The sequence below is a fragment of the Chroicocephalus ridibundus genome, chromosome 4, assembly GCF_963924245.1.
Source record: "Chroicocephalus ridibundus chromosome 4, bChrRid1.1, whole genome shotgun sequence".
NCBI lineage: Eukaryota > Metazoa > Chordata > Aves > Charadriiformes > Laridae > Chroicocephalus > Chroicocephalus ridibundus.
This window is the reverse complement of record NC_086287.1, coordinates 35,965,977-36,254,334: the sequence shown is the minus strand read 5'-3', so window position 1 is coordinate 36,254,334 and position 288,358 is coordinate 35,965,977. Positions and strand designations below refer to the sequence as shown.

Sequence of the window (288,358 nt, the reverse complement as noted above, 5' to 3'; positions counted from 1 at the left end):
CAGAGGAGGGCTTAATAATATCAGAGTTTGGAACATCTAATCAGGAAGACACAAATTCTTGCTCCTATTACACTTCTGACAGTTTTGACATATTTATTCTGAGGTACAGATTAACTAAGCACTGACTGCACTTAATTAGAATCTATGACAACCAGTGGGAAAATCAGACCTCTAAATGTAATTTCCAACTTGGTTTACAGTAGATTATATGGACTATAATAATTTATTTCTGCTCTGTTCTGGTTCTGACAACCTATTTACTTTTCCTAGAGAAGATAGAAACTTATATGTTCACAATGTGAACCTGACATGATTTCTAACAGAAGGAGAAGGTTATGTAGTAGGTATGCGAAATGGAGTCTGTTTGAGTGATTTTGTATTATAGATGGCCATTTGTACAGATACTGTGTGCCTAGAATAACTTTAACCTTGCTCAGTGGCCAAGAGGCTGAAGCTGATTAAATCAGTGACAAGAATTAAAATTTTTTTAACACTTTTCTTGAAATAATATAATGTTGCAGGAGGTGTAAAAAGTACACTTGCTCACCATTTCATCACCCATCAAGGCTGCTTTCAGTTAGATCCGATGGCTTTGCTAAGGGTCTGTATTTCTCACCAATGTTGACACTTTCAGGTTTCTTTTAGTTTGGATCTGGTGCAGCTAATCCCACAGTCAATGATACGAAACTTGATGATGTGTCACCCCTCTTTTGCAGTTGTGCCACGTTAATAGAACAACACAGAGGGATGCATAGAATCACAGAATCATAGAATTGCTGAGGTTGGAAGGGACCTTTAAGATCATCAAGTCCAACCTTTAACCTACCCTGACAAGAGCCACTTCTAAACCATGTCCCTAAGGGCCCCATCTACCCTTTTTTTAAACACCTCCAGGGATGGTGAATCCACCACCTCCCTGGGCAGCCTATTCCAATGTTTAATAACCCTTTCAGTGAAAAAATGTTTCCTAATATCCAATCTAAATCTCCCCTGACATAACTTGAGACATAATAAGGCATGCCTTATTATGGTACAGTCTCGTACAACTTCCTCAGCAAGAGTTTCATCGTCATCTCTGCTCATGCTCATTTATGTAAAGTAACTGAGCTCTGCTGGGGACTGAGCTATCTACATACTAACAGAATCACAGTTCTTGTATGTTCTCCATGACACTGAACTGCAATACCCATCTAGGTATTGCATTGGCTGTAAGGCTCCAATGGTCAACCTATTGTTGCCAAAAAAATGACCAGTATAAACAGAGATAATTAAATCCATGTAGAAAAACCATGATTTGGGCATTTATTCGCATGCTAGCCTATATTTCTGAAAATTAAAAATAAAAATCCTTCAGTAATATGTTTTTTTTGCTCTTGTGTAGATTTCTGGGCTTGTTAGAAGAAGAAATAATCAATGCATCCCAATTCGACCATTGCCTTTATTTGTGAAAGGAGCCAAGTAATCTCTTTTAAAGCTTAGGGCATTGTCACAAGGTAAAAGGAAGCTGTTACTGAGTTCAGTGAGGTCAGTCATAAAACATGGGTTATTGCTTTCTGTTTATTCTTCATTGTTCCGTACTTGTGCATTTTTCTGGAATTTCCTGGAACTGGGCTGACTTCTTTGGACTAGATTTGGTGCTTTGCAGTCGCCGTATCCTTGTTTGACCCCTTCTGTTCATAGCACTTGAATTTCCTTTCCAAAGCAATTGACTCTCAAATTCTGCCCTCCGTCTGGTTTTATAGCTGCAACTGTCTCTTGGGCATCTCTTAAAAAGCTGCTGGTTTTGTTTTTTCCATTCTATGATTCTATTCTATGATTCCTCTCCATCATAGCTAAGCATTCCATGCATGCAGGAGAGTATGCTCCCAACACCTCTTTGTCTTCCATGCTCAGGTTATTGTGCTGTTCTCACTTCTAAGTTACTGCAGCTGGATTCTAAATGTAAAAGGGAACATTATAAACATTTGAAAATGTTCACTGTTCTTTTTTTGCAAACACTTTTCCATATCTTGAAAATTTGATTCTCAGAATGTAGTTTCCTCTATTCTGAAATAATGTACTTCTGAAAATAACAAAAAACTACTCTTGAAAGTATGTTTCCCCAAGTCCTAAAAGCTATTGAAAATGGGAACTTTCCCCCAGTTCAGTCAGTAAGAACTCAAGAATAGTAAGTGCAATAATAAAGGAAACACTAACAGAACATAATAAAAGAAAACTTTTGTAAAAAGTTTTTTCTTTAATTCAAAATGTATTGTTTATTATTTTATTAATTAATATTATTATTAAATGATAAATTAACGACTATTATTATTATTTAATGTTATTATTTAATATTATTATTATTTAATATTATTAATATCGACAACACATCAAAAGGCATTAAACGAAAAAGCAACATATTTAAATGAATCGCATGAAGTAATTTTTTGTACATTTCTTCATGAAAGTGTAGACTTTTTTGCTAAGAAGCATTGTCATAACTGAATCAAAACAACTTAATTTGACAGACTTGTGGAAGCAAAGTTGTGACTTTGAATACAACAATCTTAGTCTAACCTCTGGTTCAGAATGCCTTTAAACTGCAGACTGCTGGAAGTTGAGATGACACACTGGGGAAGCCTAGCTTTTGTATTCATGCTCTGTACATCTTGTAAAGGTCATGTATTTAGGTTGTCAAAGTTTTATTTGTGAGAGTACAATTTTATTTAATCTGTTAAGAATTATCCTTTACATATATGTTTATGTATATATTTAAAACCTGGTTACAAGTCTCCTATGCTATAAACTATGTGATACATGATAGGACTTGCACTTCTCCCTCTAAGTATCTCCAGCTCCTTGGCACTAAATTAATCTTCATGTCACACTAATCTGACATCTTTCAGACTACTCTTCATGCTCCCCTGATGTTTCAGCTTCTCCTTCCTCCAGTTTCTATGTCTTCTCCTCGTTCTTCAAAGTCCTATACTTCCCTGGCTTCAGTTTGTCTTTCATCAGCAGGCATTTGGATTCCATCTCTTTCAACACTAATTGCCACAACTGTCTCCACTCCATATGGTGATCTGCTGATCTGCTCCTAGAACTGCTTTTCAGCCTAAGTACATTATTCAGTTACTTACATCTGCCAAATCACTTCCTACTATCTTTGGCCAAATTTTGGCATTAAAGTAAATTTCTGCTCTCTTTTGAGAAAAGAGAGAGGAAGAAAGTGAAATGAAACTGATAGAAGGTATCTATCTCAACCTTACATAGTGTAAACTACTTTTCAGAGTCAGCACACAACCTTGGCTTCTTCTGGGCCACAACTATGACTTAAAACTGATCTTTGTTGTTCTACAGCACGACACTGCTTTAACAACAGAAGCGGAGTTCATGTTGGCTGCAAGAAGAATGATGAATGTCAAGCTGTATCAGAAAAGCAACATGTGCCATTTCCTTAATCAGATGCATAGAATATGCCTGGTGCTACCATCAGTCCATCCAGCATGTACATGTCCTCTGTTCTTCTTCTTGGAAAATTAGAAGCTGAGTCGCGCTCACTTCGTTGGTGGAAGATAAGAGGCTTTCAGTTCTACTGGTGACATGGGGTATCATCTGATTCTATTTACTGTATTATTCAATCTTATTTTATCCTGTGCTATCGTGACCAGACAAGAGATTGCCACTTCTTTAAGATTCCTATTGAAGTTCTTGTACTTTCTGTCTCTGTTTATATGACTAAATTAAATGCCTTGGACCGGTACTTATGTCTGTACTCATCAAAATAGAGTAGCTACATGCTAGGTGACAGTGGAAATGGTTCTTGGAAAGTTTCACTCCTGAACCATTCCAGTTCAACAGTGACATAGCTGTCTAGCCAAAAGAAAAGTACTATTGCTTAGCGTGGTTTCCAAAAGACAACATGTTTATGCAGTCAAGTTGGCCAGCTGTCTATTGAGACATCTATGCCTCACCCTAATACTGGTTTCAAATAAGTCTGAAAGATAAGTAAATCTCAAAGAGAATTAAGCTCCTAAAAGTTTTGATAAAACTAACAGAGGGTAAGACCAACTAAGAACTCTCACTGAAGATGAGCTCAGCTGCCTGCCTTTCTATTTAAGAATACCTCTGTGGCCAATGAGTGCCAATGTAGCTGCTAACAAGCCGCAGCTCATGCTGTCTCTCTCCTAGAGGAGGTTTCAAAGGGAGACAGAGGAGCTGTAATTATTATAATGAGGTAAGCAGCAGGGAGAGAGATTGGGATAAAGGTTAGAAATATACAGGAAACCATGCTTTTGCAGTTCTGCTCTGCCTGGGGCAAATTGTCTTCCTGCTTTTCAGGTTTTTTCTTTCATAAGAAATTGATTATTTCTGTGACTTGCTTCTATCGCAGTCTCTCTTACAATTTTAGGTGTCAAGTTTTTAGGTGTCAGTATCTATTTCACTCATCAGGGTTTTCGTGCGGACACTTTCATTCTGACTGATAGCTCTAATATATCCACAGGTACAAATAGAGAAAACATTGTTATAATACCATGGCATAATAATCAGTGCAATCCTGGACTGCATGCAGCTGCTTTCATGATTCTTAGCAGTAAACAAATGACACTGTTTCTTGAGGACACAAGATGGTGTCTTAAGCTATTTTTATTTATTGCTTTAAAGTGAATCTTTAAGAAACATCAAGAAGTTTTGCACACCGCAGCTAATGCAGTAAGTGAATGAAAATGCAGATCGCTGAAATAAAGGCAGAGTTCAATCCACTTTATGAAAGAGCAAGAAGAACTTATGGTTTTAAATTCACTCAGTAGGAAATTTCCTCAAACTGGAGACAAACACAGAGAGGCGAGAAATACAAAAAGGATCAGTGGAGTAAATATTGCGGAATATACAAAAAAATAGCTGCAATGTACTAATAGCATTGTTATTAGTAATTATTAGTAGTTACAGTAATGTAGCTGCAAGGAGTCCTTGCCAGGAGTGGGACCTAAGGTTTTACATCATGTTGAATCATAGGGCAGGAGGACTGTCACTGTCTCAAACCCTTTCAGTGATTTCAGCTGAAGATGAAAATATAACAGGGGTGCTGAGGGTTTTGTATGTTTAAAAAAAACCACCAACAAAACCCAGCATTGACTGAATAATGCGCAAGGAGACTCTGTGCAGACAAGCGCCAGAGTGCTCGTTCGTTCTGCAGTGCTGCCTCCTGCAGCCACCACCCCTGGCAACTGTGAAACTACAGAATTGGGCTGCTTTTATCTGGTTTGATATTTTAAGTCATCTGTGTATTAATTTTATACAGGGCTACTTATTTACTGTTTCTTCACTACATGCAGAAGAAATCATACAGTCATTCCCTTTGGCTTAGAACAAGGGAAAATGACTGTCAAATACACAAGTATTTTCAAGTACTGTCTGCCTTCAGCTATAGAAAGGGTGATTTCAGTCTTAGGATATATTTTTTTTAAATCATTTTAGATGCTTTCAGAAGCTTTCAGAAGCTTTCAGAGAGGCCAAGGAACTCAGACCGTTTTCAAGATTAGGTTAAAGACTTGGATGTCTGGCTAGAAAGCAAAGTACAGCTTTGAGTCATGACAGTTATACCCGATATATCCCTTAGATTGGTCTATTTCTATAGGTAACTTAAATGACTATAGGAAAAAAAACTAGGCTAAGCCAAAAAAATTCCACTTTTAGACATTATGTTCTGCATTGGTTGTAATTAGCAACCTCATTTTCAGAAATACAGAACCACGAAATCCTAGACAATTTTAGCTGTCAGAAAGACTGATAGGAGACACGGTTACAGTGGGAACGTGTAATGGTCATTGTCATTCATTGTCCAACTGGATTTTGTAGAGAAAGTAAAAACTTGATTGTGTAGTCACGTACTGCTGGGCAGAGGTTCAGCTTAGTAGCTGTTCAATAAATGGCTGAAAAGCAAATTGTTTTTATAAAGAGTATTTAAACACATATAACAGTTTCTGTGATGATTAGTAAATATGCATCTCCCCATCTGCTCTGAAGGAATGGCTGGCATGGCATTTTCTGTGCACTTTGCCACACAAACCCACAGGAGCAGCTGAAAGCTGCAAATCTTGGCTCTGCTAAGCAATCCGCTGGAATCCATGCGGAGTTGTGGAATGCTTTTTTTTTAGCTACCCCAGGCAGCTTGGCCTGGTGTATTGATAGCAGGTGGAAAAATCATTTCTCTTTTCTCATCTCTGAACATGAGAGCCTTGTTCAAGAGGCGAAAAAAAGGGTCCTCACACTTTTATTTTAAAAGATTGCATTTAAAAGATCTTCAACAAGGATAACAAGGGCAACGACAAGGACAACAAGGATTGGGGTTCCTAGACTATGTGTCAAAATATAGCAAGCTGTGGCCAAAAATATTGGGCTGCTAGGATTTCTGTCTCTGTTCAGCAAGGGCAATCTTTCCACCCACACAATGAAATTTTGTGTATTTTTAACAACTTTGCAGCTGCTGTCGTCATGAATATCCCTTAGTCGCTGTTCAGAGTCAGATTTGCTGATAACCATATTCAAAGAGGAGGGGCAGTGTTAGACTCATGAGGAGCCTAAGGAGAAAGAAAGGCATGGGCCTCTCCCTCCTTTCACCCACGCACTGCATGATTTGGATTTCTTCGTAACTTAACCCAGCAGGACACAACCATGTATTGGGCTTGGGGCTCAGACTAGCCGCTTTTTTTCTAACACCTGCTCTGCCCAAGAAGATGCTTCTCTTTGCATTATCAGTAGGCAGTGAGATCAGAATGGCATGACAGCTGAATTTATTTACTGGGAGCTTATGACCCAGGTTTCGATTTGAAACACAAACAAAATCTCAGCCCAAGCTGTTGAGTTTGCCTGATTTTGCCTCAGATTTTATGGACTAGTGTGCCTTTGTTGAACAGTTTATTGAACTATCAAGTCTCTTGCGCTGAGGTCTGAGTTTGTAAGCCCACACCTTTGAAAGGAGTGGACACAAGGAATGTGATGTGTATCTTTCTTAAAACCTTACAGAATATTGTAGGTAATCCTTAATGTGTGCTTAACTATTCATGAGATGAGAATCTTCCATATATAGAAAAATAGAGGAATTTTGGCCAACCAACAACGCAATAACCTAAGTTGTACCAGATTTCAAGTTGTGAATTCACGCAATAGAATCCTTAGAATAAATTAACAGATAATAATTAAGACAGTCCTATCAAATCTATTTGCTGCCTTATGTAAAAAACATACATGATGGCAATCCAGCTATGAATCATTGCATTCTATTCAAGCAGTACATTTTCTATTCTACGTGATAAATTAAGATATTGTCTCTGTTCTAAAACTGGACCACCGTGTCAGCTTTGCCTTTGTCATTGTGTGGCTCAGCTGTAGCTCTTGTGTGTTCAAGCATTTCTCTGTAGGACGCAGTTGGAGTCGAGGATCACGTTGACAGAAACATATGCAGAACCGTCAGCCATTAAATCTCTCCGTCAGAATTTTCTGGCAGACACAGACAAAAGTTGTAGCAGGCTCTCTGCATTCTTCACAGAAACAGACTTCCAGTTTCATGTGGGGCTAAGAGCACTGCGTGGCACACCACGGACTGCAAGGAAAAGTACTTGGATTTCAAATACTTTTCCAGACTTACACTGTTAGTAACCCAGTTTTCCAGGAGTGTCTATTTATATTTAGGGAGCTAAATCCCTGTATTTAAATGCTTGATGGGAAACTCTCCTGTGTGCAAAATACTGATTCATGCGCTAGTTAAAGCTTCCTTAAAGCTTTATGCTTACGCTTGCATCTCTCTATGGTATTTCTGAGAGTCCTAAGGGCTAGACTTCTCTTGCCGACCCTGAAAAATCATTAAGCATCACCATGACATAATGATTTTGCTTTGAAAAAGGACTTTGCATGCTTGCCTCCCACTTAAATGGCTGAAATATATTTATGATGAGATCCTTCCCTTATTTGGTTTGGTAGGGTGCTTTTTGCCATTGATGGCAACAGAATGATATTTGATCATTTGACCAGGTTACGGTTATGTTTATACAGCATTGTGGAGCTCTGTCAGCTAACTGAATACCAGCCGGTAGCCTGCGTGAGATAATGAACTCTGCTTCTTTGAGGGACAAGCCATGGTATCTCTGAACATTTGTGCATTATATGATGTAGAAACACACATTTACAGAAACAGGTGTTTAGTCGGATAAGGAAACCAGGTGATTAGTAACAATACACAAGACCAAGTACAGAACGGTACTCTGTTGAAAACTCAAGGACAGGCCATGAGTCAGAAAGGCAGAATATCTCCCCGAACCGTCCGGCAGGAAGACAGCTTGGATTTACATTGCTGTTAAGGTTTTGTGAGATGCTGCAGAAAGAGGTCACTTGGCGTGTACTTGTCTCTGCTCTCATTTGTGCTGCAAATGTAAAAAGCCAAGCAGGGATGTTTCTGAGGTATTAGCAGCTGAGCAGGACCAGGGCAAATTTCACTATCACTTTGCACACTAAAACAATTCTGGTATTGACTTTAAAGGAAGCAAGAAGAGGCTATGAACTGGATGCTCTGATTAATGAATTTTATGCATTCTCAGGCTGACAGTGGGATAGCAAAGTAACATTTTGAAGTGGAAGGGCTTGTTCATTTCTAAATCAGAAAGGAGAATTTAGCTCTTGCTGGACACTTATCACTGGGCAGCCTGGTGGTAATGCCAGTTACAAAGCAGAGCAGAAATGTGTTTTTCTTGCTCTATAGAATATTTAAATGGCTTCCCTTTGTAATGGGTGACAGTGTTCAGAACTGGGCACCCTTCAAATAAAAAAGCCCAGTACGTACTGAGGCAACTGTTTCAAGGAAAATGCCTTTTTTGGGGGGACAGGGAACTCACTGCACTACAGATGACAGGTGGTCCTTATATTCAGGCCTTCCCCTTGTTTTTTTTAGGGTGTCTTTAGAGACTTGTACACAGTCTCAAACCAGCTATTCAAAGAGGAAGAACTTTTAACAGAGTATCATGTCAGTCATGTCAAAACAAAGAGAAGCAAAAGAGGGCTTCAAGCCAACCAGTTGCTACTGCAGTTGGCCCAGCAACTGGATGTTAAGTAAAGAGTGAAGTTAAAAACAGAGCTCGGGCTCCGTTTTCTGTCCACATGTTCAACCTTTTTTTCATGCTAAAATTGCTCCTTACAATGCAGATTTACATTAAATTGTGATAATCTGGACCTAGCTTTAAAATAATAGTAATTATGCATTTTACTTACTTCCACTCTAAGTGTATTAGTCTGCTTTGCATTCAGCGTAGTCAGACAAGAAATATTACTTCTGACTCTGAAACTTTTCAAAAGTTTCCAATATTCTGAAAGTGCTGAAACTCGATTGAATTCAGTGGAGTAAATGTACCTGTACCTCAGTTCAGAGTGCATACTTATTTCTCTCATGGAAGTCAAATTAAATCTTTGGCTCTGAATCAGAAAAGTACACAGTTAAAACTATCCCTTTTCATCAGAACCTGTCTTTAAATACCACTGATGCCAGTGTTACTTTATCTGGGCCGATGTCTGGTCCACTATTTCTAGCTGAGCAAGTACACGAACAATAGGTCACCAGATTGTAATAACTCGTGATGTGTGATTGTCCCAAGGTCTGATGGCTCTGTACACAATATCAGCATCACAGCGCCTGTCCCTTTAGAATCTAAATGTTCTGTGAATTTACTACAATGCAGTCACAACTGCACAGAAAACTGACATTTCTATTTCATTTTTGAAATACAAAGCCTAAGAGCTAAGTTTCAGCTTTGTTCCTTCATCCTTTGAGTTTTCTTTAACAGTTATTCAGGTTTCATTTATGCATAGGTTACAATACAGTTTTTCTTTGGATTGAGTAAAGTTATGGTGAAGAGGAGTATCTAGAGATACTCCTGAGATATACCTGAGATAAGGCAAGCACCCAGATGAGATAAAGCATGAAAAAAGTATCCCACTTTTACAAATGATCTGATTCCATGGGGCCAAGAGTGTAATAATGTCATGGAATATCATAGTAGCAAACTTGCTCTTAGCTTCCAGCCTTAGTAGGCCACTAATACCAAAAAATCAGCACTTCCTGATATAATTCAATTATTCCATTCCAGGTGCCATACAGGAAGAATTAAGGGTTACAGAAGAAACCCTGTAACACAGAAAAAAAATTAATCTAACCCCTAGAAAAAGCTTCATCTAAACTGATTGTCACATTGCTCAGAATCCACAAGCTCATTTTTATGCATTGTGCTAAGATGAGCTGCCAAGACCAGTGACATAGTGACTTTTAGATGCGTGCTAGGGTGATGATTGGAAAATAGCTAAGACCCTGGTCTTAAATTAAGCTGCGTGTGAATGGATGGCCCCCTAAGCTTGTAGCACACAATGTCGCGCACAGTGTGCCATTAAAGTATTTGTAAGGCAGGAACAAATACTAGCTTTAAAAATTCACTTACTGATGGTAAAGGCATTACCCATTTGGATTAAAAAATAAATGTTTTCTTTTATGACAAAGATGTGTAATACATTTTTGCTTGGTTCCAAAGAGCTTTTTCTGTATATTGCTAACCATTGATTCTCTGAACACTGAATGTCAAATTCGTTAGCACGGACTTATCCACTGGAAACGGGTGAGGAGGAGGAAATACGCTCTCTCTAATAGAATTAGTAACTACACAGTGGTTTGCAACATGAGCTCAGAATACATGATGCTGCTATTTGGCCTAATCTTTTGGGACATGGCAAGTTCCAGGGTATTGATCATTTCAGATTAAATTTAGCTCTTAAATTTGAATTGGTCCCTCCAGCGCTGTTGTCAGATTAATAGCAGCAATAAGAAAGATCTCTTCCTTTCTTAGGTAAGAAACATTCAGGCAGGGCTTTGGCCCATCCCCCAAACACATCACTGTTACTTTCGCAGCATTAACTGCATGGTGACCGTGGGTAAAATGATATTTGAAGTACTATGGGGTTTATGCTGGCCGTTTCCATTTGATTTTTCAAGTCAAATCTATGTAGTTGGGATCAAACTTCTTGGCTTATTGGATTAAAAGACGAGACGTTTGGATGAGGAAAAGAGATGGATATTCTCGGGTCTGAAAAATGTCTAACTATTCAATTCCAGCTGTATTCAAGTATGCCTGAGAGCAGGATTTGCCCCACAACTGCAAGCTTTTAATATTGTTGCTGTACTTTCTATGTATGGCTTTATAGAAAGGCATGCACCTAGAGGTAAAAACACTGCCTGTGGCAACTAGGTGCCTTAGGAGCACAGGAAGAGGGCTGTGTGATTGACCAAACCTGGGGCTCAGTGCACATGCTGTGTGACGTACAGCCTGGCATCTGGGTCAGGGAGGGCGGCGATGGAGCGGGAAGGCAGCAGAGGCAGGCTCTCCGCTGCTTCGTGCATTCCCCAAACGTTGCCTTCCCTTGAAGGAACCTCAGCAGATCTGCTCTTTCAGCTGATGCACAGAGCAGAAGGGATTCCTTCTGCTGTTTGCTCAGCGCTCAGTCCGCCCTATTCTGACCAGGCACTGACACAGAGTTTTGATATTTAATACATACTGAGAGATTGCCAAGTTTTACTGCTTGTTAGTTACAAACTATCAACAGGGAAACAATCTGTCTATCAGATACCTCCTTACGAAAAGCTAACTGAGACACGGCACTCGTAAATGATATAGTGGCGTAGGTGTTTGCCACTAAAATGGGTAAGTGACTTAGAAACAGTACTTAGTCTGTAAGTAAATAAAATAGCAAAATAGTTATGGAGGTGGGCATTGTTCCAAGGAACACATGCCACTAACTGAGAACACAGTAACTACGGCATGCAGAGAATAAGGGGTAATAAATGCCCCTCTCTGCTTTTGTCCCAGCTCCCTCTTCCCCAGCTGTAAACATGGCCCCATATCCCATCCCCCAGCCTCCTTCCCTGCCCCACAAATGACATATTTTCGTCTATGGTGGTAGTGCTTCCATAGCCTCCCTCCCCTGGCGTCTACGGTAGTAAGACAACATGGTCACTTCACTGGCACACTACAAAGCCAGTACTTTACACACCCCAGAGGGAAGGAAATTGGATCAGGAGGATATTTATAGATTATACTGATGGAATTTCTGATTGCTTTGGAAAAACAGCAACTAGGAATTAAGCATGAAATGGTTGTACCCTTCCTCCTCTCTTGAAAAAATATCTACACCGCAAAAAGAGGCATTCCAAATTTTAGACTGTCAGAATGAAAGTTGCCTGCACATTTTTAATTCTGTTCCTCTGTACTTATACATTATGAAAGGAGAATTCATTCCGGGCCGTTCCCACGGCCTATTCCTATAAAGGTTGTCAGTGTAGATGATCAAGATGGGCCCTTCTAATTTTGTAACCTATGGAGTTCTGATCTAAAATGACATGATCGCACACCAATTTCCCCTCAGCCATGCCTACTTCATTGCACCAGGTAGGGCTGTACTGGGGCTGAATTAGTTTGCTGTCTCTGGGATAACTATTCCATTTGTTAGAGAATTTGTCAGATATGTAGGATGGAATGGGTATGCTTAAAATAAAAAGAAGAAAGACAGTTACTCTAGAGAGCTGATCCTTGTCTCTGTCACATAGTTTCTGCATAGTGTAAATTTAGACTGGATTTCCACATGCAATTATTCATTTCTGAAGATATAAGTTGTATTGCTGAGCACTTTGTTGGAAATGCTGAGCAATTGAAGCTGCTATTGCAAGCAAAACCCTGTGTTTTGCACAGAGGTGACAGCACAAAATGATAAATTCTTCCAGAAGTGTTTGAAACTGGGTATCCAAATTACTGCAGAATTCTGATATTTATGTATCTGGCAAAAAGAATACCACCTCACCACAGTGGTACAAAGTGCAATAATGTTTTTGAAGAGCTACAAATGCTGGACAAATAGAACTACACAAATAGCTCAAAAATAGTGTTCAAAACAGAGACCAATTGATGGTAAATAAGACAGTACCACACATTCAGTCATGAAGAGAAAGCAAAATAGGAAATAGCTGTTCATTCCTCTACTGCATGAAATGAGAGATGCTTCTATAAAAAAATAGATCTAATTTATGAGAGACTACTTAAAAGTGTATGAAAATGGGCCTGTTGATTTCTATACTTATTTTAATGATGTACAAAGCTAGATAAAGGCTCAAGTTTTTGTCTTATTTAAATTGTCAGCCTCTTTCATAGAACCTATATCAGACAGAGTTCTTGGCTGATCACTTAAATGTCAGAGAACACTCTTGATTATGCTTTAAAATCAATTATAGCAAAGTACAACCAGAATAAATTAAGAGATTAATGTGCATAAACATTTATTGTCAAACTTACTTTTGTGTCTATAAATCTCATTCCTTGGTCTGTGGTCTGGGGGTTGTCAATCAAAAATGCTTTTAAGGTAACATACCCATAATTTCAGAGTCATACAGTTCCTCACCCACTATGAACATTTCCCTCGATAGTTGAGTAGCTTTTTTGCACCTCTGCAGTGTTATGTCAGACCCCTTGGCACAGGCAGGTGGGAAGCATTCCAAGGAAATGACTGCAGTCCTACAGCACACGGGCACACGTTGTGATACTGGAATCCATGCTTTTGAATCAGCCATGAATAGTTAAATGGTTAAATAAACCCTTAAACTGGAGGGGTAGGGGACACTTGTGGCATTTTTGATTTTTAAACCTGCTTTGCAAACAGAAGCTCCTGTGACCAGCAACTCTAAGGTCTACGGTGTTTTCAAAAGGTAGTAGAAGACTAGACAGAAGCTTCTCGTCATTGCTACAGACAATAGGGTGCACCCATACCCTTTGCACAGAAATATTTTCCAATCCCTGTATCAGATTCATGAATTCTAGTGCAAGAACTAAAGCACATTTCTCTGGGGGGCAAAGCCACTTGTATCAATGGCTCAATAGTCATTTTAGTAAAGGAATAAGGAATTTGATCAGTTAGCAAACCTAGATTCTCTATTCTAAATGTGGAGACCTTCTGAGACGGTAGGAAGAATCTGATTCTTCCTAGACTGAAAGAATACTGCTATAAAGCTGTAACCGGGTTTTTAAACTGCAAGAGTCACCAAAGAAGGTTTTTGGAAGAGGCATCTAATTTACCAGTTTACTACACTAACATCAATTTGACAGGTGTGATGCATCAACACAGTATTATGAGCTTAAGATAAATTATAGTATTCTTTTTCATCAAGCAGCAAACTGCAGTGGCATATTGCACAAAGCTCAGTGTGTTCAGTCACTAGGCATTTGTGCCTGCTGCCTAAAATAGAATGTCTTTCTGTGATGGGTTAATCCCTCTTTGGCTCTGATCCTGGGTAGATTACCAGTTATAGCTTGCTATGAAAGACTGCTGTGTAAGGCAAGTATTTCACTTAAGTCACTTACCACATTCTCTGGACAGTAGAAGTTTCTTGTGCATCTGCTAGCTATGTGGGGAATATTTTCATTGTCTTTGCTAAAGTTTCCAATGTATATTTTATAATTATTTTGAACACTAGGGGAGAAATCAATCTTTGATTTTGCCTAGGAGTTCTAATCAGTGCGTGTTCATTATTCACAGCATAAAAGGTGTTTGGTCATTCTGTGCCACTTGTTTTTTTTTAAATTCTGCGTGTCTAAACTTTATGACTGCAGTTATCACTGCAGTCTACTTTACAATCACCTGAAGGTCAGTAAATATCAGGACTTGGCAAAGAAAAAAAGAATATTCCTCAAACATTTCTCTGTAAGAAAAATGAACTTATTTCAGCCAAGTTGATGTCTCCATTTGAAGGAGCTTTTCACTGACATTCAATTAATTGAATTTTCCTGAAATGAATGTGTGTAGAAGCCAAGTTATAAACTTTAGGAAGTGTACGCCTTTCTGTCCCTTAGATTTAGTGCCAAATAAGGACACACTTAAAGGGCCTGATTTTTAAGATGTGCCTAAACACTGATCTTTATCAAACTAACTGGCTCATTTTGAAATGCTGTAGCTTGGTGTCCAAATCAGTATCTTCACGTACAAGTCAGCAAAATTTTGTTGATTACAAGTGTTTAAGCTGCCAGAGCTTGACACTTAGTCAGAGAATGGAAATGGCATTGAGCAGTAACCATGAATAACCAGCGCTCCCAGATATTGTGTGGGAGCTTAACAAGTAAATGTGGAGACATTAGAACAATTAGACATTGCTCAACAGAAATTAAAATGTCACCCCAAAGGTCCTCAGTTACTATGAATAAAGATAATTCTTGAGGAAATTAATTTTTTAATGTTTGTGAACAAAAAGAAGAAAAGCCTGTGAAAGAAATCCACTATTACCTGCTATAAATACAGATAAATAAAAGGAGTGGGAAGTGCGGTGGTGGGTTTTGTTTTTTTTTTATTGGACCCTAATGTCATTGCTGTATCTTCTGATTTTCCATTCTATTGCATTTTGGGGGTGTTAGCACAAAATGGGAGTGGACTGATCTAGAATATTTGTCAAAAACACATAACCAAAATGAGAACCCAAATCTATTTGCAGATCTGAATTGGCTGGTCAATGTATGTCTTTTGCACGTAGATCCAAGCTTGCTCTGCTAGAAAAAGTGTTCAAGCCAGACAAAAGTGAGCTTTGACCCTGGAGGTATGCGATCCTGCTTACGCAGATTAGATCACAGGAGTAAGTCCTGCTGAAAGACAGGGTGTAAAGCCTGCAGGACTTTCAGACTGAACAGGCTCATGTGGAAGCAGCTCAGACTTTTTAGTATAAATCATTACAGTACACTCCAATTTTATTCCCTTACCTTTGGGGATAAGGAAGTGGGAGATACTTTACGTGGATGATTAACTGTAGCATATCAATCACTTTTCAGGCAAACCCCGGGTCCCTTTTAGATATCGGAAAAGGGGTTATAAAGCAAGGTAGTCTGCAGAAGTTTGTGTCAACAATCATTCTGGAGAAGACGCAAACAACAAATACCAATGAAATCAGGTAAATCAGAGATTTATTTGGAATATTGTGGAATTTGGATAATGAGGTGAAGTCTCTGCGCTCAAAGAGCAATTGAGACTGGCTTTGCTATCTCTTGTGCAACCCAGGGGAGTGAAGGCTTGTCTGGCTACCACAGGATACATAAATAACGGGGTAGTCTTGGGGAGCCAGGACAGCCCTGCTTTTCATCAGCGGAGACAGTAAAATCAAGATAACAGAGATTTTGTGAAGATTTTTGTTTCCTTGAGAGGCTACCATGTCTGGTAATTGACCTTTGCCTCATTACCTGTGAAATGCATATTAAGGTAGACATCCCTGTATATGCTAATGAAGATTTTAGAAATCATGCTAAACATATATGACTATAGCGCTCGTCTCTCCACCCAAATCATACTACACGTCACCTAGGGGAGGGAGACCTTGTAATTTTGGGGATAAAAGGATGGAGAAAATGACTGTTAAATTGGGAGAGAAGAAACTTGATACCTGGCGGACCAGTCGACGGGCTGTGTTCTCTCCCCCTACCCCAGGCAGGGACGCCTTTCTGGGTAAGCGCTGCGCCTTTCACCCTCTGGTGAATGTTACCCCGCGTTGTTGTACTATCGTTATTTTTGCTAGCAATATTAACCTTAAGTAATTAGCGCTATTGTAGTTAGTGAATTTATCAACAGCAATCTCAAATCTGCGACCGTTGCTCTCAATAAAGTCACTAATTTCGATTATTTGTGAATCTGATTCAGTGAAAGTCCTTTGGTGGGACTCTGATAGTAAATCAGTGAAAGTCCTGGGACTCTGACAGACAAATATCGAAACTACAGTCCTTTTAAAGCGACAAATATTGAGCAAAAGGATTGAAGTTCAGTTTCTCGAAGAAGAGAAGGCTCAGTATCAGGGCCACAGTAGTGAATGCTGACACCAGACTTTTCAAGGTCGACCAGAGTAGTTGTACTAGAGATATCTGCCAAAATCAACAATTCCATATCACACCTGTCAGAAGCTACAACATAATTGCCCTGAAGTGAGTCATGTTAACATCCACGTACTCAGCAAACCGAGCAATTATAAGCAGGTCTCTGCTCTCCTTGCTGGTCGTCATAGTTATTTGTTCGGTTTGTTGCTTTGCCTCAATTCTGGTTACTGTGACTTATGAGCACTTAGTGCATACTGGAAAGACAAAGGAGAGATGCGACTCTGCTGAGGGTCTGGGCAGCAGTCCCAAAATCCTAACTCTACATTGACAGACAGAATTGGGTCTGACTCACAGGTAGGAGTGCAGGATTATGGGGAGGGATGCTGCTAGCTGGCATGGAAACAACAACAGTGAAATTAAACCAAAAAATAAGACTGTAAAGGAACCAAACTTTGCCTTTTCTAGGGCATGACAGTAAATGTTTCTGTAACAGTTTTAGACATTGCTGACTGTGCTGATACATTTACATGACCAAAAAGCTCACTTTCAGTAGTTTCATTTTGCAACGCGCATTACTATAGGAATTAGAAAAATACATATTACCCTCAGTGTATTATATGGGAAATGGGAAATGATGCAAATTATGTTCTTATGAACTTGGTTACCTTTTAGTTCATCCACTATCCAGGTGATGACTTAGATTTTCGGAAGAGCAGATGTTCAGAAATTGAGAGACAGAAGCCAGCCAAGAAAGCTGCCTCAGTAGCAGGGCAGGTTATAAATTCAGCATGGACAATCTGTTCTCCAAAACACAGCTAAAGTGATTTAAAAGGTTCATCAAGGTCACTGAAAAATACTGTACAGGAGCGCTCCAAAGCACCAGCTGTCAGGACTGTCAAGTCTTGCTAATGAATGGCGGAATCTGTAGAAAATAATACTAATACTAATTGAAACCTGAATAGCTTGAAAGCCTAATAGGTGCTAGCTATTGATTTATTTCCTATGATAGTATCAGCTATGCAGCATGGGGCAATGCCTGTCTTCTTATAGTAGTACCTAATCCGTTGCTGATGCCATTCATACAAATATCTAGCAGGTTCGAAGCCCTCTTTATGAAATGAGGAGTTCAATTACGTACTTTGCAGATGATGGATCACTTTTTGCTTTTGTAATAAATCCTAAACAGTGTCTTAGCTTCAAAGAAAGCTTACAAAGTGCTCCGAGTCCAAGAAGAACTTACAATTTGCTAGTTAGGGCTTTGCCTGGGGGCTGGTGTGGGTCTGAATAACCTCAGTTAAAATTTAATTAGTCTGTTTCACAGCCTAAGTGTGTGCTTTGGGGGAAGAGAAGGAGACCTTTTTATAAAATAAAATGCTGGCTGACAGTGTATTTTATAAGAAGCCTAACACTAGTTGTGTCTTAGATATGTGAAGGATGCTGTCAGCATCAAGTTCATCCCATAAAGACAAAGGACAAACGCATAAATTCTGGACCTTTAGGAAATTTGGATTTGAGATAAGTGCTAAACTGCCCGTCCCTATAAAGACTGAGGATTTTTAATGCAGAAGTGGAACTCAGGCTGAATTTAAGCATTGAAAAGTAGGTTGTCTACAGGCTGAGCACCTCAAAAATGGGGTGGCGGCCAAATTGGGGTCTTGGAGAAATGCAGTTTTGAACTTAAGAGCTAGATTTCCCTTAAGTTGCTAATTGTGGACCCACAGTCATGTCTGCATAATAGAACAACTCAGAACTCAGCCTAGCTCTGGACCCAGACATGTCCAAGTCTGGCACTCAGTTTAAGTGAACTAGTAAGCCCTCCCTCTCGGTTCAGGAATTGCTGCCCTGCATGGTGTATGTCCCATATGCCCGGTTTTGAATTCAATCCCATTTTAAAATTAGAACTTAAATGCTGCCCAAAATGATGTCCATATCTAAACCTCCTGTCTCTCAGGGGGTTACGTGAAACACATTACAAGCATGCTCAGTTCCAATGCAGTTTGTAGACTGGGTCCAGAACATTCAGAAAACTTTTATAGAACATCAGTCTGACGACTTGATAGTCCTCAAGTGCAGAGGTTCAGGCAGGTTGTTCTCCACTTTAAGTTGTGTTGTTCCTTTAATTGAGTTTTGTGACTTTGTTTTAGAAACTAAGTAAATAGGATCCCAAGCTGCGAATGATGTTTGTGTGGGCATGTAAAAGATCTATAGGAAAGCACTTTGAGTTTTGGGAATGTAAGTCTATCTCTACCATCCAAATGGTACAGATCCTCAGAGCCACTTATTAAGTTATTACAAGTGAAAGACATACTTCTCATGTCACCAGGCAGACTTCCCTTTGCTACTTGTCTTTGCCAAGCAAAGCAAATAAATTCACTTAGTGACAAGTTACAGTTTTCCAGATTTATGCTGTGTTGGAATATTCCCCATGGTATCTGTTTGTGCATATTTTGCAATTTGGCCTTTTAAGTAAAACTCTGGGTTTTGAATTGCAATTGTTTTCAGCTAGCAAGCAATTAAATACAAAATACTGTCTGGTTGAATGTCCCAGCTGCATTTATGGTCTTAAGGTTTGATTTCACATTGTGACGACTGTAAGGTTTGTTTGCCAACCGAATCTTGAAGTTGAGAGTGGAGCTGTTTTAACTGAGATATGCAGTTTATGCTTTCCCTATGTCAGAGCAAAACTTTACTAATTTGTCAATAAAAAATGTATAATTTTTTTTATATTATTCTGATACTTTCTGTAGTTATCATGAGCTGCTGCTTACGGATACATGACATCTCACTGACATACGCCTGATCCCGAGCAAAATAAAAAAGAAGAAGAAACGGTTCAACTCTCAAGGAATTTAGGATTTAAATAGAGCAGTTCAAAATGCACTGAATGATCCAGGTGTGACCAGTGTAAGATCTGTGTCCTTCCATATTCACGTCCGTGTTTTCAAGTTCATATGAAGCAAGTTACTATTCTTTAATACAAATGAGGTGATGAAAATTATTTTTCTCTGAAAGATATTGAAGTTTTTAACACCTCTTTCAGACCACCTGCAGAACTTCAATTTTTGCAATGCATGGCTGCAAAGAACACAATGAAAGTGGTCTTTTCTTCAATTAGCTTTTTAGAATTGGCTCAAAGATTCCAACTATCATCTGAACTTTTAATATTTAATTTCCTTAACTTGCTAGAGAAACATCTTTCTTTCAGACTCTAGAAATCCTAAGGTGGCAATCGGAACTGATGTCACTTCTAACGTTCAGCCACCTTTATTGGCGTTTCTTACAAAAGCATGTAATTTGTGGCAAGCAGTTGGTAACACTTTTAAGACAGTTGCTCCAAAGTCTAGCTGACAATGCTGCAGAAATTGGACATCTGTGTGGCTGAGGAATATGGATATATAGGTTAAAAATATCTGATGCATTAAACGGGTCAGTTTTCATGTGGGACTTCTATGCTTACGAGACTGAATCTGTTAAAGCGTATATTCCTACAAAAGTAAGCATTTGGAAGCTCTGCCCAAATCATCTCCATCCCTATTTGCAGAGGTGGAACATATACAGAAATCACCTAGTGACTAGTGAACCAGGAATGCTCACAAGTTGCTTTCTTCTTTTAAAAATGGTTACATGATTACAGATTTTGATTCAAAATGCTTTTAGGTGTTTGATGAGGTGTCAGGTACCATATGCACTACATGCACTATATAAAGTGGAGGTCTCAAAACTGTTTGAAGGTGAATGGTAGCCCACAATAAAAAATGGTCAACCTAAGAACACAGTCTGGCTCATAAAACAGCAATTTTAGCACGAAAAATTTCTTCACGATGCTGTACAGCCTTGGTTATCTTTACTGTTTTCAATGATTTGATGGAACATATACCTGGTATAAATGCACTTGTCATACTTTAATTTTTCTTCCTTTTCTACTAAAAAAACCCCAAATGTGATAAAGCACTTTTGAGATAATGTGACTTGTAAATACAGAGATACTTATTTCCCTCTTGAGAGTTTTAAAAATTTTATATAAAATAGTGCATGCTTAAAAAACTAATAAAATGTTTGTTTGTCTTAATAATGCTTATTATATGTATGAAGAATAAAGAAAAAATGTAAGAACAGCAGAGCGACCATTATTTTGTTTTTCTAGAGGTGAAATAAATATGGATGAAGGAAATAAAGAAAAATAAAGCTAAGAAAAGAAGTCTCTCTAGCTATACATCTCCATTTTGCTGATCATACGTTCTGACCACAGCTTAAAAAAATTATTAAAATAGATCCTTACTTTCCAGTAAATGCTTAATTTGACTCAGGTGAATTTTAAGCACAAACTTAAGTCCTTTGTTAAATATGAAGGTGATAGGTCATGCTCAAAATAAAGCAAGTGTTTAATCAGGACTAATTAGTGAATGTTTATGAGGGAAGCAGTTACTGGCACATCACCCCATGTGTCAGCCATGACTAAAATTTTTGTATTCGTTGTAGTGTGTTCTATAAGACCAATTTGTTTTAGGAATATAATCTCAGTTAAACCTTCACAATGGGAAGCAAAACAGCTTGATCTTTCAGATACCAAGAGCCTCAAAGACTATTTGGCCATATCTGAACAGGAAAGAAATCCTGTTAAACTGTTGAAGCAAAATCCTAGATTATGCTTATGTGACCTCTTTTTCTCACTATTTTGAAATGAGTTTAATGACTCATTAGACGGTACAGTGGCAGTGCTAGCCCACTTCTTGCAGAAGAAAAACACCACAAACGTAAGAGGATTATATTATCATTAGGATTCCTTCTGCATTAATAAGCTTAAGTGGAACCTGAATTACCATAGAAGAAGACAAGATACAGTAGACTATTCTGCACTGTACCTTGAGTCTAGTTTGAGATCCCTCCCTGCAGCCAACTCAGTTGATGTGGTTTAGAAAACTCCCTTTTGTCATTAAAGCTAATTAGGCAAGGCTCTATTTAGCCAAATTTAATACTGTTACTAATGAATGAATATCATAGTATCTGGCATGCAGCTGCTGCTAAGAATATCTTATTCAGTCAGCATTTATATTCTCCTTAAACTGTACTGCTATCCAGTGTTGTGTATAAGCGTGTTTTCCCAAAAGTAAGTATTTATAGTGATAGTAGATACCAGGGCAAGAAAGAGCACTCAATACAGAGATCTGCTTTGCAATGGCTGCAGAAAGTCACTCAGTTATTCACGCATGGAATATAAACTGCAGTTTGTATTTCTCTGAAGCACGTCCCTCAAGAAGGGCATGTAACTATTAATGACTTTCCACAGTTCCTTCTTGGCGAAGGAAAGTTCAGAACTGATATTCATCCATCCTGCATGGATGAACGGGGAAGGGTTTTTATGGATAAACAGATGTTCTGTCTTATGTGGGATTTGAAGCTTGATCATTCTAGGGAAATGGACAAGAAATATTAACTTGTCAGACAAGCAGTTTTCCACCATAGGCAAAAAATACTGGAACCAACCCTTGAATCTCTTATTTTCACTTGAGCGGAAGAGTGTCAAGAGCTGCAATGTTATTTAGATTATTTTGAAAACAGCTTACCTGAAAAAACAGTGAGGGTGCCACTAGCCATTCACAACATTTTGAAATTTGCCAAACAGGATACCTGGACACCTGAGCACGACAGAAAAAACTCAGAGCTCTTCAACGCACCAGCAGAAACATGTTTATAATGCATAGAATATGTGAATGAAATAAACATACAGTATTTTAGATACTTTCTTTCAGGTTCATACTCGGTGTTCTACATATCAATAAATTGAATCCCATGGATGTATTGTATATGTCAAAATTATAGATGGATGAAGTCAGTGCAGGGGGAAAGAGGGTAATATTTTTAAAAGTTGTGGCCAAATGTGATCTATATCAATAGTTATCCTCCTAAAAAAAAAAAAAGTAGTATTTTGTGTTTAGATTTTGTTTTATATTAAAAGTAAAATTTCCAAAATTATCTGCTTGGCTCAAGATCCCGTATTTCATTTTTAGGTACAATTAACTGAGGAGCATATGTGTTACTGAATTGCAATAAGATTTTAAATTCCATGTAATTTTTCAAATGTAAATTACATTTAAAAAATGCATAAAGTCTTTCCGAAATTTTACCCATAGGTGTAATAATTTGAAAATATCACTGTAAGTGATTTTTTCAGGACTCCTAGTACTGCAATGACAGAATTTAACTATCAGCTATTTTCATTTTCACTATGAATGAAATGTTCCTATGTAGCTTTATATGAAAAGTCACTGCACAGAGGATGCAGGTTACTATTACTGTCTTTTATAGGGTACCACATACTTTAATTTCTTCCTGTTAGAATCAATAATTGTAAAATTCTTACCACCAGTTTGACAAGCAACTCTTAAGTGACTGCAGCCAACAACTGATTAGATCCTGCTAAGCCATTAATGGTTAGAACAATTGTCCTGGTTTGGGGTGAAGCAGAGCCACAGCAATAGTAAAGAATACAATAGTATAGCCATTAGAGCCGAAGTGTCCAAAAACCTCAGATTTTTATGTTTGTTTAGATAGTAATAAACAGACAGACCTCAAAGATGGAATTAGGTTGGTTGCCACATCAAGCACAATATCCATGAACCCCTTTTTAAAAGGAAAAAGAAAAAAAAAGGGCCAGTGCCTCCTGTTATTTAGATTTATCAACTCTTCATCTAGTGAACATAGATACTGATGCATTTGGCCTGAATTACGTGAGTTACTGTTATTCCTTGTATAGCAGGAGAAAAAGATGTCTGTCAGCATCATTAGGCATGAAATTTTGTCCCGAGACTGTGAATCATTCAGTGTTTTGTTGCTTGACCTTGCTTTTCTGCCTGTTTGCATGTCAGAAACTGTGCGTTGATCTTAGGGGGGTTATTTCAGCTGAAGTGAGCTTGCTAGGCTCCCCGTTGAGCGAGGCTGTTAGGCAAGACAGCTGCATGACATTTGGTTTAATTTGTTGACACTAAAAACCCCTGAGTTCAGCTCTGATGGAAGACAGTGCCCCAGTGAAGGACTTGGAGCATTCTTGGTGTAGAATCTTCAGACCAGAGAACAGCACGCTAATGCTAAACGAATAAGAACTCAGAGAGCTTTAGTAATCCTTGGGTTAATGGAAATGTGAATTTTACCTTGTGGCTTAACACTTTTTTACATGCCCTGTAAGCAGCTGAAAAAAAAATGCTTAAATTCTAAGGCTTTATTAAATCATTCAAAACAGAGATTACAGTGAATTACTCACCCCAAAAAAGTGTTTGTCATGCCTGTCAGCCCAAAAGGCGTTGAACAATCCTCGGATTTATTTTTGCATTGCTAGCAGCCATAGGAGCAATAAAGAAATTAGAGCAGTACTTACTAGACATGCATATAGTACTTCTGTCAGCATTTTCTTATTTAGAAAAGAGTAAATAAAGCTTATGGTTTCTGAATTTTTTCATTATTGAGGATTCCTAACAGTCACCCTCTTCTTTCAATTCAAAGATGAATTCCTCTATCTCTGTTAAAAGAAGTGTATATTTACAACAAAAAATTAAAGGATGTTTCTATTTTTGGTACGCTGCTTGATATATCAGTTGCGTGAAAGTACAGAAATGTATTCCAGATAAAACCCCTCCTACTATAGAATTTTGTCCTTCTTAACTTTATTTATACATCTTTTTACTGAAATTCTGGAGTTTCATACATAAGCTGAGAGTTCCTCTATTTCTTTTTACGTGTTTAAAAACCCAATGATATTCAATGCGCCAGAACTCCAGCACTATGAGATCTGGCTTATACACTCACTGACACTTACGTATTAATTAACAAATAATAATTTTATATATTTCTGAGGAACTTCTGGAGGAAACCCATATAGTGCCCATGGAAAAATCTAATAGAATGCCAATGGGATTACAAACCCTAATCAGGTGGAAGCAGCAAACAAGCAGGTCAGGGAAGGGAATGAAGGAGATAGATAGATAAATTAGTAACAAAAGTGCTAGAACTGTGAATTCCTGGTAAAGTAAGAGCAGTAAAAACAGATCTCTGCATTTCTAAGTTCTGCTGTCCAGTTTTCTGCTCTCTGAGTGTCCTACAGCAGAAAGGAATTTGAGGAGGATCTAAGAGGAATTAAAAAATTACACTTTTACAGAGTGGATTTGAAACATGCATGCTATCCTGCAGACACTTGTTAAGAACGAGAACACCAGTGTATTATTTAATGACTTTTACAGTTAAGGGGATGTCTTAAATATATTGTGTCAATGATATATTTTTTTTTCCAGTTGCATAATTTTTCATCAGCTTCTTGCTGGGCCATACTGAAAAAAAAAATAATAAAGATATTGCGTGTCCCAGATCCGCCAGTCCTCAGGGTGACTGTGCTCTTGCAGCCATGTTTGAGTAGAGAAGAGATCCTTGAAAACCGCCCACCTTCTGTCCGTGCTCTGACAGCCGCCCTAATGCAATCAGCCAAGAAGGAGCTCACATGCACAGGAGAGAGCTGCAGGCTCTCTGCCCTGGTATCGGCTGAGCCTGGCTGCTCAGAGGCCAACGTGTGCCCTCACCTCAGGTGGCCGAGTAAAGGTAAAAGAGGGAAGACTGAAAACTGGGATGAAATAGGGATGAAAAAAAATAAAAAATCCTTTCTTTCACTGTCCCACCTCCCCCCCTCCAAAAAAAAAGGGAAGTGATGATGAAAATTAATTAAAATAATAAAGAAAAAGGAAAGACACGGAGGGAGGAAGCCGCCTGGGAAAAAAATATATCCTAGTCCATAGTCTTCCATAGTCAGAATTCATATCAAACTGCTGGTGTTCCTAAATGTTTTCCTGAGGAATCACAGGAAATTACATCCGCAATATCACAAATTACCTCTGCACCCGGCTTCTACATGTGGAATATTGAATGATGGCCCTTGAAAATCCTGCCTGGTTTGTTAGCTGACTGAGAGATGTTCAGAGGCTATATATAGTTCATCACTGCAACTTTCTAACATAGGATCTGAAGGAAATGAGCAGAATGACACAATGTTCAACGTCTCATATTTCTTTTGTTAATTTGCCCGTATGCCTATTTAATCCAGGTAAATAAACCCATGAAGCAATTCAGAATTACTCGTTTTATGAAGAAGTACTGTCTTTGTTGTGAGTCTGTCACCTGCCCATTTCGTTTATTTTTCCATAATAATTTTTGGGGTGATATGCTCATTAAAATGAAATCAACTGAACATACGGAAATACTTAATGACAAGCTTAAGTAGCACAGATTTTGTGAACCTTACCTGCTTCTGCAGTATACAAAGTATAGAGGACCAGAATGTGCTTTGTTGTAGGGCAGCAGCTGAAGTAGAAACACAGGACTCAATGGTTTGAGTCACAACCAAAAGAGTTCCCGCTAACACCATTGTGGTGTTTTGACAGCTACGGTCTGAAAACAAACAGCAAGTGATAACTTGGGTGATGCTCAAAAATTATAAGCTTTTCCATAAAATGCTACTGTTGTCTTTGATCCTAAAATATCACACAGATGATCTACTAACACCCTCTGCAGAATATGTTTTCTTTAGTGGTTTCTCACACAGACACTTAAATTGTAAACATTTTAAGACTGAGAAATATATTTTGTGAATGAGCTAAAATGAGCTTGCCTGTGACTGCATAGATAGTTGTGTGACATGGTGCAATGGTGGGAAAAAGTGGATTATATGTGTGATCTGAAAGCTGTACAGAGAGTTTTGGAATTGTGTTTTCATTAGGTGTGTGGTGGTAAAGGTTTTGTTAGAAAATGTACCTTACCTGCTGCCTTGTCACAGCCTTCTTTTGATGTCCAGATTTCAAATCATCTCCTGGAGTGAAGTTTGTAATTCACTGGGTTTAAGTCACACACTTTGACATGAATTACACTGTTCACTGAACTGGAGTAACTTCATAAATAATCCTCATCCCCTGGGTAGTCCAGTCTATTCATCACTCCCTTCATGTTCCTTCCTGTGCAGGTTAGCACACATGGGGTAAAAAAGGAGATGCAACCAATAAACGATGCCAGCTCTTTGTAAAAGGTGATAACAGTGCCATTTCTTACAATACGGACTGGAGAAGTCAAGCTGAATTATACATTACAGACATTACACCATTCTGCGGTGTCTGTGTTGAAGGCCATTATCTTCTGTCCTTTGGGAACTGCAAGGAACTAGAGACATGGTAGCTTAGAAGAAAGAGGAAGAAAAAAGAATTAAAACTTCTTTTGGCTAGAAGCAAATTTTAGTTTATTATTCAGCTCAGTTCCACTGTGCTCCACTTTCAAAGTTCCACTAGCTGTTCCACTTAAAAAGCAAATGATAGGATGAAAAAATACGATTCCTTTAAAGTAGTATTTCTTCAGGCGGACAGGTAAAGTCTCGAGACTTCTGACTAACACTAAAGAAGATGAATTTGCAAAAAAGGTTAGAAAACTTTTGCGTAGCTTTTCTTTTATTTTTATTTATGAAACAAACGTAGTTTACCACAATTTATAGCCATTTAATGTTAACAAACACTGGTTATGTCTAAACCAGGAGGCTACTTATTTTGGACTCCTATTTCAACATGTCAGGAGCATATTCCAGATCACTCTCTGTAAGAGCCTACATGTACTTTTTTCACCATGTATAGAGAATTTAGGGACATTAAGTTCTTTCCCTCGACACTTAAGGTAGATGACTTAGCTCTTTTCCCCTCTTTCCAAGGGGAATTCATGACGCATCATTGACAAGCAGCACCATCTTTCCATAACGCGGGCTCTAATATGATTTAGCCCAGACTTTTAGTAGTCTGCACCATCATCTCATGTACAGTGAACATCTACTTGCTGAAATGCCATCTGTGTGCTGGACTCCACTGTGGCTGTAAACGCTTCAACAGGATAAGCACTAGGAAAAAAAAAAAAGAAGTTTTGTCGTGTCTGATATAATTCATGTTTAAGGGCAAAATAGCAGCTGAATATTAAACATGAGAACTCCGGACAGCTGAGAAACAGAAATTACAATTTTTCTCTTGCAGGAAACTGAGAAATTAAGATATTCTTTTTTTTTAAAAGTGTCATAGAGAACTTTTCTATCCATTAATAACACCATTTTTTTTTCATTCTCAGAACAGGAAATTTCAGAAGACAGCTTTGAAAGGTGAAAAGCATGTATTTTTCTCTTGGTGAGAAAAGTCACATATTACTCTGTGAGTGATTATCATTATGATTGGCTTTTCTTGAATGCACTGTAATTGAAAAGGAAAGCTAGAATTGAAAGGAATGCAAGCAAGCTAGAACACTGACGTTTTTGGTATGGAGTAGAAAAAGAGTTTGCATGGTTGTGCGGCTGGCTTCTGATCCTTTCACATCTGTATTTCTTTATGTTCAAAGAGCAACATTTCAAATTAAGAAATTGCCTCCTGCTCAGAAGTTCTTTTTGTCTGGTAAATAATAGTAAAACTTCTGGTCTTTCTCCTTAAAAAAAAAAAAAAAGAAAAAAGAAAGAAAAAAATAAATCTGTTCTGCATTAATTGTCCAATAAATCAAATTTTCCTGAAAAAAAGGAAACTTCCTTCTTTAGTAGGTAGTTTGCATGTAGGCACTTTCAGAAGAATATCTCAGAATTTCAAATCTGGATCATTCCATCAAGCCAAGCTTCCTCCATCGAGACAAAGTTTTTCATAACTTTGTAGGGAACAAATTGTAAAGAGTCTGTGACATAAAAGTTAGATATTTTAACTTATGCATAAAATAAAACAACAACAACAAAATACACCCAAGCGTACCTAACATTTACAACTGAACAGCTTGTATGAGGATAACTTTTGCCACTTTACACTCCAGTGAAATAATATCTTGATAAAATGGTTCACTGGAAACAGATGCTGGCTGTTGGGATAAAATGCCTGTAGCAAGTTTAAGCATCTTCAGATCCATCTCATCTATGCCTATGCCTGACAGCAAACATAGAAAGGCCCTCATAGTCTTTCTGTTGCTTACAACACCACAGGTAGCATACGTTTTCTGATTAACTTTTGGTGTGGTAGAAGCTGCTGTGAGCTGGGAACCTGCTATATATTGCAGGCAAGGGAAGGGACATTTGGGGAAAAAAAGTCTAGTGAGGCCAAGTTATTGTCTCTGACAGGACTTACTATAGGGTCTATCTGAACAACAAATTGAAGAATACCACATGTTGACATTTCCATTTCTCAAGACCTGTGTTCAGATCTTGAATTTCTGTCATAAGTTAAAAGAATTAAGCAACATCAGAAATAAAAAAAGTAAACCTGGCAACATAGTCAGTGCCTTACATAGGAAAATAAAGGATGAAAATCAGATCTCTGTTACCTTGGGGAATCTAACAAAACTGCCAGACTAAAAACAATGCCCTAGTTTCCCTCCCTCTCCCTGTTTTTGTGGAAAATAACTATTTAAGAAAAACAATATAAATAAATGCATTCTAAAAGCAGAACAGAGAACCACCTCAATATCGGAAACTAAAACCTATCATCCTTTCATCTGTACCCTAAACATTTATGAAAGTTAGCAGAGATTAATTAAGAGCAATCGTGAACAAAGCTGAAACAAGGTCAGCCTTGCATCAAGTAAAAATTTCATGTTCTTTGTCAGTTATTCAACCTCCTCGATTCACTTGGGTTCACCTCCGTTTCACTGCAGCAGCAGTAAATAAAATGTGTCCAGCTCAATTGTAGGCTGACTCTTTGCATTTGAGTTTTTGCTGGCGTCTTCAAAACACCAGCTGTTATATTTCTTTAAAGGATTAATACATTTTGAACATGCCAAGAAAGAGATTATGTAACATCTTGCCAGAGACCTTGACCTTATCTCTACCCTAGGAAGTCATCCCTAAGAACAGGCCGCTTCTCAGAAAGCCAAATATTTTACTCAGACACCTCTCACATGAAACCCCCTGAGAACTGTACCTCAATTAAATGTAATTGCAGAAAAAGGTTAAGATATTTTGATCTAATCTAACCACTCCAAATGAGGCTGAATGATTCATTTTTAGATAACATAGGCATCATACCATGAATTTGCTCTCTCTATGAGTTCAGCAAAATCACATCTCAAATTGTGTGTTCAGCCCTGGGCCTTGTCAGGGGTACTCCACAATATCCTACAATACACTTCAGGGCAAACTTCCTTTGATGGAAACTTTGTCACCTATTAAATACACACAGAGTGTACATAACTAGGCAAACTCCTGACCTCTTGAAATTAAATTATCCTCTCCCAGTGCATCAGATTGAAAATGATTTTACAAATTGGGATAAGCTCAATTTATCCCAGTTTTTGAGATTAAATATTATTAAAATCCTCCCTTTTTTGAGTCTCCTTTCTGAAGCTTTCCTGTCTCAATGTCCTTGAGAGTATTACCAACATTTGTTTAGCTTTGGGACATCAGGAAACAGTGAAGAATCACTATTAAAAAAAGCCCCTGTCATGGTTTGATATTTCCTGATTTATTTCTTTATTATTTGCTTTTAGTGCCATGTATTGCATTGGTACACCTATGAATGGATTATTATGGAATAAAGTCTTCAACTGGAGATATCGTTTAACTATATTCTGCTTTAAATGAAATTAATTGTTTTGGATTTAAATTCACAAATATATAAAAATGATATTGCTTAATCTAATTCAAAATATCCTTTCATTTTCAAATATTGTTTACCTGATCGTTATTTTTACAACACTGAAAGAAGTGCTATTTTTTGACTGACATAAAAAAGAACACCAGGATTGCTCTCCATATGCCTTTTAGAAATTATTTTTCAGTGCAAGTACCTTGTCATTTCAGGACTGCTAAAAATACTAAAGCGGTTTGTAAAATTTCAGGACAAAACTGAAACAACCAGATGGAAGCCAGCTTAGGGAACTATATATTACATACATGTATAGGTGCAGCCATCTTTTCTTACTACTTTCAAGTTCAGAATTTTATTGTAAAAAGTGAAATCCTGAGACAGCAGCCTAAGAGAAATGAACATCGCTTCAAGAAGGTTATCTAAATCATTCAGATTATCTAAAAACAAATAAAAGAGTTCTTTACAGTGAGAGCTGATCTTCCTACCTAAAGGTGAACAAAAAAGTTTTAGGATAGGATACAGGAAAAGTACCAGTTCTTTTTTTTATTTTCCTTTTTGCCTGGTTTTGTTTGTTTATATAAAATTCCAAATGGAGCTTACTGCAACAACAATTTTCTGGAAAAGGATTTTGCACTGATATTTCCTGAAACTTGATGTACCCTTAATTACTCCAAAGATGTGGAGCTATTAAAGAAACCCTTCAGCTTGAATGATATTTTCCCAAAGAAAAGTTGAAATGATGTAAGTAGCATCGAAGAATTTTTATCAGTTATAGCTCATTATACAGAAGTTTTCATTTCCTGCTCTTAGATGTATTTTGCCTCTGAGGTCAGGTGAAAGACCCGTAACAGGGATGGTACATGTATCCTATGTGGATTTTGGAAGGACTCTTCTCCTCTCCCTCGTATTTGGTTTCTGTTTTCCATATTTGCTGATGATACAGCATATCTTTTCTTGAATGCTCAAGAACATACATTAGGTAACCTACTGAACCATAAAAATATTTCACACAGCATTCCAAAATTTTATATGATCCAAAAGCTTAAGTAATGACCCAAAAGTCAAGTCTTTGAAATGAATTGATTTTTATTTGCCATTCTTTATGTTTTTATGCGAAAATAATTCCTTAAGATAAAAGGTGTTTTAAAGTGTTTTATAATACAAGTAAAATTCACTGTCAAAGCATTATCAATCACCTGATTTTTAATATAAAAGCCAGACAAAAAATTTCAGATATGTTAGAAATCACACGTTAAGTGAAGACCTGTGAAAATCTAAATTGTTTTAATGTAACCACAGACTAAGCATTTCTTTCCGAAGTGATTTTCTTAGCTGTTTTTAAACTGTTTTTCAAGCCAGGACCATCATAGCTTCTTTTAACTACACAGTATGATCTAGAAAAGCCTTTGTAAAGGCTTTGCAGTACAGACATCTGTACCATTTCAGTAAACATAAGGTTAAATATTTCTATAAATTAATTATTATATTCAAGCTAACAACAAGTAATTTGTTTTCAGTTTTGCATAATTCAAAGCTTTCATATGTTGGCAAAATCAGAGGGTGAAACAGAGAGAGAGAGACACATATTTAAAAACCTTACTTAAACTGGGAAAAAAAAATTAGTAAATGTTAGAGAGGGACATGCAGGGACATGTTTTACTGCTGTATGGCTTCTGTGTGTGTGTATATGTGCATATGCATACATACAGTCACTAATCCACACACAACTTGTTAACATGGACTGTAAGAAGTCTTATTTGTTGGCTTCTTCAGTTAACTTCCCGAATTAAACTTCAGAAAAACACTTTGTTCACACACAAAAAAATTTTCTGCACCTCAGAAGATCCTCAGAAGATCCTCACTGTTTCGCTCAGATTGAAAGGTTTTATGTTTTTACAAAGTAATGTCAGAATAAGTAACTCATAATTTCAGAAAGAATAATTCCAGAGAGTTGACTCCTTTATGCTGGAGTCATTGTAGGCTCACAGGTATGTTCTGAGTTTCTCCTAGTAAAATCATGTTAGGATGCTATGAAACTGAAAGAGAGTAGATTTAGATTGGACATAAGGAAGCAACTCTTTACAATGAGGATGGTGAAACATTGGAACAGGTTGCCCAGAGAGGTGGTAGATGTCCCATCCCTGGAAACATTCAAGGTCAGGATGGACAGGGCTCTGAGAAAACTGATCTAGCTGAAGATGTCCATGCCTATCGCAAGGGATTGCACTAGATGATCTTTGAAGGTCCCTTCCAACCCAAACTACTCTATTATTCTATGATTCTATGCTGTACAATGGACACCTGAAACAAGTAACTTCCTTTTAATAGAGCTGTCTATGGTTGTAAAGCATAGCTGTTTAGAATATGTTCTCTAGTCTTTTTGGGGAGAGTGTTTGAGGTTCACGTACCAAAAGATTTCTTTGGATTTATTCAGAAATTCGATTTTACATATAGTTCTGGCTTAGGCTCTTTCCTATTGGGCAGGTTAGGTTTGACTCCTGTCAACGGAGATTTGGTCAAAATCTCCACCAGTTGGTAGGACTTAATATCAGTCAATGTTTGTCTCTTCTCATTGTACTGAGAAACTAAACAAGTCAAAGGATGCATAGCAATTTTGTTTAGAAGTATGTACTGAATTTGAGTTGGTCCCATTGCATTAGTGCCGATAAAAGCTGTACATTAATGGAGAGAAATGCAGAAAGACTACATTTGTTCACTCTCACGTTAAGTTTTGTCTTTCGAAAGAGAGTAAATGTGTTTTCCTTGGTGAACAAATAGGGTAAAAATAAAACAATAGGTATGTAATTGATTTTGTTCATTTACTTACATAATTTTTTTACCCTTAATCATTTCTGATAATCTGTTTGTAATTGAATTGAAATGCTTCTACTAGAGCACTCTTTTCTGCCTTTGTTGAGAGGTGAGGTATTATCTTCTATGTCTAAAACTGATCAAATGTCCATAATGGCAATACTACCTACATAAATGGATGTCAGCGAAACATAGGTTAGGCAGTTTCAGAAACAAAATTGGTTTTGCCTTCTTCTGTCACATCAATGAAAATGACATCACCAATGTTGTTAACTAGTTTTCTGCACTAACAGTAAGATGTCTCAAACATCTCAGTTTAATCATTGACTTCAACCAAGATGATTGCTTATGCCTCTGAAATCTTCACACTTGCTCTGCTGGGATTCTTCCTGTGTCTCATGCTTCCCTTGGAACAGTGTTTCACCATGTTCTTTCTCCCCCTCTCCTTTAGATACCCATTCTTGACTCTTGCGACATTCCTTTCTGCTACATCTGAGCCCCCGGTTTTCAAGTTTTTACTTTTGTCCAAATCTATTTTCTTCATGTAATTATTTAACCTCTTATATAACCTTTCTTGAAGAGAAAAAATGATACAAGAATTGCCTTTTAAACATGAATGAAGCAGTATCAACCACTATGGTGTCCAAAGCAGAGAAATTAATTGATTTGGGGAAATTAAATATTGATACTATGCTCTCAGGGCCAGCACAAAACCAGGCAATTTTGCAAATTTCGCCAGGCCCTCTGAGAGCTGGTGTGAAAAGCTATTAAAGTGTAAGTAGGACAAGTGGCTAAAAGAGATGAGTCTGTAGATGCCACTCCAGGATTGTAAGGTATGAGATCTTACACAGAATATGAAATGATAAAGAGCAGAAGATCTTTTGCACCATCTTTGCTCAGCCAGGGACACAGACAACTTTATTTCTTTTGGGAATGTGTAATTGTACCTGCATGAAGCAAATGTGGAACCGCATGGGAATTTCACTTGAAGTTGGTCCTCAACTTGAGTCAAACCAAAGGAGTTCCTTTGACAAGCTGCATAATTAGCTAAAGGGTACAAAATTCTGTGTCAGTCATCAGTCAGAGAAAGTACTTCCAGGAACAGTTTTGTTTTCTTATACGCTATACAGCTGAATGCTAATTTTCATGCTAGCAAGATTTCTGTACTTTGAGTTATAAAATAATAAAAAGGTAGAAAATACAAAAGTTTATTTTAAACATACTCTTCAACTTATTGACTATGATTTAAGTTAAGCAGTAGCTTTTATCTCAAAAAATAAAGTCTCTTCATTTAATGGCTATTTTTTAAGAAGGAAAAAATTGTGGCCACATTTCCTATTACATATTTGAAGAACTTAGGTCAGTTAAATACACGTCTCTACAGAACAGTAAAATTTCATCCACTCTGTGTGTTGGTGTGTGCACATACGCGCATGCACAGAAAAGAGCAGGTCATCAAGCTCTTATAGTCTAGACACTCGTATTTGTATTAGGAAGGGACATGTTGAAAAGTAGGCCATAAGCTGATCATTCAAGGTCATAGATTTGGAACGGCCTTGGCAGCGGTGCCTGATGCTCAGCAGGACTGCTTTTCCTAACCTTTATTTTGTGTCAGATTCAGAAGCATGCTTTCTACTCACACCACTGAAAATATCTTGTACTTATTTCCAGAACAGGACTGACGTAAAAAACAGAATTGCTATTTGTATCTACTAAAGAAAGGTTCCTTTGCTTTCTTAGGAGAGTGTGATGAACCCACTTAATCAGCACACTAATTCAGCATCAGTGTTCACTTCGCACAATTTGAGAACTGGAAAATTCTCTCCTATTCTTCTTCTCCTTCTGTGTTCTTACTTTCTTACACTTCTCTCTCTGAGCAAAACTCATTTGCGTACTGGTATGAATGAGACAATATGTTGCAACAGCAGAAAAGAATATAAGTTTATATAACTGTGAATTTGGTTCTGTAATCTTAAAGAAAAGCACCACCCTTTATACATGTTTTTGATTTTGAATAAACTGCATTTTTCAGAAGCTTAAATTACTGCATTAAAAATTGCTCAAAATCAAGATAATCTAAAAAAAAAAAAACAATACCCAAAACAGACTAAAGCTGTAAATGTGTTTTAGATCTCATTCTCCTGCACTTCATTCTTCTTTGAAATATCAAACTTCTGAACTTAAACCTCATATAACTCTTTTCAATAGTATTTTTAAATTATCAGTTCTGTATTATCATTCTATGTTAACTTTCTCTATTCTCTTCTAGCTGATCTCTGGCTTTTTATTACTAACTGTATTTATTCTTTTAAATATAAAAACAAATTCAGCAGATGCATCATTTTGTGGCTGTATTTATTGTTCCTACTTCTAGTCAGCTACTAGTCCTCAAGCCTTTTACTGTTACTTATTTTAAAATGGGTATTCCGATGATTTATGAGCATGTACTGAAGCATTATCTGTAGCTCAAGTTGCAATACAGCTTTTTTTTCTCTGTACTTTATAGTTCTTAAATCTTTCTCCTTCCCAGACTCACAATATTTTTTTTCATTTTTAAAAGCCTTCTGTTTATTGCTTCCACTAATCTTTAGATCTCTGCTTAACCTCATTGCCCACTATTGCCCTTTTCTACATTTAGATTTAACCAGCATGTCAGTTACAGTCTCTCCAGAAGTTTTCTTATGCATTTTCCATAAAAAGAAAAAATCCTGAAAAAAACCACGGTTTTTTATAGTACTTATGTGATATCACAGCTTTTTCATAAATTATGTGTCCTTAAAAATCTATACTCTTCATCTTTCTATAGGAAATGTTAATAGAAGTGGAGAAAAGATGGGAAGCAAAGATTTTTTTTTGTTTTTTTTTAAAATGTTCCTCCCTTAAAGAAAAACTCACAAAAGTCTTTGAACGTACCCCCTACATCATCCCTATTGCTTCTGACACAGTTTGGAGAGAAAGGCAAGTCACAAATGGCCAATGGGTCTAAGCCTGACACACAAAGACTGAAATGCATGAAAGAAACCTGAGAGGAGTTAATTATGGTGTAACAGATGCATCTGAGAGGACAGAAGACAATATGAATGAATCCTTTAGTTTTAGACTTGCGCTAATTATGTCCGTCTTCTGAGTGTTGCTCTTTGCTGGAGTTACATTTTTTGGTAGCTCTAAACTGTCATACTCCAGGCAGTCTTCAATGCTTTCAGTAAACTCATTTCTTTGCTTTTCTTACCTACTATGTGTAGGTATAGGTTTTCATTTTTGGCATTGACTAAAAGCAAACAGAAAGACGTTGTGGTGTTTTTGTTGATGTTTTAAACTTGAGTCCACAACAAATATTGAAATCATCATTCTAAAGTCTCTCTTATCTGAATATTGTCTATAATAACAGTAACTTGTGTGGGACATCTTTCAGATACACCCTGGTCTGTCAGTTGGATCGCAATGTATGATCTCAAAATTGTGACTTCCTTTCTTTAGTAATCTCCTTTATCTTGCTAGCAGGTATGACAAACCCACATCCTTAATTAGCCGTCAATAATTTACTCACTTTTTGTAAAGTGAGTGTTTCTTAATTACTACAAAGGAACATCATTTTGTGTTGATGACGCTGGAAGAGGTGCTGCAATTTATTAGTCAACAGCACTAATTTTGTATGTAAGAAGGAATGTGGTTCTCAGCGCTCTGGCTGTGGAAAATTCTAACAGCCAAATCAATGTAGCTTAACTGAAAAAAGAAGTGGAAATTTACACTTGGAATAGGAAGACATGGGCCCGTTCTTTGGGAGCCAGAGCTAGTCATCTTCCAAAATGCAGAAAGAGTATTATGAGCAGATGGTGCTATAGCTGCATTTGGGTAATAAAATATGGAGTTGCATAACCCATCGCTATTCTTATGCTTTAAACAACCATTTCCACTACCCTTGTGAATCATCCCACTTGAAAGTCTCTTGAGCACCTGTATTTCATCGGTGATTTTCTGGCCTGCTTCCCTCAGCCTGCCTCATTTTTTAATTCGCTCAGTACGCTTACTTGAGTTCTTTCGTTAGACAGTCAAAGAAAAAAATCCTTCAGAGGGATTAGTAATAAGTCTTAAGGTTGTGTCAAGCAAGCTTATGTTAAAAGGATTTCTTAAACACACCATGCATTAGTGAAAGTGATTGGCTGAAAAGGTGTGAACTTTCTACCTGTTGCCTGCTTCTCCACTTCCTGCAAGTCCTCAGCCAGCAATCAGAGTTGTTTAACTGGCATCTACAAAGTAGGCAGATGAAGTTTTCAGATGCACAAATTCTAAGTGATAGGGTCTAATGCATTGCAAGGTACAAAACCATTAGAAATAGGAGAAAGAATTTCCTCTCCCAACATTCCCTGCCGCAGGGTATACTGTTAAAAATGTGAGAATTGCAGCTAAGGAACACTAGTGCTATTCTGGTGTGCCTGCTTTTGAGCAGCTTTATCTCACTGAAGTACCGTGGTCCTGCATGTGCCATCGTGGCAGTATTTGTTCATATCACCTGCACACTTTCTTGCTTCTAATCCATGCTTACGACTCTAAGGCGCACTGAAGCTAAATTTATATACCACGTTAATAACCACATATTCAATTTACAAATGTATTATAATTGCAGCTGACTTCCTTGCTTTTTGAAAACATTGAATAATTATGAAAACTGTTTTCAATTAAACAGAAAAACCCCAGAGACTCAAAATTAAGAATCAGTTTCTGCCATGTGTAATGGGTCTCCTAGAACATAGCTACTCCACTCTTTGTCTTAAGAGTGTTCACCTTTTTAGCACAAAGTACATATTGTGATAAATAACATCATATTCTTGAATAGTTTCTACACGTCAGGAAGCAGTACTAGCCAGCGTGCCCATATCTGACTTTTGAAAGTTGTAAACTGTGTTTACAACTGGCGGTCACTCTGACTGAGGGAAGGGACAGACTGAAAGCAGCAGAGTTGTGATTGCTAGCAGCCTGAATAAAAAAAATGGTGTTTCTCTCTCCTCTCTCATTTTACGCTGCTAAGGAGAATCCATGAACATTTTCCAGCTGTTCTATAGTGACAACTTCCTATTTTAAGACACAATGTCTATTTTTCTTTCTTTATACATCCAAGATGACTTTATGGACAATGGGGAATTTAGAAGATTTAGAACAAGCCACCTACTAAGTCAGATAAATATGAGCAATTAACAGAGGAGAAAAAAAAAAGGTTTTATTTCTTACATCAAAATGTTGTATTTTGCTTTATTTAAATAACTGTAATTCAATTATCCAACAAAGATTTTACCATTAAAAAGAAATTATGCTTTTAAAATATAGGACGATAATGAAAGTAGAGGCGCATCCTCAACTCAGCTATAAATGTTGCTTCCCAGTGCAGCCATACATGGTTATCAGCTGAGACTGGGCCCCAGTTCTGTTTATCCATGTGTAACCAGGACCTTGAATTTCCAAGTCCCCCATAAAACCTTTACACTACTTAAAGCAGCACTTCAAAGGAGACCCATAGCAACGGTCAGCAAAAACTCTGTGAAATCTGTAAGAAACAAAAGTAATTTTTACAAATACCTGAAAAATGAAAAAGTTGTGAATAAAGCTGGTCACTAAGATGGGAAGAGGTTTGAAGGAGGAGGAGGTTGAAGTTTTGAAACAGAAAACAAAGAGACAAAAAAGACCATCACAACAAGAGTCAGCAAACCTAAGCCAGTCCATCCAGACCTGTTCTGTTTGGAATTAATAACGTAGAATTCTGAAAGGGAGAGGAAGAAAGAGAGAAAGATATAACGTCTTGATTTGGGTATCTGCTGTGGTTATGGTGGACTTAGATTAATTTCACAGCTCAGATCAAGCAGTGTCCTAACACCTTGACTCTTAAAGATATCTCTTGGTTTCGACCATTCTAGATCTGAGAAGGTCCCCGTTAAGCCTTGTAGCTTTCTACAATGTAACAATTATTTCCTACAAAAACTTTTTTGTCATACAATCATGACTTGGTGTAGATATGAACCTAGATGAAGAGGAGACGTGTTGGTAAAAATCACAGTCCTGGAAAAGGCCTTTACTCATCTCTGTAAAGCGACCACAGCAGTCCTTGTAGTAACATTTTTGCACTTGCTAAAAGAATACTCTGAATGGCTGGAGATGAGCTTTAGCAGCAACCGCAGTAGAAACTTCAGCAGCTTCCTGTGGTTATTCACAGGTCTGAATTGCATTTAACAGAAGTTTTATTTCGTTGTCTGTGAAGGATTTCTTACTTTCAGAAGAGGAGTTGTGTTGCAATGAGACAGAATTCTTAAAAAGATGATTGACATTAGTTACATTCACTGTCGTGATATTATGGTTGATTCAGGCAGGGATCCCAGTCTAAGTCCCAAAATAAATGTGAATTTGGATCTAGAGCCAGTTTAAAGTCACAACCTCAGCTATACCCAGAGAAAACCGCTGAACAATAGGAGATACCAATTAGGAGAAACAGTTTTATCTCTTGTCAGAATATAAACAAAAATTTGAATGTGGCCTTATGGTCAAATGATCTATTCATTGTCAGTATATTATTTAGATCATGGAGAAATGTATTACTTTACTTATTGAGAAATTGAAGGATTTTGTGAGGGGATGGGGAGCATTTTTTCAAGTCCTTAATGTACAGGCTGATGGGGATTTCTTACTAGGTAGAAATAGTAGCTTTCATTCACAAAAGTAAACGCTGCCACTGCAGTACTCAGGTGAGATTTTTTCTAGAATGCTTCAGTTCTGGTGAAAAGCCAGGAGGTTCTTGGCTTTTTGCTATGAGTACAGAAATGCTTCCATAGCATTCCCTTCTGACAGACAAAATAACAGAGGATGTTAACTTACAAAATGTTAACTTACAAAACAGACCGTCACAGCTGCAGTTGTTTTTTAAAAACATTTCAGCAATGAACAACTTGATCTACTTCAGAAAGAGTCAAAGACTGCAGAAACATTTGGCTGCTACTGGTTTAAAATAGCACCAGCACAAAATGTCATGTACGTGTTGGTCTTCTAAGCGTATATTTCTTCTTGTTGACTTCACTGCACTGAAAATCAGCTTGATTTCTTTCTATCAGTATCAAAATAGATGACAAATCTCCCTACACTACTCTATTTTTTTTTAACTGTATACTTGTAAGTCTTAAATAGGTATATTAGAGCCAGGTAATGGCTATTTCAACTGGTTTGCTATTTTTAGTGTGCTTCATAGAGCATCCCTAACTGTGCAGAAACTAGCTGCATTGACTCCCGTGATCCAGAACAGGCAAAAAGCAGCTAGGAGGTACCTGAGGATCTATCCCTGTATTTCTAATTGCTTACTTACCTGACTAGTTTTCCATGACTGTCTCTCTTAGACATAGTAAAATGTTGAAGACTGTTTGCACCTACATGACACCTACTTCTCCATGAAATTTCCATAATAAACTCGTAGTCCCCGCACTTAGTGCTGCTGTTCTGAGCCTCAGGAAAATAAGAACTGAGTTTAGGGAGAAGGATGTAGCTGAAGGCAGAAGTGATTAGAAATGTGGTGCTTTGCAAGTGATTTGGTGTCAAGCTGCACAGTCTTGCTTTGAGAACTGGGTTACTCTGAACACCCCAAGAAAAAATAGGGGAATCATGAAAAACTAGAAAATCAAGCAAAGCAAAGTGAAAAAAAAATTACATGTATCCTACTTTACCTCCAATCCACCTAATAAACCCCACCGTGCTGAGAGAAACAGGAACACATACATTCATGCCAAGTAAACAATCCCAGGTGTCAGCACTTCAGCACTGATGATCTTCTCCAGTTACTTCAAGGCATCCCAGTTATTCACAGCAACAGAAGCAATGGGAGAGGTCCAAAGCATCTCTGAGTACCGCCATGGCACAACTCTCCTGAGAATTTCAGTTCCCTCATTAAGGCTATGTCATTACCATGACTTGCTCACAAGCTTGACTGAAATTTCTCTAACAATGCACAGTGCTGCAGACAGGGTCATGTTACCCAGGCTCAGCTTTTTCCAGGGAAAAAAAAAAAAAGAAAAAAAAAGCTGAGAGAGGTAGATTTGAAGGCAAAGAGAAATCTAAGCGAATGCCTGAAAAAAATGGTAGCCTACAAACTGTACAGTAATTATTGTTTTCAAAGTTAACTTTATGAGCTAACGTAAAAAGGAGCAGCAACAGAGACTCCTAAAGGTGCTGCAGCACTTCCCATTATTCACTGCATTTGTACTTAAGGATCAGAACCAGCACTGCAGTTTGTATGCTGGGCTTTCTCATGCATATAGATAGCCTCTGGAACTAATATGAGGCCATCCATGTTTTTTCACTTATTATTAAAGGGCATGAATTCTTCCGTAGGGCAAAGCTAGTGCATTTACTCAGACTCCTACGTAAATTGTCCCAGGATCCCAATTTGATGTACTCCGGTGGAAAGTGATTAGGGTCAGAGGACTTAAGCTGCATTCTAACACATATTAGATTTAAATAATCCTGTCTCATCTCTTCTGGCTCCTATCCAGTTTATTTTAACATGTTTTGCTGAGTGAGTCGGTTTGTAAGGTTTAACCAAGTTTTAACAGCATCTAGTGACATTTTACTAGCAAGTAGACAAACCCCACCAATCCAGGCTCCAAAGTGCATCAGCGTTCAGTTTCTGTAAGACTTCACAGGACGCTGAATTTCCCAGAGGAAACTAAGGAAACATGGTTTGCCAGACTAGCTATCTCAGGCTTTCAAACTACATGTATGTCTGGGTCGATACAGCTCCCTGTAGAAGCTAGAAATATATCTTGCATTTACTGTGCACCAGCTACCAATGGCAGCTAGTGAGTGCTAAGTGACAAATTTGCAGAAAGCTTATTAAAAAGAACACCACACGGGTACTGCAGTCTGTGTTTTTCTTTGAATTTTTAGCAGTAATTTGACAAGACGTGTCAGGGCTTCTTGTCTAGTCCTTGTAGCCTCCCCAGAAAATATGAGGGGAAGGTTTTGCTTCTCTTTCTCTCCCCCTCCTTTCTCTATCCATACATTGTCTATTCTAAGGAAAATGTTTCTATATGTTTGTTAGATTAGACGAAAATAAACTAGAAGAATGTATGAACAGACAGACCACATGGACATAACCTGTTTTAAATTAGCAACTTAATGAAATAAACTTGAACCAGGTGTGAAAATACTGTCACCATATATTTAAATTGGAACTCTGGAAACACTTGATTCTATTTTTCCTCTTTATTTTTCACAACGCTTCATTCTTCTGACTGTAGTCAGTTATAATGCAAAAACGTTTTTCCTTGAAACTCATCCTAGGCCATTTCACTCGAATGAGCCTGCAAACCGCTGAAAATCCCTGCTCAGAACTTAAGACAATGAAACAGAAACTTGAGCAGGATTTCATAGGATTGGGCCTTGACATAGAAGATGGCTTCTGGGTTGGACACTGTATATTCTTATCAGGTCCAGGTACTACAAATAGTTTTACTGAATGTTATTCCAGATTCCACAGGGAACATCTGCACCCATTTGTTTCTTAATATGGTACTATATAGAAATGATAACCTTGGAAGAAGGTGAAATGTTTTTTTATTCCAATAGAAAATGGAATACAAATGTACACAATGCAACAAAATGTGTGTACCAAACCAAATAAGATCTTGAAGAAGTGACTGGGCACAGACTGGTGAAAGGCAAACCAGACTGGAGTAATACATTTTCAAGGAGCTGAGCTGTCTGCTTAGGTCTGTTGGCATAACTCAGCATCATAAAGAGAGGCCAGAAGAAGATATATTTTGTGTTGTACTTAAATACCTCTTTAATAGTTGTATAATTTGGTAGGAAGTTAGCAAAATGCAAGCTCTGTTACTCTAAGCATAGAAAACTTGAACAAAGGAGTTCTAGGCTCAGACATTCTGAATAACTCTTTGTTCCACATAGCAGGCAATAAGTCAAGTTTAAAGATCATCAGATACGTGTGCATGTTAACCCAAACGACTAGAATTCAACACCTTTCTTAAACTAGTAATTTGTCTGAAACATCTAACTTTACCACTGTTTTCAGTACATACTCTGTTATCTTGACAGGTCAAGATAAGAATGCAAGACTGTTTTCTTGTATACTAACAAGGCCATTTATGTAGGAGAAAGAGGGAGATATATTAAGAAGGGAAACCACCAAGTACAGACTTCTCAAGCAATGAGTCAAACTGCACTGGGAGAACAAGGTATTCATGAGGTTATGCTTCTTTGCGTCTGTAAATAAATAGATATTTAAAAAATATGTTTAATGATTGTAAAATATGATTCAGCAACGAAAAAGAGCAGTGTGGTGAGCTAAAAAGATGATTTATCCCATAGCCAGTGTGCTTCAAATTGACCAGAGAAAGTAATCTAATCAGACTTTATTAAACTGATTCTGCAGTACATCCCCGAGGCCTGAGAGCATTGTCTGAGCTGGTCTGCAGTCTAATCCTACTTTAGGAGGCTTGCCAACTATTTAGCCTTTTTGAAGTAGAAACACAGACCTGTACAATTTAATTATTGCAAACTGTTTTAATTAGAGAAAATGTGAACTTTCGACGACGCCTGACTTCTGAGAGAGGCTACATGCGCGACAGCAGCATTCAAATAACACTGAACAAGCACATCCATTTTATTGAGGGCAAGCTATAGCAGATATTGTAGGCTCACGAACCAGCCTAAGAGCTGCTGCCAGGTTATATAATCTCCGAGCACTCATCCACGGCATCCCTGAAGGCAAGCACGGAGGGGAGGACTGCTAAGGGGTTGGTTTTGCTTCAGCCTTTCCCCCATCGTGTGGCAATCCCTGCCCCACCAGCTGGCAGTATTGATGGTGGCAGTTTCAGACCCTGATCAAAAAGGAAGCTCCACTTGTGCGACAGAGAACTCCCCACGGATTGCCAAAAAAGCACACTCAGAAAATAAGGGCAGACTGTTGTCAGTCCTTGCTTGAGCATGCAGATTTTTAAGTTTGCTCTCCTCGTCCTTTGTTTGCCTGGTTAAATCTCAATGAGTCCTCACGTCTTGTGGTAAAAAGATAACATAGAGAGACTCCTTTTTTCCACAGAACTGAGGCAGCGCAAAGAAAAGAGCTTATCATATTAAATGAAGACACAAAGTCACTAAATTCCATGCACTTTAATTCATTACAGGAAGTATTGCATTTCCTCAGTGTACCGATTTTGGCTGTGATGATAGAGTTAATTTTCCTCATGGCAGCTGGTATGGTGCTATGTTGTGGATTTGTGACCAACACAGTGTTAACACACCGGTGTTCTAGCCGTTGCTGAGCAGTGCTTGCACAGCGTCACGGCCTTCTCTGCTTCTCACGCTCACCATGACAGAAATTAGGCTGGGGGTGCACAAGAAGTTGGAAGGGGGCACAGCCAGGACAGTTGACCCCCCACTGTGTATCCCATGCCATATGACATTGTGCTCAGTAAGAAAAAGCTTGGGAAAGAAGGAGGAAAGGAGGGACATTCGGAGTTAGGGTGTTTGTCTTCCCAAGTAATTGTGATGCATGATGGAGCCCTGCTCTCTTGGAGATGGCTGAACACCTGCCTGCCAGTGGGAAGTAGTGAATGAATTCCTTACTTTGCTTTGCTTGTGTGAACAGCTTTTGCTTTCCCTATTAAACTGTCTTTATCTCAACACTCAAGTTTTCTCACTTTTACCCTCCCAATTCTCTGCCCACCCCACTGGGGTGGGCGAGCAAGCGGCTGCGTGGGGCTGAGCTGCCTGACGGGGTTAACCCACAGCACTTGGGCACAGTATCTTTCACTATTTTACCAAGGGTGGTGTGACTGTGCTCTGTGCTGTCTTTCCTGACAAAATAATAATATAACACTTTTTAAGTTAAAAATCTGAGAAAATCCCAATGTGCTGATCACACCCTTCAAGAAACTGCTCTCTCCTTTGTATTTTGCCCGCAGTAATGCCATTGTGCAATATTACAGTTCCCACTTAATTAATCAGTTCTGTACTCTTTAATCTACCAACACACATTATTCCTCCTATTGTCTCCCTCGGTCGCGTGTTCTCTCACCCTGCACTCTGCAAGACCATCCGCTGTCTCCTTTTGTGTTTCCAGCTTGATGAATGCTTCTGCAGAAAGTCTTGAATATGCCTACGTTTATTCCTCTCTCTCCTGGTGAAGCAATACTACTTGTGTAATTCTTCTGATGAGTGTCCATGTCTTAAATTGCTGACTCTGTCTTCTGTCCTTCTTCTACATCCATCTTCTGTTTGTTCATGACCTTCTGCCCTTCAAGAAACAAGTCAGTCATTCTTGTAGAACTGCCAAAGCCTATTGGGACTTAAATATTTGATTCTCATTGCCTTCCTTTCTTGCTTCAGTCAGCCAGGCCTTGTTGGATATGTGTATGTGGAAACATGTAAGTCTTGATTTTTCAAGGTATGTATGATGTAGAGTTCTGTGGAAGGAAGGAGAATAATAAGTCTTTCATCAAATGAATAATACCTCACAACAAGAGATATGGCCAGATCTTCTGCATGTTGCTTATGAGTTTACCATGAGGTTTCTGGTTAGACTGTACAGCAGTGCACAAAGACAGTCATAAACACAAAAATTTACAATATTCAGTATAACTGGAGGGATTGAGATCAGCAGCAAAATGCGTGTTCATTGTTTCCCAGTGCCAGATAGAAGCATTGAGTACCAGAATGGTTCTATGTGTAGAACTCAGACACCTCAAACGATAATAAAATTTTTCTAGAAATATTTAGCTTTCCTGGCTTTTCCTTCCCAATTACGCCTCTCATTCTTTACCTGTGATTTCTTTTCATACCTGTGAGAAAGAGTTTCCAGAATCTTCCCTTTCCTTTTGTGATGCAGTCTTAATTGATGGCATTCCCCTTACTCTGGCCTTCCTAAGACACACGTAGTTCTCTCCACTTCTTGTCGTATATACCCAAATCATCCATTTTTCTAGTACTATTACCATTCCACTTCCCATTGTAGCTCACTCCACCAGCTTATTGATGTCCACTGCTCACCTGTCTCTTCATATTGGAGTTTTCTTCTATGTTCCCATTGTTTTTACAAAGATCCTCTTTTATCAAACTGGTTCTTTCTATTGCTCCAGGAAAAAAAAGTAAAAAAATCTTAGTTTTGCCTTATATTAGTGAAAATCCTGTCTTCAGTCACAGCAGGATAGCCTAAGGATAAATAGGGGTGGGATACTGTCCCTCACGTGAATCTTGTGAGCCACGCAAAAAGAGCACGTGCCTGTGTCCAGAGATGTGATGAGAGTGGAAATCCTACATTGAATCAGCGGGTCTTAATAATTCCCATCTATCCTAATCCTAGTGCTGGCAACACTTGTGGTGTTCCCAGAACAGTGCAGCACTATCGTTCTTCTCAGTCGTCTCGCTCAGGCGTGAAAGGGGTTGGAAATATTGTTCACTGGGGTTCCGGCAGCTGCAGTGCTCTAGAAGAAGAGTCGTTGGCAGAACAGCAATGCATACTTCCCGGTAAATGAGTGCTTGAAGAAATGCTGGTTTCGGCCTCTAAAATTTTTCCTTGAATCTAATTCTGTCAAAAATAATCTGGCTAATGCTAATGGGCTTCCACCATAGTTAATGATGTCTATCATTTCATTCATATCTATTTTGTTTTGGAGAACTTTGTGGAACTGTTTCACTCCATGTGCCTGCAAAACATATGGATTAGAATAGCTTGATCATTAATGAGGTGTCACTAAAGAAAAAAGGAAAATAAGCAAATAATTTCAAGTTCCCAAAATGTATAGTAATTATTGACTATTTTGTATGCCTTTAAAAAGTAAAACATTAAAAGGCAGGTTTAGAACATTCTGAGTGACCATTAGAGATTAGCTATCAGGTTTTATCTGCTCTCTGATCTTTCAAACTGCAAGCAATGCAAACCCTGTATTTCTAACCTGTTCCTTTAAAATTCCGAGGTTTTGTGTGTGCAGTGCTAATCCAATTATTTTATTTATTTATTTTGCTTGTATGATGGCCTTGCATTTGGAAGGCTGCCTGAGGAAAGACGCCTGAAGGAAAAGAGGGAACCCAGACAGCTATAAAAATATCTTGCATTCTTTTCACAGCATAAAACGTATGGGCATGATGGCAACCCTCCCACCTTTTAACGCTGGAGCTGTATATAGTAGAGGAGACCACATCGCTATTGCCCTGGCGTGATCTTTTGTAAGATGCTGATAGTGCCATGCTGTGATATTTACAGCATTGTGCCCTGTGTTCAGTGGCAGGTCTGCTAACAACGGCAAATCTATTCCTGGCCTTAGAAAGTGGAATTCTGCCTACTCACTCTTTCCTCTCTCTGCATTGCCTTCCTCTTGTCATGTACGTTACATTTAGACCTTTGATGTTAAGTAGAGCCCAGCCAAAAAAGAACTTGGACTCTGAGTGCTCTCAGATTTCTGAGTATGGGGTGAATCTGAATTCCCAGATTAGAAGTAACCCTTCTGATTTTAGTATTGGGTTGTGTCCAGAACCATATGGGACCTAATTTCTAGCTGTATTCACACGCAGCCAAGAACTCACAGCCCATCTGAAGAAACCTGGGACAAGCTGACAGAAATAGTATTACAGGCAGAATAATAATGACAGATTTACACCAAAGAGGACAAAAACCTCACAAACTCTGATCACTTTGATTTTACAAGTTTTTATAAGATTGCAGAAAATCTAAACACTGTTTCTCCTTTTTTTCTACAGTAACCAATTTCATCTGCTAAAAATTAAGTGTACTTTCTAAACTAGTGGTTCACACTCCCTCCGATGAAAAGAAATGGGTGGACAATTAATTATGCAAGTCTTAAACAACTAACTTTTTAAAGCATAATGAATGTTTCACTGGAGGCTCATTTCTCTCTCCATGAAATGCAGACAGTTACTTTAGCTTATGTGATGTTTATATGTCCCAATGTTTTTATACAACCCAGTGTTCTCAGACCCTGTGTAACTGTGATATGCAAAACACATGGAGCAAGGTACAATTATGAACACCACTTTACAACAATCCCAAGGTTTTTACATGACTTTTCTCTACCTGAGAGGTTAAGGAAAAGATCAAGTTTAGATTGTTGTGTCACTGTACCCTTAAAAAGTAAAGAAAAAAAAGCTTGCAAAATCTGTGAATAAAAAGGGATTGGCTGAACAGTACTAATTCATAATGAAAATAACTTGTTAAATTATTTTCATAATACTGTTTATACAAAGACCGTCTTTTAAAATAATTAGGTCTTTTAAGTCTTGAGATGTATGTAAATTAAAACTACTGCTTTCTTTGTACAAATGGAAGAGAGAAATTTAAACTAATGTGAAGAGATAAAAATAGAACCCATTCTTCTCACTCCTATAGCTGGGCTTTTACCATATTATTCTTTTCCTTCTCCAAATCAGTAAATTAACTGACATTAATCATCCTCGAAGCAGCAATGCCTTTACTGCATGTTTAGCATTCACTAAAGGTGCATTTGGGCCTCCCCAGTAGAGGAAAGATTGATCCAACACAGGACCCCAAATGTTGGGAAGAGTTGGGCACCTTCTTTCCCAGCAGTTTCCCAAAACACCAGCATAAAAAGCATCCCTACAATGCCTATAAGTAGCAATCAGTATTCCCATTAGGACTTCAGCACGTCTGAAGAAACTGAAGTGCATAACGAGTAGTTGGCATGGCAGTCGGCTTTTAGCTATGAGGAGCTTCAGTTACCGCATTCCCCCTTCCACGAGGCATGAGGATACAACACATTTGTGGCCGAGTAACGTGAGCACTCTCTCCCTCTGCATCGCGTGAATGGCTGAGCCCATCATCACTCACACAGGAGTGTATGCAGCTGGGGAAAACCGAGCCTGGACATCTCAGTCCTTGGAGGCATCACTGAATGAGAAATTCTTAACTTATACAGTTCTTTTGAGGACTGGGAAACTTTTTTGCTTGGGACATTTAAATCCTAGGACGTGCAGTCTATGAACGGTTGTCAGAAGGCTTGATAGTCAATGTTTGTGTCCGGTTTCTGATGTAGAAGTGGGAAGTAAATATAAGCATTTGTCAAAATCCTAAAAATGTCAATAGCATCCATGTAATATTAAACATTTGTACAGATGTTTATGCAGTTAGGCCCAGGTAAGATGCAGTTTGGTTTTAGGTATCTTTTAGGTGTATTTTAGGCGTATTTTAGGCATATTTTAGGCACGAAAACCCCCAATCCTGTGGACTAACATGACAGCTTAAAATCATTGCTTCCTTCTATGCTTCCACTGACCACGGACTGAACTTTAACTTTTTATAGTGTTGTGCTTTGTGCTTCAGTTTATCGTGTCTTATTCTCCTTGCCACACCACGATGCTTCATTGTCTAGCTACACTCAGCACAGTCCACCTCACTCTGTGCCAGTCTTTAGACAACTGTTATCCTCCATCTAAGAAATGTGCCCCAAAAGCTAGAGATCCCTCCTCCTTGACGCAGCTTTCTTTCAGGATGATACAGTCTTTGAACAGTCTGCTCTCCAAATTGTTCTTGCCATTCATCTTTTTACAGCATCTAATCTCGAAGTTCAGCAGGCTTCATATGCTACCCTTCTAGAAACTACACAGGAACAGAGCATTTTGTGAACCACTGTGAACAACCTGCAAGTGACGTTATCCAGGAGCTAATAACCGCACCCACATGGAGTTCTGTTGGTTTTGAAGGTGCTGGATGCAGGAGTCACGCTGTATGTTTTCAAATGCAAGACTAATCTTGGTTAATTGGAGAATCTTGACAAATCAGAGAAAGCACAGTGAAAATAGTGTGTAAAGTTTCAAGTGTCCATCAGCTTTTACGGTTATTCAGGAGTATTTATCAGTCATGAACTGCAAACGGTGAAGTAGATTATACTCTACAGTCTGTTTACCACTTCGTACTCGTGTTTCAAAACAGCTGAAATAGATTCCACCACGACAGAACCTTCTGCCTTGCATATTTTGTACATGTGCATGCATTGGATACCATCCTGCTTCCTGGTATCAGCAGCTGCTATCATACGTTTTTATGAGCTGTCAGAATAAATAATTTTTTTAAAAACACCGATAATTTAAATATCAGTATCTGAAGCCGTTAATTCTTCTGTTCTCATACTTGCTACGTATGTAAGTGTCAAGTTGACTTCTACTAAGTTATTTAAAAATTTCTATTAAAAATATTGCTGATATAAATCTGGCAAGGTGAAACAAGCAAGGCACAAAAACTTAAAAAGTGTATATGAAGGGTGTATGTATACAATCTGGGTATAGAACTGCCTATCTTGTCAACATCATGATATGCCAGAAAATGTTTATAATTCAAATCAATTACATACCCTCTCCTCTGAGTAATCACGTCACATAAGATTGCACACCATTATGTACACAACAATTCGGTGCACTGAGATTCCCATGTCACTTACATGGCAAGGTGACCGTCTACTTCTGCAGCTCTGGTCCCCAGCCACCCAGGCTGTGAAAAACATTGGACTACACTGTGTCTCTTTTCCTCCCTGAACATTCAAATTTTATTTCCAAGGAAGGGAGTAGGTATGAGGGCATGGTGTGCGTACAGGTACCATTCTGTTATGGAGCTGTTTGTCACATAGCTGAGATGCAGGCAGTGATATGGTTATGAGCACACTGAAGAAGACAACTTATCTTAAGGTAGACCTCAGGTCAGACTTTTCTAAACACTCTCGAGCCACTATGAGGTGTCTCAATAGTGTGTGATGGCCTTGTGCAGACTTGACTGAGTAATGAAAGATCCCTTAGATAACAAGAATTTACCTACAGGCTCCATAGGATTCCTATATTTAGCCATAAACAACAGCAGTAAAAGAACATACTGTACTTTCCTTCTGCTCCAGTTAGTGTTAAGTATTATAAAAATTAACAGATACAGACTGTTATATTCCTTGCACCAAAATCTTTCTGGAATGTGACATCGCCATGTGCCTTGTAACTGGTGAGAAATTTTTTCCCCATGTACTTTGTTTCTAAATAAAGCAACAACAATTTTGCCCTCCTCCCTTTTGTCTTTGGTTTCTAATGCTGTGATATTAATAAGGAGTGACATGTTTAAAGCCTTTATTTATACTGGCGGAGAATATTTTTGCAAGATATATAGTCTAGTGCTCCAAGATGAGGACATTTTTATGGTGATTTCACGGTGTAGGCAAGAGAAGATTTTCCTCACAAAAAATCATTAGTCAAACCAGTAGATCATTATAGTAAATTAGGAGAGATAAATTATTTTTGTGGGCATTTCAAGCAATGTAATTCACACAGCTGCCCTCTACTGAAAGTGCTATGATGAAATCTGCCTGATCTATGCACTATTTACTTTGGCCAGACCATAGGATTAGGTTCAAGCTCAAAGTGGAAATAAGAAGAACGGAAATGGTTTTGGTCTGATAGCAACACCTGTTACAGCGTAATAAAGGGTTGCAATACTGCTGACCCACCGCCTTCATCTTCTCCTTCCTCGGGATTCTCTTCAAAGTGAAGGTCAGTAAATTCCTTAAGTACTCAGTGAAGATTTCCTGAGGCCTCCCACGCATGTTAGGGGCTGCTGTTTGTTGCTGGTGGTGGCACAAGACCATCATGAATGTTAGACTCTTCCTCCATAGTTCTATGACAAATTCCTCTCTTATTTATTTTCTCTGTAAGACAGGTTACTTTTTAGCGCCTCCCTCACCAGCTTTGACACCAAGTGATTTCTAGCAGCAGATTTCCAGTGTTTCTTTCCTCCAAACTCATCAAGTGAGAAGATGCACAGCCAGTCTGTTGCAAGAAAAGGAACAGTCAAGTCAAGTTATTCCATTCCTTATTCTTTAAGATATGAAATTTTTCTTTTCTGAAATTAAATTTTCTTGCATGAGTTCAAAGTGCAGCCTCTGTATGAAATAGCCTGTGCCTTTCCTACAAGTTTGTTTTTTGATGTTTTTTTTTTCCCTAGCTGGCATACTGCATTTTCACAGAAAAAAATTTAAATTAGACCAATTTCAATTATTGGGGCTTTTGTTTTTGTTGTTTTCCTCCAAAAGCACTTTTCCTGCCTAATAAACATCTGAATATTTAGGAGTGCCCAGAGTATTTTTTTTTCCACATCACACAAGGATCATTTGGCAGGTATTGTCTGTTAGATTGGCTTGGAAGAAATGAGTGACAAGTGATTCCATGTTTGCTTGCGCTGAAAGAGGAGGACTCTGTTCATCTGCCTTTGATCCTGATCTGTGTGTTCCTGACTCCAGATCCTGAATCCAGTTCCCACTCATCACTGAGTCCAGTCTGGGACTTCCCCAGTGCCATCATCCTAGGAGCTTAATATGGTTTTATATGTACTGTATCTATTTCATAAATTCCTTTTTATTTTATTATTTCATTAAAGTAGTTTAGTTCCCTCTAAACCCATAAATCTCTTTATCTATCCTCTTCCTCTCTGTGCGCTAGAGGTGGGGGGAGAGCATCTGTCACCGGTCATTTGCCAATTTGGCCAAAACCATGACAAAACATAAGACAACACTCACCTGCTTTATCATTGCCTAACAGCTCACTCTTTGTCCTAAATGAAAAGGTAAGATTTTCCAAAGATGTTAAGTATGCTACTTCAGACACAGTGATTCACAGATAGTGATTTGTAAGATGCGCCTCTACCCGCTGCCTGACACATGAAGAGGTTTCATTTGGGCAACAGAATCATTATTCACTTCGGAAAATCCTGGCCCACTCCAGGGCTAGACAGCTGCAGAAGATGCCGGGATGCCGTTTCCAGCAAAGCTAGTTGGCATCTTCTGACACTGCAGCAAGATTTATCTGGGATTTTAAGGTATCAGGAATGAATCTAGATCTAGGTTTACAATCACGTAGGATATAACAAGAAACAAAGTAGGAGAAAATAAGCATAAATGTTTACTGTGTTTCCTGTTCATAAAAAAAAGTTTTCTGAAGCCAAAAAACAGGACTCATGGGAGGTTCTTTTTTGTGTATCATTAGGGCAGGGAAAGAAGCTTGGATATTTATATTTTTTCCAAAGGTTTTTGTCACTAGGAACTTTAGGAATGTGGAATCTTTTACTCCCCTTTCTTATAGAGCTGAATGATATAACACTATTTACAGCAAAAATTCTGAACATTAAGTGAAGTGGTCAGTTATTAACAAGTATCTAATAGGCATTTTAGAATAGCTCTTAGCAACAACAAAACCAACACCTGAAGCGTCCTGAATGAATATCACTTTTCTCAGTTTGTCTCTCTCTTGTTGTTTTGTTACTGCTCCTCCTGTTACCTCTAAATTTTTCTTACATTGGGAGGACCTGAATTTGTAACATTCATTTCTGTAGCATTGAAAGCATGCATTATTTTCAAATTTGAAAACACAAGAGTGTAATGACAATTTTCTTTCCTTACGGTAAATAATATCAAAAGCCTTTGTTTAGGCCTATTATTCTATATGAAAAAAATTAGAGAATATTAGTGATAGGAAATAAAATGAAATTTCAATGCAGCAGGAGGAACTCAAACATATCTTTGTTTTCTCAAAATAGCACTTAGTATCTTTACAAATGTGGTCATCCAAAACTTATGTGGATTAATCTTTTCTAGGAAACAATTAATTGGATGCATTTTCTGCTAGTGTGTATCTAATTCCTATTTTGTACTGCAAACCAACTCTGTAATTTATCTGATTACCTTCTAATTTAGTTTTATGCATCCATCAGTTTATCCAAAAAAAGAAAAATCACTATATCAGAACTTAGCATTTGAATTAATTGATGCTATTAAATTGGCAACTAAAACTTTGACATAGGGTTTTTATGTGGTTTTTACCATAGCTAATCCCACATCTTCTTAAAAAATAGATTCTGAAATTTTACCAAAGAAAAAAACCCCTAAAACTGCCAGGTACTACTGGAATTTTATTTTTTTTTCCCTATTGATTACCCAATTATTATCCAGTTTCTTTAAGCCCCTTTCTGTGTCTGTGCAGTTTTGAACTAGCTTGTGCGGTGATTGCTCTCCAGTCCTGTATCTGCATCTGAACAATGGCTACAGGAGATACTAAAGCGATCCCCATCAGAGAAGCTGCCTCTTGCCATGCTCTTATGCAGTTTTCTATACCACTGAAAAACTTTCTTGTAGTTTAGTGGTATCTTATGCACACTTAATATTGCTGAAGGCTCAGGGCAACGGGCACTCTGGCTCACGGTGTTCTGTCATCCAAAGCACCAGGATTATCCCTTCCTGACTTCCAGTTACAAGAGAGTAAAATGAGAGACTAGGATGCAAATGAGGAATTTGAACTATTGAAAGCAGTGCAGATGCTTATAGAGCACATTCTTGGTCTGTTAAGTAAATAAAATATCAATACAAATGAGACTTTTAATGAAAATCAGACAACCTACATGAATACCCCAAAACCTCTAGACCTCTAAATAATTACCATACAATATCTACTCAGTAGCTTTTTTCCTCCTGTGCTTGTTCATCAGAAAATAATGAAAGGAAAATGAAATGGTATTCTTTAGGTTATTTCCCAAAGTATCTGATAATACATGGTGAATATCTACACTTTTCTCCAACTTTTCTATCACTTGCACCAACTATAAATGTTCTAGAGAGAAGTCTGCTTCTTCTAATGTTTTGTAAGCTCTTTTCTTTTAGTTGAAGCTATATTATTACAACTGTGTTTTAGATGTACCATATAAAATATAGAGACAGTTTAAAGACCATTTCAGCTATATGCAGGAATAATTTGATGAATAACTATAACAAATGCATTTGTTTTTATAAAAAAAAATCCCAGCTGTTTAAAAATATCATTCCTATAATATGTGCTCAACAGGTCTACATGTTGTTTGCAATCAAATTTTTAATAAGAATTAATGTGAGGAAATGTGATTGTTTCCAAAAATATTTCTATTGCTCCCCTCTCCCTTCCCTTCCCTTCCCTTCCCTTCCCTTCCCTTCCCTTCCCTTCCCTTCCCTTCCCTTCCCTTCCCTTCCCTTCCCTTCCCTTCCCTTCCCTTCCCTTCCCTTCCCTTCCCTTCCCTTCCCTTCCCTTCCCTTCCCTTCCCTTCCCTTCCCTTCCCTTCCCTTCCCTTCCCTTTTCTTTCCTTGACATTAAATGAATCCATGGTAAATATCACACATATCTATTTAGGTTAGAGGAACATGAACAGCAAGAACTGCAGAAGACGACAGTATTTAAGCTTTATGTGCTGCCAAATCATCTGCCAGTTGCCCTTTTAATAACCTCTTTTTATTTCACTTCTGCTCAAAATATCTCAAAAGACCTTGATGAAGCCATAATTTAACAAAATTCAATATTCTGTAGGAAACAACAGGTTTAGGGGTCCTCAACCATGCCCTAGAAAAGCCAAAAGAACATGAGCAATCTATGGTATTTCTGGGAAAAGACCATGTCATAATCCTTTGCTGGCCAGAATCTGTAGAGATTTTAAATCTTCTCCTGCAAAAGTTAACCCCACCACTGACAGATCTCAGGAGATAATCTTTGATGCTTTTCACTGACTTAAAAAAAAGCTCAAACATTATTTTTCTCTGCAAGCAACTGGTACATTAAAAATAAAGCAGCACATTGGAGATGAATTTTATTTGAACTTACACAGTTTCACGTGTAATGTTCAGTTGTCTGATGGAAGAATCCTTTAGAGGCAGGCTGAAACACAATAATGCATAGAATGTGGTAAGGCAGAGGGCAGAGAGTAAAGTCAGGACTCTATCTTCGTTCAAACCTCTTGGCCTTACTGCAGAGCTGGAAAACAGTCCTGAATTTAGACCTTGAATTTCAAACACTAGTGCTATGTCAGGGCAGCAAAAGAATGCCTTTATACTTGTTTGAGATTTAGATCAAAATAACGTAATTCAGCCCTCTATGCATTTCTGTTTAATCAACTTCAGCATTTTCCCACAAGTATGTATGGGGGGATTTTTGCAGCACAATGAGAAAGTAAAAGCATTTAAAAAGTTCGCTATGGGCTCCAATAGCTGACCAATTGTAACTCGAGATTACAGTGTTTCTATATGCAAATATCCTTTCCCATACAGCAAAGACATCATTTATCACATGAGACGTAAAACTTACTATAACCTTGGATTTTGACAGCAATGTATGAGTCATCTTCAAGATAGCTTTGCCCAGGCAAATATTAAAAGAATAGGATGATCAGAAGTAGGATATCTGTTTCATTCGCTTAATCTCTCAGAACAAATACTCAAAACCCAAATGTTTAATCTGTAGCTTGATTTATGTATTGACATTTTAAGACCACATTCAACTCTTTGATACACACATATATATGCATTAACCTAGTCAACTAGTCTGTTCGGTTAGCCCACAATTCACGTCGCAGGTGCACAGACTCCAAGATAGCTCAGCGCAGTCTGGCAAGCTTACTGACAAGAAACACAGTGCAAATGCAGTTGTTTTGTTTAAATATCTGTAGAAGTAGCCACGTTCTTATCACGCAGATGTTGAGCTACTAAGCATGACCGCACGCAAGCTGACTTTATGTAGAGGCAGCTGAGACACATGTGCACCACAGCACTCCAGGTTCTGGTTGAATATACTATGTAAGACGCAGCACAGTAAGGAGATGGCCACATCACTACTAGATTCTTGCCTCCGTGATCTCTATCCTCCTGCTTCCGAGACAATAAACCTTGGAACAGGGTATAATGCAGCCCTGAACATAGACACCGAGCTGACACTGTGTACACCTGGCTGCAGTAGCTGGGATCCTTTCCTTTAACCCATGTATTTCATTTTCCTCTTACTCTTTTCTGGCCAAATAGGGAACTGACTGCAGGGCTGTCCTGTTGTGATGGTGATGCTGGAGACTTGCTACATTAGTCTGGCTCACGATAGATGGGTGATCCATTCCTTCTCCTTCCCTTTTTCCCTGGTGCTGCCAGCAAGCAGAGTGCTCTGCCCTTTCCTGGGGTACCGGCAAGCAGCACAGGGGCTGGTTCATTAACTCCAAGGGAGAAAAATCAGCATGGTAGAAACATGCAGCTGCCCTTCCAGAGCTGCTCCCATCTTCTACCACACTTCCTTTGATGCTGGTCAACCATTTAGCAGCTTTAGCCTGCTAAGTTCTATCCTTGCTAAACTCAGTTTCAGCCATTTTCCATGCTTGCAGTCTTTCCTTCCTTCAAAAATCTGCCTACTGCAGAAGCCTTGCTCATGATGAAGGCTGGGCCAGTATCTGCCTAAATTGCTTTATGCTTGGCAGCATGTGTCAGTTATTCCCCTCATCTCCTCCCAGCATCTATATTTTATATTTTTTTTTGTGGTAATATTCAGAATTTCAGCGCAGATACTCTGTATTTTCAAGTTTCCACATCATACCTGGCCCTGTGGCTGGTATTCGCTAATCTGCAAATGCTCTAGTTCCAAAACACATGCCGGATCTTAGGCTCTGGGCTACTGAAGCCTAAACCTGTCATGAACATGACGTATACAGCTACCAGAGGCAGCAAGTTCTGAATATTCAGTAACGCTGGAGCAGTATGTTGCATGGGCTATGTGCTGCGAACATTATTTAGAGTTCACTTGTGAGTCAATTGTTTGCAGCGGTTGCTGGAGGTAAGTAGGGTTTTCAACCTTTAAAAATAGATGTTAACAATAGGCATGAATATTATCTTACATGCATGTAGCTGTGAGTGCCTGCTACAGAGCTACAGCTAGCCATCCCAGCAGAAGCAAACAGCACAGTACTGATGAGCTCATTAGGCCTGTTCCAAACATAGAGTTGTACGTGAAGCTGCATTTCTTTTCAAAGTTGCGCCATTCCATCACGTAGGGCTGCACACACACCCGCCAGGCTACAGAGGGCTGGCTCATGGCTACTTACCATTGTGCCCCACTCTCCAGCCACCCAGCCATATCAGGTGTCTCACAGTCGTTGAAACGGGTTGGCAGGGGAAAGCTCATTTTTGCCTGTGCAGCCTTCTGCGCCTGTGTTTGAGAAGTCACGCCAGAGGGCGGAAGGAAGGAGATGTTTTGCCTCCTTGAATCATCTGGGCTTCTGAGGCGTTGACAAAGGGGCCAAGAAAGGGTTTCCAACTGGATTCATAAAGAATAATGCAAAATATATATATATAATAGATATATATAGTTCTTGAAAATGACGTTGTTTTCAATATTCTATTAAGCACCTTAAAGTGATTTTCTTGAAATACTTCTACGCTTTGTAGAGACGTGTGACTTCAAGGCCTCAGAGTAGTACAGAGGGCTTCATCCACAGCAAGGTTTGCCAACCCTGAAACAAGTACGGCACTTCAACACTTTGCTCTTGTTTTTCAGCTCCGGCCAGGTAATGAACAAATTTCCTTTCATAATTTGATTTAACATAAGGCTTAAAAATATATTTTAATAATGTATGATGCTTACATTACAAAAAAGGCTATCACAAAGGAATCCTTAGGGGGTCTAATTTACGCCTGTCCTCTAGAAATACTTGCTAGCCACCTAATGCATCCCAAGATGTTTATCCATTTCTGTGGGACATTTCATGTTGCAAGACATTTTGAAGGCTTATTTCTACATTAGGACACATTTTTGGATGAAGATAGAAATGTCTAAACTGGTTCGTTTTGTCACACTAAGTTATCATCACAAAAGCACTTTAGGGAGAATAGATTCTAAATAACACAGCCTAGGTTTGGGCTAAAATCAGCATGCTCCTAATCAAAATCTCCAAACTGAGACTAATTAGACATGAATGGGAACATCCTTGCTTTTTGCAGAACCAAAATCTGACCCAGATTATGAAAAAACAATACCAGTTGTAGTGTTACCCGATTGGACAGTAGATGGATAAATGGCTGAAAATATTCTCAGATTTCTGCATGGGGGTGTCTGTGGGGTTGGGAGGTATCTTCATTTTTGCCTTCTGATTTTTGCAACAGAAACTGAAACGATTTGTTTCAGCATCCTTTCTCTCCCCAAATCCTGTTACTTCAGGAGAACACTGGAATGCTGTAATTGTCAGTACGGATAACACCTTCACATGTATGCTGCTCACTGACCTCAAACTACACGAATAAAAGGCCAAGAGAAACCATGGTGGAATAGGATGCAGTGTTTTAGTAAGGAATACATGTTTTATATTTTTTGGCATTGTGCCACTCTGATCAGAATTAAGGGATGGATTATTGTGGATTTGTTTTCTTTCAGGAATTAGGGCTGGCCCTGGCTTAGCTTCAGTACTGCAGAGGTATTAACTGCAATGCATTTCTGTCTTACAGCTTCATCCCATTTAGCCATTGTGACTTTGGAGTGACTTCCAAAGCAATCCAATCAGAATGAGTTGGCAGATTAATGTTAACTTTCATGTCAGGACTGAAGGCAATGCAAAATGAAAATGCTAAAAGAAGAGGCATTGCACCAGCCATACTGTAGCTAAAAATAAAACCGAACTGTCTCATGTGAGCTAATGAGCCTTTGTTTAATCTACAAATGGGTAAAGCATTAGGAAACAGCCTTTCTCTATATTAATCTCTCTCAAAATTTAAATAAAATTCAAGCTATAGCCTCTGGCCAGTATACTAGATCATATCCAAGGGCTGCCCTTTATTAATCTAAAATTTTGGATTACTACAGAAGTTTCCATCTTCCTTAGCCTTGGCAGCCACTGAGTTTGTGATAGATTTTATACTGCAGTTCCTCAGGAACAGTACTGGCAAGATTAGAAGATTCACTGTTTCACCTTCTGTTCGGGCAACAATTCTAATTGTGCTTTCCTCCTTGCAACAAATCAGTACGGAGTAGGTTGATGCATTTTAGGAGCTCAGAGGCCCAGGGGGGAGTTTGGAACAGTATGAATTAACCCCCCCATACAATTTTAATGTTTCTTCTAATCCAAAAATCAATGATCAGTGCAGCTCTCTGGCAGGACTGTATTACAACTGAGAAGAGCCCGTGTTGTCATGTGTGACTAAAGCTTCTAGTCTAACACTTTCCCCTCAATCTGATGACCTCATTTCCACCTCAGTCTAAAAATATTTGTTTCTTCTCACCTGCATGGTACTAGTTATGGAGACGGATACTTTTTGGTCTCATGACATTTGAATGATGTATATGATTAAGCCTACTTTTGGATTTCCAGTTTAGTAATTTCTGTGCTCCAGGAATGCAAACGATGTAACATGTGGTAGTCCTGGATTTCTGGTTGAAGACCTTCTACTGACTCATTTACCACTGGCTTAAATGATATATCGCAAACAGCAAGCCTAAAACATGTTTTTCAGTCGTAGTCTATGGCTTTGGAGAGCCATTTCTTCAGTAGAACTTATAAATCTTAGACAAAACCAAACAGCTAAATCTCAGTGATATAGTTGTACCCCCTAAATACTTTCTATCTACATTAGCTTAGCCAGGATGTTCTTAACATCAACACAATATACTAACATCCCAGCACTATCCCAGTTTTTAGTTTCTCAGATCGGTAAGCATAGATGGTGAGCTCCTGGTCATAATCAGACAAAACTAAGTTTGCTGTTTTTCTTTCAATTGAAGATATTTTATTTTCACCAGGGCAATTTTCTGTTTTATTGTTCCTCATTTTCCTGTATGTTAGAACACAAAAGAAAAAACAGTCTTCCTGTCTTTCTCTGTACAGTTTTAATAACCCCTTGCTGTAATATGTAAATACACTTGTCTTGGTACTGTATTTGTTCCAAGATTCAAATATCTTCTGGTATTCACAATAGAATAGAAGTCTTGATATGTAATTTTGTATGCCCACTCATTTTGCTTCTTATAAGTTGGGAACTGCATGACAGGAAAAAACCTAAAAATAAAAATAGCAGGCAATGGGACTTTGAACAAATTATTCCTCTGATAATTTATCATACTCACATAGGAAGACACAGGTGCTTTCTTAAAAATACACTGATACTTTAAACAGCTAGTAAATAAATTAATATTTATATTTACATTTATCTATTTATACCTTTTATATAAAAAATATGTCTTTTTTTATACATTTATATATTTCTATATTAACATTTCTGACCTATAATAACAGCAGCACTATAATAGGGACACTGGAAAACAGAGAGACCTCCCCGTATTTACCATATGCAATTATTCTAATGAAAATATTCTAGGCTAATAATATTGCGAACAAAATGTCATCTGCAAAGTTACTGACATTTTCTGGAAGGTCAAAACCTGAGAAAAATTAAATACAGAGGCGTTGGAACTAAGACCAGATACATTTTAAGGGAAAAAGTCACTACATGCAGTTCAGTAAATATAAAGTATTCAGTGCATTTGCCCCACTTCCATTCTTGGCTGCTTTGGCTCCTTGTTTTATGCAGAGTGGACCTGTTTACTCTGGAGGTGGTTGCTGGCAGCTATGGATTGAGACGGGATGTCGAGGCGGAGGAGGGCTCCTCCTGCAGCATTTTGCCGGGTGCCAGCAGAACTCCCGGCAGAGCGATGCAGTCCTTACATAACACCCCCGGCTTCCACGCCGGGTTCCCTCCCGTTCCCAGCAGCGCGCAGATTGCGTTTCGTGTTCTGCAGTGGCACAGAGCACTAGGCATCAAACTTGACGCTGCTAAAGGACTGAATAACACCCTCCTATTACTGAGGGACCTCAAACCTACTTCAGCTTTAGGTAATATAAGCTGGATAAAGCAATTCCATCTTTGGAACATTTCTCCGGCATGGCTTTTTCTTTTTCTCTAAAATTCACAAGCTATGTACGATGGTGATATTTATAGCGAAAAATTATCTTCTTCAAATGCTATGTTTCATAGTATGTGTTCACAACTCAGATATCTGGATTATTGCCAGCAAGTGACCCTGAGGTTTTACTTATATAATGGAAATCACTTATTGGAAGACTTTTATTTCCTCGACATAAAATAGACAATAACATATGGGACATTCCCCACAAGCCTAATACAATTTTGTAATGGGGAGTAGCAAATTACCTATAGAAATCCTGTGCTTGCCTTCAAGGTTTTTAATAGAGCATCACTGCTTATACTAAACTCTTTCTCATCCTTTTGAACGTAATAACATCTTTTTATTAAATTGAGCTAGAACAGGAATGAACCCTGGGTGAAACAGTAAACACATTCATAACTCACAGTATATTAGTTCGGTGAACATTACATTTTGTCCAGATCAAATAAAATCACCTTTTGCTTAAAACAATCCTATTGTTTGGCAGATCTCTTTATGTGGTAAGCAAAAGGCTTGTACCGTGTTGCTGAAATTATATAAGAAAAATACAGAAAATAAAGGCATTGATTTCACTAGTGGTAATATATGTGTTACAGATTCTTCCTATAGCTATAATTTCCCCAAGAATATTAAAAAGCTTGTCAAGATTAGCTCCCACATGCTCACAAAACCTGTTATGTTCTGACTGGGAAAAACAGGCTAATACGTGGTTTCATCCTGAAGACCTCTGAGCTGGCTCCAGGCTTGCTGATATGGTCCTTCAGCACAATGCATGGCTATAGCTGACAATGAAAACAATACAGCTGTGGGACTTCAGTTCTGCATCCAGGCTAATAGGTCAGACCTGTAAACTAGCTTGATTAACTCAGGTACAGCATGGCACTAAAGTCAGCTACGTGATTTACCAATCTGGAGTTGAGTTGCAAATCTCTGCCAAGACACAGTATGGAAAGTATTGAAGTCACTTTGTCTTCTTCAGGATGAAATCAACAAGGAAATGGTCTGTCAAACCCTAGATGAAAACAAAACTGTCAAATTCTGCAGCAAGAGCATTAAAACATCGCTCATAAGATCTTTCTATCATTATTTCCTCTCAATATATGTTTTATCTACTCTGTCTCACTGGGAACTGCAACGCAAAGTGATAGCACTAGTTCAGTTTATGTATATCAAAAAGTTTGTTGATGTATTTAAAAAAAGGAAACAAAGCCCAGTCTGATTTCTGGTCTGAACTAAGCATATACATTCTGAAAAATAATATATTTAAAAAATTATAGAGCAATTAAAACATTAAAGGTAAAATGAAAAAAGTTTAGCTATTCTCCTTGTTATGAGGATGTGTTAGAATTTAAATAAAATAAGATTCCAGCAAGCTTTAAATAGTGCAAGCAGCTAAATCCAAAAGTTATTCTAAAATAATATTGTCCTTTTTTTCTCTCCCAAAATGTTGTTCAAACAAATTGTCTTGTAATAATTACACTTGAAAATACATTCATCATTTGCTGTTATGGGCCAATGTTATGCAAATTTCTTATTTGGCTTTCAGTTGTTCATGCTCCACTTCAGGTTGACCCACTTTAAGTGCACAACTTGAGAATCTGCAACAGGAACGATTATTTTTCTTAACTGTGGATTTGACCTTGCAGCTACGGAAATAAAATGTTCTCTGAAATTCATTTAAAAACAAAAAAATCTGCAGATTGCCATAACACCTCTAAGGTTAATAGTTGTCTTGATTTCTTTCTTTTCTATTTTCAGAGGCTATTGAGTATAAGATTCTTCTGTGCAGTAGCCTTTTTAGATCACTAGCAAGTTGAAATCTCAGATAAGGCTAATCCTTGATTTGGTATTTTAACAGAGGTTATATAGTGGACTCCACTTTAAATGGATGCCAATTGCCCAGACAATCCTGACAAAAGCTGATTTTCCAGGCTAAATCCATTTTCAGTATGGCATGTTAAGCCCAGCAGAATATTTTTTTTAATTCACTATTTATGGTCACTCCTAACAAACTCCTTTCATCCTCTAATAGTTTTCTCCATCCCCTTACGACTATAATTTTTTAAGTGTTGCAGGTGTACATGGGATGTTGAAAGCAAATGAAAGACAGTACTTCTCTGAAGGAGCTTACGCAGCTGAGGCTGGGGGCTTGCAAACAGTTCTGCGCCTGTCCGGTTTCTCTTTGTGGCATGTTCCAAAGCACTCTGATCCTGAACCACATCCGATTCTGTATCATCTAAAGCAGCAAGAATTTTGTATTGAATTCAAATTGGAGAGGAACAAACCTCCTATCTTTTGCAGGGACTGGATTTATTGCAGTGAGACAGCAATATAAAGCTGAGAGTAGAGGCACATGGGACATGAAACAGCAAGAATTTAAATTTCCAAGTGGGATTAGCTTTAGTAATGCTGATTGGTAAGTACTTGTTTCCTAGTGAATTTGTCAGTCCAGGTTTAGTAATTTCTCGCACATGGAAAGCATCAGGGTCCTAAGAATAGGACCCATAGCAGACACTAGGAGAGTAAAAAGTCACCCAAGCCAGTCTGTAAGAAAGACCAATGAAGGAAAAGAAAAGGCTGCTGAACAGCAATCTCGCTAAGGTAGTACTTTCTGCAGTATGGGGGAATTTGGATTTAGACTATCAATCCCAGCTTCTAGTGAGCTTTCTCTGAGAAAACAAGCAGAAACAACATTTCTCTTTCATACCACATCCCAGTGAAAAGCGTCAGGTTCTTACCTACCTTGGGCGCCTGATTTGGAAGAGGAATTTGAAAGCGTATCTCCTACTTCCTCAAAAAATGAACTAGAAGTGATTTATTCAGAGATAACCTAACTTCCTTCCTCTGGCAATAGTATGATTGAAATCTGATTTGATTGTTGGCATATAAGGATGTCTATGAGATAGTCCCAATAAAGAAGCCAAGCATCAGAATGCTTAATTTGAGAATCTGCCGTGCTCACATTCACAGCTGCTCGGCATCTTCAGGATATGCACAGGATATCTCTGTCCAGCATCAGAAATTTGGGCACCTAGAAGAATTTATTGGTGGAGTATTTTGGTGCCAAGATAATTTTAGTGCCTTTCAGGTTAAGTAGCAGCTAAGCAGGGCTTTCTGAGGGTCTCACAGCTGGATTTAGAGAACTGAAGTGGCAGTCTAAATTTAGAGAGCTAAAGTGCTATCTAAATTCCTTTGCGAAGCTATGTGGGAGAGGTGGGGAGCTAATCTTCTATTGGGGGAGGATAGCTATTTCCAAAGGCTTGGACCTAAGGAAAGCATGTGCCACCGCAACTACTGAGACTCTGAAATTTCAGTACTTGCCTATGCTCCTTACTGGCTGGGTACTATGCTGTGCTAATCATGTGAAACAATTAGGTTTCTTGTACAGAAATACAGGGAATTTCTTGTACGGCAAAACAGGGAAGTGTTCACCACCAGTCCAAGGTCTCTGAATCTCCATCATACTTAACGGGATGCTTGGAACTAAGGTATTTGAACTCAGATACCTTAAGTAGGTGTTGTCTATGTAGCCTGAAATAGATCACAAATGGGAGATCTGGTTACAGTCAGTGTAGTTTCTGTACATCAATTTCTGTTTCCCAATGTCTCCTTCCTGCCTTTTAAAGGCATGTAGTAAACTAATATGTACTCTGTTACCTACATAAAATATAGTAGCTTTCTTTTTGTGCCTTCTCATTTGTACTGCCTGCACACGAGTTGACTTTAACTCCATACTTACTTGCTAAAATCTGCTTCAGAATTATCCAAAAGTATCCCATTTTTTCCTGTGACTAAAATGCTTTCCTTTTGAGACCTTGCGTATTAAATTTTAATCCTGAGAGAACAGTCATCAATAAATTACAGTCAGCTAGCAATTACACAAACTAATTCTAAGGGAAATATTCCCAGAAGTTAAGTCACAATGTAATCTGTAAAAACATCTAAGATTACTAGATAGAGAGTAATATATTGCTAATAAATAGTGATATATTTATGATGAGATAAATAGGGTACAATAGCTACTATTTTTGGCAATATATATACTGACTTGTAGAAACTGATACTATTTGTATTGTTGCAGCTTGCTAGGAACTTCATAGTTAATGGTACTATTTCACTGAATTTTCTACTGATCTTTCTTCTGATGTAGTGGTGCAGTTTTTGTCTACTCTTTGAACACATCATTTTGTAAGAGGAGGGACTTTTCTGTGTGTAAAAGGAACTGATAATCCTTTACACAGCAGACATGGATAGCTGGTAGATGACTGTGTTGGTATATGTATGGCATGTAAAACTCACCTCAAAGGCCTGTTCAGACAAGGAGAGACATGTGTGGATTGTTTGCATACAGACAGAATCGCTCAGGAGAGGTGGAGGCTGCCATACATCCTGCTGGTTTCTATTTTTCGTTCCCGATATAACATAAGTGCGATTGCCTTTTAACAACTTCTCGTATGCGCATATGCTTATGATATGTAATTGAAAAACAGCTTTGCAGAAAGGACCTGGGGCTCCTGGTGGACACCAAGCTGAACATGAGCCAGCAACGTGCCCTTGCAGCAAAGAAAGCAAGTGGTATCCTGGCCTGCATTCAGAGAAGCGTTGCCAGCAGGTCGAGGGAGGTGATCCTTCCCCTCTACTCAGCACTGGTGAGGCCACCCCTGGAGTGCTGTGTCCAGTGCTGGGCTCCCCAGTACAAGAGAGAGGTGGAGCTACTGGAGAGAGTCCAATCAAAGGCCACTAAAATGCCTAAGGGACTGGAGCACTTCTCTTATGAGGAGAGGCTGAGTGAGCTAGGACTTCTGTGAAGAGAAGGTGCAGGGGCATATTATCAATGTATACAAATACCTGAAAGGAGGGTGTAAAGAAGAGGGAGCCAGGCTCTTTTCAGTGGTGGCCAGAGGCAATGGGCACAAGCTGAAACACAGGAGGGTCCATGTGAACATCAGGAATCACAGGGCACCAGCACAGGCTGCCCAGAGAAGTTGTGGAGTCTCCAATCTTGAAGACATTCAAAAGCATGGCTCTGCTCAAGCCATTCTGTAATTTTGTGTTTCTGTGATATTTTGAACTTACAGTACACCTGGAAATTTAGTTTTCATGAAGTATAATGTCTGTTGAGCTGGGCTTACTCTGCAGAGATAGTTCTTGGGTTTAATACACTGCAGTTATTTATTGCAGAATTCTGTATGAACATGTGAAATACAGTACACAGGAACATTTTTATCCAGCCTAAAAAGAAATGTGTTTTCAGTGCTTTATCAAGAATTTTAAAAATTCCTCTGTGAAAATGGCATAAAAATACATTACGCTGTACTTCATCCTGTAAATATTAGCAAAGTATTGTTACAGTGTATACTGCTGGATCAAATGATCAATATTTCAAGATGAAAGGTTAAGAATGGATTTGGAGTATTGTGTTGAAAATTCATGTCATTACTAGCCACATGAAGAATAATTCTTAACAGTGAGATAATTTTTTTTCTCTAATTGGTAATTGTTTTCTCTCTTTTTTTTTTTTTTTTTTTTACTATCTCTCAGCAATCGATGTGCTACTACTTCCTTGCAGGAAAATGTACAAAAATATCAGAAACACTATTTCTCCCCTTCATGCATGCTTGCAGTATCTAATGGTACTGTAGTAGTAATTTCCTCAATAGTGGTTCATTACCAGCAGTTAACAACCCCTTCTGGCAATTAACTAATTACCTTGCCTTTGACTATCGTGAAAGGAAATGGCTGTCAAGAGCATTGTTTGCTCAATTAACCAAAAGCAATAGACACATGCTTAGCAATAATTGTAGAAAGAAATCCCTCCAAAATGCACTCATCTTAGTTTTTCACAGGAGCTGGGGAGTCTGAAATGACAAATTAAAGAAATTCAGAAGAATTAACATGTGCGCTTTTTTTTCTTTTTTTTTCAGATCAAGTATAAGGACAAGAACATTCTTCTGTAAAATGAAAGTTCCTGGGCTCAGGCAAGGTTCACGGTATTCTCAGAGCTCAAACTAATGCAGCCATGAGCCAGGATGGTCTCTAGTATCCTGTGAGCTGGATGTAGCCCAGGGGATGATTCTGCTTGGCCAGCTGCCTTTTCCTCAGAAAAGCTGCCACGGCTTCCTCCACGTGGGCGGAGGATGGATGGATGGGGATGTATGCCTCCTACAGAGGGCCCAGCAACACCTCCATATGGCCCATGCGGAAAAGACAAGACAAAGCTGGTATCTCTCCTCGGTGAAAAGAGTGGGCTGTATCCCTGTCACAATCCTTTCAGGCTTCAGCTACTCTAATCTGTGTCACATTTGTAACAAAAAAGCATCAACCCAACAATTTATAAACAGTTGATGGCTAAAATTCCTTCAGTGAAAGATGGCATATTATGAAATAATTTTCACAATAGAAGAGATGACTTTCATTCAAAAAACATTTGACGTCATTTTTCATTTTCTTCAGATTAAAAAATTATACTTCTTTATCTCACAATGCTAAATCAGTTCTCTAATAGGAGCTATGAGTGATGCAAACTCAATAGCAGTCCTTACCTTTTTCCCCATGTTTTTAATGCTTCTCAGTTCTTTCTGCTGTACCACCAGGACCTGAGCTGACTCCATATTTTGTCATATGGTCAAAATGCTACTGCAAAGTGGGGTGATTTTTTTTCACATTTCATTTCCCTACAGATAATAATAATTGATTCACTTGTAAATTACTCACAACTGTCCAGAAACATCTCAACATTACACCTGGCCTTTCTTTCCTCCTTGTTACTGTGATATTAAACTTAAGGAATGGAAAAAAGCAACAACTCTCTCTTCCCTGACCCCTCCCACCCCCAACCACAAACTACTGTTATTTTCTGGCTAGGAACAAAAGCAGATTTTAGTAATCTGGTGATATGATAACTGCCAAGATTTCTCTTCACTTTAGAAATAATAAAAACATAAATATGTTTGAAATTCAGAATTCTGGGACCTTGTATTGTAATAACAATTACAAAGCATCTGAGAAAAAAAAATGGATTTATTTTCTTCCTCAGATAGTAACATTTGTGGCCTTTCCATGTAAAACGCTTTCTCCTCAGTGATCTCTTGCTAAACTCAGTTACACCACTTATTTCCTTACCATTCACGTAAACAAACCAACCCAACAGTCCCCAACCTGCGGTTTCTAAATTTCATGTTTCCCATTGTTTCTCTGATCTCTCTTATCCTTGCACAACGAGGATTTACTTTACCTTTTGCAGTGGGTAAGCCTCTTTGGAGACCTCCTTATTGAAGGAAATGCAAGGCATAAAATACATGAAGGTGGAGATATCTTACATTTAATTAATTTTATTATAGCCTTTTGACTAAAGAGGAAGATCTTTGTTCACGTCTAATGATCCAATGTCACTTTGATTTCATAGAAAGTCTTCAATTAATTTCAATGAATGATCAAGTTTTAAAGAATGTTTGTCGAAAAATTATCTCCTACACAGAACTACATAGTTTAATGTGCTTAAACCTGGAGTCAATGCTTATGCTGTTGAGTGACTCAATTTCCTTAAATAAACTTCATATTTATTAATAAAGTATGTGCAGCTGAGATTAATTTGTAAAAACATATCAAATGAACTTGAATAACAGTTCTACGACCTACATAAGGTCAGGCAAATACTTCACGTTACTAAGATAACCATAATATCCCTGTTCTCTCATTCTTTCTTTGGATGTTCTGATTTAACATGGAACTATAAGCAATACTCCTCAGATAGCGACTGATACATTAGAGGCTATTTGTATCTAGCAGCAAAACTATAAATCTGTCATTCTAATAATTAATATTATGTTTCTTCCAACCTAACGGGAAGTTTAGCACTTTTTGTAACCAATCTTCATGAATTGCTAACCTATTAAACAGGTCAGTGTTGACCCAAAGAGCTGCTACAAATAACACAGTAAATAAACAACTGACAATAAAAATTAATGTGTACAATATTTCAGAACCAACAAATCCCACGCCTGAAAGACCACTTCTGCTCTTTAGTTTAACTCTAGATGATTAAAAGCAGATGGAAACGAATGCCCATATGTCTTAACATCCTGTGGGCTCACCATCCTGTGGCTTTTTTTTTTCTTTATTCTTTCCAACATCTATTACTTCTTGAAACCTTGGAGAATTAAAGCACATTTAAGTCACGAAAAAGTGTCTAGATTCCATGCTTTTGTCAGTCAGAAACCATGACTAATGAATACAATTTGGAAAATATAGTCTTTTATTGCTAGAGAGTCCAAGACTTCTTCAGGCAGAAAAAAATGTTAACGTGTTATTCAAAGGAGGGGACAATTGCCCAGATGATTAGCGATGACAATAATGAAAATCTGTTTTTAAGAATTACATTACATTTGTGGATAAAACAGAAAACATTTGTTGTTGCCCCATGATGCTGATTGATGCTGTTGCCCCATGCTGTCTTAAAGTCCTTTTTCAAAATTCCTTTCAAATAAATGGATGATGAAATCATGATAAAATAAAGAAATGCACAGTGCTGTACAATGTCTATGGTATAACATGAATGAAGACTTCACAGGAAAAATTCACACTTTCTGTTGCAAAACTCTTAAACTACGCATACAGTTATTAAACTCAGAAATTTCTACTGAAAAATTGTATACATGTGAACACCAAAGTTCAAAATAAGGGAAGAATTGCCACATGACAATGAGAACACTTTAAAATTAATTATTTAGCTAAATGAATATAGCTATAGATTTAGCTGAGAGCAGAGTAAAGATGTATACAATTTGCATAAAATAAGCCCTACTCAGAGAATCCAAACAGCTGCTTATTGACTGAATTGAACTCTTGCATAATCAGCAACAACAAAGAAAAAAATTCTCTGTCTATACCCTTTCCTGCAATGCTGTGTTGTCAGGAAAGATATTTTATCTGCGCTCTCCCCATACTCTGAATGGAAGATCATGTTCCAGCTTAGCGTAAAGACAGATGCAGTAACACATCATGCCTAAAGTAATGTGCCACTTACACAGCAGATGGAGTCCAGTAACTCAGACTAGTTTGGGAAAATGACCACAAAAGAAGTATTTTAGCATGCAAGGAGAACAACACAGCACAACAGCAGGCATTTTTATTTTTCCCAGTATATTCTCAGCAAGCTTACTCCTTATTGAAGAAAAAAGCCCATTGCGATAATCGTATCTCTCTGGCCCACTGCAGTAGAGCAGACACACACCACTTAAAGATGTTCAGTAATATCACCGCAAAAACCCTTAGAAAGGGAACATTGGTGATTAATGTTTTAGGAATAGCTTTTTCCTTTCTAAGGCAAATAATTCATCTGCTTATTCATCTGCATGGTGCGGTTCTTTTTACCTTCCTTGTAAAACTTCCATGCTTCCCTGAAATGTGAATTTCCAAAAGCCTTTTGTTGATGGCCTATCTTCCTTTCTGCTGCAGTCATGGGTAGAAGTCCCCTTCTTCTTCAGCAGGGGCAGAGAGTTGTAAGTTCTACTTATAATTTCTTCTTACCATAGGTTTCTGTCTTTCTGGCATCATCATTATTTTATTAATGTTTTGAAAAAAACTACTTTTTTACCAGTCATTCAACAAATACTAAAAAAAAAAAATAGTCTGCATATCAGTTTTATTGCTATTTCCAAGTAGAAAAGCTATAAGCGCAGACATAGAAAAAATAATTTATTATAATTATTAAAAAAAATTTAACAGCATTAACTAGGATAACTCCTTCATTTTAAATTCCTATGAAAATGGATTTATAAGGCTGTTAGAATGAACAGAGAAAATGTCTATGCCATTTTGTAGGACACTTCAGAATGGTAACATCCAGGCTGTGCAGAAAATGGCTGATTTCCACTATAAACAAAAAAGGCATTAGCATTGCATAATCGCTCCAGGGCTGGTTTCAGCTGCATTATGTCACATAGGGATGAATGTGAGAATTGCAAGGTGATCTGGGGTGAAAAGCACAGTATGTTTCCTAAACTAGAAACAGACAAAACCTATTGATGCATCCTGATAACACGTACTTTCAAAAGCATCAGAAAATTAACACTTCTCCTTAGAAGCCTTCATAAATATTTAACACGTCGGCACAAGAATACCTGTGTCCTTAGTATAAAAGATTTTGTCTGTATTAGAAATTAATACTCAAGATATGTATTTTTCAGCCTAAATCTGCAGCATCCTTGGTGCTTGCCTCTGCGTGTAGATGAAAGGCGTCCTTTGACACTCAACGCTTGCAATGTTTGTCAGTTCCGTGGCTCTGGCTTGGGGCTCTCAGATAGTCATGAGACAATGTGAGGGAGTAGCCAGAGGTTTGAAGTTAACAAAAAGTGACTCAGTTTATATCTAGGACTATGTTAAATAAGGTTAGGACAGCTGGTTTAAGTAAGCGCACTATTTATAGTGTATGATGTTTTTAAAGTAAGTATTTTTCAAAGGAAAACTTAGGTTAATGCCTCATTGTGTTCCTCAATTTGTTCCTTAACCTAAAGAGAATTGTTTGTGAGAGGTCATCCAGAGTTATCATTTTACATAATTTTTTTACCTATTTAAATTGTCCTAAAAGAGTTATTTAGTAGGTGGAGGATGAAACTAAATGTGTACACTGACACTGGAAACTACACAATGTTATTTAAACACTGAGAGAAAAAACACAGAAACACAAAGTATTTGGCAAATTATTTGAACAATTACTTTTGAGAAACCATAGTCTGCGTGCAAAGCTTACAGACAGAAGAGTTAAAATTAGTTAAACAATTTTTTGAGCAAAATGTGCCAGTGAACATTAGATTGGGAAAAGGCAGGGCTTTCACTGCAGGATTATCATATTACTTTTCAGTGGCCTAGCAATACAGTTTCCAAGAAAACGTCATATTCTTTTATTGTCAAGCTACTAGCAAAGATCTGTCTTCTTAGAGGCAGATAATATCAACTCTATGACAGACTGGGAGATTATCTGTGAAAAAGGGCTTTGAATGATAGCTGCCCCATACTGAATGGAAGGCTGGAAAAGAAACAAGGGGTATTTTCTCAAGATCAGTACTAGTTCTGTGTGTTTTGTGCTAAAAAAATATGGCCTATATATACCTGTAAATTAATGGGAAGATAAAAATGAGGGGTGAAAAAAAATTGAGCCTTCCAGTTTAATGCAAAAAATATTTCTTCTTCTTTAGGTAGACTGGTGTAAGAACAGTAATTCATTATGAGACATTACTGAGCTCAGAGAATGCTTAATGCGTAATGCTAAAGTATTAGAGAAGTAACACTGACATTGGATGAAACTGCCTTTGAGACGTGTTCCCATGAACTTCCCATTAAAGTGCTAAACATCATAGGTTACAATTTATTCTCTTGTATACGAATGCAGTTGGTTAATTGGCAATGTGTGTATTAACCAAGGACCTAAGATGTTCTGATCTCACCATTACATTAATTTTCTAGTTCCCTGTAGTGCTACTGGGAATGAATTTTTTCCCTGCGTGGCAGCAATGCTTCATGCCGACTCCATGATGTCCAACATCGGAGGGAGAGAATAAGACACGCAGCCCAAGACAAGGTGGGTTTCCCCATGTGTCTCAGTTGTCTCAGTGTTTTCTCTAACACAAGAACTGCACCCACCCACCCTTGTTGAAATATCTGTAAAGGAGGGTAAAGTACTGAATTAACTGTAAAATTTGCCATATTTTAAACTACAGACTAGGAATAAAAGTCTAATTCTACAATACAGTCTAAGTGTATCTTAGGTGAAGTATTGAGTGGGGCAGTACGTATAACTAAGATTTTTTTGTTCCTGAATAATTTGAATTTTCATTTTCAGTAATGTGATGAAGGCTCTATGCGAATATGTTACTACTTCCAGATTACTTGTAAACTACTGCTTTGAATGAGAGGCATTCATAACTTACTCTTTATGCGACCTACCTACTACCTGCCTCACCTCCAGATGGGTCCTCAAATACAACAATGCTTCTCAGCATAGCTGTGTGAAGACCTACAGTGAAGACATTTTCAGGGAAGCATGCTTACGTAAGCATGTGTAACTCTCTCTGATGCAGCCAATGCTCTTGTCACCAAAAATGCATTTTTATGTATTTGTCTGCTCAACACAAACATTCCTGGTAAAAAATGCTTGCCAAGTCTTGAATGTGGTATGTATGATTCACTAATTTTATCTCTTATTTTTACACATTAGTTATTCAAAAATAGCCCCTGGTGGCTCTAAAAAGAATTAACATTCCATAATACTAGGTACTGTGACTGTTAGCAGCTGTCCAAATATCTTATCTTCAAAATAGGTGATGGATTAGTGTAACAAATTTAACACAAGCTGTATTCAGGGCAATACTCTGAAGATGTATGTACATGGATAATTTGTAGCACAAAATGAGAGAAGAATGAATGAAAATCCTCGCGGAAATCCTAAATGCTTCTGCTGAAAAAAAAAGTGTATGCACTGATAAGTGAAACAGCGTACAAGTTTTTGAATAGATGCTATTTTACCTACTATTCTTCACCAAAGAGCTGTAAATGATGAAATAACTGGTAAAGTAAAAAGCGTGGGAAATGATAAAAGACACAGCATCTCATTCATCAAGGAAAGTCATGTACAAGGAGCAGCAGTCTAGTACAGAGACTAATTGCTTGTTTGTTGCTTTTGAAATGTTGCTTCTTCTACACACAATGATTAAACAGTATAAAGAACAACCCCAACAAAATCCATGAACTCACTTCTCCTGAAGGTAAACTATTTTACGGTAATCGATTTTCAATTAAATTATTCTGCATTGAGCCTGCAACAAGGGATGTGTAACGAAACTCTCAATTTTAATGACGAATCAGTATTTGATCAAGCATTTCTAAAAAATGTTATGGAAAATGCTACTATAAAATTCCTAATAGTAACCAGACTGTTACAGGGAATACAGTGCAATGATCAAACAGAACAACAAAAGAAACTGACAGGGATTGTCAAAATGGAAAAAAAACCCACAACCAAACAAAAAAACCAACAAGCTCTTTTGACTGCTTTCCTAAAGAAATAGATGCAACAAGGCCAACCTGACTCTAAAAATGGGTTTATGGTATTTAAATCATACAGTTATGAGAAGTAAAACATCTGTGAGTCTGGAGGCCTATTAAAAAATACATAGTAACTTATCTCAGAACTGGTATAGTACAGTTACCTAAGAGAAAGGATTCAGAAGAAGTACAAAATACCAGCTAGAATCATGGAATGGTGAAACATCACCTTTTTTAATGATACACACTAGTACCAGAAAACAAGACTAGAAGGAATATTTTTCATAAGATCTTATACCCAGATTAGACTGACAGGGTAGAGAAAGGAATGTATGCATGGGAAAGCCAGGGTTAAGATACAACGGGATGAAATGAAACATTCCTTACCATGGACCTATTTCTGCATCACCTGTGAAATTGTTACCAGATGCCCTGTGGAAGTAAGCAATTTGTCTTGGCCAAAGGATTATGGTGCCTGTGAGACTGTCAGGACACTGGGGCTCACAAAATCGAGTATGGAATACATTACACCTAGCCATAGCTTTCTGAAAGTAGTTAGTATAACCTAATCAACAGGACACTCATTGTATCATAAATATCTAAGGTAGGTAAAAGGTAGTGGTTTTCTTCCACTGACTATAAACCAAGATAGACAATAGCTTACTGCATCCTGTTGAAAGTGGATGCAGTAAATTTCTCTCAAGACAACTTATCCTCTGAATGGGAATGGCAACATTTACGGCAATCAGTCATGGAAATGATCAAATCCTTATCCATGACCACCTTATGGCCAATCTGAAGATACCAGAGGAGCTGAGAGAGCAACAAAACCGCCCAACAGCATATCAGAATTGGAAGTTGTTGTTCTTCAGATGGATAAAAAAGTTCCCAGAAGAGAGAGCAATACCAGCTGTTACTAGATACAACAAATGAGGTCCATCAATACCTTGTGTGCACATTCAGAGCTTACCCAGCAAGATTTCAAGGTTTCAGTACAGAGAATCCTGCTAAAATGTATGCCATGCCTATGGTTGGGACAAAATAGTAAGACAACTTTTGTTAAAAGAAAATAAAATCCCATTTGCAAATCTAGAGGGTGAATTACTTCTTTAATGAAACAATGGGAAGTAAAGCACTGAGAAATGAGTAAAGCACAGAGAATGGGAATGACCCAGCAAAGTAGAGCAGTTTTAAAACTAAAATAATTTTCTTACTCTTATAAATATCCTTCCTTGACAAGAAGAGGAGGCTTTCCTTTCTGTAATAATTTCCTACTGATGTATAACAAATGGCCTGAAGATGGAGTTCTGCATAGGGTAGGTATCACCTAGAACCTGTTGAGTGGTCACTGCAGGCTGAGGGAAATGCTCAGGGGATGATGCTGGGAAGCTAAAGAAATGTTTTGAGCCCACATATGTTGTTAGTTTGTCCAAATGCAGCAACAGAATCAAGCTTGCGTCTCTTCAGAGTTAGACGATATATTAACACTTCGTGGAAACGTGGAAAAAGGTGCTGGGAAGAACCCGTATCAGCCAGTCTCTGTCTCTACTGCAGGCCAAGTTAACCATGATTAATTTAGCTTTCTGACTGCCTGACTCTTTTAAAAGGCAATCTTCTCAATACACCAAGAGAAAAAGCTGTAAGTCTCCCAAGTCACCTGGAAATGCTAGTTTATATCTTGATGTAGTTGCCAGGCAACCATCACAATCTTCCAGTTACTAAAAATTATCTGACTGGAGTTGACCTTACTTTTATGCTATGGTTACCCCTGCAGCCTTCCCCAAAATAACAAAATTCTGTCAATCTGCCAGAAACAAAATTCTGTCATTACACTGAAATTTTGCAGCCCATTAGTTCATAATATGAACTACTGCCTTTAGGTGTCCCAAAGGGATGAGCTGCTAAAGCAACTGATTTATTTCAGTTAGAAGCGAGGTTTTTGTTTTTCAGCGCATGCGTATTTCTTGCTTTCTTTTTTTTTTTTAAATGAATATTGATATTGATTTTAAGCACGTATACCTGGGGACTTATTCTGCACTGCAGTTTTAGCCAAAATCTCAATTAAACTGGAGAGGAACACAGCCTGTTTTTAAGAATGCAGTGTGTGGCCCTTGTGGCCTTACAGCAACAAAAAGCACGTCAGTAACAGGTGTGTCAGTGTCAATATACAGATCAATATCAGTGCAGAATTGACAGTCAAGAAATTCCATGTCCATTAAATCACATTAACTTTTAATTTATTTAGCATTTATTGTTTATATTGCAAATAAGGCATGAAAAATAAACTGTTATACAAAGGTAAGGAAATATCGTTCCTACTTTCCAACCAGGAAAAATTAAAACGAGAGATGATAAAGGTTCCTAAAGTACTCAGCCTAAATTCCACTACTACTTCATGCTCCTAATTTAATGACTTCTGAAAATCTCAAAGGAATCATCGAGAAAATAACCTGAATATTAACTAGGGAACTACTAGGGTGATCTTTAGCTCACCGAACTTTACCTAGCTTAAGTGGATGCATCCAATTCAAGCTACATTCTCTCTACAGACAATGGAATGAGCTCCCAAGGAAGGTTCACCCCATTTGAATGGTGTTTTTATGTCTGTATTGACAAGACTTAGACGTGATCCAGAGGAGTAACTTAAAACAGATACCTAACTTTTAGGCAGCTGAAGTTCAGTGAGATAAATTACTCAGTTACAGGTAATCAATAGAAAGTACTATGCAGATGGACTTTTAGGTCACATTGCAATTATGTACAACAAAGGTAGAACTAGTCTGGTCTCAGATTATCTAGCTCTGCGATTTATCCACTGAATACTACCCTTTCTGTAGATACTCGTAATGTCTTGGAGATATTTTTTTTCTAGCACTTTAGAAAAGATATTTATTAGATTAAGTCACTCACTGTTTCTTTCCATCTAGTTTTCATTTATGTTCTGCAAGCTCAACATTTTAATCTGGAAAGCAATACACCCGTGTTATAACAATATGACTTGTACTTAACCTACTTAAAAAAGAATAAATTAGTGCAGGAGTTGCCAAGTAAAAATATAACATAACTGTGCTAAGTATAAGAAAGTTATAAGGACCTCCAAAAAGAACACAGTGATTCAGTATCCCTCTTTACAAAATTCTGATTTACCTTTGACATCACTCAAAAAGATAAGCCTTAAAGGAGATATAAGCATATTCTTCTACTTCACAGCCTATTTGGGCTTTATACAAGTAATATTTTAAATTGAATGTAAGATAACTTTGCATTTCTTTTTCCAAGATGTTGATGTTCACACTACTGCCAGCAAAGTTGATAATGAAATTCAGTGACACATAATCCTGACTTTATTTGCTCACACACACTCTTGAAAAATTAATGTGAAATAGTATCCTGAAAGTGATTTATATATGCTTCATAAAAAATTCCTGCTGCATATGTCCTCTTCTTATATCAAATGGAAGTACTTCCTGTTGAAGTTTGCAGGGAATCAAGATTATTATAATAGTCTTACGGTCTGAATGTATAAAATGCTGATTGATGTGATACCTTGGTAAGAAGATATTTACTACTTCAGCTGTACTATTCCTAAACCTTAAGCTGAAGCAGCACCGAGCAGTTGCCCAAAAGAGACACTGACTGCTTTTCCTTTTCATACTTGTTTTCATCCCTATGCTGTTCTATTCCTTAATACCAAATAATTGTTTGTGGAGCTGCATAGTGCAGCAGAGCAACTACGGATGGCAATAGCCATTCAATTATCGATGCCTTGTGCTGAATTAGTTTTAAGCCAGGTCAGTTCCCCCCGCACCTCCAGTTTTAGAGTCATAGTCTTACAAAAGTGACATAGAGCATAAGGGTGGGGAAGGGAGATAAGATGGGATGGAGTGGCACAGAAACAGGAATGAATAGCTGGGTCCACTCCCCAGTTTGACCGGGCTGATTTATGCAGATTTAATGTTTGTGAAAAGATCATCTCAGACACCTGAACAGTGGAACTGTGAAATGGTTAATATGGGCACGTTTAGTGCTGTTGGTTAATTTTCCTTCAAGGTGGCTATTTTCTAATAGTTTTACAATAAACTGGTGAAAGCTATACGAACAGTCAGTGAGTAAACAACCTTATGCATATGTTTAAGATTAGCAGGTTTAGAACAGACCTGCAGGATTTCAAAATATCAGATCACATGGATTTTTTTTTTTTTAAACAGCACCTGCTGTTTTTAATATCTGAGTGCTTCCAATGAAGATATCAGCAGAGCAAGCAATGATGCATCTAGTGAGACTGTGCTCAAAGATGAATGGTATCTGGAAGTAGGACAACAGCAGAATGTAAGCAGATATGCTCGAGGATATAATGTCAGTGGCTGGAAGCTATTTGGACAGCAAATGCTGCAAGTTTTATGAATGGCTGTCAGGAGCCAATCGTATAAAATAAACCTTACACAAGCTACATAGAAGCTTGGGAATAGACTTGCAAAATATTTTGTGCTAGCTCCTTTAGGATCAGATGGCAGATCTGGGTCTAGATCTGAATCTACATGAGACTGATCTTGGTACAGCAGTACAGAATCTCTCTGAATTAATTTCTAACCTTAGAAAAGCATATCTTTCAGAGATAAAAATAAATACATTCATGAATATAATGATGGAGAGGCCATCTTGACGTATAATTTGAGTAGCTAGTTATTCACATTTCTAAAAATGCAAATAAACCTAGTGTGAAATAATCCGTCTTCAATTTCCAGCCTCTGGATCCTTTCACACTTTTTTTAGGCTAGTCTGAGAACTCATTTTGTACCATCTAGCTGTTTAGACTCTATGGTCAAATCATCCCCTAACTTTCTTGGAGTTAGTGTGAACACATATTTCCTAGAACTTTTTCCTATTAGGAACATTTTTTAACTCTTTTTATCACAATTATGGTAAAGGCCAGCTTCAGGCATCAGGAAAGTAGGCATGGCAGACATCTGGTGTCACTAAAATACCTCCAGGATGGACACCTTTGGCCCTGGCTGCTTACTTTGTCCCTGCAACAAGAAACAGAGACAAATTACTTGTCTCGCTACTGTGAAACTCTCCGAAGGCTCCAAATCTCCATTTTTCATGCAAAACCTCTATCCTAAACACAACAGAAATCAGCCTAAGCAAAAATTTCAACGACCATAGAGGCTGAAATATTTTCCTAAAAATATTTACACTAAAAAAATTCTATCCAAGAATTAGAAAAAATTTTATTAGCGATCACACCCAATTTACAGACATACAGCAACTAAGCAGTCACCCGCCTAAAGTCAAAGCACTATTCAGAAAAGTATCTGGAAATAGAAACAAAAGACCTCTTTGAATGTTCATCAAAGAATGCATCAAGTGTGTTCTATGGTGTAGTATAACTATTTAAAGCACAAGTGAACTTTTTAAAAGTTGATCTGTGATTTAAATATTAAAATTATGATTTGCTATGAGTTCACACAAATGGTGGCATCTAAAACCTAAGGTGCCGCAGAGAAAAATGCACGAGGACTTAAAACAAGCTGTTTAACCATCATTTAAATGGAAAGGTTTTTTTCCCCTCTGCCATGCTCTTTTTAATAAGTTTAAAACATTTTGAACTACTTGATTACTTGAATCTTATTTGATTTCTGTTTTCCTTTATGTCTAAGGTTGTTTGGTCAGGTGTGATTGCATCTCCAGGCCCTTTGCCTCAACAGACCCAATAGGTCTGACACTAGTGAATGAATAAATACACACTTGCGGACATCCACTGGCCTAATTTCATGCAGCTGAAATTGCGGGTTTGCTCAACAGCTGTTCATATGCACCGTTAGTGCCCTCTGCAGTATTATAATGTAGTTGTGATATGCAGTATGATAATAAGAGTGCAGAAGAAAAGAGCAGCAGAGCTCTGAACTTCAAGGAACCAAAGTGTGAGAAGTATATGCAACAGTAATGCAGTAACCAGAACTGCTTATTTGATTTCCATCAATTTAAGCATATGCAATATAGTAATAGAGTAACCAAAAGTGTTTATTTGATTTCCATCAATTTAAAATCAATAGTGTGGTGCAATATGACTGCAGTTTGATTTTGAATGAAGATCTTCACTCAGGCGAGCTGCTGCACTGGCATCAGCTATCAAAATAACTGTAGATTAGAAGGTTGGCACTGCGTTACGACAGTTGTATGACATTGCTAGAAATGTATGCACATAACTAAAGTGATTCAGCACCCAGTAATGGCCTTCCAAGGCCCATTCAAACTATAAATACTCTTCACTTTGTGACAGTTCTACTCTTACTCTCTGTTTTGTGCAGTCTGTCATCATCTCAGCTATTGATTTAATTTACTCCACTGGCTTTATCCTGCTTAACCACAGTAATCCCAAACCTGCTTACTCCCACATATCTTTCTCTCATTCCTGATAAAGTTTTGCTGAATGCATGTGCTGAATATTTGTGCTGCTGTTTGTTTTTCATCAAAAGCCTTAGAACTGCTACTCACACCTATCAGCAGTAGAGAATCACTCAGTGAAAGACCCCATAAATTCTAGACTTATCCCCCAGATACTGTCAATAAGGGGCAGCACATCTGCTCTTGCACCAGCTCACACTGCTCGGCTGCTGAGCTACTCATTGCTGGTGTCAGATTTTGCTTCCTGGATCTTCCCGTGTCATCTCCTCTCCAGCAACTTGTCCCAAACAAGGCTGGGAATGAGGGGATGCACAGAACTATGATGTCGGTCCCATGTAACTAGATTAGAGTTTGTAGGCTTTTACGTGTTAAAAGTTTTCTTCAAGCACCTATGGCAAATGTTTTGCAGATGCTTCTCATTGATAATAGCTGAGGAGAAATCGCTGACACAGAACTCTTTTGTTTGGATAATAAATTTACAACAGGAGTGAGATTTTCAGATTAGAGAAGGCTGTGCTATATGGAAGAGATCATACAAGAGTGATGTTGGAAAGAAATGCCTAGGAAGGCATTCTGCATTGGAAAGGGCAAGTAAGGAGAGTTCAAAATGAGGTATCTTGCTTATCAAGATCATTTGCATACTGTTACATAATTAGTGATATTATGAGGTCCTGGACATCAACTAACCTGTTTATTACTATTGCAATTTAAGCTAAACCAATATATCAAAATGCAGAAATACTTTTGCACCATTCCCTCTGTTTAAGTACACAGTTAATAGGTGGTAAATTGGGAAGTACTAATTGTAAAGTGGTTTCAGTTCCTGAGATCGTTTAGAAATAAACAAACAGAGATGATTTTTGGTCTAGCTGATCGTGATAAAGATCAGGAATAAAATGCACATACAGGCTGATATTTGACAAAATATACAGAATAATCTAGGAGGTAAATAGCTTTATACAATCGTAAAAAATTGCATATTTTTGTTGTCAGCTGGTGGAAAATACCTAAGACTGGATGAAGAACAGACAGCTCAGAGAGAGGAATTAACAAGTGTGAGGATGGCAGCCTGAGACGTACTTGCCTGACGCTTTAAATCTTCTAATGAAGCTCTGTAAGATGCCATAAAGCAAGGGCATTGGAGGGGCCAAAGGCTGCTCAGGCATTTTTAACACTTGAGATAAACAGGACTACATCAAGCCTCAGGAGAAAGCAACATTTCTAGAATGGTATCAGGCTAATCAAAATAATGTATTTGTCCTAAAATGAGCTGGCACATTATTGCCAGCAGGAGGAAAATTTGTGAAAAATGCTTGGATTTCCTGCAAAAAAATAGAAAAAAAATCACAGACATGACTGGCAGTGAATGTAGGAGAGTGAGCTGGATGTTTTGTTTGGGTAAGAGGTTTTGTTTGTGCAGACCTTTTCCGTATGTCTCGCATGGCTGAATCTTGATGACCCTATCCAGGCTTAAAATTTTAACCCTCACCAGAGGTCACCTCCTACAGAACAGTCTCCTGCAGCTACCAGCCACTTTGTAACGAGAATAGCTTGTAGCAAATCCAAGTATTTGGAACATTTCAGTAGACTGGGAGTTCAGACCTTCATTTCCTAGATTCACAGCTTTTGAATTTAATAGCTATTTTTATCATTGTTATAACCTCTAGACAAGTGAAGATCTGTTTGGCTTAATTTTCTGTCTCTCTTTTGGGTTGACTTTCTAAAAATGCAGTGATTTGCAAAAAAAGCCACACTTTGTGAGACCACACATAGAAGGCCCTGAGAGAACAGGGAACTTTACGGTTTCTAGCCAAGAAAGCTGCCTCAAGCCTTGGCCATAGGATGCTCCTCTTGGACTTCAGCCTAATACTAAGACACTAGTGGAGATGTTAAGTTACAGTACGGTCTAAGGCTAGTGAGAAAATCAGCTTTCAGTCCCTACATGCAAAAAACCCCGCAGGACATCTCCAGACCACCCGAAAATAATTTTTAAAAGTTTGACTCCTAAAAGTATTTTTTGTTTGCCAGAATTAAAACCTGTGTGCTCCAGGAGCTTGGTCTCTCTCACTACTCATCAGACTTGATTTACAGCTTCTGTTTTGTGCATGTGTAGTCTATGTAGACTAAATAGTCACTGGCATGCAAACAGGCTGGCAAACAGGTAGCCAATATCCATTTTGACGCACATCTGTATCACAAGCTGCCGTGAGGAAAGGTCTGGCCAAAATACAAGCATTTCCCTGGAAACTTTTCTGCTTACCTGAAGTTCCACCTCTGAGCAAACTGAGGGTATCTCAATGGATCATTTTGCTGATTTTTGTTGAACACGAGTCAGCAGTGCACTCTTGTGGCGACGGGGCTAACTGTGTACTAGGCACAGAGAGAGACCTCAACCAACAGTCCCTGGGAAGGGGCTGCTCCCTGCTGCTTGCTTGGTACCCAGGAGGCCGCTTCTGGTGCACCTAGTCTAGGCTGAGACCCTCAGAACAAAGAGATACAGGCAAAGTGGAGACAAATTTCTGGAGGGCCACTGAAATGATAAGAGGGCCTGCAACGCATGCCCTGTGCCATGGAGCTGAAAGAGTTGGATTTCTTGAGCTTCAAGGAAAAGGCTGAGGGAAGTAGCTGAAGCCTTCCTAAGTCTGTCTAAAAGGGAGTCGTGGAGATTCTGCTGCTGAAACCAAATCCGGGTTTTGGGTTATTACTAAAAGAATTGGTACTTCCTTTCTGTGTTTCCACAAATTTTAGAAATATAAACAAATACAAATGTTTTACATATATATAATAGAAGATTGCCGCCTTAATACTCTTAATTCCTATTTAGTAGCGCTGCCAATGAATCAACAGCAGTTAGGTACTAAAGGGTGAAGGTCCTTTCTAATTGACTGACACTTGTCCATTTAGCTCACATCCATGATCAGACATGACCTAATGGGACAGATGGTTAACTTGCATAGTGGGTTGACCCAGGCTGGACATCAGGTGCCCACCACAGCCACTCTATCACTCCACCTCCTCAGCTAGACAGGGGAGAAAAAATATAACAAAAGGCTCGTGGGTCGAGATATGGACAGGGAGAGATCACTCACCAATTACCAACATGAGCAAAATAGACTTGGCTTGGGGAAAATTAATTTAATTCATTATTAATCAAATCAGGGTAGGGTAATGAGAAATAAAAACTAAATCTTAAAACACCTCCCCCCCACCCCTCCCTTCTTTCCAGCCTCAACTTCACTCCTGATTGTTTCTACCTCCTCCCTCCAAGCGGGTCAGGGGGACAAGGAATGGTGGTTGTGGTCAGTTCATCGCACGTTGTCTCTGCTGCTCCTTCCTCCTCAGCGGGAGGACTCCTCACGGCCCTACCCGGCTCCAGCGTGGGGTCCCTCCCATGGGAGACAGTCCTCCATGAACTTCACCAGTGTGCGTCCTTCCCGTGGGCTGCAGTTCTTCACAAACTGCTCCAGCATGGGTCCCTTTCATGGAGTGCAGCCCCTCAGGAAGAGACTGCTCCAGCGTGGGTCCCCCAGGGGTCACAAGTCCTCCCAGCAAACCTTCCCACAGAGCCACCCCTGTAGCCACCCCCCCACCCTCCCTGCTACCAAAACCTTATCGTGCAAACCCAATACAATCAAAAGACTGTTTTGGAAAGCAGAATTTTCACAATGTTTGGACAAACATATTTGCACCAGTAGTCACCTCAAGGTTTGGGGAGTATGACTAATGCTGCACTGCCATTAGTGATAGAGCAGAGTTAAGAAAGAGGAATAACTCTGTTCTCTAGTTTCTGTATGTAGGAGCATTTCGGTTTTGCCTTCTGTTACTAACACTCTCTCAGTTATTGTTGATACAATTCTTCATAGCTTTCAGATGACAACTTTTTCTCAGCTTCAGCAAATACTTTGTCTATATTTTTAAGTTCCAACTTATTGTTGCCTATATTTAATGAAAATGCCTAATCACATATTTATAAATCAGAGAATGGAAACTGTGGGCTCCTGGTGTGACTACAGCACTGGCAAAGGTGCAGCTTCCTTATATTTCATATAGATGAGGGCTATGAGTACATTTATGTCCTGAAAATATCCTCTCAGATCCCTTTTTACTATCCTGTCTTACCCCTAAGGCACAGTATCTAATTCACACACAGCTATATCTGCTAGGAAAATATCATCTGATGATGTGGCCCATTTTCCACAGTAGAACTCTACTGTTCCTGACAGAAGGAAAGAGTTGACTGTCTTATCTTAAATTAGACAGTAAGGCCTTCCAGCCAAGGACTGCCTTGTGCTACCTGTTTGTACATCACTAAGTGAAATAGAATTCTATTCCATGATATCAGTACGCCTAACAAAATTAATGTGAAAATTATATATAACTACTAAATTTGGGGAAGGCTGAGATATTGGGAGGAAATATACTTGGCTTTAATCTCAGGCAAAATAATCCAACAAAAAACACTTCTTATTGCAACATCATGTAAGCATATATTGGAAAGGGGCTAGAAATAATGGCACTAGATGAATCATTTCCTTCCTCACCTTCCTATAGCACAGAGAAGGTCTTCCATTAAATGCCAGCCTTGACCAAATCTGATGGAGAGCAGCAAATGAATAACCAGATTTCATGGAGTCTTTTAGAACACAGTAAATTTATACTACTTTATTATCTTCTCTACGATATTTGTCTGGAAAGAATAATCAAGTCTACTTGACTTTTGTCTCCAATAAATCTTGATCAAAAGCTGAACCTGCACAACTTTTAATGTCTCACATACTCTATGAATTATAGTGCTACACTTTATTACTTTGGCCTTTTCAATATTCAGCAATTTACCTGACTGATCACTTTTGCTTTCCTGTTTATAGCTTCACTGACACTGACTTCCCTGGTTATTATCCAAAGTAAAGCATATAAATAGTAGAATTTACACATGAAAAAATAAAAAAAGCCTTTCAAAATGGAAAGTAGATCAGAAATGAAAGCATACAACTTCTTCTGAAGAAGTGTCAAGCCAATACTGGATGTCATGTGTCAGACACTAACAATAAGCAATGAAATGTCAACTTCAAAAGTGAACTAAATGGCTAGAAGTTTGTCTTCACTGCAGAATTAACTCTAAATATGTCTTCAGTATTGCCACCATTTGCAAATCCCATCTCCATCTTAGGTGATGCCAATGAGGTGTGGGCTGTCTTAAGTGCCCTGCACAAGTGTAACTCCTTTTTTTAAATGTAATAATGATCTGATTCAAACTGGTGGATCCAAAAGGAACAGATATGACAAGTTAATAGAACTCACTACCTTGTAGTATGATTGCTGCGTAATATGAGCACATATTGTGTCATTCAAATGCCATACCTCTTCTGTACTTTCCCACAATTGCCTGTAAGGCCAGGAAAAAACCCACCAGGCTTATTTTCTTAAAAGCACTGACTACATAACTCATAGAATAGTTCAGCTTACTCTGGTGCAAAACCCAAGAGGATATGACCCCCAGGAGACTTGTTGCCTTACACAGTTGAGTGCCAATGAAGGTTGACTTGATCGGGAAAACTCAATTGTACGTAAACTATACTACCTATGCGGTAATGATATACATTAATAAAATTTTCAAAATAGAAGGCTGTTGATCTCATATGCTAAACTGAACTGGCATTGTGGTGAAGATCCCTCTGAAGTGTATACTCTTACCCAGTCCACAGAAGAAGGAACAGTACAATTAAAGGTAGTAGAAATAAATGGCAGGATGGAGAAGATGGAAAATAATAACTAAAAGCACCCTTGCTATTTCATGAAGCAGTATTATTTCTTGTTTGTTTTGTTTGGTTTTCCCCAGAACTTTGTTTTCTGAGGCATATAACAATACATGTGGCACCATCTAGTGGTCTCATAAAAATTTACTCAAATTTTGAGACCATCTTTACATATAATCACATTGTTTTTAGGGACGTCTGATGAGTTATTTAGGTATAGATCTCTTGATTAGTGAAATCTTGGTTTTTTAGTCATAACTGGCACAAAGGTGTGATCGCTGATGAAATGCCACAACAATACGTTATAAGCTTCTAAATAAGATGATAATATAAGAATCTAACATGATTTTGAATTCTGATACTCTAGTCTTGGATATTTGAATAAAGACCTATGCGACCAAGATGCAGCATTACTCTTTGAAGTCAAATCCCCAGTCCAAATAAATGGCAAAGCCAGAGAAGTTTACTCCTCAGATTCTCATTTGATGCTGAATTCTTTGATTTCTGCTGCAGTGCACATTGACTGATTGTCTAACACAATGTATTAGAGATGATGTCTTATGTGCTATTGGTTTGTGGGTCATAGCTCTTCCCTTATTTCTCTTCAGATCTCTGAACTTGAGAAACTAGATTAATGATTTAGCGTGGGAAGGTACTGGCTTTCTTGAAAAAATGAAATGGTCTTTTCAGATCTTCCCCAAACTGAGCTAATTTGCAGATCTGTAGAGCTGTCCATAGCCACTGAGTTGTTTACATACTTCTGAAAACCATGCACTTATATCACTGCATTTCCAACGTTAGCCCTTCCTCAGTCTCACTTCCCTTCTCAGGTAGGAAGTGAGATAATTTGATAATTCTGTGTTTTACTGTCTTCATATATATACATGTAACACAAACTACATCACTATTTTTCCTACAATACACTGCTCTTGTTTAGGACTGATAGGATTGCCTTTCTGTGTTATGCAGAAAAATATGCACAAAAGCAAAAACGTATTTGTACATGAGGTAAGGTTACAAGAAAATCTTCAAGGTATACAACGGAGATCTGCAATGGATCATTGCCACTGCAAAATCCCCCTTTTTCACTGTCTTCATGAATGAAAATTGCTTTCTAGTGTGGGTGGCATTAAGTCTGTGAGTCTTCTCAAGCTCTTTAGAAAGCAAATGTGCTATTCCTCACTATTTTATCACTTTTCTGGTCCATTTGTGGGATTCGAAGGTGCTTGAAGTAATGATGTTATCTCTAATCCTAAACAATTAGCAAGTCACAAAAAGCCTTCAAATCAATGAAAGTCTAAAAGCAGAATTTTTTAAAAGCTGTATAGTGATTATACAACCCCTAGAAAATATACTAGAATGGTAAAAAAGCAACTTGTATGAAATGGAAGCTTATAAATTTCTTCCTTTGGGAGGGCAGTTCGTGCTGCCTGACATAGTGATAGATTAAGATTAAAATTCCCTTCAGTAACAAAAAGATAGATTACTTGTACCTTAATTAAACAAAATTGTCTCCGCGTTTATGGTGTGTGTGTACATGGCCTCGTGCAGACAGTCCCAGTCTCACTCTGCCTGTAGTTTGGAGCAAGTTAATTTCAGGTTGGAAAAGGTTAATCTCTCAGAAAAGCCAATCAGTTCATGTGATGTGCCACTTTCACACTGCTGCACCACTTCCCTCTAGCTTGGACGTTGCTGATTTGGAGATATCTTTACTTTGCCCCATGCTATGGAGCTGATATATACCAAAACTCCTTATCTGAGTAGAGTCACTCAGCAGTCACACTTGAAATAGCAGGCTTGTACAATCTTTGTTTTTTGAGCAAAAAAAAAGTAATTTCTCTCTGCCTTTTTCTCAGGTTGCGATTGCCTCCAAATGTAATTACTATACAATTATTTTTCTCTAGAATTCCTATGTTATGAAGATATTATGAAACAGCACTTTGGCCAGAATAGATCCTTTCTTACTGATTCATAAACCTTTCTAAATTTGATCACTTATTAAGATAATTTTCCCATCTCTAAATAGCCATTTATTGTGTTCATGGCACAATAACCAATAAAAAGAAAAATAATTATATGCCAAATATTTCTAAAAAATTAGCCCCCTAGTAGTGAGTCAATCCTCCCCTTATTTGAAGCGTCTTGGATGTAAAACAGCAGCTGCTGGTTTTGTTGCTACATTAGAGTCACCTTAGGAAAGAATGCAGTAATGAGAGCTGATAAACAGCAATACTCTGATTCAGAAACATTTAGAAATTCCCTGGATAGAAGACAAATTCCAGTGATCTGCAAAAGCTATAGGCAGCCATGTAGCTGGATTGGAAACAGAGACTTCTTTCTGCTAGCAACAAACATTCATGTCTTTGCCAAACAGCCAATTGCAAGGCAGAGACAAATACAGAAGTGGCAAAATGCATGAAGTACAGGTCTCAGAAGTCTTAATGAAAACTTAATTTTAGAAGGATATGAATATGGAATCTCCCCACGTGAAAAAGCGCAGGTGAAAATCTGACTGCAGAGTAATGACAGTTAAGCATTTGAACTTTCCAAATGAAAGAAATGAAAAAAATTCTGCCATATTCCCAGCCCTATTAAAATTCTCCTATTCCTCTGGAGAAAATTTCAAGGAATCCTCTAGTAGAAATTCTTTGCTAAGCTACTCGAGATGGTACCTTCAAATCCTGATAACTCTTGATGGTTCCCTATATCAACTCTGCTCAAGCTTTTAGAAATCAATCAGCTGTGAAAGCCTCATGTAGAGTTTGTGGTCAATGAATTTACAGGGACGCATAATTTTCTCAGTTAGATTGTGAGTCTGGGGGGGCTGGATGCATAAGGCTCATATGAGTATTGGGAGGTCGACCACTGCAGTGCTTGGTTTCTTTTTGTCTGTCCTGCAGCCTAATGCAATTCACAATGGTCTGAGGGAGAGAAAGAGAGAGAGACTAATAGGGACTAGACAGTGTGAAATGTCAAAAAGAAAAAAGTAGGCCACGTTCTCCAAAGAGTTAGTTATTTCTGCGATTCAGTATTCAGAAGCATGAACCCCCTTTGTGGATGTCATCGCCAAAGGGACTTACCCTTTCATCCTCACAAAAAATGGATTAAAAGGAAAAAAAAAGAAAGAAAAAAGAAGGAAATCATTCTTCTGCCTTTTTTTTTTCCTGAAGAGTGAGTAGTTAAAATAGTTAGTATATAGTTCGTCGTCATGAAAGTATCACTTGAAGCAGCCAGTGAAATGTGGGCATTCAGACAAGGCAACTGTTAGCAACACCTTTCAACTCTCAACAATACTGACTCTACAGGCAGGGCAAATAGGACAAAGTCAACTTAGACAGCAGCGGAGTAGGTCCTTAATGAATGCCAGCTGCAATTGAATACTGGTCTTTGACAACTAAGGGGCATGCAGATTTCTAATGCCACTATCTCTTAATACTGAACAGCAGAGACCTCTCCCACCAAGTAGGAACAGTGGAATTCAACAGCATGAGATGGACCACATCCAAGGAGAGTGACCTTTTCAGCAAAAACTTCAGTAAGACTAGAAAAAGTTACTTTGTCACCATAGCTGTCATCTTGTAGTTGCTCTCCTTTACAAATACAATATTTATTGAATTCTCTGTGATATCAAGACTTTCTGTGACAGGTGAATTTTTGCTTCTCCTATCACTTTTCCTTTACTAAGCAACACTTTAGATTGTGCTCTCTGTGAAAAAAATACATTGTAATCAAAAAAAATATTTACATTTATTAACTCACAAAATATTACATTTTCCCATGTCCTGAAAACAGGAAATAACTCTCCTGTTAACAGAAGACTCAGCTGTCTTTATACAGGTATAAACTAACGTACAAATGAAAGCTCCTACATTTACTGCGCTATCTTGCATGTGCTGGTGTGGTGCTTCTTAGGCTAACATTAACATTCTAACTTTGGACATTTAGCCTGGTGGGAGCATTGATTCCAGTCCTAGCTCATCTTCCAGTCATTCTGTTGAGGTCTTACAGTCAGTCTAGCTCTTACCTACCTAGAATTCGGCTTGCTTCTGTATGTCCCTGGACTCAAAATAGAAGATGGCTACTATATGGTAAGTAAGAGCTTGGGCATCAGGAGGGTGAGAACTTGTTATGAGAATCAACATAGTGTTAGCTTCCCTACGCACGAGCAGTATCACCTTTATGAATCGTCAATAGAAGGACACGGTAGTGAGCTCTAGAATAGCGGAGCAGAAAATTAGACAGGTATAGGTCATATATGGCTCTCATAAACCAGGCAAGAGCAGAAACTGACTTCTCACAGCTGCCACCACATTCAGTGAGGAGGTAACACCAGACAGCTCAGCCTCCTTGGAGGTGCTGCATGCACCCTGCCTCTGTATGTATTTGTTCTTCGCTCTGCTTTACCAAGGGGTACAAGTTTACTCACTGTGAGAGAAGCCAAACAGAGAAAAGGGGCCTGCGGAGGCAGATGCACATCCCAGCGGAGAGAGAGCTCTTTTCCCTTTGTTGTGATGTATGCCAAGCAGATGGCTTAAACTGACCTCTTTGACTTTGAAAGGGAAGGGAACATGAGAACTTCATGCTTGAGTAGTTAGCATCAGTCTCACTCAGGAAGCTGTAATTATCTAACCAGAGACAAGGCTGTCTCCTAGCTGTAGGCTGTGCTGCCTGTGTCCAGCCATTAATTCTTCCAGCCTAGATTCTGAAAGACACAAATAATGTACTGTAAACAGTGTAGTTTTTTAGCAAAGAAGAAAAAGAACAAGAAATGTCATTGACATTACGTCTTTAAAGTATGTCTAACAAAGTTTTGAGAATGCCCAAGGTATATTAATTATTCAGAGGCAGTTCTAACATAGTTTCTAGATTAAAAAGGGAAAAGAAAAAAATTAAAATCTGTATTTAACAGTTAGTTCCTGTTTTTATCAGCAAGGGAGAGTATTTATAACCTAGTTGTACAAAACATGCTTTCAGAAATCATCTTCTGTTTAATTAATATGTATGCAGAACTGTGTTCAATCATTTTAATTTTCATATGTAGGCTACATAGGCAGCTAGATTATGCTTACAAAAAGGTAACTTCCCTCCTGGAAACTTGAACATAAAGGTTAAAAATTGTTTACTACAAAACTAAGACTTTGAAAGTCACACTTTCCTCTCTCACAAATACCGATTTTATAGGTATTATTAGTTTTATCTAACTACATCATATTTTTTTCCTTTTGTGATGTAGTATACCAAATTCGTCATTATTTCAATACTTACCAGAAACACCAGGACAGCAGGTACAATGAAAATCCAGACCTCCTTTTTCTACCAGCAGCAGGAGGGGCGAAAACCGAGGCCAGGCAGTGGGATAAGTTTTCCCATTATTGATCCTGAGAAGACAGTATAATCTCAGCACACCAAGTGATGCCTGTGGGAGCTGCTCTGCTACCACTGTGATTTTCACGTCTCTCTGCTGCTGCCTTCGACAACTGCCTACTTGGTTTGGACCTACATCTGACCCCTGCCTTGGCAGATATGCTCCATACAAGTCATATGCCAGGTTTAGAAATTTAATTTGGGAGCTGTCTCATTGTTACTAATATTTTTGAGTTATAATACAAGTTTGAAAAACCTAATTATTTTGGATGATTATCAAACTTTAAAAGTTAGTCTCTGTATAGAATATAGGGTACACCACTAACACAGCGGATACTGCAAAAGGAAACGAGGAGTGCTCGTAGTGGCTGATTCTCTGTTAAAGGGCACTGAGGTGCCCGACTGCTGACCTGACAGGGAGTCACATGAGGTATCCTGCCTTCTGGGAGTTAAGGTCCGAGATGTTGGCAGGAGGGTGCCACAACTTGTCAAGAGCACAGGCTATTTTCCATTGCTACTCTTTCATGTGGGCATGAACAGCATTGCAAGCTGGAACCCGGGCAGAATCAAAGAAGACTACAAAGCCCTGGGGGTGCAAGCGAAAACTACTGGTGCCCAAGTTAAATTTTCTTCCATGTTACCAGTTAGAGGAAAGGCTGCAGCCAGAAATAGATGTATAATGCAAATCAACTTCTGGCTTTGTGGCTGGTGCCATCACGCCGTTTTTGTCTTTCATGACAACGGGACATCCTTCAATTCCCTATGGATAGGGAATTGAATATCCATATTGAATATCCAATTGAACATCCATAGGGAATATTCATATTCCCTATGGATAGGGAAACAAAGGTACTGGAAGTGACCAAACGTCACTGATACCAGGTACTGAGGTGCATCAGAATTGACTAGCACTCTTGATTTTGACGGTGTGAAGATCAGAAAAGAAAGTTTACTATTTTCTTTTTTTTTCTTTTCTCTTTTTTCTTTTTATTTGTTATTCTATTTTATTACTATAAGATCTCCTGACCACATGCTTTGATTTTCCTAGAAAAGATGTGTATAATTAACACATGAATGTGCTCAAGTGGTAAGATGTATATTACCCTTCCATCTATCAGACAATACCATGAATCAGCTTATGTTTTCTTCAGCTCTAGAAGTGTGTTCACCTAAAAGTATTCTACCATACAAAAGCAATTGGGAATTATAAGACATTCCATATCAAAACAGAGGATTTAAACAGAGTGTGAACTCCTTATAAGTGACTGAATAAACAGTAATTGAGATAGCTTTGCTGTCCAAATTAAAAAAGATAAAGCAGCTTACTTTGATAGTCCTTAGATGTTAAAAATCAGACAAATATAGTGTAATTTCCTGTTTTGAGCTTCCTTGATGAGTCAGTTTGCCTTCTTTCTTCATTCTATATTACTGATGGATTTAATTTGATTGCAATTGTAACTTTGATTTGATAAGGGCATTGTTCAATTTTGTTCAGCATAATTTAAGTAAGAGAGGCTAAATTAGGATATTCATACATTTTAAATCTGATTATTTATTAACTTACAATCAAAGTAATAGAAGCATATAGGTCTGATTTTTCTATTAAAATTTTGGGGAGAGTATCCAACTTCACAAGGTTAAAATGTTATCCTGGATGATAAATCTGTAAGCTAATAAAATGGCTTCCAAACCTTTGTGTATTTTTCTCAAAGAATATATTATCATCATCATTCTTTGTCATAAGAAGGTAAATTGCACTTAAAAACTTTCCAGGGGAGACAGGTTGTATTCACATCGGCAAAGTTCTCTCTGCTACACTTCCCTTTATCTTACAAATAAGAAATCTTCTGTTTCTTTAAACTGTGTTTGCATTACATTTGCTCATGCTGCATGAAATGAAACACAAAGTTCTCTCTCGTGTTTCACCATGTTTCATGGTATAAGTTGAGCTATTTTGCTCCTTAATACTAAATATAAATACTGCCGTAGTGGGTTATAGACTTCTTATCCCCGGGAATTCTTCATGTATATTAGCTCTCTGAGCTTGACTGCTGGTTCTTTTTGTACATCTGGACCAAGTCAACAGGTCATTAAGTTAGTTTCATGATCTGTAAATACCCACTGTAATTTGGCACCTAGAGTAGGTTTTAATAAAAGCTACTTTTTTTGGAACCTAGCATAACTGAAATGTGCACCTACCACGAGATTACTAATAGAATAAGTAGCTTAGAAAGCAGGCAGTAAATACGCTCTGTAATTGGAAACGCCATGTGTTCTGCGGGAAGAAAATGTGATTTTAACAATTACTTCAGTCTTATTGAATAGATTTCACTCCACAGGCCAGATAATATCTTTGCAGAACAAGTGCAGTAGTAGATCAGTGACAGCAGAAGATGCTGCCAAATTGTACGCAGAAAAGTTTCAGGACAGAGCCAAATTCTGCTGTGTGCAATGGCTCTGGTTCTCAAGAATAGTCAGTATGATTATACACACAAGAGAAGGTTAAACACTGACACAGCTTTTGCAGATCTGGGCCAAATATGATGCATAAAATAAAGACAATATTTGCATAACAGCATAATGTACTAAAAATAGCTACAATAGTGTCAGCTTTGCTTTTACTATTTTATAGTAGTATAACTGAGCTGCTGTGTAATTCAAGCAAATAGGCAAGTTTTGAGTTTGTTGTTGTTTTGTTGGTTTGGTTCTTTTTTTTTCTTTTTTTTTTTTTTAATTGAAGATACTACAATATCTTTTATTATTTGGTTTTGTTCAATATATCACCCCCAGTGATTGCCAGCTCTACTGGAGATATATCAACTTAGGTGTCAGAATTTGACACTAACTTCAGAGATTTATTTTATTACTCCTGGGCTTACAAACTTATTTTGTTTCACATTGGCTCTCCCCCAAGCACAGCTTGAAATGGATTAAAATTGAATAGCATTACTTGTGACAAATCCTCTGCTAAACATGCAAAAGAGCAATACACTGGAGATGCCTGTGTTTATTTCTAATAACAAAATTATGGCTAAAGTGGCTTCTGAAAATAACATTCACTGATTTAAAACTTTTGGAAAGAATTACATTAATGAACTTAACTTACCACCAGTCCCTCTTGATGAATGCTAATGATATTACATGGGAATAAACCAGCGGCTGGGGGATGCTGCATGAACTTTCGGAGTTCATTTTGCTAAGACACTGGTAAAGTTCAACTCAAAAAATTTTAGGCACCTAACAAAGATCTTTAAATTAGAAAGCTGTGTGCCTAGGATTCTTTTAATGACAGTAGAAAAAAAGACTTCTGCTCCAAATTATCTTCTGGAGGACTCCAAGCCTTTTTGCTATAGCCACACTGTGGGATAGGCAGAGTCCGGTCCCCTTGCTGTCAAAACCAGGGAGATGGCTGGAGGACAAGGCTTCCAACTTTTAGGTTCCCTCTCCACAGAGTCCAGACATGGCCCCGTCACACACTTTAACCTGAGCTAGACAATCCTCACACTGGTTTCACATAACCTCTGTTTCCTGATCAGGGACAGGAACCTCACAAGAACCCTGACTTAACCACCAGTTTTCTGCCTTTCATTATACTTTTTTTTTTTTCCTCACTTGGAAGATTCATGAAAAGCCAAAAAAGCTACCCCATCAGTTGAAATCGCTCTATAGTGTGATGGCATTGGGTAGCAAAGATTGTGAACTTTTGGAAGACCGCTGTTGTCAGTGGTTGTCCCACGTCACCAGAGTTTGCACTGTTGCCTTAATAACCTTTTTTCCAAAAGACCGAAAGGAAGTAATGATTTGTAAGTTAATTTTGCAGGATCAGTGCTGCTGTAGATGTAAGATATTAGATTAACAATGAATTAATCCAGAGCTATTAAATCACTTATAAGGCTGTAAAAACAGAGTCCCGGGTAAATTTTCATTGCTAAGTTTCTTATGGCCATTTATAGCATATACTACATAGTATAATGTGTAGGAGAAAGTTTTCCTCTACATATTTTGAACAATTATTGTTTACATATGCCCTGGTTTGGGGTGAAGCAACCAGGGTCAGCTGGCTTGAGTGTTTACCCCGTGGAAGGTCACACCTGTGGACAGGTCAGGTGACCCAAACTGACCAATCGGGTGTTCCAGCCCATCTGCCATGCTCAGTATAAAAGCTGAGGGGCCAAAGGGGTTGGCTTGGCTCTTTGGCTCTGCTCTGCAGGTTTTTCTTTTTGATTGTTCTCTGTTGGTTCTTCTTCAATGGACTGCTTCTTCAGTGGCTCTCTTTCTTCAGTGACTGACATCTGAGCAGGACCCCGTCAGCTCATCTGCCTTTTGATCCTGGTCAGTGTGTTCCGGTTCCCTTTTGTCACTGAGTCCAGTCTGGAATGTCTCTGGTGCCTGCTGGTGACATCTCTCTGGCAGCTTGATATAGTTTTGTGTATATTTGTATATATATTGATCTCTTTCATTATTTCCTTTTTATTTTATTATTAATTTTTCATTAAAGTAGTTTAGTCTTTTCTAAACTCATAACTATCTTTATCTTTCTTCTTCCTCCCCTTAGAGTGAGAGGGGAGAGCATCTGTTGTCTCGTCATTGGCCAGCCTGACCCAAACCATGACAACATAGAAAATCTTTTCTTTCATCTCCAAATCACCATTTTTTTCTGTTGGCAAGGAATGTTTTCTTTAGAGGAGAATTGTAATTATATAAGAAATCTATACTGTCATGTTTCTGAAAATTCCAATAAATTACCTACACTTTCATAAAGATGTGGTACATGACTGATGGTACGATAGCTGTATTATCATTTTTTTCCTTTCTCATAAAGGTAAAAGGGCCAAACACTGCCATAAGTAAGGGAAGTATGATTTATTTTAAAACTACCACATAGTTTTCTAATTTAAATCCAAAGAAAGTATAATATTTTTCAAAAGCACTAAATCCCCAGTGTCCTTTCCAGAAAGTTACTATTACAGTTGGAGCTATATCAATAAAAAGATGTAGATGTCTAATGTGGCTGCTTAAATGCTTACTGCCAAACCTAACATACTAAACTAAGATGCAAAAATTTTCATGTCCTCTTATTTCTGCTACAGGGCCTGCCTCAGTTAAACTAATCCTTGCCAAACATAAGTAACTGCAGCTATAACTTCCATCTAATGTAGAAGTGCATTCATTGGTGAGATGCATAGTTCATTTCATCTGTGATACCTGATGTAATTAGCATTCCTGAGAATCATCCATCCAATAAATATGAAAGAGAAGGACAGCCTTTTACCCAGAGCTTAATAATCAATGTATGTGCTGGGATGTGGAAATTCCAGCTTTGTGTTGCCTTTTTTTCCCCTCTTGCGTGGGGAGGCTTTATTGCATATTAACTGACCAGCCAAAAAGTGAATTTTTTGCCAAGCTAGAAAAATCTAAAAGAACACAATCTATCTTGAAGACTTTCCATTTTGTACAAAAGAAATATCACTGATGTCGGAACCAAAACCCAGGTATGAAAGTGCTACTGCTCTGCTGGACCTCTAAAGTGACAAGAGCCTCCTTGTAGCGCTTTCTCCACAGATAACCAAAAGGGATATTAAATGCAAAATTTTCATGCTATCATTTAACATTTTAAACAGATGACATGCAGGATGACTAGGCCAAACAGGAAAGCAATTTAAGAAATCCAGGCTTGATTCCAGACAACTCACTGGCTCTGCAGGTTGCAGCAATCTCTGTACAGTCCTTGCTGGTCTCTTAGGGAGTTCCTCCTCCCTCAACTCAGCCCAGTTTGCTCCCTGCTCCTCCTAGCAGCAGTAGGAACTTCTCTTGGCCTTCACTTCTCCAGGTTGGACAAGCAACAGTTCCTGTTGCCTCTCCATCATGTGCTCCAGCCCCCACCACCTTGATACCATCTGCTGCACTTGCTCCAGCATATCAGTATCTGTACTTGACCTGAGGAGTCCCAAACTGGATATAGTGCTTCTGATGCAACCCTGTGTCAAACAGAAGCAGAGTAATATTTCCCCAGGCCTGCTGGCTATACTTGTGCCTAATAGGCAGGGTTTTTTTGATACATTAGTTCACCTTGTCATCCCTCAAGACCCCTAGGTTCTTTTCTGCAAAGCTGCATACTAACTGGTTGGTCTTCGGACTGCACTGTTGCATGGGGTTATTCTCTCCCTGCAAGTTTTGCACTTGTCTCTGCTGAACTTCATGAGGTTTCTGCTGGCTCATTTCTCTTGACAGCCCTCTGAATGGCCTTACCTATCAGTATATCATGGTTGTCCATTGGTTTGGTATTACCTGAAAAGACGACAGAATTTATTTATTTAAGAATCATAGAATATTTTACATTAGAAAAGACCTTTAAGATCAAGTCCAACTGTTAACCTAGCACTGCTAAGTCCACTACTAAACCATCTCCCTAAGCACCACATCTACCTCCAGGAATGGTGATACACCTGCTTCTCTGGGCAGCCTGTTCAAGTGCTTGACAATCTATTCAGTGAAGAAATTTTTCTTAATATCCTATCTAAACCTCCCCTGGTGCAACTTGAGGCCGTTTCCTTGTGTCCTACTGCATGTTAGCTGGGAGATGAGACCAACCCTCTCCTCGCTGCAACCTCCTTTCAGGTAGTTGTGGAGAGTGATAAGGTCTCCCCTCAGCCTCCTTTTCTCCAGGCTAAACAATCCCAGCTCCCTCAGCTGCTCCTCATAAGACTTGTTCTCTAGACCCTTCACCAGCTTCATTGCCCTTCTCTGGACACGCTGCAGAACCTCAGTGTCTTTCCTGTAGTGAGGGGCCCAAAACTGAACACAGTATTTGAGGTGCAGCCTCACCAGTGCCAAGTACAGAGGGACAATCACTTCCCTAGCCTTGCTGGCCGCACTATTTCTGATATAGGCCAGGATGCTGTTGGCCGCCTTGGCTGTGTTGTATTCGTTCTGGATAAAAATAGATATTGTCAAAAAAGATCAAGAGACAGTGAGAACTTCTATTTATTACATATTCTTTCTGTCCCTCATGCTGTGGGGAATGTTTTGCAAGTTGTTATATTCATATTAATATCAGACCTGCATTTTTGGAGACTGTAAGTGGGTTTCTCCTTCTTAGATTATCTCTATAACAAAGGTACTGATGCACAAGAGGGCAGTATGTCACAGGAAAATGTAGCAATGGATTTATAAAGTACACTGCTGCTGTTTCTGGCATAAAAATATTTTGGGGCTGATATATCAGCTCACTTGTTTTAAATCCAGTCATTGAGCCAATTTAATGAGCCCAGGGAGCTGAGCAAATTAAACATGTTTTCCTATATTTTTCCAGCCTTTACATCTTTATTGGCTATACAGGCTTTGTATATACTATTTCATACTAATGCATATAGGGAATTCTGCCAAGATTGACAATATAAAAACATTGCTGCAAGCTGCAGCCAAAGTGTAATAATGGCAACAAATGACACGGCAGCAAGTGCTGGCTCTGAGACTTCAAGGTCACCTTTCAGTAGCAGCAGATGAACTTCCAAAAGCTGGTGTTCCGCCACCTTAAAGATCCTGCAACTGAGTTTTTCCTCCTGTGCAGTTTCAGGAGACGTAAGAAAGATTTGTGATGAATATTCAGATAGAGTATTTTAACTTGACCATGAAATAACTTTGCATTGTGTCTGGGATTCGGTACGACAAGTTAATTTAGGCCTTACAGCATTTCTAAGTAAGCCTCCGAAGACACCAAACCATGCAATTATCACCATGTAGTCTACGCAGTGTTCTGTTTTACATGTTGTGGACAGCTCAGTGGTGTGGTAATGACACCCTTAATATGTCTACTGTGGTAGTATAAAAGAGCTCAGACTCAAAATGAATGTGTTTGTACTGCAGGTCTGGAGAGCAATATTTGAACGCTGTCACAGCTCATTATTTTAAAGCACCTTGTAAACTCTTTTGCCACAGCATAAACTAGGAAAGTACATCAGTGTTCCTCGTTATGACTGGAAGTCTCTTCTGCCAAGGCCAGTGGCTGGCGTGTTACAGGTCAACATACAAGTACATTAAAACAGCAGTGAGAGAAAGCCTATCTAGCATTTTCCCAAAATGTCTGGCTCACACCAGTATCATTCAGTGTGCACTAAACTTGCACCTGACATAAAAATAAATAAATGTACAAAGTGAACAAGCAGCCAGTGCTTTATATTAGAAAACCTTTAAAGGAAGATATTACAGAAGTGCAGAACGTTTACACACTGGGGAAAAAAAAGACAAAAAGCATTCCATGAAACTTACGTTTTACTAATTAACTTTTAAAATACTTTCTTCCCTAGACTTCTCCCTTCATTGCATGTGGAATCCTTAGAGAAATAATGTTCCTACTATTGTGCAAGGCATTCATTATTTTGTACTCTTCAGTTCAAACTTTCACTTGGCAAGAGAATATTGTCTCCAGACTTTCTGCAGAGAGAAGGGCAAGGAGGAGGGGGAGGAAAAAGCAAAGTCCAAACACGTTCTGCTATGTCTCAGCCATTTGAGTTTATAATCCCACTTTCAAAAACAGAGCGGAGGCAGTACAGTTGCAAGACATCCTTAGCAACCTAGGTAAGGCTATCTTGTGGAACAGTAATTTTAAAATGTATTTGAAAATACATTCTTCAGCAAGAACAATCATTGGCATTACAATCTTCCTTTCCATGCAGTCTTTCCAGGGGATAAATCCTCCATACTGGTAAAGTTATTTTGCCAGATGCAGGCACTTAAATGAATATTCTTCATTTGATATCATAGCATCTTGCAACATAGAAAGAACAAAACATCCAGCAAACAGATATGCTTAAAATGAGAATGACTTGCATTCTGAGGTAGCGTGAGGCTGAAAAGCTATCTCTTAAATTTCCTACTTTATTCCCAGGGGCTGGCAAATTTCAAACCTGGGCTGAAAAACCATTTAAGCTATATGAATGGAATCAGACTCTGAATGCTTAGAAATATAACTCAATCATCAGTTGAAACACAAGCCAAGTATCGCTGAGGCATTTTAAATTGAACTTCATATTTTCATTTCTCTGTGCTTCTAATTAATTAATTGCATGATTTGCAATTACATTTGATTTGCAAACATTTTCAGACTTGATTCTGTGAAATTTTTTTTCCCTATGGATATTCCTTTACCCAAGAGGTAATTATATGTCTTACTCTAAACATGTTATCTACCGTACAATGCATAGACTGTCAACTTTTTCATATCATACTTCCAGTGCAGAATCCTCTGGGCAGTCTCCACTTGGGATACTCTGAGTAATTTGAATAGGAGTTTTTCTGTGCTTCGTTTCTTTGTCTTCAGAGAAACTGCTTTGAATTCTGTCTTAGGTTCATCACTGGTATGCGAAACCATAAGTGCCTCTGACAAATCTGAAAACAGGTTCACTTCTAAGTTTTCTGCATGTTGATGGTTTTCAAGTCTCAAGCTGAGAGAAAACCCAGTCAAAACCCACACCCAAGCTTTCCTTCATTTTCATTAATTTGTGTTTGAATCTGGATGCAAATTTAGCAGCATTTAACTCAGCACCCCCTACCACAATTTGTAATAGAGACAAAGCTATGATATCCTATGGTGTAATCATTGTGCAAAAATATTCAATATAAAAAGTAATCTTTTATGTATTAGTAGCAAATACTTGATATAACTGTAATGCAGATGTCAGTCAGCTAGACGGCATGCAAATGTTATCATGCTATGATTGAATAAAACCTTTAGCACATGTTTCTAAAGTAGCAGTTCTTATAATTGCCAGTGGAATTTCCTTGGTTTTGCACACACACATAATAAATCACTTTTTGTTAGATAACTAGAACATCTCACTTTTAGTGAACTTTTAAAATCTTTTCAAAAACACTTTGAACATCTATTATTTTAATTGGGGAAGTAATATTGGAAAATACTTCTTTTAATGTCATTTTTTATTACAGGACTAAAAATCTTCTGACATGAAATATTTCAGAAATGCTGACATAGTCCCACTGCCGGGCTTCTAGGTTCCACTTACAGTCCTCCTCCTCCTCACAATTATCTGTATTGATAGCCCCAAGGTGTTAGGCCAATGGCATTCTCAAAATCTTGAAAAACATGGCCTGACCTGGCTCTTGGAAGAAAACTGTGAGATACTCAGACTCAGCCCTTGTTTCTTTGGAGTTTGTCAGCCATGTCACTATGGCTGCTATGGCCTGAGTTTTCTGAGTCATCCTTTGATTTTGTGTTGGGCTCAGTCCAAAGATTTGATACAGTATCTTGAAAGTATTTTAGTGCATATGCATTGCACGGATATATGCACAGAAATCTTGTTATTTCCTTTTCCAAAATCTCATCTTTTTACATATAACTTGATCTTTTCCTGCTTAAGAGTATTACTTTGAGACAATTTTCTTTAGTTCATGACTTTACTCAATTTTTCCCATGTTCCAGACATTTTCAACTTAACCTGCGTGTGTGTGTCCCCTGCCCTTAGTTTTTTTCAAAAGTACTCTTCAATATTCTATTCACTGCAAGAAGTTAACCAGAAAAACAGTAAAATGATTCCAAGTTTGTATTTACAACCTGCCTTCTACAAAAAGGACAATGGCACAGGTTAATGTTGGTATTTCAGTGCATCCATGTGGATTGCCTTGCCCTTTGAACACTGGAAAAACAACAGCTAAAGAGATGCAAAATATTCCTTGTTTCATTCCCCAAACTATGTGCTTCCTGGTGAGCTTCACTAGTTAGGGTTGGAGCAGGAACTACTAGGAAAGTTCTGTGAATTTTGCTTACATTCAGCCTTCGTCTATTTGCAAAGCAATACATTGTTGTTGGCTGTTTGCATTATATCATTGCTGGGGGCTGGTATTCAGAAAATGCCTTGATCACAACGCACAGGCAGTGCGCTAACACAGAGTTTAACAAAAACCTTGCTTAGCCTGCACAACCACCTTGATGAGCATTTCCTCGATATCCAGCAGTCCATGAAAACTGCGAGGTCCATGAATTTTTCAGTAATGTTTCCAAAGAACAAGGGAAATCTCTTTGCGCTGGACATCATTCTTCAAAGCTGTTTGGGTATGGGAGACTGTGAGAGACTTTTCTTCCTTCCTCCAAAAGAGGAGTTTGACATAGGCCAACATGTAGCAAAGTGTGGAAACTGGGTAAAAGATTAACTTCTGTTACCAATACAAGCTAGGGTTGTGGTCACTTCTGATTCTCCTCCTTATCTTAACATTGGAAGGCTCTGCGCTTTATTTTTTGATTCAGTCCGTACCTCCTCTACAGGACTGGGCCTTTACCATAGTACTACCATATATGCTGCAATAGAAAATAAACTATGCTAGTGGAAAAGCTGGTAAAAAAAAAAAAAAATAAAACGAAAGCTTCAAACACTTTTTCCTGTGGAAAAGACTGAAAAGCATGAAAAAAACCAGTTTGAAAATAAATTTATATCAACTGTTTGGCTTTTACATGGGAATTTTTTCCAACAGAAAAAACCACATTTTTTAATCTTTTCCAACCTTTTTTTTTTAAAAAAAATGGGATAGTCATTGTTATAAAATTCCCAAAATATATCTAAGATTTATAAAAGTCCAATTCAATTAACATTCAGATATAAGGTGTTTTAGATTTTGCAACTTCTTCTGATCCAGTATTGTCTCATTGATGCAAAATTTGCACTCTTAGAAGAGCAACCTCCCCTTTGGAACTGGTGCAGTTGGTAGAGATTTCTCTTCGGATGTTCTTTTTATTTTTAGGAATCTCTACATTTAAGGTGTTTGTGTGATTTTTCTTACGTTTCCCTGTTGATAATATTTCAAAGCCCTGCCAGATTGCTCATTTTCTTTTTCGTTGATATTTTGTGGCTATACTTATTTAATGCAGGGTTATATAGAACTGGGCAGTTCCTATAGTTTCTCCCGCAGCTTTGTCATCTCTTGTATTTATTTATTCTGTTCACATCTCACTTTAAGTGAAACTGAAAAATCTAGTGTGTGACTAAAGACAGTCAACTGTGACAATGAATAGAAATAAATCAGGACATGTTGTACTGAAACTCATGTTACTTTTTATCCTATCACTCTTTAAACCATTCTGACTTTTTTTCTCTGCGTACCCTGATGTAAATGCCTATTGTACCCAATATATAAAAGATTTGTGCAGTTTATTAGCATTAGTACTCACTTCCACAAATATGTGTTATTGTCTTTTACAAAGATCATCGTGTTAGCAAGAAGGATTTTGCAATGAGTCAAAAATGAAAAATTCATATGTCATTATACAATGAATTCCATCCTACCCCTAGAGTATATTCTGTTATCTACATTGCCCTGCATAGGTGAAAGGAATAATTGCTTTTCTGACTTTGTCTCCTAACGATGTGAGTAGCACAGGATACGCACAGCATAAAAAACATTGTGGTGGTGTCCAGATGGGATTTATCAGAAGAGATGCTCAGACACTGGAATCGGACTGAACAAAAAGCCACACCTTTATTCATCATTATATATTCATAATCAGGTGCAATACCTGTGTCTAGTGTATGAGCACGGACAAATACTTTGTCACTGGAACATACCACAGAGCAGAATGATTTGCTATTAAAAAAAAACAACAAAAAATAAGGTAACCGAAAGATGATGAAATGAATGGGAATTGCATATGCCCCATGATTTCAGCTGGAAATGCGTTGAATGAAGAACAAATTGTGGCTAAGGAGGAAGACCATAATTCACATAGGCTTGTTTTACCTTGTATGTATTTATATTTTTTATTTGCATTGTTGCCTCTATATCTTAAAAAAATGCGGTAATATGCTTTCAGAAGAAAAAGACAATTAAATCTTCAAAATATTCTATGATAGAAAACAAAATGAAAAACTGGGCAGAGGATGGCTCATGAATTTCAAAAAGGGCTCATGAATTTGCAAATGTGCCTGCTTAGCACAGATAGTAGCAACACCTCCTCAGACATCATGCTCTATAATGCACTTCGACATGGTTACTTGAGAGCTAGTAAATGAACTGCAGTCCTTGTCCAAATGTTTGATCAAAAGGGAACAGTCACAATTGTGCCAGGCTTAATTCACAAAAAAAGGCATGGAGAAAATTAATGCAGGCGTATCCATTCTCTAAAAGGATTCTATGAAGCCTTCTAGGACAGCAGCCTTTGCATAGCAAATAATCCAGAGGATGGAAACCAATTTAAGAAAATAGGAAGCATCTATCGTTTGCACCAGCTGGGCTGCAGTGTGCTGGCACAAGAAAATTTTCAATTTGAACAGCTATTAGCAGGATGTCAAAGTAGACTTCATTTCAGAATCTTCAGGACTTATGACTGTATTTTATAATAAAAAGTACAGTTAGAAGTTGACTCTTTCTTCATACAGGAAAAGATTAATAGTCCTATTCAGCTCGCCTTTTGCTTTCCTCATTATATTTGGATTAAGTATTAAAATACAGAGCAGTATCTCAAAAGTTTCTGAACTGCAGCTCCAAAGCAGAACAGAAAAATCTCAGATGTGTCTCCCACCAGCCTCGCTGAGAGGCAAACTCTCTGCCTTTCCTATTATAATCTTGGACTTCTAAGGTCACCACTGTTTCTTTTTTATTTCTGAGTTCTGATTTCTTTAAAAAAACCCCCACATTTCTTTCTTTTAAAAACAGGTTATCCAGACTGCAATTCAATATTTTCAGAACGTTGAGACCAAAACAGTGTACCTACATGTAAAACAGTGGCATGTAAATGTAAATAACAAAAAAAAAAAATCAAAATTATTCCGAATATTCTTTTATTTAACTTTGGCCACTGGGAGAACTTTTGGGATTACTTGTAAAAGTAAATGAACACAATACATAACATCTTTAATACTTATAGTCACAGACCTGTCTTAGTTGGTCTGCTAACTAATTGCACAATAACAATACAGATGTCAGCCTGTGTACAGGAATGCTTTGTAGATCCTGAAAGCTGATCCATGTTAAAGTCCCAGAAGGTGCACATGTATACGGGTGTTTTTCAGAATCCAGCTGTGCTGTCTACGTCTGATAACACCAATTTCCCTTCCAACATGTAATAGAAGTCTATTATTTTGAAAATAAAAATATGCCAGTGTCATTAGTTCTTGTAATAATGTTATTGGTTTCAAGATATTTGATACATCTTTAAAATTTTGGTTGCTGGAGACCTGTGATTATGAAAGGCTTTCAACTTTCCTTGAGAAACACGCTTTTCTTAACACCCATGATTGAAGAAAAGCTTGTAAATACGACTGATTGTGTGCTGACAGCTCAAAACTAGTCTGAAAAAAAATAAGTCAAATCCATTATTTTTAGCACCTTGACAATTTTAAGATAAACTCTCAAATTATTGTCCTTAATTTCATTTCAAACACTTGGCATCATTAAGCAGTGTGGCAACCAGAAACCCCTAATCTTAATTTATTAATAGTATAATAAAAAAAAATAGAAAGAATATTTAAACTCCATTTTTCCACAATATTCTGTTAAATGGAGTGGTATTTAAGTTACCTGCCTTATGGGCAGGTACTCGTACATCTCTTCTGTCCTGCAACACAATAGGATATTAAGTATCTTCTGGAAATCTAGACAGCACAATGAAAGAAAAGTAAGAATAAGGAAGGGGAAAAAAAAGAAGAAAAGGAGAATACGCCTCCTGAGAAGAACTAACTTCTTATCACTCATTGGGGTGAAGGTTAAAAGGATTATAAGTGAATAAAAAAAAAAAATTGATTTTATTTCATCAATGGAAACTGGAAAAAAAAATAAAATCAGCCAAATTACTTTTTGCTATGAAACTTTGCCAGAAACCACATATTTCCTTGCAGATCTTTGGTATTCTATACTTTAAATAATGCATATTTGGCATTTAGTTGCACGTAAGGAAGCAATAAAGCAGCAATTTTGGTTTTGTTTTCAACTCAGTGTTTAGGCTGTCGGTCCATACCTTGTATGTGATCCATCATCCAAACGCTATTCGGAACAGTGAGTGATGAGTTTGGCTACACGTTCTCTGTGGTGTTTATCCCTGTATAAAGTCCAAGTCCTTCACAAATAGTTAGTATTGATTTTCACAATACTTACTATGGTGTGAAATGTTATTATTTCCCACTTTAGAAGTAGACTGAAAAAAACATTATTAGTTTTATGAATTGGAACATTTATTGGAGCTGAATTTTTGAGCAGCCAAACATTTTCTAACACCTACTGTTGTTGAAGCACAGCTGTCTCTGTATGTACCTGGAAAAGTGCAACTCAGGACATCAGATGAAATAGGAAGAGAATCACGCTCACCAAGGAAATATTTACATGCCTGTGCTCTACAGCCCTCTTCTCGCATTCTCCGGCCACTCTATCTAAAAGGGAAAAATGATGAAAGCAAGTTCCACAGAGTTGCTACCTCTGCAATAGTATCATGCCTGGAATTAAGCCAGAGAACTGTGGAGAAGAAAAGGTTGGTGACATCATGATTGGAAAATATTGAATCATAAACCTAAGAGAATCAGTTTCAAGTTAATAGTACGTAAACAGACTGGCCCTTCCTAACTCTTGAATGCCTGATCTTGCAAATTTAGTGTATACATACATGTATAGGTACGCACACATAATGTACACATTATCAACACATTTATATCAGGCTTGCATATCCATAAAAACATCTCAAACTTAAAAATATAGACCGAAAGGTTTTAACATAATTGCCATTTGTTTACTGCTATAAGCATCTTTTATATAGTTAAAGATAGGTGATGAAGAATATCACATCCAATTAAAATTGCGAAGAGAATTCTTTTAGAGAGAACATGACTGTGGACTATGATTAAGCCTGTTGAAGATGGCACTCTTGCTTTTACAAAATGCACGGTGGGATCACAAATGACCAAAAGTGTTCAAAATCTAGCTTGAAACTCCTGCCTAAATGCTACATATCTCACCATTAATATCTAGGACTGCAGTGAAGATATTTAAGTAATGGAATGGGAAAATCCTAAAGCAGCTGAGAGCGCAAGCAAGATAAATTGTCATATTAGTTATGTTTAACATTTGAACTGCATCTTAAAGGGACATATTCTTTCATTTCTGTCAGAATTTTCATATTGGTCTATAACATATAAATTTCACTTTTATACAGTATACAACTGTAGAGTTTTCTTCTGCACATTCAGACAGCCAACTAGGAGGATAAAGTTCGGTTATTTGGGATACCTTAAGCCAAATTCTCCCCTCATGTGCATTAGTGCAAACACAGTCGCTGCATCACTGAAGATGATTTGGAAGCGGTTTTAATGATGAACATAGTTAATTAAAAAGTGTGGGCTTAGGCCTATAAATACGGAGGTGGTTTATGCCTTCAGATTTGAGTTACCACCTTCTCCTAAAAAGCAGGATCTGCTTTCAGAAAACAGCAGGTTACCACTGACAAGCAAAAATCCAGAATCCATGAATTCAATAAGTATTATTTGACAAAAATCATCCACCATCAGCTACAGAGCTGTATCAGGTAGAAATATAACCCCTTAAGCATATTTCCAAAAATAGCTTTAAAGTGTTATCCTGTTAAATTGGAACTCCATTGGTAGAGAGGACACTTTTTTTCCTCCTGTTTCTCTTTGATACATTCTACCAGAAAGAGGAAAAGTAGATTTCAGCAAATATACCCACTGTTCCAATCACTTGCAAAACAGTAGGAGTTATTTTAATGGACATGATTTAAAGTAGACCTTTACCAAGCACGACCTTCTATTTAAAGCTGCAAAATATAATGAAGTAGTTCCTATGTTAAAGTATGGCTAAGTAAAATGCAGAAAATAAAGCACAGAGTTCAAATATTTAAACTTAAGAATAATTGTTTAATGCAATATTTTAGCAGACAATTAATCATGTTTCACTCAGAAAGTGAAAAAAAAAAAAAATCACAATCACTAAGTCACTCATTTCTGAACCCTTTTGTTTTTTGTAAAATAAAGCTAACAGTAATTGTATAAATGTTTTTAATTTAATCTCTTGACATTCACTAACAAGTTCCCTTACTTCCAATCACAGGAGTTAAAGATATGGTGTATTTGGTCACTGGTTAGAACCCCATGTTTCATTGCAGGGTTAATCTGTTTTAAAAATAAATGTAACTGGAGTATATATTGGATCATCGACTAGATCTAAAGCTTGATAGAAAACACTGTAGGAAATAAATGTACAAGATGTAGATCAATGGCTGCAGAACTGAATTAAAATAATCAACTTTACTTAGTAAAAATTATGTATGTGATTTAAGAGGTCTTAACCGTATTAAAAAAATAAACAATCCTAGTATTGATTAGAATGTACACAAGTAATTTTAAATTACCATTTCATACAATTCACAGAAACTATGGTATAAAAGCCTCAAACGCACGTAAAACTTGCAGTTTCTTTTGTGTACTTACTTTAAAAAGTGACTAGGGGTGATCATAGGGTATCAGATGTTCAGAAAGACGTTAGTTTCTTTGGCTAAGGAGCAGGTACATGATAAGCAATAGCAATGGAAGATTTTCTAATCTGTTGTGTGCCTCAGCCCCTGGAGGCCTGTCAGCGTTATCAAGATCTTCACCTTACCTAAGGTAGTTGAGATAATGCGGTCTCATATTGACAGGATAAAATATGGCTGGGAGTGGGACAACCCTCGCATCAGGTGCTGAGATATTCCTCACCATCCCTGAAAAAATCGTCATCAGAAAAACTCATGGATCAAGACGGCTAACTCACTACTTTCAGCCCACGAGGCAGCATCCGACACCGATTCATGCAAATTACAGATGAAACATCTAATTCAAACCAGAGTCCCAGAGCCATGGAATGTGCTCCACTGCAGATAGTTAAAGGTATAAATGCATATATAAAGGTATAAATGCATAAGCTTCCCTCTTATTTCTGTCTTTTGCTCTTGATGTTTTGACATATAATCCAAAATACTGATTTATCACAACCACCTACAGGTAGTGCAGAATAAAGCAGTCTAACAATTCCTTTCTGGGAATTTTTACATTAGAAGATTTTACATTCATACTTACTATTAAGTGTGGACAAAATAAGAAAGGAAACCAGAGAAAAATAACATACTAATGCTGCTAGGCAGGAAGTCATATCCGTGGAATTTTTGGTTTCTGTGTAATTAGGTGATGCTATTGGTCTCGCACTTTTGCAACGTAGCTGTTCAGTTACGCTCACAAAGATCTTAATAAGTTGGTTTTCATTAAAGGCAACTGTGAACTTCAGACCCCACTTACAGTGTTCAGTGACGTAGTCCAGGATTATTCAGAAGTATGATAAGGCAGTCAATTTAACTTTTTTTTTCCTTGTCTTTGATCTTTATACTTTTCATTCCTCCTAATTTCCAAGGAGCCTTAGAACTTCTCTGCAGAGAGAGAGACATATTTCAGAGTAACCTCAATAGATTTTTTTACTGTGCCATGTACTGAACTGACACTTTAAAGCAGTCCTCAAGGAAAGGTCACTTACAATCTAATTTAATTCATGATGTAATGAGTACATTTGGGGAGCCAGTACAAGGATAATGATGATGTGAAATCCATTTTGATTGAGTCTATTTAAGTGAACAGCTAATAGAAGAGAGATCAGAAGTCACAGAACCATTAATGATAATACGGATGAAAGGGATGTTGAGGTTACCTGCCCCAAGAGAAGCTAAATCATAGCTCCATCATTTCTGATCTTCAGAAATCTTAGTGATGCCCATTTAACCATATTTGAAATTAAGACCATTAAGAAACATTTTCTGACGTCTAACTTCTATCTGCTTTCCTGCAATTGTAATACCATTGCTTCTTAAACTATCTATTATGAAACACTTAAATCCTCTTTAATCCTTTGTTCTTCGTGTTATCTTTTTATGTATTTGAAAGTCATCACCATGTATTCTGTGTTTTTCTTTGCTACATTAAATGCCTTGAGCGTGTTCAGACTTTCCTCATTGCTTACACTTTGCCGATCCTTTTTGTTGCCCTTCAGTTCCGGGCTGCTCTCCAACCATGTCAGACCTCTCTGTGTGTAAGAGTCAACAAGAGTGCAAGCGATATTTAAATTTGTTACTTGTCCGTAACAGAAGTAGTAAAAAGGGTTTGAGACTTTGTGAACAATATTTCTTCTGCCTTGAAAGGCAAATAATAGGAAAAAAAAATCCTAGGAACTTTACAGTTTTTGTAGTGAGAGAGAAATGATGAAGAGGAGAGCGCTGGGGAAGGAAGGATGCCAAAACTGTATCAAGCAAAAGAGGTGGGAACAAGGATAAGGAAGCAGCACATTCTGGCGTTGATGGTTTGAACGTTGCATACATTTGGGTGTAAGAAACTGTTCCAGAAAAACTGAATTATTGCCAGAGAGAGCAAGTTGGTCAACTAAGATATCAGGAAAAGGAACAAGCGAAGCAGGTCAAAAATTATCCAACAGAACTAATCTGAGAGAAAGTGGTATCTGTCTGAACAAATTTCTTGCTTTGGGCAGAAAAAGTCTATTTTTATTCAAATATAAGGAATACCCCAAATAGATTTTATTTCAGATTTGTTGTCATGGTGAGGCTTTAACTGCAGCGCTTCCTAGCCATGTTTTCTTCTGCTGCCCAAATACCCGAGGCAGTTTTTTAAAAACACAAAGCTCAGCTTTGCTTCATTAAAACCAAACTTTCATGGCAAGCTCAAGAAAAAAAACATTTGATGAAGACAAGGTGGCTGCTTGGTTGAGTCTTAGAAAGGTGTTATTTTGGAGAGTTGATATGCTTCTAATATCTCGAGTAAAATTCCCTGTTCAGTGTCCCATGTCCTTCTGTATGGCTACTATCAAAAACGCAAAAGATGAGCAGCTTCACTAGCCACTCTGTCCTTTTGGCTTACCAGACAACCTGTGTGCATATGAAGGCTTCTTGGATCAAGACAGCAGTTATCACGGCACTATTCCTGCCTCCTCTGCGTGTTCACCAAGCTGCTGCACTTGGTATTTGCTGACATAGAAGAATAACCTTTCCCAACAGTACAACACCAGATGGTAATTGGCTTCTAATAATAGAACAAACCACAGAGGTTTCCTGCTGCTTAGCCTTGCTTTAACAGGCGACAGCAGAAAGTTAGCCACCTGATAAATACAGTAAAAGGGGTAAGAGTTAACAAAATAATGCAGGCCATAAGAGTATGATCGTCTATGCTCTGACATAGTGCTGGTGTTTCTTCAATCACAGTATGATGATGATACCAAGGGATAAATATCCCTGTAACTAGCCCATGCAGTTACTTAGTTACTTTACTCTGATGTGTTTTCTGCAGCATAGAAGAACTTAGATTAATTTCTAAAAAGCCAATGAAACGATGTAAATATTTAAGTACTCCACATTTGTGAGACCCAACCCAGAGTACTGCGTCCAGCTCTGGAGTCCCCAGTACAAGAAGGACATGGACCCATCCCTGGAGACATTCAAGGTCAGGCTTGATGAGGCTCTGAGCAACCTGATCTAGTTAAAGGTGTCCCTGCTTACTGCAGGGGGTTGGACTAGATGATCTTTAAAGGTTCCTTCCAACTCAACACATTCTATGATTCTATGTGAAGAAATTCAGTTCCAGTACTCACATTTCTTGGAATCAGAGCTGAAATTCAAACATCTCTAAGCATCAGGCATGTATCAGCTAGTGCAGCATGTACTTCAAGACAACAAAGAAAGGAAACAATTTTTTTTTTTATCAGAAGGAAGTGGTCTCCACTCTTAATTTCCCATATAGCTACTTGTACTTTTTTCCAGTTGTCTTTTCCCACATGTAACAGTATCTTCCAAGCCTCACTTTTGAGCCTGGCTGATGTAGATACCTGTTTGAGGACATCTAGATCTCTCTTGTAGACACCAACACCAAACCTATCCTGTATTTACTAGTCACATGCAGTAAAAAAAGACCAATATGGCCACAAGTGGTTCTTTCCTGGCATCACCAAGAGTTCTCTAATGAATTCTTCCACATTTAAAATGATGCCAGATGTCCTCAAAGAGAAGAAGAACCAGAATAGAGAGAACTTTGTCATCTGCAGGAGATCTTTCTTTCTGTTGTTATTAGTGCAGTGATCTAGTATAGAAAAATTATCTGAATTTTCTTACAACTCTATATGGACAGCACAGGACAGGAAGAAAAACAACCAACCTCTTTCCTCCCTTAAACCAAGTTGGGGAGCTATAGCTGAGAATGAGGCCTAAGCTGGAGTCAGTTTCAGCCAAGACTCACAATGTTCTGCTGAACATTAGATGCCGCTCCCTTGCAAATAACAGGGGCAAAAATTATGGTAGGTGTTACTGTTCTGATCATGCCATCATTTATTGTGTAGTCCACAACACTGAAAGCAACAGTACTTAGCTCTGATATAAAAACAATAGCATCTAATATTGCCGCTTAAACAGATTCAAGTGACCAGCATGCTTAGTTTTATATATAACAAGAGCCAGCAGAACCTCAGGACACAGTAAGCTAATATCCAGGTTTTGCTTGCCAATATTCTGTCTTTTGCTCACAACTACGTCTCAGAATCAGAATCGCTGTATGAACATTTTTTGGTATTGTTTGCTATGCTAGCACTTGCTGCAAGGTAAAAACTATAACCATGCTTCTCTCTTCACCAAAATTATAAAAAAAATCTCTGAACCTCTCTGAACTTCCAATGTCAAAATAGAAATTCTCAGCACCTCAGCCCTAGCATTTTGAAATATTCAGAGGTCTAGGATACAACCACATCATATTTTAAGCAGGAAAATAGCTGAAAGACTGCTGGTTAAATTCTTTTCTTTGTCCTTCTCTATGGATCTTGCATTATTTCAGGAATACCAGGTCTAGCAAAACATACAATAAATAGATAGAAATAGTGATAAATTTATCTTAGTCTAGTTTTGACCAGGACAGAGTTTTTTGTCTTTTTTTTTCTTCTTCTTCTTCCTTTTTACTTTTCCTTTCTCACACCTCTACTCTTGGTAGGGTGCTATAATCACCTGTTACCCTCCAAGTTACAGATCCAGGTAAGAACATATCAACATATTCGAGAGAGTCCTACTCTTTTCTTTTTTTGCCCATGCAGGAGCCTCAGGTGTCCAACCATTATCATTCTCTGCTGTCTTATAGTGCCTGTAACACAACATTGATACAGTTAGGCTTTCTAAAGGACAGTACAGACAATCCACTTCAAGATTTTCTTCCTCAGTCTGACATACAGATTGAAGACACTTCCAAGATATTTTCAGGACGCAGGTAACTAAGCCACTTCCAATCACTGTTCATTGCTCTTTCTCAATGATCACATTTTCATGGCACATAAGGGTTGGCTGACAACTGTCAAGTTAAGTGTCTCTGTGCACATTCTCATTTTCTTTTCTGAGATATTCAGATAAATATTCAATAAATACTACACTTGCCTTGAGTGTTTTTTTTTTTTTCTGTTACATTATTCTGCCCTTTATTTATGTTACTTGCAATTATCATTAATATATTTTTGGGGGGCATTTTTTTAACCTGTTTCACTCTCACATACAATCTTAATATCCGTGTTTTTGAACCCAAGGTTATTTTGAGATTTGTTATACTGAATGTTCTTCCAAGAGACAATACCAACTCTGTTCTCCTCTTTATCAAATTTTTGTAAGGTGCCATGTTTGCCAGAAGTGCAATACTGTCAAATCAAGTTCATTATAACTTTGCTGATCCTTTGCATTGTATTCCTGTGTTATTTCTAGCAACTGAATTTATCAAAATAAGTTAAAATTCAAAGTTTCAAAATTCAGTTTTTCTTTTTTTTTTTATGGTTATGCATAATTAACATTCCTTCTTTGTGTAACTTTGTTTAGCATGTATCTATGGAAACTTACATAAATGCCATGTATATATTTCTAAAGCTAGAGAAAATATCAATGCAATGACTTTGGTCATTAAAGAACACACTTCACATCATGGCTTGTATTGGCTTCTCAGTTGAAGGTCAGAGCTATCATCTCCTTAAACTGCATTCTGCACGTCCTGATCAATCTGTCAGAACTCTTGTGTGCGCCCTTCAGTGCTGAACAGAAGCAGAATTTAACAGAGAGCAGGTAATCAATAGTAGTTATGTACTGTAACAAGGTGAGAAGACACATTATTTGTGAAGGACATTTAGGGAAAAATAGTTAATTATCTCCTATATAGCCTAACCAGCTACCTCAGTTTAAAGAACAATTAATACAACATTGTAGTTCAGAAATACATCTGAAAGAGGAAATTAAATTCTGGTGTCAAAACCACTCTATTTTTCCTACTTTTTTTTTTTTAATTAATTATTAGTAAAGCATTAACCGTATTCTAGTATTTCATATATTGTACGTAAAGGATAAGACGATTTATTCAAAAGCATTTAAGGATTTAAAAGCTTGTTTCAATTAAACTTTGTATCACTATAGTAGGCAAACAAAAATTATTTAATATATGAGTACATTAATAGCACATCCCACTGTTTGAATTAGAATTAACCAGAAGAAAAGTCCCAGATTCCTTGTGGTTTCTTGACAAAAGAGCATCTCTCCATGTTTTACAAGAAACCAGCGTTAACAGAGAAAAAAGAAAAAACAGTCCTAGTATAATTTGCAGAATGTTATCAGAAGGATTGTAGAAAACAATCCCTCTTATATCGAGAAAATGGCAGAACGTAAGCTAAACCAGAAGTGATACTATAAAGAATTGTATCTGAAGCAGAACAACCATGAAAGAAGAGGTGATAGCTACAATAGTAAAGTTAGCTGGTAGGGTCATTAAAATTGGAACCTGCGTAAATTTTCCTCCTTTTTGCTACTAGTGACGTTCCTAATGGTTTGCACATTAAATATGGGAGTCAAGAGAGAAGCTGCTTTTTCAGAAATGTATAATGGCTAGTACAACTGTTTAACATCGTTTTGGTGATTTTTAAAAGGCCAAGATAATTATCGCTGCTAGCACAGTGTAGCTGTTTGTCAGTTTTAATTGCTTCAAGCGACAACTGTAATGCTCTAAGAACTGTATGTATAAATTCACATATAAAGTGATTTAGGAAAAATAAAAAAGGATGCTACAGCAATATTACTTTTGCTTTTTCACTTGGATGATTGATGAGGACACTCCTCTCCTTCAGAGTGAATAGTCATGCTTGAATTCGTGACAGAAAAGCACTATGAAGAAAAATGTCATGAATTGCTTTTTCATTTCTGTAAATTTAGTATAATTATGATATTACTAACGACATATTTCAAAGACTATAGTATCATGAACTCTACTCTGCAGCTCCAGATGTAATCGGTACTGTGCAGGAACAAGAATTAGTTGACAACTTTTTGCTCTTCTTTGAGTCACCATTTTTCAGACTAATTGTAAACTACTTCATTACTGATATTTGCAGCTAGAAGTGGCTTCTAGAAATCTCCTTCCCCGGATGAATAAAAAAGCAACAAAAAAAGCTAGACTGATATGGCTGGAAAACTACAGAAGGGAAAAAATGCACCCCTTCAGTCTGACCCCATCACTCAGTTGTAAGTAGGTGAAAAACACATTTTCTAACACCACTTGTGGTAGCATGTTCTTTACGTCTTGCTTCAGGAAATAGTGGAATCTGAACTAATGGTTCAGCTCATAATAGTAAAGGACTTATTACAAGTAGACAAATACCCTACCATTTCAGAAATAATTTTCTAAGGAAATCTTTTATTTTTTGACAGTTGTCTATTTCAGGTAACCTGCTCCTTCATCTTGCTGAGATACAAATAAAAAACTGGTATATGGAATACAAAACTCCTCAGAAAATGGATGATTTTAATGTGAAAAATGAGTTACGTAGCAGAGTCACATTACGAATTAGAAATATGATATATTGGGGGTATGTTTTGAGTGTTGCATATATATGTGTAATAGAATTTCTACGTATTCTTTTTGTGCATCTGTGAATTGTTTTCCTTTCCATACAAAGCCATGAACAAGTACTAGCTGGGTGTGAATGAGACTTGTACAAGTTCACAGTCAATGCCAAACTCCAGGGACAGTGCTTGAGAAATAAATGTTTACATAAAAACCAGTTGTTATTTTCATAGAAAACTGTGAATACACAACCAGGGAGATGGAGAGAAAAACCTGTCTGAAACAGGACAAAACTAATGCCCAAAAGTAGAGGCTCCTTTGTGCCAGTGTCATTGCAGCATTGTTTTGTTTGCAAATCAATAAAGATGTAATTTTTTGTAAATTGAAACCGATTCGAGTGACTGCAGGGATTAATGATCATGACAAATTGACCCAATGCATGCATTGCCTTGTCTAACTCCATTGTGATCCAAAGGTCTGTTGATCAACAAATTGAATTTTTAATTCCCCTGATTTTAAGTTGACATTGGAATTCTAGCTTTAACAACCATTACAATTAAGAAAGTACATCAGGTCTCTTCATCAGATGCTCCAGAAAGCCCAGGAAGGCCCTTTTTTCTCTTACAACAAATACACTGTGGTAATCCCTCATCTTTCAAATCTTAATTTTACACCAGAAAGGCCTATTCTTTTATTCCTTCTTGCATTCCTTGCCTACAGTTGGTAAACCATTCTATGGTGCTCACAGAAGTAATCTATTTCTCAGGTCCTACTTCCTGTAATTCACACTTTGAGATATAAAGACTATTAACTTTTCAACCTTTTCAAAGGAGCTCTAAATGACTCGATTTATCATGTTGGGCAGGGGAGTCTTTATCTCTTTGGTCTGTCAAGACTGTGGGAAAATGTGCTGTGCCACACATCCCACCTCCTCTTTTCCCCAGTTATCTCAAAAGGGCTCGAAAGTGCGTGGCTCACGTCCACTCTACGTGGCCAGGTTTCGTTCTTTCAGAAGGAAACAAAGGGAAAGCCAAAGAGGAGAAGGGAAGACACATATCCAAGCTAATGTTCCAGTCCAGAAACTGAAATCTCAGATCCAGAGATGGTCAAGGGTGTCCTTGACCATAAGTCAATTTTAACTACCAGGCTAAGACAACCTACAACAATAATAAATTTCACCAGGGAATCTATACTGTATTTGTAATTTACAACATTTCAAAGGCCAAGTTAACAAATTGAAAGTTAGTTTCTATATCACTGAATGTAACTTGCAACATTATGTAAAGGACCATCACAAAATTCCATGTGCTTCAGTAAAATAGTCCTTCAAGGCAGACCTAGTGTGAAATTCACCACTTATTTGCGTCTTAATTACCAAGACATACAGGGAAGATTGACAAAACGTGCCTAATACACAGAGAACAGCAGCAGCAAAAAACTCCAATTAAGCACATACTGTAATAAATGAAAATATCTCAGAGAATTTCTCTTAAAATAAGCGTGACTGCTGAACATGAGTGCCTACAGCAGAAGCAGCAATGAGATTAGGGTACTCCTTGTCAAAGACAGTTTGAAAATATTTGAAAACGTTTCAATGTTTGTTGAAGAGGAAGACAACCTGTACTAATTCTGACACCCATATACATGATGGTATCTATTGTTACATAATGGCAAATATGGGAATGATAAATTAGTAGCAGGAAAAAGAGTGAGAGCATTGTCTTAATGCAAGTCAAAAAAAGTAGTAAAGAGCATATACGATTTCTTAGTACCACAAAGTTTTTCCCTGGTATTTCATAAAAGAAATAATCGGTTTCTTTAGGAATTCCTCTCACATCAGCATATTGTATTCTGGCATGCAGCTGCCTCAAATAACTTTTAACCTCTGATAAATTATAAACTTCTAAAACATGCCTCCCGCACCCTCCAAAGTTATAGCTGCACATCCTTTCAGTATCATAGAACTGAAGGATTAATTTTTTCTGTACACAGCAGTTCATTTAGGACATTAAAAGTCACTGTGGCAGTATGCTCTACGTTTTCAAATTAAGAGATTTAATTCTTTTCTGAATCTCCTCTAACAAGAAACAAGGTCCATCATCGTTATTGCTGATATTAATCAGCATGACAGAATTAACAAGAATTGTAAGGAACTGTATTTTCTTTTTAGCTCTTGTAAATAGGCTGCTTAACTCAGTTAAGTGCCTTTTGACAATAGAAATTGTTTCTTCTCACATTCTCCTTTTTCTTCATTTCAGCAAACTTCCTCCAGAGAATGTTGTTCATGTCATTCTTCAAAACCTTTCTGAGAGGGTCTTGAAAAATCCACACAAATACTGGGCTTACACGGACAAATGGAGTTTACTGCAGCAAAAACAGCTAAGTGTTTATTTTGATTATGTTTGTGGTACTAATGTCTGCAAAGAATATACATAAGAACTCAAGAAATCTGTTATCTGCACTTACAGAGAACAGAAACACTGTATTGAGGGGACATTCAGAAAAGGGAGAAAAAGAATGATAGTGCAAATGACTTTAATTGCAATAACTAAAATGACAAGCATTAAGTTGTGGCTGTGTGACTACTGCCATACTGTGTGAAGCAAGCTTAACTCACTAATCGAGCTATAAAAACCGGCCATATAGATTCTCTTAGACTTCCTATTTGCGAAATAAGCCATGCTTGCCTAAAACACAAAGGCTCAGTATCCACAAAAGTAGCTTAAGCAAGTTTGCTTTATTGGCTAAGCCTGAACCCAGTTAGTCGTCAGAACGTAACTGAGGAGCTCATTAAGCCTTGGTGTCTGAATTGCTTCAGATGACGTGCCTATAACATTTTTCTAGGGATCAGCTGCAGCTGATAGGATGAAAGCTATTGGACTTGCATCTTCTTACTGGAAGATGTGCTTCTGTGTCGTTCTTGATTGTATTTTTATAATGAGTATTTATTCCCTGGGTATGTCTGGCATACAAGTATTTGCATACGCTAATCTGGTTCTGCTAACTTGCTCCATTAAATACGATTTTAATACTTAACTCTACATATGGTCTAGTCTTCATGAACTACTTGCATGTTTTCTTTGTTTTAGAGGTATCATATAAAATTTTTGAAGGTTTTCCTGGACAGCATTCTGGTTTCTATATATCCCATTCAGAAGTGCCTTAACGCACTGCGCTGAAACTCAAAAATCTCAGAGCTAAAGCTGGGGCACAAAAATTGTCGAGGGAGTCTATGATTATACAAACAAGCCTATATTTTGGCTTATACAAAACAACCCTTAACTATCATCACATCCTAGAAAGCCTCTGCTCTGCGCTCTCTAGGGATTCCAGACAGCCCTTCTCTTCATTTCCTTCAATTTAAAAAAATGAAATACCTTATTACTACCATTCCCAAAGCCTTTCTATCATTTACATTGACTTTCTTAGCAAGAAAAAATCCTAAAGCTATTTTATTTGGAGAGATTTCTAGATTCCCCCGACACAAGTAGCTGCACTTGCAGTCTGACTTGGGGGACCACTGCCTGTCTGTCAAAACGCTACTCTCTTGCTTTACAGTCCTTGGAATGTCAGAAGTATGGCACATTTTAATACAATTTCTAGTAAGACGGGAATTAGTATTTACCAATATAAAGAATTTGATTGGAACTTGGTAACACTACGCTGGTTTAACAAGTCACGGCAGTTCATAGCATGAGCTGTCAGCTGCTAGTCCCGCGATGATGCGCTTCAGGTAGAAATTATGCTGTAAAATAACAAAATTGAGATAAAGGCTTTGTGTTGTTTTAGTAGTAACATTTTCACAGATTCCAGAACTGTAAAAATTCCAGATTTGAAGACAGCAGATACTGAAAGTTTTCAGTTTCACCGTACTACAAGACAAGGAAACTTAGCAGAGCTGGCGAAATATTAAACTACCAACTCTGTAAAGATCTTTTTTTATGGAAGAGATGGCCAAAGAACAGTTTCTTGTATTTTTTGATCAGTTAGAATGAAAATTAGGAAATCTGTTTGCTTTTCATTTGCATTAAACTAAGCCCTCTGACATTATATTAGCATTTGATTAGGAATGGAAAAGCTCCTTACAGCTTAGAGCACGAAACTTGAAAATGGTTGAATTAAAGTCATTATAACCGTACCTTAAAATGAAACCCTATGCTGTTCATTAGAGACAGCTAAACTATTTTATGTTAAAAAACAAAGTCTGCCTACTTTTCTATTTGCAAATTCTCTGCATGATCTTATGAAATTTAACTCTACGTGACTGCCTTCCTTATTTCTTGCATGACAACCATGAATCCCTTTGAGGGCCAAGGGGGTCCAGTCCATCATTTCTTCACCGTGACATTTTGCTTTCTGTGCCTCCTGTGTTCGCTGCATGACTCCCCTACTGGGTATCATCTATGGGCAGTGGCTAGTCTTGTTTCTAAAAGTACTTCTCATCCTATTCCACGTTGTTCTTTTGTAATACAGTCTCTTTCACCACAACTGACATTCCCAATGCTTGATTTCTAAATTCCAAGAGCAGGGACAGGAAAGACTTTGAAGAGCTTTTTAATTTCATTCAGCTGAGTTCGGAAAACAGCTCAAGTTTGGCTGCCTGAACTACTATTTGCAGTATGAATTCCCATAACATTGCAGAATACTACTATTTCTCATGCTTTATTAGGATTTATCTTTTCCTTGGGATACTTTTTGCGTGCTTTCAGGAGGGAGGGCTCGCGTGTTTCCAAAGGGCAGTTTAATGAAGGCTGACACTGACAAGGCGCTCTGTGTGGCTCTGACACAGAGATGCTTTTGTTCCTTGCGCTAAACCAGAGAATGTCAGAGAACTGTTTGAGCACGAGGCAACAGCCGTCTTTTCCTCACAGTTGCTGGCGCCTGTGACAAAAGGCACACACACACAGCATTCCCCCAAATACCTTAAACTGGAGTCTTTCGTTGCATTGATACAAAGGCATTCAGCCTGAAAGCTGGCAGCTTCTTGCAGTGCTTGTAAAATCCAAGTAGGAAAGCAATGAGATTTTATTGCTGCCTTTGCCCAGCTCTTCTCTGGTGTCTCTCTTTCTCCAGAAATTTCAGCTTTGCAGGCAGTGTATACTGCACACCAGGAAAGACTTTATATTGCTAGAGCAGGAAGGGGAAAAAAATACTAACATAAATAAGTGTAAAAAAAAAAATAAAATCTTCCTCAGAAGTCTACTTTTGTTTCTGCTGCTTTTAACAAAAGAAGAAATTAAAAATGTTTCCATTAGAATCCTGACATCTTCTACTAGAAATAAGGAGATCTGGGGGTTTATATTCTCAGATCTCCATTCTATTTCTGCCCATTAATTTACTTTATATTACTTCCATGCCTCAGTTTATACCTGTATGAAAGAAATTTGGTATTTCTCTTTGAATTCTTGTCACAGAAGGGTGAAAAATACTACATTCAAGATAAATACCATGTATTATTACAGCTTCAGCACAGACTTTGCTGAAAAACTTTTAGCAAGATTAAGGAAGAGACAACTAGGTTGGTGACCTAGCACTATGAATTTCTGACTATCAAATCTTGTCCTAAATCCTTTCAGACACGCTGAAAAACCTTCACTACGACTTCGCCCTTGTGATGTGAGGTATCTGCATTTTGCCTGCAGTGCACATCTACATCTTCATCTACAGACAGTAACAAACCGCAGTCAATAAATAACGCAACAGGAGATGTTCAACCCCCAAAGGGCAAGGGCTAAAGATCGTACTTCATGTTGGCCTTAAAAACCCTGAGAGTTTAGCTGTGGAGCCATCTTTTAGGATGAGGGATAGGAGAAAAATATGATACTGAATATGGAAAGACTGTACAAAAGTGGGAACTAGGAAAAACAGTTGTAGTAGTAAGGGAGGCCATAAATAACCTTGCACGTTTACTGTGCCAGACAGAGGAATGGATTCAATGAAGCATATGCAGTAAATGAACATGAACGCGTAACCTCTTCCTTCCCACCTCCTTTTCCTCTTTCAGTGCCATGGCAGAGACTGCCATATAGAATAGAGACTTCAGAAAAAAAGGATTTTAAGCTAACACCTACTAAATTGAGGTAATTAGCAATAGCTAACAGTTAATGGTGCTTTCCTCAGGAGCGGATGCTAAGAGTTATGAAACCTTGGCCGGCAGATAAATGGTACCTTTCTCAGCCATCTGTCTTACAAATGATCCTATATGTACAGCTATTATTTCAGCCAGACGCTGGCAGCTCTGCAATTGTTCATGGCCTCAGTGAAGAATAGTACCCGTCACGCAGTCTGAGTGCTTCGACTTTTAACAGACCTGTTTTCAGCATCTCTGAAACGCTGAACAACTGCACGTGGGGAAGCAAGAGAAAAGAAGAGGCAAGATAAAAACCAAGGGTACTCACGTTTCTCTAGACGAAGGTTTAGAATCCCTCGGGACTGTCCCGAAGAAAGTTTGCTAGAACTGGCTGCTAAAATTGCGGATGGTTCTCTACCCACTTGTGAGAAAACACAAATGGCAAGCCCTCTGCTCTCCTCTTCCCGGGGAGCTGCATCATCACAGGGCTCACTTCGCATCACCTCTTCTGACGTCCTCCTGTGGTGACCAGGAGTCTCCAACCCTTCCCTCGGTCATGCCCACCCTCACCTCCGAATTTAGCCACTGTTGATTCGCAGCACAGACAGTGCTTATGCTTCTTTAACCCTAAAGAGCAATATTGGGATGCTTCTGACTGAACTAAGCTGTCTTACAAACCTCAACCAAACAAATGTCGGCCATCTATTATTAATGCTGAACGCCTTTTATCAGAGCCCCAACCGCATCTACAACACTAAGGATCTCACAGCTGTCATAAATATTTCCAGACACTGGGTTTAATAAAACTCATAAAGGTTTTGGAAAGAAGGAGTCTCATTAAAATCTTACTACTACCCACAAGTAAATGCACTTGGTGTAGAAATCCTTATTTTCTGATCATGCTAATCCAAAGAAAGCTTTTCTGTATCTCTTCTTTCTGAAATAGGAATAGCCCCCCTCTCCCCCCCCCCCCCCCCCGATTCGGCTAAAACCAGCATGTTGATTAACGTTAGTTGCATGTGTTGAAAACTTCCTTTTTGATACAGTATGAAACACTATAAAAATTTTCCGGTTTATTTTTATCACATTTCCTTTCTGTTCTATGCAGAACACAACACTTCAGACAGAAGAAAACTCTTTGTTCTCCCATCTTTAGCAGCAACAGAATTTCAACAAAACGCAGGCTTGAACTCCAGCTCCTCTGCAAAAGTTTTCACCATTTCAGCTACCCGAGACCTGCGCAATTGTTTAAAATATCAATTAGAATTTTGTTACATGCCTATTCTCTACACATCTAAAGCCCTCTGACTGCCTTAGCTAACAAGCTTATTTTTATACCCTGAATACTTGGCCTTAATGATGAAGATCTGCCGTACTACTTTGCCTTCATGTAACAGTATCTTTGCACTCAGTTTAGAGTTGCTCAGTCATTGTGAAAAGAAATAGTAAATTGCTTTTTGTGCCTGTAATCCCTAGTCAACCCCTGCTAAAGGTAACCACTATCACATTAATTATCTATTTAAAAATGTTACCACAATTTGGATTGCATGAGGGCAACAGCAGCCAAAAAGATAGTAACTCAAATAATAATAATAAAGAAGAATAATTGAAACATAAATATAAAATACCATACAGTGCTTCCAGATGGTGCACAAAACAAGCTGAAATGATGTGCTATGAAGTGGATCCTGAGGTTTCAGAATAATGGGAAAAATTAGTGTTTATGTAAGTTCACGTCATTACCCCACCGGTAGCTGACCACTGCCATGAGAGGCTAATTTTGAAAAAAAATTAAGCAATTTTTAATCTGAGACAGTGCAATCCTTAGCGAGTACTTGACAGGTCTAGTGATTTGCTCACTACTTGGAGTGGCGCATACTGCCACCGATAGTGTGGCCTGCAGCTGAAGGTGACCGGCATCTTAGTTTGATTTTCTCAGTCAAATGTTATGCCTTCAGGAGCGTGGCAGCAACAATACTCTCCAACACACTCAACATACTAGCCTGTCTTCTACTTAGAAATCCTAATATTCACGCTTGAGCCTCTTCTGTGACTCAAAGATAACAAACAAAACCCTATCATCTTTATCATAAATTATACACAGCAGCAGATTAGGCCGATGATTCATGAAAATGGTAAGAACAAGAAAAAAAAAAGCCAACATGGTGAAAATGGTCTAAAAAACGCTCAGAAAATGAACCATTTTCTTTTTGTATTCTTACAGGATAAACTTACAATAATGATGGAAAAGAACAGCTGAATTGTTATGTATAAACTACAAGAAAATGCTGTTGCATTGTTTGCTTCTGATCCACCAGAGATCTATTTATTTTCCTAAAAGTTTCATACAGTTTGGGCACTGGGCACATATGGCATTCAACATCAGATGGCATACATTGTGGCAAAATTTACCCAGTAATGCAAGTAACTTAACTAGTTGACGGTATTCGTCAACAGGACATTTTTGAGATTAGGATCTGAGGGACCATGTTTAAGCCTGAAAAAGAGAGATGTCAGCAGCCAGTTCATATTCAATACGATTCTTGTGCAAGTAGCTCTCACTGGAATATATGGGATTGCTTCTCTCTGTGTAGAACAACTTTACCTTTATAGTTTTATTCCCACAGGGCAATTAAAATTGCTTTTGGTTTGATAAAAAAATATCAATAAAGTTAGATGACCAAAAGAAAAACAATAAAGATATGAGAACAAGCATTTTATAGCAAATTGAAAGCAAAATTAACACCAAAGTTCTTCTTAACCTGTACAGCCTTTAGGCAGGATGCTAACTTCAACCTGTGTTAACTGTCGTCTGGAATCTGCTTCAGCATGAAATCCTTCAACCTTGCTCCCGCTACTTCTTTTTTAATTACAGTATTCTTTCTCTAGAAAGTTTTCATCATTACAGTGGGAACTCATTTTTATTCAGTTTTGCTAGAGTGAAATATAATTCCGCTAGAGCGAAATATAAAAATATCATTTACAAATAATTTCTATTTTGAATAGACCAAATAGAGGGATAGACAGAATAGATCAAATAATCCAAGGACAGTTTTCTTTTCATCACAGTTAAAGTATTTAATGACAAAACCAGGGTTTCCAGTAATGACTCAAGAGAGCAGGTCCCACTTTTTTCCCCCAGAATGGCACAAAATAATTTCTACATCTTTGAGAACTTTCAAGAAATTGGTTACAACAGATACCAGCAAGTATTACAATTCTGGCATATCATAGCAAAACCTACCTACCTTTAAGATCACTTTTCAGAGAGCATGTTTTTGTTAATATTTCACATAATGCACAACTTTTGCTAGACACAAAAGTAGCCTTTTAAGACAGAGTTTGCAGTACAGTAGTCAAGTCTAACAATACATTATTTTTATTCTTTGCAGGAATTTAAAAAGATAAACTATTGATGTTGTTACAATTTACAAATACATTCGTTCATATGAAACATTAACCTGAATTATAGTATATGTTATGTACATGACTATCTAATAATACTAGGTTGTATACACTACAAGCTAAGTTCCAGAAGGAAATTGCAACGCTCTAAGATTTACCTTTGGATAGACATTTATACACCTCTGATTTTTATTTTTTATTTCTAAAAACTACCAAATCTTGTAGTTTGTTAACAAACAGCAAGAACAAAGTAAACACAGACAATCCGCTTTTCCTTCATCCAATAACACTAGGTTACTTAGAATTCCCATACTAAATGGCTTTTGATGGCTGGATAGAAGTCCTGAGTTATGATACGTAACACAATACACTTAACCGGAGGATATAAAAACCAAAAAATCTGGAAAACTGTCAGTGGGACTAAAGTAATGTTTTAGAACAGTTCAACTCACGAAAGGTCTGGAACTTAGCCGTGCAACTGTGACCTTGTCCTGTTCAGCTGACATTCACGTAAACACCTGAAAACCTATGCCTTTTTATCTGAATTTACACAAGTAATTCTTTTCAGGTTTATCTGATCTGGGTTTTAGACATTTCTTCTAAATTATTGACAAGCTTAGGAGACCAGCTAGATGGCAGCAGTTCAAAACCTATTCCTTCTTTCTCTCAAAAGAAAGACTTGTGAGGTTAGCAGCAGAATATACTTAAAAAAGTAAGAGTGAAAAAGATGACGACAGAAGATAGCTACGTGGTCAAAAGTGTACTCCCTGACAGATTTCTAATGCAGCTATTTTAAAAAAAAAATAGCCTAACATTTTATCTTTAGCAGAAATTTAATTTCTAATGAGGGACTGTTTTCCTGGTTAATTCGCGGAAATACCCATAATCATTACAATAGCACTCAGAAAGCTACTGACATGTCCAGGGCAAGCATTAATGGTACCAGAGCTCAACAGAGTGTTCAGAACCCACGTTGTTAATAAGCCTGTTCTGTTTTATCACAGATGTAGCCAAATTCCTTTTCAGTTGACGGTGCTGGATGTAGCAACTGTTAGAGCTGATGCTAAGTAGATCTACATGATCGTATGGTACTACACGGGTGAAAAACTTACCCCTTCTCTCAATTCCCAGCGTGAAATTAAATAAAAAGCTTCATACAAAACAGTTTAAATTACAGGGAAAAAAAATAGATGTAAAGTTTGAATGCAACTAGTTAACCAGACAGTGTCCTCAGTTCAAATGCAAATGTCTTCCTAAAGCCAAGCAACGTTTTACAAAATGGGTATTTCCAAGAGACTTGCAGTTACCGCAGCTTGCAGTAACTAAAATATTCTCAATTACTACAGAAGCTTTTATGTCTCTTACAAGCACTGCTCTGAGGATTTTAGTCTGCTTAAAGTGTCATTAATAATGCAAAAATCTTATTCTACATTGTAAATTAAAACTACAGTACATTCATATAATGCCAGCTTCCTGGCTTCTGGCTTTCAGGTAAGATGAGGGCAAAAAAAAAAAAAAAAAAAAAAAGGAGAGCGGGCATCTTCAGAAGATGAAGGCTGAAATTTCAGCTAGGATTTCTGTTTCTAGCTTACCAGTTAAAAAAAAAAAGAAAACAAAACAAAAACCAAAAATAAAGAAAGAAGTGCACCATTTTTTTCTTTTCTTTTTTTCTTCATTCTAGAAGTGTATTAGAACATCACAAAAGTGTTAAGAAAACAGCTGTGAAGAAAAAGAGTAACCTACTTATTTTTGTAAGAGAATACAGTGCACATATTGCATATAGTGAATACAGAATGAAGTAGGGAGTCACCCTTCCAGTGATAATATATATTGAAAATTGAGACCCAAACTAGAAGTTATGACTCTACTGTACCAAGACATGCTTTTTGAAAGCCTCTATTTTAAAAATCAGACAACTAGCGAACACAAAAGTCATTCTAATCAGACAAATTTCTGAAGTGTTTCCAAAAAGTCTTACTGTAGAAGTTATGAAAAACAGAAGACTTGGAAAATAGTGCATTCTCATATTCTCAGGCTTTTGCATTCTCATTTACATAGGCCTTTAGCCACAGAATCACAGGTAAAAAGAAAATGAAATGTTATTTTATACCAGATTGCTAAGGTCTAGATTGTGTTTGAGGCACAGCTATGTGTGTACAGATGTAAAAATTACGTTTTTCTTCAATTTTGAAACCTCAAGCATACATTCTGTAGGTTTCATTATACTATTCAAATAATCAATCCAGAAGGGAAAACAGGAATATTCAAAATGCAGCACTGGTAACAGATTCCCCTATGGAATTCAGATGTGCACTTCTGAATGCTGGTGACGGCACATACAAAACTTCCTACATTGGACAGAAGAAACAAGTTTTTCTGTTTCCCAGGACAAAGCAGTCTATTCTCCGCTACAGTTACAACCCCAGGTGTTTAATTCCAACATTCACACTCTGCTGATGCTACATAAAATGAAGAAAAGTATACCCCTTTGCATTTTATTTCCACACATACGTCCGCAACCAGTTAAATAATTTGCTGTACAACTGGGGAAGAATATTACTATTTTAATCCTGATCAGCTTGTCATTTGGTCCAGTTCCCCTGTTTGCTTTCACTCCTGTAACAACTGAAATACAGGTAGAAAGTACTGCAGGACTGTGTAGCAATATTACAAAAGAGGAACAAAAGTAAGTCAAAAAGGTAGAAATGCAACACTTTTTCCTGCACAGAAACTGAAAGAATGCATCTCCACTGAACTGGAAGAAAAAAAGCACACAGAAGTCTGGATCTCCTGTAAAAGTTGCTGAATGTAGCCTTTTCAGTTTCTCTCGGGAGGATTTCAACTTTGGGCAGTATCTCAGCATTTGTGCTTCATGGCAAGCTGAAAAAGAAAGAAAAAATGAATTAAAGAGATATCACATGTAATGATAGCTGTATCAAGCTAATGTGGCTAGTCTGGATCAGAAAAGTTTGTAAATTCTCCAAAAATGCCTGAAATCCATAACTTCCTTGCACGTAGCTATGCAGTCGTTCCCTTGGCTATGCTGAGGAGGCAGGATTTATCTGCTTTCATAGCTGTGTTTCCCAATGTTCCATTATTTTGCTATCCGTGAGGAGGGCTAGAGCAAGACGCTAGAAACAAAGACAAGCTTAAAAGAACAGTCATTTAGACCTAATGACTTGCATTGTTAAATACAATCAGAAATTCTAGATAAGTAATTTAAAACACCTGTTCAGCACCTCTGCTGCTACATAATGATGAAAAATTAAGGACTGATTGCCGTTCTACCTCTGTGATTACAGACTACTTCCATTTCAAATAATTCAAAAATGGACTTAAAACTGGAAATGAGAGGGAGAAGAAAGAGCTGAAGTGAGTTTATACACTCTATAAAATGTGTAGACAAACCAAGCAAAGAACTTGGTTTTAGGCTCTGTATAATAAAAAATTGGTTATCTCTAGATAAGAGCATGCCGACAAAGCTGAGATGAGTGAACCCTCTAGGAAGTTACCTAGAAAAGATAACTGATAGGGGCAGGTAAAGTTTTCTTCTTTGCTACCAGTGAAATGCTGATCAATAAATGACTCAAATTTAATTGATGTAAGCCTTTGATACTTAAGGACCTGGTCATTAATATGCCATTTAAAAAAAAATTATTATTTGTAGAGATATACTGGAAACGCATTTCAGCATGAAAGAACTCCAACTAACACTTTCCTTTCTCCCCTCAAACAATAATATTTTTTTTCAGAAAAAATGTGTCTTTAGCAGGCAAGTCTGACAACAAGTTTTTGTTATACAGAATCCATAAGTTTGAGCTCTTGTGCAGTCACCAATGAAGGGAAGGAATTTTTCTGGAGTCAAACAAAGATGGTGAAGAAGGTGTGATACGGAGGATTTGATAGATACCCTGAACCAAGTTCCAGCTTTTACACAACTAAAACCAGACTCTGATAGCCAAAACAGAAGCACTCTATGAGTGCTATTGTGTCTGGTGCAAACTAAGTGGGGTTTTTTGCTGGGTTTTTTTTGGCTTTTTACAGGTGACTAAGATATTTTTTAAAGATGCTAGAAAGAGCATTCCTATGCCATGCATCTTCCACTGCCTCCATTACACGTTTTCTATCTTAAAATAACCTGACACGTAGCTGAAGGAGAATCATAGAATCGTTCAGGTCAGAAAAGATCTTTAAGATCTAGTCCAACCGTTAACCTAACACTGCCAAGTCCACCACTAAACCATGTCCCTAAGCAGCACGTCTACACATCTTTTAAATACCTCCAGGAATGGTGACTCAACCACTTACCCTGAGCAGCCTGTTCCAGTGCTTGACAACCCTTTCAATGAAGGAATTTTTCCTAAAATCCAATCTAAACCTCCCATGATGCAACTTGAGGCCACTTCCTTGTGTCCTATCAGCTGTTATCTGGGAGAAGAGACCGATCCCCACCTTGGTCTACAACCTCCTTTCAGGTAGTTGTAGAGAGTGATAAGGTCTCCCCTCAGCCTCCTTTTCTCCAGGCTAAACAATCCCAGCTCCCTCAGCTGCTCCTCTTAAGACTTGTTCTCTAGACCCCTCACCAGCTTTGTTGCCCTTCTTTGGATATGCTCCAGCACCTCAATGTCTTTCTTGTAGCGAGGGGCCCAAAACTGAACACAGTATTTGAGGTGTGGCCTCACCAGTGCCACGTACAGGGGGACAATCACTTCCCTAGTTTTGCTAGCCACACTTTCTGACACAAGCCAGGATGCTGTTAGCCTTCTTGGCCACCTGGGCACACTGCCGGCTCATATTCAAGCAACTGTCAACCAACACCCCTCACAACTTCCTTGTAGTCCTCCTGATTGTCTGCCCCTTCTTCCAAAGTTCAAACTCTCTTATTTCACGAGTTCCAGCCAAAGCTCTCCATTCAGCCAGGTGGGTTTTCTTCCATGTCAGCGCATCTTTTGGCACATGGGGATGACCTGCTTCTGCACCTTTAAGATTTCTTTCTTGAAGAATGGCCAGCCCTCTTGGAGTCCTTTACTCTTCAGGAATGCCTCCCAAGGGACTGCCAGCCAGTCCCCTGAACAGCCCAAGGTCTACCCTCTGGAAGTCCAAGGTAGCAGTTCTACTAACCCCCCTCCTTACTTCTCCAAAAATTGAAAACTGTCATTTCATGATCACTATGCCCAAAATGGCCTCCAACCTTCCCATCACCCACAAGTCCTTCTCTATTTGCAAACAACAGGTCTAGCAGGCGCCTTCCCTAGTTGGCTCAGTCACCAGCTGTGTCAGGAAGTTATCCTCCACTCACTCCAGGAACCTCCTAGACTGTTTGCTGTATTGTAATTCCAGCAGACATCTGCTAAGTTGAAGTCTCCCAAGAGAACAAGGGCTAGCAACTGTGAGACTTCTCCTGGCTGCTCACAGATTATTTAATCTACCTCTTCATCCTGGTTGGGTGGTCTGTAACAGACTCCCACCACGATATCTGCCTTGTTGGCCTTCCCCCTGATTCTTACCCATAAACACTCAGCCCTGTTGTCACCATCGTCAAACTCTGGACAGTCAAAACACTCCCAAACATACAGGACTACCCCAGCGCCTCTCCTTCCTCGTCTATCCTTTCGGAAGATTTTATAGCCATCCAATACAGCACTGCAGTTGTGTGAGTCATCCCACCCTGTTTCCATGATGGCAACTATATCATAGTTCTGCAGCTGCCTAACAGCTTCCAGCTGCTCCTGTTTGTTGCCCAAGTAATGTCCAGACAAACAAATTAAGCTGTAAGAGAAATCTGTATCCAGTCATGATACCGTAGTGGCAAAATTAATTATGGGCTGACAATAATTCAAAGTACTTTTACTGTTTTACTGAAGGCAACTCTAAAGCAACCAAAATGGGAACCAAATGGCAAAGCAACCACAATGGGATTAAAAAAAAGCAACCAAAATGCTTTGCTGCACGAAGTGTTCACAAACACTTATAAGTTAAAATTGGTGCCTTTCTCTTCACTGTCGCTGTTTTGCCAGAAAGTTACAATTTTGCCATTTAAGAAACACTCAGCTGGACTTCACTTTCCTGGTTTCACTGGAGTCATATTTTCTTTTCTGTGCCAACAACATGTAAGATCTGAGTAGCAGCTGCTCCTCAAAGACTTAACCAGAGGAACATTAACAATAAATAATACTGTACTTATTCCTAAATGCTCCACCAAAACACACTCTTGCAAACCAAAGCACACCACCATAAAGCAACAGCCTCTCTAACCTACAACATTCCTGAGTGGCTGCCATATGCATTTTTGTGAGATAACAGTAGAGGAACTGCAGGACTACAGCACCTCTACGATAGAATTCAAGAGTTGGGGCAACAATACAGGAAAAATTGCACACAAAAAAAATGTCGTAAACCCCATTTTACTAAGTTATCCTTAAGATCATTAAGAGGACAAGTATTCATTTAGGGTCCTCTAAGAACTAAACTATATTTTGTTTTCTTCAAACAAGAGATGTTATTTTATTGTTAAAAAGACAAAACCGAAGCGTTTATTACAAATCCTTAGCTATCATCCACTGCAAGACTGTCAGGCTCCTGTTTCAGGCACCTGGTAACTGGGATAGCTTCAACAGCACGTGGCCTCACACTCATCTGGGGAAGACTGGTGATCTGTAGAACGGGACTGGCAGGAAGATTTCATAAATCTCAGCCCAGCACACAGTCCAAATGGAGATGATCTTTCTCTATTCCGCATCACTTAGACATTTCCTGCAGAAACTGTTCTCGCTTACTGCTACAGGGATATGTAAACTCAAATGACTACGTACAAAATCCTGATTGAGAATTTTTCCATAGTTTTTTATTTGATTAAAAAAATAAAATACTTGTGGATGTTTTTAGCTTCTCCACCATTCCTGCCATGTTTGCTTCCAATATTTGTTTTGAATTATTACATCAGGATTTTTTAAACTTTTACTTCTAAATATGGTACAGCACAAGCTATCAAAGATGGTATTTTTATTACAATACCAGATCCTCTAATCCTGAGATTTTTAAAAGTAAGATTTTCCTAATAGAACACGTTGAAAAAATTTATTTCTGTTCGCAGCAAGTCTTCATCTGTGGAACTGCTGTTCTGCACACGTGGAAGATGAAAAGGGCAACACAGACTAATGAAACCTATTCAAATCTTAATCAAGATTCATAGCGACCCAACTATCAGAGGCATTTTTCATTTTTGAACTCCTTACCAAGCAGCACTCTACGTTTTATTCTAAAGCGGCAAACCTTTTGCCACCTATCCTAGAAGCAGTGGTAGCTGCTCTTTAAGGTTGGTTTTCTTGGTTCACATAGTTATCACCACTGGGGGAGGGTGGTGCTGGAAAGGTGGCGGTGTTAGATGGAAGAGCAGGCTTGTACCATACTCAGGCCACTAAAATGAACCATGCTAATCTAAATGGACCACAAAGTAGAGGATTATCCCAGGATTCTATGAAAATAAGTTGTTTTGTGACATTTCAAAGACTACATAAGACAGAAGCTTGTATAGAACTGCAAGATATCAATCCAGGATTTCTAGTGTTAATGCAGTAGGAAGACATTTTTTGGTATAAGCACGATAAAGCCTAGACCGTGCCAAGCAGCACAACTATCAAACCTGCATGCTAAAATGGTTGCTCACCTTCAGAAAACTTTTACTTTTTATTTTAAAGCATTCTGTCTGCTGTGGATGTGTTACATAGCCACCAAATCAAATGCTGTGGATGCCTAGAATTTCTTTCACAGAGATGGAAGCTCAGCACTATTATGCACAAGCAGAAGCAACAGGCATAGCACTGTCAATACCTTCCACCTAGAACAGGGAATGTCCACACATTTCTGAGATGGAACAATTCCTCAAAATCCTGATAAATAACATTTCCTGACATAAAGAGATAGGTTTTTAGAAACAGACAGTCACAGAACTATGACTGCTTATCAAAGGGGATTAACAACAATTTCACTATGCTACCGCACAAAGTATGAGGAATAGTACCAAACAGCAGGGGGAAGATGGATTTGAAGTATGCTTCAGGAAGGTGAAAATACGTAATATGAGTTCGGGTGGAAATGCAGCAAACCTCAGATATATACACAGAAGAAGTTATAAACCAGAAATCTCACAAGTGAGGAACGGTATCAAGAAAAACAGCAAGCTGTTTGTAAACAGTGACTGACTGTAATTCTTTCAAAAACTTCCTCCTCTCAAAAGAAATGAATGTGTGACTTTAACGTACTAAGAGCCTTATCCCACCAAAGTCTTACCTTGTGGGCAGTTTCTGCAAACTGCTGAGCGCTGTTCTTCAGCTCCTCTGTCTTTTCTTCTGCTCGACCTAGCCTTTCACCACGCTCGTTCAAAGCTTGACTTGCCTTCTGTACTGCGCTTGTCACACTGTCTGCTGCTGAATGGAGTATGCTGTTCCCTGCAATATCAAAAGAAAATATTAGAACACCCAAACATATGCATGCTTCTGATGTGTTATCTGCTCGTTTACCACCTAGTTGCATTTTGGATAGTGGAATAAATTATTGTTTTTTTCACTCAAACCAGATTATTAGCAAATGAAAACAGGTACCATATGGAAACATAATACTTGGGGAACATAAGAAAGCTATTCTACTAAATCAATGAAACCATTCGCAAGTGCGCACAGCTTCTTCACAACACTCTCATGTTAATACAGATTAACTTTCTTTGGAATTTACACTATTTCCCTAGATACTAAATGATTGACACCACAGGACACGTGTATGAATTCACCATATTTTTCCATATTTTAGTTATTATAATAATATTTCATTTACAAGTGCACCCCAAACGCTATTACTACAGTTATTTTATGCTGCGCTTTGACCCTTTTTATGCTACCTTTGACCCTTCTCCACATGGAGCATCATCCACGTTACATGTGATAACATACTTTATTTAAACCTTAGTATTTGGAGTCCCAGCAAGGCTTAATATCTTCTAAGCCTTTAGCTTTATGATCCAGATCAACTTATCAGTGTCTCTGTTTCTTCTCTGGCACACAATGTAGTACTTTCTTCAAGTTTTCAACAGAACCAAATTTCTCCTCTACGTTTATCCCTTTTAAATGCTCTCTTTTTTCAGTGCTCCTTCCTACACTGCTTCTCACAAGAAGGGATTATCCTTTTTCTGGAATGAACTGCTGATGAACGTTTATAATAAGAACAACAGTACAAACTGAAAACTCCAGAGAAAGTTACATGTTATCAGTATAAACTGGTATGTATTAAAATACACGAAGGACCAAAAAAATATTATCTTGTCCTATCCTTGAACCTTTTCAGCAAAAAGACTAGTAAAAATTCAGCTTTTTTGCAATACAGTAGTGCCTCGGTGTCTTCCACAAACTTTAAAACTTAATCTACCTTACAGGGAATTCGTTATCTAGGAATTTGTTGTCTAGATATATAAAAAGGCACTGCGAGAGCCAAGACACATAGAGTATTAACCACTAGGCATGCCATTGCTGACCGTTTTCTAAACTGCCCCAAATATTGTAATAGCACAGAGTCTTTTTTTCCACAGCATTAAAACCAAACATTTTTAAATGAATTATGCTGGTAAAGGTACAAAACACAAGAAGCTGAACTGAGCACTACAGCAAATCTGCTGTTAGAGCAAAGTCTGCTGTTCTTATGGACATAAAAAGTCAAGAGAAAATAAACACAAAACTACTGCTTTTTATCATTAATCTGAAAAGTGTGTTTACTTCAAAAATATTGCCAGGTTAAAAAATAAAACCCAAACATTAATTCAAAGAGTTATTTTGCTATTAGTTTCAGTAAGGAAAAAGAAGAACAAAAGACCCGTTCAGACTCATTTTACAGATAATACTCCTTTCCTTAGAAACGGCAAACAAACAATGAAGAGTGAAACTGAAGGCTGCCCCAAGTATCCTGTGGAACAACAGTACAAGCTGCACATGCGGGAACTCTTGAGATAAAAAAATGCCTTCAAACTTTATTAAAGTAAAACACAACTAGTACCAAACTGTGGAGGTGGGGGAGGGACCCAAGAACCTACACACAATGACTCACATATGATGAGTCAACATGAGAAATACTAAGCAAAGAGCACCCTGGCCTCCTGTATACCAATATTGTTACATTTTTCTCATCAGTAATTAAAAATAATGGATGTATAGGGTATGGAACAGCTACAGGTTTGGGTTTTTTTTCCTATTGTTGCATGGAACAAAAGAGGCTGCATTTAGAGAAGGAAAATACTGAAGAGATGAATATCTGAGAATACTGTGAGTTGGAATTTGCAGAGACAGAAACGAAACTTTATCTTCTCAAGTGGTCTCTCTCCAGTCACTGGGAGTCTGATAATAAAATTGAACAGCCTTAAATATTGTACATGTTCTTACTTCAAGATTTTTCAGTCAATTGTTATTTTGTTCATAATTTGCTTGTTTAAAGCCAGTTCTTAGGAGATTATTTTGGCTTCTGTTCAGGTAGCTTTTCCAATAAACACATGTACTGGGCAACACCACACTGGAAATAGTTTCCCTTTTTTGGTGATGTGAAGGTTAAAACCTTTAGATCAGTACAAATCAGTGTCAGTTTTCTAGTATAAGAGTTCTGAAAGGTCTCAACACTGGATTAACCCTGTTGTTGCTTTACACAGCAGCTTCTGCTGAATTCAAGGGCAGCAGGATACATGGAAAGTTTTATAAAACTAAGCATCTTCTCAAGTCTTAAGGTGTACTGGGAATTTTCTATATCCCTGAAAATATCAGGATTTGTGGCCAAAGATTGATATCTATTTCTCCACATTGTTTTCATCAGAGAAGAACAAACGTGAAAATTTGGTACAATGACAGTAATTGCTTTTCTCTATAACCGATACAATATTGTGTTCTCTCCAGGTAAGATCTGATGTATTTTTCTATGGCCAGTGACTTGTAGAAGTTACTATTCTGAGACTGTTTTGGAATAACTACTTTTAGGTAATCTTTTCCAATGGAATGTCAGTAAAACAATAACAAAATCCACTCTAATCTACAAGCAACACAGAAACTCATGTGTCAGTAGTCTATTGAATTTCATCAGTGTATTTCTAGAGCATGTGTAGGTGGTGGCTGATATGACTGACTATACCTCGTCCTTGTATTAGTATCACTGCAAGAATAGCAACACTTGTACTGGATGTATTGGAGAATCATTCCTATGAACAAATCACCTACAACCTACAAAATTTTTAAGCCATTCTTCAGGAGATAACTACCGTGATTCAAGATCTCCAGAGAAGTTTGTTCCACGACTGAACAACAAAACTGCCTGAATTATACATACTTAATTGTAAACTTATGCCAGCCAGCTGCATTGAACCACTGAAGAAAAAAATGTGACATCTCTTTCCTAGAGTCTAGAAAGTCTGTTTTCCATCTTTGCTTACACAACTGCTATTAGTCACTTCCCCTCATAGACAGCCCACCCCATGAAGAGTCTAAAAGATTTCAGGACTTCTCATCACAAGCTCCTCAATGGAAGACTTTCGACTGCTTTTCACATACATCTGCTCAGGAATGAGATTTTATAACACTTCAAGATGAGATAAACATGACCAAAATATGGGTATAGGTCAGCTGATGTTGCTTTTAGTAGGAAAGAACTCGCATTGTTCCCATGATGTTCAACTCCAAGGGCCTGCAATCTCAAATTCTGCATGGCTACAGTCTTCACTGTAAGCAGAAAGGGTCGTGTGCTTGCGCTCCTGCTTTTTCTAAGGTATACGGAGATTCTCCCATTTTTGGAGCACGTGTATCTTTCTATAGCTCTGTAGAACAGATCCCAGTGGCTGAGACTACAGACTTTTCTTTTTCAAATAAGCATGAAAGGAAAAATAGGGAAGTTTTCATATCTTGGCATTTTATTAAACAACTTTTTTGAAGTCTCTATTAAGGGCAAGCACACACCTTTTCGCTACCTAAGAGTATTTGCAGAGTCACTGAGTAAGTGGAGCAAACACTGCCAGATAACATGGAGAACATATGTATTTATACTAAGTTTAATATAAAATATTAGGTTAATATTAATTTCTAGTATCAACCAAACGTACATTTAGGCCAACTTCCGTTTGAAACTAAACAAATGAAGTTTAATTCAGTGGGATTCTTCGGTTTAATTTTTTTTTATATAAAAGTACAGCAACATACTGCTAATTTTTTTTCAGTTACTCAAACAAGTGGCTTAATAAGGTTGCTTCTAATATAGCTTTTCTTCTATAATACTTTTTGTCTTATTATCTGAAGTTGCCTACCCAGAGGAAAGAAACATGGAGATTTCCAAATCAATCAATAGCTACACAGCTTGCTAATCCAATTTGCTAAGCAAATTATACATTTTATTTTGATTTTTCTGTGGTGAAATATAAACTATTGGAATTAAACTCCCCTCTCCCCTTAAAAAATTCAATTAGTGACCTGTATAATAATATATAACGTTATTGTTGCCCAAAGGTGCAGAAATTGCAGAAGGGCAGCTGCACTTGGGTGAGTGCTTTAGACCAGTGATCCTAGCCATGTTACTTGCTTATGGACATAAGAATTAAAGAAATAACACTTCTCAGGAAGCACCACAGCTCCACTCAGACTCATTTTTAAATTTTTAGTTCTCATGCTCACAAGCTACACCAGAGGGTCTTGCAGCGCATGAAATCAGGTGACATTGCTTTAGGCCTTTTATCATGTACAAGAGAAAAGTATATCTGTAACTCACCACACCCAGCACCTGAAAGATATAGAGATACTATCATCAACCAGCATGGGAACTGGTCTATTTGTTGAAGAAACTAATTGGTCTCTAGAGATACAATTACTTAGTTTGCATTATTTGTTTCATCATATGTTCATAAAAGGTTCATCGCATTCTCTCTTAGCCATATCAAATGTATTTTGGTTCAATGCAGAAATTATATCTGTACATTAGTGGTAAGACTCTACAGTGACTGATTTGTAAATGCAAGCAGTTTTTAAATTGTATATGCATTAATGCAGCATTTAGCAACTACCTTATTTTGAGAAGGCAATAAATGCAATTAGCTACGATAATTAAGAAGTTCCGCCTATCATATGACAAGTTATTTTTTAACAAAAAATAACAAGTATATATAATAAGTTATTTTTTATATTTTAAAGAAAACAGGTATTTATGGTTCCCACTGAACTGCATAAAACTGGACCTATGTCACTGAATAAAGCTTAAAAGCATAATGACAATCAGTTAAAGTTCATTAACAAGACCACCTCCATCACAATTTAATTATTCTATATGCCTACACACGCTATTTACACTCAGATATACTGGTGCCACTAAAAGGTCAACAGAAGTTTGGAAACATCGATTGCAAATACAAAGAGTGGCTTTTTTTCTCCTTCACAATTTTGTGTTTTGTTAACTACCTGTGCACTCATCACTTAAGAACCAAAAGCACTGAACAATTAAAATATCAATATAAAACTAAAGGACTTCAGGGAGAACAGAAAAGTGCTTAACAATTAAGAATGAACATATCCTTGTGAAAGAAGGAAGCATCATAGAGATGCTTTTTGTAGAGCAGGAAAGTGGTCTGAAGAAGGAAAGAGGTTATAGTATAGCATTATTTCTCTTCCCAAGTTACACCTCCTCTGTTTAACTCCTCTATTTCAACATATCCTAACCAGAACCACATAAATTAAAGAAAATCAAGTAACATGAAAAACAGCAGACCACTAGCTGACAAAAACCTGAAAGCAGCACATGAACAGAATGACTTCTGCAGAGCACAGGGAATAAAATTTAATCAAGTGGAAAAGATGAGGTCTTTAAAAAAGAAAAAAATTACCTTAATTACCTTAAGGGTTCAACAGTTCAGTATTTTTATTGCTAATAAACAAGGTGTATTCAAATTTCTCAGTGTGGCTTGCAAAATCTTAGAGAGAGCTGTATTACAAAAAAACAAACGCTTTTTCTGGTTCTGCAAGGGAGTATAAAAACTGTTTCCACGGACAGCTGAGTAGGATAACCTTTCTTGCCACAGTTGGAAGAAAATGGAGGTATTATCTCTGATGCTAGTGTCCTTTTAGCTTAAATAGTGACATTAAACAAGATAAGGGCATTAGACTACAAAAAAAAAAGTTTAATTGATGAGATCTCTTGATAATGAGAATACCTCCTGAGCTACTGAGATTCTCTTCTGTTTTATTCAGTACTCCATAGCAACGGTGTCAAGTAAATTATTCATACTTTTGAACAATTAAAGTAATATAAATGCTTTTATACACACAGATTATTTGTGTTGACTGAAAAGATAAATGTCCTTTCAGATACTAAAAGAAAGCTACATTGTGTAGATGATATGTGAAATAATATGTTATTTAAAGCTTTACAAGTATCACTCTGTTGGGACACCTAAGTAAGACCAGATTCAAAATTGGAGAAGAAGAATCAAAAAAGATTTTCTCCTCAGAAAATCTGACAAAGAACAAGAAAAGGAAGAAAAACCCTGCACATAAGAAGTGTTTCTTAAGAGTCCATGCACTAGACATGAAGAAACTGATCTTATCAAATTACTGATTCAAATTTCAAACAGTAAAATTAGAAAAATTCATTTGACATATCTTGGCTTCAACTTATTGTAGGAATTGGTCTCTTATCTTTACTTTGCTCAACATGTTGTTTACTCCTTGGGGGGCGCTGAGGAGGGTACGGCAGATTATGCTGTTACTTTTACTACATTTTAAGCAAATATCTTCTTACAGTTAAATCCTGACAAATTAAAATCAGTATTAAATATTAATGATAAATATTTATAGTCAAGATTATTAACCTAGTATATGAAATACAGGCCAAGCCCACAGAAATTTGCACCTTTGAGAAAAACTTTGTATCTAAAGATCCCAGCCGGAAAAGACTTTGGATGTAATAACTTCAAAAACCCTGTGGGAAGAAAGCCTAATTTGTTCTCCAAAAAGGGTATTTTTCTTGGGGATTATAAACCAAATAAAGTCTAAAAATCTTACTGAGCAGTGACATTTGCCCATTAATTTGTAATTGTTGTAAAGGGGCTTACTCTGGCAAAGTTCTGGAATTCTACAGGATCTCAAGCAATGCCACTATTACAGCCAACCTGTCAAGGAGTAGAATGCGCAATTAGAACAAAGACCAGCAGCTATGCCCCATGGCAAGCTGCTTCTTGAGACTAAGATGCCAAATGGTTCCACTGGCGCCATGAGTGGAGAGCTGTGAAAGCTGTGAATACTGAAAAGGCTAGCAAGCTTTGATGCTTTTGATTAGCTGACTGGTAAAATTCGCTGGAAATGGGTTAACTTCCACATGCATTTTTATTGACATTGATGTCATCCTGTAAAGAAGAAAGTATGTTTTTTTTGGCTGAACCCTTTCAGCCATTTCTGCCAGCAGGCAAAATCCCGTATCTCCTAAATTTCTTCATGACCACAAGCTGAAGTATCCATCAAATTCTATTCAAAATCAGTATATTTTTCTGTAAGGAATATTCAGAAAGAGGAAACAGATTTTATATAGAATAAGAGAGTGACTACTATAAAGAGTTGTATTTAATGTGAAAATAATCTATTTTGAATGAAAGCCTGTGGTGGGTTGACCCTGGTCAGCAGGTAAGCTCCCACCCAGCTGCTTGCTTGCTCCCACCCAGTGGGATGGAGGAAGAGAATCAGAAGGTCAAAAGCGAGAAAACTCAAAGGTTGAGATAAAAACAGTTTAGTAAGTGAAGAGGGGGTGGGGGGAGAAAAAGCAACAAAAACCAGATGATGCAAAACAAATCGCTCACCACCAGCTGCCCAATGCCCAGCCAGTCCCTGAGCAATGGTTACCTTGGGAAAAGGTAGCTTCCCCCAGCTCTTACTGCTGAGCATGGGGGTCACATGGTATGGTGTACCTCCTTGGTCAATCTGGGTCAGCTTCCCCAGTTGTGTCCCCTTCCAGTCTACTTGCTGGGGGCAGGCAGAATGAGAAGCAGAGAAGGCCTTGACACTGTGTAAGCACTGCTCACCTAAAACACTGGTGCGTTATCAACACAGTTTTGGTCACAAATCTAAAATACAGCACTATACTGGCTGAAGAAAATGAGCTCCATCCCAGCCAAAACCAACAAAGCTTTATTCACCTTTTCCCTGTCAAGGTAATCCAAAAGGTTTACACAACTCCAGATGCACTTTTTTTGTTGTTTTGTTTCAAATTCAATTCCCCAAAGCATTGACATTTATTTAGGCTTAGTTGGAAAATCAGGTAGCAACATGCCCTGAAGATAAAACACAAGATTTTTTGAAACAAAGGTACTGCTTACAGTGACTGTGTCAATACTATTGATTGAGCTTCTGATTAAGTAGTGTTAATTATTATTGAGAAACATAATGCACTAACCCTCTACAATGGAGGCATAGAACACAGTGTATTTGTCAATAGATTCATACTTCTAAACCAGGTAAGTGACTTTGAAAATTCTGTGTTTGCTACAAAACTCAATCTGTGTATTTACAAAAAAGACTATTTAAGTAGCATATTCAAAATCATCAACCTCTGTTAGCACACAGGCTGAAATAAAGTTGTAGCTAATTGAGTAAGAATGACGAAGACTGAGTGGGAACCGGTCAATGTCAGGATGGACTCAGCAAGAGTAATGGTTTGAACACATCAAATGAAAAATGCAGTGTCTGACCTGAGACGGACTGGCTGTGCTACAACAGCTGTCCGCAGGGAGAACGTGGTCTGGTAACCTAGGAGCTATACATTTAAGGCCAACCTTTTTGCAACAACCCAGTCACCCAGGACTGGTATGACTACGTTTATGTCTGCACGCTTTCTCTGCTTATAGTGCACATTTCTCCCATCTGTTTCGATCAGCTACTGTCAATAATAAAACACAGTTGGAATCTAGCTTGTATCTGATTAGTCACTCTTTTAGAAAGCGCTTTGTAAAAGCCACCTCCTCGTCCACCCTCCAAACTGTACTTAACCACTGAAAACAACACTTCAGAAAGAAGAAAGTGACCACAGGAAGCTCAAGCTCAAGTTCTTCACCTGGCATTTGTTCAGATGGCAATTCAACTGCCTAGAAAGGGAGTTTTTTCAAAGGAAAAGGGGAAAGAGGAAGTTACAAGTTTCTCTAGCCTAAAAGTTTCCCCTGGGCTGTCAAGGCTCAGGTGACTCCCACATATTAGCCCAATTCTGCAATCAAACCAGTAAGTTTTGTTAGGAGAAAGAATTATGCCATGGAAAAAAAATAAATGAACAGTTGTTCATTATTGCAACACAGCACTGAAGACATGAAGGCAAATCTCTTCCTCCACCAAAATTATCAAGGAAACTGTTCACAACAAGGAACAGCTGTGTCCAGAATGACCCACCAGAAACACTACAACAGTAAGAGAGGACTAAATGAACTCTAGGCTTCTAACTCAGGAAGCTGAGGTACTTCAAAATTAAAATATTTAGACTGATGGGGTTCCAACTGACGGTGGCACTTCACAATTCCATAAGCTGTGCCTTCTTACTGAGAATACTTGGTTTATTAAAGTCATAATAACCAGAGAGTTACGGTTCCTGAACTACCATTAGCCCAAGGCCTTCCATTACTACTGTAACGTAACAGCTGATCATAAAGGTTGACAGGACGAACATGTTCTTCCCCTCCTTTTTCATCCCTCTCACCTCCCTGACATGTGACTGTTACACTTCCTTTCATGTGTATTGGCCCCAGCCGCCTTGTTTAGGAGCTCTTCGAATAAAAAAGAAAGTGTTGCTAAAAAGAACCAAACAGAGAAAGGTTTCTGAACTCTCTTAAATAGCCACGTGAAAGCCTTATTAAACAGCTTGAGTTTTTAAGTAGAAGATTACAGAAATAGTATTTCTGTGATTGTAATCCTATTAGATAATTCCCTCTCACAACTTAATGAATTCCCGTATCACATGAATGGAATGTTCTCCAGATAATTTCAATATTTAAATTATCAGCCAGAAGGGATGACTAAGTGATCTGAAAGACAGAACATTCATAGAAAGTAGTATCTTTACTGGATTTATTAATTTAATTATAAATTTGAAATACTTGAAGCTGTAGATTTAAATCTGAAAATCAGTTTCTCAATTTATCTTTCAAGGATAATGTCCTTCCCAACTTGAATTTGAGCCTTAAAATCTATAATTCTCCTAGCTCAGCCTGAACATGAGGATTTCCAGGGGCGAGAGTGTCTTTGCTCACAAGCTAGTGGGGCTCATTGACAGACCTTTAAACTAGGTTTGAAGAGGGAGAGGGGCAGTGTCAGGCTTCCCCGTGACAAGCTGTGGGATGACAGGCAACAGTTAGAGGGATGGAGTGCAGTGAGGGCCCACAGACTGTTGTTTTGAGATGTGCTGTCTGCAATGCAGCACACTTGAAGTCTTATGGAGACGAGCCAGAGGCCCCTGAGGTAATAGGGGCCAAGAGGGATACACCAGTGAAATACTCCAAAGGAATTTAAGGATGTTCATAAGAAGGTAACACAGCAGACACCCCAGCTGAAGTGCCTCTACACCAATGCACGCATCGTGGGCAACAAACAGGAGGAGTTGCAAACCAACATGCTGCTAGAAAGCTATCACCTAGCTGCCATTACTGAAACTTGGGGGGAACGAATCCCATGACTGGAGTGTGGCTATCGATGGCTACAGGCTCTTCAAGAGAGACAGGGGAGGAAGAAGGGATGGAGACATTGCCCTCTACATCAAGAGTAGGGTAGAGTGTGAAGAGCTGTCTCTGAAGAATAGCCGTGAGCAGGTTGAAAGCCTATGGGTAAGAATAAGAGACCAAGGCAACAAAGGTTGGTGTCTTGTGGTTGGCATCTACTACAGGCTGCCCAATCAAGGGGAGCCTATTGACAAAGCCTTCTTGCTCCAGCTACAGGAGGCATCAGGATCACAGGCTCTCATCCTGCCGGGGCACTTCAACCACCCCAACATCTGCTGGAAAAGCCACATAGAGAACTGTAGGCAATCCAGGAGACTCCCGGAGTGCATCAAAGACAACTTCTTAAGCCAGGTAACAGACAGCCCCACCAGAGGGGATATGACACTGAACCTTTTGGTCACCAATGTGAGCTAATTGGTGATGTCAAGATTGGAGGCAGCCTGGGCTGCAGTGATCAAGCACTGGTTTACAGTCCTGAGGTATATGGGTCAGGGGAAGAGTAAAGACCCTGGATTTTAGGAAAGCAAATTTCCAGCTGTTTGAGGAGTTAGTCAATAGGACCCCCGGGAAACTGCCCTCAGGGACAAGGGATCAGAACAGAGCTGGCAGATCCTGATCCCCAGGTGTAAGAAATCAGGAAAGTAGGGCAAGAGACCAGCACGGCTGACTCAAGACCTGCGGGTCAAACGAAAGGGCAAGAAGGAAATGCACGGGCAGTGTAAGCAGGGACGGGTATCCTGGCAAGAGTACAGGGACACTGCCCGGCTGTGTAGAGATGGGATCAGAAAGGCCAAGGCACACCTGGAGCTGAACGTGACAAGGGATGGGAAGAATAATAAGAAGGGCTTCCACAGGTATGTCAGTAATGCAGGTTTCAGAATAAGAAATGATCTCAAATTAAGACTGATTACACTACTTTCCCCTGTTTTGATTTGGAGTAGCAATTTCTTCTGACACAAACGCATCTTTTAATACCCATTAATGCCAACAGTGGCCAAGAACAGCTGTGAATAGAAAAATGCAGGCAAATATTGCATGTTATTCTGAAGCAGAGAGACTTTTAGATTAAAAATACATCTCACGTGGCATTTTGTCCAAAGCACACAAGACAAAGAAAAAAAGAAAAAACAAACAGTGGATTATAAGCACTTTTTAAACCTCTATAAACCTCCTAAAATACGATCCTATACTTTTCAGTCTTCCTGATTTGCAGCATCTGAAATGAAGCCTATACTGTTAATTCTAGTAATTTAGAATATTTTATGGTGTAACAACATGTTCTAACATAAAGTTAGTTTGTCACTTCATTGCTTTTCAACCTGTTATTTACATCCGCATACAATTTCTTTATATATATACACACATATATATATATACAAACATATATATCTGTAATCTTGTACTTTTAAGGCCAAAAAAAGCCAAGTTTAACATATCTCAATTTTCACATTAGGAAACAGCATATTTTATTCCTGCTACTAGTTAAGTAATATTTGCATCCTGGGAGTTAAATAGATGCTTCCAAGTTATTTCTAACAATAATAAAAAATACCTTGTGAATCATACATTATACTTTTGAAAAGCTCCTGCTGATTATAAAGAACGTAAGAAGCAAAATGATAATCCTAGCTGTTCAGCTGCAAAACCTTCATCAGCAAACAACAAAACAAGATAAGCTTTATTGACAACTGTGATCAGTTTCTTCCTCTGCTCTCATTAGTCATGTCATCTCTCTAGATTTGCAAGGTAAATTTTAAGTTCCACCAAAAAAAAAAAATATTAAAAAAACCTGAGTCTAGTGCGTAACATCCCACTTTTTGGTTTTGCCTGGAAAGAAAGTTAGAAAAGAAAGCTAAGTACTCTTTCTGAATTGGCTGACTGAAGAATGTGTCTATATTTCAGATTCCTGCAATGACTACAGCCTACACAACCATTCCAGATCTGGACTGCTAGCTATCCAGGGTCTTGCAAGTAATATCATCACAGCTGCACAAAGCTCAGAAGAGGCCACTGGTTCCTCCTAAGTACCTGAGTAAATGCTCTGATTTCAAGACTGCTATAACTAGGCTTCTGATAGTACTCTATTTACTAGTAAGAGTTATGCTCAACTTGTCTGCGTGAGCTTTTTTATCATAGCTTTGTGGAAATGTTCCAAATCAGGCACTGATGAAAAAGTTTCTCCCCTTTTGCACCAATATCAAGCATGAACCATGTATTACTACAGTATTCAGGTGGTCAACAGGTAAATAACTTACAGCTGAAGTTCACAGTGAATGAAGAGGAGCCTGCTATGGTTTCTGAAGAGGGGTAAGGGATATCTTCAAGATACTACTGACCTTAATTCAGCAAGAGTGGAAGGATATGCTACTAAAATTCTGTCCAGGTCAAAATAGCAATGACTTTTCTAACTGCAAGTTTAAGTCAACACTTGAGAGAACTTTACCTTCCGTACTTTCCCGTCCAAATCCGTAACTGTCTTTAAAGGAAGGAGAGGAGAAGGAAACAGAGGAAAGAATATTGCTTATACAGGTGTGCAAACTAGGTAGGTTTAGTAGCGGAAGGTAGGTACTGGTAAGCAGAAGCAGCAACCAGCCAAGGTACTAATTTTATATTTTTGTCAAATGTAAATAAAAGCAAAGAATAAAAGAAAAGAAACCATTTGATGCTCTATCTTGTTAGTGGTCTGGCAGTGGAGAGAGAGAATGGAAAATATTACATAGATCCATCAACTATGTATTATTTTAATGAAGAAAAGATTGTAACAAAATTTAGAGATGACACAAATGTCTTTACAGAATTTGTTCATAGCCTGATCGCAGCACAGGATCTATCACGATTAGCCGGTGTAACTGGTCTTTCAGTAGCTTAGACCAGTTTCTAACCTTCAATAATGGAAAAGTTAAGTGATTTTAGGGACTGTAATTTCAGATGTGATTTCACCCCTGGGCATCAAAACAGTGGCGTCCATACCACATCTCGTCTCCTCTCAAGATGTCCCACAGCTGCACAGATGTAATGAAATGCATTAAAGTCTATAGTGAGTGAAGATGATATAGATCCAATCTGTTTTGCATTTTATGACTGAGTTCAAATACTGTGAAAAAAAAAAAAAAGACAGAAAAACCAATAAATTATGTCCTTAGAAAATTACTGTCATGCTACAGTGGGCATTCTGAAATAATCCTGTTGTAAGAGAAATAATTCTGAGCAGCAAAACCCCAACACTTGACATGATCAAGACTATATATATTGTTCTATTTCTTAATGTTTTATATTAAACAATGATGCTAATCCATGAAAAGGAATCATAAAAATATCAAGTCATTGCAATTAAATTTTATGGGTTATTTTTCAAATGGCTTGAGTAGCCTGGAAGACCTTTTCCTATTTATCTGCTACCTAGACTGATGGTCTACAACTCTGTATTTTGATTTACCTCTTCCAGGTAAACAGTTTAGAAACCTGGGTTAGGAGGAACTTTTCATATACACATTCATTTGGAAACCAGATGATAGATGCTAGACACTCAGAAACTAGCTTTTTTCTTCTAAGCCAAAGAAGAACAGGGACTTATATTCTATTAAAATGTGGACACTGGATATATATAATTAAGTGAGGATGGAATGACTGTTAAAATCAGGGGGTGGCAAACAATTAGACAGATTTAGAATGGGCTGTTTTACCCAACAGCATTGCCAGCAGACTTTTTTTGAAACAGTTACATACACAGAATTGAAATAGAGGAGAGAGACGAAAACATGGAGGAAACATTGTTCAGCAATAAAATACTTAATAGTATTTCTTTGTCGTAGGTTTAGTTCTGCCGGACACAAAATTAACTATGTATTAACACATAAAGAACAATTTTAGTTGTCCTATTCCTTTGTTACTCTAACCAGCCTCCTGAAACTGGAGGTTCTCCTCCAGGTGACCTGGAAAAGATTATGTTTTCTTACCATGTGTAACAAAGGGATCACCTCCCAACATGCCACCTGCTGAATAACCTTTTTTTTTTTTATCCTCCTTTCCCTCAATACTCCGAAAATCTTGAGATAGAGAGTTTAACTGGTGTCATTTGCCTCATCTTCACATACATTTAGCATGGACTTTTCCTACATTTAAATACTGTTTTCCACTTCATTTTTTGGAAGCCTTGAACCTGGGAAGGTCAGCCATATTCAAAGGTAGTTTGAACTGCAAGAACATAAGCCAGCGGGAAAACAATGTGGTCTTTTGTTTTTTTTTTTTCAACTGTAGTGGTGTATTCAGAGTTCTGTGTTTTCAAATTCCAGGTTTACAAGAAGGCAAAATGTAAGCCGTAGTCACTCACAAACAAAAAACCCCCTCCCCTCAAAACACAAACAAAAGAAAAACAAGAAAAAAACCCCCACAGCCAACGCACTATAGATATTAGAAATTAAAACACAGCTATCAAACTAACATTCCATATGAATATTCAGAAAGAGAAACCAAACATTTACTAACATTAAATTTTCTAACAAGCCTATCCAAACAAGGTCTTGTATGCATTCTTATGTCAATATGGGAACTGCAAAAGAGGAAGGAGATGTAAAGTCCTTCAGAAGATGGATGACTTATACTATCAAAGTGGCAAGAGAGCCATTGATGTGAAACCACAAGGTGGGGATATATCATAGAATGGTTTGGGTTGGAAGGGACCTTAAAGATCATCTTGTTCCAAACCCCCTGCCATGGGCAGGGACATGTTCCACTAGACCATGTTGCTCTAAGCCCATCCAGCCTGATGTTGAACACCTCCAGGGATAGGGCGTCCACAACTTCCCTGTTCCAGTGCCTCACCACCCTCACAGTAAAGAATTTCTTCCTAATAGCTATTCTAAATCTACCCTCTTTCAGTTTAAAACTGTTTCCTCTTGTCCTATCACTACACTCTCTGATAAAGAGTCCCTGCCCATCTCTCCCATAGACCCCCTTTAAGTACTGGAAGGTTGCTATAAGGTCTCCATGGAGATTTCTCTTCTCCAGGCCGAGCAATCCCAACTCTCTCAGCCTGTCCTCATAGGGGAGGTTCTCCAGCCCTCTGATCATCTTTGTGGCCCTCCTCTGGACCTTCTCCAACAGACACATTACTCCAGGTGGGGTCTCACCAGAGTGGAGTAGAGGGGCAGAATCACCTCCCTCAATCTACTGGCCACGCTTCTTTTGATACACCCCAGGGATGCAGTTGGCTTTCTGGGCTGTGAGCGCACATTGCCGTCTCACATTGAGCTTCTCATCCACCAACACCCCCAAGTCCTTCTCCTCAGGGCTGCTCTCAATCCTTGCACTTGGCCTGGTTGAACTTCATAAGGTTCGCACAGGCCCACCTCTCAAGCCTCTCCAGGTCCCTCTGGATAGCATCCCTTCCCTCCAGCATGTCGACCTCGCCACACAGCTTGGTGTCACTGGCAAACTTGCTGACGGTGCACTCAATCCCACTGTTCATATCATGGACAAAGATATTAACCAGCACCAGTCCCAGTACTGACCCTTGAGGAATGCCACTTGTCACTGGTTTCCACTTGGACATAGAGCCATTGACTGCAACTGTTTGAGTGCAGCCATCCAACCAGTTCCTTATCCACCAAATGGTCCATCCATCAAATTCTTGTCTCTCCAATTTAGAAATCAGGATGTTGTGCAGGACAGCGTCAAACGCTTCGCATAAGTCCAGATAAATGACGTCTGCTGTTCCCCCCTTACCTACCAACGTTGTAACCCTGTCATGGAAGGCTACCAAATTTGTCTGGCATGACTTGCCCTTGGTGAAGCCATGTTAGCTGTCACCATCGTCTCCTCATTTTCCATGTGCTTTAGCAGAGATTCCAGGAGGATCTGCTCTGTGATCCTGCTGTCGCAGAAGTGAGCCTGACTGACCTGTAGTTCCCTGGGTCTTCCTTTTTTCCCCTTTTTGAAAATGGGGGTTATGTTTCCCCTTTTCCAGTCAGTGGGAACTTCACCAGACTGCCTCGACTTCTCAAATATGACAGACAGTGGCTTAGCAACTTCATCTGCCAGTTCCCTCATGACCCACGGATGGATTTCATCAGGTCCCAAGGACTTGTGTGTCTTCAGGTACACACCTCTCATACTTGATCTTCTCCTATAGTGCGTGCTTCTTTGTTCTCACAGCCCCCATTTTTGCCTTCTGTGACTTGGGCGGTGTGGTTAGAACCCTTGCTGGTGAAGACCAAGGTGAAACAGTCATTCAGTACCTCAGCCTTCTCCATATTTTGGGTGACCAGGTCTCCTGTTTCCTTCCAGAAAGGGCCCACATTTTCCCTTGTCTTCCTTTTACCTCTGACATACTTATAGAAGTTTTTCTTGTTGCCCTTGATAGCCCTGGCCAGGTTTAATTCTATCTGAGCTTTAGCTTGCCTAATCTGGTTCCTGGCTGCTCGGACAGTTTTCTGTATTCCTCCCAGGCTACCTGTCCTTGCTTCCACCCTCTGTAGGCCTCCTTTCTGCTTTTGAGCGTCTCCAGGAGCTCCCTGTTCATCCATGCAGGCCTCCTGGCTTTTTTGCCTGACTTGTTCTTTCTTGGGATACACCGCTCCCAAGCTTGGAGGAGGTGGTCCTTGAATACTAACCAGCTTCCTTGAGCCCCTCTCCCCTCCAGTGCTATATCCCATGGAACCCTACCAAGCAGATCTCTGAAGAGGCCAAAGTCTGCTCTCCTGAAGTCCCGGGTAGTGAGCTTGCTGCACACTCTCCCTGCTGCCCTAAGGATCTTAAACTCTACCATTTCATGATCACTGCAGCCAAAGCTACCCTTGAGCTTGACATTCCCCATAAGCTCCTTCTTGTAGGTAAGGACAAGGTCCAGCACAGCTCTTCTCTTCCTTGGCTCCTCTACCACTTGGAGAAGGAAGCTGTCATCGACAGATTTCCAGAACTATCTGGATTGCTTGTGCCCTGCTGTGTTGTCCCTCCAACAGATATCAGGGTGTTTGAAGTCCCCTATGAAGACCAGGGCCTGTGAACACGATGCCACTCCTATCTGTCTATAGAAAGCCTCACCTGCTACATCGTCCTGGTCAGGTGGCCCGTAGCAGATAGACCCACACTGTAGTGTCACCTGTCCCTGCATTCCCTTTAATCTTGACCCATAAACTCTCTGTTGGCTCTTCATCCATCCCCAGGTGGAGCTCCACGCATTCCATATGTATACTGAACTGTTCCTATCTGTGTAAAGCACAGAAGACTGAAAATGTAAACGCTAATGAATTCCTGCTAGTTATGAAGGACTACGCTGTACTAAATTTAGAATGACTTTTGAATGGAAGCAATGCTGGACAATATAACTTACACTTCATATTTATGTAATTCAGATGTATAGAAGTGTCATTGTCTTTTGACTTTGAAAGGGATTGTTTATGAAAAATATGATATATAGATTTTTTTCCCCGATGATCAAGAAGTGATTCTGGAAACAGATCACGTCCTATCCTTTCTGACTGAAACTGGAAAGAATCAAAATTCAAAATGACAACAAGAAGATACTCTGAAAAAAAATATATATTCTTTAAGCAGAAGATGGTTCTGAGCAACCCATTTCAAATGAGCTAGTGGCTGTGTGATTTTCAAACAAGATGAAGTCAAACGGTTGTAGCACTGTCATTTTACGAAAACCTGTTATTTAATGCTTCATTTGAATTTTCTTGCCTCAAGCAACCTAAGAATTTATACAAAAGTCATTCTCAAGGACTTAAGATCACAAGTATTAAGAAACGGATTTGGAATTCACACAAAAGTGTGTCCCACAGAGGTATTTTCAGTAGTTTATTTGCAGTTATTACTATCGATGCACCACTTGCATTCACTTTCCAGACTGGGAAAAAATGGCTGCATTCAATGAAGTAACTGACCTAAAGAAGAAACATAGAAAAACTGATTTGCCAGAAAAGAGAAGGGGTATTTTCGTTTTTGAAACAGCTGAGCATTCAGGTGGTGCAGTTTTCCTTTTTAAAGATTTAATTTGGCCATCATCCAAGGTTGCTTTTTTCTTTTTGAGAAGAATAAGAGAAGCAATTCTGCTTTTCATTTCTAATAGTTCTGAAGTCATCATGAATGTGGGCAATCTTTCTTGAACCGGGGAGCCCAGAACTGGACACAGTACTCCAGATGCAGCCTCACCAGGGCAGAGTACAGGGGGAGGATGACATCCCTCAACCTGCTGGCCATGCTCTTTTTAATGCACCCCAGAATACCATTGGTCATCTTGGCCACAAGGGTACATTGCTGCCTCATGGTCAACTTGTCCACGAGGACTCCCAGGTCTCTCTCTCTACAGAGCTGCTTTCCAGCAGGTCAACCCCTAACCTGTACTGGTGCATGGGGTTATTCCTCCCCAGACGCAGGATGCTACACTGTTCACTTTCTTCCACAAAAGCACTTTTTCAAGAAGTCTAATGCACCAAAATCGACAGTACAAGCCGCTGTAAGCAATACATACAGCTTAAATGCAATTTCCTAGGAAAATATTTACCAAGGCACAGACATACAGTGAAACAAAATACACGCAAGTGTATGACTCAAAGGTGCTGGAATGCACCACAGATACCACAGCAGTGCAGTAAAACTGCATTATAAACCAATTGTATTTCGTTTATAGAGGAGAGAAGTAAATAGAACTGCCACAGTGGATCAGACTAGTGGTCTGTCTAGCTGTATGCATTACCACCTTCTCAAAGGGATGTACTGCAACAGGCAAACTGGAGTAATTACACAACGAAGTCATATCCTAAGCCCCAATAATTACTAGTTTGTTTGATGATCAGAAGAATAAGAGAATAATACATTACTTCCAATCTTTGTCTATTAATAAAATTAAGATTATATCCTTATCTTTAGATACCTAATCTTTTAAATGTTTTTACATAGGCAACACATTAAAGTAAGGATTTTCATAAGCTAAGTGGTTTTTTAATTTTCTTTCTACCTTTGATCTTTTTGTCTGGTTTTAGTGCTAATAAGTGTTCCACTGAAAAAAAAAAAGACAAGATATTATCTACACTTTTTCAAGCCAACTACATTCACAAACCTGGGTTTCTTCTAGGATTCAGCATCACCATATGGTTTTGATGTCTTCGCCTTCCTGCCTCCAAAATACAGTACTGAAGTTTAAAGTTTAGTCAAAATAATAGAAATTAGAAATTAATTATTAAAGTCTGGAGGATATACAGCACAAAGATTAAGAGCCAAACTGACAGGTCTCCAATGTCTTTCAGAAAAACTTATCTTCTCTATTTCAAATGTACTTCTGTTGATGTTTTTAAATACTGGCATTGATGCCAGGACAGGACATTACTGTATATTGCATATTGGCTATAAATTAAGGAAATATCTAATTAGGATCAATTTTATATTACCACAATCTTCACCCTCTTCAAAACTGAGAAATTTATTTAAACTTGAAAACTTTAAACTCTAATCTAATACAATCATAAAAATAAATACTAACCTAGAGTTAGTAAAATTTTCAATATTAACTGATATTTGTACTTAATGGAAGTCTAGCCAACCAGGAATTTTCAGAATCAGTAATTACTACAAAAGCACAGAACTCCATTCTGGCTCTGTAAAGACTAAAATCTGATAATTTGACACAAAGAAAATAATTCCCATTTCTGTGACAAACAGTAATATTCTGCATCACATAGACCCTCATTCTTCAGAAAAGGCAAGAAAATATATTGCTTAATGCTTTCTATATTATCTCATCTTAGTTATACAGATCAAAAAGGAACCAACCTTTAAAATTATAAATGTCCCTTCTCAGTTTGTGTACCCCTACAGATTTTACAAGAACATAATGTGCTTTTTTGCCCAAGATACCCATTTTAGAGAGTTAATTTAGAGCTCTGATTATACGCGATATTTCTATGGAACAAGCACTCAACTGTTCTTATCCATTCCAATCTCAACACATGGCTTTTATGCTGAAAATAGCTAAAATCCATCCAGTTAAATAAAAAATGGTAAAGCAGAATTAATCTTGACATGAACATGCAAAGCATAAAAGCGAGCACCTAAAAAGGTCTTTGTCAGCTGAAAATTTATTTCTAATATTTCAATCTCTAGACTGACAATAGCCTTTATTTTCTCTAAGGTAAACAACCGAGCATTTGGTATGCCATGGCAAGAAATATCTTAATCAAATGTAAAAAAATTTGTTGTTCCTGTACAGAAACATTGCTAAGATTCATCTGATCGGTAATTTCAAAACGGCAAAACACTGCCAAAATAACATGGTAGATGCTTTTTTTTTTTTGTCAAATTCATTTGCATCAGAATTAGTTTACAAGTGAAAGTCTGTAAGAATATGTTCAGTTACACACTTTTTTCAATGGCTATCATGTCAGAGTTGAAACCAGTAAGTAGCAGGTATCTGAGAGGAGGAAAGGGAGCAATCCTTTTTCCCCCTATCCTAAATCCTAACAGCAAGTTTTTGTTCATCTCCTTTAATCAGTCATTAATCTCGCACAGAATGGTAAACACCACGTTTACCAGGTCTCAAATGCGGTAAGCTGAGGCAATAACTTATGAAAAAAGAAATGCTCATTACCATTCTCACACTGGCAACATATTCTTGGAGGAGAAAAAGAATGGTCCGTTAATAACTCCTGCCAGCTGCCACAGAGAAAAGGTTACAGAGGCAAAGATGCCATTATTCTGGGGTTCTAAGAACATTTTAGTTAATTCAGCAGAATGGCTGTTAAAACCAAAGCACACAGGTAGGACAAAGCTTAAAACAAAACAAAAAAATAACAAGATCGTCACACCTTGCTTCAACCTGAGGTCTTGTTCCTTTCCAAGTATTATGCATTTCTAATACGTATCTAAAGGTGGCAGCAACTGTTTATTCTTATAGGCCCAGAATTAATCTTTGAAGAGCTTCGAATGCTGTATCACAGGGTTCTATGCAGAAATGACAGAGTCAAATTCACCCTCGGTGTCAGCCTAATGTTGTGTCAAGAATTAAGTTGTTCTAACAAACACGACCTGTAGGTCACAATTTCTGCACACCACTCATCTCCAACTTTGTTTTTTACATTACTGATGTAAAAGCAATACAATCTTGATTCCCTTGGCCATCGAATAACCATTAATGTAACACAAAGACACTCCAAATTCGACATATTCCAGTATGAGAATCTGTATGTTAGAAAGATAGAAAAGTGGAAAGTATTTCCTACTTCAGTCAAAAAAACCTCTACCCCCAAATGCCTACCTTTCCTTTCATCTCCAAAATAACATCCAGAATGCATGTAAGCAATTTAGCGGGCTCTACTAAAGAAAAGACAAACTTTAAATATTTAGTACAAGATACTAGTGGGAGGAATCTTGTTACCGTCTTTGCAAATTTGAGTTTGCTCTTTGTTCTCAGAATTAGCACCCACACCTTTAATCTGTTCTCATTATCACTGTAATTACTAATGTCATTAATCAAGTGATAGAAAACAGTCTAGCCTATTTAACTCTGCAGATTATATCCTCACATGATACTCAAATGAAAATAAAGCAAAAAATGGTTCTGGAGAAGAAGAATCAGGAGTAGGGCTCTGGCCCACAGGGGGAAGTGTGTGTGTGTGTGTGTGTCTCTGTGTGTGCGTGTGTGTGTGTCTGTGTGTGTGCGCGCGTGTGAGGAGGTAAAAGGAGGCAGGCAATGAAGAGGGTCTGCAGTTCCACAGGGACACCCGTATTTGCTTACGGCTAAGCTCTTAAGCACTTCCCGCAGAAACAGACACAGCATGAATTTCACTTTCTTCACTCCTATCCTTTAGGAAGGAATAAGTCTTAGTAAGATAAGCAAGCTTGTAAACAAGCTCTTCAAGTTCTTTCATCTTCAGTTCCACTTGGGAGGAAGTGTTCTTTGGTGGCATTTTTTTTGTGTTTTTGAAAATATGCATTAGTTACAAGATACACATTACATATATGATGTGCATATCTGTATCATTACATACATAAGCATATATATGTGTGTGTGTATATATCTCGTAATAGTTTATTTTAAAAAAACTTCTAGGGTATTAGAAGTTACACTGACTAACCATTCAAAATTAATAATATATTAATGGCACATCTCCCAGAAAGTTAAAAAGACTATAACCTAAAACATAAAGGCTACCTTGATAGAGGGGATGAAGAGACATGCTTCATCCATAATCTGATTGCACTGAGGTTTAAGAATTATTTGAATATACTCCTTTGGCTAATTTACAGAAAAAAAAATCCAAACCCAACAACAAAAAAATAGCAAGTTGCAAATTCTAAACTGAAATTAATCAATTTCAAGATATATTTCTCAGGTATATGTTCTTTGGTTTGCTTGGCTACATTTGGACCTTACTCTTTCCAGTCGGGATGAATTTGAGATCGACAATAGATGTCACTGTATTTTCCATAAAAAACCTCTGATACTTCAGGTTTCAGACTAAGTGGGTTTTGATATACAGTTGGCCCATCCCTGGGCTTCAAATGAGGACTGGATGATCAGAGGGCTGGAGCACCTCTCCGATGAAGACAGGCTGAGATTGTTGGGATTGTTCAGCCCGGAGAAGGCTCCAGGGAGACCTTATAGCAACCTTCCAGTACCTAAAGGGAGCCTGTAGGAGGGATGGGGAGGGATTCTCTGTGGGGGAGTGTAGCAACAGGACAAGGGGTAATGGTTTTAAACTGAAAGAGGGTAGATTTAGATTAGCTATTAGGAAGAAATTCTTTACTGTGAGGGTGGTGAGGCACAGGCACAGGTTGCCCAGAGAAGCTGTGGATGCCCCATCCCTGGAAGTGTTCAAGGCCAGACTGGATGGGGCTTTGAGCAGCCTCGTCTAGTGGGAGGTGTCCCTGCCCATGGCAGGGGGGTTGGAACTAGATGATCTTTAAGGTCCTTTCTAACAAGAACCATTCTAGGATTTTATGACTTTATGACTTTTATGATTTTTATTTCCCCAGCGTCTGACCCAGTCAACTGCCAACTCACAGAAAAGCTTCTAAAGTCAATGAATGGTGCTGCTTCTGGTCACTTAGCAACTACTTCATTTGCCTCAGAGTAACAGATCAACTAACATAACCCAGTGACTGAACCAACTCACAGTATTATGTATTACTATGGAGGCCTGCCTTTAATTGGGAGATATATCTTAATTGGGAGATATATCAAAGTTGCTATGACAATTTTTCGTTTATTTTTAATCAGTGGAGGAAGCAGGTTTCCACTAGATAAATGCATTGTAATACATTTAAATATAAAGTAAAGCAAAAGCTTTTGAAGATGACAAAAAGAAGATTAGTGAATATTCCCCAGGTATACTAGAACATTGGGGAAAAATGCTGAGCAACACAGCAAACCTATGAATTTTTCCACAACTCAAAAAAAAAAGTGTAGTTTGAAAAGCTAAGTTCATCTATTTTTTTTTTTTTTCAATTAATTATGTTTTCAACAAATATCAGCATGGGTGTTGTAATGATACTTTTCTAACTGAATAAGAATTTATCTGTATGCACAAACACACCAATAAAGCTTGTAATTATAATACAGATACAGTAATACTGTCAAGAAAATCTAGCATCACACTAAGAATAGAAATCTGATTATTTAAAGGAACAGCAGATATTTAAACTGACTATTTCACCTTACATATTACAAGACAATTTCTAATTATATGATTGCATTTCCTTGTATAATAATTGATACAGCTTATTTGCTAACGAGGACTACCCCTCCCCATCATTTTTTTGGCAGACATCCCGTGGCTCAATGAGGCGGACACACAGAAAGTTATGGAATTTAGGGTCAACTATTACTTGGTTTACAGTTATTAGAGTTTCTGTCCAATTTAAATCTTATCCACAGGGAGTTTGTAATCTAGTGTGAGAAAATAAGTTGACAGTATGAAGAACAGCAGAAGCACTGTATCCATGAGAAGATTGTTTAGTCCTTGACCCTATATTGCATCCAGTCTGTACTGTGCACATACACCCATGGATTGTGTCTGCGCACAGTCAGAATCACGGGCAAAGAATATGGAAACAGTCACCATCTGGTATGGGAGAATGGCTGAATAAGCCCATTTTAGCTATGAAGTTGCAATAGAGAGACTGTGGGTATGCTTCACTGGACACAGTGGAGTCTAATGTGTATTAAAAAAGTAAAAGTAAAACAGAATTTTATGAATCTCAGTGGTAACTTTTTTTTTCCCATTGTGATGACACTTGTTTAAGATAAAGGTTAATATTTGGGTCAGTTGAATCAAGAACTCAATTTTGGACAGGTCAAGCTTATGAGAATAAAATAATGTGTAATGTGTGGTGAATTATTAGCACTGATTTATCAGCAGGAAGGACGGAAGTGAGCATCATTAGGAAACAGATGACAAAGAAAGGCTTGATAGGAGACTTCTTCCATGTGAAATGGAAAATTGTAAAGGCTATCTTCTCCCATCAGTACAGAAACTGCTCCTCCCTCCTCCCCACCACACCAAAAAGAAAACAAAGGAAATCCTATTAATGTGGAAGGGGAAAAAACGAGAGGGGAAGTTTACAAGAAAGTTTTGTGCCTTTTTTCTTAGTTTGAGAAGACATTAAGAGAAAAGGATGATTGACAGAATAGTTCTGACTTATGACCACAAAATTAGTGGTAACCCCAGTGTCAGTAGCTGAAATGTAAACACCAAACTGGAGATGATGTCCCTCTTCCTCAAGTTTACCTTTCATGTTTTACAGAAAAGGGACGCAAGACAAAATAACAGCCAGAAAAAAGAGCATATGAAGGTGGCTGCACAAAATATAGTTCTGATGGTAGTGTACAGAAACTTATTTTAGATTTATGAGAGAGGAGAATTACCAGAGAGAACTGTGTAAGGCTCTCCATATAATTGATGTCTACAACAACTAAACAAAATCCCAAGTCAGCTTGCACTTCTCTTTTACAGTTTGGAAACATGAACCTTTAGGAGACTTGTTGAGAAAGAGAAAAAACACTTATTTATTCCAGCTGTGCAGAACACAGGAGGAGATGTAAGAGTTTTTAAAAGTGTTTTGGTTTAGAGCAGACAAAAAGGAGACTATTTTCAGAAATTTCAGTCTAAGGGAACAACTAAACTGGTTTATTTTCCTAAAGAATACTTTGTGAAATATGTGAAAAATCCTCCCCCCAAAATAGTTTTTGTTGCCTGGGACGTGGATGGTAAATAGCAATTTCACACACTCACGAGACTTTTTTTTTACCTGACCAGATGTTTTTTAGTCTAATCCTAAAAATTCACCTTAAGATATGCGATTTATGAAATGCTGCAAAACTCTAAACTGAGCGATTTCTGTCAAGATCAAAATAAATTCCAAAAGATCCATGGGAAGTTTAATAATAACCACTTTTTGACAGACTTCTGAGGAAATGGCAATGCAGAATAGGCTTTTAGTGGAAAATGTTTCAGGACACCCAGAAATGTTTCTGAATGAACAAAAGCAGAGACACAAATCGAAGTCAACGTTGCTAAAAAGAGGGAGGAGAACAACTTCACGAGGCGGGCAGGAGATGTTGCCTCTAGAACTGAAGACTAGGGAAGCAAAGATAGCAGAAGAACGTGAAGTGATACTTGCTGGAGAAATGCTGAAGTCTAGAAGTTTATTATTGTGAAGTCAGCATATTCAGACTCATGATTTCCAGATGTAATTAGGCTGCAAGCCCATTTGAACACAGAATAACTCATGTGCAAATCATTTCATGTCCAACTGCACAAAGTACTCCAGCTGTGATTGACTTACCTCCCATAATTTTAGATTGGCAGTTGATGAATTCTGGCTTCTTGTCTGTAAGGTATCTCTGACAAGTGTGATGTAGAACCTGAAAGAACGTGCATTTTTCTGAAGCTGTGCTTGCTACCCATTGGTCAAAAGCATTTTCAAATAGTAAATCAAATTCTGGGGAATCCTAGAAGACAAAAAACACACTATAATTACTACAGTGTTATAAATAATTTGGAGAAAGATATAGAGCTATTATTTTTAAAGGTATTATGTTGGAAAAAGCAGAAAGGTCATGCAAATCAAGACCATCCTAGGATTACTTTTCCTTTGCGTATTTTTGGACGCAAAAAAAGAGGCAGGAAGTTTTTTTTCTTGAAGGTATTTTTAATGAGGAATATTCAGCTATGACAAGAACTGAAAAAAGAAATACTTTAGTCCAAAACTTAAAAGTTTGAATCTCACAAGAAATCCTTGTTATCTACAGATACAAAGTTACTTATGTCTCTTATATTACACAAGGATTTGTGCCTCAGCACAAAATCTACTTTCACACTATATTATAGAAGATTTCTGCTTTCAATGCTCAACCAAAGGAGGAAAGCAAATAGCAAGTCCTAGTTATTGTATTTAATGTATTATCATGAAGTGTTGCTTATGGGTCAGGATAACATGAACAAAAGAGCATTCCCAGAAAAAAAAAAAATGAAAGAAATCAAAGCCCAGCTCTATACTGTGAATCATCTGCCAAAATAAATGGATTTTATGCAAGAAGTATTGCTATATAGCAGTATTTCATAGAATCATAGAATCATAGGGTTGGAAGGGACCTCTGGAGATCATCTAGTCCAACCCCCCTGCCAGAGCAGGGTCACCTAGAGCAGGTAAATATAAATATATAAAATATTTGCTAAATATAATTTTGTAATCTAATCTAGTAAGTGCTATTTTGAATTGATGACACTAGAAATCACAGGAAGACAAGTCTGAAAGGACCATGCCTAAGCTCAAGAACTTGACAGGACTTTCAATCTGAGCGTATCCCAAGTATCTGTTATTTATATAGCGGCATAGCAGATGCTGGGAAAGGGCCTAAAACTCATATCCCTTATCTATTTGTCATTACTCTCATTTTTATTGCCCCTTCAATGACCCTCTACGCAGAGAAAATATCATTCCACCCCTTGCTTTTCACAGGGCAGTGGTCAAAGGGCTTCTTTTTTGTACAAAAGACTGTACTATGTAGTAACAGAACTTGGGGCACCATTGCTAAGATGCTTAGGTGGCTGATCAGAGCACAAATTTGAACAAACCGAGGTGGTTAGTCACAAGCAATTTTGCTATGCAATGAACACAGTAAGTCCCTTTGTGATCTCATGGTATGAACCACATTCCTAACTTCCAATTCTGCTGTTTTACTACTGAAGATTTGTATCCATAAGCATATTACACGTTAGCACAACTTTGTCTTCAGACAGTTAAAGGTGTGCTGTATGTTCCACATTAAAAGAATTCCAGAACTACTTCCTAGGGGGTTTCTTTGTTTGGTTTTGGTTTAAATTAGTGCGCATGTACCATTGGCAACTAAACAACACCATCTTTTCTTTGTAAGAAAAGACAAGAAATGCAGAAGGATCTGAGAAAAAACACAAGGTTCACAATATTTCACAAACTTGAACCTCAGTAACCTCTCCTGTCCTTGCTTCTACTTACTGCTCTATCTTACAACACAGCTGCATGCCAAAATGAACCCCAAGAGGCTTATTGCTGAAGACAAGGCAAACAAGGCTCTTATTTTTCCTCTTTACAACGAAGAGAGAGAAGGAAAAAAAGTAGGGAAAGACAGGAAGAAAAAAAACCACCGTGTGATTATGAGCTTTGGCTTCCTCCCATCTTTCCCATTAAAATCTATTTCATGTATTCCAGTGAGTTATTTCTTTTTTGACAATTTGCATTTAGACCTGTATCTTATTTTTCCAGATGCCCTTTGAATAGTGAAAGAATGCCTGATTCACAAATTAGTTACAAACGAGCTCAATTTTCATTTTCTAGAACTGTTCAAACTCACCCGATTAGGGTCTATACCATTGACCTGGCGAAGCTGCTCGAGCATCCACTGCGTTCTCCTGACAAAAGATGTAGAGCCTTCAAATTGCTTCACCTTCGTAATAGATGCTTGAGCTGGTTTCTTGTTCGTCACTGAACACATAAAAGAAAAAACATATAACTGAAGTGGTCTTAATGTTTCAGGAATGAGCTGTTTAGTTCACTGTATCAGTCGCTAGTTTGCTGGTGTATTTTCTATAGCGTCCCACAAATTAAATACGCGTCACTGATTCTGACAGTAGAACACATTCGCTTTACTCGATAACATACTGAAAAGCACATTCCTTATTGTCAGAATGATGGTATGATGCCAAACAAGCATTCTACTACTCAAAATTGGGTATATTTTAGCCATTATCAGCTTAAAGTTGCCAACACCTTGTAAAAAAAACAGAACTATAACGAAGGTCTTTCCATCTGCATTCTTACAACCACCTTACTGTTCTCTTTTCCCCATGCTAATTAGCATAGGTTTCTCATACACAGCCTTTTATTAACTTCTTTCTCTTCTTGTCATTTTAGACAGGAGAACACAAAGAAAAACAATAGAAAAAAAAGGAGACATCACCATGTAAGTATAAGTCCATTTTTAAAAAAAAAACCCTATTACTTTTGACTGACTTTCATGTTGGTGATTGATTGAAAAAACCCCACAGGTTTCTACAGTCTTTTCACATCATGTCACATGTAGGTCACGCTTGTATAACACCAACTTCTATGACATTCAATAAAAATTTCCAGTTTCCAGTCAACAGACTTAAGTATATGCACTTACTGCATTAAGAAAGTAAACCCACCAAATCAGACAATAGTCTGTGAAAAATATAGTTATAAGAATTAAGGAACTAAAGATTGCTCGACCTTCCCAAAAATAATAGGTACCGCAAAGACCATAAATAAGAATAATCTTACTTGTTATAAAGAAAATATATGTTAAAAACCACAAAGTCAGTCATGCAAGACAGCTCTGCTTTTGGGGAAAAAAAAATAAACATAAACCACTCCAATTATTATCCTTAACTCTGCATCAGGTTTTCAAAGGGTTCATTAGAGCTAACTTTTCAACAGCAGGAAAATTATCTTCCTGTATTAAGACTTTTTCTCTAAACAAGCACATTTTTTTAAATCAGTGTAGCTTTTAACTTCCATGAAATTTTTATAAGCAGTTTTAGGCACTTTCTATAGTCATACCCTGTATTTTATTTACATGTTATTTATCTGTTGCTGTATGTTAAATCACGTCCAAGCACATTTTCACTTTCTGTGAAGAAATAATCTGCAGAATCATTGTCCTGCACACAACTGACAAAAGCTAGTGTGTCATTTATTTTTCTCCTTAGACTCTTTATTTCCAAAAATCCTTTTATCCTTATGGTCCTCCAAAAAGACCGTTATTGGAAAAGCTGGCAGTTAAAAAAAGGCTTTTAAAATAATCAAGATTAGAATAGTAAGATTGCTTATTTTTGTGCTCCTTTACCCAAATAATCAGGAAAACCATCTTCCCACTCTGAAGACGCGTGCTGCATACACTTCTGCATGCAGGGGCACAATTATACAGTACATAAACACTGATGTAATACCTCATCATTCTGTAAAATTAAAAAGTTAATATTGTTTCTTAGGATGAAAATTTACCAATGCACAGATTACAGTACTTTGGAATAGATTAGCAAATTCACATTAATATGGGAAGTTCTTTTCAATATCTCAGATTTACACATTTTCAGTTCAGTGTGTGTCTGCGTCTCTGCATGTGAAAGTCTAAGCACCCTGATGAGAACTTAATTTGATAAACAGAAGATAAATTTCCAAGGAAATTTTAGTAGGTAGAAAACAAACAAAAAAATTAGATACTAACATTCCACATGTCAGATAGTTGTTTTAAAGAAGTTACTTTGGAATAGAAAGCATAATTGGACTCAATATATTGACCAGACTATTAATAAGGATGTAATAAACTGATTGTCAGACGTGTATTGGTGCAGTACACAATTCAGAATCGCATCAAATGGTACAGGACATGAGAAAAATCAATTTGGTATCAGAAAGGTAGCAGCAAAATTAGATCAGAACAACTACTGAAATGCAAAGACTAGATGTTACTAAGAAGTGAGATTAATATTAAGGATTCATTGATTGTTCAATGGCCTATGTACACAAGCCTAACAATATAAATAAAGCAGAGGTGACAGGCACCCTACCTGTACTCATACAGTATATAAAGGCTCTGTTTTTACCCCACACCATTGAATGGGAAACAAATTCAAAAGCGACACAAGCAGACCACAAACTTATGTCCCTACCTTCCCTGAATTCACCCTTTCTAATATTTACTCATGTCTTTTTTGCCAACCCGTGATGACTTTGGCTGACTCTGTAGCACCTCACTGGAACGAGTTTCACATTTTTTCTACAAAGCAGTACTAATAGAAGGCTATCTAACAGTGGCTCAAGTTTTTATATATATATATATATATATATATATATTTTCCCTTTCCACACAAAACAGGCAATAATCTACTGCTGAATGAGCCATGTATTAGAAACAGAACATTGTGTATACTATATATAAGCCACATATAGAATTAATGCTAGTAGCACTGCAAAACAAAGTGTTCAAAACCAGGAAGCACAAGACAGAATAATTATGTGATCAAATGCAATTTTTCGCCCCCCTCAGAATCTCATGGATAATCAATTATGAGATGTACTGCCTTAAACTTTAATACCGTAAACTTCTCACTGCTCTGGAGACTTCTACATGACATATGCTCTAGCGCTCTTAAAAACAGGGGTCATTTCAAGGTGAAAATATAAAATTTTATAGATAAGATAGTTAAACACTAAATGTCTCATCTCAACATTTCCAGAAATTGTTTGCCTGATTTGACTTGTCCAAAAAATCTAATCCTCCAAACTTCTCTGTGTAGCATTTTTAATAATCAATGAACAGCAGCTTTGTCTTCAGCTGGAGCCGTTAGTGCTCTGTCCTTCGGCAAAAGACAACCGCATTAAGTGCATAAACTTCATAAACTCTTGATAACGTCTGTGAGTGATCAACTATAAAAACATCTTGATTAGATGACTGTTTCTATATCATCCACCACACAGTAAGTCTAGGAGAGGCTGAGAGGGCTCTTCTTCTACAGAAGAGCTTATAAGGGTCTTGGGTATCTCAGTCATCTTCAGTAGAAATTCAGTCTCAAGTTTGCGGATGTGATTCTCTTGGAAAAATGGCAGTTCTCCCTTTAGGTCTCACACTCATAATTACTGCACACAGCCAAATAGATCTAGTTGCATTTCACCTTTTGTGTCTTGGTATTTTAGGAAAAAGCTAGCATTTCTAGAACATTCAAAAAAAACCCAGCTACCCACGAACCCACCAAACATGCTTTAAAAACTTCATGTAGTCCGTGACAGCTTGACAGTAGTATGGCAGTCATTACAACTCTGCGAAACCCTTTGGCAGCTGGGAAAGCCATCCTTACTAGCTGCTCATTATGTTGCTTTGCAAACTAGAGCACTTCCACACAAGCCACTGAGTGGGTGTTACCTTGCAAACATGTTAAAAAGTCTTAAATCTGAGAAGAATTGGAAGCAATTACATGCTCCTAGCCACACTGCCTCTCTGACAAGTCATTCAGATGAGTTCATGAAAATCTTCCACAATCATTATCTACCTTAATAAATTAAAAGATGATATTTAAGTTATGCTCCAATTTTAGGTCAGGTTTTTTTGGTTTTGCTTTGCTTGGTTGTTTGGTATTTTTTGTAACAGAACTTAACATTATGCCTTCAAAATATGAAGCTATAGTTAGCGTGGACAAAGCACATTTCTTTGAAACCCATCAATAGATGGTAGGTCCATATGGTATTTCTGTGTGTCATCAGATGCGAATGAAAACTTTTTAAATTTTTATTTAATTTGTTTTTTAAAGGAACATACAGTTACTGCTAAAGTAAAAGAGAATGTATGAGGAGTCACGTACAGCAATTTATGATGTGAGACACTGGGAGTCTGTGGGGGGTTTTTTTGTCTTTTTTTTTGTTTTTGTTTTTTTTTTTTTTTTTTTTTTTTTTTTTTTTTTTTTTTTTTTTTACACTAGATTAACATATAACCAAAAGATACCAAGTCAGAAACAGTGGTATTTCTTCTGGGATTGAAGACATTATTAACCATTCTGCATCATAAATAAAAATAAGTTACAGTATTAAGTTTCAAAGAGGTTGTTAAAGTTTGAGAGGCATGCATTTAAGTGAAACACACTGTTTCCAAAGCAGATCAGAGAATACAAGGCAGAAATAGTCAGAGCAGAATTAGCTTTGGAGAATGCTGTGACTGAGTCTGCAAAGTCACTGTTCTCATCCTTGGGAACACACGGGAACATATGTATTTGAATTCCAGACCTCAGCTAGAATCGAGTACCATGTGTATGTCTAGCATCTTAAGCAGCAAATCAATACAGCTCTTCACACAGGAAGCTAGGGGAGACTAAAGTCACAGTCCAACTTATCTCCTCTGCAGTCCAGACACATTTTCTTTATTTTTTCAGTCATTTAAAGTACCTTTACTTGAATGTAAACGATAAAATAATGAAAAATACCTACCCCGAAACACGTGGCCTTGAGAAACAGACTGAACACTCTGAACCACTGCACTATGAACTTTCATTTATTTTATCAGACTTGAAATGCATATTGGAAAGGTGGTGTCTGTCCTTGAAGATCTGACTCTGGATATCAGTGTTTGCTTTGGGTGTTCTTTAAATTTGGGTCTGCGTATTTAATAACTCAAACTCTAGGTAATTAGGAATCTTATAACAAATGGCTTGATTGCCTCACAAAATTTATAGTCATATTGCAGTGCATTTCTAAAGTGCTGAATGACTGAAATAACTACTGAAGAGAGAAATTAAAAAGTACAAAGTCTTCAAAGCAGGCAGTGACTGCTGCAACTGTTCACATTATAACAAGTTGTGTTTTTTTTTTTTTATCTGGGCACTTCACAGATTAATAAATTAAGCAGCCTTAACTTTTATCGCTGTTGTGTCACTAGCTCTTGAGAAAAAAAAAAATAGTACAAATGAGGTGAGATCACTCAAAAAAATTACTTCATCTATGAAATTATTTAATTTGTGAAAGTAACAGACTGAGACTCGTTCCTGAGCAGGCCTGCAGAAGTCTACTGAAGGCACTGGCTATCTGTGTAGTTCAATCCAAAACTATTCATCAATTTAATGTTAAATCAGTGTTAGATGTCAAATCCCGTACAGTGGATACTCATCCCTCAGCTCACAAATAACCAAAGATGCAAAGTTCGTCTAGCTGTCTGTCGGTAATTAATGATGGAAAATATCTTTAGAATGCACCCAAGACAGTCTAAAGATCTCTTTGATGAAGAAAATGTTAAATTCAATACCATGGAAGTGTGGTATGATTTCATGGTCACTGTATCTAGAATTTAATCATTCCTACCTTCTTGTAGAAAAGTTGCCCTAAAGCAAAACTCTTCTTTTCACAGTGAGACTAAGTCTGAAAACAGCCAGGAGTTTCCTAAAATCGCTTTTGATTCAGTCAGAATAAAAAGAGCAAATTTAAAATCAGCAGCACATTTTAATTAAAAATATTATTTAATATCTGATATAGATTTTATTATAAAAGGGATAAAATTATATATTAGTATTTGCGGTAGAGATGCACCTTTTTTCAAGCCAGTTCTTAAGGAAAAAAAAGTAGGTTATGAACAGACTGTGACAGAGATAATTCCTCCTCTATGCTTTCCAGTTCTCCAGAGTTACATATTGAAAAGCTGCCTTCTCCCTCCAGACTTCTGTTTCTGCAATTACATCTAATTCTCATTCTGCAAGTCCCTTCGCTCCCAGCCACCAAGGAAACAAATATTTCTTAAACTTGCAAAGAGCTCATTGACTAAAATTCTGACAGTCACGTACACAATCCTAGTAAGCTATGGCTACCAGTTAGGCGGATGATCTGCGGTTTCTGTCCATTGAAAAAAAAAGGTGACTGTTTTTTTTTCTTTGTCCAATTGCTACTCAATTCTGCCACATGTTTGAGGTTTTGTATTCCGAATACAAAGCATAAGTAACTTGTGGAAATGCCTCAGAAGTCTGAGCAAGCCCAAGACAGATTTTTTTCTTGCAAATGTCATAAAGGCTCAAAGAAAAGACAACATCAACAAGGACTAACCCTCATTTGCTACTCTTACCTACATAATTCCAAAGCAAAAGTCAAGAAAATAAGATTTATCTCTGTTCCTCCAGCATGAGGAGCTTTTCTTTCTGTCACAAAACCAACCTTACAATTGTTTCCCCCCATTTCAAAAATCTTACTCTCCTGTTCTCTTCCCAGAGTGAGGAAATGGGGACTAGGCAGGGGAAAGGACACTAAATAACACATCCCTCAACCCTTATATGATAGTAGAAACTTGTATTATTGCTGTTCCACAATGCATCAAGGCAGTTTGAACTACTACTGCTCAGGCCACACGGTCCTATAAGCACAGTACAGTCCTGGCAACCAACTCGCAGAATTTTCCAAAGCAACTTTCTAACAATCAGAAAAATGAAGCTGAGGGTTAAGTAAAATGGAGCGAACGGGTATATTCTGTCTTATTTAGGTATTAAAGACTACAGACCAGATACATGAAGCTGTCTTAGTATACCATGTGGATTTCAGGAAAACTATTTCTAGTCTGCTTCACATGATAGTTGTCAGCTTTGCTGTCTCTAGCAACTCCAACCTTGAGTCTGAACACCAAAGCTTGTATTATTTCATGTTTTCTCAGGGCAGTTTCAACTAAAAACTGATTTAATGTGGAGTGTAAATTAATTCTAGAACTTTGAGCCTTCCCACTGTGGTTTCCAACTGCTATGTCCCTCAAACTTCATACCTGCTATGGTTCTTAGACCTCAACCACCTACAACACAAAGAGATGCTCTGAGAAGACAGTGATAACAACAACCCAGACTTACATTGCCACCTCTAGGATTAATTTTAAGTACAGAAAAAAGAAAAAAAAAAAAGGTAAGTTTGTAGTAGAAGACAGCTAGCGTCACTGAAAATAAACAAAAGCAGCTAAAACTGGGGCAGGTTTGAATTCCCACTTGCTGGTCAAGGCTTGCTGGGTGTCGAAATGTCTGATAAATTGAGGCTTGACTTCTCAGAACTGCATTTCCTACTTTTGTCCATGTTTCCTCTTTCCTTCCATTGACAATGCTTTCTCACCATCGGCGATATACCTAAGGAGCTGAAAGCAGGGAGAACCTGCAGTTCCCTCCTTCTCCACTTGCCAAATAAGACAAGGGGATGTCAGTGGCCCTAATACACAGCAATTTAACCAAAAATTAATTCCTTCTGTTTCTTTAGGCACAGCATAATGTTTTGACATCAAATTAGAAAACATGAAGAAACATGAAGCTTTCAGACACAAGAGGCAAAGTACTCATAAGCTTAAACACACAGTTTTTCCCCAGAGCACTTCCCAACAGTTCAAATAACAAAAAATTTGCATCACCTTTCTGCTTAAATCAGCATCTACTGCATTACTGTCCATAAAAAGTTGCCAGTCTCACTCTCATTGCTTTCCAGATAAAAGTGCATGAAATATGTATCTCAATTTAGTTTTATTCATACATTGTTCAAAATATAGTTTTGTTTAAGTGATATTTGTTGGTTCTACGTACAAGTTATCTTCATCTGCTGAACAGTAAACCAAAATCAAATACTAAAAAAATCAATTACCCTGGACATTCAGATTAAGGTATGTGGTATCCTCCCAAGATGAAAGAGTAGACAAAATAGTTTTCTGGTGCATTCAAATAAAAAAAAAAAATTGCTTTGAGTTGCAATGAAAAATTATTTGTTTTTTCATGTGAAAGGCACATAAAGTGCTATAAGCCTCAAGTGAGAGCCTGTATGTTTTCAAACATACCACCCAGTGCATTAATAACACAGTCTGCTTATAGGCAGAGTGTCTTGCCTTTCAGTTTTGCACCTAGTTTTCCATTATATTTACTTTTTACAGAACCATGTAAATACACGTACTTCAAAATAGATTTTATGCCTATTTCAAACACTTTTAGTCCCCATCATACCATATACATTATAGTCCTTACAGTTTCTTGACAGACTGATTTTTCATGCCTATCAAATTTTTAAAGATAGAAAGATAGAGATGTTACATTTATAAATTAATAGTTTGCTTAAATTATCCTTCATATACTAGAGCAATATAGTTTATGGTATTGATACCAAAGCAACTGCTTTTCATATTGGCACAGTTATATAGACAGATGCAGTTAACTGTGGAAAGAATGGCAGACTTCATTTTATAGACAAAGAGAAAGCTTCTGCTTAACCGCAAATATTTGGAAAGGAATCTTATTAAACACATACTCACTTCCAGAATGATGACTGAACTTCCAGGTTTTGTTGGAATTGCCTTTTACTATTCCATATTGCGAAGCAGCCAACTTTCAAACTTTCCCCACCTCCTTTTTCCTGCATACGGATAGTCCGCTACATTTGAAAACTCGAGATATTTCTAGTCACACATCACAAATTTGAGTTGTATATACATCTTAAGTTAAAACCTATCGAGAGGACAGGATGGTACTCTGACAGACCTACCAAGGCACTGTTGCTGAAAAGGGAGATAAAGGTATTCCAGGCAGGTCCGAGGGAAAAGGGGTGACTTCCTCACAACCCAGGGACCAAAGTCTTCATCAGGGACCTCTCAACCAGTGCAGAGCTTCTGCTGAACCTGGCCTAGAGCATTTCACATTAGTATTTCACCTTGTCCTGTGATGGTAGAGCCTCACTTCTTAACTGGAATACCTATTTGGTACCTGAGAATTTCAGCCCACTATAGCATGTGCCTTTCTGTATTAGTCTGGATCATCTACAGCTTCAAACTTCTTAGCTCTCTTTTCCTTAGAAGGAAGGCAGCATCCCACACAGACTTTACTGAACAGGTTACTTTAAATAGCCTTGTGAGCATTTACGCACACTTCAGAAAATCCCACTTCAACTTAGTTTAGAAACCAAGGCTCAAGATACAGACCACAGTGAATACCTGTGTGGGTGGCTTAAGATATTCCTTTTATCACATTCTGGTCACTTCAGCACCTGCAACTACGGAGAACCAGTTAAAGTCAATACCACAGAAGTACTTCAACTCTTAAGTGGAATTTGGCATAATTCCCGTACAAGTTAACAGATGTGCATCCGCATGCAGAGAGTACACTAGGAATTACCTCACCAGCCTGAAAACAACATTTGAACTTCACAGCAAGTGTCCTGAGGGGCAGGAAGAGGATCTGGAAAATTAAAGTTCCAATTCGTTACTCAGTAACTCACAGAAAAACTACGGTATTAAGAAGTAGTTCTCCATTTATAAGTTTGCTTAGATAACTTGACAGGCTTCAGTTTCTGGAACAAACTGAATGAACTTTTGTTCATTCTTTGTTTTAGATGACTTTTACGATCCTACAGTGCAAGAGGACCCTGTTGTAACAGGGTAGAGTGCTTACTGGAGCTTCTAAAGACGTGACTTGTAAAACTGTGCTCCTTTCTTGATTTTGCACTGAATCAGTGCCCTAAAATATAGAAGACAAGCCTACTACTAAAGAAAATACTTTGCACACAGCAGATGCAAGAAAGGACTCTATTACATCTGTTCAATACAAAATCCCTAGCTTTTGCTGTACATTGGCACAAGTCAGAACCGCAGTGGGCAAATTTTTCAATATTCTTATAACTCAAACTTTCAGATGGACACAATTGTACAAAACCCTTCACATTCACATGTTTGAGTGATAACATACAAGTCTCAATATAAGCAACTAAAAAAGGATGGTAGACTTTGACCACTTCAGATTATGAAGAAATTAAAAAACAAACACACACCCAAACCAAACCAACAAAAACCCCAGGAACACACCTGTACGGAAGTACAGGGGGTGACTAAAGGCAAGGCCAAGCACGAAAAAAAAGTGGGCCAACGGCTGCAATTCCAAGTTATCACCATACATTATTTTAACTGAAGCCAGTTATTTAAATCCTGTCCATTCAAAACCAACAAAAAACAGTATCTCAACCTATGAAGGACTCTAGCCACAGTATATAACCCACAATACATTTATTCATCAGAAACCTGATATCCAGCCTTTCCTGCATCTTATTGCTGTAAATGCAATAATTACTGTGAAGGGACATTTTTACATGCAGAATTTATTTTGCTGTCTGAATTATTTTCTGCAGACAATGAAAATGAAATACATCAAGCAACATATACATTTCATGCAGCACTTAGCCTGAGATGCAGAAGCAGGGAAAAAATAAAAATCTATAAAGTATGTATATTTGGAATACTTTGACCTTTTATGTTCATAAAAATAAGACTACTAGTACTACTATTATTATATCTGGCAGAATGCTCGTATTACGTGTATCTTACACAAACACAAAGGATAGTTACATATCAGCAGGTCCCATCTCCATCCTATGTACTCAGTAGTAGTCCAGAGAGTAATTTTTTTTTTTCATACGTATGTGTATGTACGTATGAATGAACAGACTTTTGAAATGCAATCTTACCCCTCCCCCAGCCACCACTCCCAATTTTTAACTGCTTTAAAAAGTGTGAATGGAACAAATTAACTTTAGGCACCAATCTTCACTGATTTATATATTAGACACTATCAAGGCAGCTCAGAGGTATGACTGGAAACCTCCATGGGACAGAATGAATCCTGCATGGTGTTTTATGGACAGGTCAGCAGACAGCATCCTTGTTACACTTCCAATGCCCATTGTGCTTCTGGAAGTCAGTTTTCTCTGTCCATCCACAACCAAGGGCTTTCAGCGTTTGCTCATGCACACTGAGTTCAGTAGTTAAGTCCTCTTTGGTTTGCAAAGCACTTTGAGACCAAGACACAGAAGGTAATACGTGACTATAAAAAATTTGAAATCTTTAACCATGTGAATAGTGATTGAAAACCAAGTGAAATTGATACCCTAATGAGGCTAACTTAAAAAGTTTACAGAAAGTGTCTTGATGAACTGGGACCCGACACAGGTCATTTACCCTCATTTTACCCACAACTCATTTACCCTCCATCCTTTTCCACTATGCTTTATTCCTCTGATCCATTTTAAATTTTTTACAATGATGGTATTTCTCAAACTGCCTTTTTTTCTTCCAACTGTTGATGTATTGCAGCTACCCACTAAGCTTGTTTCACTTCATGAACAAGTCGCAGGTAATTAAAGTGTCTAGAAACTAAAGTATCTGTGTAGTTTGGTACTTTTACTATACTAATGCTTACTTGCAGACTGACACATCAAAAGGCCCTACCACAATAAACGAAGAGCAAACAAACAGCTACAGCCAACACCAGAAGAATGAGAGTGACAAACATTGAACAATTGGTTACAATTCTAAAAAATATGGCAAAATAAACATGAAGGAAAAACATGGTAGACCATTTAAAGCAATAAATATATTTTGGTTCCCTTCCTCTTTAGACCACAAAAACAGGAAAAAAAAAAAGCCTAATTCAGTTCCCCTCTCCCTGTCTCCCTGGCTGCATGCTCCAAAATAGTAATCCAAAAAAATCGTGACACCCTTTAAGGGAGAGTGATTTTTGTGGGGAAAAAAAAAATTACTGCTATTTCATAGGCATACTTCTTACAGGAATATACTCCAGGTAGTTCTTATAGGCCCCACATTTGCTTCCCAGTAATATGGAAGACTATGCTTCTTATTCATAACTCAAATGAAATTTGGCTCCAGAATTAATCTCTTAGCTGTGAAGCTATGAAAACCTAACCTGAATGTGCCCCTGGTTATTACTTAACACATGAAATTTCAAAAAGAAAAACATGGAAACAGGTTTAAGATACAATTGATGACTCATGCTTAGTGAGAAAAATAGATACTCTACAGACACAGAAATGTCTCAAAAAACAAGAATCTAGAAATAACTCTTACACATCTTAAATAGAAAACAGTGTCTTAAAAACCTTTTAATGACTTACTATGCTAATGTAGCATTAATTTTTAATTTGCAGTAACATTTCACTGCTCATAGTAGCTTTCCTTTGTGAAAATTTTTCCTCTGAAAATAACTAAAAAAAAAAATCTATACTGACAGTGTTACAAATTAGCTTTCCTCATGAATTTATTTTAGAGCACAAAAAATGAGCAACTCAACCTTATTTCTTTGCACGTTATAGATCCTGATAACAAGAGGTCTTTGCAGCTGACCGTCTGTTCACCAACCTTATTTTTCTACTGTACACATTGTACTGCACTATTATGAGGGACAATATCCTTTTCATTACATTTCATAAATCCAAGCAAAAGCAACTGTTAACCTTGCACACCAACCCCCCCCAAAAAAGAGAGAAACTCATTAGCATCCGAAACACATTATTAGTTACAAACGAAAAAAAACCTGTTTCCAGTAATTGCAATGATTACTAGCAATGATTTTATTAAACAATAAGATCATAATTTCCTTTACATTTTTATCAAACAGGATTGTTAAAAAACATGTAATGCGAGTAAGTTTCACAGCAATATTTTTACATTCTACATCCAACAGGATTCACTGTTTGGTCCTCAGCGGATTAACAGTTTGCCAATAGCTCAGTTGGGATGTGCCTATGTTTGACCTGCCTGAAGAGACAACTGTTTCCAAAGAAAAATACAACACAGGAAATAGCCCACTGGCAAAAGCACCACAACCACCTAAACAGATAAAAAGTCTCTTATGCCTTTTTTTTTTATTTTATATACTACTATCACTATGTACTTTGTCTAAAACACTGTACCTTGTCTAAAAACAAAATCACCACAAAAAAAACAACCAAAAACCCAAACGACCAAACCAAAAAATCAACAGCAAAAAACCCCAAACAAATAAAAAACCACAAACAAAAAAGGTCCAAACAAGAAAACCCTAATCAAACTACAACCCACAATTATTTTCTCTTCTTCAGCCTGGCCTGTAATGAAAGTACTTTTCAGGTTAACAGACACTCACTAAAGCCTTCTAAACATTGTGATCCTACCTAAATAGATACAGAACAGAGAAGGAAAACTGACAGACCTAAAAAAGGCCATGAAATAATTTTTGACATACTAAGTGATACATTAGGCTAGACCTAAAGTCAGAGCTGAAATGTAAAGTGAAGCCAAAAGAGAAATGAGATTTCAGTTTGGAAATGTTTTAAAGTTTCATTTTGGGTCCCAGGTGCATACTGAAGTGTTATTTAACAAGTCTGTGTAGATTGCACTAATTTTGTCCATCATCTGTAAATGCGAACAATAGTTACCATAGAGATACATTCCAGTTTCCCTCTACCAAGTACCAATTATCATCAAGTCACAATGCCCCCCCAAAAACAAACAAAAAACCCCAAAGAGAAGTAGATCATTAAAATATATGGATCCCCAAAAGCAAGTCTCATTGATACAGTAAAGAAGTGAAACAGAAATGCAAAGAACTCATTAAAAAAATGAAGTCAGAACTTTCAAAATTATTTTTACACTGTACATTAGTGATCACCATTTGATTTAAGATAAATAGGAGGCATTCAGTAGTATAGCACTCAAGTGCTATAGCATATACTTCTTCCAACTGCCTGAGACAATTTTGATACTGTATAGCAGATTTTACTGATATGTCATTTTTTCTGGAAGATTAAAAACAGTGACTCACTCCCTTCTCCAATAAGATGCAACCACAAAAGTCCTTCTCCTCCTTCACAGGGCACGAAATTAACCACTATGTTCAACACTTCCAATATATAGACTAAAATACAAGACCTTGGGTTTTTAGAGGTTGAATGATGGAATCAGGGGATAATTAGTGAAGTGTACACCTCAAGAGCTGCAAAAGAAGACATCAACATATGTTTTATGAACTGAGTTGACCTTTTGAAGGGTTATTAATCATCCCTACACAGAGCCAACTGAGCTAATGACTCAGGTTCTCTCAGTTAAGCTGCATGGACAGGGAATGCGTATTAATGCCTGGTTTGTAACAGACCAGCAGATTAGGGTTTGAACACTATCTCATCTAAGCTTGGTCTGCTGTGGCACACTTCATGGAAAACCAGAAAGAGACAGAACCTCTTCCTCAGAAAAATATAAAATGCACAAAAACTATTGCATACAAATTACCCACAAATCTAGCCTGCGCATCTGTGCTTTGCAAAACAAAACAACAACAAAAAAAAAACACCACCACAACCCCCCCCCCCCCCAAACCAGAAATAAAACTATGTCTGCTGAAAGCACTGCTGCTTGCTTTGTTTTTAAACCATCTGAACAATAGGATTTTATCTGCTCAAGTAAATAACTGAATTATTTGGCTGGAAGCATGTGTTTTGCATGACTGAACTGGATCAATTTCCTACCAGTAACAGCCAGTGAAGGTATAAATGAATTGACAGTACACAAAGAATAAAGTAAAGGTAACTCACACACAGAGGAAAGAGTATTTTCTTTAACGCAATATCCATAGCATTCCTGGACACAGTACACTAGTATCAGTCTTTGAGAGGGGAAAACCAGTTACTTTCATTTGCACATTGTGTGTATGAGTAACACATTTATATCTAAGCCAAATTAAAAGCAGGTGGAAGGAAAAAAAAAATAAATATGTTCTTCAGATCTTCATTTCCTCTACCTTCAAAGGTTAAAACTAAAGAACTTTGAAGCAGACAGATGCAACAGTTTCAAAGATCTTGAAAGGAGAAACGAAACACAAAGAAAAAGAACAGGCATGAAACATGAAGAAAGTATATATCACAGAAATCAAGGCTCTTAAATATATAAAATAGTTTCACTATCTAGCAGAAGTTATACAACTAGGACACTCAATAGTTTGAGCTTGTGCCAGCAGGTGTGCCCCCTTAGCTTACAGTCATGCTGTGACTGTTGGTATGAGAAATATAATGCAGCGGAGCTACCTGCTGTCTTGGTGGGCGGTAATACAGAGGACATTAGTACTACTGCAGTCAAATTAAAAGGGAGTTATTTCCACAAACACTGACATATCAGCAGAGGAAAAATACAATGCTAAAATAGGGCAAAAATGCCTTAAACCATGGTAGTGTTTGGAGGACAAAAAATTCCCCAAACCAGGAGAAATCTGGGTATGAAGAAATGCTGCAAAACCCCCCAACAACCCGCATTTCACCGAATGCCTCGTTATGCAAAAACAGTGTCTGAACATAAAGAGAACTTATACTACAAGAACCACTGTAACACCTTGCAATTTGTTCCTCCTGTTGTCACTATGTATTCATTGCACAATGCAATGAGAGGCATTTATTTTAAAATGGATGAACTGCTCATTACATCTCCCTGTACTTAATTCTTCTGACTGATTTATTGCTTCTCCGTAGTAAGAAATGAGGTGCAGACCAGCACATGATCAGGCAAATTCAGTACATGGGAAGACTGTTAAAATATGAAAACCACACCAAATTCCAGCAGGTTTTCTAGAAGTATATACTGGAAGTTGTGTTCTCTAAACTCAACCACCTCTAAATAAAGATGCACAACCTGCAAACCAAAATCTGATGGTGCAACTTTCTTGTCTTGTGACTTTTATTGTCTCATGACCAATTTTTTCAGCCCTTTGCAGTGCATTGGAGGTAACAAGGTGGATAACCTATACCACGCTACATGTTTTACAAGGAACTCCCTGGAAACATGCTTGGGTTTCTTCCAGTCAGACACTAGAAGAATTTAAAAAAAAAAAAAAAAAAAGAAAATAATTATGCTGCTTTCTTTAAAATGGGAGTCCCCAAATGAGGCTACTTACTTCTTGTGTCTACAGTGTCTACTTGTGTCTTGTACTTCTTGTGTCAGCACAGTGTCTAGCAAGAAGGATTAGCATACTTGCGGCAGAAGTCATGAGAAAACGGGTAATTTGTGTTCACTTTCATACATCTGTTGCAACACAACCTAAAGCAAAGCACATGAGGTCCACCCATTCTACACCAAGTTGCAGAAACATGACAAATAAAACCATGTCCAACCAATAGTTACGGAACGAATACATAACAGCCATCATCAACTTTAATAAATAAGCCTTTACAGTGGAATTTCCTCATGAGGGAGTTTAATCTGGGAAGGTTAAAATCAAATGCAATTTCCCTCACAGCATGATATTGTTACAATCTCGCCACACTTCACTGCTAAATTTTGGGTAGGATAATCAACAAACTTCTGACTGAGCAGCGATTACTTTTGGCAATACTTATCAGGAGCAAGGATAAAATCAGTTTAGTTTTATCTTGATAGAAGCCTCCCTCTCTCACTAAACGCCTTGCATTTACCAGCATCCTAGTTCTTTGTAACGTATGTGTCATTAAAAGCAAAGTTAATTCAGGAGTAATAGATATTTCCAGACTCATCTATAGGGAAAAAAAATAATCCACTGATACCAGTGACAGCCTTGTGAAGCACCCAGCATGTTCATAAAGAGATTTAGGCTACATTTAATAGTTTCCTCTTCCTCCAGAAACATATTTTTTTTGTTTCTTTTAATTCCATTATGAAGCTTTAAAGAAGCTCCTGTTGTACACACCACTCAGATTCCCAAAACATTTGTGATTTCATGACAGGCCGGAATTAATTTGTTTAAACATGCTGGAGTTCCTCCACTGACGCCTGTTCATTTATACAATTCTGTCACAGAACTGGAACAGGCCTCTCAAGGTCACTTCATCAAACCCCCTACTCAAAGCAGGGCAAACATTATCATTCAGTGACTTTGCTTAATGGCAAAACATAGCAAAACTAAGTGCGTAACTTCACTTTCCCATAGTGATTTTAATTTTTTTTTTGTTCTTTTTTTCCCCCCTTTTAAAAAATTGGGATTTCCCCGATTGTGACTTGTCACCTTTGCCTCCTAGTTTTCTACTGTACACATCTAAGACGAATCTAGTTTTACCTTCTCTACAACCCTGAAACATTTAGGGAGTGCAAGGCTGCAATCAGTTTCCCCCCAGCCTTGTCTTCTCTTTTGATCTTTTCTAAACAAAACCAGTTTCCTCAGTCTCTCCTCCTGTCACATGCTACGGCTGCCTAAATATCTTAGCTGACTTGTGCTAGACTCTGAAGTTTAACAGTACAGGTATTAAAGGAGGAGGCTGAAGCCAGATTTCCAGATGCAGTGCCATATGCCCAGCAGAGAATAGTCACTTCTGCGTATCTGCAGGCTATGCTCCTGCTAATGGAGCTCAACAAGCAGTTCATCTTCACTGCTGCAATGGTGGTCCACTCACCCCTCTCCAGTCTCTTTCCCAAGAGGCCAGTCCCAACTCAACCAGCCAGCCCCCAGCCCGAGCACTGGGTTATTCCAGCCCAGGTGCAGACTTCACATTTGTCTTGGTTGATCGTCACGAAGTTCTTGTCATCCCATGCTCCCATCTAGTGTTGGCTTATTAAAAGTTTTGACTACTACTATCTATCGACTGCTCCCCTCCAAATTTGGCATCACCTGCAAACCTGAGGGAAGCACAGCACATCCTATTGTTCTGGTCATAGAGAAGGACACAAACTAGGATCAGCTCCAGTACCAGCCTGTGCACCGTGCTGCTGGCAGCTGGCCAGCTGGACTCCGAACCATCATCTCCCAGCTCTTTCCCTCATCTTGCAGTCCACCTCTCCAATCCAAATTCCCTTATCAGCCTGCAAGGACAGACAGGCAGAGCAGCAAAGGCTGTGCTACGCTTCTATACATGACTACATTCCCATAGGATAACTGAGTGATCTTAGATTTACTTGAGGATTTTTAAATTCCACTACAAGCATCAATACATCAGTTTACTGTTGTAATGGAAAACAGTGAGCTACAGATCTTCTGTCTTTTGATGTCCATTTTATACAATATGTATTTTTTACCCTCACCTTTATTCTACTTTAGCATTACTTAATTATTGAAGGCTCAGGGCCTAACACTTAAAATGAGACCAATTATATAATGCCACACATAGTGTCTAAGGGCTTACCACCAAACAGATTTGCAAATGAAATTTGATTTGCAAATTTCAATTTAGGTAATGTTTGCACAAGCTTATAGTGAAAGCTTGAATGGACTCTAAAGATACACAGAAATGTATGTATGTACCTATTACTCAGAAATAATTCTATTATGCAACTTAATTGTCCTCTTACCTAGTGTCAGCATTTTCTTCTCTTCAAATTCTCTATTCTTAACGTTTATGTCCCAGCTATTTTTAGTGTGCTGACTACTCTGTAAAAACTGCAAGCACTTTAAAGTGAGGGGATTAAGTAAAAGAAAAAAACCCACAAAATTTCTACCAAATTATCCATTCCTCCACTCCTCCCCATTCAAATTTAAATTCATACCAAGAAACAGAAGAATCTCCAAACACCAGGACTAACAACTAGGAATTGTTTAATTACATGTTGAAATTCTATTTTTCTTGAATGAAATGTATTACTGTGTAAGTTAAACACATTTTTGTATTTTTATTTGCCTTTTCAAATATTTTGGCTTGGTTATGACTTTTTGGACTTTCTTTCTTAATCTCTGCTTTACATACCCCAAATCAGACAATTCCCATCCTGAACGGAAAGCTCCCATGTCTAATCTGATACTGTATGTATAGTAGAGCATTTGCATGATTTTCCTGTTTTCTAATACACAGTATTAATATATTCTATTATTCTAAGCCTCATTGGTTGTAAATTTGCTGTTAATGGCTTCTTCCCACTGCATAGTTCAGAGCCAAAAATCACTGTGAGTGCTGGCTTATCTGCTCCCTAATCTATGAAGGCTATCCTGTAATTACCCTGTTAGAGTCACCCATAAATACTCTTTGATAAAACCAGTTAAATGGTGCAGCAAAGAAGAAAATATATCTGCTGTCCTTTACCGTAAATTGCTTGGGTTAAATGTATCAATATGTTTCTCAAGGGCTTGAAACTACATTGAAATTTGTTATTTAAGATGAGAACAGAATGGCCTTAAAAACGAACTACCGGAGTGGCGGTAAGAACTCCGTAGCTTTCTCGATTTCCTTAAGCCTTTACCCTATGTGAAATAAAATTCTTTCAAAGCTTGCTAAAAGTCTTAAACTTATTAAACCCTTATAGTAGAAGCTAGAGAAACCAATAATTAACCATGTTCTCCTCAAAAGACAACAGTTTGCCCTTTTAAAATAAAAAGCCCAATATAAAATTATTTTTATAAAAATTATAATAAAATGCAGTTGCATTTGTTAAATTATTAATAGCTGTAGACAAACGACAAGAGTGGGACTGTGTCCCAAGTGATGCATTCATGAAGCAAATCAGTATCACTTAAACACATGCACTTGTATTCAGCTTTGGCAATTCAGAAAGTAAATTCTGAACACTGATCAAAGGTTGCATCAAAGTACCTCACTAAAATATTCCCTGAAGTATTTCTGCTTATGCTACATAAATTAAGAAACCACATTTTGTGCTGCTTTGTTGTGAATCTCTATATTTGAGACGTACTTGCAAGTATACAAATGTATAAAGTATACAAATGTATAAAGTTAATTATTCTCTCTCCCAGTTTTTTTAGACTCTTCCAGTCTAAAAATAGCCTTTCCAACAGACAGCATCATAAAGTGAATTGTCACTACTTCCTTCACCTCCTATTACTAACACTACATATTTCCACTGCAGATTAGGAAAGATTTCCTGGTAAATCAATTAATGATATGGATTTTAAGTTTACGTAAGACAAAAAAGTTACTGCATAGAATCCTCTGATGTTGCCATTTGCCAAGTGATATCAAGATGAACCACATACCTAAGTCATAAAATTCAGATCATCATTTACAGATATGACTTATTAGTTTAAAAGCATTAAGAAAGTGGTACACATATAGATCAATGACAGACATAGCTGCATTTTTTATATAGCATTCAGAAGTTGTATGATGAGAACTGTCCAAGAAAGTGAGAGTCAAAACTTTCTAAAGAAAACAATCCTCCTTAAAAAGTACCAGGTTTTGTCACTAAACTCAAGCTTCAACAGCTTTGTCCAGTGACTTAAAATGATTTACATTACCAAAATGACCCCTCAAAAGCGTTCATTTTAGTGAATAAAGCTTTTATAATTCCACAAAACCAACATAGCAGTCTTAACTCAGATTTACTTTAAAGAACTAAAGCCGTGTGAAATTATAAGCTTTTAGTGTATCGCTATCCATCTATTAAAAGCAAAAGTGACTCACCAAGAGACATCCTATTTTACTGAGAACTTTAACACTTATGGAAGACAAAAAGACAGGAAGTCCTTCTCCACAGACTGCTGTATATTCTGCAGTCTGCCCAGTTGGTCAATCGGCTGTCAAGGGGGCATAAGTCCCAATCCAACCTCAATTTAAGCACATGGCCTTTACATCCACTCATCGGCTGATGCAAATCAATACAAATCCTTTGATGATGGTTCATACTGAGGACTTAAGATCAGATATTTTACAGATTTAATAAGAGGACAACAACAAAGTTCTGCCAAAGTAGGAAGAGAAGCAACTTCACTATCACTAGTGGTTCCAGCTGGTAGTTTCCTATATTTACTAAGAATCCCCATATTTAAAAAAAAAAAAATAAAAAAAAAATCCTGAAGAACACTGTAACAGGACACTTAATAAATAAATGTAAGCACTACAAGCAGAAAACATTTTCCGTAAGAATCTACTTCTAGAGTTTTTTAATGCCTAAATGCCACTTAAGAGAGTTGAACAAGGACTTCTTTCAGAGAACAGCTACATCATATGAAAGGCACAGACAGAATAGTTATTTCTAATAAACAGATTTTAGATTGCTCTCCCCTTACCCCAACCCCTTGAAATTATGCCAAGAATTAAGCAAAATGCATCTTCTATCTTCTTGAAACACATCATCTTCTATATTCTCAGTATAACGTTCATTTAAGTTCTTTCTGAACATACAGATTTTAAGATTTATTATTTGCACTTGCCCCATGCATGGTTAAAGACCGTTGAACCTCAATCACAGCTTTCTTTTCTCTTTGCAACTTTATTAAGACCACTCTCACCTACATAAAAAAAATCCCAACATTTGTCTTAACTAACATTCTTATATAATAGTTTTTTCTCACGCAGAGAAAGTTTTACAGACTCAAGAGTGATTTTTCTAGCTTGGACACTAACTATCCATCTGGATCTTTTCTGGGCAAGTGCCGGGTCCTGCACTTGGGCCACAACAACCCCATGCATCGCTACAGGCTTGGGGCAGTGTGGCTGGAGAGCTGCCTGGCAGAAAAGGACCTGGGGCTTCTAATTGACAAGAGGCTGAACATGATCTAGCAGTGTGCCCAGGTGGCCAAGAGGGCCAATGGCATCCTGGCTTGTATTAGAAATAGTGTGACCAGCAGAAGCAGGGAGGTGATTGTCCCCCTGTACTCAGCACTGGTGAGGCCACACCTTGAGTATTGTGTCCAGTTCTGGGCACCTCAATACGAGACAGGTGCTGGAGCGAGTGCAGAGGAGGGCAACGAAGCTGGTGAAGGGCCTGGAGAATAAATCTTATGAGGAGCGATTGAAGGAGCTGGGACTGTTCAGTTTGAGGAAGAGGAGGCTGAGGGGAGACCTCATCGCTCTCTACAACTACTTGAAAGGACACTGTAGAGAGGTTGGTGCTGGTCTCTTCTCACAGGTAATTAGTGATAGAACAAGAGGGAATGGCTTTAAGCTGCAACAGGGTAGGTTTAGGCTGGACATTAGGAAAAAATTCTTCACAGAAAGAGTGGTCAGACACTGGAATAGGCTGCCCAGGGAGGTGGTGGAGTCACCATCCCTGAATGTGTTTAAGACTCATTTAGATGTGGTGTTAGGGGATATGGTGTAAGGGAGAACTTTGTAGAGTGGAGATGATGGTTGGACTTGATGATCCCAAGGGTCTTTTCCAACCTAAATGATTCTATGATTCTATTATTAGTACCAAAGCAATGAATCACTATAACTCCACTCAAAAAGTTCAAGTTTAGAAGCAAAAGCAGAAATACTAAACCAAATAAGTGAAACAAAAGGTTTGTAAAGACTGTGCTATCATCAATTTTAAAAGGAACCACTGACCATTTCAGCGAAATATAATACTATCTGGTAGGAAAAAGGGAAGAGAAATACAAAATGGAGAAAAGATTAAATAACCATCATCTGACAGAAACTTTATCTTAAATTAAATAGGTCATTATTACAACAAGGTTAAGTTCCAATTCACAAGAGTAATACCATTTTCCTAATTACATGTTGTTTATTGTAACACAGTACATGCTTATGTGTTCCATATTATTAATTTGATTTAAATATATTTTACTTAAGATATTTACAACTTAATTAAGATATCCATGTATGCATTCAGTAGTACTGTATTGTAGGTGTACTTCCATCTTGTACAAGATAAAGTAAACCTAGAAGCAGCAGAGTAACATAACAACAACAAAGATTGTGCAGGGGAATTCTGCAATGAAACAATAAAAACATTTTTTCAATCTATAAAAAGAGACACTGTGAAGGGTGAAGGCAGGGGAGGAGCATAATTTAAGTCCTAACTTCATGAACGGCACAAAGATGATGAATAGGGAATAACAACTGCGTTTTTCCTCACAATTTCTCACAGGAATTACAAGGCATTAATTTAAGTTAAGTAAAAAGGCAAACACATGCAATGCAAAACTATACCATGTAACTATTGTCATAAAACACTAGAAAACCTAAATGAGCTTAGACATTGACTAGACAAGCTTGCAAAAAAGGATCCTCAAAAAAAATTAAGTATCAAGATCCAGTATCAGGTTCAGTAAGTCTAAGATTTAGGAAGGAGCTAGAAAATATATTAGTGAATATATTGACTTATGTTTGCCCTTTCCTTATCTTCACTCTCCAAGTACTCATTATTAGCCAGTATCAAAGAAAATAGGACTAATTGGATACTTCTCAGTATCGCTGTTACAGACTAACCCGTCACAGACACACTAACTCTTCCTTACAGACAAGCACTACAAGCTATTCAATCAAAACCCACTAAACAATAAAATTTAAACCTGTTGAATCATATGTGTCTTTGCAAGTTACCAAATGCTTAGTTGACTTTGAAGGGAGAAAAAAAAAAAATACTGCGAGAATTCTCAGCTGCCTTCTGTGAAGTCCTTAAAGGACTCAAAATGGCTACAGCAAGATGCTGAGCAGTGAAAAGAATACTGCAGAAGTCTAAAGCATGCTGGTTAAGCAAGTGAAAGTCTCTTTCATTTCAAATCAATGATTATTTACTTTACTGGGCTCAGCTATACACAGTTTCAGGAAGTGGGGCTGGGAAATTCAGGATCGGAGCCCATATATCACCATTTCTCAATGCTTAACTGAACTGCACATTTGTATTACACGTCACTCCTGTCTGCAGAGTTCAGACTTGTAACACTTCCCTTTCCTATCAGAGCCCTGCAACAACAGCATGACAACCTTCTTAAGTCAAGATAAAAGGAGAACATGACAAGAAGCTTTGGCACAATCTATTTTCCCTTAACGGTTCTCTTCCACGCCACTGCGCAGCCAGCCATCAAGAGATAGCTATATCAGAGCTCCACGTCTTTGGCTGATGTTTCAGGAGGAAAACAATTCCAAGCCACTGTCTTATACGCGTGGCCTAAGGCTAATATTTCTTGGTTGGTTGTATAAATTGAGGAAGATTTCAACCATGCAGTGTCAAAACTGTGGTCTGCTTCAGTAATAATTAACTGCTTTGATTTGCTCAGCCTGGAAGAACTCACTACACTGTATCAAGACCTGTTTTATTATTGTGGTTTAGAATTTGCGGTTGGTTCTCTAACACTAGGAATCAATTTTTGTACAAAAAAGCTCTAACCAATGGAACACAAATGTTTTGTTTCCTTCGGATAAGCACGTATTTTGAGGAGACAGAGGTATTTCAAAGCAAGTCAAACATGGTGCATCTATAGCTGGCTTCTATCTTGGTCTCCATCCACCAAGGAGGTACAGTGTGCCTCCATACCTTTTCCTTCTAGAAAAGTCAGACATAGTATTTATTAAATTCCTTTGAAATGAAGTAAGTTAGATAGAATTGTTGCTAAAGAATTTCCAGGGGCGAGGGGGGAGGAAAACATTCACTATTTTTCCACAGAAGCATTATTTTACATAATATAACCTTGTTGAAAAAATTAATTTAAATTTCAGAATACTGTTATAAGCTGGAAACAGAACTGAAACGTAAAAAGTGTTTGAAACGAAAACAGAAAAACATGGGTACTTAACAGAAGTTCTCTGGGCATTTAAGTTCAGTTTTCAGTTTCATATTGAAGAAAACCCACACAGAGTTTGCTTCGTATCATAAAGATTAATTTTCACAACTTTGAAGAGTTTACAATGACAATGTATTGTCAACAGCTACTGTAGTTCCTGCAGGTCTGATCCTGCCTACCACTGAAACTAACCTGCAAAATCAGTTGGAAATTTCTGAGTCCCAAGCTTTTGTAAAAAATGAAAATGGAAAAGAAAAAAGCAGTAATAAAGCCATTACATCATTTAAGCTGCTTCAGAGTGAAATTTAAGAGAAAATAACACCACAGAAATCTCCTAGAAACACAAGTTTTAAAAATTTACCAGCATTCATTAACTTAATGACCTAAGTACACATTAATAGTAGCTGTTAGGCACAGCAATTTAAAAGGGAAAAAAAAGGAGGGGAGGAAACACCCCACTCTACAGGCTAATTCTCTTAATAAGAAACATTTCGTTGTGTCACAGACGTTCATTTTCATTACCTTTTCTATCTAGTAATTATTCCTAGTTAGTGACCTGTTGCAAACACTACCATTTCAGTTTATGTTCACTCAAAACAGCATACTGGTGCGAGGTAAGATGTTTTACTAAAACCAAAGTTACTTTGCTTCTCCCCTGAATAAATACAGATCAAGAAATAGGACCCCTCGCTTTAAGGGGTTCAATTCCATCTTTTCATACAACCGTCTGAGAAATCAAAAGAGTTAATATCAAAATTATGCATTAAAAACCTCTGCAGCATTCCTGTTTGAGTCCTCTCCTGCCTAGCACTTTTTCCTGTCACTGGCTTTTCCAAGAAGCAACAACTTTTCTTTCAGAACTCTGTCTCTGTTGATTAAGAGATAAATGCAACATCAGGTTACCTGAGAATCACTGCGATACAGTAATTAGTACTTATTATCTGACCTGCCTAACTACTGCAACAGCTGTTTATAACATTTGCTGGCAAAAATCTCCTGTGGCACTGGTGACAGACCACCACTGAACCTTTCTGTCCTCCTTCCAAGCCTAAGAATACTGAAATGGTTTGCTCTTGCCTGAAGTCCACAAGATTACCTACGAGCCTAAAAGAATTTTTGCCAGGTAGAGTGAGCGATGGACAAGCACTAAGTTGCTGCATCAGTTAGTTTACCAGTTCTTAAGCAAACACATCTGCATCCCAGTCCCAGGTTTCCACAGACCTACTCTATCACAGCTGTGAAGAATATGCTATTTGCAACTAAAAGAAACAAGCGCTATCCTAGAAAATTTATACTGCATAGGGACAGGTATTCAAGTACTTAATTCTTTGGCACTGCTAGAAGTGCGGGGATGTGTCCCTATTAGCATGTCAGGACAGAAACGGATGGTAATGAGGCCTTCAAAAGGCTCTTCAGAAGTCAATTTAGCCTTGTCAGAGATTTACTGAATGTAGTATAATTGCAAACACTGCCAACACAAGAAGTTAAATGTGATCCAGAATAGCTATAGAAACTACAACATCAGGGAAAGAAAGCAAAGGCATTTGGATTGAAAGGATGCAAAGACTAAAATTACAGGGGAAGGGAGCACAACAGCCCTATCCTATTCAAAGGGTTTTATCTTAATATCTCTCTCTCTCCCTAGTCAAATTCAACAGCATGAAGCAGAACACCAAGTACAGTACTGGTGAACAGACTCGTTAAAAAAAGCTTACCAATAGTTTACAAATGCTCAAAGATCACTGGACAATACTATGGGAATAGTAAGGCTTCTTGGTTTTAATTATATTTTAAAGGGATGCCTGATTCGGTTGTATTTTATGTGCTGAGTTAGGCCGGACCATTCACACAATAAAAAGTATTGAATACGACCAGCAAGGTTGTAAGATTAAAGCCAGTAATTGAACTACATCAATTTCTCCTAAGGAGAGCTGAAATGCATAATCAGCCAAGTGATGTTTCACATCTACATCACCCACGCACATCAGACATTTAAGAGTGATCTAAAAAAGGGGAAGAAACTTTTCCACCCTTCTGTATTTGTCAAATTATCCAGACATAAGAGCTATTAATTTCATTTTAAACAGACCTTGCAGAAAGGTCATCCGTGCAGTAATAAAAGACCTCAAGCTACATAGCTTTCTTCCCTACCCATGGAGCACACACACAGTAGCATCATACTTGCATAAAAACCCAGGAAAAGGGATGCCATCTGATGCAATACTTTTGCTTACGAAGGAAGCAGTTCTTTACTTATATCCCACCATGAGATACTCACGAGGATTAGAATGTGACAGAAAAAATAATGATGCCATACACCCTCCTCAACTCACCTGATATTGCCAATCAGAAACAACATTTCTCCTGAGAAAGATGAAGATGGAGATAGTATACAGCTACTTTTGCAATGAATATAACATTAAGTTGATTAATTCATTGCAATAAATACAAAAATGAAGATTTGAGACCATCTACAATGTCGATACTCACTAAGTCTTCAATCAGTGGCAAATAAAGAACAATAGTCCAAGGAAATAAATCATGCATTTCACATAAATCTGGTAGGGATAAATGCCTATAAGACAGATATCATCTTTACAATGGGACACAAGCAGTCATCTTTGAGCGGCTTGGGTGACCAAGCTGGAACGCTTATTTGGGTTGTGAGCTGCCATTCTGTGGCTGAGAACACTGAGTAGTTTGCTAACATCTCCTTCATGGGGCTGTTGCGCCCCTTTGGTTCCTTTGAACGTATATCCTAGTATACATGACTCAGGGAGAGGCTATGCAAACTACGTTTATTCTTTCGATAAAAACCACATTTGAAATAAGTACTAAGGTAACAGTAACAGCTACTACTTAGGAAAATCCATGCACAATACTTCAGCCTTGCAAATTTCACTTTGTTCCCATTTTGATTATTTACACACAGTGTTTTTATTTTACTCTAAACAAATGTATAACTTGTTTATGAAGACCTCGCTTGATCTCACTGAGCTCAGTTTGTTTAGGATTTGTACCAGCACCAAACAAGAGCGGCAATGCAGAGCCAGAACAGACCATGGTTAGAAGTTTGCTACCTCTACACCTTATATCAGGTTCTGCTGCCAGCCACCTCCGCCCACTGCCTTGGCTTTCACTGTGTCCCATGCTGTGGGTTTCATAGCCACAGAACAAACCAGACTGCAAAGTGCACAGGCTGAAAAAGAACACAGGAAAAGAAAAATGTTTTCCAGTTGAATCAGTTCCTGACCTGGGTCAGTATACAACCGCACAAACTGCAGTGCCATCAGAGAGGGAGAGGCTGAGGCTGGCAACTCCCTAAACTGCCACCAAAACTTTAAGAGTGAACACTTACGCTGAAGGACTTGCTTTGCAGACTCCTTTCAGACCTGTGTTTTTTGGTTTTAGTTTTGTGGGGTTTGTTTGGATTTTTGTGATGATTTTCTTTTTGGTGTGGATTATTTTTGTTGGTTGGGGTTTTTTGGTTTTGGGGTTTTGTTTTGTGGTTTGTTTTTTTGTTTGTTCTAGTTTTTTGTTTATTATTTATCTCACATATCTCCCAGTACATTATTGAGCTTGTCTTCCATGACCTGGACTGTGTCAGTCCACCATTACACTGGATAAGAGCTGACTAAATACCAATTCAACCTCAATTTGCTGGGTGGTATTCTATGACCTATGCTACAGGAGAGGAGAGACTAGATTGATTCAAGATTCTTCTGTATATTTCGCCCACTGACTTTGTCTGAAGTTATGATAGCTTACTATATGAGATTAAGAGAGGGGACTATTTCTTTCATCAAATAGTCAAGTTTGGAGCTATCATCAAGCACACTTCCTAAAAGAACTCAATTTCTTTATTTTTATAAATGCAATTGCTGAATAACCCTTACTGCCTTAGGACCCTATCTACTTTCCAATTCACCCACCAATATAACAACAATGTGATACTGTTAAAGTAAACAGTATGTGATTTTTGTTCAGGTGTAACATCTAACCTCTCTTTTACTGCTAGATTAGACGGAAACTACTCTCCTTAACAAAAGCACTGACAACAGAGCATTAAAGTGCACCTTCCCACAGCAGCACTGCCAGTTAGGACCTGGCCGTAACTGTTACAATTACAAAATACACTAGATAATTAAAGCCTTATAAACCATCAGAACAATAAGCACCACCAGATATATTACTAAACTTACCCAAATCATTACAGCTAAAAAATAGTGTAAATAGTTCAGTATATACCTGTATCGATGCTGTGGGCAAGTTCTCTGGGTCATTGTTAGGGATATTCCTATTCAGATAGGAATGGGAAAACATGGCTTTATGAAGGTGCTTAAGGTACTGTGTTTCACATACGCAGAAAGAGAATCACTAGATATATTTGATTACAAATTGGGGTAAACAAAGTGTTCTAATCTAGAAAATCAAATTTAAAAACAATAATCCAGCCTGATACGCACGTGGTCCCCAAATCCTAAAACACAATACACGAACACAATAAGCTTTTAAAAACTTCTAGATAAGTATCTGTCATCTACTGTGGATTAATTATTTTAACATTATCAAATGTTATTTCAACATTTTGTTCATAAAGCGAGTCAATTTCCAGAAATTTGAAAATAAAACAAACCTAAGAAACAGACCTGGCCTATGTTCAGATTTCCTCAGTTACACCCTCCTCTCTTTGGGAAGTCTTCCTTAAACGTAAGCTGAAGAATGAATACTTCTATAAGGTTTCCCACACAGTTTGTTCCTCGGGTGAGACTAAGAGGCTGGACAACATACCAGGATCCTGAGAGTACACTCTGTGCACTGATTGTGAACCTGAGTTAGTCTAACACACTTCAGGGCTTGCAATGTGTATGCTTTCATACAGATTTTTCTGCAAATCCCATGTAGAAACACAGGAATTCTGCTTAAGATTGCCTGGAGTCCTCCTCAATACCACAAAAATCTCATTCAAGTACTTCTCCACTGAGAAAGATAAAGAGCTATCAGAGTTGCATATACTTCTCTTGATGGTGCAAATAAATGTGGATTCAAAAGCCTATGGCCTGGAATGACATCAGCTACTTCAAGTACCTGGAGCAGAAGCAAACTAATACTTCATTGAGTTGCTTTTTCTTCCCCTGCTTGTAGCTGTTGGAGAAAAATCAGCCATGTCAATATCTACTTAAAGTTCCTGTAATTCCTTAGCCTTCTACATATGCAGTGCAGACTAATTGTTGTGCTGAACAATTCTCAGAAAGTGTCATATCTTGAGAGATTAAAAAAATGCACGGTATTATAGGTAGAGTTTTGCAGGGAGGGGGTAGCTCTTTTTTTTTTTTTTTTTTTTTTTTACGAGGACTTTCCATAAACAAATAATACCCAGATACTTATATTTTTAATGGCCAATTTTTAAATCAGAATTTCATACTGTACCTACCACCATTGTCCTCAGATTAATATCACTCCGAGGGCTTTCTTTTGCCAATATAGTATACTAATCAGTTAAGCTTTACTAAGAATCCCAGCCTTTTACTATTTCATTCTACCATCCTATGAAGGTCAGCCTTAAATTTAATTTTAGAAATTATACAAAACCATAGTGGATTCTTTGTATATTAACGATGTTGAACTTTAAAACTGAACATAGCATACTGCACAATACTACAGAAATTGCAATTGTATAGCCCCAGACTGTAGTCAGTTCTCTGTCCTCCTATCAAGAATACATAACGAAAAGGATTTAAAATAACATAAGAAACAGCTACATCTTGGAAGCTTACACAAATGTTACCAGCAGAGATCCTGCAGAATACATAATACAGACGAGACACAGCCAAGAATGATTATCATGTGGATGACCCTGTAGAGTTAAAAAATACAGCAATGCATGAGTAGGAAATTATTAAATTTTATTACTGTAGTATGATAAACAATGCTAATCTGTAGACTGAGGTTACAGATTACATAAGAGATCTTGCTGATGAATGATTTAACATTATGGGACCACAGATATAGCGTTGTTTGTTATCACAGATGGAGGTTCTGGGTAACAGGATTCAGGGCTTGGGATTTGGTTTTTTAGTGTTTATATATAATCTACGACTGAAAGTAAACAGTTCTGAAATTACAGACAAATAGGAAACAAAATAGCAGGACCTTACAGGATAACCACCTTTCAGTCTTCAAAGGACGTCACAGTACACTGAATAACCAAGTATTTCAGTGCAGTAGTGATCCAGTATCCTTGTGACTAGGAATTACTGCTGGGAAAATGTAAACTTATGTTCTCCTGGACTGCATCAAAACATTTATATGAATAAGAGGTCAAAGTTTCCTAGAACAATAAATACAAATGTCTTATCTAAAAAAAACCCACCTCACACGTGTGTGATTATCTCTATTAGCACCAAGTTCAAACACAATCCAACAGTAGGTCAGGCACAACAGACACCTAACCAACTGTGTAATAACTTTAATGATGGTCTGAACAAATGCAGACACCGCGTATCAGATATAAAATAAAATAAGGCTTGGTTGAATTGGATATGGTAGTACCCACCTAGTTTTGTAGGTTAGCTGTACTGTCAGCAGGATATTCTGACTGCAAATAGAACTATAGCTCTCTCCTGTATCTCCACCCACCCTCCGGCCCTTGCCTGGGTTATGCTTCCTGACACCTCACCAACTTCCTCAGACAGCGCATCTCAAACAACTAACACACTGAACCTGGAAGAAAGCATTAAATTCTTTAGAAGTTATCAATACTGTTATCAACTGTACATGAAGCGCTTACTGGTACAACGCAAAAGATAGGGGGAAGATGACAAAGTAATTTTAGAACATTCTCTACATTTCAGAGCAACAAAACAATCCCAAAGGTGCACAGGTGGAAAGGGATAACACACATTCTATCACTCAGCATTTGCTTTCAAAGTACACTCAATCTTTTAGAGATGTCCATAAGAACCCCCTTTTACTGCTCAAATATTATGACCCCTTCCAGATTCTAGATCCTAACAACACAGGTTTTGTGTGTATTGACAGGCATCAGTTTAGTAAATCAGTCTCCTTTTACCTGCCGCAAGTCTGCTTGTTCACTTCATTACGGTCAACACCAAAGGGTAGGCAAGCTAATTCATTACTTCTATTGTTTACTCTCTTCATACAGTGAAGAAAGTCCTGCAGACCCTCATGTTATTTGAAATACCCAGAAATAGTATCTTGATGCCTTGCTTAATCTCATTTTGGATGTTCCGCAGCCATCATCATTCCCCGTAAATGCTTTTCTTTGTGCTGCATTTTAATTTATGCCTACTACCCCCTTAATCCAGATTCAATTTCAATAAAATAACTATGAATACCATTAGCTAAAACACGAAATCTAGGAAAATGTGCCCCAGAGGTTCTGAGCCTCCCTCTCCTGTGGCTGGTGATACCGCACTTAAAGATCTGGCCGCACAGTGGATGTGAGCAGAGCAATTGCTCAGCTGCACCCTTCTCCTGATGGAGGCTGCAGACCCTACTGCACACAGCTTGCACAGTATGGCATCAGTTATCCCCTGAGACCCCCTGTCGACTGTGCCTCAGAAAGATCCAGCTCCCATGTGCTTTAAAAAAAAAAAATGAAACAAAGCACAAGGCCAATGTTTTGGGTAATAAGAAAATAGCATTCCTTGTGGAAAGGGTCCTGCAGTCAGCTACATTATGATTCAAGTGTTCTTCTAACATACCTTTTGGTACTCACTATCCAGTTAAGACAAAACTAATTTCTATACAAATTGCTGCCACATCACTGTCAAAGAACAAACTTGAGAAGATAGACAAGAATTCTTAGTTTTATACTAGAAACATTATAAATGTGCAGTCTACCCCTTTTCCTTACAGTACTACCCCTTATGCAAGCTTATAGTCACTTAGCAACTTGGTGGTAACTGCCTTTGTTTCAAGAATATGGATAACTAGATTATGAAACTACTGGTTCAGTAAAAATAACATCTTAAAATAAAGGACATGTCAGTCAAGTTATTCCTATTCTAGGAAATTCTATGTGTACTCTGAGTCAGATTGCTTTGACAGATAAAAGCACATAGTCAAGACACAGCTTGACAAAGTTGCATATGCATGTATTATATTAAGTTTCCAGAATTTATTGAATATCAATGCCATCCAGTTCTTGAGATATTTGTATTATGCTTGAAATTAAACAAAATCCATCCTTTCAAAATCATTGCTAGACTTAGGAAAAATAATTTTAAGATCAGCCCTCAAATTCATGCATTTATGTTATGATTTAGGAGAAACTGTCTACTTAGGCAGCACTTCAAGGCCCACAGAATTTGCATTTCTTTTATTTTATATTCTATATACATACAGATGTTTGACAAACTGTGTTATTAACATGTCACACTATCAGAGATAAAGCATTTTATGAGAAAGAAAAAAATTAAGTCACCATATTGCTCAATTTTTATCTGCACTCTTTTGCAAGAAATGCTGTGAGACAACTTATAACAAATAGAAGAACTAGGTCTAAAGCTAGTTTTAAAACACGAGGATGGATGTGTTGAGAGACACATCAATTTTTACTCCTCTCTCCTGTGTTGTTCACAGAAGCCTCAACACATGGAAAATGTAACTTTTTTACACGTATACATGATAGCATTTATGGAGAAAACTGTGTAAAAAGAGGGGAAGAAGCTGTAAATTATCCTTCTGTTGGGATTAATATGCAAAAGAGAATGAAGCACGAGCAACAGGGAAGACAAAAAGTTCTCCTAGAGAGAAGGAGTAATATGCTTTAACAGGTAAAAAGTAAGACAGAGCACAACTTGCTAAAGCAGGCGTTTAAAGCTGAATCCCAGACACCTAAGAAAACGCAACACAGATGTTTCCAATGATCAACCCCCACAAACGTGTCCTAATGACCACTTATTCACAGCCAAAAATATACATCTACAAGACTGCTCTAATACTCATTGTTTCTTTGCTATCCTGTGCACTTAATTTTCCAAATGGTTTTAAAACCTCTTGGCTCTGTGGCCAAAAGAAACCCAAAACCATTTTTCAGGAACAATTTCTCTGTCCTTCTGCGATGTGATCCCCTGTACAGAGCTGAGAAGCAAGTGCTAGGACTGCATTAATCAAATTTTACACAAATCAGCTGAACGATACATTTTGATGTCCCAATAGACATTCACTAACAGAGCACAGAATTCACAAAACCCAACAGAAACAGCAAATGACCCGTTTGGCTGAAGGCAAAGAGTGCGAGGAGAATAGGAAATAGAGATTCTGCAGTCCAAATGATTCCTCCTGAGTAGGGAACGAAGCCAAGTGATAGGATATCAAATTTTCACGGAAATGGCATAGCGGAAGCCTGGGTTTACAGCTGTAGCAGGATTCTAGAAACAAAAGGAAAGAGAAAAACAAAGCAAAACAAACCAAAATATGGTCCAACAGAGCAGATGAGGTATTGAAAATTAAACAGCCTGACTGTAAGACGGGAAAGTCAGAAGAGGAGACTGCGTAAAAAGAGCAAGAAAGTAAGAGGGGATGGAATAATCGCACGAGGTTAAAAGGCAATCAGCAACATTACTAGTCTGTTAGGAATGAAAGAGGTTGGCATAAGCAGTGGTTGACAGAGGAAGAATAGTGTTATGTTTTATTTGTTTAAAAAAGAAAGTAGATTGTTGTGTAGAGGTAGACAGCTGGAAATTGAATTAAGCAGAAATAGCGGCGAGATGACAATGGCTTGTTACCAGTGAATATTCACATTCAGGAAGGAAGTGCGCAAAATTAAGACGCGAATTAACTTGAAGTGAAGGAACTACGTTTAGTGGCAGAATTTTCTCCAAGAAGCTGTTGCAGCCTAAGAGAACCACAGAGACAATCAGCTGTCAGAAAGCAGTCAAGATAGAAAAAGGCAACATAAATGCCTGCAGAAAGAATCCAATTAACTAGCCATAAAGAAAAAACAAAAGAGTATTTTAGAAGTAGAAGTAATAAGTAGAAACCTTGCTAAAGTTTTCCACAAGAAAGACTAAGAGAAGCTGTCCAAAATAGGCTGCTTGGTTTGAAAATAGGAGCTACTTACAAAAAAAAAAAAAGGGCATTTCAAACATTTTTCCAGCCTTCCAAGGCATTTTAGATATGCAAAAAGGGGAAAGACATCACAAAACCAAGTTGATACACCTAAATCATGCAGGTTTTTTTTAAAAAAAAAAAAAAAAAAGACAAGAACAAATGGAAAGAATGAATGTTTCAATGGGTACACAGTAAGCAGAGGTGAGAACAGTCTGTATGAAAACCATTTATGAAATTCAAATCTTTATGAAGTGACCAAGACTGACTGGAACAGCCTGAAAACATAGGTTACGCTTACAGTATATATTACAGTGTGCTTACAATAGGAAAGCAGAGCTGTAGGAAGTCACAAATACAAACAACTCATGAGATTTTCTCCACTTCACTAAATTTTGAGTCCAAACACCTCTGATTACTCAAGTCTCTGAGACAGTGCTATCTTCTAAATGAATGTTTACTACAATTCTTGATTATTATCTTGATTATTCTACTGTTTAGACTGCTGCTGTGGATAATTCCAGCAGACTGCCTGAATGACACCACTTTCTCACTGCACTCTTTTTTTTTTTTTTTTTTTTAATACGCTCTTTAATGAGTAAGGGTTGGACCAGAAGATCTTTCAAGGTCCCCTCCAACCTGGGCTGTTCTGCTGTTCTATGATTACTGTAACGTAAGGACTGAAACATGACTAAACAAAAAGACATTTTTGTCATGTATAGAAGGCAATTAGAGCCTATAAAAGGCTATAATTAGAGCCTATAAAAGGCAATTAGAGGGGCACATAGGACACGACAGGAAAACTTTCTTTAAAGTTTAGATTTACCAAAAAAAATTAGAATTTATTTGGGAGTCCAACTGAATAAAACATGAATACTTCATGGCTTTATCATTCAACACACACAATGGTCTATCAGTTTAGAATCTTTCAAATGCCACTGTACAAGACATCCCGTTTTCCAATTCCTGAAAAATTTCAAAGTACCCCTCCAATTCTTTTCCAAATTTATATTCTCCATTGTTGAGGACAATTTTTGTTCTTTTGCTTCCCAACTATCTTCCATTACAGAATGAACATTGGGTAAACAACCAGCATTCCCGCAGGCAGATGGTACAGCTGAAAGATGGTTTGTGTGTATTTGTATGCTAAATTTAAAACTTAAGAAAGCTATCCTTAAAATAAACTTTGATATCCGAATACAGAAATAAAGCAGAACACAAATTATTCCACAACTTTTACAAAGTTCCTTACCTAGCTCTTGCTGGTTTCCTTTTAAGTAAATTTAACAAATTTCGGCTGCCAAAATTCTTATCATATAGTGTTTTAGACAACTGTAGATATTCCCAGGCACTTCAACGGCCAAGATTTCGTTAGGAATCTGTCATTAATGCAGGTGAACAAACATAATGACTGGAGGTTGAAAGCTTTTCTTTATTTAAGCTTTCAATTTTCACCTCAATCAGGAAAAGCATACTTTGTGTAAACGCTCTGAATGCTTTGTGTAAATGCTTCTCTTGCTTCTAGCAAGAGACTATTCTTAGAACAGTTCAGTTCCCTTCCAAGTCATCGATCCAGTCATAGAAAACTGCTCTTGCCATTACTACTGTGTTCCACAAAGTGTGACAAGAGGCAGCGATTTAAGAAAACTAACACAGCAGGGGCTGGTATCATAGTATCCATGAAAAGCATTTACTAGTTATTTCATCCAGCAAGAAGTTTATGTTGCAGCTTCCCTTCCAGCTGAGCCTGTCCTCTGAAGACATGTCTGAGGAGACAATACGGAAGGACAATTAGATGCTTAAAGAAATCTTCCAATAGCCATCTAGATTTAGGGGATAAAATTGACCAAGAAGCTTCACTGTCTGATGCATATGTTCCATAATATTATAAAGTTATATCAGATCCACCCCGTAAAAATTTTACCTAAATGAAGTCTTCTTCAAAACACTAACATTAAAGAATTTGAGCTGCAATAGGGTTTTTAACTCCATCATTCCCTATTGCTACCAAAAGTTACTGTGTGCTCCTGAGCTCTAATGAGCACAGCAAGACAGCAGCTGACAGGGTGTGCCAGGCTTTTTCTATGAAGTTGTTCCAGCTAAACAGTTACTAGAGATTGTTTTAACTTGGACAAATGGGTAGGCTCCTCCCTGATACAAGGCCAACAAAACTTTGCATAGTTTATATTCTCTCAGCCTCCCCACCCTTCATATGTTGTTTTTTCCTTCTTGTTAGGATATGCATAATCAGACTACAAAAACCAAGTTACGTAAAAATCTTAATCTAAGTAAAAGGGAGGAAAAACACTGCCTGCTGTAAATGCAGAACAATTGTTTGTGGTAGCATATATACATGCATGCATGAGACAATGACCTTGTTTCTGTTGCCACAGCTAGAGATGTGTAATAGAGAGACATTACATCGCTGAGGGAGAACTGGACAGAATTAATTCAAAATTCCCTCCTTAGTGTATTTTATAGGTAGCACGCTACTTGATTAGTATCTGAGCTCCTGTCGCAGCAGTTTGGATAAGCTGGGGGATACAGGCAAATCACAGCAGATCAGGCATCAGTTCTGATCTGTTCTTTTTCTATTTGACTCGCTTTAAAAAGATTATTTATAGATTAAAATTACAAAAAGAAAATATTTAGAGATCAGGACTGCATTATTCATCGTTTTCTTTGTCAAGACAACAATAAAACCTACCTAATGATAGAGATGCTTGATGTAATATTCTAATTGGCTTAGCAATTCCTTTGTTAAGTACTTCTTAACGTGCTGCTCTGCCCTGAAAATTATTTGATAGTACAATATTCAAAGGTCAGAAGTATGATGACAACTTAAAGGATTTGACTCCTACAGCTTGGAGTACTATAAAAGGATAAGATTTTAATCTCATGTTTATCTACTAAAAGAGTCTGTAATACACCAACCACTGGTCAGGCAGAAAGAGAACTCCCCTGGTTTTCTTTACAAACTGATACAACTCCCAAGAGCAGAGCTACACAGCAATTGACAGAAATGTTTTCTGAAGTGCAACTGCAAGGGAACAATCCAGACTTTTTCGGCCTGGTATGATTCAAGTTCAACAATCCTTAAAGCAGCAAGTCAGGGTATTACAAATACACGCACCATAAAAACTGAGAAAACTGTTCAACTCTACCTCAAAGCAAAACATACCAGTTTTAACTATCATAGTACAATGAAAATGGTTTCCGCCAAAGCCAGCAATTACAGGATACTCACACGGGTCTTATGTGCATAGTTGCTACACTTAAACTTGAAGGAATAGTTACCACGAATAAGGATGTTTATTACATCCTTACTTCTAGCTCTGCATTTTCATCACATGTAAGATAGCACCGGGCCCTGCCAAAAGCCTCACTTGGACAAAGAACAAACAAACTGCTTCCAAAGCCAGCACGACATTCAAACATTTTAACCTGGCATTAAACTTGATGCAAGCATCTGCCATGTTCTGGGCAAAACGCTGCAGTGAAATATGCCACTGAAGGAAGCTACTGCCAGCTCTAGGAACACAAACCTACCCAGCACAAGTAATTCCAACAAACGGATAAAACACTATAGAGCCACCATCCTCTTCTGAACATGGAGGAGGGAAAGGAAGTCTGCAACCTAACTACTTTGTGTAAGCCTTCACAGTAATTTTTGGGTGACTCCATGGAAGAGGCTACAAATTCCAACTAAGAATAACTTAATCAAGCTTCCTTTATGATGAATGGGGCAACGTACAGCTTCCAGTATACAACTTCCAACATACAGCTTTGCAACCAGCTTGTTTTATGCATAAAAACTTACTGCGTCAATACAGGCTATTTTATAAATACTAAACCTATCCCTTTTGATTACTGCAAAATTGCATAAATAAATGTATCTGATGCCTCACTTTCCCCATCAAGTTATCTACGGGTTTCTTTTGCTCATGTTTTTTCCTTTCTTATTTTTCCAATATAATTTCATTCAGGATTTTGGAAATCTTTCCAAGCAGTCCACGTAAGCATGAAGTGGAGGGAAAGGCAATTCCAAAAGCTCAATTCTGAATAAAACTGAAGGCATCCCTAGTAACACAAATTCCCTGGATCAACACATCATTTTATAAAACTGAAAGTGATGCAAAATAGTTAACTGTTAAGCTTTATCAATCTGTAACAATTCTATTTTGAAAAAAAAAAAGAAGAAAGACCTAAACAGTAAACACATAACTGCACAACTTCAGCTTACAATTTAGAAAATATTTCCTGCATGCAAATTAGATCAAACACTCTGTTGGGGGAATCTTAGACTAGATGCTTTCAAATACGCAATTCTGTAGCTTTGTTCTAACAAGATTCCCTCCTACACAAAATTCTTGTGAAAAAGTACTGGTTACATTAAGTTGAACAACTCAGAGTCAGGAGGGATCAGAGCATCAACATATATTAAGGGTATTATTCTGAATACGATCAACAAATGTACCCTACCCACCAAAGAAGTTCATCACTTCCCCTATTCTATTTTAAATAAATACAAAAAGATCAATAATGAAGAACAGAAGATCAATCTGGCTTCCTACCCAAAACCCACCAGTTTTTAACTTACGTAATTTGATCACTGGTAAAGTTTTTCAAAGACATTTCCATGACTTCATATTTTTAAATTCCTTTTATAAAATGGCATTTGGCATTTATTCCCATTAAGAGCAAGAGACATTTAGACTTCTAAAACTCCTTTTGAAAGCCATGAGGTTAAAATATCAGAAATATCTAAGAAAGACAAACCACGTTCTGATAAAGAAGGGAAAAGAGGTTTCGTTAAGAACTGTATTCAGTATCATAATTACTTATTATAAGTAGATGAAGGCAATTATATTTAGACAGTTTAATATGAGCACTGCATCCAAAACATCAATATCATGGCAAATTCACCAAGTTGTGATGCAACAGGGAAACTTTTTGAGACAAGCATTACCCTTGTCTGTGCTGCCAGTCTTCCAAGACACAACATGAGATACATCTGAGCACAGCTGGAAACAACTGCTTCCACAGTTTCTACAAGCCCTGCAGCTAGCAGCTAGGAGTAGATGGAAACTTCTTACATATGTATACATTTCATATACGTTTATTTACACACCCACAGTACACTTCCTGAATGTAACTATGTTAAGCAACAATCAAAAAAATATCAGTGTTCTCCTTTACCCTACTTAATGGGCAGTCCAGAGCAGTGAATACAGGTCATTGAGCACACCGCAAGAGTAGCTAGACATTTATTTGCCCTACAGGTACCTGAATAATTAAACCTTCATCTTAAAGAAGCCATTACCAAGATAAGACAGTGATAGTTACAAACTTTTTCCTTCCACTTCTTCCAAGGGTGAGAAGTTTGTTTGGTTCCCCCCCTGCCCCGTTCTGGCTTATGAAAAGAAGGATTTGCATTTTCACCACAAAACACAGTACAAAACTTATGCTGTTATTGTTGTTTAAAACAAAACACAAAAAAACCCATCTAACACCTGAACCCAGAGCAACACACACATATGGTTACAGGTTCATGGTAGGGAAGACGAGGTCTGAAACATCTCTTGGACTTTATTTTTTATTTCTCTTAGAACAGAAAACATCAAGGTTGTAACAGGCCTTAGTTCACTCCACAGAAAGGCTAATGATAATATTATGCCTATGCATACGTAAACTTCTGATTCGTTAATTTTAGTAAAATTTAAATAACTTTAAAAGTTTTAACCAAAAGCTTTTGGTGATTATTTTTTTTTTTTTTTTTAGGTAGCTATTTCAAAAGGCAGGGTAAACATCAAAGAATTCCTCCGAACTGCTATGATGGTTAATCAAGGGTAAAAGAAACCCTAGCAAAGAAAAAGTAGGGGTGCTGAAGAGACCTATTTGCTTCAATCCTGTTCCTTTTAGAAAGGATTTTAACTCCATCAGACTGATTTCTGAAGCAATGTTAAGGGGAAAAAAAAAAGGTATTCATTCACGAAAGGCCATAATCATCCTTGCATACTTGATGATGTAAACATGTTTTCCAATTGAGAATTTACGTTATGCAGAAATTGTCTTTATAGTAATCCTTACAGTCAGTAAGCTCGAGAGGTTTTTTGCATAGCTTTTAATGAAATTTTTGAATTAGGTATCATCACTGGAAATAACTTTGCTAAGGAGCAAATACAAGCACCAGCCCAAAACACACTCAGTGGTAAAGAAAATATAGAGTAATCCACCACAAACACAATCCCAAGAAGGCATTATCTCATTCAGGAGTAGGATAAGCATTAGAATGATCAAATATTTTTTTTTACTAAATTAATGGAGCAAAGTAAAGAAGAAAGTGGAATGAGTCTATTCCACCTTCCCAAAGATTGAAAGTTTCAAGGCAAAACCATACATACTGAAAAGGACACAGTTCTTGACCCTTTTTAATGTTTGCCACAGCCTCCTGACTCACTTTAAGGAATTCTCACACATGCCCTTAAGTTTCCCTGAAGAGCTTATGTATTTCAGCTTGTTTCCTTGGAAAGCTTCTTCAGGGAATGAAGTATCTCCCCATATAAGGAAAGCTGATTTTTCCAAGATTGAACCATGGCTAGAAGGACTAAAACTAAGTATCTGAATGTCTCCTACAGGCTCCAATTATCAACGAGGCATTATACAGAAGTTGTGCTGTACACACCCAGAAAATTGTTTTCCAGATTTTCTAATCTGAAAATACAAACAAAAAAATTGAAATGTGGAAAAAAGATACAACATATATGAAACGGCATATAAAAGCTGACAATGCTTGTGTGTATTTCCTTATTTTCTGGTGGTAAAACAATTACTGTCTGAAGACTGAATAAAAGGATTTAGTATTTAGTAAATGTATTTAAATTACATTTTACACAGGTATATGACAACACACTTGTATCTAAGCATATCAAAAGGTATCCATTAGTAGAATAGGGGGAAAAAAATCAGTAGCTTAATCATCAGAAAATAGTAATATTATTGATCTTTTTCCTCTGCGATGAAGCTACTCTGAAAAAAAAAATTCATGTAGTAATGTATTTAAAAAAAAAATAATAAATCTATGTAGAAGCAAACTCAAGCAATCTCTCAGAGCATCATCTTATCCTAAAGGCAAAACCAGTCACCTTTTATGCCATTCCTGACACTTCCACAGCTTCTTCCCAAAAAGTCTCTGATGACTATATAACCATACTCTGATACTATATAACTTTTCTAAGCTAGCTGTACCAATGACTTGCTATTCTGTTAAAAAAAAAGTTTTCCTGGTAGCATCTTCATCACTGTACTTTATTTTTTACAGCTGCGCTGTTACTCTTAATGGTTTCATATGAGCAAAAGTCAGCTGCGGTCTTTCATGTTTCTCGTGGCCAGAGATTCTTGCTCACACGTTTGCACCAGTTCAGCTGCATAAGCACTGGTAAAAAGCTTCAGTCAGCTATGGTCAGCTCACTACATAGACACACGAACATCAGTTTAAGCACTAGGAAGGCAGTCAGAAGCATCAGTCCATGGAAATCCTGGACTAAACTAGAAGGTGCAATTAAACTAGAACCTAACTACATGTGTGTGGAAACCACAGAATATTACATAAATTTAATTCTACCCACACTAGCAAATTGTATCACTTCGACTTAGTCGACACAAATGCAAAATTTGCACAAAATCTGTGTAGGGTAGATATTAGAGTAACTGGAAGCAAAAGCAGCCATTGACTCCGCACAATGAGGCAGTTTTAGAGGGACCAGTAGCCAGTCAAAGAAACACGTCTGTGCTTTGACACTAAAAAAGCCAATAAACAAGGAGTAGTACATTTATTTTCTACATTTTCTGCATTGCAGAGTCCTGTCCACTAAATTCTGGAATAGTTTCTCCATTGGCCACTGGAAAGCTATCAGGTATTTTCAGATAAAATGCAAAAGTGCTCGGCAGAGAACTGGTGATGGCAGCTACACTTTTGATGCCAAAGGTTAGTACTCAAGGAACTCTTCCAAGACATAGGAATACTTAACATCCCTCTTCTCTGAGGGACAGAATATGAGTCTCTATGTTAAAGTCACCATCTGCAACAGGTAGTCCTTGCGTTAACTGGAGGTACCAGAAATCCTTCCCCTGATACCCGATTGAACATAGCAATCTATGCCCAGATGTTCAGCCTGCTGTGCTGATCTGGGTCCATGGGGCTAATGAAGGCACCACACTGGTCTGCAGTTGTCTTCAAACGGTTGTCCGGGTCAGAGTTGCAGACGATTGGACCACCATTTGGTATGCATGTTCTTCCAGGCAGACTGAATTGACTCCATCTCTCACATCAATCACGTTCTATTTTGCATAAATAATTAAACATTCAATGGAGAGTCTGACATCTAAGTGGGTCAGACTCAAAGTGAATGCCCTATGTCTGACCACGAACACTGAAGTATCATTCTCATTCCTTGACAGAACATTTAAAGAGAGGGGAAACGCCCTCCTCCCCCACACAAATACCTCAGTACCGCAGTAATACCTCAGTACACCCTCTGTGGAGGCGATTACAGCATTCTCCTGGAAAGTCAGTGGAAAATGAAGTTTACTCTGGTTTCTTATGCCTGAGAAGGAATCATGAGAATCCTCTGCACTATAAGCTCCTGAAAATGAGATGTTTTCTTCAACAAGAAAATATAGAAAATAAACTGGGAGATTGCCACTTCTGGACAGTAGCAAAACTCAAATGGAAAACGAGAGCACATTAGGAGAAAATTGAACTCTTTTGATATGAAGATCCTTCTCACTACTTTCCAATTTTCAGTTCAGCTACCATGCTGAAAATTCAATTGCACTTAACCTGCCCCTGAACTCCCCATGAAATTATGGCCAATTTATGGCAACCATGTCAAGTGACCTTCAAAGGAGCAAGAGACATCGGTCATTCCTGGGTAATACTCTATTCCATGAGAAGCCAGTATGGGAGGAACAACAAACTCATATTTCAAAAGACAACTTTACAGCACCATTGGCTTTAGGGGCAAAAAACGGAATACAAAGCTTACGTTGGAAGTGTAACCGAGTGGTGCGGTTAGATATCTGCTGAAGTAAGCGTGCTGTAAGAGCACAAAGGAGGATATTCACAGAACTACTTTCAGCTAGTAAGTCAAGCCTCTGTCTCTCTGTATGCTTAGAAAGAGAAGCAAAAACAAACAAACAAACAAACCCAAAATCTTCTCTATTAACGGCAAATAGCATTCTAAGCTATTTACTGCCTCTCTTTTGAAAAGGTGTGTGACATGGTCAATAAGGTTAAATCATAAAAAAGGAAGAAAAACCCAACACTCTCTCCCTGCATGTACATCTTTTTTTTTTTTATATTATTTCTTTTCTTATGATTTCTTTGCATTTCCTTTTGGCTTTTCTAGCACCATTCTTGACAGATTATACTTTTGCACAGAAGCCATCCAAAAAAACCCCTGAACTGACAATATGTTAATAACGCTACTAAAGTCGTAACCACAAGGGGAGAAAGTTCCACTCCCAGCTTCAAACAACTTTAGCTTTACAGTCAGATCCCAGGCTTTTCACCAGAAGGACTAGAAAGAGTGGTTCAGCTAAACTCAGAGTATTATGACACACAGGAATTCAGGTTCAAAAGGAACCATCTGGTTCATTCAGTTCACTGCAACTGTAATAGATTTTTAGTCCTGAAAGGTCAATGTCACATCCATGTGTACAAACTGGAACACTTCCAATGCACTGTAACAAATTAAAAACCTTTTTAAATATTAGAAGTTACTTTAAAAACATAATGACAGGGTGTCAAGGGAAATAACACACACAGAACTGTGCACAAGCAAGTAGGAGAGATCGCCAGTGTCCTATATTTCTGAAGTGACCTTGTAAGTATTTTATACTTAATTCAGAATTCTAAATAAGGCTAAGAACTATTTCAAAAAAAATTATGTTTCAATTATGTAAGACAATGATGACAAAATTAAAACTTAGATCTGATTCAATAACTGTCACTAGGTCTGCTAGTGTGGAGGAGGTGATAAGTATCCACTTTCAGCTTGGAATTTCTTGTCTTTTCTCTGTGTTAAACCCTCTTCTAACATTAAAAATAAAATAAAATAAAAAAAATACCAGTTTTCATCTTCTCTGTTCTGCCTACAGCCACCCCACCTCTGTGTTTCCCATCTGTCTAGTCCTTTCTTGCTGTTCTTTAACTGAGTAACTCCCAAAAGATCTCTCTTGGCTCTGCTTGCCAGTCTGACTTGGCCAGCCCCACCACTACAGCAGGCTAGAAGGTTGTAGGTAACCCAGCTGCTCAGTTTCCACCAGTCTGGCAAGCAGTCTTGGTACCGCTTTCTTACCTTAACCTGTCTCCAGTTTCAGACGACAGGCTTTAGGTACACCTTTTTGGAACATTATTGAGTGCTTCCTTCTAACCAGTTCAGTATTTGGTATTGTAAAATAAAAAATCCAGTACATAATTCAAATACAGATTTTAAGGAAGAATCTCCCTTACTCTCCCATCTTGCTCTGTTCAATATTTGATACTTTTAATGCTTCCCTATCCCATCTCTTTGAGGCCTCAGGGTATTCTCCCTGCTCAGCATCTCTATCCACACTTACAAACACACAGACAACAATTTTGATGTAATGTATTTTCAAGTCAACACAGAAAGGAAAACATTTAAGTCTGATTATAGCAATTCATGCAACTTGTCAATTATAAACTGAGTAGTAAATAAAAGCCATCACAATGGCTGATGTTTAACTTTCTGTATCCTATCTTGAATGAAACTACAACTAAGCAGGATATTTTATATCGCCAAATATTTGTAAGTCCTTTAACGAGTCAGTCTCTATGTATATTCTTTCAACTGACAAATTCAGTTCCAAACAGTACATTATAAAACTCCTTTTAGCAAAGGCCAAATTGAGTTAGTCAGGAAACCAAGAACACAAAGATATGTTTACCTAATACATAGCAAACCTGAGAAAAATGGGACCAGAGTCATGGGCTGATACAGGTGCTTCCAAGATAGAAATTGGAACACTCAGTGTTAAAGCACGTGCTGCTTGAAATGGAAACTAAACTCCAGAGGTAGCCACCATTGTGTCTCATTCATTGTACCAAATCACAGAAAAATGGAAGGTCACCACGTATATTCTGCTATCCCAAGACAGAGTTCATCTTAGACTGTTTAGGGAACAGGTAAAATGCAATCCCCACATTAACTTACCCCTACTAAAGGAAAACTTTTGCTTTATTTGTAACACAACTTCTTGCTGCAACTAAACCCATTATTGCTTCATAGCCATCAGGAATAGCAAAACCCACAGTTTATCCTTGCCACAATTTCCTTTAATCACAGTGAGAGAAACAGTTGTTCCCTACCCTTTAGCTTTGTGCCATTGATTACTCCTGACTACATAACTAATTGCACCTGACCCTACGAAATTGCATCATCTTTCTGATCAGGCTGTTTGGAACTCTAATACTACCCTCAAACACAAACACAGACAGGCAGTCCTCTCCCTGGTCACTTCATTGTCTACTGAAATTACCAATCAGACTGTATGTTCCATAATATAAACTAGACATGCATATAAAACAACTGGTCTCAGATCCCTGCAAACCCCCAATGGTAGCAAGCCACACATGAGGGTTCTCCCAATACAATTATGCAGCTTTTTGGTGCCCGCCATACAATAATTTTGTTTAGATCCTGAATGCTTCTCCTTGTCACCAGTGAGAAACTCTGCTGAAGTCAGAACATCTGCTATTTCTTCCTTGCTCATGATACGTTATCCTGCTGCAGAAAGACGCTAGATGCATCTAAGAGCATTCAGTCTCTTAGAATCCATGTTGGCTGCTACAGATCAATGTGGGGGTGAGACGCAGGAAGGCTAGGTTCCCCAGAAAGCCAATTTAAAAGAAAATAAATTAAAAAACCCCATCTACTGAATAGAGTTAGTCTACAGAAAACTGTAAGCACAGATCACACCACCAACCTTTCTTCATGAAGATGCGCAAGAAATACCCAGGTATTCCAACATTGACTGCATGGCCCTAGAACAGAATTGTTCTTTAAAATAAGATGACTTAGGAAAGAGAAATTTGACTGCCACTTGAAAAACTTGACTGCCAAAGGAAGAATTGAGCTAGGTTAGCGATTTAAACATTTCTTTAAAAGATGAGACCTAGATTCAGTTTCCTCTGCAACCTGAGAGGATTGAAACCTGCGATCCTTACATCAAAAAAGAGGATCCCAACTACAAGTCGAGGGAACAGCCTCAGGAAATCAATTTTCAGCAAGGGCCCTCAGACTGTTCCTCTGAGATGTGCTGGCTACACTGGAGCACACTTGAAATCTTACAGAGAGAAGACAGGGGCTCCTGAGGTTAATAGGAGACAAGGAAACACTGGTGAAGTACCCCAAAGGAATTAAGGTGTGTTCCTCTAAGAAGGTAACACAGCAGACACCCCAGCTGAAGTGCCTCTACACCAATGCACGCATCGTGGGCAACAAACAGGAGGAGCTGCAAACCAACATGCTGCTAGAAAGCTATGACCTAGCTGCCATTACTGAAACTTGGGGGGAACGAATCCCATGACTGGAGTGTGGCTATCGATGGCTACAGGCTCTTCAAGAGAGACAGGGGAGGAAGAAGGGATGGAGGCATTGCCCTGTACATCAAGAGTAGGGTAGAGTGTGAAGAGCTGTCTCTGAAGAACAGCCATGAGCAGGTTGAAAGCCTATGGGTAAGAATAAGAGACCAAGGCAACAAAGGTTGGCGTCTTGTGGTTGGCGTCTACTACAGGCTGCCCAATCAAGGGGAGCCTATTGACAAAGCCTTCTTGCTCCAGCTACAGGAGGCATCAGGATCACAGGCTCTCATCCTGCTGGGGGCCTTCAACCACCCTGACAGAGACCTCATTGCAGCCTTTCAGTACTTAAAGGAGGTTACAGGAAACATGGGGACAGACTTTTTAGAAAGGCCTGTAGCGAGAGGACAAGGGGTAACAGTTTTAAACTAAAAGAGAGTAGATTCAGACTACATAGAAGGAAGAAAAATTTTTATGAGGAGGGTGGTGAAACACTGGGACAGGTTTCCCGGAGAGCTTGTAGATGCTTCATCCGTGGAAACATTCAAGGTGAGGTTGGACAGGGCTCTGATCTAGCTGAAGATGTCCCTGCTCACTGCAGCGGTTGGTTTAAAGGTCCTTCCAACCCAAACTATTCTATGATTCTTCCTCTGACCATTAGTTGTACTTCCAGTAAGATGCACACACTCAAAGGGAGCAACTGATATGCCTAAAAACCTAAGTGACTAATCACCCTAGGATACCAAAGATATTCACACACACACCCAGTTGGCAGACATAGAAACTAGAAGGGATTTCTGTCTTTAGTCTAGAGAGCTACCCAGAGGAAGTGCAAGAAACCTAGAAGTGTACTGAATGCCTACTTCCAGGCAACCAAATTCCACTTTAAGTTTGAAAACAGATGTAAAGTACAAGCAAATCGGGATCACAAACTGCTTTTAAACTGCCTTGAGATGTAATCTTATTTAAGATAAATTTAACTACAATAACCAGATAGTATCCAAAGCATTTAAAAAAAAAAGCCAACCGAAAACCTACGATATCATAGTTAACCACAAGTTACCCAATTAATGGGTTTAAATTATACAGGTTAAAATCAATGTATTAATTAGACATTTATTTTTATTAAAAAGGTTAAAATATAAAGAAAAAGACGGTACAGCTACTGCCTACCCTGTTCCTGAAATCCAGACTCTCACGAGTGCTGGTTTGACCTTGGAGAAACTCAAATTAATTTCGTCTGAACACATTAGCAACAAATAGATCCTTTCTCCCTGTTCGCCATGGCCTCTCACAAAGCACGTCTTTACACATCCTTTTCTTCTTCATTCCAAATATTTCCATTTTTATGCCTTTTAAGTCATGTGATTGACACATAGCACCACCGTTCTATTCAATGAACTGAAAATACTCTGGCTGAAAGTTGCATATCTGACTAACCAGTGAGCTGGTAACACACAGAGTCAACTTTGAAAAAAAGAGAAAAGTATTTCCTTCAAACAAAAAATTTCAGGGCATTAAAAGAAAATGCATTGTAAAGTTCATCTCTCCAAGAAAGATCTTAACCTCAATAAGCAAAGACTGTTACCAAATATTCTCTTTGTTCATACTCTCCAGCTATGCTGCAAGAGAACACCTAGGGTTTTTTTCAAAAATGAAATCATCTGTTAAATTTATTGTATGGAATAAATATTAATAGCCTTGAGCACGTGTTTTCTCAAGATTAAAGATGTAAGTGCCATAATTCTCCGGCTACACTATTAAGATTCGAGTCACTCAGCGTCTTATGGCTACAGATAACACCTAATAAGTTAATCAAAGATAAACCAAAACAGATAACTGGATGTCAAAATCATTAATCTTACCTGACAGGCAGATGTATGTTAAATATTCACCCTGACCTCCAGTAGCTAGGAAAGGAATCTTTTTTTTTGTTCTTCTTTTCACTTGGACCGCTCCCAGCATCCTTTCATCATGTGGGGCAAAAATTTCTTTGCTGATTGCAGATTTGGCGTTCATTGTAGATCACAGATACAGCAGACTGCTGGTCTCTAAAAATAAAATCATAAATAAAATTAAAAAATAAAAATTAGAAACTCCTAAGTTATAAGTCCAGCTAACTTACATGGGCATTAACAGCTCTAACCTTCAAATAAAGTTTTTAATGATTCAAAGAATTTAGAAGATAATTTCATGCACTTAGAGGCAGAATTTTCAAACTACCTAAGAGTCTTCACTTAAGTTGTTCTCCATGCTTCTTAAATTCTTGGAAACTAGCTGAGCTTATTTTGGGCAGAAGCTGTCCACGCTAGCACTTCAGCATGATGCAAAATCTTCTCAGAGGGATACCCTGTAACTTCATGCTTCATACAAGCTTCATTAATTCCCTCTCTGGTAACTGGAGGGAACATCATCCGTCCTACACAGACAGGGAAAGCACTCCAAGGGCACAGGGAAGGAACACCGTGGTTGAGTTTATCAGCGTCCTCTCTGAGCTTGGTTGTGCTGGCTGACTTCACAGAAGATACAGAAAGCTTCAAACTCAGTAAGACACTTCCTTCAGGAGCACTGCTCTCGGTGACTACTTGACTAAGCAGCTCCTGCACCTCTTGCAGCTTTAGCGCCTCATCCCTTCAACTCCTCTGTAATTACCAACTGGGCAACTGCACTGAAACAGCAAGTGTCAGAGAAACCTTGGCATTCACACAGACAAAACCACACCTCCTCTTTTCTGCTAAGTAATTTTGACCCAGGTCAGTTCTTCATTGTGTTTCATAAGAAAACAGCAGCCAACTTAGGAGAGACACTGGGGGGGTGGGAGGGATAAAAATGTAGAGAACAGGGAGGGAGAAGGAGGGAAGCTGCTTATTCAAGCTTGTCCAGCAAAAGTAACGTCGATCTGACCACAGCTTACACAGACACCTAACTAAAAGAGAGAGAACTCAGTTACAGAGGTGGTATTATCTAGCAGCACCACACTTATAACTCCAATTAGTTCTGCACTGAAATCTGTTAATAAGTATATAGATCCCACTGACAGAGACTGCCAAATGCCTCTTTTACATTGTTCAAATAAAATGACTCTCCAATATACGTACATTAAATTCCATGTCTCCATATTTTTTAAGACTTTCAAGCCCACAGATCTTTTTTGACACCCTTAGCTTTCTTAGTATGAGCAATATCATCGTCAGGTCTCAACTACTGAAGCCAGAAATTCTGCCTGTGGGATCATTTGCTATTTGCCACAATTTAACTATTAGAAAACATAGATAAATTCCATTCAAATTAGATTATGAAGCCAAAAGTGTCATGGATCCATTATTTTTAGCCTGCACACTATCAGCACAGTAATTGTCTTAACACTTTCAGTCTCACTATTTTGTTGGCACTTCTTTGATATTCCCTTATCTAAAAAAAAACAAAAAAACCCAAAACAAACAAAAAAAATCACCACAGAAAAAACACCAACAAAAAACCCCTGTATTCATAGAGGTATGAGAGAGCACAAATTAGTCCAAGGCAAATTCACCACCTATTTATTTTGGTATGCAAACAGAATCCTTTGCCAAAGTAATCTTCAGTTAACCAATATAGAGGTATGCAAATTCTGACAAGTTTTAGCATTAAGTAATTTTACACGCACCTTTACAAAAATCAACTGCATTTAAAAAAAGGCCCCAAAGGAAAAATCCAGATCAATTGCAAGGGAAGAAAGAATGCGCAGCTCCTTAAAAGATGTGATTTCATAACTCCTGCCATGTAAGTTACCTATCCTTTAACAACAAATATATCAACTTGAAAAAAGAACCAAAAGAATAAATTTACCTGCTGGTTACTTAGAAAAGGCTGTTTTCACATTCATGTTCATTGTACCACAATTTTCTCCTCCTCTCTGTTCTGAAAATATTTGCAGTAGAGCTTATACCAGCATGCGAGCTGCTGGCAGTTTATGACTAGAGGTTTTTAGGGGCCTTTTGGGGGTCTTGTTTTGGTTTTTTGTTTGGGTGGGGTTTTTTGTTGTTTTTGTTTGATTGGTGTTTGGCTTTTGGTTGTTTTTTTTGTTGGGTTTTGGGTGTTTTGTTTTGGTTTCTTTTTTTAAATTCAAGGCCACTGTCAATGACTATGGGTTTAATAACACAGACCTTCTTCCGGCCGAGATGAAGATTGATAATCTTTGCAAAAAATTACCTCCATCTCAGGCCTTTGCATGCTTAAAGAATTTTCAGTAAATAGCCTATTGGGAAAACACACACAAATACTGTCAGGTAAAAATATTCTCAAGTCAGAGACAAGGGAAAAAGTGTTCTCCAGCTTGCAATGATCTGATGCTGTTAATTCTGCACCTGAGTTGTCGAATAGATGTTCTCAGACCTTTCTTTTTTGAAGTTCACAAACTGCAAAATAAAGTGTGATTTCAAAGACATACTCAGTGATGTAAAGGTTTCCTGGATTAAGAAAGGATAGAAGTTTTCCCTACCTACAATTGGTTGTAGCAGAAAATGTTATTGGCTCGGAGCTTCAGAACTTTCATATCTACTTTAAGGATATTACAAGCAACAGGTCTCACTGTATATGGCTGCGTTTGGTAAGACTCTGCTGAACAGGAGGCAAGGCAAACAAACAAGAGACACTATCCAAATCCTATTTTATAGATTTCACAAATTGTTTTGCTGCATATGAGCCCAGCAACTTACAGCATGAAACTAGAATGACTGCCACGTAGACAATAACCCCAAATAAAGGCAAAATGTAGGAGATTTAATTAACATACCTCTCTATAAATACACGTCTATCTCTTAATGCAAGTGCTATTATGCACAACAACATACAAATCCATCTTTAAATAAAGCCTAGCTCAACACAATACTCCAAAACAGATTAAATCTGTTTCGGTAGAGACACAGAAGACATGACACTGAACAAGCAAATATTGCCATTTATTGCTACATACTGTTATTTGCTTTGTGATTAAGCTGGTTGCATAGACATCCACCAGAAGCTGTACAGAGACAGATGCAGCAGACACCAAATGTTGCAAATGGAACCTGCAACGAAAGCATGCACTCATCTCCTAGAAGGCTGTAATCCTTCTGTTCCCCATACCTGGTTTACAACAGCCTCAGATGCCGGAATTAACCAATTAATCTAATACAGTGTTACTTGATATGAATGCTGAATCTAACGCGGAAACTGACACAGGCACAAACTACAAAAGCCTATTTATTTAAAAAAGGAAAGTCAACTAACTGTGCCTGTATGCAAGCAGACTTCTGAGATTGGGCTGTCAGTATAGTCTGGATAAAGTTGTTTTTCATAGGTCAACAAAAGTCAGCAGCTGGGTTTAAACAGGCTACCTTCTCCATATTTACTGGTGGGTCTACGGAAGCTGGACTCTATGTCCCTTATGGGTCCCTTTCAGATTCAGAAATTTATGAAAAGCAAAGGTTACATTAAAGTCTTAATTAAGTAAATGTTCCAACACTCTTCTTCCAGAAAAGCAGGCATCACAGAGTCTTATCAGTCTTACTAAAAAGCATGGAAGACTTGCTCAAGGAACATGAATTAAGTCTCAATTTTTCCCCATTCTCCAACAAAACCAACTCTTAAAAATAAAAAAAAGATGCTGGCAGTACATGCAAAACTTCCTGTAGTACATGCACATTTCTTTACACAGTAATGTTTGTTCTTGATGCACATTCCAGGATGAATTCAAACCATCAGCAGTTTCCATTCGTGGCCCGCATGGACTCACGCACTTCGGAATGCAAACAGTCTTCCCTGTGCTCAAATATAAAATGCCTTAAAAGTTAAACGTTTAATGGACGATCTGTGAGTACTCTGAGACAGTGCATTACTGTTCACAACGTTTACCCCTCTGTGGCAAGAGGGATTTAAATGTTTCAGTAAATGCAAGAGCCTTCAAAGAGAGCCCACATTTCCTGCCTCACGTACTTTCTTTGTTCCACATACTTAATTCTGCTCAAATTATTGTAATGATGCTTTTGGCTGAACGAAGAAAATTCCATTTTATTCCCACAGATTTTCACTCCAGCCATCACAGTGTTATGGAAATGGACGTCAACATTTACACTGTGCCCGCAGCACTCAACAGAAATGCCCAAGAGGGAAGATTCCTGTGCAGATCTGAACTAGTGCCTGTAACACACTGTCCCTTTGCATCTCCTCAGATCTTTCTCTGCTGCAATTCTCCACGATACTCCTATCGCTAAAACCTCCTTCTAGGAACAGCTGACCATTCCTCTATAAGTGTGTGTGAGGGGACTGGGATTAAAGGTAATTTCTAAAAAAAGATATTAAATAAACCCAAGATGCTTAAGTTGATATGTTCACAGATCCCACACATTCAGTAACAAAAAACTTTGACTATTTTCTGGTCAGCCAGAATCTCAGACTGTTTTTGGGCAGCCAGCCAGCAAGCAGCTGACTTATCTTTACATCCAGATGTTTTCTAGGACTATGCAAGTAAGGAGAAAAGAGGAGGAGATTTACAGTATCTTTGTTGAGGTATTGATACACAGAAGGAACTGGGAAAACTAATCCTCAGCAGGCAGAATTGAAATAGTAGTAAATTAGCAAGGAGAAATGAAGAAAGAAGAGAAGGAAGTTTTCCAAATGTTTTCCAAAAAAAGAAAAAATGTTCAGTATGCTAAGTCTCCCTGTTTTCAAGGATCTTTAGTTTAATCAAAAACAGGGATGGGCTCACAGGACAGGCTAACCACTGAAATGCTGCCTGCAGCATGAAATCATCTGAGCAACCAACTATCCCTGGGCTGCACTGGTAGCTCCAGCAAGCATTCAAATCTGCTTTTAATAAAGCCACCACTCTGACAGAGGACATCTACTTTAGGAAATCATTGCAAGACACCATTATTAAAAGTCCAGCTTCTGCTATTGTGATAATTGTCTGGTATTTACTTACTGGAAGTGTTGAGACTACGTATTTGATCATTACCATTCACCAAAATTCTGTTATTTGTCATCTCAAACAAACAGCTAGTACAACTTTTGAGAAGCACAAAATCATTGCTAAACCAAGGGAAGTAATTTATAAATCCTTAAAAAGCAAATACTAGAAAATACAATTTCTAAAGTTGGTTTGCAATAGATTTGTTAAGCTTAACTCTATCCTAAAGGAATAACACCAAATTTAATCAGCTCTGCAATCAAGGATTAAACCAGTAGATCAACCTTACTCCAATGCAGTTGAGGTAGAAATCTTTAAAGGCTTGAACATAACAAGAAGATCAGAATATCTTCTGTCATCCTTCTATCTGCAAAATCTAACTTTTCTTGATAGATTTTTATTTAAATTAGGACAATAGTGCCAGCCACTGTACATGCCAGAAAAATTTTATTACATCCTACTGAGTTCGTGACTTTTAAAAATATTTACAGGGGGGTAGGGGGGGAATCACTCTCTGGAGCTATCTGTAGGCAGTCACATTTCCAATTAATTTTTTTTATAAGCTTTCAGTCATGACTGGTTCGTTTGAATAAAATATTAATTCTAAAATAAGAAAATTATGAAATTGCAAACGGTATTTGTGGAAATTTAAAAGAGGAACAAGAAATGTGGTTTTACTTACACATGTAACTACAAAGTAAACTGTCTGCCCAATCAAGCTGAACTGGATATAAGCAGACTTCAGAGAGCGGTGGCTCCTAAATCTAAAACTTTAATCTTCCTTGCAGTGAAGCAACTTTTTTCTTTCTACTGTATATTACAGGTCAAACATTTTTTTCTTGTTCTGACAAGACGACAGCAATTCCACATCTAGCAGTTAATATACTAGTGAACTTTGCTCACAAGAGGATGTTAATTCTGAAAAATTCAACTCAGATATAAGACATACAACATTTCTGTACTGCAGTTCTGTGTGTGAACAGCTGCAGACAGTTAGAAGACTACTAAGAAAACAACCATACATTCAACAACTGCAGCAAATTAAAAAGAATTGCTGCTTATGTTTTCTTAGCATTTTGGATCAAGACTGTACTCTTATGAAGTTAATAAATAATAATGCAAGAATTGGTGGACTTTATGGATATTCATTCCCTAAGCATTTTCTTTACAGCCAAGAGCAGCACTGGTCCCTAAACCCCATATGAAGAGCTGGGTACGCTTCTGGGATGTGGAGATGCCCCAGGGAGGGAAAGGCACCTCAGTAGGAGGTGGTACAGCCCTGTCAGGGCCTCTCCGAGCGAAAAGCAACAGCTGGGAACCCACTCTGAGAGGTTCTGACTGTAGAAGTCCCAAAATCTGAAAGTTGTTATCATTTGAGAATGTATGAATTTGAAAATAAGGATGGACGACACTCCATGAAGCAGCACCATCTAAACAATGAAACTGTTTACCAAAAGGCAACCAAGAACTGCTTGGGAAGACCACCGCTGGAGTCATCTTTTTGAAACAGAAACATTCTGAATGTCACAAAGAGATTCACAGAGAAACTTAGGAACTGCCAGATGTTACAACAAAGCCCCAAGAGAAACCACATTTGCATTTGTAGAAAGTTGTATTTATTGCTTCAAGACATGGGGACATTCATAGCAGTAATAACTAATACTTTTGCATAGCATCAATGAAAATCATAGTCTTAAGAGGTCAGCTTAATTCTTACGATCTTTTAGATATTTTTTGAGGTTAAGACCAGTTATTACATCTGCCCTTAGATTTTTATTTGCAGTCTGAACCAGCACAGCTTCTGCTGTCATTCCTCACAGGCTTTTTGTTCCAAACACCTCACCTCTCCAAACTCTTTCCCATTGGCCTACATCTTTTATGAAATGCAATCCTCAAATCTGGACTCACAGCTTCATTTATGGCACGCCAGAGTCAACCTGAGGAACTACTTGGTCGGTCACTGGAACAGGCTCCCCAGTGAAGTAGTCATGGCACCAAGACTGTCAGAGTTCAAGGAGTGTCTGGACAACGCTCTTAGTCATATGGTTTAGTTTTAGGTAGTCCTGCAGGTTGGATTCAATGATCCTTATGGGTCCCTTCCAACTCAAGATACTCTACGATTCTATGATAATTTATAGACCTTACAGTGAACATTCCTGCTTATACAGCTACTGCCATATGTGAATCTTTTCCAACTGGTCAGCAAAAGACAAGAGCTTCAGTTCAACATCTACCATGTTCTTCAAACTTTTTTTTTTTGGGGGGGGGGGGGAGACATTTGACATCTGAGTAACTCATTATTCCCACTTAACAGGGGATTTTTGTACTTACTACTTTCAGGCTATTTCTCCAGTACTGTAAGATCATTTTAAATACCAATCCTGTCTTTCAACACTTGCAGGTCTCTAGATCATCCCCCACCAAAAGTCAGGATGTACGTTCTCTGTGTGCCACCACTTTAGTCAGTTACAATTTTTTGAGACCTAACATAGCCACCCTTCCCTCCTCCAATTAGAACTAAGAAAGATACCAACTCCTTTGAATACACTCCTACAATTATTTTTGTGTTCCTACATCTCATGCTACTTCCATGTAAACTTTATTTCCTTAGTTCACTCGTGACTAATGTCACATGAGACTGTATCAAAAGCACCATTAAAGTTGAGATCTCTCTGCCAGTTCCAACTCATTCATATGGCCTAATCAGAGAAATTAATTTATTTAATTTATTTATTTATCAGAGAAATTAATTTTTTAGTTGTCTCAAAAGAAAAATAATTTTTAAAAACTTAAAAATTAAATTAAAGAATCTCGGTGAGAAGGAGCAGCCCACGTTCCCCAGGGAAAGGGGAACTGGTTTGAAGGACTGCAATTTGGAGCACTCACTGTTTCTTTCAGCAGTTTGTTGCACATTTAATTTACGTGCACCTCATACATTTGTGCCGGCAGGAATGATTGATTTCCCTGTGCACTTTTCTTCCTTATGACAGCACAAGTGCTTATGTGGTAGTGCAGTGAACTAGACAAGAGAATTAATCCAGGTTTAATCCAGTTTAAAAGGAGAAATACAGTGATTAGTTTTGTTTTTACTCAGATCAGCTCCCTGACTCAGTTCACTACACAGCTGTGTGTCAGCACATGGAAGAGCAGGGGCAAGATTAGTGCTGCCTTAGGCACCAGCAGTATTAGTTTACAAGGATCATGAAACTGCAGTTTAAAGACACAACCAGAAACGTCAGGAGCTTTCATGAAATAGCGAAATTGGCTGACTGAAGACATGGCACAGAGCCAACCTAGACAAATTTTTTTTAAATCAAAACTTGCAACAAAGAACAAAACTGAACAAGAAGTTGTAAAACAGAGGAGTCCACGTGAGGCTTCTCCTTGAAATAAGAATAAACGTGTCTTAAGATAAGAGCAAATTTCTCAGTGTGCTGACTCCATTATTTGTTGGGTTAAGCAGAGGCATAGCAAAAAGGCAGGTAGGAAGTTAGGCTCTGTTAGCATGCAGTGTGATTTCTGTACTAAATCAGAACCTGCTGCATATAGGAATATACAAAAATATTATGCAATGCTACTACTGCAGTATATCCTACATAATCAGAATGCACTAAGACACAGCAGCTACTCTGGCAAGATACCTCACAGGAACCTGATCTTGCCTTATTAGCATGAACAGTCACAGATGCTCAATAAAGACAAACTCAGCAAGTACTAAGTACTGATCACTGAAAAAACAGCTGTTAAATGGATTCATTATTCAGTGTATAGGTTGCCAGAGAGAGAGGATATTACTACACTATTAGTTGAAGGTGTTTTAAAGAAAAAAAGCCACAATGATTTAGCTAACAGCTAGCATGTAGTACTCTTGCAACTGGCTTACTGCAACTAGTGTACCTCAGTATGCTTTTAAATCATGTTTTCCACATCCTCACAGTTCCATTTCCATTCCTCCTCACGTAACTGGCACAAACCGCAAATTTCTGCGCATTAGAGTCATCTATTAAATGGAATGTTCCAAAAGAGGAGGGAACAGTCAGGTCTCTCAGGCTGAAGAATTTCATTTTTCTGAACTGCAACCTGCAACACCCACATCTGAAAAAAAAAGGGAAGTAAACTATCATTATATTCCTTTATATTACTTTAATGCTGAGGAAGAGTACAGAAGCAGAGTAGTACAATGGTATAAGATATAACATCAAGGCATTAAAGCATTCTATTTCATCCATCAAAGGGGGACCAACTTTCTCTGGTAAGTATAAATATTTTTTCCCATCACTCCAAACACACAACCAAAATCACTTACTAGCAAAATGCATAATTCTTTTAAGAATGCACTATATCAGGTTCTGGGGATATCAGAAACTCTCTAAGGGCAAAGACACCTCTGTAAAGTATTACGCCAACATTTTACTTGAGGGAAAACAAGAACTGTGTAAAAGTAGTAAACCATCTGTTGGCAGAGTCCTGATATTTTCTAGCAGTTAACTAAATACAGTTTTCTTTCTGGCAAATAACACAAGCTGAACATATTTCTGACATGCTGCACATCTCTCACCAGGAATCCTCCAATATCACCTATTTCAAAATGGGTGAACCCAATAAAGTTTGCAAAACTGCAGAGAGTCATGCAAACTGAAGAAATTATGAAAAACTGGTCCTCTCCAATGTTTTGTTCAAGGGATATTATCATCTCAGGAATTATTAAAAATGCCATCTATGGCATTTATCCCCCCACTATGTTTGATTGCTCAGCTCTGCATTCCTGACAGAATTCAGGAGGGAAAAAAACCCAAAAACAAACAAACAGCAAAATCAACACTGCAAACACACCTTTTATGTTTGAAGACTTCCATTATTTTTTATTTATTTTTTTAATGAATGACTCATTGCTTAGTCTCACAGAAACCTGAGAAAAGCTAGAAGGGAACTTAATGGCTTTTTCCTCTCCCTTGAGTAAATTACTCTCCATAGTAATTTGCGATCAGTGGTAGAAGTATTTTATTTTAACAACTAGAAAATTTCCATTAAACATGGAGGTGGTGGGGAGAAACTGTCTTGTCAAGTGATAGCCTGTTGGGAATGAGATATTCTTCTTTTAAAGTAAAAAAAAAAAAAAAAAAAAAAGATACCACTTCCCCTCTCTGCACTCCTTTCAGGAACCAAGCAGTGACTTCTTGAGGATATGAAAGTTTTCATGAGGTTTATGAATCTGGACAAACCAGTAAATTTTAGATTAAAATCTCTTGCAGGTCAGTGTGGTATTAATCCATGTATGGGATACCTTTAAAACACATAGTAACATTTTAAAGTTCTACACTGTCGATCTCAGAATTTAGTGTAACAGTACAATGAAAGGAAAACCTAGACAGACAAAACAAACTAGACGAGATAGACAACTAGAGAAGGACGTTTTCTCTCATTCTTTCTATTACGTACTTCTATATTTTCCCAAAAGAGAGAGTGGAATACTATGTTTTCGCTTCAAATAATTACATGTGTTTTGCACACCTGAACTGAGACAATACAACATGGGGGCATGAGAAGGTGGAAAAACCACTAGGACTTAAGCTTGTCTAAGAAACACCCTATTCAAGAAGGGGGGATGGGACAGGAAGATACAACGCAAAAACCCTGCAACATTCGTTTCATAAATTCAGGAGAGATTCTGTGCTTCTTGCACACAGAACTTATATTTATAACCCTTAGACATCTACCCATTTCGTGTGTCAAAGTAGGAGGGCTGTTTAAAAAAAAAAAAAAACAAACAACAAAACATACATGTACTTCTTTCATTGGAGTGATCCCAGAAGATACCAGCTCAAACAACGTATCAGATATCCTTCCAATCTTAATCTCACTCGCAACTTTACTGTGAATAATTTATGTTGTCTCTGAACAGTAGACACAGCTATGGACCCTGAAATAACATCATCTCTCAATATATATTCATAGGCTTACACAAAGACAATTATAGCACTGAAAAGTACTCTGAATTCAGAAATATACGTTTTCAAATGAACTAAGAATTTCAATCTCACCCCTATCATTCAGAAGTATAATTGACTTCCACAGCAACAAATCCTCTGCAACGATTCTATGCCAAAATCAACTTAATACATCCCACATCTAGCGCTGAGCTGTAAACATTGATATTGCAAACAAAATGACATCTCCAACCTTCGTTTGTTTACTGCCAGAAACCATCTAAAAAAAAAAAAATACAAAAAGGTATTTTACATGGCAACACCCTTCAATAAAATGGCATCCAATTGAAAGAACACGTACATATCCCATGCAGTGTTATGATTTTTATCCTACAAATACTTTCTGCAAGAGCAACAGGAAGAAATGGATTGCATTTTTAACTAAGACCTCTGAATACAATGTAAGAAAAAAAGGAACTGCCAGCCACACATCCCCGGTTGTGGTGCACAGCCTAGAAAAGGAATCCATGTAGATATACACCAGCTTATCTCAAATGTAATATTCTTTTTACATCATTAACAGCTTCACAAAAATCCTCCACATGCGCAAAACCAAGCCACCACTATGCAATAGTAGCGACCCATACAATTGCTCAAGGACAGAAATATCCAGTTACAGGTAGGAAAACTGTTTCACAAAGAAATCCAATCTAGTCCTTTCCTCAGCCAAAAGAATCTCTCCAGCACCAGCTTGTGCCAGTTTAACTGTGGGATGCTGCCAAATAAAGTGGTCAACACCCTTTATCTCCCACTTTTTTGATGATTCATCAGAACACTAATGCTATACTAAAGTTTTTCACTGCACATCAATATTATCAACACAGTGCAACCAGTGGGGATATGCACTACTTTTGGCAATAATCTACAGTTCACTGTGTGAATTCATTCTTGAAACCTTACCCTCACCTCTGCAGATACCTTTAGAAACAAGCCTGAAAATTACATTCTTAAACTTGATTAATCTTGAATCCCAAACTGATGTTTCAAAGGCAATGACACAACATGTTACAATGAACCTACAGACTCCTCTCCACAGCTTCGATCTTTTTCTTCCTTTAGTCAACAGCACATCACCTCTACTCACCTAACACCATGCTTAATTCAAAACTACTAAATTACTTTGCCTTTCAAGTAGTCTAAAAAGCAGTTAGTTAAGCAAAGTTAATTACTGACTGGACCTAATTGCTTTTAACTGCTTATCACACCCTGCACCCAGAAATCTTTACAAGTATATCTTATATTAGACCAAGTGGTCTCTTTGCTATAGGCTTTTCCTTTCATATGTTCTGCAGACATAGAAGAACAGTACAAAACAAAAAAAATTCATGAAGGTATCATTAGCATTATCTCCAAACTTGTAACTACTGAAAACCACCCACCTACAAAATCAGCTACATTAAAAGGTTAATTTAATAATATGAATTATTTAAATCAAACTTCATTTTATCATTTACTTTCTATTTCATGCAGTCAGTATGTAAATAAACATGGCTTCAGAATGTGATACTTGCCCATTTATTAGACTAAACCACTATAACAATTTACATCAAACATGTTCATTTCACAGTGGCTAATAAGATTTACCAAAGAAGCTTGAGAGCTTACACAGGTGGCTTAAATTCACAATACACATTTACAACTTCCACTAAGGATATGCTTGCATGTTTAAGGTAACTTATAATACATATAATTTCATAAGAATTTATACAAAGACTTGTTAAGACAAACAATGTACTCAAAAACTTTGAGAAAACGACATTAAAGGTCCATTTCTGAGCCTGATTCATCTACATTAAAACCAGCATTCAGCAACATTAAGTGCATAATAAAGAAAAAGCTCACTACATCCGCCTTAACAGACTTGCAATCTAGATAGTAACCAGCAGTTACCTTGTGCACAGTTAAAGGGAATAAGAGATATAGGTGAAAGGAATGTATGTTTGTCAAAACAGTACGGGGTACAGTCATGAAATTTACAGAAGAAAGCAATTCCAGCTTCCAGTGAAGAAGGGAATGGAGGCATAGAGAACATTCATTGAAATACCAGTAAAAACTTAAGGGAGTACAATAACCCCAAGTGCAAGAAGCCCTTGATTTAGAAGCTCTTGTCAGGTGGCACAGTTACAAAATATTTTGCCACATGAGATTAAAAAAAGAAAAGTTCTCCACATTGCAAATGAAAAGGTAAAACTTGTTTCTTCAACCCATATAACATCAGCGTCTCCTAGCAGGAGAGCAGACAGAACCCATAATCTACAAGAAGAAGAAACAAACTGAGTATCAGCTATGAAAAAAAGGTGGGGGCAAAGCCTCACTTCTCAAAGCACTATGGTGACATCAGAAGAGGAATAAATAAATTGCACTGGAAGTATGTATCTCCTCATTTTGTTCAGCCTCCACAGCTCTCCCCTCATGCACTGAGGAAATAGTTTCATCACAGAAGGCAGATTGGCCAAGCGTGGTTTACCATCTTTTGCTTTTCTTACTTTTTCCTTCATGTGCCTGGAAATAGCTTCCACTGACAAAACACAAGAGCCTGCTACGGCTTCTTACAACCAAAATGGGAGGAGGGACTGGGCGGGGAAATACAGGGTAGGTATTCTGTCTTTCACATCGCTTACCCTGTTGCTTTCACACCGTTTCTCAGCTGTGAACCTCTGCATGCCCTACCAGCGCCTCGCTAGTGACTCAGGTTCTTTAGATGCTAATGTTGGCTGCTGTACCAAGCACATATTGTTGGCATAGAGACTCAGCCCCAACAATGAAAAAAGGATGGTATAAATACCAGTTAAGAAAACTGGCTCTTTAAAACTTATCCACTGGAGATGAGGAAGATCAGCATTGCCTGCTGCAGCCCTGCAGACATGGCCACGGATATGCATGGGGTAAGCATAACACATTTTGATCTGTGCTTGTTAATTGCATTTTAAGATGAGAAGACTTTCTATAAAGCACTCTGGGAACTCTACTTCTGTCAGACACAGATACAGTAAGTTGCAATTCCTGCAAAGAGCACTTATCCTCAGAGTTCATTCTGTGAGCAAGAGGTGACACAACTAATGCTGGTGACAGTTCGGGGAGTAAGTCTGTTACTTACTATTACTACTGGTGTAGTCTGTTACTACACTGTTTTGTTTCATAAATAGTAATTTGCCATTTCCAGGCAACAGTGGCTGCAAATTGCAGAACTTCACTGAGGGCAGTCCTCACCCAGCAACTTCAGTGGAAAAGTAAACCCATTGTTTCAAGGCTATTGACTTCAAATGGATTCTACCCAAAAATCTCTTTTAAGCAGGTAAAAGGAGCAGTGTCCTTTCCATCCAGCATGCTTTCCATCCAACTACAAGAATATGAAAGATATTTCTTTTCTTTTCATACTACCTGACCCCCAGGCTGAGACAATCCAAAGAGGTACAGTTCTCCCGTCCAAGTGCAATCATACATGCTCAGAGACAGGAAGAGAAGGCTCCTCCTAAGGACTCCAGCAAAGCACACCAGTTGCAAAAGATCCCAGCCCAGCCAGGAAGGAGAGACACTTCATTCTTCTCTGGTAATGGATATGAAATGGGGTTGCAGAAGAAGGTGGCACCATCCCTAACTAGGTTTCAGATATCTGAAAGGATACCTGGAGAAGAGCTGTTCCTTTTTCAACACTGAACTGAACTTATAAAATGCCAAACCTTGACTTTCAGAGTCTAAGAATTTTTTTAGGTTTTGAACCTGCAATGTCTAAATAAAACCAAGCTATTGCTTCAGGAGCTGAATTGCTCGTTTCTTTTACTGCAGAAACCTGCGTCCTAGCAGAGACTAAGCCTTGACTCAGAAGCACCAAAGATGCTCCACAAAGGTCATATTATGGAGAGTGGTTAGGGTGCTGTGAAATCCAGGCTTGGGGTTTACCAGCTCGGACCACAGCTATGCCAGGGGCTGGCTAGACAAGGGGATGACTCTGAAAGACATGGCAAACAGTTCAGTGGTAGACTGTTGTGCCCTAATGGTCCTGCCGAGTACAAAAATGGTTTGTTCATGCTTGAAGAGTCTTATGATAAGCCTCCTTCCTCAATTTATGTGCAGCTCTCTCTAAGACATAATGTAAATAAAAAAACTTTGAAAATTAAAACTCCCACAGAAAAACACCATGGGTGGGCCTACGGCTAATAACTGAAGTACAGGCTCCCACTGTTTAATGAGATTGCCAGATAAGAGAATCTGAATGTGGGAATATATGCAAGAGATGCAGAGACAGGGCCACTGACCACTGTGGTAACAAGAGACCTCAGGAAGCACACAGGATCCAGCAGCCGAGGTACAAAATAAATTAGATTCTTTTAAGGGAACAGATCAGTTTCCATATAAATCAAATTTAGAGATTTAATAAAGTATCTAAAAGGAAGGCTTAAGTGCAAGGTGATTATGCCAAGCCAAACGCGCACACTTCTGCCAACAAAATAGTTGCTGTTCTCACCTTATGAACAACGGCATCAAATCTAGACAATACAGTTATACAATATCCTTGCTAGCTAATATTTCAAAACTTACTACATTTCCTACGAAATTTAGAAAGGATGGACTGAAGTATTGAGTCACCTCATTTTCTTCATGTAATTAAAAAATAGCTTGACTAGATTAAAAAAACCTAATACTTCACAAATAAAACAACAGAAAAAGCAAGTGCAGCATAGAACAGCTTCACTTTCAACAACTGTTTTCCATCTACTAGTGCCATAATACTGCTTTTTTGTGTGTGTTTAAAATCTGATTTTCTTCAAAACATTTCTGTACTACTTTTTCCCTCAGTGATGGTATTTACCCATATATAAATTTACGTCAAAACTGAACTCTCAACAACATGCTGTTCCTCACCACTCTCACCATATTCTTCATTCCTTCTCATTGCATTGAGATTCTTACTTTTACTAGCATAGAAAATTTTGTCCAAGTCTCTTCAATCCGTTTAATGGTGAAGAAAAGGAAACTGCTCTGCTGGAAGAGAGCTCCTAGTATCATAAACGCTCAAAAGTAAGGGGCCATGTGCAAGGGTAAAAAGAATGTAGAGTTTTACTGAGTTCGTGATATAATTTTTCTTTTCGGAAAGCAAAGTGAAAATCCTTAAATCTTCTAGTGATCTCATTGCGCTGAGACCAGCACAGTTCTCAAACCCATGACTCATTCCCATCCCAGCAAAAAAAAAAAAAAAATGCTGGGAGACAGATGTTTTGTTTATGATGAATTAATTCCTTCAGTATGTCTCGCTTATAAAAATATCAGGCTTCACTTTGTGTGCAGAAGATAAAGCATGATAGTCATGCTCCTACCTTATCCTTTTATAAATACTACTATGTTAAAACTGAAATGGCAGTGGACACTGCTGAAGCTTGAACAATTTATTTGGGAAAAAGAAAACACTGTCTTGCCAATAAAGATTTGATTTCCCAGTCACGATCTGTAAAAATGTGTAACTTCTAAATATTCAGACTTCTGGCATTAAAGTTTACTTCCATAGGTCTTATACAGCAAAAACTGGTATTATTTATTTCTTGTGACGTAAAATTAAACTAAGACCCAAGTATAGTTAATTAACAGATAATGAAATTGAAAGGATTAACTTCCAGCTTTGTTCAATTTGACATCAAACCTCAAAAGAGTGTTTTGATTTAGAAAAACTTGTTAGTTAGTAATTTTTTAAAACAGCCTTTGTCATTACACACTGGAATAACAGCAGCGGAGTTATGCTAACTTAAGAGAGGTAACCCCTACATGATGTTTGCCTCCTGTCTCTGTAAAATAATTTTTGTCTACCCCTAAAATGCACAGAACCCCAGTATCAATCAGTTCAACAGAGATAAATTTATTCATGATGCACACTTGTGTTCTCCTCCCCCGCACTCTGTCATCACTGTATCCTCCTTTGCACATGGCTCATTGTTTTCTAACACAGTATTTCCGCCTTCCTATCCGGTTTCTTTTGTAACACTACTCTCAGGTGTATCTGATTTGCATCACAGTGAAGAAAACCTGGCATTTCAAAACATTAATGAAAGCTAAGTTGCCATACCTTAGTGAAATCCATGGGATGGGAAACCATCTCCAAACACACTATCAGAAAATCCTCACTTCAAATTGTTTTACTTATGCTCAAACCTATTACATTTCACCTGCATTTAAGAGGATCTCTGGTCTTTATTCAATGACCTAGATATTGTTCAACACTGAAGAAGAAAGATCTTTCTCACAGCTTTCACACCAAATGCAAGAAGAGACATGCATCCATGCAGCTGAAACATTAAAAATCTGGAAAAAACCCTACGGCAATTAATCAACAAATGTATGCATTTACTTATCTGAGCAACAGATGTAGCCCAAACTAAGACTAATAACTCTGAGAAACAGATGTAATTGGAGCTGGTGATTTAAGAGTTTAGTACCACTGTATGATGCATGTAACCAGTTCCTTCGTAAACTGTACGCTTACTTTGATATGAAAAATACAAAACAAAAAACAAAACAAAAACACACCACAATCACCACCTCACTACCATCCTTGATTTTCTACTTTTGCAGTAAAGCGATCAACATGCAACTGTTGAAATTCAGGTCTATTAACAGCATTGTCAGCTACCTGACAAAGCTACAAAAGCCCAGAACATAACAGCTAGAGGTCAGTTATCTCCTAACAAGTTCAACACACCAGCACGTCCATCAACTGGTCACTGCCTGATAGCCAGAGAACTGCTGGGTTTAGAGAATCGATTTTGGCACTCTTCCCAATAAATGTGAAATTAATCTAGTCTCAGAGCTATGAAAAGCAATATTAGAATTATGCCACTTTTTGTCTACCTTAAAATAAATGAGCAAGCAAACGTGTCCCAAATGGACTAGGCAGTTGCGGTATATCAGGGAAAATACGCTCATAAAACCACTTGCTTTACATAGCACCCATAATAAGATAAATGTATAGCACTACTAACTTGACTTATTTCTGTACAACAAAAAGCAGAAAACAAGTCATCTTATGCCACATAAAGTAAAATTAGTTTGGAAAAACTCTGACTTCTTTTTTGTTGCTGTAATCCATATGATCTTTGGCACGTCAGTTAGATGAACAAAGTTCACATACTAATTCTTATTTAGCATAAAGGAGGAAGAAAAGACATAGATGGAGAGGGAATATTGGAAGTAATCCTCTCTTCTCAGCCAAGGTTTAAATGTAGACTACAATTCTGGAGAAGACATCTGCAAACAAGCAATGACAAGATGTTATTTCCATAACATTCAATCTGACCAGAAAAGAAAATTGAACATTGGAAGTATCAGCAGGGATACACAAGTAGAAATATTAAAATTACAAAGCACCTCTTACTTTTATAGGAAAGAAATTTACAATAAGCATGTCAAAGACACAGCTAGTCAAAATTTTTAAAAGCTATGGTTTACGTTGTCAGAAAAGATTGCCAATATGTTCATAATCTTTCTGTGCTAGAAAATATCCTCAGTCCAGCCTTCTGCACATCTGACATCACCAGTGCTTCTGCAGTCTTTGACTCTTTTCATGTAAAACCCCTCATATTTAAATAGGCATCTTAAACAGTTCTATTAGTTATTTTAATTTTACAGCTAAAATTGCATATAGGTTTTGCCAGGACCTGGAAAGGCTGCACCTTCCCTGCACGGTTCCCGGAGGCTCCCCCCACCCTGCCCACGGCCCAGGACCCCCCACGTCAGCCCCATGGGGCTCCCACCATGCAGCTCGTGGCTCAAGACCTCACATGTCAGCCCCACAGGGCCATCAGCTCCTGCCCCAGCCACGCTGCAGAAGGGCCAGCTTCCAGCTCCCCACCGCCCTGCCTGTCCATGGGTCCTGCCGAGCCAGGCCCACCTGCAGTCCCGCATCCCAGCCTGTCCCTACAGTCCCATCTGATGACAGTTCCCCTCAATGGGCCTGATCCTGTCCCCCACCTGTCAGCGGGCTGATCTCCCAGCCTGGCCCAGGCTTGTCCTCATGCCCTGGAAAGTGCCCAGTGCCCTGGGCTGGGGCTACCTACCAGCCCTGGCCGCAAGCCCAGGAGAGCCCCCGTAACTCCTGGTGCCCTGGTCACAGGGAGCCACCAGCCCACAGTACCCAGCCAGGTTTAACCAAGACAAGAAATAAAAGAGTGACTCAAAGCCATCAGCAACTATTTGCACAGGATACTGTACATCAACAATGGCTTGAGTAAACATACTAAGCAGCAAACAGGATCCAAAGCCTGCACCGATGCAAGCCTTTTGCTATCATACGGTTATTCCAAGTCTCAGTGTGACAGGGAAAGAGAAAAACAAAGGAATCAAGCAAACAAAATGGATTTTTACTTGCTTTTAGAAGGCTTTCAGTAATGGACTGCAGAACTTGAGAGAGACTACTGTGGAAGCTGCCAGCGAAGGACAGGCAACCCGTCAGAGCAGGGAGGCACGGGGAAGGAAACAGAAACACCTAACCATTGCTTGCACACAGTAATATCTCTGATTCAGCGGCAGTAGCCAGCCTGAACTATTCTTCTTTTTCAAAGAAAACGTAATTATGCAAAAGACTGCCCAGCTCAGCAGCGGGAAGGAAGATAGCACGCATCTGAAAGCTGTACCACAGAATTAAAAACTTTCTGTTTATTTGTGGTTAGCAAGGGCAACAAGGACTTCAGAACTGCAGATGGAGATCTTCAGAGGGAAGGCTGAGAAACTTTTGCAGAATGACAGCAGCAGCCTGATTTGACTTTGACCTAGAAAGGCTACACCATCTCCCTTAGTCACCATGCCTCCTGCAGGCAGAGCCGAAGTGACTAATGACGTTCTTCGAAACACTCACCAGCGTCACAAGGACATAGTTGGTTCTTCTGACAAACTGAGCTGAAAAACGATACAAGCCATTCTGGTCTAATCAGAGCACATAAGAAAATTGCTTTGGTGACATTGGCAAGAAATCAAAATTAAACAGGAGGCACAGGACCTGCCAAGCCATGCCAGTTCTTCCACTCTAAGTCAAGATGACAAGATAACCACTTTAAAAACAGTACGATAATTAGAGCCCAACACATCATACCAGTGTCAATAAAAATTCCTTCCTATTCAAATACAATAGTTAATGCATAATAGAAGTAACCGCTCAGACCACAACTCATCCTTATCAATATCTATCAACATTCTGGGGGCATAACCCCATTCTAGTCAGAAGATAAACGGAGCAGGCCAGAAACAAGAATTATGCACAAAATGGTCTTGCTCCATGGCTCAATATGGTTTCCTTTCAATACAGGTCAGCAATGTGCAGTCTTCTGAATGTCTGGAAGACTCTAGTCTGTAAACTTGAAGAAATTAATCAACGTGAAGAAATTAAAAAATAAATAAATTCTTGAACCTATAAGCACATCTGAACAGAAAGAAAAAAGTTCAAATAGGTAGCACTGTTATTGTGTGAAACAGAAAAATTAGTATTTTAAATCAGATTTTTCAGCAATTTGTGCAGTTGTTCCGAAAGAGTTAAAACCATTTCACAGACCACTAGTATGTGTTACTATTGGTAAGACATTGGCTACAAACCTTAAAAATTTAATGAATTCTACCGCTCAAAATGCTAGTTATATATAACATAAGAGACTGCAACTTCTGCCTGAACAGTTGTGAGAAATTTTGAGGTCATATTTCATAATAATCCTTGGTGAACTTCAAAGGTTGCATTACTTCCTACAGGTTTTCTCCACTTTTGGTCAGTGGATGTATGAAATGAAAGGCATAACCGCGCACTGTAAACAAGCACTGTTATACCCACTTAGTGATAAAACAAAATGATTCTTCTCAGCCTTCTCTGTTGCATAAAGAGGCAATGTTTTGAGATTTGAAAGAGAAAACAGCAGTAAAATATAAGCAAGCTAGCAACATTGCCAGGCAAACTACCAGTTAAGAATTACTGATAATAGAACACCACCGAAAACAGCAGATCAACTTATTTCTGGGGACAGGACTACTGAGTGGGGAAGCTTTTGTTCTGAAAGAAGTTTGATTCATATTGAAACTTGGAAAATAGGTCTGGAAAGCACTTCAACAGATCCCAGCCCCTCCTGGGGACAGCTCCAGCACACGTTTACCACTAATATTTCTTTAAGCTGCTTTTAATGCCAGCCCAAGGTAAACTCCTTCCTAAGGTATTTTTTCCCCCAGGAGACAAAACCAGGAAATGTCATGTCTAAATCTGTCTAAACCAAAGAGAACCCATCACTTCATGCATATTGGACAAAAAAAAAAAAAAAAAGAAAGAGGGAAAAAGCTATTCCTTGGCTTGTTTTAGTATTCTTTTATCCTACTTAGTACTACTGTCATTTATACCACTTGGACTTCTACATAACAGTTCGAACCCACAAACACCACCAAGTTGTCTGCCTATGCAAAGTGTATAGGTATTTTAAAAAAATAGTAATAAAACTAGGAATCTAGCATATTAAAACCAGAAACTAATGCCCATGTGTCAACGTAAAATTAGTTTGAACAGCGTTAGAAGAAATACAGATCTCAGCCTTCTAAACCCACAATTAAAACAAAAAATTTAAGAGCTTTCTATTTAGTATTTGATAATCATGTCATCTAGCATTGGACGGATCAAAACGCTAGACATCTGTCCTTCCAAAAGACGATCATTTATTTACACTCGTTACAGAACACACAGCTCACGTCTGACAGATACACGTCCTGTTTGCATCACACTTAATTACATCGCTCCGCCAAGCATTCCTCTAGTTCATCAACATTCTGTATTACACACCGGGTTCATGCCCATACTTGTGACACATAAGCATGAGGTAACTGCAGTGCTTATGCATAGGATAAAGGTATGCTCACAGGTCACGTTTTGTGTGACCTGGCAATGCTAGAATAGCTCAGCAGAATAGCAGCAAGCAGTAGATGGCACGCTCTACGAACTATAAATGGAGATGCTGACAAGTGTTATAAGACAGACTCCTTTCTAGCTGCTAAACAGATCCCACAAACCCATTAAAAGTAGCGCAAGAGGATTAATGCAATCTACAAGCAATCGGACAAAATTCTTAAGCGGCCATTTGAAAGTGGATTTGAAAACTGTCATTTATACTGAAGTTGTCATTTTCACTTAACTAAAAGTCCACAATGAGAGCCATCAAGCATCCGAGAGGAGGAGACCAGAGACATGGTCAGAGCATATTCATAAAGAGAGGTCAGGTGAACCATTAAATGAATCTGGTCACTCTCCAGTGACAGCTGAAAACAAATGAAAAACATAAGATTCTACTCATATTGAATTTTTCCTCATGGCTATTAATTTCTTCAAACACAATTTATGTGCATTTCTTCAGCTCCAGACAGGAACAGCCACCAGTTTTCCTTCTTTTCCAAAATTAGGCTTAGAATGAACAGAATTTCTGGGCTGACGAAACATGCTTACTAAGCATTGCCAAAAAAGAAACAGCCATGTAATACTCCATGTAATTTCCTTTCAGTTTCTTATGAATTATTGAATATGTGAATTAGTTACCTTGAAGAACACCAATGAAAATTAATTTAAAAGCATCCTTAAGTTGTATGAAAGAGCAAGGTGTCAGTTGCTACCTTCTAGCACAGTCACACAAAACAAAAAGGTCATCTATGAGCAGAGAGCACACCTTTTCTTTTAAGCCAAAGAAGCAAAAGATATTAGGAACTTCACTGACAAACAGTAACGTTTTAGGCTAACACATGGCTTTAGTAACACAAACAAAGCACTCCAAAAATACAATGCACACACAAAAAAAAAATAAAAGAAAGAAGCATGGAAAGGTAAATCTTAAAGTAATTAGTGGTAATTCTGTTCCAAGTAAACAAACAGCTGGAAACTGAAAACATACTGAAATAAAATACTAGATTTGGAAGTTCACCTTCATAATTAGTATCTTTCTGCTGTCCCACATAAGTTTCCCTCTTCCCATTTTTCTTCTGAGACAGCATTTCCAAATATGATGGCAGAGGGGTTACACGGTTTGCCTCCAGTATACCCAAGCTATTAAACCAACTAGAAAAAAAAAAAAGGGAAAAAAGAAAACAAGAAAAAGATATGCAGAGGCCAGACTTCCAAGCTGTTCTCACTTGGGCATAGTGATGGTATCCACAGGGGAGGACTCCCTTTCTCCTCCTGCTCTATTTCAAAATGGCCTTTCTTTGATTACCTTCATAAACTTGTTTTGCCAAATTTGAAATATCTACTAGCATTCCTGTGGCCACTGGTGGAAAGTGGTAGCCAAATGGACCTTCTTCAGTTACTCTGAAACTACAATATAGAAAACAATGCAGAAAAGAGGATCCTTTCTGTTTGCAGAAGATGATGTAAAGTATCTGCTCTACCAATAAAGTCTAGAATTTACAGTGGCTCATAGAAATTATCTGCATCAAGCAACCAGCACTGGCATTATGCAAGTTTTGGTATGACATCAAAGCTCTTTAAAAACTTAAACAGTCATGAGCTCAAATCACTAAACAGCACTGATGCCTACTGACTTGTAGATTAGAAAACCTGCTTGCAATGAAGCATGCAGTTGCCTTAAGAGACTGCATTTGTAGAGAACCATTTCCTGGTAGTGTCACTGTTGCACACATTAACAGAAGATCTCAGAAATCTTCTTCTATGAGAGGAACCACCACCTCCACCTCAGAAAGGGAAAAAAAAAATAAAAATAATGCAACTAACTTTATCAATATAGTCGTAATTCTTTCTAGTGTCTGCCATGAACTGTTTGTTTCTTAGAGGTTACTGCAACGTTTCTTTTTATTATGCAGTTTAAGAAAAACAGTTAATCTCTATGCTAAATCAGTATCAACATTCTTTATCTTCTAACATTATTATGATAATCCACACACAAAGGAAATACCAGTTTTTGCACTGCAGTACTGCAGTCTGTTCAACTATTATCTACTCCAACTCAGCCGAGCTGTAACTGCTGTCCTGTGCTTACTGTTTTGATATACTTTTGAGGAATGCCCCGAGCAATTCACGTCCCCCGAGCAATTCAAATCCCCAAGTTTCATTCCACAATCTTAGCCAGTATAGGCGATTAAATTATTTTTCAAATTCCCTGATTTATGGATCTTCAGTACATACCTTTTTTTTCGGGGGGTGGGGGGAGCAAAACCATGCAGGTGTTATAGAAGAAAAGGAATTAGGAGCATTGGATCTGAATGCCATAACCTTGGAACATTACCTATCCAATCTATACGAGTCTGCATTTATTGACTTTTTGGGTGTACTCCTTGAAGGAGGAGGGTAACAGAGAAGCGACCAACTGCCACTTCTTATGTAACTTCGGTTCCAAAAAAATGCTTACACTAACCAGATCTATGAGCCTATGTCTTCCAATTCAAATATATTAGTAGACTGCATTTTTGAATACTTCATAAAACAAGAACCATAAATCCATTTTGTTTGAAGAACAGTGTTTTGCTGAGAGAGCAAATTAGGACAGTTTTTCAGTTTTAATAAAATGCCCTTATTGCTGTTACTCAGCAACACACTTTTAATGAGAACAGTAACTAACTTATTCTCCTTACCTTTATTTAAGGCAAGGGGGCAGGGGGAAACCTACCACACCGCAATCACAAATAATTGAAGTTGGCAGTACAACCCCAGTATAACTTCAAAATATGAATGGAGGGGGTGTAGGTGAAAGGGAGAACGAAGGCCCCACGTGAAACCAACACCCAAAACCTCTTCCAATTACTTTTGAAGTTTCATAAACAAACTTAAGTGGTTCTATAGTCTTTAGGGGCTTTTAAATCAACACCGTGCAGTTTACTTTAAATCAACAGGCTATTCTGGCTATCACTGCTGTCCTCAGTGATGATGAAAAAAGATTTCATCTTCCTTTCATTTTCATATTTGTTAACACCCCAAACAGATTAAGAGTAGACTTCAGCCCTACTCCCTGGGCTATGCCATTGCTCTGCCAGGAGATTACAGGATTTTTTCATACAATGCTGTCAAACCCAGTCAGGATGGACTCTGAAGCTCTCGCAGGAAGGTTGCCCAACAATCTGCCTCCCTTATACTGTAAAGGTGATGCTAGGTATGTTTCACAGAGAGAAAGAACTAGGTCCTTCAAACACTGCCAGGTTTTCTCTGCCTTCTGTTAGAACTCAATCTTCTCAGGATCTGATTTCCCAGTAGTCAAGAAGCCAGCTTGTACAGCTGTGTTCACACTGAGAAGATGTGTTTTCAGTGAACCAGCATATTTGGTGCCGTAAAAGTTTACTCTGACACCTGTGAGCCTGCCTAAAATAAAAGGACAAATGTTTGCTAAGCATTCAAGTGTATGTGGTATTCCTTCTAGCTTTTGCAAATATATTAACTGCTTCAAGGTATGTGACACCCAATAAGCCCAAGGTACAAACACCTGAGGAAGGCATACATGGAAACCCAAATTGCTATTCACCTTATAAATGCCACAAGTTCCTGCTCTTCTATCCTAAAAGCAGGTGGCCTTGTTAAATAAACTATGTAAATCAGATTCAAGATCAAATCCCAGTGTTTACTGTCCTTTAGTTGTGTTTGCTGCTACACAATAGAATTATTTACTGCTCTGATGCCTTTTCACAACTGCACTAAGAACAATTCAGATCTAGTATTTCCTCGTACACAGCTCTAGAGCCGTCTTTGCCAGAAACACAATTCTCTCCACTGTTCATTTCTGAAAGGAAAGAAAAATGGCTTAACTCAGGGGTTTTGAGCCCTGTTATGATACAGTGGGAAGCGTAGAGAGCTGTGAGAATATATGCTGAAGTCAAAAAGAAAGTATTTTTAAACAAATTTTCATCAGCTAGAAACTCGGCCCAGGATTCTTAAAATCTTATTCAGATTACTGTTATTAATATTCTTTTGTGATCAGATCAGGACTCTTCACTGCAATGTGTATGGCATTCTACACCTTGTTAAACGCCAAGGTTTTGTACATTTTTTTCTGGTACCCTAACACTTTTTTCTTTCTTTAAAGTCTTCCCCTTTTAATATTAAACTTGAACACTAATCATGCTGTAACCTGGTAGGCATCCTGCTGCAACTAGTCTTTTCAATCACTTGTACCCAAGTAAAATTTGCTAAAGGGAGGGAATGGGAGATAAGAGGAAAGCAATCTGAGTACACGACACTAAGACAAGGAGAAGGAATACTGAGAAGGAAAGGCAGGCTTGTCTTCTTTCATATGAAGACAAGCCTGCAACAGGGACAGGACAGACATAAGAGAGAGGAAGAAAACCCGTAAATGCCACACATTTACAGAGAGCCAGGATCCTGTTCTATACATAAGTATCTTTAAAATTAATGATGTTCTGTGCTCATTTTGCTCAACATCTGGCGAAATCCTGAGAGAGATCTTCAGGACAGGTAGTTAAAGCCTCACAGGTAATTCTTTATCTTTAAGAGCTTTTCCAGTAGCTCTCCCGTTAGACAAGGAGGATTCAGCCATGCATTTTATCATAGAAGTTATCACTAAAAGAATATATTAAACACTGTATAAACAAAAGACAGAAGCAAAGAATACAACCAAACAAAAAATTATCCGCATCCCACAAAGATAATACGGCAGACCCATTCAATTTTGTACACATTTGCTTTGCAAACAGCATTTTAGTCCCTGCTCTGGTAAGAATCACTTGTTACATTACCATCACAGCTCTAACTTTCTGAGATTTGATCATGGCAGGTTTTAGTCTTTAAAACAGACTACCTGGCTTACAGAATTCTTCCATCTTCATCAACACCTCAGGTCAAAGCAGGACCCACATTCCTCACCGCAGTTTCACAACTGATTCCTGAGCCATAACAAAAAAAAAAAAAAAAAAAAAAAAAAAAAAAAAACCAAAAAAACACCAAAACCCCGAAACTCAAAGGTCTGAGTTCAAGCCTTGGCAGCTATAAGAAAGATCAAAATGGTTTTATGTGGAATGCAGATGTACAGTATGTATTCCAGGAGTGATGCTGAGACAAAATATAAACTAACAGACTATATCCAGCGTAACAGGTACGGTGATGCCAACGATGAATCACAACACAGAGACAGGCAAAGAAGTTCCAAAAAAGACAACCACTAAACATGGTAAAGTAAACAAAGCAAAACACTAAAACCTTAAAAGGGTCTGATGACACAGTAGGTACCTGCACATATCTACGTGTTCTTTTTTCTGGTCATTCTGCACTATAGTACCTGACCCTAGCTTTCCACAAGTTCAGATGTTTTCATCAAGATTCCAACAGCACGGAATGTTCCCAAAAAAGTGGGATACTATCAGGGTTACTGAACTTAAAAATCTTCTTTATTCCTGTTTATATGTTATAAATGTTTCAAAGAAGAAAAATGTGAGTCAATTGAATTTTCAAAGTTAATCTCCCGAAATGCTCTGGGGGGAAAAAAGCTTAGGATTTTTTTTCTTTTAAAAAGAAAAAAAAATTAAAAAACACAAATAAAAACCAAAAACCACTGCACACACCTCAAAAAAAATCAAACCAAAACAAAAACCTCACAAACCAGAAACCCCACACATTACTCCATTTGCCTGAAGAAAGAAACATGCATTTTATTTGCAAAGTATACACATCTTAATGGCTACAGGATCTATTACTATTTGAGAACCTTCTGTCTCTCCAAGAAAATTTCATACAGGAAGTATTGCAAGAGCAGACAGGCAACTCTGTAAAAATCAGCAACTATAATGCAAGAGCCATGAGTGTAGGCACACGGCACAATATAAATATTGTTCTCACAAATTCTTAAAAGGCTTTCATTTCATTTTTACAAGGATGCCAATTTGTCAAAATACATCATTATGAGAGCTGCTTCTAAATCCACGAGAGAGATTTTGAGATTGAGAAGGACAGAGTTAAGTGCGTTCTGTGCTTTCAGCTATTATGCCTAGTGACGTTTCATTCTTTCTTCAAAGAGCAATCTTTTGTATGGCCATCTGCACAGCAAGTAAAGAAAGGGAGAGATGTTTTTCAAATAAGGATGATATCAGAAAAGTGTGGGTATAGCCCTAATAGCCAGATGCATACTTTGAATTCTTTAGAATTCATTATTTTTAGTTGCTCACTCAGCTTGACAATTCTAGCATCTTTTATATACTTGAGAGAGACTATTTGCTTACTGTAGGAAAGAACAATTTCATAGGAAACCCAAAGAGGACTGAAAGATTTCCATCTGGAATCACGCAAGGATCTACTGTTAATAATCCTTCCATAAAATCTTCCAAGAAATGCTTTTTGCCTCAGCTGTCCATTCAGTCCAAAGACAAAAAAAAAAAAAAAATAGAAAAAAGTATTTATTCTACCAACATAGCAGATCAACCAATAAATCACCTACCAGGATTTATATTATCAATCCAAAACACAGTAGTGCTCAGACCACTTCCACTCTAAGGCCTTCTCTGTACTGTAACAAAATGAAGCTCTGCAAACAGACCATCAGTGCTCAGCTTCATACTCTGGATAAGAGCAGATTTTTACAGATATCAGAAGTTAAGACAATTCACATTTTATTTAAGTCCCACTTTTCAAAGTGATATCAAACATCAAACAAAACCCCTGCACATTATGCACATGCAAAGATATAAGTTAATCTCTTAAAAAAAAGCAGAGGTCTCAGATATATACAAAAGTCTAATTAGTTATGTATATTAAAGTTAACCCTTAAAAAATAATTTTAAAGAAGTACAACAGAAGATTCGGAGTACGATAGAAATATTACCAGTATTTAAAGTGCTCAGACTTTTTAGAACAAGGAAAAATGCTGACCAGAAGCGGAGGCAGCCCCTCAGTGTCCTGTATCTTGTTACACAGATAATACTACACTGAAATCAATTGCTCTTTTCAATGAAAGATTAAAAGATAACAGAACTATTCATCTTGCCTTTTAATGTACATTGCTACAATTTTAAGAGAATACTCTGAATTCTCTTAATACAGAATACTCTGTACAGTATTAAAATATATATCTTATATATATCTTAGACTTGCCAGCACCCTACTCTGAGGCAAACCACCCACCAACTCGAATTTGTCTTTTTGTTATTTTTAGTGACCACTCACTCCTATCTTCTCCTTTCAGCATTGGCACAGCATTGGCTTCTTTTGCTCCACTACAGCATAAGGAGCAACCATTTCGTTACCTATCTAATATAACTCCAGGTCCCTCCCTCCATTCTATCCACACTTTTTCCAGCTTTTCATTTTAGGATTTTCTGGAACAAGTTATGCTAATTTAAAAGTGTTTACTCCTATCGGCTATTATTTACTCAATGTGTGTGAAGTATTTCACATCCTCCTATCACAGAGTATAATAACACAGATGGAAAGACCCAGAACATACCACAGTGGCAGTCACACAACCTTTTATCCATTACCATCAGTAACTTCACCGTTTCATTTAAAGTATGCAACTCTCACAAAAATGATAGATGAAGCTTTTGAAAGGGAAGAAAAATGGAAAGTGGAGATAAATGGAAGCTAGAAAAGAAATGTCACATCTTAATCTCCCTAAAAGATACCTTGTTTTCAAGATAAGCTGTGAAAGTCCGATTATTTAGACAAGAAAACGAGGGAAGGGGAGAACTAACCTGTCAATGGAGAAAGTCAATCTCTAGTCAAAATTTTTTGTCCAAAGATGCAGAAGTTACTGTTTAAGGTGAGGCACGACAAGGAAACACACACTAAGTCCCTCAAGAAGTCCCAAGGGACTGCTAAACGAGGTTTGAAAAAAAAGCAGCCCGATGATTAAAGACACACACAAAGGACAACAAGATGAGAAATGCTGAAAGAATAGACAAAATTATAAAGGGAGAAAATATAAAGAGTGAGATCAGACAGAATAACACACAGCTGAGACCAGGTCATGGGAATAACCCTTATCTGAGGAGGACAGCCAAACCAGTGCTACTAGTTCATTAATCAGGTAAACAACTCTAACAGCTTCCTCACCTCAGTCTAAAAAGGCTAATCATTGCACCTCTCCATGTTTCAGTGATACAAGTCTCACTTCTTCCCATCTCAGACAGGTTTATAGGGGGACTGCTGCACTTTCTGAAATATGATAACATCTCTCTTCCATTTTCAGAAGACTCTATTCAGAATAGCTTATTACAATATATTATATCACAGTTTGGGTTCTACTTTTCTGATCCCTACAACCCCCCAGGGAAGCTCACTGAATGAAATAAAAAGCTTATTTCTCTTATTGCCAGCAAAATTATGTACTCACCCCACTTTCAAAAGAACAAGGCTCTCTTTCAAAGCCATAATAGACCCACAGTCACCTCTATCTCATATCATCCTTTTAGAAGGGGCGGGGAGGGGGGAGGAGATGATGTTGAAACGATAAGGCAAAAATGAATATGAGCACTCACGTCAAAGCTGGGCACATCTTCAAGTCCAGAAAAGCCTATGTGGTAAGAACATGAAATAAATTGTCCTAATGGAGGGAACATACAGAAAACTAACCCTGGATTTACTGCTTTGTCACCAGCAGGAAGCGAGCAAATGCACTCATGCAACTCTGGCTACCAAACCAGGTCCCTACGAAACACCCAGACACTACGCCTTCACATGGGTGGCTTTTATTGCCCCACCTGTGAAATTTCATTTCCTTCTGGTGCAGAGACAGGGTACATGCACAAACAATGTCAGACTACAGAGCAAGACACAGCAGATGCACAGATAAAGAGGCAGAAAATGTAATAGTCCACACACATCACTGCCTCTTTTACTCTAGAAACATAAGTAACTTGTTTGTTAGAAACTGGAAAGCCGAAAAGTTTTTCTTACCAACTAGGCAAGGTTCTCCATGGCATAAATGCAAATTCAAATACCAAGGGATTTCAAATGCACACCGACTTGGTTTCAAGCCTTTTATTGAATTGCTTAAAAGATAAAAGTCTGATACACAGGCAATCTATAAAAATGGAAATAGAAAGATGCATTATTACCGCAGTTTTACCACTGAAGTATAACGTGACCTGAAACGACTCACTTAAGGTCATTTACTTCAGCAGCAAATGAGTGTTCACCACACCCAGCTCACGGATGTTTGGGGGAGCTCGGCCTCCGGTAAGCACTCCTGGGAGCTCAGGTGCCAGGTGGGTGCCGCAGGTGTTGCACAGCTGCATTCCTCAGCATCATCACTTCTCAGAGGGGGCTGTGAGGAAACCTCACTGAGCATTCGAAATGGTACCTGGGTTACTGGCACAGACAACCCATTCCTGCACTTTTCCCAGTCACTAAATGAAATACAAAGAACAAACCCCAAACCGTACACAGTTAGCTTTCGAATGAATAACAAAACTACTTTCACACACAAAAACCAGCCAATATTTAAACTTACTCCAAGGTTTCAGATCAATAATTTGAAGACATCAGCTATTACTGTTTGAAACAAGCACCTAATCACAAGCTATTTCAGCATCCTGGCTATACGCTGCTTCACAAGCTTCCACAGGGGCAAACATGAAACGAACAAGTGTCCGATACCACTGGAGAATTCCCAGTTTTATTTACCCAAACATCCAGAAAACCTCAGCTCCCTAATAAAATAGTGGTGGGGAAGAGGAAGCAGAGTTGCAAACATGTTTTTATCAACCCCCCCAATAGCGATGCAGAAGCACTGGTAATGCACTCCAAGGACAACAGGATCAAGCCTTACCTCAGCCCAGGCCTGCACACTGTCACGCGTAAGCAGTCATTTCTGTAAGAATTAATTAGGGTATCTATACAGAAGTAACTAGAAGTGGGACTGGACTCACAGACAACTGGAAGCATGACAAAGGAGTTTACAAGGCCCATCATAAGCACTTATTCTCCCACTCCAAAACAGTACTGTCTCTTTCACAAGAATAACCACCACCACCACAAAAAAAAAATCGCTTTATTTTATTTTACATGACATGACTAAGTCCAATATGTATGTGTGTGTACACATATTACATAAAAAATATATATATACACACACATACACTTTTTCTTTTATGGAAAAAAATAAATAGAATCAAGACATTTCTTAGCTGACAGAGGTTAAGATGCACAATTTTTAAAGAAAAAAAATATTTCAAAGCTACCAGAGTCTAAAATACTTTAACTGCATACTTCTTGTCCCCTAAATTGAAATACTGTCTAGCAATTGAACAGAACCTGAAACTAGTCCTCTTTCATGCAATTCCCCTGAGGATCTGAAGGTACCCTATACATCACTCACATCTACTAGATTCCTTAATCAAGGTATATGCATTTTGATTTCTTTCTCCTTTAAGGGCTGACACGTTAATCTCCTGTCGGATAAGGGCTTTGAGTTAAAAATCATATCGGACACACAGGTTTTACTTTTATTTTAAGATGTTAAATGTCATATTTGAGATCCCATCAAGGCATTAAAAATAAGTTAGAGGTCCCAACTTCATCCTGAGAAACTTCACAGATCAATGAAGTCTCTTACCTTCACAAAGCTCTCTCAAGTGACACCCCCATGCAACTGATCCCCTGGGCTGGGGACAAGAACCTTCCACAGCTCAGTATCACCTTGGTAAGCCAGGGCATGCAGGGACGGTGGTGTGCTAGGATGTGTAAATGGGACGTAACCCTATAGACATAGCTAGCATCACCTAGCGTGGTACAGTCACAAAATTGTATTGCCTTATTCCCAGCTCATATAAAAGCTATTTCTGTTCATGCTTTCTAATACTGCTTAACGAAGTAATGCCATTACTATTCTGTGAAACACTACAATGCTCCAATTCATGCCCTCAGGGCTTCAAACTCCTTCCACTGACTACACAGGAAACGTGGACATCTCAGGTCAGGGGTTAATCAGGAGCCTGAAGTAGACAGCGTCAACTCACAAGAGTCAGTGTAAGGCCCGACATCAAAGACTCCAGTTTTAAACACAGACTGAAGCACAAATGCAATTTGTGTTTAAGTGCAGGTTAATTAACAGCTTTGCAAGATACAACTGGTCACCATAAGAAAAATCCCAAACCTTACATGTGGGTATTTCAAGAATAGATTATATACTTTAACTATATTCTTAGCATCTGAGAAACATATGTCACCTAGTCCCATAGTTACATACTAAAGTAATGTCTGAAACCTATCTAAATGCATTGGAGATAGAAAAATAAAGCAACTCCATGGGACGCAGCATGCTTAGCTCCTCTGTTCAAGTCCAAATGAAGTCAACTAGAGCCTTTTCTTTAATTTTCATAGGACTTAAGTTAGAATCTTCAAAACCCACACTTCAGTCATGAATTTCTATATGCAGATTTCAGGCCCTGGTGAATTGAAAGTGATCTGAATACCCTACCTTAAAGCAGCCTCAATCTGCTAACATAATGCAGTCAAACTAGTTTGCGGAAAAATTATTAAACACATGTGAATGTTCAGTCTTGGCTGCATTCTTAAAATACAGATCTTACTATATAACTAGTGACATGGGAAGTATCCATCACTTCATACGCTGGTGATTCATGCTTTGCTCCTCTGACAGTCACTTCTGAACAAGCTGCAAATGCACACAGGCTACAGTAAAACTCATGTTTTCAAAATTTAAGTGAACAACTGACACATGATTTCCGTTCTTTTCAGTTGGAGTCTTATTAAAACCAGTCAAGAATAATCATTTCCCAAACAACGTGCAGTGTGTTTATACTGAAATTGAACTTCTGCACTTACCAAGACAAAGTTAAATAGTTTGGGCACAATTTTAAATTTTTTCAGATCTAGTAACTAAGAACACCATTCCTTCTGCCTAGAAAAAGAATCATCCATCCACCATTTCTAATACAATATGGACTGATAATGCAACCTGCTAACAACAGGAGAGCAAAACACTGAGGTCAGAAGCCACAGGGAAACAGGCGGGAAGGAACATCAACATTTGTGAAAGATGTCTATGGAATACTGAAAGGTGCCTATTTAAGATGGCTCAGAAAAAACGTAAGTTAGGAAAATTTCAGGTCTGGAAAACAAGAACTCCATTTCATCTCTGAATGACTCCCTGACCTCACTCAGATGTCTGCTTACAAAACAAAGGGAAAAGAACAAAACAAAGCCTCCTAAGTTAGATATTCTGTCTTAACTAGTGAACATCTGAATTTACAAACAGCAATTTCCTTTCTACATCTTCCAAAACAAACAAATGAAAAGCTAATCTCAACATAGCTTTTCTTCTAAAGAGACAGGTATGATAGATCTGCAAAAAAGGGACCTCCAGAGGACCCGTCCAACCTCAGCTGTTCTGTGATTCTGTGATCTTCTGGAGGTTTTTTTTTTGTATTTTTAAGTCAGATTGCTTTCTTCATGGGATCACTTTTGTGTAGCTATAGATTTTAAAATGACAAAATTAAGTAGTGAATTCTGAGTTTCAACACCTACCTTCAAACCTGCCTTTAGGAGACTTGGGGCAGCTGAATGTAAGTTCCTTTTTTGATCTTTCCCAGTGACAGTGATGTATAGTGACATCAGACACTTTTTTTTGGTCTCTCAGCATCTCACAACTTGCATTCAGTGAAGGAAAGCAGCAAAGGGCATAGGTACAGAGCCCAGGTGCAGTAGCTGCATATCAGCAGGGAATTGATGGCCACCACAAAACCAGTAAGAATTCCCTTTGCGTCACCAGGCCTAAGTGGAGCACATGTCCTCTGAGCATCCATCCCTTCTCCAGTGCATGCTGCCTGAAAAAATAATGACCCCATGCAGAGTCCTACAGAATAGTAAAGTGTATGCTGTTAGAGGGAAGAGCTGTTTATTAACCTGCAGTGAACATATTCCTACTTGACAAAACTAACTGTAGTGTTCATATTAAAGTCACAAAGGTGCTAATGGACTAGTCACTAACCTCTGGGCGTATCAGAGCTTTTGGATACTTTTTATTAGTGTCAGGAACCCACCACACAAGCTCAAGAAAACAAATGAACTAACAGGAACTCACTCTAAGACTAATCTGTCAATAACCGATCATATTCCTTCTTTCTATGTATGACTAATGATGATGATCTGAGCATCGTGTCTCTTTAAATTAGGAGACAAAGCTGATATGCTCAGATAATGGCCCACAAAGGCAAACAATTCAAGAGGAAGCTTGTGAACATCCTAGAACTTCTATTAATTACCAAGAGGGAGTTTCCTAGTGTGGACTGCATATGGCCAAGTGTTTGTTCTTCCCCGCCTCCAAAATACACCAGCAAGTGGAAAGGAAGAAACGGAATTGAAACACTTTCCAATTTTGCACTTCAACAATCCTCAAAAAAAATTTTAAGCAAACTTAGGGAATTACAGTTTTGGTTCTGTGAGCAAGTAATTGCAAGATACAAGAGAGTGTCTTCTAAAAGCGGCTGCGTGCATAGCACAGAATTGCCTGTGAAAAGGAGACCCAAAATCAAAATGCATAAGTAACAAACTTGTTGGCCAGCACAGTTACCAAGAAGAAATGGCAAGTATGTATAGAATCTCTTTCACAGAAGAACTGTGGGCAAGCACCAAATTCTATGTAAGTTACATTTCTGATTTTACCTTATGGTGATAACTTCAAGCAAAAGGAATTGTTTCCACAACAGCACGATTTTATTCATGATTTAACCAGGTTTATTTTGGTTCAGTTTAACTGGAGTAGGAGCAGGTTAACTTCTTGTACTGAACTGTAATTCAAAACAATTCTATTATTTATTACTGACACAAGTTTAACTGAACTGGTTTATGCAGAGACAAGACAAACAGAACCTATCCAGAAACCTGTTTTGCAAAGCCTCTCCATCCAAAGTGTTTCATATATAATTTGGGGGTTTCCCCTATTATTAACAGATCTGGCTGTAATTATACCATATGAGTTTTATGCTACTTGGAAACATCACAGATATAAAAACCACATGCAATCTCTAAGAAACGGTAATGAAGGGAAAGCATCTTCAGTTTACCACACTAGACAGTCATGGCAGGAGGAAAAAAAAAAAAAAAAGAACGAGACTCTTGGAGCTGGAACTGCTCTGACGTCTACAGCAAGACTAGAACCAAGTTCAAAGGGCAAGAAAGAAAAAGTCTATTTTTCAGTGCTGGACTTTAATCCGTATGAACTCATGACACTAAAACTTTTAACAACTTGTGTTCATAACCACTGGTAAGAATTGTGCACCGCTGAGCAATCTTAAATGCTCATAACGCTCCAGTTTTATTAAGGAAATCAAAATGTTACAGATCAGAAATGTCTAGATTTTTTTCCCTTAGGGCTACTGTCATTGCATTTACCACTAACTGTAATCTACACACAAAAGTCAGAAGCTCGCAACATTAAACACACATATATAAATCCAGGTCTTCCAAGCATCAGAAATCCAATATAAGTGCTATCTTTTAAAGAACGCAGACCGCCCTTCCAGGAACATTACAGTCCAAACTGCTCCCAGACCTGCAGCACTCCTGCACAGCCGCGAATCCTTTCCCAACACTATCTGCCAAAGGAAAATTATGAAAGGGAAAGCAGGAACACATAATATTATTGAGCTAACATACAGTCATGCAATCCCATTTGCAAAGGGATGAGTATCTTTCACACTTATGACAACGAAAGCCCACAGCATCGACCATTTCGAAAACCTCAGTTGCAGAAGACGCCTGCCTAAGCTTAAGATGGAAAAAAAACACACCTTAATGCTCAGCTGTGAGCTAGAGTGTCACAATGCACAACACATGCCAAAACTCACCAGCAAACACATACCAGACCAGGAAAATGGACTACCAGAAAAGTATTTTTCAGGATGGAGGGAGGGTACTGCCATTTTTGAAAGAGTTTGAGTACAATGATTTTGTAAAATGGTCTGGTTTCTTTTCTCCCCTCAGTTACCCCGTGAGTACATTTCACAATTTATTTCTGCTATATATAGCCTCAGAAATGCACTTGCTTCCTGAGAAACCATCATTCATTTTTGTGATAGCAGCTTACACAGAGTAGGGGGGGTGGGAAAGAAGAGGCAATATCCTTCCTCCCAGGCCCCTAAAATCAGAGTTCCCCCCTTCACATCACAGTCTAAATGTTCAATGGCATCATTTGGGCTGGAAAACCAGTAGTCCCTCCTCTTGCTAACATATTTCTTATTTTGAATTGTTGTTACTATTTTGCTCTCCTTTTCTCCAAGTTTAAGAAATTTGTCTGGGATACAAATCTTTAATAGGGAACAACTAAACCAGGGTTTTTTTGTATAATCAAGGAATGTTATACAAGAAGCAACCAGAAACAATCAGGTCACGTTTATTTGCACTGATAAGATACTAGATTTACCCTAGTTTGTGTGTCCTGACTCAAAACAACATGAAATAGTCAACCCAAAAGTCTAAATTTAAACGCGCTTCTATACAGTTAACACAGCACTGCCTGCTGCAGTCATATGCAGAAGCGTATTAATGAATTCACTGGCATATCTGGCTACAATACAAATTAATGACAAGGCTTTCTAGTTCATCCATTTTTCAAATCCCCAACATCACTAGAGACTGCCAATCACGGACTAAGCAAATTAAGCATTCTCTTGAAGGACTTGATTTGTCTCTGTACACACATTAGCTATAACATTCCTGTTTGGTTAAAAACAGGAGGAATTAATTTGTCTCAACATCACGTTATCCAAACACAGGCTTCCAAAACTATGATTAAAACACTTTTGAACAACCTTGGCAATGTTAACTTGCTAGCTGTACACTGGAAAGGAACATGCGGTTACAAAGGAAGAAAAGAGGAAGAAAGAACAAATACACTATTATTTAGACAGCATACCTCCCCCCAAACAGACCAACAGTTACTCTTTTCCAAAGTCAGCATTTCCCAGAATTTTATTCATAATAAAACTGAAGCCATCTTATCCCATATAGTTTTTAAAACTGCATTTTTTTTTAAAAAAAAGGTATTTTTAAGTTCTCTAAAATGTACACTTTAATTTACTAACAACAGTACAAACACAAGAGGTATCTATTGATGAATCCATCTTATTTAAGAAGTGAAACTTCCAGTATAAGTAGCCTGAAGCAGTGTAATGAAAAAATATTCAACTAGGACAGGGAAAAAACAGGCTTATTTTTATATTACCCTCACTGTCTAAAAATGCCACATGCATACAAGAGTGAGGTGATCTGAATATACACCTGGAAGAAAAAAAAACATAAAATATTTCTCTTTGGGCCTTCTGTAGCACAGGTTATTGTGTTACTGTCACACTTCCCTGACTCTAGATGTTCAGATCCAGACCATGCCTAGAGGGACACTCAAACTTGAAGATAAATGAAATTGAGATGAGAAATCAACGTGTGCGACTTAGCAGCAACCTCAGTCCACGCAACAAATGCTCAGGGGTAAAACACCCCTTACTTTCCATAGCACAATTCTTCACAGACTTTTTTCCACCTGGAAATTCCTTCACCTGTGGAAGCTATCACAAAATGGCAACTTCCAAAATGGTGCTTTCACTCCACTGTAAAAACGTCATGGTATTTTTTATTGATTTACATTAGGGCATCTTTAAAGGTGTCATCCAACTTTTAAGGCATATTCTTAAAGAAAATCAAGAGCATGCACACAGGAAATTAGTGTGGCATGACTACACCATAACTGCATTCCCCCAGGCAGAACGGCCCTAAAGCATTTCAGTGAGAGAGACCTTTTTCAAGCAATTTATTAAGCAGAATACCATCAACCCTACAGGAGATCATTCTTCCTAGGGGCAAGAAAAATGTAAAATTATATTTCACAGAGGGTGGGGGGAAAAAATCCATACTCGCCATCATGATTATTCACACTTACTAACTACCACAAGTATTTCTTCTGTGTTCATTACTGCAAAAAACATCACGTTTGGAGTTTTTAAGGCCTCATTAAAATGGCTAACTACACTTACAGAAAAATTTGGGGGTTACAGGGTGCTTAGAGACACCTTAGAGACAGATGGGGAAAAGAAACCTGTGACTTGCTAACTGAATGCATCACCAGCAAAGTACAACTACCCTGCCCTCTGCTTATTCCTCTCTTATCAAAGAGGTGGCAGGTCTGAGACCTCTACAGCTAGCTGCTACAGCTTTGATTAGATGTCATCATCAAAAGAGAATCAAGATACCATATTGCCATCTTCCAGTATGTCAGCATGGAAAAGGATAAGGTCCTGTCTGCCTCAGTAACATTAAGCACAAAGAGATGCCAGATGATCCCCATCACATGGGCAACAACTCCTAAAACTCTTAGGAGAGGTGTCATGGGTCTGTGGAGCCTGTTCAAGCAATGAAAAGCTGTAACACTAGTTCTGACTCACAAAAGGAAAACAGCCAAGCTGAAGACATGCTAAAACACAGCTTATATTTAGAGAAAGATAGAGGGATTTGCGAAGTGATGTAATTCCTGTAACGTAAACTCCTCTGTTTGACAGAGGGCAAAATAAGATGAAAAGGGAACAACACGTTTCTCTAAATAATGGTAAATATTCCCTTGAACTTCAGACTTCAGCAGCATCAGTGCAACCCAAGAGGAGAAAGAAGACAGATGCCGTAAGTTTTACTTTTCCATTAGCAAAGCTAATTCACAGAGAAGGCAGGACCGGCAGTGGTGCCCCTTTCACTGGGCTGTCAAGGTTACTCTCAAAACACTGTGTCGAAAGGAGACCCACTAGATCCCCCTGACGTTTGTGGTGCTCTTCGCCTCCCGGAGGATCTCCCCGGGCGGGGGAAGGACCACAGCCGGGCTGCCCCGGCGCCTCACAGGCTTTCGGGCCGCTGTCAGAGGGAAGCCGCCCGCCGGGGGGTGACTGCAGGGCCGGGACCCGCCCCGCCGCCCCGCTCCGACGGCGAGGCAAGGGGGGCTGCGCTGCCACACGCACCCCTCGCCTCACCCCCGCCGCCCTGCGGACGGTGCTCCGCGCCCGCGGAACTCCGCGGGCCGTCCCTTCCCCGCCGCGGGGCCCGGGAACAGCCGCCTCCCCTCGAAGGCGCAGACCCGGCTGCCTCGGCCCGCCACCCCCGGGGCGCCCACGGCGCTCCGGGCGCCGGGACGGAGGCGGAGGACGCCACTGTGGAGTTAATCGTTAACTCGCTGCCCCGCTTCCCCCGAGAGCTCCTCCCGCGGGCGCCGTGGCAGCCGGCAGCCCCAATGGAGCGGCCGCGGCACCACCCCGCGGGAACCGGTGGGCACAGTCTCCCCCCCAGCGCGCCGTCCCGCCCCACGGCGAGCGCGACCCGCAGCACGGGGGCTCCTGCTGCCCCCAACACCTACCTACCTACGTGCCTGCCTGCCTTCCCGCCGGCTCCTCGCCTCTGCTCGCCGCAGCGGCGCGGGCGATGCGCGGAGACCCGCGGGGAGCGGAGTGCCGCGCCGAGCTGTGCCCCGCGGCGGCCGCCGCCGCGCTGCCAGCGCCGAGGCGTGAGGGCGGCCCCACGTGCGCCGGCTGCGCCAATCGGGGCCGCCCGCGGGCCGCCCCCCCTGCCGCTGCCGCCGCCGTCCCGGGCCGCCCGCGAAGCGGCGGGAGGGCGGGCGGGAGGAGCGGCGGCGGAGGCGGCGAGGGCGGGAAGCTGTTTCGGGAGGGCGCGTTGGGACGGGAGTTCGGGATCGCGGGAGGGGAGGGAACGAAGCAAACTCCGACCGCTGCTGATCGCGGGCTGCGCGCCGCTTCCGCGCCCGCGGGGCCGCCGCCGAGCCGGAGTGGCGGCGGCAGCGCGGGAGCGCAGAAAGGCGCTGGGTTCCGCCGCGGCCGGAGCCCCCGCGCCGCTGGAGCGGGCGCTGGACGGGCGAAGGCGACTGGGTTCGGAAAGTTTAGACGGACAAACCTCCAAAATGAACGTATAGAGCATCCTTTTGGCGCTCTCGTGTGAGCTTTGCCGCGCGGAATGGGCTGAGGAGAACAGAAACACGTTCCCACCTTGTCCCGCAGAGCCCGCAGTGTAGGAGTCGGGGCTGGGTTTCCTGAATGGCCCCAAGATAAAGCAGCGCCCGGGAACGGCTGGAGGGGGAGCCTTGGGTCGGGCAGGTGTGGGAATGGCTGCCTAAGGCCGTGGTGGGCTCACTGAGGGGGCATCGCCTTCTGCTAAAGCATCCGACTTCAAACAAATAACAACGCGGGGCTGTTCATCCACGCTCAGAGGGTAAAACTGGAGATAAATTCTGCCACTGTACTTTCTGCTTTGGGTAATTAGTGAGATGTGCAGCTTCTGCGCCACATTGCTGGGATTGCTGTGTGCTCGCTCTGGCGATACTGGGAATGTGGTGCTTGAAAACAATGAGCTGGTTAGTAAGAAAATAAACATTCCTAACATAGCAAAAATATTTTTGTACTTTGTTTTACAGTGTTTAATTTACAACACTGCGTTTTTGTATGATTGTCAACATGAATTGTGATTAGTACAATTTCCGTTAATTAATGAAAATGTAAGTTGATTGTTTGCTCGCTGTCTGTGTATTTTGATCCCATCATTTAATCTAACGGTTGTTGATGTTACACAGTGGCAGTTGTTCACTACCGCCTCGGTTTTTCAGTCCATTACACTCAGTTGTATTGCTGCGCCTTTAGATCTCTCTTAAAAATGCCCTGAAATCCATTCAATGACTCATATTAATTTCAATAAATTTTCCATGGGTGTCGTGGAAACAGGCCTATCTACTTTTGTTGTAAGCAACAGCCTCCCACAAACGCCTTACTGCCTCCCCATCTTACATATAAAGAAGTTCAGTCCCCGGTGGCCTTCAGTTTTCCCTGCATATTAAAAATAATTTTCCAAAAGATAGATCCCTTTTTTTGTGTGAGTCTGGTTGCCAGCAAAGTTCCATGTCTCCAACATCCATGAACTTGTGGCCAGATGCATAGCCATGAAAAGAAAACAGGGAAAACAGGCCACAGTTCTGAAAAGCAAAGTTGGAAACAAGGTTACTTTTTATCTGATGAAACTGAGCCTCGAGACCTTCAAAGAGTTAATCACTACCTTTTTTAGAAAGATAAACTTGGGAACATCCAGATATGTGATCCATTTTTATCTACTATCTAAATACCAAGTCTTTTTAAATGTCATTTTCTAACTTCTGTGCAACCGCACAGACTAGTAACGCTGAAGCTGAGATGGTCATTTAATTCCCTGATTCCAGAAACCAAGAAGAAAAAAGCTGAATATGCAATCAGGAACACTAAAACTGACACTTTTCAGCCCTTCAACCTTTTAACCCTTTTTGCTTCTTTTAGTTCTACTGTATTTTGGTGGGGTTTCTTTTTTTTTTTCTTTCTCTTTTTTTACCCTGTAGGTTGTCTGCAGGCAATATATTTCAGATAAGAGTAGAACTTGAAGTTCAACTTTTATTTTTGCAGCTACTCAAACCTTTCAAATGTGTCTCATTTTTGCTTCCATCATCTTTTGAACTGATAGTATTTAATTTTGGTAACTTGATTGTTGCTACTAGAAATGCTAATAGCGATGGACTTTGGTTTATATTTTAGCATACAGCCTGTCATTTACAATGACTTGTGTTGTTCCTGTAAAATGTCTTTTTCAATGTCCTTGGGCTTGTCAGGCTGAGCGGCATACTTGTGCTCAGCCATTGTTCTCCTCCTCCGACTGGATAAATTTATTAGTTAGACAGTTTTAGCACATCAAAACCATCCAGCAAGACTTCAGCCTTCATGCCAAACGGGTCTAGGCAAGCGAGTGAGTTTACACATGTAAGTAGCCCTAAACAACACCAAAAAAAGATCTGTCAGTCAACCATGTAAAATTGTTTGAATGCCTAAGGGTTCTGACAAGTAATATCTGGTGGATTTAAATGAATGAGTTGGAGAGATTATTGCCCACAGCAGTATGCCAGGCTCCTTCACAGAGTTTACTGTTTTCATAGTAGAACAGGACATGCGTTTGTGTCTCTCCTACCCCAATTCATAGTCTGTTATCTCAGTACAAACTAACTCACCTCTAACCTGAACATTCCTTGCAGCAATCTCCGGCCAGGAGGTAGAGCTTAAACCTGGGAAGTGATACTGTCTTAAACCATTTTAACTAGTTCTACCAAAGCACATCTCTGAGAGACATAGTGTTTGCAGGGTTGAGATCTGAGAAATTCTGAGTTTGCCTGTGTGTTCTGTAATCCTGTGGGGTAAGGAGGGAGGTCCAGATTCGGAAAAGTTCACTTTCCATCAGTTCCACCAGAGTAGAGGTGAAATAGAGATATTGGTGGTTATCTGGGTCTAAGACTCATCTGAGTATTCAAAAGAAAATTGTAGCCTTTGCTCCAGGAGCACATGAGACTGCGGAAATGGCTTGTGTGCAAGGTACTTAAAATTACATTTCATATAATAAACTGCTTCCAAAAAAATATGACCTCAGAATTTAGGCTAAAGAAACGTCACGCAGGCCTGGAGACCCAGCAATCTAACTATTATAGCTATGCAGTTGAACCACCAGAGTGCCTAAGAGTGTCACTGATAAGCAGTCTGATAAAGGACTAATGAGCAGGGTGTCTAAAGTCCATCCTGTATCTATGCAGGACACCTGAAGTGAAGGAAATAACGTTCAAACACACTATTTAAAGATATGTAGCATAAACTAAATGCACGAGGCTGCTAATGACAAGTGCTGGCATTTACGCTTAGTGCCTAGCTAAAGACATTAACCAATTTAAATGCTTTACAGATGCAAGACTGAGATAACTACTGGTAAGAAAGCGCATGATACAATGTACTGATGAACCCATGGAGAGGGGAGCTGTGTCCTGGACTTTTGGATTTCTCAGGCTGCAGTGCCATGGGAGCCAGAACTGTGTTCTGCTGTCACCTGCATACGGTGCTCCATTTGCTAATTGTTCTAGCCCTCAGATCAAAAAGCCCCATGTGGCAAATCCAAGCCTGTGATTAAAAGTAATTGGGTGAGTCAGGGGACTCGGTGGATGGCAGGGGCAGGCTCTGGAGCAGCCGGTGTTCCTCTTGCCTAGTGGGAAGGCAGCCAGCCTCAAAGAGTAGAGAGGTGGGGTCTGTGGAGAGCTGACAGCAGGAGGGGCAGAACCTTGTGCAGCGTAGGTAACAGTAGAAATTAGTCATCTGTGACGAACAGTGGGTATACTGCAAAACTACGGCATATCCCCAATATGTCATCGGAAGGACCATAACTCAGTTTTTCTTTTTGCTTCAGAATGAAATGAGCAGCATTGCTTTTTCTAATGATGAAAGAATGCTTCTATATGTAAGAGAGTAAGTGGACAGAATTGCTTCTGTATCTTTTTAAAAAATACAAATAAATTTTTAACATAAAAGTATACTTCCCATCACCCTTGCTGAGTTATATTTTCTTCTGGAAGTACTCAGTAGTAGCAAGTGTTGCTTAACAAAAAGAAATCTGGTAGAATCTGGTCCAGAGAATCGCTATGATTTACTAATGTTTGCAAGAAAAGCAGTACGCATCTACGCACTGCAAAACTGATAAGTCCGTATTAATAGATACAGACTTCTTGGTGATAATAATGTCATTTAACAAATTGCTCCCACCCCTTTGTTACCCATGGAGAGAGCATTCAGGAATTCTGCACTTCTTCCAGCAGCAGAAAGTATTGGCAGGTAACAAAGGAGTCATTCTTTCTCTCTACTCTTTTGGACGCTTCTTCTCCCACATAATAAAAAGCCCCCAAAGTATCTTCTTGAAAGTATTCCCTCTATGAGGCTGAAAAAACAAGCAAAAGGATTGAGGCTGGGAAGCAAGTCAGAATGAGCAAACATTTTGTAGAAAACACCTTGGACACTGGGTATTCTACAGCAGGATCTATAGGACATGTAAAGCAAAGCAAATATTTCATCAAGGGACTCTCATCTGACAGAACCATAAAACAAGAGCAGGAAGTTTCTGTGCTTCAAAATATCATTAAGAGTCCAGTACGTGGAGGATGCTGTTCTACAAGATTGCTTTATCTTTCTTTACAACAGACAAAATGAAGCACCGCAGAAAGTCAAATAATATTTCATCATCATTTTTCTGTTCACTGTGTTTCTTCACTGGTATCTTCTGGTGTTTGTTTGTTTCCTGTTTACATTAAAAGTAATATCCCTAACTGCAAACTCAGGTCTCCTCTAAGCCTCATTTCCAACTGAAAATTAAAATGTTTAATTAAGTATGAGCACTGTCCAAAAGAAATAGTCCTTAATTCAAATCTAACCAAGATAACATCAAGATATATATCTGTGTGTGTGTCTGTGTGTGGAAAATCTAAATCCCAAATTATTGGGATACATTAGAACTGACCAGCTTCCTAAAATGAGGGTACCGGAGCTTGTTGTCACAGAACACACATAGATCAGTTTAAAAATAGCTATGTAAGAATGAGATGAAGAAAGGTCTTCTGTGACCAGTGATATCTCAGAAAGCTTCCAGACCCACAGCAAGGCAGTGGAGAGCACAAGTGACATTTTCCTAATTTTTTTGAAAAGATGCACTTTTCTGAAGAGACATGCAGTGGGAGCTTTAAAGGGGTTTGATTAATGCGTGCTTACAGGACTTGGAAGACCCTAGCATTTTATTGGATCTGGTTGTCTGAGTCACTAATTACAGGCTTCTCTTGAGCAGCTGATAAAATCTATGCATAATGTTTATGATTACCAGGGGAGTGGCGTCACACGCTGCCCGGCTTAACAAAGTATATGACTTGGCCACAGAAATTCTAGTGTGATTCGTAATATGGTATGGGGAATGCAACATAAAATTATATATCACTTGCACAGCATGCCTTTCTGTTTATTATCACCAAATGGTTAGTATCAAAGCCATGCGGAGACTAGTGTTAAAGATCATGGGGCTGAGTATGAAATTCAAGGATTTTAGAAAGGTTAGAAACACGCTTTCATAACTGTTAATTTAAAAATTTTTACAACTGAGGATTTTTTTGCTCTGGAGCCAAGAGTATTTTGAAAGTTTATAGCAATTATTTAAAAAACGCCCTTCATGGTAAAGTGGAGAAAAAGCAGACAGCAATAGATAATTTACTGTGATGCCTGTACAAAACACTCGTGTAAAGTTTTATCAGCTCTGTAGTATTCTTTCCTAGATCATGTCCCAGATTCGCTAATACAAATGTGTTCCTTCCTTAGAAACAAGTTTATTTTTCTATTCAACTTGCAGCTGTGAATGAAAAAAAAAAGAAAAATGTCATTGTTTTGGGAAAGTTTTGTTCTTCCACAAAACGGCTCATTTTGTTTTTTATTATTGCAGTGATTATAGACCCTAATTTTGTTTAAGGTGTAAACGATTTTATGCTTTTATATTTGAAATATAAAATGTACATTAAATGTATTTTCGTCAAATTAAATATTATATTTGAAACAGCTTGATAATAATGAAGAGGAGTAGGTTTAAAGACCATATAGATAACTGATGATACAATACATGCCAGAGGAAGCATTGAAAATAGATTTTTGAAAACTGTATTATTGTTAGCAATATTATTATGTTGGCTTCACAGTTGTTTATGAAGATGCAAAGTTTTCAAAAGCTTCTCAATTTGATTTCTATTTTTGCAAATGCAAATGACAAAATTAAGGTCAAACTACCTTGCCTTTCAGTTGGCTGTGAAAGATAGATGAATGCTGTCACTTGTGTGTGCAATTGTCTGGATTCATAACTAATTATAGACATACATACATATTCACACACTCTAAACTCCAATTTTCTGAAAAAAATTGTTAGCCAGGATCTTACATTCAATTTGAAGAAAAGTGTTATCCTATGAGAGAGTCAAGGCTGCAAGCAGAAATCCTTACAGCAAATTGGCAATCTAAGGGGATCCATATTTTATAACCCATTGCAACTGAAAAGAAAGCATCTCCTACTTCATGCCTGATTACAACTCAGAAATAGGACAGTACCCTGTACTTCCTAAAGTCACGAGAATAACAGTCTTGCTGACATAAGTGGGGCGCTGGATGAGAGCTGTGGGTAACATATGTTCCAGAGTAATGATAGGCACTTTTGAAGAGTGCTTTTAGTGGAAATCTGCAGGTAATGACAGTTTAACTTCAACATTCTAAACCAATAAATAGAATTATGCCAATTGTTTACAATTAACATGAAATATATTCTAACTTTTCAAGTGAAGAAGTGAAGCCCAGAGATACCAAAAGCTACATCTTCAAAAGTGATCTTAAACTTCTTGGTCTCTCAGACTTGAAGAACCATTTAAAATGCCCAAAATAATATACATGAGAAAGAAATGTAAAATTAGAAGTAATTTTTAAAAGTTTGACCATGATTGCACAGCAGCTGGTAGTTTTGGAACAGGAGAGTCTTTGGTCTGTCACTTTGTGCTTTTTTTAAGAGGAGCTTCTTTTCTTAACAGGTCTTACTGATGTAACTATAATCATTTTGCCGCAACTACAGATTGTATGTAGGTACCACCAGAAATAATACGACTGGAAATAAATTCCTGGTGATGAGAATGATGATACAGCGGGAGAGGTTGCTCAGAGGGGCAGTTGAATAGCCATCACTGGGAAGGCCAAATCTGTCTTTGAAGTTAGCCCTACTTTGAGTTTGCACAAAATCACCTCTAAAGGTCCCAGCCTAATTAAATTTTCCTGTGATTCCATGCCTGAGTTAGATTCAGGTGTCATCCTGAAGAACTGGGAGGAGGCTCTCGCTGAGGCCGGCACAGATGTTCAAAACCTGCCCAAGAAGGTTTTATCCTGACCTGGCACTGGGGGTGCATGAGGAGGTGGACCCTGACTGCAGCGAACTCTGCAAAGCTCTCCTCTGTCCTCATGGCAGCCAGACGTTTGGTAAGACAGAGAAGGTTTCTTGTAACCTCCCATATAAAACTCTTCAAGGAACCACTATTGTACTGTCTTTTCTAACTAATTTGTGTATTGCTGAATCTTCAAAGTGGGAATAAGGAGTAAGAAACATTGCAAGGAAGCATTTTATTGTAAAAAAAACCCTCATTGCAGGCAGGACAAAATGATAAGACATCCTTTTGAAGTACACACTGAGCTATAAAAATTTTTCACTCACCGACACTGCTGCTTATATCTTCTTTTTTTTTTGTTTTTTTTAAATAAGAATCATCAAATAAAACCATAAAATCAGAAAATCCATATCTGCAGAGCAGTTGATTCAGCATCGGTCAAAAATTGGAAGAACATAAATCTTAGAGAAGCGTCAAGATCTCGACAAGCTTTGTTCTCTGCAAATCAGATTTGTTGTTCTAATGATTGTGTTTACCTCTGTTTCTGCAACCAGTCTTGACAAAGACACAAGAAGGCAGATATGAAAACCTGTCCCAGAAATAATTGTGCACCACTGCTCCCTGAATTGTTTTGATAGCTTTTTTTTCTAATATGAATTTATGATAACAGTAAGATAGATTTTCTGTGGGATTTTTCCTTATTTTTCTACCACTGACCATCTGTCTGCCTTTTGTGAGGACACATCAAATTGAAAATAGTTTCAAAGTTCTCTGTATCATAGACTTAATATGTGAAATATTTTTAAATTCAGGGTTAGATTTCAGTTTGCTTCTGGTAAAATCAGCCACAAGCTCTGTTAGTGCATTAACACTGAAAGAGGTTCGTTGGTTGCCAATGCTAGAGCTCCTACTGAAATTACATCAGACGCAATTTGTACAGACAGGTTTCTTGGATGGGAATGCATGCATGTGGGAGAATGTGCTTTTTTTTAGAATAGTAAGGATTATTAGGTAGAAGTCCAGTTACAACCTGAAAGCTCTAAGATACATAGCTCACATCAATGACAATAAATTAAATCTTGTCTGCAGAGGCAGAAAGAATCAAACCAGTGGACTTAAGAAAGATATCAATAGGTTATTTAATGAACATTATTTTTTTTTAATGTTTACATGTGTACCTGTATCTACATCCCACATATGCATATAGATATATGTGTTTCTGTGGAGATACTGTTTAACATTATCACCTTACTGACATAATCACAGTCCTCAAAGGCTCAGTACAAGTGCCCTGAGAATTTCTGCAATAGAGGTGAAACAGCTTCGTGCAGTGAGGCCTAAACAGTGCAAAGCCGTGTGCTTACTCGTGGCATGGGCTCTCTGCTGCCCGGGACTGTCGGGAGCAATAGGACTCACAATCCTTACTTCAGAGAGAAGAGCCTTGGAGTTCAGTCAGCTCCAGCACTGTAAGCGTCTCAAACTTTAAACAGGTTTCACTGCATACAGCAAAGGGCAGTAGCAAGCATGCATGCTTAATAACCTTTGAGTTTCATTTTGTATTTAAGAAAATCAATTAGCAACCCATACATAGCATTATATCCAGCCTCTCCAATCATTTAAAAAAATGCGTTAGGTAAAATGGCTTTGTGTATTCTGACAGTGAATTAAATGTCCAATGGACAATTTTCCACTCATGATTAGCTGATTAATGGCACCGTTCCCTGAGGGGGCTAGTCAAACCATGTTTGTCAAAATAAACAGCTATGCATATATATATATATACACCCACATATATACATATATATAGGCACAGAAAGAGAAAGCAATAGATGTTCAGTTTGTCTATTTCTTTCAAAACTGAGGTCTAATCAATACTGTGGGTTTTGACCTGAAATCACTTACCAAATAATACAATTGATAGCACCATCAGGGTTCTTTAACTACTGAAAATGCTGATTCAATCGCTGTAGTCAATATACAGACACATAATAAATTTTGGACTGGGGGAAGTTAATGTATTTACAATACAGCATTTGAAGGATTTGAGCATATGTAATGGAACGTTGCTTTAAAGATTAATAGCCTTGAGGATTTAAAAAAGAATGAGTGACTTTTCCTTCATATTAGAAAATGAATTTCACTACACATCTATATATGGCCAGTGATGTTAACTTCCTAAGAGGGATGATAAACTTCCCAAGTACTCGAAGTTTGCTCTTCTGAATACCAAGAGATCAATTTTAAAGTGCAGTTCATTCTGAAATGCTTTCATTCTCTGAATAATAGTAACGACAGTAAAATTAACTTCCTTTCATGTTATTATTACTCTTCATTGTAAACATTTCTTAGGATAAATTCTTAGGATAAATTGGACAGACCCTCTTTGCAACTTAAGCTTTGTCTTTGTTAGGTTTCATTGTTAACACTTCTGATAATTATCTAAAATTTTAAAAAATGGATTCTATATTGGTTTCTCTGTCTATGAAAGAGAGAACCAAATATGAAAACAAACCAATCTCTTGATTAAATTTAGTTCTAAAAATACATTCAGTACCGTTAGTAGAAAAGTTTCCTGTGACACATATAAACTAATGATGCACAAAGTATTAGAGTTGCCTTTTGTTGTTAATCTGTTGAAGAGGAATAATGATGAATACAGTCAATGAATAAATTCCAGAATCTGTTTCCAACAAAACATTCACTCTCAACTGCTGAAGCGCCAACGTCAGACCTAGTAGCGTATTTCCAACTTGAAGTTAGAACTGCATTCTGTTAACTATTCTACTTTCAAGTCTTATGCTATAGAACTGAGAAAAGAAAATTTGTCTAGAAAATGAGAGCATGTGAGAAGAAGATATTGTACATATAATTGATTTCTATTCCATTTCTAGGCCATTTAGTTGTCATCTGGCACATTGTCATCATGTGTTTTGTTTCACTACGATGCTATTTTTAACCTGTGTATCTGGCAAACAGCAAAAATTCTCTCCTTTATAAACACTTTAGTGTCTAGATAAGCAGTACTATAAACAGCTTCCATTGACACCATCTTGCCTAAGTGAAAAAAGTTTTGGATATTTGTTGTATTTGCTCACTTTTGTGTTTAAAGGTAAACTGTTGTGGGTTTTTTTTAACATTAGAAAAAAAAAAGAAAGGCCATAACCCTGTTATACAAGTTCTGTCTCATAAGACTTGCTTCTCTGGAAGGGGAAATAGAGGAAAGTAGTCAGGCCCAAAATTCCTAAAATAAAAAGGACAGTTGAGGAAGAGAAAATCATGAAATGATACACTCTTGTTAATAACCAAATGCTAGTTTTAAAAGTTAGTGTTCCGTGAGTGAGAATATTACTGCAGCTAACTTGTGTTTTTCCACGGCATGATTGATGTTAATGACAAATATTCTGCAGTGTGTGCTGGCCCTGCTCCGAAACGCGCACTTTGGCTTCACTGTGTTCTTGTAGCTGCCTAATTTCAATGAGGTTACTCCTCTTTTCCTCTTGCAATCTTCCCAATTTTTCTATTCATTTTCCTTTTAATAAAGTAATGTTTCCCTTGTGTACCAGTGAAATTTTATTTCTAAGACTGGAAAAACATTTTTTTGTTCGGCTGAAGTTTTTCATAAATGCATAGGATTAAAAAGCCCACTCCCCTACTACTTACAGCCTGTAGGCCAAATCCAGAAGACTCTCTTTCTTTTCAACTGGCATCTTTTATCTGTACATCTTTAATATTCTTCTGTGCAACAGTGCAGACGCAAGTACTTATGATGGTAAAGCCTTCTCATGGAGATAATAAAGGGTACACTGCAATAATATATAGCGTGATACACAGAAAACCACACCGTGTCCTTTAAGAGGGTAAGACATTTTAAATGAAGTAAATGGAAAACTTCATGGATTTTTGTATATATTTTCAGTACACATTTGTTTTCAAAATACTTAGTGAACTGTGATTTTGTTCTCAGGTGTTAGCAATGAGAACTCTGAGTCAGGGAATTATAGCTGGAATAAGTGTTTAACATAACAAAAAGCTAACTTAAACTAGGGAAAAGCTTTGAGGAGAGAAAGGGTTCTGTTCATACCTAAGGCCACGCATCCATGTTCATTTAAAGGAGAGCCCTGTGCCCTCAGATCACCGAGTACTGCGGATTTGAATAGGACCAGGTATGAATAAAGAGAGCACATACTATGGCATTTCCATCTGCATGCTCTGTGGGCATGTGGGCTGCTGTTCCAGATTGCCTGGTGTTTTTCCTCTGCTTATCTGCATGGCACATTGAGGAGTGCTTTTGGCAGCTGGTTCCCAGGCTCTCTTGTTTCTGAGCTCAGCTCTGCAGAAAAGCCCCAGATAAAGGGCCAAATCACTATCAGGACAACATTACCTTTCAGCCCAGTCATTTCCAGAGTGCTTTTTAGAAGCCGTTCTGGTCTGAAACCTGACAGCAGCCTGACATCAGGAATGGGGCTGTGTGGTCACTGAATGGTGAGCATTGTTTCCTGCTCTCCAAAAACCGCAGAGTGGCAGGCAGGGAGCAGAGCTGGCAGTGCAACCGGTGCGTCTGACTGCCAGATGTCTGTCTCGCAAATGTCCAGACACCTATGCCAGATAGTGTCTGGACCCTGAGGGAGATACTGAGTGCTGTAGAGGGATCATCGGTGGAGCAACAGCTTCCAGATAAGAGTCGATGCCCATGCACATAACTCTGTGCCGATTTCACCCTTTAGCTGCTGGAGTAGACAACTGACCTCAGGGAACCATGGGCTGTTGAAGGAACATTTCTGGAAGCCAGTAAGCCTACTGCTGACAATCATCTGTCAAAATAAGGGAGGAGGCGGCATTCACCAGTTCAAAAGCTCTTGCCTATCATCCCTGTGAATGGTGCATACAAAAGGGGTCATCCCATGTCCTTTCTCCCCCCGGTAGCATCAGGATATGCTGTCCTAAGTCTCTGTTCTGCTTAATTCTCAATTCTTCACCAATCATCACCCAGAGTGGAGGGGGAGTCCCTTACTCAAATCTAAGAACTTACTCAGACAGTAACTGGCCTAACCCAAAAGTTCTGATGTTTGTTATAGTTCTCCCAAGTCTCTTGAAGAGCTACTTATCCTGATGGCCCAAAGCAAAGCAACATTAAAATCACTCAATATTTATTTGGCTTTCTATGTTCAAGACTTTAGTTAAGAGAAGTCATTAAATTTTCCTATGGCCCTGTAATCAAACAGAAGTTTTTACTTAATATTATTCATATTTCAGTGTCAAGTAAGGAGATTTTCAGTACATAAGGACTGGTTAAAAAAGAAGCAAGATGTCCCAACAGCTGTGGGACTCTAATTAGATTTTGCAAACCCCAAAACTGATCAACTAACACAATTGTTGGAAATTGAAACCAAGCTGAACAAAAATTATATATGTTGAATTGACATATTAGCTATTAAGTATTAGAAAAGTATGTTCTCATAAATTAGAATTATTATAAATAATTATTAAGTCCTCTACATAAATGGTACTGATACCGATGTCAGTGCTTTTAGATAATCACAAGAAGAAATAAGAAAAACAAACCTATTGATTTTTATGTAATTTTTATTTACAAGACTCTGCAAACAGGATATAGTGACAAAGGACAATAGGTATATTTCCTTAAAAATATACTATCACTTTGTCGTGTGCACAAAATATTTAAAAATCAATAGAGTGAAGAGTGTGAAGTCTTCAAGGTAGGTACTTATTTTTTGGAGGAAAACTCCAGAAAAGAAACACATTACATTGAATAGCACTGAAAATGACTCCCAAAATTATGTTTTTAGTAATGTAATTGCAGGGGGAAAAAATACATAAAGTATAAACAAAGTAGTAATGTTTTTAACAGTTGCGAATTGACACTTTGTGTTACGACAAGTCAGCTAGGAAGAAAAATTGTGTAGAGGGAATAAATATTATTATATAATGTGATTTTTATTTTAACAAGTATATAAAAACTGTGTTAAAAATTATGCTCCTGCTAACTAAGATGCCACATTACCAGCATTTGATTCTCACATGGGGAATGATTAATTCAATTAGAATGCAGTTTTGATGACTGGGCTAAGAAAATACTTGTTGACATTACATTGTATATGAAAATGACTTCTCAAATTTTAAAAATATGATTTGGTTAGTGTGCATACGAGAGTACTAAAACCTGTGTTTTGGTTTGCTTCAGAAATGTAGAAACCTGCAAATAAAATGCAATTGCTTTAAAAACACATTGTGTTTACAATAATGAACATACACTTTCGTGAGCAAATGAAGGATGGGACAGGAACTGAGACTCCCAGTTTTTGAAGGCAGACAAGTCTAACAATAGAATATTTTACATTATTTTTAAATCTCAGAACAAAAAGCTAAAATTCCATACTCAGATAAATGAAGACCATTTAAAATCAGAACTGTTTTTTTTAAATGTCTTCATAGGGTATTGTGTCTCACACAAAAGTAATGTTAATACGTGGTCATACTTTGAAGACATTTCTTGAGTTGCCTTAGATGATGATAGGGGACTATGGAGGTGTATTTTTATTTCTAGTGAGAAAACTTAGATACTTGTCTTTTAGGTAGCTGAATTCTACACTGCAGGTTTCTGAAGGAGACAGCATGGTTATGCTAGCTATTCCTCTAGAGAAGGAAAGGCTAAGAAATGTAAGCAAAGGGCAAGAAGAAAGCTAAGGTCTGCTTTTTCTTTTCTTGGTCTAAGACAATCTGCTAATCTGCTGTGTCTGTCCTAGAAAGAGAGAACGGTGAGCTCTGCGCAAGCTCCTTGCTGACTCTCTTGCCATCTTGGGAACTAGCATGGACATCTGAAATCGGCGTCTGTACCTGCAACAGAGGTGCTCCGCGTGCTTCTGTCCTTAGGCAGACTGAGGCATCACATGTATCACTTACTACTTGGGAATTTTTCAATTGTTACACATTTTTCCAGACTTCCACGCTACCCAAAGTTGCTTCTGCATGTTAAATCCCTCTCCATATGGCAGGGGTTCCACTGAGGGCCAAAAGCATGGAGAAGCCATGAGAGAGGTTGCTGTAGTGCTCTCCCCAATACATTGTGCTACTCTTGGAGAAAAATATAGGTGAATTCTTCCTTGTGGAATTTGCTGCCAAATTTGGAGATGTGTCTTGGCCATTCTGCAAGTGGGAGAGAGAAGAGAGATTTGGAGAAAAATATGAAAAGCCATGTGGGATTGAGAAGGGGCCAGAGAAACAAAACCAAGTTCTCTAGAGCATGTTCTGGCACCAGCATATACAACATCTCCATCAAACATCAGAGCCCTTGGCTTGCATTTTGCCTCCACAGTCTCTGCATAGAGCAGTTTGTTACTGTGCACAATTCAGGTTTTGGTGAAAGATGGAGAGAAAGCCTGGTGGTGATCAAGGCATCTGTGGGGAGTGCCTAAGAAGTTTATTTATGCCAAATATTTTCATATAGGCGTACGATGCAGCCATTCATAGCCTAAATAAAAAAAAGCCTGAGCATTTCAATCAGTTGCTAGATACCTGAAACACGGGTTTTGCCTCAGAAAGGAGAAGGTTGTTTTTCATCCTGCTCCTATGTGGCTTTTTTGGTGCACGTAAGCGTAGCTGGGACTGAAATGGAAAAAGAGGGGAGGGTCATGAGGCTCTGGGGATACTTCTGCGGAAAGCAGGTGTTGTTGTCAGATGGATACTACTAACACCAGGGAAACAGACTAATAAGCACATTTGAGCCTCTGATAGTACGGTACAGTAAGGCATAGCTATTGAAGAAGACAGCAAAATTACCACTGATTTGACAAAAACAAATTTTCTCTTAATGCTCCAGACTAACAATGCATGGACACGTTTCTGCAGAAATAAGCTAAGTAGTCTCTTCACCACTCTGCCAAACCGAGTGTTTATAGAATGGCAAGGGTGGAGAGCCTGCGAAGAGCAATTGTCTCTGCTTCAGCAATGAGAACCACAATTCCTCACACTCACTCTGCTATGGTGCTATAATTATCCCTCAGTACTTGATGACTAATTTGAAGCCAAGCACTCTTAGAGGCTGCCCAAGTAATATTTTAGGTATATTTTTAGAATTCATGGTTTTTCGGTTGGAAACAAAATTAATCAAACTCTGGTAGTTCTTACTACCTATCTCGAATATGCGCTCTGGATACAAATGCAGCGGAATTTGATTCCAGCTTAAGTTTATGAAAAATGCTTTATCTTGGCTATATAGGCTGCAATTTCTATAATCAGTAAGGGCAGTTTGCATTTCAGTTGTATATTAATCTGAAGAATTCAGAAGCACGTTGCTAATAAATCTCTGCCTGGAGCCTCTGTGAGAATAAATAGTATGACTGTTTCCTAAAGAGCTTAGATTAAGGCATGAAGATATAAAATGTGAAGAGAAATTAGAATTCTTTGAGTCAACCAGTAAATAAACCTTTTCCTTTTGCGCACTTTGCAGGAAGTGAGGTGTGAAATACTAGCTTAAAATGTATTTTGCTTTCTAAATCCAACTGTAGTAAAAATAATAGCTTGTAACAAAACCCTGAAGAATTTATGGTGTACAACACAGCATAGCAAGTCACAAATAACCTTCCACGGTTTCTAAAAGCATCAATGTAATACTTTCCTGCAGCAGAGGCAGGACCTTTGTTTTCCCAGCATATACATTTTTTTCCCCAGAGGATATCTAGGAGTTTGATATTCCTCTGTGAATACAAAGAAGGCAGAGTTCTTTCCGAATGCAGGCTGCAGGCGTGCAGCCTTTAGCAGTTTACACTCCACTGAGAGCAAAATCGTGAATCTCATATTCCTTGAAAGCACTTGCTCTTCTGTGACCCAGAAGCAGGCCTTCTGTGGTCAGAAGAAATTTATATCTGGATTTTGAAGCCCTGCCAAGAGCCCATTTTGGACTATAGAAATAGCTTTTTACGTATCAGTTTTTCTAGGTGCTTTGACATCACTTGATGGATTCACAGCTTCTGGGGCCATTCTTTTAGGGAAAAGTACAGTCATCTTGACTCAGTCTCTAATATAAAGGCTTAAGGGTGAAGCACAAGTAAAAAATCAACACAAATATTTTTCCTATATTAAAAGACAATATGAAAAGATAATTTTTGGAAGATGGTTCCACTGATAGATATTAAAAGTAACGTTTTTCTTTTAAACCTCCAGCTTAACTGATCTGCCAGAATCCAAAAGGGGAAGGATCATTTAAATGCCCTAGTTCTTGTACTCTTTCCTTATGCATTTGCTGTCAGCCATTGGCAGGATTAGATAGACCTTTGCCCTGGCCCTGTGTAACATTCCTTAGATTTCAGTGCTGATATTCCAAACACAACAGTGTTGGCTCCTGAATGAAAAGTCAAGTGAAACACACAATAAGAAAATGTGAAACTAAAAAATTATTTCAAGACTAATGGTATAGAAAACTGGAAAAAATAATGAACAATTTGAAAAGGAACATTTTAATGGTGTAATACAAAAATGACAGGCTAACAGGGAGTAAGTTTCCTTTTTTACTTGAAATAATTCTGTAAAGGCATATATTATTGTGCAGGATTACCTTGCTTTCTTTCAAGATAAGCATACTAAATTTCCTTTTGATCAAATTATTATTTTTTTTGTATCACACTTCTTATGAAGGTCAGGGTCTGGATCATAAGTGATGTGAAAGATGTGAAAGTGTGTGTGAAGTGATGTGAAAGAATTTCTGTGAGTTACTTGTACTGTGAATCTTCAGATGCCATAAAGTACTGCAGTGCTCAGCACAGCGACATAAAGCTATTTATTTTACCTAGCATTTATTTCACCTGTGTGTGCTCTAGAGGAGCTTACAAGCTAGCTGAAGTCTGTATCATGACACACTATAGTCCAGAAGTATATATATTTGTGCATATACACACACTATATATATCCATATATGCTACATATAATATTTTTATATAGTGTGTATATACATGCGTATATAAACAGATAGGCAAATTCAGAGACGGGAACACAACAGACGGCCTAGAAAATTAAATTAAGGTAAATTAAAATTAAATCCAAACATCTTCACAGTAATGGAAATACAGCATGACCAGGGATTTCACTTCAGTTGTTGCCAAATACGACCGGAAGGAAACACATGTGTAATCTAGTTCATCTTCCTACAATGATAGCTAGCCAGGCAGCAAAATTTTAGTTCAGAGCACCACAATTTCTCCACAAACCTGCTTCACAAACCCCCATATGCTTCTGTATGCCCCACCTCTACCTGCTGCTGCCCGTAGTGTTGTATAGCTGCCTGGCTTGGATTTGCAGAGAGCACTCAGATATATCCATGTACTTATTCAAAAGCTGTTAAAGGAAATTTGGGTTTTAGTCTTACATATTTCATTATCACATGTTCAAATTTTTTTTTGCATGCTCTTTCCTTACCTTTTGCTTTTCAAATACATTTGGAAAACATAGAAGTTGAGTGGCTTGCAGTATAAAGCTTAGCTTTCAAGCTTTCAACCTGGCTTCCTTTCCATTGCTTCCAATATCTGCAAATGTGCAAAATGGAAAGTACGATTTATGCAAACTGCTGTATTTATTTAAGTCTGGTTCATTTCAGGATAAGCGGCACAGTCAGGTGTGAAGAAAGCAAGCAGGTAAGTCTTGACCCGAAGCTAGAGGGCTGTGTAGTTAGACACCTGTGCAGTGTAGTCTAATACCCATATCTGGAAAATCACAGCCTCATGCTTGCAAGCTCAAAAAGGAACGCAGCATATTAAAAGTTATGTGAAATCTTAAAAATGTAAGTGAAACAAAGTAAAAAGTGCATTCCATATGGCCCTTGTACAGTCATTTGATGCCTGAAAACACATTAGATGATTGAATTTTAAAAATAAGGGAGTAAGCTGTATCTGTAAGACTCATATTTCTATAGCAGAGAAACATTCCATACATGGACGATAGAGGAAAATGAGGTTCAAATGAAACACCGAATAGTGCAATTCTTTAGCACTGAGTAATCTATTCATGGACAAGGATCACAGCTGGTATTATAGAATCATGGAATCATTTAGGTAGGAAAGGACCTTTAAGATCATTGAGCCCAACTGTAAACCTAACACTGCCAAGTCCACCACTAAACCATGTCCCTCAGCACCACATCTACACGTCTTTTAAATACCTCCAGGAACGGTGACTCAACCACTTCCCTGGGCAGCCTCTTCCAATGGTTGACAACCCTTTCAGTGAAGAAATTTTTCCTAATATCCAATCTAAACCTCCCATGGTACAACTTGAGGCCATTTCCCTTTGTCCTATCGCTTGTCAGTTGGGAGAAGAGGCCAACCCCCACCTTGCTGCAATCTCCTTTTATGTAGTTGTAGAAAGCAATAAGGTCGCCCCTCAGCTTCCTTTTCTACAGGCTAAACAAACCCAGTTCCCTCAGACGCTCCTAAGACTTGTTCTCCAGACCCTTCATCAGCTTCGTTGCCCTTCTCTGGACCCGCTCCAGCACCTCAATGTCTTTTTTGTAGTGAGATGCCCAAAACTGAACACAGTATTCGAGGTGCAGCCTCAGCAGTGCACAGTACAGGGGGATGATCACTTCCCTAGTCCTGCTGGCCACACTGCTTCTGACACAAGTCAGGATGCTGTTGGCCTTCTTGGCCACCTGGGCACACCGCTGGCTCACATTCAGCCAGCAGTCGACCAACACCCCCAGGTCCTTTTCTGCCAGGCAGCTTTCCACCCAAGCCTGTAGCACCGCATAGGGTTGTTGTGACCCAAGTGCAGGACCCAGCACTTGGCCCTGTTGAACCTCATACAGTCAGCCTTGGCCCACCGATCCAGCCTGTCCAGATCCCCCTGTGGAGCCTTCCTACCCTCAGGCACATCAACACTCACGCACAACTTGGTGTCATCTGCAAACTGACTGAGGGTGCACTCAATCCCCTCATCCAGGTTGTTGATAAATATACTAAACAGAAATAGACCCAGTACTGAGCCCTGGGGAACACTACTTGTGACCGGCCACCAACTGGATTTAACTCCATTCACCACATCTCTTTGGACCCAGCCATCCAGCCAGTTTTTAACCCAGTCAAGAGTATGCCTATCCAGGCCATGAGCAGCCAGTTTCTCCAGGAGAATGCTGTGGGAAATGGTGCCAAAGGCTTTACTAACATCAAGGTAGACAACATCCACAGCCTTTCCCTCATCCACTAAGCAGGTCACCTTCTTTTAGAAGGAAATCAGGTTAGTCAAGCAGGACGAGCCTTTCATAAGCCCATGCTGACTGGACCTGATTGCCTGTACGTGTCGTGTGATGGCACTCAAGATGATCCATAACCTTCCCCAGCACCAAGGTCAGACTGACAGGCCTGTAATTCCCCTGATCCTCCTTCTGGCCCTTCTTGTGGTCAGCCCTCATATTTGCTAACCTCCAGTCAACTAGAACCTCCCCGGTTAGCCAGGACTGATGAGAAATGATGGAAAGTGGCTTGGTGAGCACTTCTTCCAGCTCCCTCAGTACTCTTGGGTGGATCCCATTGAGCCCCATAGAATTGTGTGCATCTAAGTGGTATAGCAGGTTGCTAACCATTTCCTCTTGGATTATGTGGGCTTCATTCTGCTCCCCTTCTTTGTCATCCAGCTCAGGGGGCTGGGTACCCAGAGAACAACTGTTCTTACTATTAAAGACTGAGGCAAAGAAGGCATTAAGTACATCAACCTTTTCCTCAGCCTTGGTCACTATGTTTCCCTCCACATCCAATAAAGGATGGAGATTCTCCTTAGCCCTCCTTTTGTTGTTAATGTATTTATAGAAACATTTTTTATTATCTTTTATGGCAGTAGCCAGATTAAGTTCTAGTTGGGCTTTGGCCCTTCTAATTTTCTCCCTGCATAGCCTCATGAAATCTTTGTAGTCTTCCTGAGAGGCCTGCCCCTTCTTCCATAAGCCATAAACTTTCCTTTTCTTCCTGAATTCCAGCCAAAGCTCTCTGTTCAGTCAGGCCAGTCTTCTTCCCCACCAGCTTGTCTTTCAGCACATGGGGCTGGCCGGTTCCTGCACCTTAAAGATTTCCTTGTTGAAGAATGTCCAAACTTCTTGGACTCCTTTGCCCTTCAGGACTGCTTCCCAAGGGACTCTCAACCAGTTTCCTAAACAGGTCAAAGTCTGTCCTCTGGAAGTCCAAGGTGACATTTCTTACATATAAACACTCAACCCTACTGTCACTATCATCAAGCCCTAGACAATCAAAACACTCCCTAACAGACAAGGCTACCCCACCGCCTCTCCTTGCTGGCCTTTCCCTTCTGAAGAGTTTATAGCCATCCAATGCAGCACTCTAGTTTTGAGAGTCATCCCACCATATTTCCATGATGGCAACTATATCATAGTTTTCCTGATGCACAATGGCTTCCAGCTCCTCCTTTTTGTTCCCCATGCTGCATGCATTGGTGTAGATGTACTTCAGTTGGGCTATTGATCGCACCACCTTTTTGGGTGGAGAAGATCTAATTCCTACGTGACCATTCTCAGACCCTTCTGTGGTTTCTAACACATCAATATCCCTCGTGTCTTTGCTGTTGCATGGCTCTCTATCCCCTATGTCCACTGAAATGACAGACTGAAAAGCCTTGCTGGCACATCAACCCTCAAACCCCCAGGCTTATCCCTAGCTAGCCTGGTTTTACCCCTTTCCCCCTTCAAATCTAGTTTAAAGCCCTTTCAATGAGCCCTGCTAACTCCTCTTCATCTGATATATTTCCAATTGCAGATTATCTGGGTGTTAGTTACAAGTATTTTTGAATGATTAACCCCTCAAATGCTGTTACACTCAGGAAAGATATAATATACAACCCTGGTTTGTCCAATATTCATTTTCTCAAGACTTTCTAGATAGATTTTTGTCATTTCACAAGTATGAACATTTTTCTTTCCCACTCATTTTTCTTCCCCACCTGTCAGATTTACACACTCCATCTGGAATCTGAAAAAAGCAAGCTGTTCATTCCCTCTACTCCCCTTTCTAATAAGGATTCTGCAGTCAGAGCTAAGCTGATAATTTGGATGATGTAGAAGGAAAGCTGCAGTCCAGCTCATTCTTCCATAACTGTATTGATACTTTAACACAGAATTGAAAAAAAAAAAAAAAAAGTCTTTGGCACTGACATGAGTATATCTGACTCCACAGCATTCAAGGATATAGATTCAGAGTAACAGGACATTACTCCTTACAATGTTATTTTTCCTGACCATAACCTCTGCAGGTTGGTTTATTAGTGGATATCATTTTATCACATTTTCAAGATGCCTACAGGTAATGAACCTACATATATTTCTTTATCTGTATCAAGAAGAAAATGTCTCTGTACAGCTTCAAAACAGTGCAAGACTGGAGACTAGAATTTCTTTCTTCCAGAAAAATATACACTTCTTCATTTGTCCATATAGCATTGCTGGAACATTTATCTGACTATTGAGCTGTACCATGAGTAGAAATACCGCATTCAGTATTTAACTGGGAAAAAAAGATCTGATTTATGAAATCACAAAATAAACAGGGAAGAAAAGATGGCTGTCATCCTAAATGACAAGCTCATAGCAGCTAGGCTCTTTTGGGAAACTGCCAAACATCAGTTACCTCCCACATACGTGACTGCAGTTCTAACATTAAAAAACAGACATTAAAATCATGTAAATATAACCAACTTTCTGAGATACAACAAGTATTAACAGTTTCACATTCATTCATTTAAAAGCATATTGGAAAAATAAATCCAATCTGCACTGACATCTGTTATGTTACAGTTTTTCAGTTAATGCATTACAGCTAGAAAGTGGATTATTTTTCCTTTCTGAAAATAACTGAAAACTGTAAATATTCTTTTATTTATTAGAGAAAGCAATAGCAAAATAGTTTACAGAGATGAGATGAGAGGTAAATAGGATATACTCTCTTTACTGATTTTGGTGTATATTTGTGGGCAGAATGAACATAATGGACAATATCACAAATGTCTGACCATGGCAAAAACAATAAAAAAAAAAAAAAAAAGAGATATTCATAAAGGAATTCTACAGTCTGTATTTCCATAATGTGAACAGAGGTGATTTTACATACTATAAGCACAGAAAGACAGGTAAGAAACATAATTGGAATTGTAATAGTGTATTATTTGACTCACCAGTAAGTAATAAGCAAAGCATTAACACACATTTTATTTTTCCATTTCCTTGTCATATGCACTAACGGATGTGGAAGGAATTCATACAACTTCATTAAATGACAGCTGTGCCCTGTCCTTGCACACACTAGCATTTAAACTTAACAGGGGGAACAGTGCCACCTTCTGAACCAGCATGTTCTCTTTCACACCTGTCTCTCATAGTGGGTGTTTTCCTTAAAAAAAAAAAAAAAAAAAAAAAAAAAAAAGGAATGTCATTCCGTTTCATGGTCTGCCATGATTCTTAGATTTGGCTGTAAAATGGAAGCTTTTTCCACTTCACGTTGCTAAAGATAAAAATTCCTATTAAAAATTATTCATATGGGAAGCAAGGCTTTTCCACCTTAGAAAAATGGGGAAAAAAACCCTCAAACAAAAAACTCCAGGTAAAATAGAAAAAAAAAATCTTAACATATTATTTTTTCCAGCACTGGAAGAGTTTTTCATTATCTGTTTCTGTTTATTTTCTCTTTCTTCTGGGGAAAACATGTATATATGTATATGTAGACAAGCTTGTATGCTATTTATTTTCTTTTTGTTTAAAAAACCCCACAAAATATTGGCTGTAGAGTTTAATTTGTAGGCCTATTTTCTCAGTCTGTTTTGCAGAAGAGGAGAGGCCTGAGACAGAAATTTTGGAAGCTTTGGCTACTGTCTAAACCTGCTGCTTTGTATTTTTGACTTTGTTAATAATATATAATGCATGCACCGCAGGTATGTGAACGAGCAAGACCCCTGAACAAATTGCATTTTACCCTCTAATATCATATCAGCTCCCTGTATCAGTGGATATAAACATCTTTCAGTTATACATACTTCAATGTTATCTTCCGTGAACAAGCATTGCTGCGCTAACTTCTAATAATCATTAAGTAGTAATGTAATAATTAATCAGTTATAAATCGCAGATACTTGCTATTCGTTCTCTGAAGATTTCTTCCATAGCATATGGCCTATTACACAGGCAAAAATAATTCATAAAAGGGATATTTTAAGTAATTATTTGCCATTAGTTTCAGTATAAGTACCATTCACTTCTTAGGTCCCATGTCAATTAACACCTGTGGAACGGAACAATGGACTAATAGACTAAATCAGGTTCAGAAGAGATTTCCTTTGGTGTTATTGAATGTCTGAAAAGCCAGCCCCTTCAGGGGACTGAACTTGAGTTGTTCAGACAAAAGGTTATTCTAATATTCCACGTAATTTAAGGGCTTAGTTTATCAGTTTAACAGCTTTCTCATACTACAAATCACCTTTTTCAGCTCACATCTTATTAGGATAGGTGATAGTAAAAGACAAAAGGCAGAAGAAACAATTATTTGCAAATTATCATGTTAGATATTTGTTATAAATGAATATTGTTTATTTAATCATTTGGATTCTGTTATCCGAGGAAATAGTTTTACTTCAGAAATATTTAAATAAAAATCTGATTTGCTACAGAAATTAATAACATTGATTCATAAATATTTATACTTTCATTCCAAGAGACATTATAAATTTAAATGTGGTCTGAGCAATTTTAAAAATAGTTTTATAACTAATCCTCCTTCCTTGTACACACAGAAATGCCCTTCTTCAAATGCAATATAAAGCTCATTCAAAGAATCTTTTTTTTAAAATAGTCTTCTTATACACTCCTATTTTTTCTGATTAAAGAAATCAAGCATTATTTTCTCTAGTTGCAACCCATCTATCACTGTAAGATCAACCCAAATTTATCTGTGTTTAGCAAAATCCTTGGACAAATGTGTAGAATTCAGTGAAGCCTAAAAATTATGCACAATTTTTCCATTTTGGCCCCAGCTTTTTTTTTTTCCTATTGTTTTTTAAGCAGAAAAAAATCAGCCAGTTCAGGGAATGCTGGCATTTCCCTTACATTCACCTAACTGCCAGGGGAACAAGGTTTTATTATTCTCACCCAAAAATAAATGCCAGGTTTGATATAAAATTCCAAAGCCGTTACTTTTTTTGAGAGAGCAGGATGAATTAGCAAAGGGCCATACACCGATTTACACCATACACCGATTTACTCTCCTTCCTCTGCATTCAGCCACTTTTTCACCTCATCAAGTTATAGGCAGGGCAGACCCAGCTGACAAGATGTGTCGTGGGGGCTGGCTCTCACGGGGCTGGCTCCTGCGCTGCTGGCTGGGTGGCTGGAGGACGGGATCTACTAGGAGGAATGGAAAGAACTGCGTTTGTTCTGCCTGGAGAAGAGAAAGCCTCCGGGAAGACCTTACTGCTGCCTGCAAATCCCTGATGGGAGGATGGAGAGAAGATGTTGTCAGACTCTTCTTGGAGGTGAACAGCAATGGGGCGAGAGGCAACAGGCACAGACTGGAACACAGCAAACTCCAATTAGATATAAAGAAACTTTTTTACCAAGAGGAACAGGTTGCCCCCAGAGGTTGTGGACTGCCCAGCTTTCAAGGTGTTAAGGGCTTGATTGGATTTGTCCTGGGTAAACCTGGTAAAATTTCACCTGCTCTGAGCAGGGGGTTGGGATGGATGCTAGTGGAGGTGCCTTTCAACCTAAATTATTCTGTAATTCAATGTGAGAAATGGCCAAATGACAACAGTCAGAGGAACAGGGTGGAGGGATGCTTCCCCAGCTGGCAAGGAAACATCTGGATGAAGAGGTCCGTTGTTCTGGTATCAGAGTGTCAGTACCCATCCCAGCAGCTACACATTGCTCGCAACAAATATAAGCATTTATAAGCCCTGGAAGAACTAAAATATGCATGAATAAGACAACAGTTTCATGAAGTTATCATTATTTCTTTCTGTTAAAATGTGATTAATGAAGGAATCTCAAGGCTTTAATGTTCCACAGTGTGAAAGACAATTCCTGTGATAGACTGGAAATTTTGTTTGCAAGTCCTAGATACTCGTTTCTGTTTTTTTTTTTTTTCTTAATTGCAAGCACCAACTTGTCTGTATCCTACCTTGAAAACGACTCCTGCTCTGCTTCAACACGTCTATGCCCCAGCACTTTTATTCTCTATCTATTTAAGCCTCAAACCAGTAAAATCTCTGTTGCAGCTGATATGGCTGTCTCTAAGACCAGCAGATAGTCAATCTCCAGGACTCCTGAGGGGCCAAGCTGCAGCTGTCCTTGCACAGGTGTTAATGGAGAACAGCAAAGGACACAAAAACCACTCCTCACTTGCAGACCTAGACACAACGCAGACTCAATCTTAGGCATTATAGGCTGGAAATACGAGAGTGTTAAAACATGGTGCTCTACTGCCAGAAAGACCAGATTCCATTCCCTCTCTCAGCTTCATACATTATCGGAGAACAAGATACACAGGGAGAAACACACCACTCTTCTTACAGGATTGTGTTGCATCTTTGAGCGTGTTTTCCTCTTATATATGTGTATGGCCATTGTTTTAGAAGGGGACACCTTGTGCTTAGTTCAGTTAGCAAATACTTTGATTTTTAGCCGAAGCCCGAGAGATGTTGAAAGGAGGCTCCAACAGTACAGAAGCACAGTTTTATGTTTTTAAGTGTTTTGAAAGTAGTTTCATATCTGTTAAAACACACTGGTAAAATCCAGCTTCTATAAAAAGTAGAATAGTATGTCCTGTGTGACTTCTTCAGAACAGGAAACCGAAACTAAGATTTCATTTGAAATCCTCTTTTAAAATCTCCTAAAGAGCCTCAGCCATTCTACCAGTAGTAAAACCAGACTCAGAGAAGCACTTCGGCTCCAGGAAGCCCCACAGCAAATGGTAGCATTCTTTATATAACAGCATGAACTGAAACGCGCTTAGCCTGGGCTGACCCACATCTCAGCATAGGAGGCCTAAGATAACACCTCACATACTTACTCATTTTCTCTGCGTGACCAGGTGTACATCCTAACCTGGGAGCACAGAGCTTCCACAAAATCAAACTGTCCTATAATTATGTGTGGCAGAGGGCAGAAGACTGCAGAGGAGACCTGACGTGCTCCTTTGCATATTTTGACGACTTTTCCAAGAATAAATGCGATGATATTTAGGGAACCCTGATGTGTACCAATTGTTCACATGCCATTTTTTTGGCCTGTGAATTTCCACATTGTACCTTGTTTTCCAGCACACACAGCGGCGAGGATCAAAAAGCAGTTTTAGTGTCAAGATAGCCAGGTACCAGTTCTGTTCTCACGTACAAGACAAGATCCAGCTATGGTGAAGTTCAACGGTATCTTTCTGCCTCTTCAGTGCCACAGGAAATCTGAGCAGGAGCTATCTATAGGAGTTTGTATTTTATTGTGATCAGTTACTGGCACATAAGAATCACAATATACTTGGTTTTATTTCTTCATACAAGGTTTTAGTCAATAAAGGAGATGATCAACAGTATGAAATTGCTGTCTGAAGAGAAAATATTTCCCTTCCTAAAGGAAGCTTTATGCCAGACTAAAGTAGCAGAAGAAAAAAAATGAAGGTTTCGGCTAAATAATTTTATAGATTGTGCGTTGAGCTGTAGGAATTGTATTTTGCTGTTGGAGCCGGCACTGCTAGAAAGAAGAATCTCCTACAGAAAATGTTATCATGAAAGAAAAGGGGAAAAGGAAAAGACAAGCTATTTCTCCCTACATAGGGACTGCATTTGGCAGCTACACACAGAGTGCAAACTGGCATCATGACACATTCTTCTAGATTCTGCGACTGCCAGAAATAAGTCAGGTTAAAAAATTAACATCAGGTTGTTGCCTGTTCAACAATAAAGTAGGAATCACTAGAAAGCAAACGTTATTTTTCATTTGATACATATCTATCAAAGAAGTTTCACTATAGCTCATTACTCACAAGACTGGATTCTGAACTGATTTATAAAAGGTAAATAAATGTCATGACCAACAGGATTCCTGAGTTCATTAGCTGGCCAGGCTGGGTAACCTGCACATAGCTGAGAAGGTAAAAAAAGATCTTAAAAACTAACGTATCATTGAATAGATAAAAAATGGTGCAATTCAGGCTAAAGAGCAAGAGAGAAACATCTGAAATAGGAGAAAAAATATCAAACAGTAAGACAGAAATAAGTTTATTGTAGCTTATCCTTCCTGATTCTTACTGGATGTTTGTCTGTTTTACTTGCTTAGATAATCCTGCTACAAATAAATACTGCTAATAAAAAGGTCAGCCTGTCAATTATTTTAGAAGATATTTGAACCAGCAGAGTAAGCTCTTACCACAATCTGATCCTGGTGCTTCTCAGATGGGAACTTCTCAGCAGCCATTTCAGCAGTTATGTGTCACCACCTCCACCTAGAGAAGTCCTGCTCACTCCTTACCCGTGTGCTCCCTGCTCTCATGGCTCAGTTGTGTCAGAAAATTGTTCGTATTTCAAAGTAGTGAATCAGATGCGGGATGTAATCTGACAGAAGATGTTTCCTCCCTCACTCTTCCTCCTTTCCATTTTTATCTGCTCAGCTCTCTGACCCAGTTCACTATAGAAACACACACGATCATTTGTGCTGGTATAAGGGATGGGAGGATTGAGGATAAAAGCATGTTTTTAGTGGTGACTGGCAATTCTTTATTTCCAGTATCTGTGCCTGTTTACGCTTACTGAAAGTTTTTGTTGAACAACCTTTTATTCTCTTCTTTGAAAAAAATCTTTTTTCTGCCTGACGTTACCTGCTGAACCTCCTCAGAGGGTAACTGTTCTGGAGACACATCTCTTACTCGTCTTTTCAAGCATTCACCCTTCTCAATTTCTACTCTGTCAGCAGCATTATTTCACTTAAAATCTTGAATGGCTATTCAAGTTTCTGAAGTACGCTTTCCCATGTAACACATGTCTTAATTCAGGCAAAGTCATAACTCCTCCCCCAAACAAACAAGGAGAAAAAAAAAAAAAAAGAAGGCAAAACAACAGCTGTTACTGTGGAAGCTTGAATCTAGCATTGCCAACCCCAAAGTTTTCTAAAGCTATTAAATTGGCTCACAAATCAGTCTGGGTTCCAGATGGGGCTCTATCTTTGTTCTGTTTTTATTGAGCTTTTCTGGGGTTGCTCTCTGAACTTTTTCATGGAAGTAATGAGGACAAGAATCCTACTTTTTGTGCCATAAAACCTGAGGTTCTTAGTTAACATTGATGCTAATGGCTGGAGTTTAGAAAAAAAACCCAAACAACACAAAGCAAACCAACAAAAACCAACCTGCTAGATAATGTAGATGTCAAGGTAAATCACAAAACTGTAATTTTACTAACATATTGCTATTATTATATCTAGGAAAACACTATGAAATTGCTGGTAACAAGCACAATGAGTGTGGCATTTCAGATACCACCTGGACTGTAGTTTAATACTTCTGCTTTCTCAGTAACTCTATTCACAGTGCTGCAAACAGTGTCCATTTACTGCAGTTACAGTTATGCACCTGAATTTCAAACTTTAGTTTAATTTATGAAACTCCTTAAAGTTTGATCAAGTCTGGAAAAATACCATCCTGGAATGGAGGAAAAATAAAAGTATTCTTAAGATGAAGGTCATGTGGTAGAAAAAGAGTTACCAGAAGGTATGTAATAAGCACAAGATGAGTTACTAGCATTACAGAACAAAGATCCTTTCTTTGAATTGAGTTCCTTTAAATTTTCCACAGCTCATACTCAAAGTGAAGGAGTAAAGTTGATCATGTGAAAGGGGGGAGGAAAGGTGGTGGTTTAATATCTGTCTTTGTTTCTCACTACCTGAATCTATTTTAATGGTCAATAAATTAAATTAATTTTCAACAAGTCAGTAATTAGTAAGTGATGTCCCTGTCTTTATCTTAAATCGCAATCTTTCTTATCCTGTTTTCTCCCCTTGTCCTGCTGAGTAGGGGGAGTGAGTGGGAGTTTGGCCCTTAGCCAAGGTTTTACCACCGCAATAAAACCAATTAAACATACAGTCCTTTTTTGGGGAGATGACCTAACTCATCACAAAAGTTCCTCACAAAACTTTTGAACAAGTGTATTAGAAACAAAACTCCAGGTCGTTACACAGCTTCATTATCATTTTCCCTAGAGTATTTATTGGCATACTAAACATCTTGATTAATAAACTGCAATTAGCGGTGGAAATAAAGATTCAAAGACTGATACCCTAAATTTTTCATCAATGTACCCTTCCTTAGAGAATTTCTTTTGTAGAGAGTTTTATGTATTGAGCTAATGCTGATTGTATTTTATGGTGAGAATTCACATGTGGTATTCTTGCACATACTTTTAATGCATTTCTCCTGCATACACAAATAAATGTTTTACACTAGAGAAATATGTTCAGTTCTGCATGGAAATTACTTGAAGAGGAAGCTGAGTGAAAGAGGGTTTATATTCTGCTTTGGTTTCTGAGCACAGACAATTCTTTAGGAATTTTTCTGTAGGCATTGAATATTGAAGCTGATTTGAGATATCAGAGGAAAATGGTTGTTTATTTGCTGCTTGATCACATAGATTGGAAGTGTGTCTTGTGCGTGTAAACAAAGAAAGATTATACTTGGAATCAATTATTTAAATCTGGGTGCTGCCATTTTAAAAAGCAATTTGTTATATGCAGATACCTATGACCATTAAGGGAAGAACTGACTTTTGTTTTTGAATGAGAAGTGAAGAAGAGAAACGGTATTTACATTTCTAGAGAAAATTCAATTATCTAGAAATAAAAGTAGTTGGATTTCTCTTTCATTTGTACTCGGTATAGGAAGCATGTTGCATAAGATGGCACTGGGCATATCTGTTGTATGACACTGACCAAGTCACCTTGCCTCTCTGTGCTCCACTACACAGCGGGTTAAAAAGTGTTTTGACATTTATTTCTAAAAACATCTATTTATTTATATATGAATTAGCTGCTGTTATTAAAAAATTACTATTACTTTTTATATGAAAATTGAAATGTACATTAATGACAGACTACAGATCTACAAGCAGATGATGATGAAGTTAAAGATCTATCTTGCTCTTAAACAGAATTCCTGTTTATTTGCATTATTTGAAAAAGTCAAGGGACATACCACCTACCTACAAAAAACATCAAGGAAAACTTTTCTTCAGCATATTGGAAAGTATACTGCATGACCAGTTCTCCTTATCTCATACTTAGGGATGAGATATTTGAATATATAATTGTCCAGAGCAATTGCCTAGTGATGAACCAATAAACTAGCTGGTGAGTAAAAAAAAAAAAAAAAAAAAAAAAATCAAAGGAAAAACAGACATAGTGCTTAGACATTTGCAACAGCAACTCCAGGCACTGGGTTACCTTATGCCCGCATTACAGTGGGGTTCTCCAGCTACTGATTATGGGCACTGGGAAAAGTTCCATTCAGCCCATCACCTTTACAGCTGCTGCTTCACACTGGAACTGGATATGGGGGGAATTAGTAGATACTGACAGAACACGAGGCCTAGAAATTTTTGATCACATTTTGTAGGCATAATTACACCTAAAGTGTAATCACAAGCTATCACACGCATGCGAAGATACGGCTGCATGAGAATCTCGTGACACAGCTGCCCAGTAACAGCTCCAAGTAATAGAAAGCATTAAGATGATAAAGGTTTTGTCAAAGTTCCAAAGATGACTTTGGGTCCTCCTAAAATATTTATGCCACTGCTTAGATCATCCTGATTTGATTAATACTATCGGTTCTTAGACCTTATGAAAACGAGGGGCTGAATACAGAATTCTGTATGAACCGTGTAAGTATATCTGTGGCCCAGCTGCAGCACTTGAATTTTAATTTCTCAAATATTGCTGCATTCTTGTCTGTTAAAAGTAGATGTAGAGGCTAATGCCAAATTGGGTGGTTCCCTGATGTGAGTTGTAACTATAGTTTCAGTAACTCATTAGGAAACAGGTCAAGGAAGTTAGAGTAATTTAAAGTGTAATGTATTTTTTTTTTTCCACAGGGTAGGTCTCTAAAAGAAACAATTTAATCTGTAACAGTTAGTCCTGCTTATTTACTTAGAAGAGATTTACGCTTTATTTCCTGCGGGTTTGGTTCAGTAATGCACTGGAAATAGTCTAGTATGAGAAACACCACTGCTTTGGTGATCACTTTTGAATAAAGTCTTATTGTGGAAAATCTATTCTGTCAAATACAAACGTTTCCACTCTGCATCACTTTTTTTGGTAGCAGAGACATGTTATCCAATAAAAAATATTTTTAATATTTAGCAATATACTTGAAAGCAATGCAAAGAAAAGTCATTATGTCCCACAATTAAATGCTCATTGAAGAGATTAATGTTCGCAGCCTCGAATATTAACAGCTTCTGCAATCAAGTCAAACCAATCCATTTGTGGTCATTAATTTCACTGATCACCATTAAAATTCGGAGAATGCTGAATGTGTTTAAAATATGAGATGCGTATTGAAGTTATTGATACTATTTTTCAGATGGAAATTGGAAATCCTGTATAATTGTGCTCCTGGGAAATGTCCAAAAATGGCTTTTATGTAAGTCTCCACTTAAAGAAGTGTTCAAGGAATGGAAAGAAAATCTATTGTCCAAATTGTTACTTACAATTACTGCTGCTGAACATGGGACTTTTGCTAACGCTGCAGCTTCTCCATGCAACATCCTCAGAAAGAGATCAAGTCTATATTTGTTCTGACAAATAAAGTTACGTCCTGTGTCTCCAACTGATTGCCTCTCTTCTTTTTCCAAAATGTAATATTCAAAGATGCCTTTCAAATCCTCGAGAAAGTCCATTGCAAGGAAACCTGCAATGGTAACCACATTTGTAATTCCTTAAATTAGACTATTTTCTCACGTCCTTCTCTAGTTCCCTTCACCCACTGAAGTCCTTTCTTCTGATATAAACAAAAAGAACATACTTACTTCCCAAGCATTAAGTTGATTTCATCAGATAAGGATCTGATCCTTAAACGTGAATGACTGAAGACTTGAAAGCACAGGTCACATTGAGGACAGTAGACTTCTGACGGGGGACTGTCGTTGCGGCAGGTTTACATATGTTGCCGGCAAAACAGGACTGTGACTTCTCACTGGGGTTCCTAAGGAATAACAATAAAAAGCCAGTACTCAGAAGGTATCTAAAGTCACATTTAAAGGTTTAACTGTTTAAACACCCAGGCTCCCATCATGCTTGTGATTGTCCACAGGTGCTGAGGATAAGTTTTTCACTACAAAACACTTCAGAGTGAAAGTGAAAATTGCCTCTACTTACCTCAGAGCTGAGAAAAACTCACAGCAAAGTAAAAACCTTGTGGCTCTTATATTCAGCTGTCTCCCAGAAGATTTTCTCCACTTACTTACACCAAAATATAGCTCCTGACGCCTGTGAAATCACCAGTCCCTCACATTCTCCTCACTGTCCCACCCACTCCCTAGGTTTACTTGTCCTTACTTTTTACTTAATAGAATGATTGTTTTTTTTTTTTTCTTCAAATCTTGTGTAAAACTTAAACTAACAAAGTGATTCTGTTAATTATTTGAAATTAAGTCTAGCAATTATCAGGGAGTCTAAGGAGGTCAAAGCTTTTACTAGTAAATTTTACTGAGGAATAATGATACATCTAGGAAACTTAATTGGAAATATAAGTACTTGTGGGACGCAAGGTTGATTTTGAGAAATGTTTCACAGACCTTTTAAATAACAAAATATATGAAGCTACAAATCTTTGTACTGCAAATTTATATGGAACAGGCACAAATGGTTCTCAACCTTAGAACTGAAAAGGATTTTTGGAATATACTTTCCAGAGTATAGAAATACAAAATATAGAATTTGCAGGATACGGACATTCTGGAAGCAAAGATTCCCCAGATTTTGTCTCAGCCTTGGCTTATATTTCAGTGAGTGAGACTTTTGAAAACGGAAAAGAGGCAAGTTTTCTCTTGAAGCGTGTTCAAATTCAGATAGTACAAATATTGCATAAGTGTTTGAAGAAACACGATATGCCTAATAGCTTGGAAAAAAACCATGCAGACAGCTGATAAATATTACCCACTTCTGCTCCTTTTATCTCTCCTTAGTGTTTTACTCATGTGAATACAAAGTGCCTTCTCAGAAACTGTAAGATTCCTGTCTGGTACAAACATTAACTGTGGAGAAGAAACAGGCAATGAGTCCACATGTGTGAAGCTTTAAATTGAAACAGATGTTTAACAACATTTGCTGCATTAGCGCTTTCATAATGTCTGATTCTCTGCATGTTCCTGTTCTGCTTGAAAATGTGCTGCCATTAGCAAAAAAAAAAAAAAATCACGAGGGTTTTTAATATCAGATATGGTAAGTTTGCAGCTTACAGGCACACCGCAGTGCCTGCCCAAGACCTGCTAAAATTCAGTGGGATTTGTTTCTGAATTATTTAAGGACATATATTCTCTTATTCACATTTAAAAATAGTAACAAAATTGAATTAACGATCTACAGAATCATGAATTTACGCCTCAGATCTTAAAAGCCTTTTCACATACTTTTATATTTAGGAGGAGGAAGCCACATTTTACCCTATAACGCTTGTGCAAGAGTATTTAAGTGCCATGGAGCATTGAATTGTGATTAATTTCACTGTAGTGATTGCAGGACTGTAATGTATTTTCTGTTAATTGGAACAGAAAAAAATATGGCATGTTGCTAACATCTTCTGAGACACTCCTTTGCATGGAGTGCGATTTAAGTGATATTCTGGATTATTTCGCGTTGCTTTATTTCAGTCCTTTTTATTACAAAACAATTAAAACTCCAATCAATCATACAAGTTCATAACTAAGAAAGTTTTGTCAAAACCCAAAAGTTTACCGAAATGGACTTCTAAAAAATCCTAGGAACATAAGGATGAAAATCCCCACTAACCTGCTGAGATATTCTTTCATAGTTAACGGGAATAGATAATCCTTTGGCTAAAGGAATACAGGTGAGAACTTTGACTGTGGGTAAGTTTTATGTGGATGGAATTTAGATGTGTAAACTAAAGGGCTGCTGGGTTGCGGGTAAAATCGCCTGCAGCTGAGAGACTACAGAACACAAGTCTGACTTTCTAGAGAGCTCTTTTATCCAATAAACAAGCACATAGAAGGAAAGTGATGCCCCCTCTTCCCCTTCTCTGGAAACTGTTTCACAAGGGAAAAAACAGATGCGCCTATGCTAAAGACAGCCCAAGTCAAAAAAGGAGTTTGGTGAGGTGGACTGCAATCTCACATATTGACTGAACTCAGAGCTTCAGGTGCCTAAGTCATCCAAAACACTTCAGAGAAAACCTTCTTTTAAGTCTTCTTGTGAAGATCACACATCTGCTCCAAAGTATGTGTTTCCTGGGAATCCCAAACCTAGTCCTTCTTCAGTCTGTGGCCAATACAGATTTTCAGCAACCTTAAGTGTTGCTGAGAGCAGGTATCTGAAAGGAGGCAGATGCTTGTGAAGTTTGACTTCTAGGTTTAGCTGTAGAAAGTTAACGATAGTGTTAATCCTACCCAACTACAGAAGTTTACAGTATAGATATGTACATCTCAACTACTCTGTCTCATTTTTCATGCCAGGTTCTTCAACAGCTTATGTCCAGTACTCACTTTTTTGGTTAACACGGAGCACTTTTTGCCCCAAAATACATGAAATCAGTGCTTCAGGTTATGAATACTATTATCTAACTTTAGCCATCTAGAAAATACCTTCTAGGCTAACCTAGCTTTAAAACTGTCTATAATCAATGAGGAGAGTCAGGTAACTACAAATAAGAGTTTATTACACGTGTCCTAATCGCTCTTTCAGTTTGAGATAACTATTAGAAATGCTCCTTCTCCACTGATACAGATGAACCCTATAAAATAAAAACTTTTACAGCAAATGAACCATATTATTGACTTCTGATACTTGGTGAGATATTGAGTAAACAAATAAATGGGTTTGAGCCTGATTTCACAGAATCACAGAATGGTTGAGGTTGGTAGTGACCTC

The 288,358-nt window shown here is 38.2% G+C and overlaps 1 protein-coding gene across 4 annotated transcripts; it reads right to left on the bottom strand.

Moving 5' to 3' along the window:
- Positions 1–126,017: 126,017 nt before the first annotated feature.
- On the bottom strand, positions 126,018–280,782 carry STXBP6 (syntaxin binding protein 6). Of its 4 annotated transcripts, none has more exons than XM_063333720.1 (6): positions 280,637–280,782; positions 212,473–212,658; positions 163,560–163,690; positions 161,513–161,678; positions 135,277–135,434; positions 126,018–129,867 (listed from the first exon to the last, which is right to left on the bottom strand). In XM_063333720.1, exons 2-6 carry the CDS (start codon positions 212,624–212,626, stop codon positions 129,844–129,846), a joined length of 633 nt encoding a protein of 210 aa, XP_063189790.1. In that variant the 5' UTR covers positions 212,627–212,658; positions 280,637–280,782; the 3' UTR covers positions 126,018–129,843. The 4 variants fall into 4 exon arrangements, with proteins under 4 accessions (XP_063189790.1, XP_063189788.1, XP_063189789.1 ...); XM_063333718.1 differs by lacking the exon at positions 280,637–280,782 and adding an exon at positions 252,811–253,011; XM_063333719.1 differs by lacking the exon at positions 280,637–280,782 and adding an exon at positions 252,815–253,011.
- Between the last annotated feature and the right edge of the window lie 7,576 nt (positions 280,783–288,358).

Coding starts and splice junctions, on each gene's coding strand:
- STXBP6 (XM_063333720.1), bottom strand. CDS start 212,626: ATGAACGCCAAATCTGCAATCAGCAAAGAAATTTTTGCCCCACATGAT. Junction 163,691..212,472: donor AACATACATCTGCCTGTCAG/GTAAGATTAATG, acceptor TTATGTGTTCAG/TGACGAACAAGAAACCAGCT. Junction 129,868..135,276: donor TTGCAGAAACTGCCCACAAG/GTAAGACTTTGG, acceptor TTTCTTTTTCAG/CTTGCCATGAAGCACAAATG.